The 288245-nt window shown below is 38.6% G+C and overlaps 5 protein-coding genes and 18 non-coding genes across 30 annotated transcripts; 19 read left to right on the top strand and 4 right to left on the bottom strand.

Moving 5' to 3' along the window:
- The first annotated feature begins 18984 nt into the window (after positions 1 to 18984).
- On the top strand, positions 18985 to 19056 carry trnaa-ugc (transfer RNA alanine (anticodon UGC)). The gene has a single exon. It is a non-coding gene; the product is annotated as a tRNA-Ala (tRNA).
- Positions 19057 to 19154: 98 nt separating this feature from the next.
- On the top strand, positions 19155 to 19226 carry trnaa-ugc (transfer RNA alanine (anticodon UGC)). The gene has a single exon. It is a non-coding gene; the product is annotated as a tRNA-Ala (tRNA).
- A 98-nt stretch (positions 19227 to 19324) lies between these two features.
- On the top strand, positions 19325 to 19396 carry trnaa-ugc (transfer RNA alanine (anticodon UGC)). Its single transcript has one exon. It is a non-coding gene; the product is annotated as a tRNA-Ala (tRNA).
- A 98-nt stretch (positions 19397 to 19494) lies between these two features.
- Positions 19495 to 19566, top strand: trnaa-ugc (transfer RNA alanine (anticodon UGC)). The gene has a single exon. It is a non-coding gene; the product is annotated as a tRNA-Ala (tRNA).
- A 98-nt stretch (positions 19567 to 19664) lies between these two features.
- trnaa-cgc (transfer RNA alanine (anticodon CGC)) lies at positions 19665 to 19736 on the top strand. The gene has a single exon. It is a non-coding gene; the product is annotated as a tRNA-Ala (tRNA).
- A 98-nt stretch (positions 19737 to 19834) lies between these two features.
- trnaa-ugc (transfer RNA alanine (anticodon UGC)) lies at positions 19835 to 19906 on the top strand. Its single transcript has one exon. It is a non-coding gene; the product is annotated as a tRNA-Ala (tRNA).
- A 98-nt stretch (positions 19907 to 20004) lies between these two features.
- Positions 20005 to 20076, top strand: trnaa-ugc (transfer RNA alanine (anticodon UGC)). Its single transcript has one exon. It is a non-coding gene; the product is annotated as a tRNA-Ala (tRNA).
- A 98-nt stretch (positions 20077 to 20174) lies between these two features.
- trnaa-ugc (transfer RNA alanine (anticodon UGC)) lies at positions 20175 to 20246 on the top strand. Its single transcript has one exon. It is a non-coding gene; the product is annotated as a tRNA-Ala (tRNA).
- Positions 20247 to 20344: 98 nt separating this feature from the next.
- Positions 20345 to 20416, top strand: trnaa-ugc (transfer RNA alanine (anticodon UGC)). The gene has a single exon. It is a non-coding gene; the product is annotated as a tRNA-Ala (tRNA).
- A 98-nt stretch (positions 20417 to 20514) lies between these two features.
- trnaa-ugc (transfer RNA alanine (anticodon UGC)) lies at positions 20515 to 20586 on the top strand. Its single transcript has one exon. It is a non-coding gene; the product is annotated as a tRNA-Ala (tRNA).
- Positions 20587 to 20684: 98 nt separating this feature from the next.
- On the top strand, positions 20685 to 20756 carry trnaa-ugc (transfer RNA alanine (anticodon UGC)). The gene has a single exon. It is a non-coding gene; the product is annotated as a tRNA-Ala (tRNA).
- Positions 20757 to 20854: 98 nt separating this feature from the next.
- trnaa-ugc (transfer RNA alanine (anticodon UGC)) lies at positions 20855 to 20926 on the top strand. The gene has a single exon. It is a non-coding gene; the product is annotated as a tRNA-Ala (tRNA).
- Positions 20927 to 21024: 98 nt separating this feature from the next.
- Positions 21025 to 21096, top strand: trnaa-cgc (transfer RNA alanine (anticodon CGC)). Its single transcript has one exon. It is a non-coding gene; the product is annotated as a tRNA-Ala (tRNA).
- A 98-nt stretch (positions 21097 to 21194) lies between these two features.
- Positions 21195 to 21266, top strand: trnaa-ugc (transfer RNA alanine (anticodon UGC)). The gene has a single exon. It is a non-coding gene; the product is annotated as a tRNA-Ala (tRNA).
- A 98-nt stretch (positions 21267 to 21364) lies between these two features.
- trnaa-ugc (transfer RNA alanine (anticodon UGC)) lies at positions 21365 to 21436 on the top strand. The gene has a single exon. It is a non-coding gene; the product is annotated as a tRNA-Ala (tRNA).
- Positions 21437 to 21534: 98 nt separating this feature from the next.
- trnaa-ugc (transfer RNA alanine (anticodon UGC)) lies at positions 21535 to 21606 on the top strand. The gene has a single exon. It is a non-coding gene; the product is annotated as a tRNA-Ala (tRNA).
- A 98-nt stretch (positions 21607 to 21704) lies between these two features.
- On the top strand, positions 21705 to 21776 carry trnaa-ugc (transfer RNA alanine (anticodon UGC)). Its single transcript has one exon. It is a non-coding gene; the product is annotated as a tRNA-Ala (tRNA).
- A 98-nt stretch (positions 21777 to 21874) lies between these two features.
- Positions 21875 to 21946, top strand: trnaa-ugc (transfer RNA alanine (anticodon UGC)). The gene has a single exon. It is a non-coding gene; the product is annotated as a tRNA-Ala (tRNA).
- A 234-nt stretch (positions 21947 to 22180) lies between these two features.
- poglut2 (protein O-glucosyltransferase 2) lies at positions 22181 to 31610 on the bottom strand. Of its 2 annotated transcripts, none has more exons than XM_084725398.1 (10): positions 31086 to 31610; positions 27964 to 28169; positions 27653 to 27858; positions 26885 to 26962; positions 26273 to 26445; positions 24547 to 24784; positions 24113 to 24322; positions 23863 to 23952; positions 23520 to 23624; positions 22181 to 22337 (listed from the first exon to the last, which is right to left on the bottom strand). In XM_084725398.1, the coding sequence occupies exons 1-10, from the start codon at positions 31274 to 31276 to the stop codon at positions 22320 to 22322; spliced, it is 1515 nt and encodes a 504-aa protein (XP_084581524.1). In that variant the 5' UTR covers positions 31277 to 31610; the 3' UTR covers positions 22181 to 22319. The 2 variants fall into 2 exon arrangements, with proteins under 2 accessions (XP_084581524.1, XP_084581525.1); XM_084725399.1 differs by having other exon boundaries at positions 31359 to 31608.
- Positions 31611 to 36293: 4683 nt separating this feature from the next.
- Positions 36294 to 226142, bottom strand: stxbp5l (syntaxin binding protein 5L). 4 transcript variants are annotated; one of them, XM_084725400.1, is made up of 30 exons: positions 225107 to 226142; positions 194644 to 194741; positions 139818 to 139899; positions 131861 to 131961; positions 121691 to 121825; positions 112347 to 112410; positions 108195 to 108278; positions 101171 to 101294; positions 96833 to 96908; positions 96174 to 96328; positions 95908 to 95980; positions 94750 to 94897; positions 94210 to 94277; positions 93666 to 93706; positions 92639 to 92853; positions 92147 to 92322; positions 91094 to 91219; positions 86298 to 86449; positions 82081 to 82149; positions 80739 to 80804; positions 73298 to 73402; positions 68729 to 68782; positions 64725 to 64904; positions 48803 to 48904; positions 47465 to 47704; positions 42084 to 42447; positions 40525 to 40690; positions 39379 to 39490; positions 38983 to 39203; positions 36294 to 38064 (listed from the first exon to the last, which is right to left on the bottom strand). In XM_084725400.1, exons 1-30 carry the CDS (start codon positions 225272 to 225274, stop codon positions 38023 to 38025), a joined length of 3807 nt encoding a protein of 1268 aa, XP_084581526.1. In that variant the 5' UTR covers positions 225275 to 226142; the 3' UTR covers positions 36294 to 38022. The 4 variants fall into 4 exon arrangements, with proteins under 4 accessions (XP_084581526.1, XP_084581527.1, XP_084581528.1 ...); XM_084725401.1 differs by lacking the exon at positions 82081 to 82149; XM_084725402.1 differs by lacking the exons at positions 48803 to 48904; positions 68729 to 68782; positions 73298 to 73402.
- Positions 226143 to 262437: 36295 nt separating this feature from the next.
- On the bottom strand, positions 262438 to 274684 carry gtf2e1 (general transcription factor IIE, polypeptide 1, alpha). 3 transcript variants are annotated; one of them, XM_084725408.1, is made up of 6 exons: positions 274604 to 274684; positions 272772 to 273067; positions 272220 to 272377; positions 267061 to 267256; positions 265253 to 265491; positions 262438 to 263747 (listed from the first exon to the last, which is right to left on the bottom strand). In XM_084725408.1, the coding sequence occupies exons 2-6, from the start codon at positions 273059 to 273061 to the stop codon at positions 263287 to 263289; spliced, it is 1344 nt and encodes a 447-aa protein (XP_084581534.1). In that variant the 5' UTR covers positions 273062 to 273067; positions 274604 to 274684; the 3' UTR covers positions 262438 to 263286. The 3 variants fall into 3 exon arrangements, with proteins under 3 accessions (XP_084581534.1, XP_084581531.1, XP_084581532.1); XM_084725405.1 differs by lacking the exon at positions 274604 to 274684 and adding an exon at positions 274429 to 274597; XM_084725406.1 differs by lacking the exon at positions 274604 to 274684 and adding an exon at positions 273408 to 273552.
- Positions 274685 to 274772: 88 nt separating this feature from the next.
- Positions 274773 to 280238, top strand: rabl3 (RAB, member of RAS oncogene family-like 3). 2 transcript variants are annotated; one of them, XM_084725409.1, is made up of 8 exons: positions 274773 to 274862; positions 275579 to 275670; positions 276364 to 276493; positions 276589 to 276703; positions 276801 to 276951; positions 278730 to 278801; positions 279830 to 279868; positions 280052 to 280238. In XM_084725409.1, exons 1-8 carry the CDS (start codon positions 274817 to 274819, stop codon positions 280106 to 280108), a joined length of 702 nt encoding a protein of 233 aa, XP_084581535.1. In that variant the 5' UTR covers positions 274773 to 274816; the 3' UTR covers positions 280109 to 280238. The 2 variants fall into 2 exon arrangements, with proteins under 2 accessions (XP_084581535.1, XP_084581536.1); XM_084725410.1 differs by lacking the exon at positions 279830 to 279868.
- Positions 280239 to 280523: 285 nt separating this feature from the next.
- Positions 280524 to 283279, bottom strand: LOC146323168 (granzyme B-like). Its single transcript, XM_084724127.1, has 5 exons — positions 283042 to 283279; positions 282651 to 282798; positions 281464 to 281602; positions 280855 to 281115; positions 280524 to 280709 (listed from the first exon to the last, which is right to left on the bottom strand). Exons 1-5 carry the CDS (start codon positions 283091 to 283093, stop codon positions 280542 to 280544), a joined length of 768 nt encoding a protein of 255 aa, XP_084580253.1. The 5' UTR covers positions 283094 to 283279; the 3' UTR covers positions 280524 to 280541.
- Between the last annotated feature and the right edge of the window lie 4966 nt (positions 283280 to 288245).

Below are 288245 nucleotides of genomic sequence, written 5' to 3' on the forward strand. Positions count from 1 at the left end.
TTCCACAATAACAACATTCCTCACATCTAGAGTATCTCCCATCTCCTCTTTCTCTTCTTTCCTGCCCTCGGCGATCCCTCATTATCTCTCAGTCCTGCGTCTTTCTTTTTCGTGTTTTACCTGCAGTAGTTTCCACCCACCTGTGTCTTATTTTCTATACTCCGCTCCAATGTTTGTCTACAGAAGAGTCACAAAATTCAAGTTTTTCTGCAGTAAAAGTGTACAATAACTGTTTTATCTTGGTGTTCACCCCTTACAGGTGCAAGTTCACCTGCATACAGGTGGACAGACTGATGTGCTTCATAATGCCAGTTTGCTCCTCCATGGTCAGTGGTCTTGGTCACCTCTCCACGCCTCCGCCTGTTGCAGAGCAGAGGCAGGCGATTAGGCCCAAAATAATATCACAATATTTTAGGGTATTTTACGATAACAGTAATGGATGTGCTGAGGTTTACTTATCTGCTGTGATGTATTTTTGTAGCCTGAGTGGATTCTACTGTAACTAAACATTTTAATTAGATTTCACTTGATTCATGAACATCAGAGCCTTTATGTTAATTTTCTCCCTGACGACAGCCCTCTGAGAAAAATGGAAGCCTGATTTAGCATTTTAATGCAAAATAATAAAAAAAAAACTTTTATTACTTGATCTGCCTGCAGCATCTGAATATTTCTTCTCCAAGAATTCCACCATGAATATGGAAAAGCTTGGCACACACACACACACACACACACACACACACACACACACACACACACACACACACCATGATGAAAGAATATCTGTGTTGATTAATTATGTTATTCCTGTCTACAGTTTGTTTTGTGTGTGTGTGTGTGTGTGTGTGTGTGTGTGTGTGTGTGTGTGTGTGTGTGTGTGTGTGCGTGCATGTTTTTGCAACCATGAGTCAGATTACATACATGCGTGGGGCATTTCAACAAGAGTCAAACTGAATCATCATCAAGGACTAAAGAGCACCAATATATGCTTATTTTTAACACAAGAAATTGAGTTTTCAGTGTGTGTGTGTGTGTGTGAGTGTGTGTGTGTGTGTGTGTGTGTGTGTGTGTGTGTGTGTGTGTGTGTGTGTGTGTGTTTTGGATAAACATGCTGGAAAATTGCCTCTTCCTGGCGAAGTATATGTGCCACAGAAGAGTCCAAAACAGTTTCAAGAGTGCTGAGTCTCTCTTTCATACAGCCAAGGTCAACACACACACACACACACACACACACACACACACACACACACACACACACACACACACACACACACACACACTTGCACAAAAATGCTCACAACAGGTTTTCTATGACACCTCACTCTGGTGGATGTACAGATTCAAGCACAATCACGTTGCAGCTGTGAATGACTGTGTGCTGATGGTGATGCCAACCCACAGCAGAGAAACTGGGTCAGCACTTGGCAAGCTGAGGACACGCGCACACACACACACACACACACACACACACACACACACGCACACACACACACACACACACACACACACACACACACACACACACACACGCACACACACACACACACACACACACACACACACACACACACACACAGACATTCTGTTTCTTCCTCTATTTAGTTGGTGTCAGAGCCCAAACAATGATTCACGAAAAGATGGTACTGTTCTTTTACATAACCCCGAACTTTACTCTCAGAGGGGGATTTACTGGTGGGCAAAGGTTGGAAATTGCCTTATAGGTCCCAAACCATCAAAGGCCCCATATACGTATGATTAAGAAAGTTTTATTTTTTGAACGTTTGCTAATTAATTATGTCTTTCTAAAAATCCCTATGCTAAAAAGACCCTCCCCACGGCTATTCTGTGATCTTACTGTGCATCTCTGCAAATGATACAAGATAACAAAAGCTAAATTATGTTTAAAAAAAACACAAAAACAAAAAACAAGGCGGCTTAGTGCTGAAAGAAGCAGGAGGCAGGAGGATGTAAAGACAATACCCACCCCAACCACAGCTTGCCATCTGTCAAGAGATACAGAAGTATCCACTGCTGCACCACCAGACTACAGAACAGTTCTAAAGGTCTGTCCATGACTAAGATTTTCTTCAGCCAGATTTGGTTCTAATTTTTTTTTCCTTCCATCACGCTCCCAGAACATTTTTAGAACCTTTAATTACATTACAGGACATTTAGGGGACCTAAAAATATCTTGAAATACCGTCAAAACTTATTTACAAGTTCTCGTTGCTCTCTAAATTTAACCCATTCTGATTAAATCAGCAGTGACAGGAGAAATAAATCTAACATACATCTTCATAACCTTTGTAACCAAAGCGGTTATTAAATGATGGAATGACCCCATGAAGTCGAGCATCTTTCTGAAACCGTTTCAAAGGAATCTTTTCAGTCCTTGTTGAGGTGTCCTCTCTGAAACTGTCTCTTTAGAAATCCTCTAGACAGACTTGATGAATGTTCACCTCAGAACTTTATTCAACAGTTTTGTGGTAGAGGATTAAAAAAAAGCCTCTTCCTGGAGACTCTGGATAAATACTTCTCTATGTGGATTGTTTGAGCTCATTATTTTCCTTTCCATCAGTCAGTAAAGTCTGTACAAAGTCTGTGTTTTGACTGACATCATGTGACCACAATGAGGTCATGTGACCACAGCCATAACAACGCTGACTCTGTGAGAACATAATCGACATGCAGTTTCAAAGGAAATACAAAGAAAAAAAAACAACAGAGCGAGGAGGATGTGACACACTTTTCTTTCATTTTCTCAGATGAAGATGTGGAAGAAGTTCAGAGGCGTGGGCGGGTTGAAGTCAAGTTCAGCTGGTGTTATTTGGAAGTTCAGCAGTTGTTGAGAAACCGCGGAGGAGACACACACAGAGGACAGTGTTTGTCCCGATTACCTTGTCCTCGTCCCGTTTGAATGCATGAGGAGAACCAATCATACCTCCTTTTACAAACAGGCACAGACCTTCACTGTCTGCAGAGACACCCGGATGTGATGAAAATGCAAAGTGTCAGGCAGAACTTCAGGGAGTTGTATTCATAAAAAATAGTTCCTCCATTTAACGATTATACACTTTATACCATGGTCTGAATGAATTCTCTTTTCTGATTGGCTGGTAGGTCTACATTAAAAACTGCATTAATACACACGTAGTTTGGCTCAAATTTAATCAACGCTCGAAATTTATCCCCAACCCAACTTTTAACCATAGCGACAGTAAAGAGCACAGCTGTCAGAGCTAACATCCCTTCCTGACTGGAGGCGATTTGAACACTTGATTGCGTCAGTTTTCCTAAATGACAAAAAATGGCAGGGTTTGGAAGAAATAAAGGGAACATTTGGGAGTTACAAAAAAATAACCTGTCTTCCAACTATATAGAAACAAGGCTGATTAAAGAAAAATTACGTTAGTTATGAACAAATAACAAATAAATAATAGAAACCTAAACCCTTATTCATCTACAGAGGGAGGAATCTCAAGTGCGCCGCTGCGACATCACCTGTTAATGTGGATATGTGTTACTTGTTATCAACTGCTGCAAGCCAGACCAAGCCAGTTGACACATGGGTAATCCATTTTGACCTATGTTCATCAAAGATATCAGTTTGAACTTAAATGTGATTCTATCTAAGGTGTAAGTTTTGTAAATCAAGTCGATCCACACATTCATGGTAGGTTTGTCTTTCTTAAACCATTTTGTTGTCTGGTCTGGCTGTAAAAGGCACTAGAATTATTCTTTGTTGTAATAATAGTAAGCTCTTGCTTCATAACTTTGGATTTCGAGTGCAAAACCTCCATTGAAAAATCTGTGAATGGTTTTATTTCATACTGTTGGCAAATGACCATGTATAATTGGGATAATCAACTTGTAGGCGTGGGTTAAACGGTTTGAAGTCACTTCATGAAGGTAACCATGCACCATTTGTTTTACGTCAGGTGGTTCTTTGCCTCCATGTTGTGCCTGCAGACCATTTACCGTTCACCTACTCATTTATTATTCCTTATTTAAAGCATGTCAAGATGCCAGTCAACAAATGATGTCATTCCTCTGACTTGCTATCCTGATGTCAGACTGAAGTGTCAGCCTTTTACTCTCCATTTCCATATTCATATTTCATATTTCCATATTCAGAGAATCAGTGAACTCAGTGGAGTGGACGGATTCGAAGGTCTGGACCTTCCAGGCAACAGTTGGTGAATGAAACTGATGAGGACACCAGAGGATACTCGGTTTGTACGTGGACGGGTCTGTACAGATATTTTTTTTATGTATTATTGGAGAGAAATGTTTCCACGCAGCAGCACTGATGTTTGCAGCTCGGTCTGGATTGAAGATGCAGATTGAGGATCAGGTACATGGAATATACATGAAAGATGCTAAATATTTAATTGATAAGTGATGTTAGTCAATACATCAGTGATTCCCAGAGAGTGGGCCGCTGCCCTGCAGGTGGAGGTCATGAAAAATAAATAACATTTCAGTCTTTTAAGTTTGAAATTAGCCTACCATAAAATATTTGAGTAATTTAAAAAAAAAAGAATCAGAACAAATAAAACAAAGCCCAGAGAATTCAATTGACATGTTATTCTTCATTCTTATTTTATATCTAATCATTGGTTCAATTGTTGATCAGAGTTCTGATTAAAGGTTTGGGTGGACAGTAGAAGGTTATAAGATTTCATATTGAGGTGTGGCATACTTAAGTTTGGGACTGGCTGCATGTCAGTACAATTCTTAAGGTTTGATTTTACCCAAAAATCCAAGATATGTGACACAAAATGGTCACCACAAATCCACTTTTCACTGTCTGGATTCCATTTTTTTTTCTGTAAATTGCAGCAACCAGTGTGCTTCTCTTTAGCTTTTGACAGTTTGTGAAAAGATCACTCTGATTCCTTGTTGTTTGTCCAATCAATCACACAATAGCTCTTTCTCAGTTTATATTTTTTTCAAACTGAACTCAAATGCCGCCACTCAGTCATCTTTTTGCCACTCAGTGGGTGTTCTGCAGACTGTGACATCGCATGCAAGCCCTCTATTATGCTCTAGTATATATTGCTGCATAACTGGATCAAACCACCTCCAATATTATTAAACTTCTTTTACTATTGATGCTTTTTTATGTCACAGTATAAAACTTTAAAAGTTCAGTAGATGACTGGTTCCTCTGGGAGAGATAATGTACCTTAGAAATTAATGACGCTCCTTCAGCACACTGATGACACTGGCACCTATGAAGTAATATTTAGCTCGGTTATTTGTGTGCATGTGTGTCAAACATTCCTCATCTGGATGTGAAAGAGGACCTCCATGGGGGATGCAAGTGTGTGTAGTGTGTTGGTTGAGGAGGTACAGGTACTGCACCTCTTCCTCCACCTCACACAAAAAGTTGTGTGTGATTAATTAATGTGCCTGAACTAAAGGCCTGCTAATACACACCATGCAAAATAGCCTGTTTCAGAATAATGTAATTTATAATGTTAGATTATAATTAATGTTATTTGTGTCTAGCTTGAATTTCCCCACATCTTCTCATTTTCACCTTTTCATCATCATTCATTTGTTGAGTATGTTTTGTATTAATAATCTGAATCTGCACAGTAACTAATGTCAAATAAATGCAGTAGAGTAAAATTATGAAGTGGCAGAAAATGGAAATGCTCAAGTAAAGTACTTCAAAATTGGGCTTAAGGACATTACTTGAGAAAATGTATTTCACTTTTTCTGCCTGTATAGTTGCAAAATAGATGAGAAACTGCAGCCAGTCTAAATTTCCTTGTTCTCTCCAAGTTTTCCAGATCAGTGGCTTCAAAACTTCTTTTGGGAAACACTGCATTTGTCTTCTTTTTCATTTCATGAGGCCGTGAGCCAAAAGCACAAACCCGATGTGTTGTACAGGTACGAAATGATACTAAGATCCCAAGTTCCATTAACTTCCTGTGCAAAGAGTCGCTCTATCCGTCTGCTCAGATTATGAAAAATATTTAATAATAAAGGATCCTATTTAAAGAGCTTTTTATATTATTTTGGGGGCTTTTGCCTCATTGAACAAGACAGGTGAAGGTAGACTGGAAAGGTGAGAGAGACAAAGGAGACGACAGACAAAAATAAAACAGCATAAATAACAATTTATATATTCATTCTTAAATAAAGCTAGAATCAAACATGGGCCGAATCAAACATTACGGTGAGCCAACCCTGGTCCGGGTGCCTCAGTTTAGGCAGCCCTGATCTAAATAAAGACTAACAGGCTCTACAGAGGCCAGATGAGTCTGTTTTTTACTTTAAATAACTGGATGGTTTGAGACAATTTGTTTTAGAGGCATTTTTCATTCTCACTTATGTAAAGTGTCTCTAATTTGTGGGAAACTTAAGTACAAGAGTAATGTACTTAGTTACATTTCACCACTGAAAAAACATAACATCTAAGTACCTGGTTTGTTTAAGTGAACCCAACTCAAGCACACTGAGTTCAGCAGCTTTTTTGACCTCAACATACAAGTAACTTATTTAAAATGAGTGTTAATAACAAGCTGATAAAAACTGAGCCAGGTGAACTTTTGTATTTGTAATTATACTTGATGTTAGTATTTACAGTGTGTCCTGGGCAGCATTAAAGATGTGAGTCAGGTGAGCATGTTGAAGCAGAACGAACATGTGGTGATGAACAGTGCCTCATGTCTAATGGTGCATTCAGATGAAACGGATGTTTACAGCGACATGTTGTCATGTTTACAGTTGGACTTATATAAGTCAATAGCCAAGGAATCTGAAACTACTTGCAGTGCAATGTCCTGTACTGCAGAAACAATCACCAGGCTACCTGCACACACACACACACACACACACACACACACACACACACACACACACACACACACACACACACACACACACACACACACACACTCAGGTGTACTTAGAGAGGGCCTTGTCAGGCTCAGCTTTTTCTTTCGTGTGATGTTTAGGCGCTTCAGTTTCACTTGGGCAGACAAAGAGCTATTGTGGCTGCAGACTGTCATGTAGATGACACCGCTCACACACTCACGCTGTGTGTGTGTATGTGTGTGTGTGTGTCTGTCCTGTGGGAACGATACATGACACTCCAAGTGATCGCTGAAAGTGGTGATAATGAGCACATGGCGTGAGAAAAGCTGATTAATGCGCACTGACCAGCTGACGAAAGTCCTTCTTTGTCTCTCATCCTTTTCTTTATCTCACTCCAGACCGACCAGTGACATTAAGACAACTGGCGCAAACGAATGACATCAATAAAAATAACTAAATAACTCACTGACTCACTAAATAATCAATAAAGTAATCAATTAAATACATTTAAAATGTTATAAAATATCAGTTTAATTCATCACCTGTGTAATACCTACATATATTTATACATAAACAGGATTTTAACTCTAAACTTTTTATGATGTTGCTTCCTAAGTCTTGTTATCTTCATTGTGCGGCTCTCTAGTAAACCGTAAGCCTTCCAATATCGTACTAAAAGAACATTTGATCTGATTACCTCCGCCAAGCGTAAGCCAGGAGGGCATCATGTGTTTGGACGTGTGTGTGTGTGTGTGTGTGTGTGTGTGTGTGTGTGTGTGTGTGTGTGTGTGTGTGTGTGTGTGTGTGTCTGTCTGCAGCTGATCTTCACACTACTGGACCCATCAGCCTAACACTTTGTATGACTGTATGCTGAAGCACCTCTCATAGTTGAAGTGATTCACGTCCTTTGAAAAACCTGTTTTGTTTGTTTGTGTTTTCCGCCACAGACTGCTGACTCCTCACTCCTCTTAACCAGCTGGTCGGCGGGTTATGACATAGCTATTTCTGACAGTCAGCCAGGCTAAACAGAGTTACGTCAGTTGTATTACCTGAGAACATAATGAGAATAGAGCCTATGTACGTGATGTGGTAACTGTTAGGTAGTTAATGTTGGTAAATGGATGAAGTTTAGTTTAGTTTAGGTTTTTAGGCACCAAAACTACTTGTTAAGGTCCAGGAAGAGATCATGGTTTGGGTTAAATTGTGAGTGTTGATTTGTACCTGTGTATGAATTGTCACGCAGCAGTTATTCAGCTGTTCCCGCTGTTCATTTCAGCTATAAAGAGTGATAAATTCACTGCTGCTAGAGACTGCAGTGCAGAATGAGTCAAGCACAGGGTTTCCCTGCAGGGAGAGTGGGAACTGAGACCTGTCCTGGACACCTGTAATTTGACAGTAGCGTAAAATTAAATGCCAGTGGTACCTGTTTTTAAACTATTATTTTCAGTTTTCAGTTGCAGTTTTGTTAGGTTTAGGCAACAACACTTCTCGGTTATGTTTAAGGAAAGATCATGGTTTGTCTCTGCCAAATAGCACTGTTGTCTCTGGGCACCTGGGTGCCACACTCAGCTATACGTATACACCCAGGTGCAAATAGCTACCTCAGCTCCTGCGACCCAAATGCTTTAAAGTAAATATATAAATTATGTATCTTATGTGTGTAAGCAGCAGCAGGCAAAAGACAAACAAAGTCTAAGGAGAGAAATAGTCCATGTATGACTTATTTCTTTTCTTCCCTTCTCAAATATCCTGCGACTGTGGGAGGAAACAGAAATGCAAATATATTGTGTGTAGAACCAATCACATTGCAATCTTTTGCTATTGATTAGTAGGGTGGAAATCACCAGAGGCCCCACAATATGATACTTAAGTCATGATGTGATATTACAGCAATTAAAAAAAATTGTGATAAGTATTGCAATAAGATACGTTGCAGTCTCTTGCTGCTCATGACCTTCTTTCAGCTGTAAATTATGTCTCCGTTGGAAACTTTGTCAACATCAGTTTTATCTAATGAGATAAAGTTTATATTGCAGCAAAACAGGATTGACAAAAAAAAAGCAGTCAAGCAGACAAAAAAAAAACCTGGTCAGCCAAGCCCATTGATTATGACCTCTGCTGACCTCACCAGAGAAAGACTGTAGTCCATCTAGTGGATTATTATTCTGTAGTTAGAAAACATTAATCAATGTGTTCTCGCTCTGGAACACGGCCACAAACACAGCTCACTGAAAACGAGTCTTTACCGGTCTGTTGCAGGCCACAACATCGGACATTGTGTCCAAGGTACAGCTTGATAATTTAACCTTCACTCCACTTCTCTCACTCGTTCACACCGGACACGCAGCCGACCCTGAACTCCATGTTCTCTACCCTCATGCCCCCAGACACACTCTGCTGAGGGCACTCCGAAAATAAATTGATTCACACTGTGTTTTTTCCAAGGAGGGAGGGACAAATGTCAGTTTTATATGATGGCATAAATGAGCCTGTTAGTAACAGAGAGGACTGGTGTTTGTGTGACGGCCTTTGAGACTGATCAGATGACTATTAGCTGAAAAGTTACACAGAAATTAGGATAATTCTGTTAATATAAATGTGTTTCATACTAAAAGAGCTTCTTCAGTCTGTCACAAGTTAATAAGTCAGTTAATTTGAAAATAAAGAATTAAAAAAAAGATGATTTATGGGTCTTGCTTATTCAGTTTTTCTGATAAATAAACATTATTATTAACAATGAAGAAAAAAGTAAATATTTGCAATGAAAATAATCAGGTGCTCTTCAAGGATCTGGCAAAAAAAAAAAGAGAAATGAGAAATAAAACACTAACTGTCTGGGTGTCAGTCTGGAATTATGCAAAGCAATCTTAAAAAAATTAAAATCCCTTAAATCAGGAATACGCCAACACATTTCGGTCAGCCTTTGTTTTATTTTCCTTGTTATTATTAATGGTTTGTTATTAAATGGCCTCCTGCCATTTTGCAAAAGTGGCTCCCAGTTCAGCACGTTGAGGATCCCTGAGCTCGAGCTACTGGTGTGTAGGTTTAACAAGTTTAACTTAAATGAAATAGCCATCCCTAATCTAAACCTGATTTAAGTCCTTATGTTGTTCCTTTGGAAGAAGTCACATTATGCAATGTTCTGTCCTCACAAGGAGGACATTGAGATGGTCAGTTTGACGTACAAAGTGCATGACTTACATCCCGTCTCGTGTTTTAAATCAGTCTTTTTTTCTTTCTACCGAAGACCATGATGGTGCCCTGACTTTAGCCAGTTTCAGTCACGTAAATACCAATAAAAACATTCAATATTCTTTGGCTGCCAGGAGTGGATGGTATAAGGGAAAAAAAGACATATTTCATCACATTTGCAAATATTTTTAATGTAAACATTTTCTTTAGACAATAGCGTGACGTTCCCTCTAAAACAAGACAAAGACGAGTGTTACATTACAGTGACTGACTTGGCGGGAGTCACTGTTATTTCTATAAGACTGCTGAGCAAGTTTACAGAGATTACTTATATACTGTGTATTATTTACTTTGGCTAATTTTTAGCGACACTAGCGGCTCTGGGGACGATAACGTCTGTCTGTTGGCTGGTGTCCCACTTTGTACCAGACGTGAAATGTCTCAACAACTATTAGATGGATTTTTGTGAAACGTTGACATTGATAATCCCGTGTCAAAGGTCAAAGTTTTCACTTATCCTGTTAAATATCTTGACATCTGCTGGATGGATTGATACAAAATTTGGTACAGATATTCATGATGCCAAGAAAATGTATCCTATCAATTCTGGTGACTCCTCTAGTATCAACATGAGACATTTTTTGTTTTTAGATAAAATATCTCAACAAATACTTAACTTTGGTACAGACATTCACATACACCTCAGAATGAAATGTAATAACTTTGGTGATACATTTACTTTTTCCTCGAACGCCATGCCTATTAAATCTGTGGTGTTCCCATCAGCCTTCAGCTGTACTGAGTGTTTGGTATACAGACCTGATGTGTTTTATTTTTCAGTGACCGGCTGTTTGCTGAACATTTTCTAGCTCCAAACTAACTGACACCATCTCAAAACACCAGTATGAGCCGTTTCATCTGCCTCAAGCACAGACGAGCTTTGTTTATGTAAGTACTATAGCAGCTGGTGAAACCTTTGTTTCTGCTGTGAATGGGTTTGTGTGTGTGTGTGTGTGTGTGTGTGTGTGTTATTGTTGTATGTAAATTTACTTTACCTATATATGTATGAAAAAGAAATTGTCAAACTGGGAATTCATTTGTTCGGTAACATTGTGTAACTTTGATCAGCACCATTTTTCTCTACCATGTCGCTCAGTGCACTGTGGCTGATTTATCAATCTACAGATAGTGTGTGTGTGTGTGTGTGTGTGTGTGTGTGTGTGTGTGTGTGTGTGTGTGTGTGTTTCCCCCCATGGACCAAATGATTGGTTAAAAAGAAGGCAGGATTTCAGTTGACCAAGATTTTCTTTGGTTGGCTCCAGCTCCAGCAAAGGTTAGCATGCTAACACACCAAGCTAAGATGGTGACAATGATAAATATCATTCACGCTTAAAATTAGCATTTGTCATGTGGAGCATTGTAGCATTCTGACATTAGCATTTAACTCTTCCAAGTGTGTAGAAGACTTTACAGTGGCCATTCTGAGTTATTGTAGAAACATAGCAGGTTTTGAGGAAGAGTGTCCCAAAAAAAATTATCATTTTCTAGGTCAGTTTGGGAATTTAATTTAATCAGGTGGACAACAGTAACCAGCCAAAATTAGATTTTCATTAAATTCAAATTAGTTTATATTTGGACTTCAAAGAGCCCACATCATTGACATTTGTTGTACCGTGTACATCATGTTTGGAACAGAACAGCAGAAGTCTGTGCATTCTGAGAATAGATGCTGACAATTAGTTTTCATTTGTATGTGATATGTATGCATGTGATTTTAATCTTTTTAATGTTTGGACATCGTAAAATTAGCTTAGCCTATAACTGCTGTTGTGTGTGGCATTTATTTGTGCTACAGACTTGTCCCTATACAAATATACATTAAATAAATGAATGAATAAATGGACATCGCACGCATCTTTCTAATGTGGACGCATAGTCTGTTGACTGTGATTTCAGATGCCGATTTAATTTGGTTTAATTCAGTTTATTTCAGTTTATTTCACAGTGTCGGGTCAGACCAAACTGTTCAAACAAACACAAACACACACAGATTCTCTGTTTAGGGTCTGTGTACACATTCCTATTAACCTTTCACAAGCACCAGCCCACATTTCTTCAGACCACTTTCAAATATACCAACACATATATGAAATACAGGACGTGTGTACTCAGAAATGTTAGATGTCTGAGCAGAGTAAGAGTGACGTTTACGCAGCGCTCAGGCTAGAAGAGAGGAAACGTGACCGAACGTCCCAGCAAGACTCGGGTGTGAAGTTTGAGTTGATATGAAGTGAAAATTTTGATTTAGGCTCAGAGCTTTCAATAACTTGTGAGTTTTCAGTGTAAACTGTTCTTGGAAGTGCAGACAAGCAGACTGTTTCCACCCAGATGGAAAATGTTGCATGAAGTGTCCCTACAGCCAACATCCTCCCATCTTTGTGACAAAAACAAAGTGTATTTGTGTATATATCAGTCTGAAGGTACAATGTGGCTCCGTGTAGAGCCGGGACGTGTCCACATGTTTTGTACTATATGATGCTGTAAACAAAAAAGTTAATGGAAACTTTTGTAATATTAAGTTGAAGGATTTTCTGGCATTGAATCAGACTCTCACCATCTAAAGAGCAGGCATGTGCATCAATTCAATTTAATTCAATTTTACTTGTATAGCGCCAAATCATAACTCAGTTATCTCAGGGCACGTTTCAGTTAGAGCAGGTCAAGACTGTACTCTTTATAAATCCAATCATTTCCACCAAGAACTCGGACTGAGGTGACTGTGGTGAGGAAAAACCTCCTTTTAATAGACAGAAACCTCAAGCAGATCCAGGCTCTTAATGCATTTCTAGAATAACCATGAGGAGTGATCCATCTTTAAAATGAAATGTAAATAATCAATGTCTCCCGTCATGGGTTAGATCTTCTAAATCCTGACAACAGAACCAACAGGGCCTCTAGCTTTCTGTCAGATCACTTGAATTACAATATGCTGAAAGGTTATTATGGAATTTTTTGCCTAATGATGTAAGACATGAAATGTGTTTTCATTAGTGTATAATCACCTGAAAATAAGAATCATTGTGTTTTCATTACCTTAGAGCCTTGATTCTCAAACTATGATACCACTGAGCTTTCTAACATTTTAAAAGTGAAATAAATTAATTTCAAAAACAAATAATCAAAATGCTACAAATTTTCAAATGAAAATACTGAAACTAGGAGATGACTGAAACGTAAACCCCCAAACCAGGAAACTTGTGTACAGCACATTAATGCACACATGCACATACAATTATATCATATGACGTATTATTATTATTATAAATTAAAATGATAAAATAGTCAATCAGTTACTTCAGTGTTCAGCACAGCGACAGACCCAGTTCCAGAGCAAAATGACTGGGGGTACATCTGAAATTAGTGAGGTGAAAATAATGTTTAATGTGCTCGAAGCAGGAAAGTTGGTAAATCAGTCAGCATTCATGTATGAATGACTGCGGGTGATGTGGTCAGGAGGCTGGAAACCAGTGTTTTAAGCCACTAAAAGAATGTTTTTCAGTTATATTCTGGCGTTACGCTTGAAAAACTGATTTACCTCGAGGTGCATATTTTCATGTGTTAGTTCAGTGGAAAGAAAATGTCCTTTTAGTTTTTCTGCCTTTTCATTTATGTCCCTGGCACATCATTACTCTGCACTTATTTCACTAAGATGGAAAGTGTTTACCGGTGAATGAATGGTGACGGCAGAGAGGCCGGATGGCTTTGGCCAGGCCGCTGCACCAGCCATGCCTGTGTTTAGTCACGCCAGGTAACTGGGTCAATAACCCATAATCCCCCCTGTATCCTCCTTCCACTCCTTCCTACATTCATTCACTGTTAGCGGATCTGGAGGACAGGAGAAGGGACAGAGAAAAATACTGAAATGGAGAAAAAAAAATGGGAAAGGAAATGGGAACTTGGTGCTTCAGCTGCACCAAGCTCTTTCTTGTTTGCATGAAACCTCAAACCTTTATATCCTTCATAAAAAATGTAACATTAAAACTTTCTGGAATGTTTAATACCTGAAGATGTTTATATTAGACTTTTCACTAACATGCAGTAGTCAGAACTGAAGTCACATTGTCAAAACTTTTCACAAAGCCAGCGAAACAAAAGTCCAAGTGGACCAAATTGTGAATCATTTCCCTTTTTTTAGTTGAACGAGCTTATTTTAAGATACATATGAAATGTTTTGGTGGTTCGAGTGAGTTCTGAGGGTGAGATTAACTGTTAGGCCAAGATGCACGTTGGTAACATGAAATGCAAAGTGGCTTCGGTATTGATCAATGCTTGTTAGCAGTGGAAAAAAACTGTAAATAGGTGGTTGAGGTCATTCAGGTTTTCAGTTTCAATCAAAAGTTTAGCGTTTGCTGGCTTACAGTTACACCTGTTTTTTAATCTTTCAATTAAATCAATCCACACACACTCATACACATATTTTGCATTTTACTGATAGGAAGATTTTCAGTGAGATGGTTAACATGACAAGACTTGATATGTCTTTCTTTCTTTCCTCCTTCCCCACTTACTTTGTATTCTCTCCTGTGCCCTCCCTGTCTGTCTCTCTTCCGTTTCACTTTCTCTCATCCTCTCTGCAGACCGACACAGCTGAGATATGGGCAGACGACCAAAATGTGTGTGTGTGTGTGTGTGTGTGTGTCAGAAGCTGTGCCAACTTGAACCTCCTGAACCGCAGCTCTGCCTGGCCCTCAGCTCTCTCTGCAGATGAGCTGGATGTCAGCACTCACTGTAAGATACAGACAGTCACTTATTATATTAGCACTCCTTGACAGGGCTGCACCATCAAAGACTCATTTCATCTAAGATTAGTTCTAATCAGAGTTTAGCACACTTGGTTTAAAATTAACAAATGCAGATTTAAAATTAAACAGAGCTCTGTTGCACAATTAAAAACTAATCTCAGTTTAATAAGTCCAAGTTTAATCAGTTATTCAGTATGAAGGTGCCTCCTTCCTTCCCTCTAACTTTGACTTCTCTGTGTGTCTTTAAACAAAACAGTTACACTGTTTACTAGCTACCCAAGAAGTTAAACCTTACATTATTTGCTAGCTAGCTAAAAAATCATTTAAAATACTACATTGTTTGTTAGTTAGCTAAAAAGTTAGCAAAATATTACATTATTTGTTAGCCAGCTAAAAAGTATGGTTAAGAAAATGTTACATTGTTTGCTAGCTAGCTAAAAGGTACAGTTAAAGTATTACAGTATTTGCTAGATAGCTAAAAAGTAAAAAACAAAACAAAATATTAAATAGTTTGCTAGCTAACTAAAAAGTACAGTGAACAAAAAATTACATTGTTAGCTAGCTAGAAGTACACTTAACAAAGCATTATATTGTTTGCTAGCTTGCTAATAAATACAGTTAAAATATAACATTATCTGTTAGCTATCTAAAAAGTAAGTAACAAAAGAAATCTAAATAACAAGAAAGAAAAAAATATTCTAACAGTTAAATGATGAAGATTATGAAGGTATTTCTTGGTTATTCTTGCTGTGGGACTTTCAGAGGTGTTTCATGGGATGGTGTTGCAGAAATAAACATGTATTTCCTGCAATATCCTAAAAGACTGCTGTTTGCTGTAGCTTCTCATCTCCTTCGCTTAAGTTAAAAAGGTGGCACCAATTTTGTGTGTATCCTTTAGTTGCTGATGCTGATGAAAGGTCTAAATCTGCAGCTCTCAGAAGCTCTGACAGCAGGTTCTGCTGCAGGTTTGGTTTGTCTTCACTCCTAAAGGTCATACACTCTTTCCATATTACTAAATAACAGCGTCCACCGTCTCTTTTGTTTCTGTCTTTCCAAAACAAAAGCCTGCAGGTTTGATATTTTTTAAACACTCTGCAGTTCCTGTGTTTCCCTAAACAACCTCTGGCTTTGACACCTGGTTGAAGGCCACTGAAACTGGAAATACGAAATATATGAACAAATCCTATCTGTTATTGTCAATTTCTTCTTATAGAGTGTGTGATTCTCATCATAAAGATACAAATGACAAGAGAGAGTAACTTCTTCTCCTCAGCACTGAGATGCAGCAGATTCACTGACTCAGCTGCCAAAGTTAAATCTTAATCTAAATATAATCAATATGAGGGTTTTTCTGTGTGCACAGAGTGATGAGATGAGATTTTAGAGAAAAATACAGCATCAGCATTAATGTTCCCTCCCTTAGCTGACAAAGACCCAGAAACTTCTACCAATCTAAAATTGAAATGAACAGTATTTGATTTAATTTTCTTGATATGCTGCTCTGACAGATGCTGAATAAGAGATTATACACACACGGTGTCTTTGTCACACCTGTGCAAGTGATGTCATTAAGTAAGTAATTACAACGTAAATTAATAATGAAAAAACGTCCCTGCTCTTGTTACAATACAGGTGCTGCACCACGACACAGCCAGGTGTGACTTCAGCCCGTTTACGAAACATTCTGGAGGTTTCTGTGGCACCAACATCTGGTTTGAGATTAAATACTCTGTTAAAGGAGCAAAAAACAAAAATGAGTTCAGCAGTTCAGACAGTGAGCTGGAACTATTAATGTAATCTACAATCTATGGTTGAAGCGAGTTGTTTCCTCCTGCCCCCTCCTCCCCAGACTCGAGGAAGCACAGGCAGGCTGCAGGAACACTGCAGGAGCACAAGATGATTATAACAATTAACAATAACAAGTGCTGACAAGTCCTCCACTGTAAGTTGATCAGCTGTTTATAACTGTTAACTGTCTGTTGATGTAAAGTTATCCTGAAAACAAAAGCCCACTGCTCTGAAAATACACACATTACTGACTGCATGTCTCACTATCTGACAGACTGCATTAAGATTTTACTCATTTTAACAGCTGTAAAGTAGAATATGGGATTGGTACGCGGCATGATCCTGTCTGGATTTATTTCACAATAATGACCTGCTCTCTGTACATTATCCTTTACTTAGCTTATTGTTTTGGTTTCATGGTGCTGCCAAATATGTGTATGGAGTCTCTCTCCTCCCATTAGTTCCTTTTCCAGCAGCAGCTGTTTTTAGCAAACAAACTCCGATAATCCCACTGTCCTACTGCCCAGCACGAGGTTCGAGGACCATATTGTAATGTAAGGAATAATCTGTCTTTCTCTGACAAATGAATCATGTTTTTAAGTGGCGACACATGCTAAAAAAAAACCTCTTATGAAACATGGCACATGCATCAGAAGTGGAGAAAATTTACATCTGATTTGAGTCTTGCACAGAGGCATGACAAAATGACTTGACCACTGCAGCCACGTTTCACCTAACTGCATGAAAATCAATAGGCACTTGCGTCATGCATATAAAAAAGCCTCTTTGAGCAATAGCCTAAAATTCAATGGATGTTTTATTTTAATAAACTGCACCACAAAATCAGTGTGGGAAACTAGACACTTCTGCAAAGAAAAGTTATTAAAATCTTTTTTTGTTTTTGTTAAATGGCATGTCTGTGGTTTGGTGTTGAATTTTGATGTTTTGCACTGAAATAGGAAGTTTTTGGAACTTGCATACATGGTCATTGTGCCACCTACTGGTGACACAAAATAAACCTTGCATGAGAATCATCCCTGCTACTTGCAGCTTCAGTTTTGATTATGTATTTGCAGAGCATCTATCTATCTATCTATCTATCTATCTATCTATCTATCTATCTATCTATCTATCTATCTATCTATCTATCTAAAAGCCTGGTGAATGCATGGATTTTCATCTACCCACTAACATGTCATGGCCTCTAGTCCGTCAGCTTGTTTCAGATCTTTTGCTTTACAGTGTCCATAAATCAATCAAGGCAGATGAAAGGATTGTGACTGATTGATCTGTTTGGTTTGACTGGTGTGTTTCTTTATTAACATTTTCTTTCAGGTTGTCCAGAGCCACTGAAGATCATCTCTGTGCTCCACACTAATAAAGGCAAATGGTTCCCTCTTGTGTCTGTTTTGTGCCATTACTCCACCTACATCAAACAATCATCTACTGTGTACTGAGGTGTTGATGTAACAGCCGCAGGAGCACTTCACTGTTAACATAAAAAACAAAGAAAAGGGAAATATAGAGAGGAAAAATAGAAGGACAGGAAATGAAATGGTAAAAAAGAAATGGGTTGAGCTCAGCAAGTCCATCATCAAAATGCTCAAGGTGTCTTTCCATTCCCAAACTTTTTCCACTGGACCATCAAAACTGAGATTAAGCACACACCCAATGTAATGAATTGTTGAAATGCAAAATGGTACCATGATACCAAGTAGACCTGCAACAATTAATTGAATAAGAAATTATGAAATGATTATTAAATTAGTCGCCGACTATTTTGATTATTGACTAATTAGTTTGAGTCATTTTCTAAGAAAAAACACAGGAACTTCTCTGATTTCAGCTCCTTAAATGTTGATATTTTCTGTGTTCTTTACTCCTTTCTGACAGTTAACTGAATATCTTTGAGTTGTGGACAAAACAAGACATTTGAGGACGTAACCTTGAGTCTGAGTTACCAACAAAACTTCTTGTATGCCTACAATTAAGGTTGCAACTAACAATATTAACATATAACAGTTATTCTGCTGATTATTTCCTCACTTAATTGATACACTGTTTAGATGATATAATCAAAAAAAGAAGAGAAAAAAAAGATTATCACAATCTCCCAGAGGCCAAAGTGACATTCCAACCAACAAGTCCAAAACCCAAAGACTCTTCATTTACTGTCATGAAGCATAAAGAAAAGCAGCAGATTTTTGCTGAGTGAAATGATTAATTGATTATCAAAATAGTTTGTAACTATTTTTGTTTTGATCGATTACTTGACTAATTATTGCAGCTCTACCTACAATGTTAAGTAACTCTCTTTGGCATCGGACCACATTAAGCCGTGTGTGATAATCAATCATAGGACTCAATAGTAGGGGATGTAGCTCAGTGGTAGAGCGTGTGCTTTGCATGTACAAGGTCCTGGGATCAATCCCCAGCATCTCCACTGTTATTGTGTCTAATGTTGCCCAGTGTCTACTATTTGCTTAAAGACATTAGAAACTGATAAATCAATTCATCAGGCACCTTTAACAGTCACATAAAGGGGATGTAGCTCAGTGGTAGAGCGTGTGCTTTGCATGTACAAGGTCCTGGGATCAATCCCCAGCATCTCCACTGTTATTGTGTCTAATGTTGCCCAGTGTCTACTATTTGCTTAAAGACATTAGAAACTGATAAATCAATTCATCAGGCACCTTTAACAGTCACATAAAGGGGATGTAGCTCAGTGGTAGAGCGTGTGCTTTGCATGTACAAGGTCCTGGGATCAATCCCCAGCATCTCCACTGTTATTGTGTCTAATGTTGCCCAGTGTCTACTATTTGCTTAAAGACTTTAGAAACTGATGAATCAATCCATCAGGCACCTTTAACAGTCACAGAAAGGGGATGTAGCTCAGTGGTAGAGCGTGTGCTTTGCATGTACAAGGTCCTGGGATCAATCCCCAGCATCTCCACTGTTATTGTGTCTAATGTTGCCCAGTGTCTACTATTTGCTTAAAGACTTTGGAAACCGATAAATAAATCCACCAGGCACCTTTAACAGTCACATAAAGGGGATGTAGCTCAGTGGTAGAGCGTGTGCTTCGCATGTACAAGGTCCTGGGATCAATCCCCAGCATCTCCACTGTTGTTGTGTCTAATGTTGCCCACCGTCTACTATTTGCTTAAAGACATTAGAAACTGATAAATCAATTCATCAGGCACATTTAACAGTCACATAAAGGGGATGTAGCTCAGTGGTAGAGCGTGTGCTTTGCATGTACAAGGTCCTGGGATCAATCCCCAGCATCTCCACTGTTATTGTGTCTAATGTTGCCCAGTGTCTACTATTTGCTTAAAGACATTAGAAACTGATAAATCAATTCATCAGGCACCTTTAACAGTCACATAAAGGGGATGTAGCTCAGTGGTAGAGCGTGTGCTTTGCATGTACAAAGTCCTGGGATCAATCCCCAGCATCTCCACTGTTATTGTGTCTAATGTTGCCCAGTGTCTACTATTTGCTTAAAGACTTTAGAAACTGATGAATCAATCCATCAGGCACCTTTAACACTCACAGAAAGGGGATGTAGCTCAGTGGTAGAGCGTGTGCTTTGCATGTACAAGGTCCTGGGATCAATCCCCAGCATCTCCACTGTTGTTGTGTCTAATGTTGCCCACCGTCTACTATTTGCTTAAAGACATTGGAAACTGATAAATCAATTCATCAGGCACCTTTAACAGTCACATAAAGGGGATGTAGCTCAGTGGTAGAGCGTGTGCTTTGCATGTACAAGGTCCTGGGATCAATCCCCAGCATCTCCACTGTTATTGTGTCTAATGTTGCCCAGTGTCTACTATTTGCTTAAAGACTTTAGAAACTGATGAATCAATCCATCAGGCACCTTTAACACTCACAGAAAGGGGATGTAGCTCAGTGGTAGAGCGTGTGCTTTGCATGTACAAGGTCCTGGGATCAATCCCCAGCATCTCCACTGTTATTGTGTCTAATGTTGCCCACCGTCTACTATTTGCTTAAAGACTTTAGAAACTGATAAATCAATTCATCAGGCACCTTTAACAGTCACATAAAGGGGATGTAGCTCAGTGGTAGAGCGTGTGCTTTGCATGTACAAGGTCCTGGGATCAATCCCCAGCATCTCCACTGTTATTGTGTCTAATGTTGCCCACCGTCTACTATTTGCTTAAAAACATTGGAAACTGATAAATCAATTCATCAGGCACCTTTAACAGTCACAGAAAGGGGATGTAGCTCAGTGGTAGAGCGTGTGCTTTGCATGTACAAGGTCCTGGGATCAATCCCCAGCATCTCCACTGTTATTGTGTCTAATGTTGCCCAGTGTCTACTATTTGCTTAAAGACTTTAGAAACTGATGAATCAATCCATCAGGCACCTTTAACAGTCACAGAAAGGGGATGTAGCTCAGTGGTAGAGCGTGTGCTTCGCATGTACAAGGTCCTGGGATCAATCCCCAGCATCTCCACTGTTATTGTGTCTAATGTTGCCCACCGTCTACTATTTGCTTAAAGACATTAGAAACTGATAAATCAATTCATCAGGCACCTTTAACAGTCACATAAAGGGGATGTAGCTCAGTGGTAGAGCGTGTGCTTTGCATGTACAAGGTCCTGGGATCAATCCCCAGCATCTCCACTGTTATTGTGTCTAATGTTGCCCAGTGTCTACTATTTGCTTAAAGACATTAGAAACTGATAAATCAATTCATCAGGCACCTTTAACAGTCACATAAAGGGGATGTAGCTCAGTGGTAGAGCGTGTGCTTTGCATGTACAAAGTCCTGGGATCAATCCCCAGCATCTCCACTGTTATTGTGTCTAATGTTGCCCAGTGTCTACTATTTGCTTAAAGACTTTAGAAACTGATGAATCAATCCATCAGGCACCTTTAACACTCACAGAAAGGGGATGTAGCTCAGTGGTAGAGCGTGTGCTTTGCATGTACAAGGTCCTGGGATCAATCCCCAGCATCTCCACTGTTATTGTGTCTAATGTTGCCCACCGTCTACTATTTGCTTAAAGACTTTAGAAACTGATAAATCAATTCATCAGGCACCTTTAACAGTCACATAAAGGGGATGTAGCTCAGTGGTAGAGCGTGTGCTTTGCATGTACAAGGTCCTGGGATCAATCCCCAGCATCTCCACTGTTATTGTGTCTAATGTTGCCCACCGTCTACTATTTGCTTAAAAACATTGGAAACTGATAAATCAATTCATCAGGCACCTTTAACAGTCACAGAAAGGGGATGTAGCTCAGTGGTAGAGCGTGTGCTTTGCATGTACAAGGTCCTGGGATCAATCCCCAGCATCTCCAACATGTCTGTTGTCTCTGTAACATTAAGCACAGAGGTCTTAAAACATATCTGTCATGTAGCACACAGGGATGAGCATAAAATGTCATAAAACAGTAAACCAATTCCCTGGAGATTAAACCCTCAATGGCCACTACTCCTGCTTTGTATTGCAAATATCCGATCAGTGAATCATGTTGACATCATGAACTTTCCCCACACAACTGTCTCTGGAATTAAAAAAAAGGAACAATCACTTTCAACATACAAAAAGACAAATATTTATTAATAAAATGACAGAATGTGACATTCATATCATAGTCAGACAATTAATGCACAGTGAAAAATGATTTGGCACTATATGAAGGATTGTTCTGTAACTGGCCGACAGGTCAATCAAAGTTCATCCTTTGCCTGAAAAACAAACAAAAAGATTTATGTTAGGATGAGAAGGAGATGTGTCACAAGAAATACTTATTATTAGCTGGTTTTGTTTTAGAATATAGGATGGAATGTGTGGAACAAAGGAACAGAGTGATATAATTAGTAAAATCCAATAAGAGCAGCAAGCGAAATGGTACATTCACTTTCTATTTGCATGAAGAAAGGGTCAAACTGGGAAATTAATTAAACCTTTTAGATACTTTAATCATATTTAAACCACAGAAATTCAGGTTCATTGTCTTTGTTTACCTTAAACTGTCCGTACCTCACACACAGTATCTTATTTTTTCCAGCACAAACTCAGCTGATTTGTAATGATGTCAATTTAATAATGTTTAAAACTGTCAGGCCCCCAAAATACGAGTAAAATGACACACATGCCTTCAGAAATGCACAAATATTTAGTGATGATCAAAGGTACATATGCAGTGTAGTGACAACCCCAGCATTGATTCACCCACTTTCAATCAGTTAGGGTAATTGAAAACACCTCTGTGGATGTGCAGGGTGTTAAACTTTAGTTGCAGTGGCATGAAACACACACCAGAGGGAGACACACACTGTCGAACAGTCCGGTCTGCCTTGAGGTTGAGTGGTACCAAAGTTTAGACATTGATATCAATATTTCTTCCCCAATTATTATTAATTATAAATAAAGCTTAAACCCATCAATATTTTTTCACAGTTAGAAGCTACAGACGTGTTTCATCGAAGAGATTTGATTTTGTCCATATCACCCAGTCCTAACAGCATATTTTAGAATGTGCATCAAGATATATATTGTATTATATTGAGGAATAGCCTACAACTATCAAGTTGTTATTTATAAGCCATATTACTCAGCCCTAGAACACTCCAGAATTTTTTCAAACATTTCTTCCAGTTAAAATGAAACAAAAAAATTACCATCCCCCCTAAAATTGTGACTCATGTCGCAATCGCCAAATCTGTCAAAATATTCGTTTTTGTTTTTTTTCTAATATATAGTTCAGACCTTCTTGTAATATTCGTCCAGACCACGATGTAGAATGTTGCACAGTAAACCCAGTTTCACTCTATTTTTCGCCTGGTCATCCACGCCCCACCTTCAGTGGTGAGGTGAAACAAAATAACGTCATTCTGATGTGACAGAAACTTAACGATGTCTCTTACCGTCGTCCTTTTGCAGAAACACGGGAAAAGGTCGTCACTGGGCTGCGCTACGAGCTCCATGCCTTCACGAATCTTGGGCTCTGTGACCTGGAGTTTGGCGTATTCCTACAAGACGAACATCGAATGTACAAAGAGGATGGTGACATGCAGAGATATCCCACATCCTAACAACAAATTTCCAATCACAACACATTTCTGCACCATGTGAGACAATTTTATCCAGTGTCATATAAAAAACATAAAATAACAGAGTGACCCCAGTGTGACTGTATGATGACAGAGCAGGCTCACAAGTTCTCATAGTATTGAATTTATAAATTCTCTGCAGCTGTAGAAATGTTACCTGGAAAAGTTTATAGTAGTAACAAAATATTTTGTCTCCCGTAAGATGATTGCGTGCAAACTGCTGACCCGCCAGTGCAATTTTCTTCACCTGAAAGAGAGGGAAACAAAGAAAAGAGAAAATTCACTCAATTTTGAAGTTATTTATGTTAATTGTTAAAGGGGACAATACATGAGCACAAACAATCCACTGAATTGAATTAGACCACGTCGTAGCATTTTTAAGGTCCAGTGTCCACAATCATCATCACCTCTTCATCGTGGTCACGAGCCCACTGGATCTTTTCCAGCAGGTCTCCGAGATCCGCCCTGATCGGAACGTAGTGCTCCCACGGCCGGAGCTCGTTGTAGAAATATTCATAATAGCTGGAATCCTGCTTTAGGACCACGCTGTCTCCTGCCAACAGGTACGGCAGTCGATACGCTGCCACAGTGCCGTCAATGTTTATTTGGTACTTGTACTGGTGGTGGACATGGAAAAAAAAACAGACTTTCATTAAAAAGTGGTGAAAATATTCTAAAATATGTTTTGCCAACTAAGACAACTGCCATCTACTATAGGGAATATCTCTGGATAAGTGTCTCACAAACCCCCTCCTTCAAAAAATCCGAACTATCCCTTTAATGCACAATAAAAATACAAGACATTTAAGATATTCACTTGGTTAGAAACGGCCTCTCTCACCTTGAAGAAGTCAAAGAAAGAAACATGTTTGACGAGCGGCCCGTACAGGCTCTCGTCATGTTTGAAGAAGAAGAAGTTGGTGAAGGCAGCATCGATCATGTTGGGGTGAGCCCTCGAAAGCTTGACCAGCTCCAGACGTTCCTGGCGACTGTCCCGGCCCCTCCAGAAGGCGGTGGCGTTCTTCTCTGGCCACGGCGGCCCCGTGTTGGCCTGCACTGACATCATGTCCAGACTTACTCTGTTGATTGGATGCACAACATGTTGTCCAAGTTATTCATCTCATGAATAATGACTCACACGGTACACAGGACGTATACACAGATGATGACATGTAGAGTCATAAGGCAGACATTAAGACAGTAATTAGAACCTCACTGTCATGCATACGTACATAATGTCATCTTATTATTTTACCCTTGTAAAGGATTGACGTCAAACTGTTAGCTTTGCAGCCTGGTGCACATACTTCACACTGAAAAACTGCCTTATTAGTTCATTGTTGCAGTAAATAAAATATCTTGCTGTCATGCAGAGGACACTGGATACACCTGGTGAACCAGCATCATTCATTACAAGGTGAGAATTTCTGCAGGGCAAAAAGTCAGTGTATACATGACACGGAGAGCTGCTAAAACCAGCAATTGGCTATCCTGCACTGCATAAAAATGCATGAAGCAACGCTGAGGAAATAATGAGCATCGTGACACAGGTTTATTTTGGCTCCATTACTCAGTGTGCACAGTGACAGTGTCATGGAGCAGCCTGTGTACAGAAGCCGACTTATCATTTTTCAAACCATGACAATAATATAAAATATGTCCTGACCACAGCTCCTGTCCTCCGCTAAGAAGAAAGCTGCGAACTTTTCAGAGCCGACTACAGGTACTAATGGTTTGTACTTGAAAGACAACATTTTCAGTGGTGTATTACTTTAAGATGCCAAGGTGTGATTGGCACTTTGGTAAACTAGTGTTACAGAGGTGGCACACCGTGTAAACTCTTGTACTGACTTTATGGTCCAGTACTTACCTGTAGTGCTGTTCATCCATCTGTACTGTTTAGATGCGAGTTGCAGAGTTTTGGAGATATCAGCCTTCTCTCAAATACCATGAAACTGGATGGGAGTCGACTTGTGATGCTCAAAGTACCAAAAAATTCATCAGCAATGTCTCTTATCAGAAATCATGACACGGTTGCTTGATATAATGCACAACCCTTGTTGTGAGCAGTTTCATGAAGGAATTATTTTCCATCTACCAAACTACACCTGCGACCGTGTTGCCGCACACAGGGAGGCGTGTATTTAGTAACGGACGTGAGATTTGTGTTCGTAGCAGCACAGGGTGCAAACATTAATGGTGTCTTCCTCAGGCTGATCTGTAATGTTAGAACCACCGTGGTGCAGTGACAGGGTTGAAGAGTGTAGTAATTAATTTATTCATTTAAGTAGTATTTAAACAATTCTAGCAGTACGTTTTTTTTTTTTGGTGCTTGAGCACCACAAGCTGAATACCAAGAGCAGACATCTCTACAGCTGATATCTCCAAACTCAACAACTCACACCAAAACAATCCAGATTGATAAATAGCGCTACAGGTGAGAGGTAAAATATGTATTTTTGTTTTTGGGATGAACTGTCCCTTCAATAGTATTTCTAACTCCTTTGCATATTTAAAACTCCTTCAGATTAACTCCAACTTGCTCAACATGTTTGCGTTAGAAATACCTTCCCATGGTCTCGAGGACGGACTCGGTCAGGTCATAGGTGGGCATGACGATATCGCTGGTGTTGTTGGAGCCACACCAGGAAAAGATGGGATGAATGTTCTCAGTGGGTTTCCTCTTCTCCAGCGGCCAGTCACCCAGGTTAACAAAAAACTCTATATCAGGAAGATGCACCTGGACAACATGGTAGAGGGGGACAGGAGAGGATTATGCCTTTGAATAAAGTATAATATTATTCATAATATAATAACACAGTCAGGAAGAAACACTGCTGCCTACTCTTGCTTGCAAATTTATGATAATGATGTGCATTTTTCAATACTTTGAACCCCATATGAAAGTGAGAAGCTAGATCTGTCATTTCCCTTTTCTAGTTTTCTAAAGGTGAGCATAAAACTTAATAAATTAACTTATGATAATAGTGTGTTAAACATTAAAATTGTTAAAATTTCAGTATTACACAGGTAGTCTAAAGGGACAGTTCACCCCAAAATCAAAGATACATGTTTTTCCCTGGCCTGTAGTGCTGTTTAATCAGCTAGGTTGTTGTGGTGTGAGTTGCAGAGTTTTGGAGACATCAGTCAGGAGACACTGTCCTTTAGGACAAGCTTACCTTTCTGGTGAGTGACAGCAGGATGGAATCCATAAAGATTCTGAAACCTACGTGCTCTCCAAAGGTTTTAACGTAGACCTAAAGACAATGAAACGTTATGTCAGCATGAAAACATCACAGGAGTGTTCTGGAGTTCAAGAATCAGGTTTTATGCTGATTTGCTTTTGAAGATCATGTGAAGAGGTTGACAGTGCCGGAAAACTAATTAGTGGATAGTCAGACTGACATTTCCAGGACCAGAAGTTATTTCACAGTTCTGTTATTTTTTTAACCACTGTTAAAATGTGTGTTTTTGAAAGTTGTTTGCACAGAACTTATTTTGTAAGTCGACTCAACTGGCCTAAAAGCAGAAAGTATAAACTGATATTGACGACTGATAATTTACAAGATGTTCCCAGGTAATACAAGCGCCGTGACAAAAGGGCTTTAGACGTATCATCATTACAGGAACCTGGACTGACGTCCACAGTGGTATTTTGAGAAGATTGTACCCTTTGAACACCTGGTTGATCGACTGTTCTTACAGGTGTGTCACACAGCTCCAGGCTCTCCTGGCCGACTTTATTACACAGCCCTAATTACTATTCAGTCTAAAGAAATACTACCCCTTTGTTATGATAATATGTGAAATAAAAGAGGAACTGGGGAATTTTTTAATATTCATGTTGGTTTTCTGTTACATGAGGTTGGTACTAGCTGTTTTCTTTATATTTATTTATTATTTTATTGTTTATTTTGTCCATGTTTGGTGTCAGAGGTGTGAGGAACCTTGTTGTCTTTAACAGTGTAGTGGCAGAGGCTCTGCCTCTGTCCAAAGCGCTGTGGGATCTCCTGTGCGATGCGATCTGGATCGACTCTCGGGTAAAGAGCCAGATCTCTGTCTATCTGGGGGAAGGACTGAGGACAGTGCATGTAGTCCTCCCATACAGACCCACTTGGCTGGGGACAGTTACAGCCTTCATGGTAGACTGGGCCTGCAGAGGAAAACACAGAAACAGAAACGTGTGCCATATTCATCAGTTATTGAGACAAACCTCATGCTGAAACGTATTTCATAGGCAGCTTGGATTGTGTTCTACCTTTGAGAATGAATGGTGACTTGGCGACATGGTTGTTCTTGAGCAGAACGTGGATGTGAATGTCCGTGTAGGTGGCGTACATTCTGTAGCGGACCAGGAAGGAGCCATCGTGACGATCCAGGACCTGGATCCAAATCCTGGTGAACGGCTCGACTGGAGACACAATCTGCACTTCAAAGGTCTTCTCACCAGGTGATGTTGTTAAACTGGGATGGAGAAAAGTTACAGTGACTAAAATTATTATAATATTATTGTTAAAATGTACTGAAAACGGGGTTCAGCTGATGGATGATGCCATCATCCACCGTGATGCCTGAAGGTCAACATCTACTGAGTCTTCTTCCTTGGTAACATTGTGAATTTAAAAGTGCCTTAAAACTGGTGATTTTATATTTTAAGGAGTTTCAGCCACAGATGGCAAAAAACATAGGATGGATTTTTTTATGATAGCACTTTGCATCTGACTTACTGAAGGAAAATCAGGATGAAGTACTGCACAATTTGTAATTAATTTCCAACATATATAGATATCAAACATTCAAAAGAAAGTATATAAAAACAACATTAATGAGATCATCGTCCATCATGATGTTTCTCTTGCCAGTTCAGTAGAAATCATCCAACCCTCAGTGAAAATGTTTGGAAAGTACAGATACACAGATAAACAGTTCAAGTTTTACCTTGAAAATTTCTCAGCAATTTGAAATGATATCATGTCCTTTGCCGACATAAAACAAAAACACGTTGCTGTGTCTGGGATACTGTTGCAAACTTTGGTCGATTCTGGACAGTAGTTAACAAAAGTTTTTCAAAGCACAGCTGTCAAAGTTTTCATTATAATTAAAATTTGAAACAATACTTTTATTTATAATTCTATTGCATTTTATTGTGAAACGGGTAGATGTTTAATCTCTACTGAAGATAATTACATATTTAAAACTCACTGTAACATATCTATTCTGATGCTTATCCGACAGCTGCTTAAGTCTTATTTCCAAATTAGAGCAGCAAATATTATTGATTATTAATTGAATATTAAAGTAATCACCAACTATTTTGATAATCGTTTGTGTTTTGACTCATTTTTTTAAAGCTAAAATGTCCTATCTTTGGGTTGTGGACAAAAGAGGACATTTGAAGACGTCATCTTGGGCTTTAAGAAACAAGATTTTTCACCAGTTTATGTCATTTTTCTAACGTTTAACGGACCAAACAAGTCATCCATTCATCGAGAAAATGATCGACAAATTCATCGATCATGAAAATCAATCATTTGTTGCAGCTGTATCACAAATATGAGAAGGTAAAATAACAAATGGACGTTGTTACGGAGCACAAGCATTTAATTAATGGATATAAAGAACGTATGTAAAACAGTTTGGTGCATATTGGAAAACATATACCCATATTGGTCAGGTTAAATATATACTTTACCAGTCAAGAAGAATAATATCAAACACGCTTAAAAAAGCTTAAAGCACTTTAATCTCACAATCATTGTTTAATTTCAGACTGATTACACTTCACTAATACCTTCAGACTACACTGTAATTAAAAATAACAAGTTGTGCGTTAAAAACAGGAAGTCTGTTGTTGCTGATATAATTTCATGGCGTCTCTGTATTGGCTTGCTGTTATTTTCTCTCTTGTGTACCAGCAGACAACAATAATGTAGCTTTTTGTTGTGTGCATGAATGAATGAGAAACTGATATCTGTCTTGAGACCCAAAGCATGTGTGAAAGTGACACGCAGTGAGTGCGTCCACACAGAGTGGGGTGTCTTCATTGGGCCCATGGGAGCTTTTCGATGAAAGGGGTCATTGCAGGTCGTCTAACTTTTTCTCCCCGAGGCGCAAACTTAAATGTCTGCTCTCTCACGACTGTCCTGGCTAAAATTTCAGCGTGGGTGAAAAGATTTACTATGTTGTCTTTTCTTTGTAGTGATGCAGTCCTCAGGTGAGAACAGAAATACAGCGACACTGTCCTAATCTAGGTCTGCAACTTATCATTATTTTTTATTTTTTAATATCCATGATTAGTTTTTTTTGGTCTGTAAAATGTCAGAAAAAAAAGGTTAAACATGTTGGTCAGTGTGTCTAAAATCCCAAGGCGTCATCCTCAAATGTCTTGTTTTGTCTAGAGCTGCACTGATTAATCACCAACTATTTTGATAATCAAATCATTTTGAGTCATTTTTTTTTAAGGAAAAACCTCAAAATTCTCTAATTTCACTCTGGTTTCTTTACTCGTCTATCACAGTAAACTTGTGGACAAAACAACACTTTTCATCATTTACTTAAATATTATGGACTAAAAACATAATGAATTAATCAAGAAAATGATCAATAGATCAATCAATAATGATTATTATCATTAATTCTAGCCTGAGTTTTGCTGACAAACCAAAGATATTCAGTTTCCTGTCATAGAGGACTGAAGAAACCAGAAAATATCTGAGACCTTTTTGCTTTAAAAAAATCAGGACCTGGACAACTACAACAACTACATATGTGAGCATATTCATTAATCAATAACTGAAAACTCAAACCACTGATTAATCATTAATAAATATTAAGACACATAATGCAAGAAAGTTTTTCTTTTTTTAAGTTGGAGTTTCAGTTTACTTATTCAACAAATGGGTCTGCCAGACAAAACAATCCCAAATGAGGCACAATTAGTGCCACTTCAATACTAACAATTAATTATCAATTAAAACATTTTTAATCGATTAAACATAGAGTCCCCTGTGCAAAGAAAAACATCTAAACACATAATCTTTTTAATGTTTTTTGTTTACCTTGATGTGACATGTTGTGTTTTTTAATGTACTTATTTTTTCTGCACATGTAAGCAAAGACAAATTATTCTATTCACACATTTACACAAATAAAACAAGTTACAGAAACCATTTCTTGTCATTTTAATGAAAAATATTTACTTTGCTCAAACTGATCTGTCCCACCTTACCACTCAAAATCGGGATGCTACGCAGAGCACTTGAAAGCAGCAGTCCTTGAAAGCAGCATTGCTTGCCAATAAAATTTTAGAGGCTGTTGCGGCTGGAAAAACTGTCTTGGCTGAAACAAAGGCGGTTAGCAGGCCTGTGCTATTACACTTACTTTCTGCCGGAGCTGTCCACCGCCTGTATGTAGAAAAACCGAGCAGGGAGGACGACGTCTGCCTCCAGTCCAGGTCCCCAAACCAAAGTTTTAGCGGCACTGAGTACCGAGTCTGCCTGAACTCCTGGAAGTTCATGTCTGAACAGATTCAGACAGAGGAGCAGCAGCCACGAAAACAGTCTTAAAGACATAGCAGCTAACTGTCTAACGTCCGCTGTCCTTTAACGTTAGCCGGTACTTTTCTCCCTACAGGTCTTCACTGCCCAAACTCACCATTGTTGGTTTTAAAAAGCCAAAAACTTCAAGAGAACGAACAGGAGTCTGTGATGTTGGGTGAAACGTTAAGTCTGTTCCGTTTCCATGTGAAATAACGTCATTCAGCGGTAGCATTGCTAACGGTTTGTGTCTGACTAACACCGGCGAATCATTTTATTAATTAAATATGACATCAAACACGCGGACCAAAGTTACCGTTAGCTTAGTGAGACTACCTTTGCACAGTTTTAGTAAGGTATCTGCTGGACGAGCAGGGGGCGGGAAACGTCACGGCGATGTGGTGATCTGATTGGGTGCCACTCCACCGAATCTGGGCTTGATTGGTCGAATGAGGACTCGATTCCTGCACTGACCTGAATCTGATTGGACAGAAATCCGGAAGTTCGAGCTTTGGTTTCAAGCTGGGCGTGATGCTTAGTGATGGTATGTATTAATGAATGTGGTTTATTTTTATAGGTTTATTCATTATATAATAATAATAATAATAATAATAATAATAATAATAATAATAATAATAATGATAATAATAATATTATTATTATTATTATTATTATTATTATTATTATAAGTAGTAGTAGTAGTAGTGGTGGTGGTGGTAGTAGTAGTATTAGTATTCATTTAATAATTTTAATGTTTTGTTTTTTTTTACTACATACTGTCACATAATTTAATTATAAAAATAGATAATATTTTACAAGGTATTATCTCTGTAAAGTAGGCTACAATACTTCCCTCTGAATTATGGGAGAGTAGAAGCATAAAGTTGCATGACATTGAAATACTTCAGTAAAATACAGTGGAGCAATTAAAGAAATGTTCTTAGATACCTTTAGCTCTCAGGCATCTAAATGGATGCAAAACAAGTTACATTTGAAGATAAAATTAAAACCCGACCTTTTTCACAGAGGCCATTTTGATATTAAATATTGGGGTAAACAACCAATTATGTTAATTAAGATTCTGTTTAATTCAGGTCAAACAGAGTCAGGATGCTGCTATTGTGCATGTTGGCTGACTAAATTAAACAGGACCTTCATTACCATCATTAATGACACCTGTGTCCAGCCTACCATTCATATCAGTATGGTCACCATTAAATTCCATCTTTTGGAGATTCTGTAACACCATTTTCCTCTGAAACTCCAGCAGTGTTTTGTGGATAACAAAATAAACCCGACCCTCAGTTGGCATGAGGAGATACTGACTGAATTTTCATTTTGGGTGAACTATCCCTTTAATTACTTAGTTTGGTGTTCAAGCATTTAGGTGGATGCAAAATCAACTCTGAGAGATTTATAGAATTGTGATAATATAAATGTAGGACAAACAGAATAACCATCATGGTATATTTCTTATAAATTATTCTAGTGAGATAGTTTGCTGACTTCATGATTCTCCCAGTGATGAAACAGGTACGTGACATTTGAAGGGTAAAATTAATAAACAGATCTTTTTCACGACATTTGAAATAGATGTGTAAACGCAGATGTTACTAATGATATTAATTAAGATCCCGTTCCCTTCAGGTCAAACAGTCAGGGTGCTGCTTTTGTGCATGTTGGCTCAGTGGAAAGACTCGTGGACATGGAACCTTAATTATCGTCTCTCCAAATGCTCGTCTGTAATTCAGCAGGAAACGCCGCGCTGCACTTCAAACCAGCCAAACAACAGCAGCTGATTCTGATTCTGGGCCAGTGAAACAGAGCTCTCAACTGTGTACATCAATCAATGTTTATTTCAGTTTGCTTTTGCATCAACATATTTTCAGTTCTTTTTTTTTTTCTCAAGTAATTTCTATTACACTAGTATAATATCAATAAGAACAAAAAGTGGTAGAATCCATTTAAATAAGACAAACTTTGCTGCCATCATTGAGAAAACCAGAGAAATGCTTTTTCAGGATACTACAGTGTGAAGAACTACAGAGTTCCAGTGATTTAGACAGAGCCAGAATACCAGATACAGTACCAGCAGTAACAGGTACAACATATACAGAGAAAAATATCCCAAGAATGTCTTTATCTTTTATCGTTTTTTCTTTTTGTTTCACCTTTCTCCCAAGATTGAACTGTACAGTTAATATAAAAACCAAAAACATACAAACCAAAAACATACTAACCAAAAACATACTAACAAAACACCCTGTCAGTAGAAGTCAGATTTTTTTTTTTTTTTAATTTTCTTTTGGTTTTGTTTTTTGTTTTTTTGTTTTCTCTGCCATTGAAAGAACTGCACTGAACACAAATCTCATTGACGGTACAGAGATAGGAGAGAAATTCATTTTATACGTTATGACATGTTTAAGACACCTCATTGGATCAAATCATGTGTAATTCCTGAAATCAATGTGGCACTGCGTCCAGATTTCAGGTGGAAACAAATGGGTCTGAATGCCTTTTATGCCTGAAGAATGCCTCAGCAGCAGAAATTACTCGCAATGCAGATAGACTGACCTGTGTCTGTTTTTTTTTTTATTTTAAAGCTACTACAAGGAACTGTTAGATTTTGTTGACTCTGGAGCTCAAAGTGGACACAAGCTGTAGTGTTCTCTCTGCAGAGGTTGCAAAAGTTCATGCATTCTTTACTCAAGTAGAAGTACAAATACATATGTAAAAAAAAAAAAGACTTAAAAGTAGAAGTACTGATTCAACTGAAATGTAATGAAAGTATAAAACTATAAAGTTGTACTCTGAAGGACATTTCTACCAGCTGTTTCTGAGCAAAGCTAACTGAAGCTCGCCTTTTCTCCAGGCTTGAGTCTCTTTTGTTTGTTTTATCTTTTACATTTTCATCTTGTGTTGTTTTTTCTTGTTATGTCTTTTACATCTTTTTGTTTTTTTTTGCCTGGTTATGTCTTTAACGTCATTTTTATCTTGTTAAGTCTTTTTCAAGGTTTTCGTGTCATTGTCTATTATGCCTGATATGCACTGTTAGATATATCAAAGAATTGTCTTTTCTGTCTTCTTGTCCCAGTAGGTTGAATAAAAATAATCAATAATTCCACTTAAATGCACTAAAATTAAAGTAACAAGTCTGTTTTGAAAATGTAAAGAGTATAAAGCTTATTAGATACATATTTGTGTTAAAATGTAGAGAGAAAAAGTAAAAAGTTGTCAGAAAAATAAATACTCAACTAAAGCACAGATACCAGAAAACCCCACTCAAGCACAGAAATGAAGTATTTGTACTTAGTTACATCCCACCTTGTTTCTTTTTAACTGGCTAATGTCCAACTCAGTGGGAAAATGCAAATACATTTGTTTCATCTGATTTCAAGGAGAATCCGACCTGGTTGCAGGTATTAAGAATAACTGTGAAGAAACAGATGCTATTTTTGCAGATAGTCTTGTTAACGTATGTAGATCATGTAGAGGCATCATTAATAAATTGTGCCTGTTTCATAACCAGTTAAAAACTCCTTGTAGTAGCTTTAAGATTTGAGTGTATTTGTCGCTGTGCATATTTTCTGTGGGAGTGATGTCAACATGATCAAGGCGCAACGCTTCGTACGTGTTAATGCTCGTGTGCATAAAGGCCCGATGTGTGCGAGATGGATATCAATAATCCTCTGTTTGGTTTTTCAGATCAATTCAAAGTACAGACGAATACACAAGTACAAAATATCCTCCTCAGTTAATGCTGTTTGCCCGTTGACATGTACAACACAATCACAATATGATACACGACCATGTATCATGAAACATTTGTTGTTTTTAAACATACGTACAAGAGCCTTCAGTTGAGAGGCCGTCACCATCAAATATAGGACTGCGACAAGAGGATATCATAGTCATCAATAACAATATTCAACAGAAAAAAATAACAATTTGCCTTCAGCTGAAATCGTTGCAAATGTTTTACACATGTACAGAGTTTCTTCACTGACTCACATCTGAACATCACTGAAAAAAATACTCTTGAACCATCTGTTGGTAGGGATTGAATGATTCCAACTCTCCTCCTCGTACTCACAAAGATGGTGACAATCATCTGAATTACGGTTTGTGATCATGAAAAGAGGACCGCTCAGGTGAAAACGCTTAAATAACCTTTAAAAGACTGAGGTGGAGAGAGATGGGAGTGTGTCATTCATTTTTGATTGCTTTGGTAGAGAAAGAGTCCGCTTATTTAACATTTGTGGCACTCTTTCTCTCTTTCACACACACACGCACGCACACACGACCTAATGGCTCACTAAACTCTGACAAAGGCAGCTAAAGACTCAAATGGTGAACCAGCAAGAAACAAAAACATAACTAAAAAAACACCCCCATATATAGTTTTATTTTTTTCATAAAGAAAACTGACTTATTTGACTTTAAATGCCCTCTGTCCACCATAATCGCACAGTGGCCATTCTCTGATGTCACGTTCAGGGTGAGACGCTCAAACGTTGTACCGTTCTGTTCCAGGTTGCAAGTCGAATTAATGTTGGGAATCTAACAAATCATTATCCTTTCACTGCTTCCTGATTGATCAGCAACTGAAAAGACAATTGATGTTGAAAATCTGGAGGAACATTGGGCCATATTTCAAGCTAACACAACATATTTGATAACCTATTAGTTACTGTGAGACCAGCGCTAATACTAGTGCTGTTTCATAGTGTTATACGATATAAAAGGAAAGGTGTAAATTAATCCTGAAATACCAACGCACATCTTGGACACATTTATTTAAGCCTGGAGGTAAAATGCACTGAAATCTTGTAACGTGGCACTAACTGTATTGCTGTCTCTTGTTCAGGTTTGTAGCATTAAGCTCAAACAGGGTTATCAGTATGTTGTGCTGAAGAGCTGCTGACTGACTCTCAGCGTGCAGAGGAATAAATTATACTATGAAGGATTTGTGTACAGACCATTTCTCGAACTCAGATCATCACTACATGACACGGCGTCTTGCTGTTGGGATGTGCAGGCGCTGTTGGACAGGCTGTCTGGATAGACATTACCACATCCCCTGAAAGTGGGGGTGACAAAAAGTGTGGTTATCCCACCTATTCTGGTGCAAGTGGTTGGATGTAATCTGTATAAGTACTACACAGAAATTTGTTTTCCAGTGAGCGAAATTTCACTTAAGAGACAGCAGGACATTTAACGTTAACGTTAGCTTACACTACCAGCTTGATTACATCCAGCGCATTTTACTTCCAGGCTTAAAATTAAATAAAGGTATCCAAGATGTGTGTTGATATTTCAGAGTTAATTTAGTCCTTCTCATCCATTCATGTTACACTATCAAACAGTACTATTAGCTAGGAAGGGCAGAATGATATCAAATATGTTCTTTCAGCTTGAAATATGGTCTGATTTTCACTATCCATTGTCTTTTCAGTTGACGATCAGTCAGGAAGTGATGAAATTACAACAATCTGTCAGATTATCTAGGTTTACATGAACCGCAATTTGGAACACAGCAATGAAACATTTGAGTTTTCTACCTTGAGTGTGACATCAGAGGAAAATGGCCGCCGTGTCAACATGGCGACTGGCCAACTCTGAGTACCACGTCTCATCTGTTCTCATCAAACAGGACACAAATGATGACTACCACATATTAGCTCTTTGTTAGTTAGTTTACAGCGAGTGGATTCACTCACCTTGTTTTTTATGGCACGTGAATATTATATAGGTTCACACTATAGATATAAACACACCGGAGTGTCCAGAGTTCCTTCAGCCTTTGCATTCGTCTCACACCAGTCTGCTCTCTGTTTTCATACACCTGTAGTTGGGGAGTGAGATATTCCTCATCGTCATTTAATGCTTTTGTAGGTAGCAGCAGCCGAAAAGTGAAATTAAATCAGTGTGATTAGACTGTGCAGAGGTACGTGTAAATACTTCTGATTTGTGTTTGCACTGTGCAGCCCAGAGTAATTGGAAAGAATACAGTTTTAGCATTTTTCTAAGTGTGTGTTGAGAAAGCTAACTACGTATCTATATTGTGGCAAGTAATATTTGCTGAGACTAAGAAAAAAAAAATGTAAAAGAAACAAAAATAAAAACAAAAAAAGGGAAAGGAACACAAGTTTTGGCTTAATAGCAATGCAGGTATACATTTCCCTTTTTATATATAGTTTTTTGTCAATATTTCAAAAAATATAAAGTATTTCATAGTCTCTGTAGTTGGCTTACATCATTAAATAAAACTTTTTTTTATTTTTGTATCTCCTGTTAAAGTAGCATGCTGCTTTTTAATATGGCAGTTGGATATTTTTAATAGTCATCCAGTTTTGTTTCATGCATTTCTTGTTGGTTTCTTAACTTTTTGAGTATCTACACAGTGAGATCCAGAAAACCCAACCACACACACACACACACACACACACACACACACACACACACACACACACACACACACACACACTCAGGCACACGGACAAACACGCACACACAGACAGACTTGTTGGATATTTCCAGTTCCATCTTCAGTCCATCAAACGCCGCCACCCTCTGTCTCTCCTCATCACCACGTCTCGACAAGGAGCTAGCCTGTCCTCGTCCTTCAACAACGTGACAGTGCCGTACATAGAGCCAGTCCAGAAGCCGTAAAGACAAAGTCACTCTTGAGTCTCTCCTTTAATTGCTCTCATTTATAGAGTGAAAGTCCCGGCATGAAGTTCCCCGTAGTCCAAGGGCAGCCTCCGCCCTCTGTCCTGCCATTAGAACTGATACCACTTCTTGTCTTTACACTTTAACATCAACTGTGGAGAGAAAAAAAAAATCACATACTGTTGAACAACAAGCTGTCATTTCCTGTATGGAGCCAATGTCTTTTAAACATTTGCTTCTTTGCTGCTGTATGTGGCATTTTAATCATGATATTTTTAGAGTTAATAACGGACATCATGATGGAGATTTATCAATGGCACAAATACATGATGTCAAAGTCTGTTTATCTTGTTATGAAAAAGAAGTCAAAGGAATGAGGTGAAAACAATGGAGCTTGTTTTCTTTTTCACATAATTACTGTGGTATTTCATTTATATTTATATAGCCAGAATATAACTTAAAGGGGTAGTTTGGATTATTTTAAGAAGGGCTGTGTGAGGTACTTATCAGTAGTCACTGTTTCACCTACAGTAGATGTCGGTCGACACGCCCCCAGTTTGTAGAAGCAGAGGAAAACCAACACTGAAGCTAAGCAATGTCCTGCTGTGAACAGGGTCAGCAGCAAAAGGTTATTTAGTGTACGCTATATTTAATATTACATATTATATATTGTCATTTAGATTTATTTTCACCACTTTATCTTGCTGTCGGACAGCCTTTTCTGACAGGAAAGTAAAAATATTAAAATATAGTATACACTTAAACTGATACAGATTTTTTTAGGTGAGCCTTTTCAAATGGATAAAATAAGTTTTGTTGCTGATCCTGTCCACAGAAGTTCATCATGTAGCTTCCATGCTGGTGCTCGTCTCTGCTTCTCCAAACTGGTGACGTACCGACTGGCATCTACTGATGTTAATACACTGATTAAAAAGGCTAACATGACCAAAAAAAACAATAAACACATTTTTTTTTACTAAGATTATGATGGACTGATGGAAATTATTCTTTTTTTTATCATAAACTTAGTGGCAACTAAACATTTTAATTATTAATAATCTTGATTTTACCTCATGAGCGTGTTTGGAGAAGGTTTCTGCACTGGTCATCATGAGGGCGGTTCGTTCCTCCAGCTCCCCCAGCCTTTGGCCTCTCTCATCCAGAGCGATGCGAGCCCGCGCCAGCTCACCCACCGCTCCGCTAGCTGCCACCTTCATGCCCTCCAGCCCCGCCTGCCCCGGGATGTGCTGGGCCAGACTCCGAGAGGCCTTCCCAGCTGCTGCCTCACCAACTGTTCGACAACATCAGGTAAAAAGACAAGAGAAAATGACTGGAGGCATTGAAATAAAGGTAGATTAATATTATGGCTATGATACTTTAATTATAAGTGAAATTTTAGGTGGATTTGAACACATTAGAATTAAACATTTCATATATAGAAAAAGAAAGATAAATAAAAAACACACAGAGCTCCTCTCTGTCGAAGGTATTGGCATTTCCTCCAAAGAAGCCCTTCAGAAAGCCTCTGTTCTGGGCTTCTGGTGTTTCTATTGGTGTAAACAGCTCCCCCAGCATCTCCTGAAATCAATGAAAATAAAAAGATTTTTAACAATCAATACAGTTTTTCCATAAGATTTCTTTCCAATTCTGCTCCAGAGATTTATTGCAGATATTTGTTTATCATACAGTGGTCATCTCTGCGTTGGGGTGGAGTACAAGTTTTCTTCACTTTCTGTAGTCGTAAGTCGACTTGTCTGCATTCACTGATGACTTTTCCTCAATGACAGTGAAAAGCCAGACCATAATCTGAGTAACTTCTGTTTCCTGTAGGTGGCACTGTGGTTGCATCATGTTACAAGCTCCGCTGACGTCTGTTAGAGTGTAGTGGTGGTATTTCTCATTTGCTTTGGCTCAATTCTTTAATGAGAATTATTTTTTGTAATGTTTATCTACTGTTGAAAGCTGCAATGATTAATTATTAAATGACTATTAAAATGATCGCTTTGAGATATTTTTAATAAAAACTGTCCATATTATCTGATCTCAGCTTCTAAAATTTTAATATTTTCTGTTTTCTTTACTCCTCTATGACAGTAAACTAAGTATCTCTGGGTTGTGGGCAAAACAAAAGAGTCATGGAAAACAATGATCAATATTTTTCACCATCTTCTGACATTTTATGGATGAAACGACTAACTGATTCAGAAACATCTAAACACTGAACAATACAGCTCACATGATGATAAAATAACTTTTTATTTTGGTGGTTTTGGCCAATTTACTGACACAATGACTCAGTTTCAAAATATGGATGAAATGTTCCGGGTCAGTTGCTACCTTTTGCAGACATGCAATATATGTAGATTTGATACACCATGAAATATTTGTAAGAACCACAGTTTCAGTTTAAAGTGATTGAGAAAAACTGTAAGAATAAAGTGATCAGTCAATCAAAATTATAACTGTCTTAATGCGTTCATATATGCATGACCTTTCATAAAACATTGCATATCACATAAACAGTTACATACAGGTAAGATACATATTAGACAGGTAGACGGATAGATAGACAGAGAGACAGCACACACACACACACAAGTGGCAGTGCAGACCTGCAGGTTGTCACACATCTCCTGGCTGTACGTAATTCTCTGGATCTCTGTCGGGGAGCTGAGATAAAGTGCCTGCCCCCCGTTGGTGAAGCAAAAGGTTCGTGCAATGCGCATGTCTGTCAGAGGCAGGTAATTGATATCCATCAGCGGTCTTAGACTGGGCAAACTGTGAGCAGAGCGAGGAGAATAAAATACATGTTAGACTCCAGGAACTTCTGTACAATAAACTCTGTACCCTGCAAAGTAAACCACACATCAGAGCCAGATTGGGGAAATTACGTTATATAAACTTATCTCAGGCTTGTTTATCACAATTTTTTGTCCATCTTAACAGGTAACAAAGTAGAAAATTGCATTTAATTGTACAATGTAACATATAACTTTAAATAAAACTTTCTTAAAATGCACAAACCGCATGAAATCAAGTTGTATTCCAGTCTATCCTGTAAGACATACAACAGGACAAATGTGCCACTAATTAGCATCCAATAAAGCATAAAGGACTTATTTCTACATAGACAATATAATTAAATGACACGTGTAGATTTTTTCTGCATTGAAAACATTCTTGCCTGTAGTCAGAGGTGTATTTGACAAACAGAGACCAGTTAGTCACAGTGTGCTCAAATTAAATATCAAACATTTAATCACTCTATTCCCAGTTCACCTGTGAATAGAAAGCACTTTATTTAATGCATCAGACACTCTAAACATGAAGCATTGTGTATTGCACTCAGCTAAGTCGAATTAATTGTCAAGGCCACAGCTGTGATATCAATTATTATACCATTAAAGACAGACTACATCTGCACTCTTTTCTGGGTTTTTCAAATGGGAACTCACACTTTGTCGTTGGCAGTGACAGAGGTTACAGCGCTGATGCTCTTCCCTCTCCTCCCTCAACCTTCCGGGTTTTATAACGTCATCATACAGACACTTACGTCAGGTTATGTAATTCAAACTTTGACTAAAATTTGAATGTTTAGATATGAATACATAAGAAACACTACTGGGAAGCTTTAACAACAGAAATAATACATCACAATGATAATACAGGATATCATGATAATTTCAGGTGAAAATATCTGTGTAAGTGTGTGCACATATTTTACACAACATCTGATAGTTCCTAACATTCACTAAAAGATTTTGAAAAGACTTCTAAAAGTCTGACAGTGTCTTGAATCTAAAGACGATGCATGATAAGTCACAGACTGACAGAAGATTTTGTAGAGACTGGGGATCTTGCATTGTTACGATTTACAAAACGAGAGCGCATGTTTTGGTTGTTGAGAATGTTTATCATTGAAGATTAATGATAATTTAAACCATGTTTGATTTTACTGGAACGTTACGACTTAAGACAGCTCAGACTGAGTTTTAAGACTACCACACACCAAACGATCCTGATGTTGGGAGCGAACCTCAACTCTTGCAGGACTCCTGTGATTTTATACCAACACTGGAAATTTGTCTGAGACAGTGAAACTGCTTCAGAAGTCGTTTGGTGTAAAGCCGCACAAGACAAAACAAAGAAACACACTTGTTCGAGGTTATACCTGAGTGTCATGACGTGTCCGTTAGCACAGAAGCAGGCCAGGCACACGCTGTTGCACACAGATACGACATCGGCTCGCAGTACAAAGGATGACTCAGTGATGTTGTGGACAAAGAGGCAAGACTGCGAGGGCATCAAGAATACTTTGGCCTGCCTCTCAGAGCACACCACGGCCAGATGTCCCTCTCCGCAGGTGTCCTGAGAGGATGACGGGGAAAAGTGGACCAGCTTGCGCTTCCGCGGTCTGTCGGGGTCCTCAGGGGCATTGGGGTCCCGCCAAACCTCATAGGGGCTCTGAATGAGCGCTCCCATGCAGTCCAAGAAGCCAAAGCGCAACACTGAGCCCTTCAGCATCAGTATCGCTCCTGGGAGTCAACAAAGGGAAGAGGGATGAGCCAAGAATACTAAATGCAAGAAAGACATAGTGGAAATGAAAAGATATCAAAACATTTGCATGTTGATCTCTACTGCAAACGCCAAAATTCAGCTTTTGGTCAAACAAACCTTTGAAGCGTAAAACACATGGGAATAAGAGTCTCTCTTGTTGCCTTCGGTCCTTTTGTATTGTTTCTTTTTTTAAGATCAGATTAATTGAACATTGCATGTGAAGCTAAGTGATACTGAGAATGCTTGATATTATAAAGAAATCACAAAGATTCATATATTTATATTCATAAAGAAAAATGTAGTCCTTTTTAATTGGCTAGCACACTACTTACTTAAACTTTTACTGGGAAAACTTTCACAGGCTCTTTTCTTCTGATTTCTTGGAGAATCCGATCTGGTGGCAGGCATTAATAATAACCTCTTCTAGCAGATGGTCTCTTTAACTTAAGTAGGTCATTTAGAGGCATCAGTAATAAATTGATTTTTTTTTTACAACCACTTTAAAACTCCTTGTTATAGCTTTAATCTAGAGCATGTGTCATATTCAAGGCCGGATCAAGCCCAGCACCTTTTTTTTTTGTTTAAAAAAATGCTTTTTGGCCTTTTATATCTCTAATGGATAGGACGGCAGAAGTGAGGACAGGAAACGGGGAAGGGAGAGCGCGAGGATGACACACACAGAGCCGAACCCATGGTCGCCCCGCACATGGGCCGCATCAATTGAGCCACCAGGGTACCCGTGCTATACAACTCTATGTTGCATTACAGAAATGCAGTGTCCAGGAGCTACAGGTCCCAGAATGCATCCTGATTTTTATTATCTGCATACTGAGGATGTCTTGCTGCTAGATGCATGAGATACTGTCTCAGTACCATATAACCATTTCCAACAGTGGCTCTCTAGCTAAGTAGCTGCAGCGTACTGTAATGTAACATTAATAGTTGCAGAGTAGCAAAATGCCATCATTTTATTTTTAAACAAATTTGCTTTTTGGACTTGAAACCTTGCTTGTCAGTTACCCAAACTGAAACATTCCTTTGTGTTACTTAATTACTTATACTGCTTTGTATATTTCACTTTTCAAATAAATTGTGTATTAGTTGTATATTTGAATGTCTGCTTGCCAATATTTTTCCCCGACGCTCACTTTCAGGGCTGGGTATTACTAAAATCAATAATCAAATGCAGAGGCAATTGTGTTATTTAAGTACATACATTTATATAGTCTTACCTTTACAACCAGCCCTTTGAGAGCAACCATAGTGTTGATGTGGCTCAAGATAAAATGAACTCCCCTGATCCAGGGATAATTTGCTTTCTTTTTCCCCATCGACCAATCGATCAGTTGAAGAGTAGATAGAATTTCAGCCAAGATTTTCTTTGGTTGACTGCAGCCCTACTGTAATCTACTGCTGGCTACTGAGTAATCCATTATTTACACATACACTGAAGTTTGCTGACAGGTCAAATACAAAATTCACTGCATAAAAGATGCTCCATCCACAGGAAATCCACAGGAGCACTTTGAGAACACACATGGAGCTCAACAATACTTGCTTTTCTGTTCACCAATATTTCCTTTTAACTGAATCTGTGACCTTCCGGTAACAAGCTTGCTTGTTTTACGCCCAGTCTCAAGAGAACAACTGCTGCTTCAAAAGGCTTGGATTTTGGGGTCTACTGATGTTTTTATTCTGAGTTGGAGACCCTCGTCCTCACACAGCAGGGTTTCCAGACTGGTAATGCATGTTTGAGTGACTCAGTCTTGTTTAGTCAGAGTGCAAACACGATGGTGGTGCAAAATCTCGACTTGTTATTGACTACAGAAGGAAATCGATGCAAGATGATGCATGACAAATGCCCTTCAAATTTCCCTCTAATTGACAACAAATAGTAGTAAATAGGTTTTAGAGGTCCTAAACTATGAGAAAGAGCAGACGAGAGGAGTGCTTTCAAACGCTGCTTCACACAGTGAACTTAATTCCTCTGGAAATTACCTGCTCTTATTTTAAAAGCCTTGGGGTGCATCAATATGGCATTTTCTCATGTCTCAGTGGGTGTTTTGTGTCAAAGATACAAGTGGAATTGAGATGAAAGCTAATGTTTCTGAACGCAGAGTGTTTTCAGTGAGTGCACCCTATATCATTATTTGTGAAATTGTTCGCATCACTTGAATTATTGTGTCGTGGCTGTACTGCTCCACAAACCAGTGCAGTGAAGACTCTGAGGGAATTTAATAAAAGGTATTAAGCGTATTTTTTGGCAAAAGTATAAAGGTCTGAGAGAGTTTCAAGTGTTTTTGCAAAAGATTAAGATGTCATAGCAAAACTGACCTTTGACCTTATAGATATAGAATGTCATCACTTCATAATTTCATCCTATTAGACATTTGTGTGAAATGTTTTCAGAATAAGCATATGAATTTTTGAGTCATGGCCAAAAACATGCGATTTTGACCACCCTCGAATTCAAGTGGACATTTGAGATACTGCGTTCACAAGCAGGGGACAGACAAACAACCCGAAGCATCTGGTCACAGTGCTGAGCCGTGATAATAGTTGATAATGGTTGGATGATTCAGATACAAAATGCCATTGATGTAGAACTATCTCTGTTGAAGCTGTTGTATCAAACTGGAGGGCGTATTTTCTCTAAAAGAACAACAACTGCACTGCCTGCAGAGAGAGAGAGAATGCACTTCAGTAGTTTTTAACACCAGCAGTTTTACTTGTAGTTGAGTAATATTTTGGTAATGTAACAGTGTAATTGGTAATATAATGTAATTGGTGGACACAGCCCTTTAGTCACCCTACAATTTCCTGCACAAACAGGAATTATTACCATTTCCAGTATGTTCAGTTTTGGTTTTAATACCAAGTATTTAAGATCATTTAAGCCTTTGTCTTATTTACAACCTGTCTTTTGATGGTTACTTGTTGTGGTAATGTTGTCACTGTGTTAAAAGATCTCCATAATACTCTGCTTTATCATAGCAGATAGAAATAAAGGAATAAACTTTTAAAATGAGACATAAGTTGTAATAGATCAGGATAGTTTGAACAGAAAATCCACCATCTACCCCAAAATCTCATTAACTAATCTACCGAAGGGCTTGAAACTGCTTTCAGCCATGTCAGCAGCGAAATGAAGACGAAGACATAATGAACCAAACGTTTAGAGGGAAGCCATTAAGAACAACAAAAAAGATTAAATCAATTTCTTCATTATTTTAATCTCACCATCGTTTTGAACCAATTTGAAACTATTCACTCACCACCACAATCAAGCCATAAGCCTATTCACCAGTTCTGCATTTTCAATTCAGTGTACCCTTTTTTTATTGAATTTTTCTTCTCACCTGTGGCTTCGAAGCTGTGATAATAGGTTTTATGCTCCACATGACAGAAAAAAAAAACCCTACAGCGGATTTTCCGTGTTTGATTGTGCTTGATGAAAAAAGGATAAAGGGGCTGCACTGTATGTTGTCCTTTTCCCTGTTGTTAAACTATTCATCATGAAACTGCAATTTGTAATTTAATTAAGCCTACCAGCACTGCTGACCTGTCTCAAAATGGTGATCAACTTCATCAGCACAAAATGTCCAGACCACATTTGTTAGACTCCTCTTTACATATTTTGCATATGACAAAGGTTAAATGGGGGATAAAGAATGTTAGATGGTGTGATGTGGTGAGGAATAAGAATGAATATTCTTCCTGAAAAATAGACATTTTCTATCCTTGGAAAACAAGCGGGCCAACCCAGTGTATCACAGGAGAGATGTGGGCTCCAAACCCGACTGCTTCGGTGTGTCATAAATCATTACTGGGGCAGAACGCCATTTCAACATTAATCATCAGTATAATGAACATAAATATGACCTGTACATACAGCCTGAACTTTGCCACAGCTGTGAGGATGAAATGCCAAGTTTCTAACCTGTGATCTGTCACTGTCTGACTGAACAGCCTCATGGAGGTGATATTTTACAATTCCTCATACTATAAACTATCTAATTTCATTAAAGTCAAGTCATTTGTTGTTTTCAGAGACATTCTATCAAGGTGAGACCATATTCAGTTAGCGTTCAGCAGCTGCTGCTGCAGCTCTAGCAGCAGGCTTGTACCGTGCACACTGCAGTGTTAGATATAGCTGGCCTTATAAAGTAGGTGATCACTCTATGTTAAAAAGTAAAGTTATAAAAAAGTTCTCTCTCACTTGATGTGAGATTTTGGGTTGATTCTTCAGAAGATTTTGGCGCCTCTCCTCAGTGACAGGCGCTTTTTGCCACAGCTGCCATCTCTGCCAGTATTTCACCCAGAAGTGTTTTGAATGAGGTTTGAATCCAGTGCTCTTGCACGCTTTGTGCTTTCATTTTAATTTTGTCTGGCATTAATTTCCAAATATGGCAGCAAACCGCTCGTTGAACCTCAGTCCAGTGCATTTGATCTTCAAAGTGCAGCACACACTTTACACCTTCATTGTTTAATCTTTTTTAGTAATTTATTTCCACTCAAAGCTAGAGGTAGACATCTAATTCAGATGACAGAGCCACAAGTTCCTGTATGAACTGCTTTAACGGTCAGAGGTGTTTGAATTCATGGCACTTTGTGCTTGTAAATCAATTAAATCAAACGCTCTGTGTGCTTGACTGGTAACACGTGAGAGCAATAAAACACACTATACCTCAGCATCTAAATTAAATATTCAGAATAATATAGTACATGCTATGACTTTGTGGTCCTTCCAAATGGCAATGAAACGGATTAGTCATTGCTGACAGCAATTTTACAACTGCATTTTTTCCTGCTTTGTCTACGGATTGAGGGGTCATTGCCTATGTTCAATCCAATCAACTTTTGAATAGATTTTGATAAATTAAAAGGTAACTGATGTTGCTCTCAAGTCCTTCCAGCTGGGTGTCTTCAGAAGAGCCTGGTATTTACAGCTGGGAAAAGGATATTAGGTGGACACTGATTTTCACTGGGACTTACCGCTGGGGCCGATGGTCACAGGTTCCTCCATCCTCTCCTCCTGGTCGATGGGAATGGACATTGGGATGAGCAGGACCACGCCTAAGCTGGTGCCCACCCACAGGCACGGGGTAGGCACAACGTCACTCTTGCGCCCGTAAGACTCTCCAAACTGCAGTGTGGTGATTGCCTCTTTGGTGTCCCGGTCAATGCTGGACACACTGGAGCTGCGTGAACGGCTGAAGGAGTTTTCACGACTCTCTGTAGCGGCAACACAGACGCACGACACAGGAGGAAACGATGCAAGAGGAGAGAGACATGAAGCAATGGCAAGAGACAGGGGAGCAAGAGAGAGAACAGAAAAGAGAAAGGTAGAGTTGTTGGAGTTGTGGCAATGTGGAGAACAAAGAAGAAAGAATGGTGGTGTGAGAGGAGAAGCAGTTAAAAAGAAAAAAGTGATAAAAAGTGTGGAAGAAAAATATTCTAAAGGTCACATATGGTTTGTCTGCAGATTGTGTGTGATGCAAAATACTGGGAGAAATAGGAAAATGCCACTGAAAAGATGTGAGAAGCAAAGTGATCGATCATTATGAAGAGACAACTGGACAGAAACAGGTTTTCACACCAGACCCTGCGCACACACACACACACACACACACTTCTGTCTGTGTTTACTGACAGCGCACTGAGTTTTAAATAACTTCAGCAGCCTGGTGCCACAGTCAGATACACTGCATGTATTCACACACACATTTAAAGACAGACACACATGAGAACACACACACATACACTCACTGGCAGTTGCACCAAATTCAAAAACTCCTTTAACTATGTTTGAGAGCTACCCATTCAGGTCCTCCATTGTGTACTTAAAGCCTCCTTCATAAAAGTATTTCTGTATTGCTGCATTTCTGAATTATTCAGAGTCAGGCAATGTGCAGTACTGCATTCCCAGCCTAATGCTACACAGAGTGCAGACTTTATGTAACAGCAAATACAGATGGGGGGCAAAGCCTGGCAAACACATGTCAGGAATAAAATTATAATAAATAAAAAAAAATAAAATTTTGACAGATGCTCAATGTATGCAATTTTAAGGAAAATGTTTCCACTATTTATGGGGAGCTTGGGGGATATATTAAAATGAATGCTGCCTGCAAAACATACATTATGCACTGTTATAAAGAAGGCATCACCCCACTACTACACGCCAGGACACGTCAGGACAAGAGCAACCGCTTCTAGGCACGTTTTAGACGGAACAGGGCCACAGGACGGACTGACATACTGACTGACGGACGGACGTGGAATAATCATCAGGACAGCAGTTGATGGATTTTGTGGCCGAAGCCCCCTTACCTCTCTCGCTCCAGCAGTAGGGGGCGCTGGTGTGGTGCTCATCGTGGGAGTACATAGTGACTCCGTGTAACTGCTGAAGCATTGCCCTCCTGGATGCATAACCTACTCGTGCCCCACAACATGAACCCCATATAACAAACCCCAACCCGCCATGCCCCAAAGAAACACACACACAACGCGCAGCAAAACGGACAGGACAGACAAGATGAACAGCAATACCAGAGAATGACAGAAAAGGGAAGAGAGAAAGATGCAACTGAGTGTGGAAAGATTGCTTCATATATACACAAAATGCGAATGAATAAGAGACCGCTCGTCTATATTTCTAGTGGCCACACAACCTCTATTCGCTTAATCACCTTCTCTCTAAAACCTTTCGCAGCACCATCTGCTCAACTTAACACTATTGGCAGGACTAGCAGGTTTCTACACTTCTAATCTTATGAATAACTCTGATACCAGCATCCCTACATGCAGTCCATTGTGGTTGGTAAAGAGTGACCGTACAGCACTGTTGCAGGACAACCAAAATTTAGTTTACAGACTGGTTACAAAAGTGCTGTAAGGAGTAAAATACAGAACCAATTCCATACAAAACTGACATGAAAACTCACACGCACAAAAGTACTGTTGGTTGTTTTTTTCTTGGTTACCACAGTATCGATACATGTGGATGATTTTAGTCACAATTCTGGTATCGTGACAACACTGCTGTACGATGCCACTGGCAGCCACAAAAACAAAATAGCCTTTTGCTGTGAGTCTTCTTGGCAGCAGCTTGGTTTTGCCGTGTGTCGCTGGAGTGTGTTTACGCTGTGTGACAGAGCCTGTGGGGTGCTGGCTAATGAAAGTCAGACACAGTGGTGCTCTGACAGGACACAGGGACCCCTGGGGGGCCCTTACAGGGAGCTAGAGGCAGGCGAGGCAGTGTCAGGGAGGTGATAAGGGAAGGCAGACAATCTGGAGCAGTGAGACGGACAAAGAGCCAGATTTATACAGTTGTACATGCACATACACCCACACACAGTGTAGAGAGACAAAGACAGACACCTGGAGACCACGCTTAGTTCCTTTTCTTTCATTTTTATGTACCACAAATGAGCTTAGTGCCAGGTTTTGTTTTAATGCCAATAAAGCCATACAAATGTATCAGATAGGCTTTCTAGAATTGAAGGTGCTTAATTAGGAATTAAGAAATCTTTGACCTCAAATTAACATTTTAACAATTAAGATAAGTTAGTTAATTACTGCAAAGATCCAACAGGGACATCTTTATCAGAAAAGCCATAAAACAGCAGGCACACTGCTTCGGCATTTGGTTTTTACCTTGCAGTCAAACATGAACATGGCTGTAGGTGTGTGTGGGTGTGAGTTCGAGTGTTTTTTGAAGGCCTCTTCAGCATCTGGCCAGGTAGTCACTGAGTCACCTCAGCTCTGTGCTGCAGAAAAATATATTCTATTAGTGTTGACCTGAATACAATTTTTGTGCTTCAAAGTTTCAGAGAACTACCTGTGAAAAGGGTTGGGTATCTTTAGGATTGTATTATTCTGCTTATTGATACTGATACTTTTCAATACTTTCATTGATAACACACCATCAAAATGTGAAGTATGACTTGATATGTTATCCAGATAAGGAAAAACATGTTAATGCAAGGTGTAAATGCTACATGATCAGACTGCGGTGAACCAGGTGTAAATGGGGTGTAATAGTGTCCATAATTTGACAAGAACAAAAATAAAGATATGACAAGCAAAGATATGAAAGGATTAAATTGTTTTTTTTAACTGGCATAACTGGTAACATGAGTTAAGTGATGTGGTCATCTTCTGAACAAAGAAAGTGGAGCTCGTCCACAAAATGAGAATGGTTGGCCTTGTCCAACCTAAAGGTCAGTTCACCTTCAGTGAGCCTGAGTCAAAATTGCAACACAAGTTATCATACTTTCCTCAAACTTGGAAAGATAAGGACAGGAGAAGACAAAACTCATCTCTATTCCATCTCCTCCTCCAGTCTTTCAAGTCAACTTGATTAAAGTGTGAATGAATGTTGAGCAGGTGTGAGTGCACAGGCAGGGTTGAGCTTTAACTCTTCATATTTGTGCATGTGGAGCAGAAATACTCCCTTGCAAGGATGCTACTCTGCTTGCAGACACTGCTCTGTGCGATCGCATCACGTACATGCAGCTGTTTTTATGTGTGAAGGTTTTGAGTGGGGATGTGCCAATCTGAGACTAAGTATTGCTATCAGTCAAGCTGGATCAGATATCAGGATAAACAAAAAGTATAATCCTATACAATCCATTAACCTAAACTATTACATAAATGCTTAACTTTGAGCAACATGCTGTAACTGAAACATTAGCGAGACCCGTCAGCAGCACTGTGATGGTGGCCAATCAAAAATGCTGCTAAAAATGATGTGCAAAACAGTTTAAATAAAAAGAAGCAGCAGTTTTGCATAACTGAGTCACGTTGTGGGTTACATTCTTCATTAGAGGAACAGAACATGTGTTTCACAGTTTGAGCAGGGTATTTTTTTATGGCTAGGTTAGGAAAAATCCATCCACACTCATATATTATTAACAGCTTAGTTGTTTAAGAGAGGTGAAAAGACGGTATCGGATTAGTATTGGTATTGGCAGATAATCAAAGTTGCAGTATCAGACATGAGAAAGTGGTATCAAGCCTTCCCTAGTTTTGAGACTAATTAAACCCCATAGAGGAGCTCAGTGTCTCGCTCCTTATCAGTCGCTGAAACTTTTGAACACTGGTTTGGACATTGATTACCATGGCAACAATAAAAGCTTTTACTTGTGAAATTATGAGATTCTGTAATATATGGTTTATAGTTAATTTAAGGTTTACACTGCAGGGAAACAACCATATATACCCCCCTGGTCTTAAACAAACCACTGCCAATTTTCTGACCCCATCCACAGACAAATCTAACAGTATCCTACAACTCTGTCTTCAATATTTAATAGGTGTGCTGCCGAACCAAGATGGGAGGTATGGAAATGTTTACTGTTCACTGAGTCTGGCTTCCCCTGCCATTTTCCTCCTCTGTCTCCTCTCCTGGCATGCAGGCCTCATTAACATCGGCCTCATCTCTCGCACCGCTTGTTGACCTTTAATTATTCCAGTGATCCTGCTGGCTCTTCACTGTGGTAACCCAGTGCAACTGATAAACAACAGTGCCAAAGGTAGGATACAGATAGAGAAAAGGCTGCGGTCCACTGAGAGAAGTAACCGTTCTTGCGTAATAAAGCCGGTGCAGGCTAACAATATTCTCAGTTTTTTTTTTATATCAATTTCATCTTTATCACATGCATCTCTTAGCGAGTTATACATCTCATTCATGGTTTAAAATAAATCACAGTATGTCATTTGTCTACTACAGAGGATCTAAATTGATGGATGCAACCCCACAAAGAGAGAGGGGAACTGCAATGGGAAAACACTGAACTTAAAGTACGTATCATCCATATTAAAAAAAAACAACAACTGTAGAGTGAAATCTAACAGGTGTGTCTGTATAGTCCATCACATCAGAATGCACTGTTACAATTAAGCATATGTTTCTACAAATAGTGTCAGTCTAATGAATAGCAGAACTGGGGATGTTTGATTGATTCACAACAAATGTGCAAAAGGATCTCATTCACATTCACAGGTTATTCTGTAGTATATTTGTTCACAGGCAACGGTATCATACAATGATATATTCAATATTGCTTCAAAGCCCTGCATGTGGCAAACTGCTGGTACAATATTCATTACAGCCAACAGTATGGTAGAGATGAAACTGTGTTCAAAAACCTCACAGCAAGTTGCCTATTAGATTATATAACACCATGTGTGTCAAGTTGACATTTTGGAGAGAGCTTGGTGTGTCCAAACTGGGTCTCAAACTCAGATTGACCTCGGGCTACTGATGTTACTGTCATCTCATAAGGGGGGCATTTGACATTGCAAGAAAGCACAAGATTTAAAAGAAAAAAAAAATACTTTTTTGTTTCCATGACAAACATATTTTTGTCATACTTACCAAACAAAGTGCAGAAAAAACAGTTATATCGTTTCTCACTCACACACACTCAGCAGCTCTTTTGTCACTTCAAATTGGTCATTAATATCCCTGATGAAAATGGCTAGTTGAACATGCTGGTTTTATCTGTGCTTTTGTGAAAATGTGGTGAAAACTCAAGCTTTGTCGCATAATTGATCAGAAATGTAACTCGATAACTTGCTAATCCGCTCTGATACTGTTTGCCCGAAGAGAAATATTGTTGAACAAGATATTATTCTCCTGACATTGAATATCATCATTTAATAGAATTGTGCTTTTATGAAGAAACAAAAGTTTTTGACATCATGTCGTGGGCCAGAGGGAGAGGGAGGGGGGCAGATATGGCTCCGGGGCTGCCAGTTTCGTAGGGTAAAATCAAGTACCATGGACTTCAGTGCATAGACATAACAAAATGACCATGACAAAGTACAGCAGAGAAGTTCAGCTTTCATTCCTAACACCAGAGTGTCTAAAGTATTTTTTTGTGTACTGCAATACACTTTCCACAAAAGACAACAGAGCCAGTTGTCATGTTATGTCAGAGTTTGGACATTGTGATGTCCACTGTATATGGATTAAAGCCAGAGCTACAAGTTATGTCAGCACTATAAGAGCAGTAGGACACTGTCTGTGCACACAGAGGTGAGGTGGTTACCCCTTAGACAGACAATGACATGTTTCTTTAGTGTCAGACAGACTCTTTCTCGTGTTTTTTTTTAAAAAACTCTGGTAGCTGCTAGATACAGTTAAAAAAATGACAAAACAATCCACAAATAAGATAATAAAAATAATAATAAACTAGAACTGCAAGCAGTTATGAACGGGGGCCAAGCCTCCCCGCGCGACCCGACCCCAGCGGCCCTCGGAACCCGCCGCCGCGGGCCCCGAGGGACGCGGGGCTCGGGGCGATCGCGGGGACGCGCGCCGTCGTCCGAGCCGCGGCATTCCAGTTCAGGGCAATTGTCAGGACACAGCCTGATGCTGAGCTGCAGTATTCACTGTAGCGGGTGTGCACTGTTAGTGCCAAAGGCAGAATGCCTGGTGATTTTGATTTGTTGTAATAAATCCCGCCCACTTTGACCAATCATTACGTAAGTTTGCGGTTGGCTTCAGGATGGAACCCACATCATGCACAGCGAATTTCGTAGGAATCTGAGCAACTTTTCGGAAACTCGATGTTTTGGGGTTTGTAGCGCCCCCTATCGGCCGATCCGCACCAGATTTGGCACAGAGTCTGCGGATGACCTCTGGAAACACCGTGTTAAGTTTGAAGTCGAAAGACTTTAGTTTGACCGAAATATGACAGAACATGTGTTTTTTAAGCTAGCCGAAAAATAGTTCGGTTATAATTAGCGCATTTTTTGTCATGCAACAATTCTTTTGATAACTTTAGATCAGACCCGTCTAGACATCGTATGTGCAAAGTTTGGCGCAGATGGCGCTTAAACTGTAGGAGGAGTTCGAAAAAGTAGGTTTCGGACATGCGGCGACTTAGCGACGGGAATTTTCGGCGAAAGTGGGCGTGGCCTACGTCAGAAAATCCAGCGCCATTGTGGGAATACGGCAATATAAGATTTTTCAATGGGTCATTTAAAATTTGGAAGTTATAGGCAAAAATGCGTTATAGCGCCCCCTAGTGGAGCACACGTGCGATTTTAGGTAGGCGGGATCTGAGTCCTATTCTAAATGTACCCATAAAATTTCAAAGCCCTAAGTGTTATACTTTGGCAGAAATTAATTTTTTTTGTTTATCTTGTAATAAGCCCCGCCCACATTGACCTGTCATGACCCCCTTGAAGGTATGGCCTCAGGGCTGGCCCTACATCGTACGGACCAAATTTGGTAGAAATCGGTGCAGCCGTTCTAGAGATATAAACTTCCCATATCTCTAGCGCCCCCTAGGAGCCAACATTCGCCAAATTCAGCTCATAGGCTCCCAGTCTCATGCCAACCAAGGATCTCTGATTTGGTGTCGATAGCATTTACTTTGACCGAGATATGCAACATTTTCCATTTTTAGGGCTAGCTACGAAAATTTGTTCGTTAATAATTCGCGGAATTTTCAACCGAAAAATAATCTTTTGATAATTTTAGCTCTAGAGGAGCAGAAGAGTGTCCGGGCCAATTTTCGTGCAGATCAGACAAAATCCGTAGGAGGAGTTCGAAAAAGGTGGTTTGCAAGTTTTCGCGATTTTGCGAAAAAATTATTTAGGCGGAAGTGGGCGTGGCCAATTACAAAGTGACTCAGCTCCACTCAAGGAATATGGGGATATAAGGTTTTTGAATGTGCGACATACGGTGTGGGAGTTATAGGCCAAAACGCGTTGTCCTTGCTTATAGCGCCCCCTACAGGCAGACGTGTGCAGTTTTTTGTGTCTGAGGTACGGGCGGGGGTGTGGGCCAGCCCTCCAAATTGCACCGCCCTACCTTGCACGGTTTAGCCTGCAGCATGAGTTTTATTGGCGGAAGAATAAAAATAGAAAATAATAATAATTAAAGCTGCAAGCAGCTGTGACCGGGCCCGAGCACCCCCGCGCTACTCGGGGGGCCGGCCACCGCTGCTTGCCGGCCGGACCCGCCCCGGGAGCGGCGAGGCCAGGCGTCGCCGCGACCGTCCGACGTCGCCCCGAAGCCACGGTCTGCCCCGAAAACCAAACGGCTCTCGACACCCACTCACCCCCGTGCTGATGCGAGGACGGGTGAAGACCTCAAGTGCGCACAAATAACCCACAAACTGTCTCTGTACCGCTCCTGTGGTGTGATTCAAGTGTCTGTAAGAGGTGACAGTAAAATGTAACCCAAAAAGACACCATTTACACCGTGTTTTCAGCCTCATTGTCAACTGTAGTCTCTGACACTGGAAGTACATGCACACAGCTGTACTGGAGATCTTCATCCATCCTCACATCAGCACAGGAATGAGTAGATATTGCGTGCAATTTCGGTTTTGGGTGAACTACTTTTTAAAGGAATTCACTGTCATTTCCTGCCCCCAGTATTACGTAGATGTGTTCAGGGCATGCCTATTATCACACATGTTAAGTTTGATGCAGATTGGCTCATTTACATTAAACTTATAGCAATTTCCTGTTTCATGGCGAAACGCCAAAATTCGCCGCCACGCTGCAGCCACAGCGTTTAAGGCTGACCAAACCTTTTAATAAGTTTTAATCACACACTTGTGTAGTTGCTCCATGCCAGTTTTGAAGACAGTTGAATCATTTTTGTAGGAGGAATTAGATAAAATAGGTCATGTGGAAAACGCCAAAATTGAGCACCAAATTCAAAATAACTGACTTCCTGTTGACTTTAGCCTATGGGTCCAAGAGACTTTTTTGTTCATCTCCCTGTGATACATATGTGTACCAATTTTCGTGCACGTCGGCGAAACTCACTATTTGCGGCGCCGCACGTCAAAGGGCGTGGTCGAGCCATTTGGCCACGCCCATGGACAAAACTCATATCACATGTTCAGACTGGGACTGTTAATCAACATGTAAAGTTTCAGCCAGTTTTGACCAAGTACAGGGAGGCTAAAGCCACTTCCTGTGTTTTGGCGAAACGCGTTAATGGGCGTGGCCACGCCATTTGGCCACGGACATGGACGAAACTCATACCATATGTTCAGACTGGGACTGTTAATAAACTTGTGAAATTTCAGCAAGATCAGAGCACGTACAGTCCAGTTATAGCAACTTCCTGTGTGTTGGCGAAATATGGACCTTCGCCATGCCGCCAGGGCCACGCCGTTTCACGAGACGCCCTGATCTTCATGATGTAGCATCATCATGGTCTTAAGGCTTTTCAGACCAGATTGGAGTTTGATATGGTCAACATGCTGGGATCAGGACCTCAAACTGTAAAACATGTCATTTCCTGTCACCAACAGGGGGCGCTATGAGAATTATTGAATATTTTCATATAGGTGTGTTCAGGGCTGGACTATTATCAGACATGTGAAGTGTGGTGCAAATTGAACTATTTATACAGAAGTTATAGCAAAATATTAAAAAATTGAATTCATGGCGAAACGCCAACATTCGCCGCCCCACTATGGCCACGCCCTTCAACTTGACGAATATCTTTCAGTAACTTTAGATGAGAGTGTAGTGCAGAAGGTAGCCAGCGAATTTGAAGCCGTTCTGATCCTTCCTCTAGGAGGAGTTTGTTAAAATGCGCGACAAGTGAAACGCCAAACTTAACAGGAAATTCAAAATGGCGGACTTCCTGTGGGGTTTGGCCTATGGGTCCAAGAGACTTTTTTGTGCGTCTGGGTGTGATACACATGTGTACCAAGTTTCGTGCACGTCGGTCAAACGTGGCGGGGGGGCTGCTGTTTAAAGGGCGTGGTCAAGCCGTTTGGCCACGCCCATCAACGAAATTAATAACATACGTTCAGACCGGGACCTGTCATGCACACATCAAATTTCATGCTGATGTGAACTTGCACACAAAAGTTATTGCTACATATGTCGTATTTTCGGGCCGCGGTCCTTCGCCGCTCTCTAGCGTCGACACCCTTCGCCGGACCGCCACGCCCTTCAAAATGTAGCATCACCCACTTGTTAAGGTCATCTTCACCAAATTTGAGCTAGAAATAATCAACACAACTGGAGCAGCATGTCAAAACCTGAAAAAAGTCATTTTCTGTCACCAGCAGGGGGCGCTATGACAATTATGGAATATTTTCATATATTTGCGTTCAGGCCCATACACTGATCATACACATGAAGTTTGGTGCAGATCTGACCATGTACCCCAAAGTTATAGCCATTTCCTGTTTCATGGCGAGACATCAAAATTCGCCGCCACCTGGAGCGCAGGCCCTTTATCAAAAACGTAAACCTTCAATAACTTTTGATCACAATGTTGTCTAGATGGTACACAGCGATTTTGAAGTCGATACGACGAATCGTGTGGGACGAGTTCGTTCAAATACGACACGTGCGAAATGCCAAAATCGGCCGCGCCGTCCAAAATGGCCGACTTCCTGTAGGGTTTAGCCCATGGCTCCAAGAGGCTTTTTTGTGCGTCCCGGTGTGTTCTATCTGCGTACCAAGTTTCGTGCACGTCGGACAAACATGCCGTCGGGGCTCGCCTTTAGATGGCGCTATTGAGCCAATTCGCCGCGCCCATTTTCGAGACCCTTAAAATACGTAATTTTTCGCCGGGACTCACGCGCCCGCCAAATTTGGCGGCCCTACCTATATGGCAAGTCCCCCAAAAATGCGATTTATTTGTCATCACGAGAATAATAATAATAATAATTCCTTTGATTCCAATAGGGTCCTCGCACCGGTTCGGTGCTCGGGCCCTAATAAGGAAAATAAAAATCAGAACAAAAACAATAGGGTTCCCAGCACCGCTGGTCCTGGGAACCGCGTATGCTTGCATTCGCGGTCCCCAGGCCCCGCGGGCTTGGCCCCCTAAATAAAATTTGTATGTAAAGTCCCTCCATTAAATTGTTTTGATAATAATAATCCTGAGTCATGTATTAAATGTGGCACAGAAGAAGGCACATGATTTCATCTAATGTTTAGCAACTGCCTGGACGACCACCGAGGCACCTACAGTTCAACATTGGTTTAAAGATTATGCTATTCAGCATAACAGCTATATGAGAAATGCAGGTTTTCCACTTTTGTGTGTTTTGTTTTCTTATCCATATGTAGACCTTTAAGCGTATCTGCAGTGTTAATTTTGAAAACCCCAATATACAAAATATATTTAAAAAAATCTTGAACTTGAAACTTTTTGAATAAAGTTTGAGTTCAGTAATTGTTCATCATCTCTTGGTTGTACTACTGACCTCATCTTTCATGCCAACAGATTACAATAACAAGCTAAAACAGCCCATGGTTATCATTTAGAGCGCTGTCACTCAATCAGTAAGTCCGGTGGCCTCGCAGGAACATCAATCTCTGCCTACTTGTGTGAGAGAGTTTCTCTTTTGGTTACTTTAAATATCAACCTGCCACATTGTTAAAGCCTAATTCAAAGTTTCATGTTAAATTACTCAAAAAAGTCTGTTGAATATTTTCAGAGGTTATGTAGGTATTAAATCAACTGTGGAAAAGAGTGATTTCTACCATCGTCTGCATCAGTTTGGTTGATAATGCAGCTGTAGCCCAGGCAGTGGCTTTAATAAAACATCCAGCTTATGCTAATGAAAAACTGCTTCCCTCTCGGCTCTCCAGGTCACTCTTGTATAATGAGGTCGATGAAGATGGCAGCGTGAATCTAATTGCTGAATTGGTGTAAAATGGTCAACAGTGACACAACAAGCGGCACTGCACCTATTCTGTGTATTATTTAGCATCAATACTTTGCATCAGCATGTTTGTTAAAGCCTGTGAAAATGTAAAGATGCATTTATGATCAGAAAGATGCATACATGATATCAAAGTTTAGTTTCTCATTAAGCTTCCACAAAGATCTGAGTTTAAATTAATGTTCATAACTATTAGAAAACTTAGTTCAAAAACAGCACATTTTTCTCTTCTGAGTGAGTGTGGCAGACCATGTTTTGACTGACAGCTCCCTCAGGAGTCCCATCAAGAAAGTTAAGTAATGTGGTGCTGTGGACTGCTGTAGACCTGCAGCAGCAAAATGGACTTGGCTACAAAAAAAAAGGACCACCTAAAAGATTTAGATCAATTTAAGTTAACATTATATTTAGAACACTTGCATCACTTAACTTTGCCGTCAGACAGATTTTCCGGTGGAGAACTGAAGCTGCCGTCTATGTTCTCTTCAAAACCACCAGACTTCTTGACATTACCGCTACTTCGGTCTGTTAGTTTGTTTGTTACTGTGTGACGTCAGTGTTTTAACATGTTAGGTCAGATCCAAGCTAACGTTACATGCTGCGAAACTGATTCAATAGTAGACCAGCAACTCCCATGACCTGCAAGGTAAATTACTGTTCTCTCATAGGAGTCATGATGCCTGTGAAGAGAGCAAAGATGGTGGCTTCAGTTAAGGAAAGGGCTGTCTGACAACAAAGTGGTGAAAATACTCTAAATATAGCAAATACTTAAACTGATATTGATTTCTGGGAAGCAAAATTACTGTTTTTGTCAGATGAGTCTTGGGTGATGGCTTCAGTTTACCTTTGTTGAGTTGGCTTAGACTCAGAGGGATAGCAGGAGCAGAGGGATTTTCTTGCACAACAACCTAGCAACTGACATGGATTTGTTTACGTTGGTTCATGGAATTAATGTCCAAGCACACAAACATGCCCAATTCAAACCCAATACAGCAAAGTGTACAAAAACTTAACGGGCAATATTTTGAATTTGGATTAAAACTAATTTGTGATTTGTTAAGTTGGAAGTTACTTCTTTCCATATTTTGAACAGTGACACTGTAAGGTAACACTATGTTATATATTTAAATAATTAATTCATATCATAAACGTGCAACAAGTCGACTGGGAAAGTCATTAATCTGGGGCAGCCCTTCAAACCACAGCTGTGAAAAGACTGTCTTACTTTCAACTTCAAGAAGCATGTGTTTTTGTTTGTCTGATGTGCGTGCAGAGGTGGCTACAGTAACTATGATATTTTGGGAACTGTCACAGTGTTGAGACTCCTATGGAGAGATTAATCTGTCGTGACCTGACGGAGGCTTTCTGTTCATCTGCCAGAGCCCAGACTAAAAGCAAATACAGACCGAACCATCATTGAGCAACCTGCACTGTCCATATTTTACAAATGTCTTTATATATGTATGATGAATCAGCAATCAATGAGTCTCTTTGGCCACTATCCACCACCTTCAGAAAATCACCCAGCAACATGAATCATTGCAAAGGCTCAAAGTGCAGCTAAGTTCAGCCCACAGACATAACCAGTGATATTTTGCTGTGCCTTTGCTTTTTCCACTTGAACAAAATATTCTATTCCTGAGGTCAAGACAGAGAAATACAGTGTCCAATTTGACAACAGAATGTCAGGAATCTTGTTAAAATGAAAGGGTGTCTCATCTTTGTCTGAGTGGGAGGATGTTGTTTATTCAAAGTCAATCGATGCCTTGTATTGGTGTCTTGATGTCTGTTGCCTGGCAGTGACAGACTAAGTGCAAGATTTCATACAGACGCTGTGTAATTAAATGTTCGCGTTTAATGCTGACAGTGGCCATTTTTCTGTCAGTTTTGAGGTCGATATCTCAAAATTACGCAGCTGGGAGTGCCATTTTAAGTCAAAAATAGACAGCACATTCTTCGTTTACCTTTTTTGGTTTGCTTTGGCTGTCACACACGAAATATACCCAACATCAACAACCACACTTCTTTTAAAATAGCAATCAAGTCTTCACTGATGAGCCAGTAGATTAAATGTTGAAATGAAGAAGATGTTTTACCAAGTCTTTCAGGGGGTGTTTGCCTTAATTCTGCTTAACAGGTGATAGTAGAGATATATAGTTATAAAACCACTTAAACACTTGTTACCATTGCACACACAGACAGGGAAACATATTTGCACACCCACAAATGCTCACGTTCCCTTTCTATCACACATAAAGGCGTATGCACACACACATACACAAACACAAACTCAAAGCCTTCTGGGTCGTTCTATTTTTGGATGGTGCAGGTCAATGTCAGTGTGTGAATTAAAGGAGTTCAAATGGAAGAAAATAAATGTCAGATTTGTCAATGAGAATGTCAGAGATGCCAGAGTGCAAATCATGCTTGAACACTTGACTTGTACATTACTTATTATTTTATCTGTGTTCATGTAAAAATGGCTATTTGAAAAGTATCAAATCAAAACACATAAACCAAATGATGACTGATGAAGTGTTTCCCTCGGCTCAAAGTCTGGTGGATTATGAGAAAGTCTAGAGGTGTGGCCACACTACATAAACCTCATGTGTGCTCCATTACCTAGTTTTCAGAAAACAAAACATTCAGAATCTATTCATTAAAATAAGAAAAATAAGTATAAAATAACAGAAAAAGGCACAAAACTTTATTTTGTTGTGGAAAAAATACTGCGAGATTTATTGCAAACACGTGTGCTGCTTTTAAAGTTGAACAGATGGTGATTTTGATGCAGAGGAGAAAAAACAAGACAGGAAGGCACTGGAGAAGTAAAAATCAATTGGTTAAAACGAACAGTAATATTGCACCAACCTTCAGGTCTGGGACATGGTCGACACAAGCAACAGTATTAAGGGACACAATGCAAGTGCTGTTTCTTGCATTCAAGAGAAGCAGAACCTGTTGTCCAAATGTTGTAGGGTGATGCTAATGCAAGCTGCAGAGTTTTATATATATATATATATATGTACAGTTTAACATGGCTAAATGCAAACACTGCTGCACAACTACACATGGAGAGGTAGTTGCTGTTGGTGTGAACATACAGCAGTAATAGCTCATATTAATTTAGTAACTAGGTGTCAACACCTGCTGGCTGCTCCCCAGCTACCGTCTAAAAATTCTGTTCATATCAACTAATTTCCAGTAACTATTTAAGCTTTGGAGAATATTTTTAAAAAATGACCATTCGCTCAGCCCCACACATTAGTGTTGACTGATTAATTGCACTTTTATCTTCATTGGAAGATAAATAGGTGCAATAAAAACATTACCAAAGACTGCCTGAAACAGAGTGAAAAAGAGAAATCTAATTTATTATTTTTTATACATGTCATGTTTTAATGCTCAGCATATAATCATTTGACCTATCAGACAGAGCTCTGGATACAACGTCCACGCATTCACACACCGTTTAGCTAATCAGATGAATCCCCAGCTAACCTGGGAACAATTGGTGTCAATGCAGTTGCAGCTGCAAGGTGAGCTTGCACAATGGCTGAGGAAGGAGAGAAGAATAAAGAAAATGTGGTTGCCAAGTTTTAACGGTTATAGCTGCTTCCAGAGGAAACAAGCTAATATGCAACTCATACTCACAATATTTGTTTATTTATTGCAAGTCATATCATCATTGCAATATTGAATATTATCGTACCTCACAGATTTTCTTGATATCGTGCAAGCCTAATCCACATTTACTGTTGTTATGCCTGTCAAGCTTTCTCCTCTCTCATTGCACAGATGCGGTTTACAGTTTATTGCTGACTTGTCTCTCAAAATTCTAATAATTCTAATTTATTAAACCACGGGTTTGACTAAAAGGGCAACAGTTGCTGGCAGCTGTAGCTAGCTAAGAAATAAGCTATTGATCGCTCAGTCTGCTGGTTGTCTCAAGCTAGCATTTTGATGCTTGCAGCTGACTCCTTTTGAAAGAGAATCTTTTGAAGAGCATCTAAATATGTGCTGGTTATTCTTGTGCAAGACAAGCATGCTAACAGTTGAAACTGGCATCAAAGCAGACAAGGACACTGTTTCCTTACACTTCTGAGCTTCAAAATGTAGAGAAAGAGACTGACAGATCTGCAGTGCTTAGTTATGGGTGATAGGCCAAGATTGGTCAATCATTTTTTGGTGGAAGGGTTTCACGAACAGTAAATTTTTAAAAGGTTAATAGAGGGCATCCACATTACACAACAGTATGCGGTTACACCCAATGAGTGGCAAAAAGACAACTGAGTGGCAATATGAGCATTCAGCTTGAATGCTGCAAAAACACAAAAAACACATCTGAAATGGGAAAGAGCTGTTGTACGACTGACCAAACAAATAGATTCAATAAGGAATCAGAGCAATCTTTTTACAAACTGCCAAAAACTAAAGAAAAGAGAAGCAAATGGATTGCTGCAATTCACAGAAACAGCTGGCATCCAGGCAATTATAATTACAGTGATAACCATGTTTGATAGTTTGTTTGGATTTGTTTTGTGTCAGTGAAAACACTGACATGGCAAAGGACATGATGCCATTTCAAATCATTGAGAGGTTTTCAAAATAAAACTTGATTAAATGATTTTGGTGTGTTTAGTAGCATTTTTTGAACACTTTGAACACCTTTTAACAATACTGTGATAATGCTGATAACCGTCATAGTTTTGACTATAATTGTGATATGACAGTCAGGTGTGTTGAATTTTTGGGTAAAATCATATCTTAAGTTATATACTGTACTGATCAGCATTATTCATCAATTCAATATTTAGCATCTTTTGTTTCTATTTTGTGTAACTGAGCCTTTTGTTCTACAAAATGCGCATTGTATCATGCATCCTCTTTTCAAACGTAACTGCAAACAACAATGATGCTGCATGCAAACATGTCCCTCCACTGATGTAATAAAAGTATCTACATTAATCTACACACATATAACCACAATATCTATTGATGTCACTTGAATTTTCGCCAACAAATCCTGTCTTGAAATACGTTACGACCAAGCGGCCATTTTTTTAGGCCTTATTTGCTTTGTATATTTCCTCAGCGTCTAAATCAGGTTCATATGAATGTAAGGAAACTTGACACCTGTCCACATGTCAGTGTCTATGGACCTCTCTGTCTTTGTTAAGTTGTAATGATCACTAATGAGTCCAACTGCCTTTAGTTTATGCAGATAATTAATAGTATTACTCCCAGTTTCACAGATTCCCCAAAGGGGGCAGCCACGTTGCAGGATGTTTTGCCACTCATTCAACTGGGAGGTCATGTCCTGGTGAGAAAGTGATGTCAGTGCATACCCTCTACTGAACCTTTCTGCAAACTGTTCATTGTCAGTTGGTGACTAAAACATGATTTAAAGCATGACTTAGGTTTTTATCCTGCTAACTTGCATTAGCATACGCTTGCCTTGTGTTAACTATGTATCAAGCTTTAATCCACTTACCCCGGGGTGAGAGGATGGCATGCACTTGTTGGGAGGGAGGGTATGTTAAAGAGGTTTAGGGATGAGAGCTGGGAAGACAAGCACACACCTTCAGTGTGGGACACAGGCAAAGAGATCTCCATGCAAGCAGCGGACTGGGCCTTGCGGAAGGGCGGTCGGCCAGGGCCTCTGCGGGCAAGCCGTGGCCCCTCAGGACCCATCGGGACGCGGGGCTTCCCCGCCGAGCATGGCTGGGAGGTGGGGCTAGTGCAATGTCCATTGACATGATCTGTAACAACGGCACAGCATTAGCAAACAATACAAAGAGGGAAATAAAACTTTCAAACATATTGTAAATCACTGCTGCAATATCCATCTTAATTAAGTCATTTAGTCTAATAATGAGGGATGGAATCTAGTTTAATCATGAAATCTTCAAATGAGGGGAGAGAATTTCATTATTCTTATTCATAATGCAGTTTTATCTGTTTCAAGGAAGTAGCTGTGAGTTTTCTCACCCTATTTGGAGATTTTGCTATCTGTTGAATGCAAAGGTAATACTGCAACTCCATATTATACTACATGACCTATGAAGATGGATATTTTTGCAGTGTGAGAGGAGCAAGCCGATGTTGAAAATCAGATTGTCAAAAAGAAAGATGGTAGTGAGGGAAAAAGGGAAAGCTAGAGTGAGTGACAAAGGGTTGGAAAGTGGTTTGAAGTAAGTATGAGCAGGGAGGAGAAAGAGATGCTGGGGCAACAGAAAAGAGAGGAAAATTATGAGTGCAATTTCATCCAGTCTGTGCCAGGAAATAAGATATGAAAATCAAAAGAAACAAAAACAGGCTTGTTTCATCTCCACTTTGTTTCTTTTTTTCCTTTTTTGAATTGTTAGAAAACCTTGTTTTAGTTCTTTTTAAGACCAGAAGCTTCATGACATCACTGGCAATGGAAAAAAAGCTATAAGTGAGGATCAAAAGAACAGAAAAAGAACATAATAAATCTAATATCCTCTTTTTAATTGCAATGCAAATGAGCACTCCAGTTAGGTTTGTGGGGCCACACAAACAGCCACAGATGGTTTTGACAGGAAGCAGTTGTTACTTTCTGGGACTGTAGCCTTACATGGCCTCCCCTCAGGGACTGAGTGTGTTGTTGGAGGCTCTGTCCTCACTTAATGTACGCTACTTGCGTGTGTGGGCAAAATAATTTGTTTAGAGCCAAACCTTATTAGGGAGACAAAGAAAAGCAAAGCAGGACTGTGTGGATTGGGTGCACTCTGCGGTTCTTTGTTGCCCGCAGTTTAGTCGGCAAGACTAAAAAGCTGCCAAGGCGGCCATAATTAACAGCTTCATGATACCTACGCCTGAATACTCTCATTCTCACTTATGTTGAGAGACGAGTAAATAAAACAGTGCCCTTTTCTTTAATGACATCCCTGCGGCAGTAAAACCAAAGCTAAGACAATTTAGGATTGACAGCAAGGTCTGATCGTAGCTTTTACCTTGTTTTTTGTTCACTTTCCTCTCTGAAATTCTCCTATGCAGAGCCACATGATGCATGAGGATAATTAGCATTGTGCTAATTACTATTAACACTAGACAGTGTTTCCTTGTCACTGGCCTCTTAGTATTTGGCACTGATCATATGTCTGTCATATCAGATTTTTAGTCTTCTTTTCAGCCAGTTGATGCACAAATGATTCCATTTCAAAGTGAAGATGAAAAACTCCAGGGTGCCACCCAGTCCGCGTGCAACACTTGCCCAGTTTCACAGCAGGACAGCCTGAGGCAATGCAGCAATAGAAGTCTGCAGGTCACATTGGGCCACCAATGACGACACAGCTGTGTATCTGTCTTAATGTTTTGTTACTTTGAATTTCAAATGGAGTTGCAGAAAATCATCAAGTCATTAGCCCCAAAATGTTTTGCAGGAAACTGGTAGTAGGCAGAAAGAATGGCACTGTACCCTCACACACACTCTCTCCCAACGCATGGTAGTGCACTTATTGATCCAGGGTGCACATGAACACACACCTCCACCTCCACCTCCACACACACACACACACACACACACACACACACACACACACACACACACACACACACACACACACACACACAGAGTAATGCTCCGTAACAGACTGTTGCAACAAAACATTTTGTTGTCATTACCCACAGATGTTAAGAGGTTCATATTGTAGCTATGAAGAAGATAAAAGATTCATCAACAAGTATTTTAACCCCTTTTATTGACCTCTTCTTTCAGGGGCATTTTTGAGCTTCAAAGAAAATGAGTTTAAAATGTTCTGGGTTTTGATCATATTAAATGTGTGACGAGGCAACAAAGTTTATCTCTAAGTTGAATTTTCACCTTTGGGTTAACGCTCTGACTCTCACTACTGTTTCAAAACGTGACACATCAAATAATTGCAAGATGCGAGATGCAATTGCAAGTATTTATGGATGATTTGACAAGATCCATGTTTTTTTCTATATCATTTGCATATATGATATTTTGTTCGTACCATTTTTGATTTGTCGGCATTCATGAAAATTCAGTGATCGCAATCATTTTTATTTTAGAAAAGAAAACAAATGTTGTTAATTGTTTTTGGAAAACTTGGTATATTTCATTTTGTTTGGATCTTGTTTTTTCCAACAAGAACCTTTCTATTTTGCCTTGCGGGTGAAAAAAACAGCTTGGTCAATGTAATCTGAATTGGTCAATAAACATATAGATTGTAATAACCACAGACTTGTTTTAGTGAAAATGAATTAATGAGACAATTATTTGCAAGTGCTCACTTGCTAATAACTGTTTGCATTATCCAAGTGAGTATAATGAGAGCAGATCTCATATGTAAAAAATACATGTAAATATTAAATCTTTCCACTCTAAATTTATCTTAAGATGACATTTCAATCTTTAATTAGTTTATTTTCAGTTAATTTGTGATTGTGGTAGGCATAGTGCAAATTACATCATGAAATTCAAGAGAATAATGATTGATCGATTCACAGACAAACTGTCATATACTATACCTGCTGTGTCATATTTTATACACACATTTTTAACACAATTTTACTATATTATTAATGGCCATTTCATTACAGTAAATATTAATGTCAAAATATTAGTAACAGTATAACTTATTTATTCCATAACCTTATCAAAATTAGCAAAGATTTTCTGTCAGAAACGTTTAAGCTGCTACTTGAAGGCAGCCATGTTGGATTTTGGACTCAGAGGACGGCTGCTGTCTGCAGTGCACTGATAATCCACCAGAAGGCAGAAGACATGTCTCAGATTGATAAAACAGGTTTCTCAGTACAGTAGTGGTTGTATTGATGTTGTTGAGGTCTCAGAAACTCATAAATCAAGTGTGACACAAATGGTGTTAAATATAACACCAGGTGACAAAACAAAAGCCTTTTTTATACCTGTCAGATAAAGAAAGGTCATTAGATGAGGCAAGTCACAGGAATACGTAGGCACTGGCACATTTTGTGCTAAAGAAGCAGAAGGAGGGGACAGCATGTGTGACACTGCAGAAGCAGAGCAAAGAGAAACCTGAGATTGTGATGTGTATGTACAGCAGTTAGAAATGTATGGGGGGGACGCTCAGTATCTGCAATACAGATGATCCAAGTCAAAATGGAGAAAAGACTGTTTAAGAGAGAAATGATTCAGTTACAATGAAAGAGGTAGCAAGTGAGCCAATCACTGTAGAGCAAGGCTGTCAATGAAGGAAAGGTTGTGTGAAATCAGAAGATGGTCCAATCATGATAAAGCGAAAAAACCTCAAATTTAAATATGGGCATGAGGTACAAATCACCTTTATAAACACTTGCAAAATGTAGGAAAACTGAATACAGAAGATTTAAATCAAATCATAACACATTTAGGGACATAATGGACAAACACTTCAGCCGGACAGTCTCATATGCTGGTTAAACAGGAGTAGAGAGTGACAAGAAAACTGAAAGAAGAAAGTCTGAGTGAGAATATAAACTAGTAAAGCAACATAAAAGCCTAGAAAATATGACAAAAGCAGAAACTAAATGACTCAAAGGAAATCAAGAGAAAACTGCTGGCTTTCGCCTACCGTACCAAGATCAGTCTTAAGATCTGTTGGCAGACTTAACTTTCTGCCGGGTCCCTTTACTGAAACAAAAGAATAGGAAACAAAGCACCAGTTAATCCCTTCAAATAAAAAATAATAAATAAATCATAAAAATAATAAAGAAGGTGTTATCTAAGTCAAACAATGACAAACAAAAGTGCAAAAAAAGACCTCAAACCAAACAAAATGAACAAATAAACAGAGAACCAGAACATGCAAACTAGTGCAGTTGCACAAGGCAGGCATATCTCAAAATGCATGCTCCATTCTTGTCCCAGGCCATTCGCAGCTATCTGTCCAGGATCAATAATACCTATACTGAGCCAGAGTAAAAAAAAAAAAAAAAAAATCCAATGGATTCAACCAGTGAACTAAAGAATTTTGTTACAAATGTTTTTGTCTTGTTGGACAAGGTAACATATTAAATTTACTCTAGACATTAAACCTGAGCCCCAGTTTCTAAAGTCTGATCAAACTTGCCAAAGATCTATATCTAAAGCTTGAACGTCCCAGTAAAATCAGATTTTCTGCGGCCTGGGATGTCTGACATGGAAGCACAAAAAAACAGGGTGACACCACAGGGTGTCAATACAAAACTCACAGTCAGACACTGGTGGCAACAAAATAACTTGTTGAAACATTTTGCAAGCATTTTGCAGTAAGTAGAGAACTGCAAAGGTCAAACTTGAGATGTTATGAGTCAGTTTTCCCCTCAAAAAGAAGGCAATATTTCATTGTTTCTTTGTGTTGAAGGATTAACTTGACATGTGGAAGACACGGGATGGTGTTTACATGACACTTGATAAATTTCATGACCACGAGAAAAACAGCATGACCATGAATTCTTTACAATTCTGACCATGTACTTAACATTTGGAAAATTTATCAAAGGAATTGATAATTCCTTTGAAAAAACTCAGGTTTCAATCCTTCTGCCATAGAGTATAAAAGAACAGAAGACAGCAGAGGAAATAGAATGGCAGAACTTTTTCAAAATAGTCTGTAAGGTAATAAAGTTTATTCCATCTATACATTTGCTGTGAAGGATCATGTGGGCAGTTCAGTATCGAAGGTCATTTTGAAGAAAAATATATTTCCTGTATTGCAGGGGAAATTAGGGTGTTATGGTTTTCTAATTGAATTTCTTAATCAATGAATTTCTGTTCTAATTTTTCCAGGAACAATTAAAGCCCTTCAGATTAGTGTTGCAAATGAGATAATAGATGGGCTCTGTGTGTATGTGTGTGTGTGTGTGTGTGTGTGTGTGTGTGTGTGTGTGTGTGTGTGTGTGTGTGTGTGTCAGTCAAAATAAACGGTAGTGACCAGATGCTGCTGCAACCATATAAAATGTGCAGTGTTAGGGAGACAATAAGAGAGAAAATGTCCCCGTAATAAACCTGCTATATACACCTGCTCCTCTGTTTAATATGTCAGAGGCTGCTTTAAAACTTCATAAAACATATTTCAATCAAAATAAACAGGTAGGACAGATCAAAGGTCCTGCAGGGTTGCTTATTGTGAATATGAACAATAATCAACCAACACTGCATGTGTTTCCATTCATTAGTATGTTGGAGAGTGTCCCACTTTTTAAAACATGTTCACTGAACCTGTGCAGGTTGAGGAACACCCAAATTTCTAAATATGAAAATGGTAATTAGTTTATGTTCATTAATAATAATATTAGGTTTTGTAATTCATGTACTTTCTTTTTATGGCTGGACTAGCTGTTACTCCAAGCTGGGATCTTGATTCTAGTATTTTTATGTGACAATATTAAAACATTTGAATTTGACAATTTATGTTCAACTAGTCCCATTTGTGACCTCAGCAGTCCATGCGTTTCTCTGTGATTTGGTCACGTAGTGTTCCCTTTGCAAATTTTTTACCAGTTATTACAGCTTGAAAAGTGTTTTTGTCATGCCATCAATATCTACTGCCTCGCTGGAATGAGAAGCATTTGCTTGAGGTGAAACCATTTAAATTCAACATTTCTGCAACCATACTGCTTCCCTCTGCTCTTCTTCTCTGCTGCGATAGCCCGGGATATGTTAAAATTAAATGTTGGTCTCTTCATAGACCAACATTTTACCATTCCAGGCAGACAACAGATGCTTGTAAAATCATGAAAATACCTTTGAAAATGTTAGACTAAGAGATAAACAACACTAATCTACAACCATGCTAGCAGCTGTTTTCTAATTCACACTAAAGACAAAGTACAGCTGAGGCAGACATTAGTTTTGCAGGTATTTGGTCATAAACCAAAGTATTGGAGAAGGAAATATTTGGACCTGAGGTGAACATACATGCCTGTACCAAATTACATGGCAATAAATCAGGAGTTGTTCAGATATTTCAGTATGGACCAAAGTAGTGGACAAACTGAGAGACATTGCCATCTCTAGAGCCACACCGCTAGCATGGTAAAAGTAATGGTTTGCATAGGGAACTTTATGTGACCAAATCATAGTAATGTACAGAGTGCTGAGGTCACAAATGGGGCTAATGTTTGACTTGATCAGGCCACAACACTGATAAACGTACAAAGCAAGCTGAAGTCATATATATGTTGGCACTGCAGCTAGCCACATAGTGGGCACCATGCAGTCAGTAAAAGACGAGACAGAGATGAATATTAGTTGAAATGACAACAAGATGAGATTGTGGGTTCATTAACACAGTCAGACAGACACAGACAGTTCTGAGTGCCACAGTCCGGTAAAATAGCACATTGCCTTTTGGTGACAAAGATGTGTGTTTCCATTTGAGGCTCAATGATTAACATCACAGAGAATGAAGCACGAGAGGCACAGACGCGTGAGGAAGAGAAGTACCCAGCTGGAATACAATCACTTCCTCTTCCCAAGCCTGCCTGCTTTGCAGCAATGCCGAATGATGATGGCTCCAAGTTCAAAGCCCAGATCTGGCACATACAACAAACATCACAGTGTCTACCCCTCTGCAACACCAGCAGTCGTCCGCACAAAAGCATGGAGCACACTGACAGACCAGCAACAGACAGTCTACTCCTAGATACACAGTCCCTGTCAGCTTGTTTACACTGCAAGCAACTTGGTTGATGGGCCATTCTGTGGTGACCGATCGCAGGGTAAGAGGGTCTGAATGTATTTGTGTAGTGAACTGCTCCTACAACATTTTGATCATGAAAATTAGGTGTTTTATTGTATATTTAAATATTCAGTGATTATGTGATAAGTATGTTGCTTATTTTTGTGACTGTCTTGGGTTTCTCCCACCTTGAAATGGTCCAGTCCCTATACACTGCAGTCCTTGCCACTGCTAACTGCTAACCAACCAGCGGGAGTCACCAGTGCAGCAACAAGGACGAGGACCCTCTTCCCACCCATCACCTGTGTACCCCCTGTATTTTTTTTCATATCACGTTGACAGCCAGTGATACTTGGTTTCAAATTTTCTATCAAATCCTGATGATTGATGCATCCTTAACATTTTTTCTTCAGATATGTACCCTTTCAAATTAAAGTTAAAGTCAAACAGGGAACCTTTGAATGTTTGAAATCAATTTTTCATCCATTCCGCATCTGCCATGGACATCTTTCTTTCATAAAACTAAGCTTAAAATCTACTTTGCCTTTCTAACTGATAAAAACATTGAACATCTTTCAATGCAGACAGATTTTAAGGTTGAGTAATTCATTCTTATTCTGGAGAAAGACTGCTGATTGTTGAACCTCATTCCCAGGTTGTCAGATACCAACTCTCTGGGTTGGTAGCTCTGACCAACCTGGGAATGAGATTCAACAATCAATCTGACCCAAGTGTGAACCAACCATTATGTCACCCACTGATTTGTGGATGACCATTTTGAGGCCTGGAGTTTGGTACTATGGGGGTTCCCATCTTGTATTTTTGCAATCAGAGTGGGTTACATTCTGCTACTTGTGTTGTTCATGGTTTTGGCTCGTCTGTTCTGCAGGAAATAATGACAGTTTACCTGGTCACCATCTCTCATAAACTCATTTGGAAAATGTTTCCTAACTAACACATCAAATGAGAAGTAGGATAATTTTCTCATACAGGAGACAAATGGACTTCTTTGCGCAACCAGTGGAGTCGCCCCCTGCTGGCCATAAGAATGAATGCAGGTTTACGATACTTCCACATTGTCTTCACATTTCAGACGTGGAAGCGCCGTCCAGTATTTTAATATACGGTCTATGATCCAAGTCAAAGAGTTGGTATTTAACAAGCAGGGAATGAGACTCAACAATCAAATGTCTTTCTCCAGAATCACTTAGTCCACCTTTAAGTAAATTCATTAAACAGAACAAAGTTCCCTATTTTTGTAGCTCTGCAAGGTATGAATGTGCCTGTGGGGTTTTGATGATGGTGGTGTTGCTCACAGTGTGGAAGCAGAGTTAGCATGCAAGGTGCAACATCGAACCTACCACCTGTTCAAAGACCACTCAATTATCCCCTGTCCCTCCCTTGTTGCATTATTGCCATACAGTAAAACCCACAAGCAGATGTCCATGAAGAGGCTGAGATCCGCGAGACATCCCTCCTCTTACCATTGTCCAGTAAGTAAAAGACTGGACTGCAGTGGCTGGCTCTCAGACTGGCCACAGGCTCTGGCAGGACGCGTGGGTCATTGTGAAGGGAGGTTGGGTAATGAACTGGAATAGGAGATCCAACAGAACAGACACAGACTTTTCAGGGCAGCAGGGGAGAGACAAACACAATGGGTGAACTGGGGAAAAGAGAGACTTGCAGGTAACAGGAAGGAAAACAGTTGAGAAGTTATGAAAACAAAATCTGGGTTAACAGGAAGGTTACTGTTCCACTAGCAATATTATAGTTTTCACAGGAAGAACTTTTACTATCAAAAACAACATCAGCACGCAACAATTACTACTACTGCAACTACTATTACTACTGAACAACACTACTCGTAACACCACAACTATTTCTACTGTGTCCACCAGTCTCATACAGGAAGTCAGTTCTCCCGCTGTGTTGCTCACATGCCACTGTGACCTGAAGTGTCTTTTAATGTCTTTAATTACTTCCACACATATACTACCTCCACTTTTAAGTCAACTAGGCTTTTTAACCATGCTAATAAATTTCAAACAAACAACACATTATTTACCCCTTCCTTTCACAGTTACTGTCAAATATCTGAGTTTTAATAAAGACAAATGTTTGTTGAAATGTCATCAGTCATGATCATAATAGAAATTCAGCAGTGAGCTAACCTTGGCAAAGCCAACAGCAGAGTGCTAATATTCTTTTTGCTCCTGTTTGTTACTCAGCACTTGAGGCTGTCGCTGAAAAGCTTCGGACTGCAGAAATGTGAGTCACTGGAAAAAGTGAGAACAGAGGACTTGCACTGCTGACAGGCTGATGGTGTGACACAGCACAGTGTAGACTTCATTTAAGTGTCATTGCTACCTCTACATCATTATGTTTGTAAAGGCATTCAAAAGTATGACTATGCCTGATATCAGAGCCTCAACACTACCACCAGACCCAAAAACACAATTCAAATAGATTCCAAGCTCAAAGAAACAGTCCTGTTGATCTATTTATTACATCACTAACCACAAATACATTTTCTGGGACTACTTCAACTTATTATCTCACACAGGGGGTTTCAAAGTGTGGCCTGTGGGCCATTGGCAAGAATCAGAAACATTTTGTGTGCCCCCCAAACATGACATGAAATGTGTGCACTATATTCATGGTCTATTTCAATACTTTCAATATTCTACATTTGAAGTTTAAAGTATATTTTTCTTAGTTTACAATCACCTTAAAATAAGAACCGTTGTGTTTTTGTGGCCTCTTCCACGAGGCTGCCATGTTGCACCGTGATGTTTCTACAGCAGCCCAGAAGACATTCAGAATTCTTGGAACCATGGTGCTAGAACAGGGCTGGTTCCATATTAGTAGAAAAGACCTATCAGTCATCTAAACTTTGAGAACCCCTGGTCTAACAACAAGTTTTACAGAAAAATGTTAACACTCTTCTGTTACTACTCTATTATTACTATTGTTATTCACAATACTGCATTTTCACTCCAGTATATCATCAGAGGTTTGAGTCTGTATTCTTCATGGCTTAAGTTCACACAATAAAAATCATCAAGAGCACTGAAGATGTGACGTCATCACACAAAGTCACAAAGTTTCTTGATAACAACCACCTGTTCCCACCAGTCCAAAAACGCAGAGTTACTGTGGTGACACATCCTTGTGCGTCATTCCTACCTACCAAACTGGTCTGAAAAAAACAATGCCTGAGCACAGAAGTTAAACTGATTACTGTGTTGTAAGATAATTCATGTGTATTACAGGCATGGTAATTCTAGCAAGTGTGCCAGCAGGGTTTAGTTGAAAAACTGTTGGGCTTATTTTAAGTTTTACCAAACCTCCTTGAGTTCCAAAGAGCTGAGCAGGTGGCATCAGTTCGGCACACTGTTAAGTTTCAGTCATCACCTCCTCCCTTTCTCCCGTGAGGTGCTCACCGCTAAATATATCCTGACGGGTCAGACAGCGATCACTGGCATCTCAGCTTGTTAGTCTATCTCACAAGTGGGCCTGGTCAAGTAAGCCTTGCTACAGCCACGCATGGCATAAAAAGCTCCCAGAGGAAATGTAACGCAAACTCACAATCCAAAACAACAGACCTCAGGACATAAATAAGAAAACAATAGGATGAATGCGGAGGGTGACAAGTTTCTGACAGGAGAAAAGCCAATTAGGGGGCCTAATGACTAAAGGAAGATAAAAAAAAAAGGTCAGGAAAAAGAGATGGGAAGATGTGAAGAGGAAAGGTGGGAGAGATGCCTGCAGTTATTGACACACAGGGTGAATCAGGACGATGGCTGACTCCCTTAATAAGCTGTCTACAGTCTGTATATGGCCTTGAATGGACACAGGGACAACCAGACAGACTCTAGGGGCCATAGAGGAGGGGAAGTTGATATTCAGCAGGAGGAAACGAACCATGAACTCTGCCTATCAAGCAGAGAACAGCTGTGCTTCCTCGTTTGTCTCCAGCCGTAACCAGTTTAAATGCATTTTACATCACTCTTGCGTTAATATCTAAGATTTTTTTAAAGCTGACAAACTTAAAGTTAGGTCATACTGCTATTAGCCATTAACATTTCCGTCTTGATTGCAGATTATGATTCTGAAAACGTACTCCACTTATTATAACAGCTCCATCAATCTGCCTTTTCCCCCCTCTCTGGGTGAATGTTAAAGCAAATCAGACACTTGATCACACTGTGTCATGCTGTGCCTGTCTGTCCCTATGCTTTTCATCCATCTCCATAATTCTGTCTTTCTTCCATCTCTCTAATTAGCAAATGACAGGCCTGTAATGGGACAGATGACCATGACCTAGTCCACTTCACAATGCTGAAAGACTCTCTGCCAAGACAGCTCAGAACATCTTGTCCTGGTTTTGTTATTCTGTTCTTATGCTCTCCATAAGAGGCACAAAAGGCAAGGCTGGAGAGTTCTCAGAAATGTGAGAAGAGACAAAAAACGTCAGCTTTTAACAAGACATGCTCAAGAGTAAGACAACCGATTTCTGTATCCTGGACAATACTGACAGAGGTAATCATGGAACTGCAACTTAATTTGTAGTGAATTAATATTTGTAAAAGCAGCTAAAATATAGAGTAATATGTGACTTTGTAGTAACAAGGATTTGCAACATGGCCAGGTCTCTAGCAGATACATCTAGTTAATTCAGGTCCAGTTTATTTGTAGATCCTGTAATCACTGCCAGGTCTCAGTTTGAGCTTCATTTGCCACAGAACATAACATGCACACCTTTTTCATGTGTGCAAGAAACCTTAGAAAAGGAGGAGGAAGTGTAAGGGTAAAATATGCTTGATTTTCCACTGATTTTGCCATTTCATGTGGCTTGATGAAGTGTTTTTCCTTCATGTTTGAAATGAAACAACACTGCTCGCTTGCTCGTAGCGCAATCCTCCATCACGAAGCAGCTGAATGTTTTGAAAGCCAAAAATCTCAGGACCTGACAGAACAGAATAATCCTTGACTTAGTGAGTCATTGTTGAGTCACACGATTCAGCCTCCTGCAGATACGGTGCATTGGTCTTTATGTGCTTCTTGGCAACAAGATGCTTGCTTATGTGCCATACCTGCAAATAGGCATCAGATAAAATCTTACTGACATCTTGCACAAAGATTGATGTTTATTGATATTCTGCAGCAGAACCAGGGTCTGTGTGCTCAATGCACTGAACAAAGGTCAGTATGGACTTTGTATCTTCATCCATCTATCCATCTATTAACAACTGTATTGACAGCTCTTCCTGGGTAAAACTGCAGCATTCTTAGGCCACAAGGGAAATAATCATTCTCTCCAGTGTGTTGTGGTCTGCCACAGGGTCTCTTCGCAGTTGGATATGTCAAGAGCACCTCCACAGGGAGGACATCCTGAGCAGATACAGTTCTATTCTGCAATCCTGCCAGATGCCAGAGCTGCCTGGCCCTAAGGGAGAGCTCACAGACCCCTCCCTGTAGTAACTGCCAGGTTCCTGATGGGAAACTTTGTGTCCATGTAATTCTGGGAAGATTTTCCATGGAAATCCCACCAGTGGGTGAGTGGGCAGAATAAAGTCATTTTCACATATGCATTCTGAACAATATGCTAAGAATTAGGTTGGGACACCATCTGAATGTGCCCTTTCATACATGCAGCAAGCAATAGGAGGTTGTCTGAGTCAGACATGTTCACACATGGTGGAAATACTCCACATGGTTCTGGTGAGGGGTGGAGTCTGTAGAGCATGCAGCAAATGAAGATATTTTGCGCTATATAAATAAAAAACTATTCTCAAAATGAACAAAGTGTGATGAAGAGGAGAAGAGTGACAAACACAGAGATCAGCTGACTGTAGTCTGCCTGCCAGCAAGAGAGACACTCACGGTGTGCTGCTTTGCAGGAGGCAAACTTTTACTTCTCTGTCTATAATCTGGTTATTTTACATCACAGACAATGTCGAAAGGCATAAAAACATGAGCTCAAAAAATATTAGTCTCCTGTAGGCTGACACTGATTGGAAGATAGTCTGTAGGAAAATGAAATGATACTGGCCGGGTAAAGTCTGGGCCAACAAAGGATCATTTGTGTTTACACATACAGCTCCTTGGGGTAGTGCATGGATAATTGCGGAGTGTCACTGCAAGTGTGAAAGGGATTTAAGAGTCTTTCAAAGGCTTTGGACCCATGAGGTTGACTTGGGCACAGTCCAACAAAGCAAAGCCACCTGTAAGGACAGGGGTAAAGCTCAGGCACAATGCCAGCTTGATAGGGGGACACAGTGGGGGCCTTTGTGGCCTGAACCCTGTCAAATTATTTTTCCAGAAGCACATAAAGTGCCTTAGAGCTGGCAAAAATCCCAAAAAGCTTTTACTCTCTGTAAAACACATTAGACTAAATGAACAATGGCACCACTCTGCACACTCCATTCGCATACTCTTCAGGATAAATGTATGAGTTTGTCACCAGCTAATGTCTTATTACACAAAGATTAGCGGTAGCCTATCTTTAGTTGAGAGAAAAACATGTTTCACGCTGTACTTGTGCTTAGTTTTGAGTTTGCAAAAATCCCAAATTGCCTGTTAGGATCACATTTTTTGTAAAAGAGTTTAAAAGTTTAGAATGATTCTTTTTCTGTTGGCAGGCTCAATAGTGTTATTTCTGGCAATTCAAGAAGATACTGTTAAATTATTCGTCTTTTCCTTGAAACCCATCTGAAGAGCACAGATTGGTCATCAAGGCAAAAAATTAGACAGAAATGTTTCAGACCTGTGTTGGTGCCGATATTGGAAGAGGCTCATATCATACACTTCGCAGGTTTTATGTAGAAAGAACATCACCAATAAATCTCTCAGTTTAAAATGAGCCTTGAGGACACATCATGCCTGCTTGGCAGTATCTTATGCACAGAATTACACCATGACACGCTCTCTCCATTTGACCTTTAAGTTCTGAATTTGCTGAGATAAAGTGTCCTCCCCTGACAGATACAAAAGCACCTGCTGGGAAATATTCTCATCTCTCTTTCTCCATTATGCATTTTTGTTTCTATCTTTGCAATCACAAACTCCATTTTTATCTGCCCTGTCCCCAACCACACAGACCACAACATGCTGTCAACAATCCAGCCACTGCATACAACACCTCTTAGATTATCTTCTGATCTATGACATTCATCATAAAGCACAGTCTCCTCATACTGCAGCTTATGTCTTGCACTCAATTTTCCCACTACCATATCTACCATTGCACTGTATCTTCAAAGTGTGATCCCAAAACAACACACAGGTGACAACATAATGAATGAATGTAAAGGGAAAATTCACCTTTTTTATTTATATGTCCTACACACTATTTCAGCTTGGATTCCTAGTTTCCTCCTGGGTTATCAGAGGGCGTGCCAGTGATACACAGTAGCATAGGTCTATATGTTAAAAGCTTGTTTGCAATGCATCCTGGTAGATGGAGGCACTTTGCAAGCTTCACAAGCAGGGAAACTCACTTTCTTGGTCAATCTAGCACATTGTAAAACTGAAAAGTAGAGAAAACTTAAAATTTCAAGGGAACTTACTTCAATAGTAGATTTAAGTTTTGAAAAAGTTTTAACACCTAACAATGTTTTGTTGTGAGAGATTTTTTTCTTTAATTAAAGTTTTAGAACCTGCCAAAACACTTCATTTCAAAAAGTTAGTAAACTCATTGAAATTAAATCGAATAACTGTTGATAATTTAATATTTTCAGTTGAAACCATGTGACTTTCAAACACCCAAATACTGACAAATCAGCTCACTGTGGACATGTTTTGGGGTTTCTAAAACTCAACAAAAGTTCACAGGTCAGCAGATCTTTAAGTTTATTTCAAAACTCACACATCTAGTGAAGGATGTTTCCTTGAAATTATGAGTTTTCTCAACATCTCACTCAGTTTTCTCTGTCAATATAGCTTGCACTGAGGAAATTATTGCCTCAAATAACTACATTTAACATCAACACTGACTGAACATCCACATGAAAGACACTTGCATAATATGCTTCATCCCTCTCTAAAGGGGTATATTTATTTCATTTACATCCTGTAGCATTTAATGCAAGTCAAGCACTGCTTCACAGTAACATGCTAGGAAATATTTAACTGACAGCAGTACACAGGAGGTTTTTATAATATATTATGAATGATAACAAATACATATTTAACCAGCTATGGGAACTGTTCTGGTCTCATCTCAGACTGATATTTAAACCTTGATGTTATGGAATTATGCAGGTTACGGCCACATATTATTAACAGAAGGTTATTGGTTATCTGCTGCGAACTATTGAATCAACATTATTTTTAGGTAAACATGCTATCATGCATCCCCTCTTTACCTATATATTTCACTCTTTCTCTCTAAATTTGAGCTGCTGGCTACTATCCCAGGTCCCTCACAGTAGTGGCAGGATGTACCACTGAGGTCAAGAGAAGAGAAAGAGCTGGAGAAACAAGAAAGTCAAAGAGGCATAAAGAAAAAAGTAGGAGCAAAAGAAAAGAGTAGTCTTTCCTTACATTTCTGAAGACATACAATCATTACACAACATTAGAATAAAGGGAGACCAGCTGGAGGTAGTGGCAAAGTGCATTACATTACAAGTTCTCACCAAAAACCTTCCATTTAAAGAGTGTCAGCACTTCCTGCACTTCAAAACTTTGATATATTACAACATCAAATGTAAGTTTCCATTTTAAACAGCTGCCATTCTCATCAGGTGAAGATGCTCTGGTGATGGGTGAGGTGTTCACAGGCTGCATACTGAAGGTACAGCTCACGTTTAAAGATAACAGCATCACAGTGCCAATCACTAAAGACATTTCCGTACAGGGGAAGGTGGATTTGGCGGTGCGTGTATCTGTTAGTGTGTGTGTGTGTGTGTGACAGCGGGTTACCTGAGGTGGGCGACTTGCTTCTCTCCATGTCAATGGACTGCTGGTTGTCAGAGAGTTCAGTAAGGCCTGCCGCAGCCAATGGCAGCCGAGAGGAAGAAAAAGTAGTAGACACAGTCTGTCAGATTGTTTTAAGCGTGTCAGTTGCACAGACTTAACAGAAGTCAACTTGGATGATGTCAGCCACACAGAGCGCCAAGAAAGAGTTTATCAACAATCTTTTGTTTATCATCTCTGCAAAATCAATTCCTAGTGCTTAATTATTATTTGCGAAGGAGTTATTTTATGGGGATCAAGGTCTTTACTCATATTTAACATCTGCTGTTTACCTTTCCCCCTGTGAATGTTTCTTAGGATTTGGCTTCCAGGAGCAGGGTGGCTGAAACCTGATGTGACCTGCACTATAATCTGTTCAAAATATAGGCTATAAACCTTTATTCTGAATTTCCAACCAAGTTGCATTAAAATACCGTAGTTAGATATCTACAGTATGTAGTGCAAATCTCATGATACAGTGGAATACACAAAATACAAAACAGTACAGACACAAATCTGATCATGATCTGATCAAATATGATCACATGCACCAAGCACATGCTAGAAAGAGAAGTCATACCTACTCCCTTTTTAAAAACTAAACACTGAAATTTCTAATGAATCTAATTTCTAGTTTTATTCTGACTACAAATGTGGGGTGTTTAAGCCATGTTCATTATGGCTTCATTAGCAGCCTCACTGAGTCGTCACAGTTCAAAAATTTTTGATTAATTTAATTATTTCTCTTCAGCAAAAGTTTCCAGCAAAACTTCTTAATGCAAATTTTCCTTCATTCATTTGCTTTACAAATGATTGAAGGCACTGAAAAGGGCTCTGATTAAACCTTTATTGTAGTATGAAATTAAGAATTCCTTTGTAATCATCATCTAATGACACACATTTTAGTTTTTTTCAAGGCCCAGCAGATTAACAAGGCTTTATTCACCCCACTAACTATGCTTCAGTTAAAATATACATCACATGGATCATAAAATATTTATAACTGCCCTTACTTAACAGATTCAAGGGAGTGTCTCTCTTTCTGCAAAGGACATACTGTTGGACATGACTGGAATAGGGCAGTTCTGGTTTATATATGCCAAAGCACAGATATGAAACAACCACTTTTATTCCAATCATGTCTTTGGTTTGTCCCTTTGCTTTAAATCCACACCATCCCTCCCCATTCCCTATGGCAACCATCCAACCCTATTGTTCTAGTACGTTCCACCAAAACACTGCCCCAATCCCCCCCAACCCCCCGCACACAAACACAGAGTCCCCCAGCCTTTAGGAAGGCTCGACTTACTCTGATAGGATGTACGGATCCTTTTCTTTGAATCTGAATAAAAGTTAGACAGGCCACGCATGCAAAACTCTGTCAGGCAGGCCCGCATGCCCACACCAGCAGCCACAGAGTCACCAAAAGATGGTGGGAGGAGAAGGAAGGAGGAGGAGAGGGTAGGAAGGAATGATGGAAAGGATGGAGGGCCGGAATAAAGAATGTAAAGTTAGAGTTAGATTCAGGGCAGGGAGAGATGAGAGAGAACAGGAGGGTGGGAAAGAGAAAGAGGCGGCAGAGAGGTGTATGAGCACGGTATCAGAGGGGAGAATGAGGTAGATAGGTGTAAGGAGATAAAAGAAAGACACAAGTCAAGACAGGAAAGAATGTGAAGGTAAAGTAAGAAAGGGAGGGTGGATGGGGAAGGAATTGAGTTCAGAAGTTTTAGGACGGAGGGAAGGAAGGGAAGGAAAAAGGAGGGAAGGGGGAGAGAAAAGAACACACAGGCTTAGAGTGGAAAAGAAAGTGAGAGGAAGTAGCAACTGAGTTAGTGTCAGGGGAGGACAGAAAAGATATACCCGCTACTGCTGCAAACTACAGAAATGCTGATGTGGTCATTGGCACAAGATGTAAACTATTGTGTTAGCAGGCAACATATCAATGCTTACAAAGGAGTACCAAAATAAATAGCTTGTTGCATTAAATATTTGGTTTACACTGCATTTTGGTGATATACATTGTGCCATAGGCCTACCCTCCTAACATATTCAGGCTGGTATTAATAGTGTATCACACTATAACTACAACCTTGTAATTATTCAATTGAATGCAGTATAAGGACAAGCAATTTAATGTTTACGATGATAAACTTTATTGATTTTTGTAAATATGCATTCATTATGAATTTGATGCCTGCAACGCATTCCAAAAAATTTGGGACGGGGCAACAAAAGACCAGGAAAATTGTAGAATGATCCAAAAAAAAAAAAAAAAAAGTTTGAAACATTCGACAGGTAAACGGGTTAACTGGTGACAGGTGACATCATCATGGTTGGGTATTTAAGGGGCATCCTCGAAAGGCTCAGTTGTCCATGTGCACGGACAGAGTGAGTTTCACCAGTTGGAGAAAAACTGCATGAGCAGTCCAACAGTTTGAGAACAATGTTTCAACGCACAATTACAAGGAATTTAAGATTTCACCATCTGCAATTCATAATATCTTTAAAAGATTCAGAGAAGCCAGAGAAATCTCTGCTCGTAGGGGAAAGGCCGAAAGACAGCACTGAATGTCCATGGTTTTCATCGGCTCAGGTGGTAATGTATTAAAAACTGTAATAAAAAAACACAATGGAATTTTAAACACATCTACAAATGCATGTTGAGACTGTACCATGCAAAGCAAAAGCCACATATCAACAACATCCAGAAATGCTGCCAAATTCTCTGGGGCCCAAGCTCATGTGAGATGGACTGATGTGGAATAGTATGCTGTGGTCTGACACGTTCACATTTTAGATTGTTTTTGGAAATCATGGCCGTCGTGACCTCCAGGCTAAACAGGAGAAGGATCATCCAGACTGTGACCAGTGCGAACTTCAAAAGCCAGTTTCTGTGATGGTATGGCAGTGTGTTAGCGCCAACGGCATCATGGCTAACTGTCACATCTGTGAGGCCCCCGTTTAATACTGAAAGGCACATGATTTTGGAGCAACATATGCTGCCTTCCACATGACATCTTTTCAGAGATGTCTGTGCTTTTTCCAGTAACATACTGTCAAGACACATTCTGCATGTGTCAGCATGGCTTCATAGGAAAAGAGTTCAGGTACTGGACTGACAAAGTGCAAAATACAAAAACAGAAACTTCAGAATGTTGTTTACCTGAAGTCATATATCAAGCAAGAATGGAAAACAATTTCACTTTCATTTCAACAAATAGTGTCCTCAATTCCCAAATGCTTACTGAGTGATATCTAAAGAAAAGTGATGTATCACAGCGGTAAACATGGTCCTCTCCCAACTTTTTTGGCTTGTTGCAGGCATCAAATTCAGAATGAATATCTATTTACAAAAACAATAAAAAGTCAATCAGTTTGAACATAACTTGTCTTTGTACTATTTTCAAGCACAGGTAAGAAAGTATTTGAAAATCATTAACATTCTGTTGGATTTGAGGTTGTAGATATCCACACCTAAAATGATCAATAATTAAGCATCATTTTATGAAATGAATACACTAACTATGATTTGACATATATATAGTATACACATACACATATGTGTGGTGACAACAGCTAAAAATGTTGTGGCAGGGACAGAAAACTATGTTCTAAAAGGCCAGCAGTTTAAAGATTTAGTGTAGTTTAGCAAGTGCCATGTATTTCACTTGGCCTTTTTACATTGTTTTTATCATTTTGTCTTCAGTATTGAATTAACTCCAGCAACACCACCACCTGGGGTACAGAAAAAGGACACATTTCCCCGTTTTTATTCTTCCTTCCGTCTCCAAATTGATTTTAAAGACCCAGCACAGAAGCACTTTTAGAAAAGAGGAAATTCTGAACAATTTTCAACAAAGTGCTGTGGTAGTCAATAAAAGCACTTATGCAACAGGAAAAAGAAAAGAGTTGATTCTAAACCTCAAAGTTATCCCTCCATCTACCTTGATATTCCCCTTCACATAAGTCCTGAATACAGGTGCAGCATTTTAGGCTACACTTTTGGGAATTATGTAATAAGAAAACTCAGTACTTTAAATTGCTTGAAGGACCTAAGACATCTAAAATATTAAACCACTGGAGCTGCTGTGCCCTCAAATCCAGAGGTTAGAGTAGGGTGAATTAAGGAATGTCTTTTTGACTTTAATTTTTGGGCGATGGGGCTGAATATCTTCACAGCAGGTAAGTGTAAATAAGAGGCGTCAGAGACCATCACCAGCCAAGATCAGTGGCAGAGAAAAGGGAGGCAGGGGTCAGGAAGTACAACGAGACCTCTGTGGCTTTTGACTACAGATCTACACTCAAGCAAGACTAAAAACAGAAATGACAGAGAGATCCAACGACAACATGCATAAAAATGCCAACGTGGAATGACACGCAGCCTGTTAACATGCACTTCATGTCATAGTGCAAATCTGTGACAGGCATACTGTGAAGTATGGGTGTTTTTTACTTCATATGTTATTGTGAGAGAGTTAAAGAGCGAAGAGAGCAGAAATAAGGTTGGACTGATACCGTTTTTGAATACTAATAAAGGTAGATACGTTTTTTGGTTTTACTTGTTGTTGGGTTATATATCAGAAAATCACGTATATCTATAAATTTTACTGTTTTCATGTCTTGCTTACTCAAAAGAGGAGATGTGTTTGGTGTTTACCAGAGTGGTTTATTTCTATCAGGGTACAAAGGCTTCTCATGCAGCTTTTAGATCATTAACATTAACACTGAAACCTTGGCAGAGGTGTAAATTTTCACATCCATTACCCAAGTAAAAGTAGAAATACTGCAGAGTCAAAACATTCATTTAAAAGGACTACAAGGTGTTTTTAACTGGTTATTAAAGAGTCAATTCTATACTAATGCCTATACATTACCTACACTAGAAAACAAGATACCAACAAGACATATTACTACAGGTAAGAGGAGAAATATGTATTTTTAATTTGTGGGTGAACTGTTGCTTTAAGTATAAGTAGCAATACAGAGCAATAAAATAATTAACTGCAGGTAAGTGGTAAACTGTAACAATAATTAATATGAATATTTTTATAATATTATCTCATGAGAAAGTATCTCATATGTGTACCTGCACTGCACAATATACATGAGCAAATGTACTTAGTTCCCCTCCACCATTGAAATAATTCAATCTTTGGATAAAATCTGGTCAAAATGTCTCTAATGTACAGGGGAAGCCATTAACCTGATTAAATAATATTGATCAGGTTAAGGGCTTGGTACTGATCAATTAAATAGGAGATATAATTAAACAGCCTGCATGTCAGATTATTCATGAAAGATGGATCAGTCTGACCTTAGAGAGAAGGACAGATAGAGTGGACAGAGACAGAGGACAGAAGAAATAGGAAGAAGATACAGCAGCAGACAGAGGGAGAGGACAGGAGAATAGAAAACAGATGATAGTCCTGATGCAATGACTACATTACTGACACTGTATTGTGTGAGTGTTAGTTGTGTACGTGCATGTGTATGTGTGTCAGGATCCTAGAGGTGTGTGTGTGCTACCTGAGGTGGACTGTCTGTTCCTGCGGGGGGAGCGGGTAAGGCGCTGGTAAGGGTCGGCGGCTCCATATAGATCCAGTGTAGACATACACAACAGGATGGTTTTCTGCAAGTAGTCCACCACCGCTAGGCCATTACAGTTCCCAAACGCCAAACTGGACACACAAAACACAGCAAGGAGGCACGTGCACATGCACAGACACACACAGACATTTGCATTTACATGGAGGAGAAAGACTGTTATTCAGCTGAGACATTTACATTGTAGGCAAATTTATTTCACCAGGTTACTCTCACTGAAATTAAAGGTGCTACATGTTGCACTATCAAACACCATCAAATTAAGTGTGATATTTTGGAGAAATTACTATCAACAAAACCCTGTCTTTTGAATATTAATACCAAGTTTCCCATAAGCCCCACTGCCACCTGCCACACATGGCTGCATTAGAGACTTGTAATTTTTATGTTGAGATGTTCCAGTTCCTGTCACACACTAACTAGAGTTAGATATTATTCAGAACAAATTACTCTATCAGAAAAACATTAAATAAGTGAGAAAATACATAAATGTCGCTCAAACTTGCTGCTGCCAAGTCCATCACTGCTCTCCCATTTCAAGCTCCTAATTTAGCCTAAAAATTTCTAATAAGGAGCTCTCGGGAGATTTAGCAAACTTTTCAGATCAACTCTGAGCAAGAAAGTGAGGTGTGGTTGACCCTGTTGCAAGCTATGAATGTGCCTTAGAAGGAGTAATCTGTAGCAACTGCACGTGCAAAAGTGAGTACAACAGTCTAAATAGTGGGTTGGAGCTATAGACTGTACAGTAATAGAGATGCACCGATTCCAATTTTCCTGGCAGATTCCAATTTACGATTTTTTTAAGGGCCTGACCTGCCGATACCAATTTTGGCCAATTCTCATTTCCAGTCTTTGTAAGAATTATAATTTACAGCTTTCACAAACATATTTGCAACTTCTCTAGTAAAATTAAATCGTATGTTCACATAAAACACTGATTATTAAATATTCATTAAATAATATTTCACAATTTCTCCTCCAAGTTACTCCAATTATTATATTAAGGTTATGCCCTAGCGGGAACACAATCTTGCGAGATCTCATGGAATCTCACGGGATTTCGTGGAATGTAATTCCATGTTATCTCATGTGGAAGCAGATATAAACAAATCGAAGACTGATGCGGTGCAACAGTTTGCTGTAGTAAACCTTTGCAGTGAGAAAAACAGAAGCAGAACTTAAACGAGTCTGGATGAGAAAATGTTTGAGGAGACACATCAACATAGGTTGTTTATTCTTCAGCCAGAACACGAGGTGAGATTTTAACTGTCTCTCTGTGAACAGTAGTCTGCTGCTGGCAAACATTAGCATGAAGGGTGAGAAAGTTTACGGCTGTTCTGCAGCATCATCAGCTGCTCTGCTGTTCCGTCTCCTTGTAGACTGTCCGTCTTCTCTTTATCCTGTTCTTGGAATCTATCACTAACACTGACTTCATGCCAGCATGAATCTGAGTGTGTGTGGCTTTGAACAGTGCTTTTGTGAGTGTTATGTTAGGTCAGTGTGTGTTATGTGCGTGACGTGACCATCATGCAGAACATGTGTCAATATGACGGGCATTGAATCGGTTATGTGACGCTGACCAGACAGACACCGGTCAGGGCTGGTCATGCTGAACTGGCCAGAGACCAAACTGGCCTGGATTCAGTGATCGGTGCATCCCTATATGTTCATTAAATAAGTGGAAATCCTATATAAAATACGACCTACGGTTGAATCGGGTTGTTTTTCCCCGCCCCACCATAAACAGAGTTGATGAAGTTCAGGCAGGCTGCAGGAATACTGCAGGAGTGCAGGACGCATGCAGCATGGTAATTTGACACAGAGAAGTGAGTATTTCAACTTAACATGTTTACTTAACCTCTTATGACTTATCATAGTCATTTTATCATGTATTACAGTAAATATATTACAGATTTCTCTTTTAAAGAATGTGATTAGTTGATCCAAATAAGAAAAAAGGCACTGTTAGTGATAATGGACAAATAGTAGACAGGGAAATCAACAGGCCTAATCATAGACTTAAGTATATATTTAGATATTGAAATTATGAATAATACTTTGCGTAATGAACATTGCTGTTGAATAAACTGTAAACATACATCAAAAGCAGCCTAAAAGTGGTTTGTAAAAATAGGCTTACATGCGTATTACCACATGTTATGCACATGCTGCTAGTTATATTTATTAGTTAGTTTACCATTAGTTAGTTTACCATTACCATGCTGGTAATTTTAGTACTTAATATATTTGATATTAATGAGGAAAGCCTTCTCTGTCCATGAAGGCCCTTTCATGAGCCTATGAAGTGTGGACATCCAGTCACAACGATGTTTAATGTATCATAATATGAGACTGTGAAAGTGCTGTAATTATTGCATTTTTCCAAATATCTCATTGTTATGATAACTTTCATTTCTGGTATTATACTGTTGCATGGTAGATGTGAGTGCATCTCTAATGAGACTGACCACAAATAATGTCCTTACACGATCTAATCTGTAGCTTTTCATTAACTCACTATTCAGGGCTGGAAGAATATTTCACCGTCTCTTTGTCTTTCTGCCTTTTTTCCCTCAGCTTAAGACACCTTTAGGCCTATTAAAAGTCCTACTCCCTACTTCAGTTTTTCACTTTATGTGCTTTCTTAAGGGCTAAAATCTTTGTGGATAACTTTTATCTTCACCAGGGATTAGTCTTAACTTTAAACTTAGCTTAATCTGAGAGTTCTCTTAGAATTTCGTCTCTAGGAGCACCTCTTTGTACTAGGAAGCTTTATGAATAGTTTACATTACTGTATATGATCTGATGATTCAGGTCGTGACAACAACAACCACAGTGTTGTCTCTAATTTAGAAAATTTCTGAAAGCGCTGCTTGTCATGTACTCTATGTAAACAGCAATTTCAATACCACAAACATGATGACACTTTTGAAAACACATCACTCAGAATATATTAGAAAACTGACAAGTGCAAAGGCAGTAGCGGCCAAACCCTATCCTTATCTAGGCTTTCACTACAAGAGACACTTAAAGACAGCTTGAGCTTTACAACACCATCAGCAAAACAGACATTACCAGGAAACCACAACATTCATAAATCAAAGTTAAGGCTGGACACTTCTAGAAATACGGTAGCAAAGAGAAGGCTCCAGTTATCTGTGTTATCGTGGTCATAAAGGGGATACATAGCAACTTTAAACATCTCCAACTTTTTACTTACAATTACTGTTGAATCTCTAAGAGGAATTCAATCAAACAAATGCAAATAGCATTACTCCCTTTATTAATTTACCTTACATGTTGCCAGTGAGAATTTCTTGAAACTTATGTTGTCAGTGAGGTCTTTTTATGCTCTATGCATATTTACCGTATAAACAGTGCAAAACATTTTAGAGAGACTTGGGATAAATGACAGTGAACCAATCTTTTGTGTCTTGGAAGTGACTTCAATAATACTGTATGTAAGGACATTAATGTGGATGATGTAATGCAAAAAAGAATAAAACAAAATAAATCAATTTGCCCAATTCTATTCAAGCTGTGAGTAGCTTTAGAGAGGAGAGGAAAAAAAGATGCCCTGCCTTGACCCATAGAGAGCTTTTTTAAAAAGAGCTGTGATTTTATTGGTTTTTGCCAACAGAAATTCTATTCACAGAAAAAAACCATTCAAAAGGTTTCAAGGCATTCTGGGGTCCAGGAAGTCATTCAACTTCTATTCAACACTAACACAACATCTTTTAATGTTTCTGTAAAAAAATTCTCATCAGTCACTTTACAAAGTGTTATGTTATAAAAGATAATTCACAGACCTTGCAGGAACTACTTTCTTTCCAATAGAAAGAAAGTAGTTTCTACACGAAACTCCAAAACTCTGCAACTCACCAAAACTATTTAGCAGGATGAATAGCACTACAGTATATATTTTTTTTATTTTGGGGGACATTGTCCTTTTAAACTCTCACTTTTCAAAGCCATCACTATTATTCACGAATACATAAACAAATATAAATGTCTAAACTTATCAGTAATTTCTATATGTCAGAACAGCTTGTTATGGATTACTACCTGCTAAGGTATTGATAAACTGATGATGCTACTGTTACATCTGCTTGGTGTCGCTAACTACTGCTGTTAATTTCTATTCAGTGGGGGTATTGCAACCTTATTCAGTTAGTTAGCTTCTTACATATGTCTACAATACTACAGAAAGGTAAAACATTTATCAGTGTAAGTGTTAGACCAATGGAGAGACAGATACACACAGACAAATGGACAGAACTATGCATACACACAAGCATGCTGTGTGCTTTTAAGAGTCACTGTGTAAATGATTTCTGGAGATTTAGGCCATGCAGTTCCGTTGTTGCAACTTTAATAAACAGAACTAACTGGAACTCAGCTGGATTAAAGCTGTGATGAAACCAACCATTTACAGTTCAGCTGTTGTCAAGACTTCTTTGTCTCTGAGGTGTACTCATTTTTCTTTTTGTTTGTAATCAATTTGTGCAAAATCCTCTAAACTAAATCAATGATTGCTGTGCACTGTGCGGTTGTTGCTGAGTACAGAGTAGCAAGGACAGAGAATGGATCAACCCCATGGATAAATAATGAAGCAAATGCCTTGTCTTTATTCCTAATCTAGACAGATTATTGAGTAGGGACACAGATGGACAGACAGACCAGCTGACAGACAGACTGTCATGCATCTGGAGACTTACAGGCCATAGGCAGAGTTGATGTCCAGGCTGGTGATCTGTTGTGGAGGTTCTCCATCTACCCACAGCAGCTGGATGACCAGCTCTGCCTGGTAGCCAGGGGGGACCCGAACCATCCGGTCCTTCACCCTGGAACAAATGTTTAAAGAATAGTTTAGACTACTGTGTAATATACATTCAGTCCATGGTGAGAAAGACACACACAAATGTGTTCGCTTCCATCTTGAAAATTCACTCGAATAGTGACGGTAACTAACAGCTGAATAGCTGGCACCCATGGACAGGGCTTGAAATTAACTTTTTTCCTCAGTGTCCCACAACCATCCCGAATTCTACGTTCAACTGGCCCAGAAATAACAACCACTGTCCAAAATTAAAGTCCTTTTTTCATTCTACTGTAGATAATAAAAATAGTTTAATATCTCTGTTTAAGTAACTTGTATAACTGCATTGATTCACTCTGGTGCCAGAGCCAGTTCTCATTGATATTCGCTGCACTTACATCTGAATTAAAAATGTATCATCAGCCATCCCTTTTCAATGCATCACTGCAGAGCAAATGCAAACCTGTTTGTATGTATACGGAAATGGATACTGACTACACACACTTTGAAAATACCTCATAATAAATTTAATTCTGTTTCAAATACCATGATAATGTGTAAGCGTGCCCAAGACAGAGTGTGGAGTTTGTTTGTGCTGGTGCAACCTCATTTTTCAAATTTGAATACCTAACATTTAAGATGACATATAATCATGGTGTATAACCATAATAATTTCATTTGTAATGACATGTTCATCTGCTGTTCCAGAACTGTCCCAGACACTGTATCCTTGTGTCCCAAGTACTATTGTTATAGTCCCCAGGACAATGGAACATCTTTTTTTTCGAGTGCTGTATATGGAAATGCAGTTGAATTTGCAGACTGACATATAAATCTGCTACAAATGCAATACTCTTAAAGAGGTGCAAAAGCTGTTTGTTTTACCAATACGCCAATAACTGTAACTAAAACAACAGACAAACAAATTATGATTTGTGTGAGGGCTTCTTACTTAAGGCAGGGGATGCTGTCTTTGACACCCTCAGATGTCCCACTGCCAGGGCTAGCTGGGTGTTGGTGGTGGGGTTGGGGTGAGTGGGAGCCAGGCTCTGAGAAACAGGGATTATTTTCATTCTCTGACGGAGAGATGACATCTTCCGACTCGCACTGCAAGCGCACCTCTAGTGACTGAGGATGACACAGATACAGAAGCATAGATTAATCATAATAGCCACTGGGTTCCAATAACCTTATCCACTGAATTAGTGTTATGCAGATGCAGGTTCCCGAAAATGAAATGTGACATACTATAAAAAGAATTTACATTAGCTCTTCCTCTAAAAAAACAGAAAGCTCACAGCTTGACATGGTATTTCCGAGAGGCAAACACTTAAGATTCTGGAGAAGCAGTTTGTAAGAATTACTCTTTACTCTACTTTCACTCCTTATAACGCATTAAATCACCAGGATGTCACTCTGTGTATTTGGATTCTATCTCACTCACCACTATCTGAGTGTTGGCATCATATTTGCTGAAGCGATACAGGATGATGTGGGCTGAGATGCCAACCACACAGAAGATGCGACTGTGGGGACACCAGCTGACCATCTGAACAGCAAAAGGGTCTTCCTCCACCAACTCAGCCGCCCGGCCTTCACCTGGCTTTGGCTTCTCAAACACTTTGGAGGTCTTCAGCTTGTACAACATCTGTAGTGTGACTGGTTAGAGAAATGGTTATTTTAGAGAAAATTGGTAAAGCCAAAATATACTGGAATATGTCTGAAATACTGGATGGAATATGTGTTGTTGTGTGAATATGTGGTGTTTGATTTCAGTGGACATCTGTGGTACCGCTTTATAAGCTTTATCAGGCTGTGGCTGCACAAATTTATAGATACCTAAAATAAGCAGCAGGCTTATCCTTTTAAAGCCTCACCATCTGCCTTTGGATTCAGTCTGCAGAGGTATTTACATCTTGATACTCTCCGCTATCCAGACAACAATACTATTTTTATACATCAAGATTTCATCTCTACTCAACACAATTATCAACAAAAATATATATAATTTTATACTGTATGTGTATACCTACCTGATATGTTATTATCATCTCAGAAAGTTAGCATACTAGCTACACAGCATGGCAAGATACAGTAGCTTTAGGCTGGTAAGGTCTGTTAGGCTGATATGATGCAAAGCACGTAAATGTCATCCACAGACAACAGCTATCAATACAATTTCTTTCAAAAAATTTTGAGGAAAAAAGAGACATTCACATGCTGGGTTTTTTAGCGTGTAACCATCTGTGGATGTGACAATGGGCCATGTGCCTAATTTGATGTGGAGCATCTCATATCACTGTGGTGCTATTAATTTACTTTTCAGTTCAGAGCCCATAGCAAATCTGAAATTACTCACCATGGAATTCATGAAAAAATATTGTTTATTCGAGCAAGCTGGCTGCGTTGAACAAAATGTATCACTTCAGTATAGCTCAGAAGAAACACAGAAAAGCTAAGAGTGGACTTACTTGCAGATGCGTCCCAAAACTTAATTGATCCGTCAGCATGTCTTGACAAAGAGAAAGAATATAATTTTGTCTATTAGGCAAAATTAGTGTTTAACCATTCTATGGATAGATCTGGAAATTAAAGGAAAATGGGACAGTGAAAATTCTATGAGCAAAGAATTGTAAGTTTATTTAAAAGGAAATATCTCCATGTTGACCTCATATTTCTAGACTGTTGCTGATATCTGTGAGTGTTTCCTTGAAGTAGACACCACCCAGTGTGCAAACTTCGAAACAGGTTGACATCTCTGACAACCCCTTACAATCCAGTATTGCCCTTGGCTGCGCTGTGCTGGGTTAACACAGACTCTAATGAAATGTATAAAGCACATATAAACACAAAATAAAAATCACAGTCATCTGGTGCTGTCATGGCATGTGTGAGGACACACACATATCGTAGATTTCCTTTTGATGTTGAACAATTTTCTCCTAACAGCTTGGGTAAATGGTCGCCATGTGTTTGGACATTCTGTGCCTTCAAAAATATTGCTTTCTGGCTTACCCTGTGATGATAATCTCTGGGTAGGTGTGGGAGCCTAACGTCCATGTTCCTCCACTGATTGGCCACTCCTGACACGGTTACAGAGAGAGTATTGATTATTTGGATTTCATTTTACTCCAAAAAACATGCTTTGATCCTCAAATTCAAAACTATACTGATTATTTTTACCCCATGATTTGCTACAAGTTCTAAGTAATAGTAATAGTTGTAGTAATATTAGTAATTATTTTATAAAGCTAATTTGATTTGTTTTTCAGAAATTCTGAATATCATTCACATAATTGGTAACCTTGAGAGACCAGAAACACATTTTTTTCTATAAAAGTGCCACAGCAGCGTGGAGCACAAGCACACCTTTATACAAGCACATTTATAACTCCTTTATCTGTCAACAATCTATAAAGAAACCACTACGAAAGCATTACTAAAAACATTTTACACTTTTCCAATGAAGATAGAATTACTTACCAAACAAGACTGAAAGTGACAAAAAATACTAAGAGATATGGGTATTCCTCCTTCATATTTTCCCTATCCTACCTTTTGGCTGTAACCGGTCTTCTTGTGTTTAGCTCCTATAGAGTAGAGGATGGGGATTATGTCAGGCGGACACTCTGCAAAATAGGCTGTGCAGGTAACCGGAGACTCATGGATGTCCATGGGGTAAGGGTTCTCAAAGACAGGGAAGCTGCAAGATACATGTATATTATAAACAACAGTATAACGTCCACCATGACATCAAGGAGACACTTGTTGACATGTATACTGCACTGTCTGTTAATCATATACCCATTAAGGCTGAAGACTTTATTTTGATTTTAAGATCTCTTGGTGAAAATTTCACCCAACTTTAAAGAAAATCCTGAATTAAAATCATCACAAGAAAGTATGATAATTTGCAAACTCCACTTTTTATCTTTACTCTGTGCCACCATGAAAATATGACTGGAGGTTTTACAGGTTTACAAGTTTTACTTTTCGAATGCTAATTGTTCCTTAATTAGTAAACTCTATGAAATGAACATGCAGGTGCATGGTATGTATTAACTATCAATTTTTACACCCTATGGGTGCAGGCCACTGAAATATTTATAAGGAACAATTTAAAAACAATTAGCAGCTGATCAGTGAGCTGACAATGTCAACAAAGACAATCTAGACAAGTTAAAACCACATTAAGCTGCATCAGGAGATATTTATATCCAACAGCTTTAATTAGGTAACCTAATTAACTAGGTTACCTAATTTCTACCCTTCACACTGCAGGCCTACTTAATAGTGATTTGCTGCTATTCAAAGGCCTTAGGTGTTCATCTGTCAAAACTTCACCACATCAGCACCTTTCAACTTCACCTTCATTCCCTCCAGTGGAGTGACAACAAGGTTATTTAACTGGAGTGGTGGCACTTTCACACTGAGAGCAAAGTGACATGTCTTTATTGAAAGGACAACATCTGGCATCTCTTTCTCCCTGAAGTGCAGATGTGAGTGATACTGGTTAGTTCTTTAACTCTTTCATTTTGTTATTGACTGTGAAAGCTTTTGGCTTATGGGTAAATGGTATAGGTTGTGTTTTCCCCTGAAGTGATGCCAGGTGATATTATTTCATGTCAAAAGGTGACATGTTATGACAGGAAGCTCTCATGCAGCTTAGCTACTGGAAGGTGTGCTTATATACTACATAAGTGAAACACATACTTGCTCTGTGTCAGATCCACCACAATTAAGTCCTTCTCCAAAAGCACCACCACTGCATACGGCTCCTGGACCTCTGTAAGACACAAGGCCAAACTGAAGAGGATAACTCTTAATCCATATTTACCACACATATAAACAGATGTTACAAAGTGTACTTAGGACAATATTTCATTCATCTACAGCCCTCATTGTGACAACCCAGAAATTACCCAGAATTCCAGAAAATGTTTGATAACAGTTTTGTCATTGGTTTTGTATGAACTCACCGTTGTTGTACGGAGTCTCGCAGAGTGCCATAAACTCTACAATAGGATAGTCCATTTCCAGCACAGTGATTGCCTTGCCGTGCATGATGGTTAACGTTGGCCGCCGTCCTGCTTTGTCATATGAAAGACCCCCAGAGAAAATAATAAAAGGCTCACTGTTGTGGAGAGAAAACAGGATGTTAGGAAGAGTTGGTCTGTATGAATGCTTGTTGTTAAAACTGAGCAGTGTCATAATGAAATAAATGACAGAATGAATGAATATATCAGTAAATCAGATTGTAAGACACTGACTAAATAAAATGAGTGAAAATGAACACATGAAATCTGTTTATGCATGTAAATTTAATATTTCTTTGTCAGCCTCACTAATGCTTATAAAATGTATGATTTATTTAAATTTATTTAAAACATGTGTCACTAACCCCTCCTATAATCATAAAATAATGTAAGGGCAAAAATAAATGCTTTTACTGTTGGCAGCTTATGAGTATCACCATGTGGGCTGTCATAAGCAGCCTTCCTGTCAATTCACTAAATGATTAAATAACAGCATGATAACCCTCCCCTGTATTCAAATCACAATTTAGAGCAATCAGGAAACTGGAGAATTAATGAAATCTGGCAATGTGGATCTGAACATTTAATTAACAAGTACACACCTGTTCCTCGAGGTCTTGTACTCCACTTTGAGTATCGGTTTACATGACTCCTTTCTTCCATCCTTCTGTATCTTTCCTGAAAAAGAGGAAATATCAAAAGAAATTAAGAAATGACCACATTTACAGTAAACATCTCCTACTAGTTCTATTGAGATTGATTCACAGAATTTGGCATGGAAGCAGTTTGATCAGGTAATTTTTGTTTAACTAAACTGTAATCTATCTATCTATCTATCTATCTATCTATCTATCTATCTATCTATCTATCTATCTATCTATCTATCTATCTATCTATCTATCGTAGCATGAGCTTCTACATGTTCTTTATTTCTTAAGCAATTTTCCATTTTCAAAAATATTTTTCACATTATTTTTCGCTAAAAGAAAATATTTTGACTCTGTTATTAATGAAAGGGAATCCAGTGTATTCAAATAAAGAAAAGCATTAATGCAATGTGCATGACTGCATGTGGTTCTGCCAGATGCATTTTTGAGAAAACATCATTTCAGCACAAAAGGAATATGAAAGTGGTCAGCGTGGATGGTTGGTGTACGAATCACAGGATTATGACACTGGAGACTAGGGTTTATGTTCTGCATCCCACATGCTTTTAGTGCAGGCTGCTAAAACATATTGTTGAGGCTAGAGAAAGATGATAGTTTTGCTTGTTATTTAAGTCAGCTATGCAGACACAGTCATCATGCTTTAGTCAGGGTTCCTACAGTGTTTCATCAAATTCAAGTACTTTTCAAGCATTTAAGCTTTTCTAGTACATTACAGCTGTGGTAAATGACTTATTTATATATGTAAAGCCTTTGCTCAGAATGGTTGTCTGTAAGTAGACCTGGCATCCAACGTAACCTGGCTGAGCCAATAAGAAAACATTCATTTTCAAGCCAAAGCTCATTGAAACAACAACCTCCTTTTATGTAAACGGCAAAAGCAATTAAACTCTTTCTGACTTATTTTATTTATTTACCTAAAGAACTGTTCACTCAGAGAGTGATTATTATGAAAGTCATGTAATTACAATTTTAAGCAGATTCAAGTATTTTATCCAAAATCCAAAATTCAAGTGTTTCCAATGATTTCCAGCACTCGTCAGAACCCTATTTAATTGCCAGAAAGATACATTATGGGGAAAACAAATTTAACATGTTAATACTGAACATTTTGCAGACGTGATAAGAATATATTTTTGGAGTTAGCTATTAAAAGTCTGCACGTTAATTGAAAAAAGTTTGGCCATTATGAAATACAGTCTGGGTGGCATTGCATTTCCTACATATACGTACATTACTTTATGTACATGTGATCCGAGGTGGTTTTAAGTTGTTTACACATCACTTCCTATCCACAATCTCTGTTAAGCAGCCAAAGCTCTGGATAAGGGTGACTTATCATCACTGAACAGGCTCAAAGGAACAGGATTACAACACATACTGAAATGTCAAAGCAGGAAAGGACAGAGAGAAGGGAGAGGGAGGCAGAAAAATGGTCAAACCTCTTGGTAATGCTTTGATATTTGCAAACCCAAAGCTGTATAAAGAATAACTCTGAATGACACATAACATGGTCCAAGCATTTATTGTTACATGCCAACATGTGCATACACTGTCTGTGTTTTACTACATAATCTGGGCAGGTGGACACATATGAAAGAAAAGTAACATGGAACCTAAAGTCATCTTCTTTAAGTTGTCAGAGGCAAATCATAATGACAGGATGATTAATAGTTGATTTCCATATTATCTTATTTTTTTCAATTTCTTTGCACACTTTTTATTACCTATTTTTGCAACCCTGTTTATTTTCCACGTCTTTTCAGTCCAATCAGTTGTCTTTCCTCTTAAAACGAATGTGCCTTTTCCCCTTTCCTGCATCATCCACCTTCTGTGTCCTTCCAGCTCATAGCCATCACTCTCCGCCTTCCTCCTTTCAGGTTATACAACAGTGCACATTAATTAGTGCGAGCATCAGCTCTAACATCTGTTTGTTCATTTGTCTCTTAAAGACACAAACTAAAACTTGACTGCTGTGATCTAATGCCTACCCAAAGTGCATGTTAAAACTACAAGTACTGTAAATTCACTATGAATTTTCCTGTGATGACAACGTTGTTGTTACTTTCTGGTGGCTTTTTAATTTCCATCATGTACATTCACTTCACATAAAATACATACATTTCACAGTAGATTTTGTAATGTTTTTTGGTTTCATTTAGAACAAAACATTTTGTCTGTATAAGTAAAATACTGTATGTATGCTAGGGTTGCAACAAGCCATTGATCTGGATCTCTATATTGCTTCAATGATTAAAAATCCAATATCATCGATGCAATTTGAAAACATCAATCTATATCATTGTCTCAATATTCTGAAATTCCCTTGGAATTCAGACAGTAACACATGGGGTGTTACTGTTTCTATGTGAACACACTTTCTTAACATTCAAACAGTGCTAGTGCCCGGCAGATAATGGCAAGCAGCCAAGATCAAGATGATGGGGATATTTACTCACTTCTCAAGAATAAATTAGTCGTGTGGAAATATTTTGGATTTTGGAGAAAAGACAGAGTATATGCCACTTGGTCTGCAAAATTTTTGCTTTTGCCATGGGATCATTAGCTGCTCTGTTTCCTCAATGTTAGGTTGACAGATATTCAACCAAAGTTTTCTGTTAGGAGAGATAGTTATAAACCATCAGAGAAGAAGAAAACTTAAATAATACATGTAAATTGTTAATTATGAGTAGAGGAAAGGTCTGCTAGCTGCTAGACTAATTTATACCATGAAAAATGCCATAGGCATAAGCTAATAATGGTGAATAGCAAAATCACAGTTGTTTTGTCTATGAATGTTGACAGTTATTATTGAGCTGAATTTTATACTTTGTTAGGCTGAATGTTCTTGTTAAATCATGTTTTCTGTATGTTGGTGGAGTTAATATAAAGCAGACTTTGATGCACAATTATTTATGTGGTGTTTTTTTCTTTTATGGCCAAAAGCAGAAAAGAAAGGGATGGCAACTTCTTCTATAACTGTTAAAAAGGTTTATAATATTGTCTTGTATCCATCATTGGATTGAATTGAACTGAAATTGAATTATGGCAGACTTCAGATATGGCAGATATCAGCAAATATCATATCATTGTAAAAAGAAGTGATATAATATTGTATCATGATGAAACTTGTGATTTACACCCTTATATATACTAACATGTAACTCTGAATGGTACATAGACGAAAGGCTGGATGACTGCGATAGCTTAAGGCTTCGCTGTGGCATTATCAGGCTTGTTAGTGGTAACACAGATATTCTGTGTTGTCGGTGGAAAGCCCCTAGAGCAGGTTCAGACCGAGGTGGACAGCAGGCCTCCAGTCTTCCTCTAGCTCACAGCATGACATCTGAGCAAAACAAATAGCACAGCCAGTGACAGCAGCATCCAGCAAGCAAAGTATCAAGCTAAACTGGGTCTGGTGGTGTGATAATTGACTCACACTGTCCTGCCAGAATCAGCTTATTCATCTATTTTGTAATTGAATAACTTTATCTATTTACTATTAGAACAGAGGGACAGGATTTAATCAAGGAGATGACATGTTTGCTCTTCATCTTTTACACATTCTTAGTGCTGTAACTCTGTACAGTTACAGCTCCTTCTGTCCAGTTCCTTCCCCTTCTTTTCACTCTCGAAATACAAAATATCTGAAAAATATCTGGTTCATAAACAACCTGTTATATTTAAACATGCCCTAAGGCCTGTTGCCCTGTCCCAAGCATTCACCGCCCACGTCCTTTGCTGTTGCCTTCCTGTTTAGTGATTTTGCCTGAGATCACAGCTCATAGCAAGGAGACTAGTCATCACCAGAGATCTGACAAGGTCGGGATGCCCTGCCAGCACACAAACCACAACATAATAGGAGAACAACAGAAGTAGGACTGGTCAGGGGAAGAGTACATAGAATTTCATGTGGCTTGGAAGTCATTCATTCAAATCAGTGTTGAAGTACTTTCACCCGACAGCCAAATATTCTATTTTAATTCTAAACTAATATTCTCACGTAAAACACAAACATTTGCAATTCCACAGCGCAGAACTAAATAAACATGAACCTGAAGTTATTTTCTTCTAACACGTCCTCTAACTGTTGAAATTCAACCAACAGACAACATGTGTAAGGTATTAATTAAATCTACAATCAATACATTAAATCAGAGGTTTCGGCTGCTGTATTAAGTAACAGTGGAAGGACCCTGCCAGTTTTTCCAGTATGGGATTACAAAACTTACGGTTTGTTTATTCATTTAAAAAAAGTGTGGCTTGGCGTCTCACCATGAGGGAAGGTGACCTGGAATGGCTTGGTGGTGTTTCTGAGGTTCCACATCGTCAGGCTGCCGTCTGAATGACTGCACATGAACTGCTTCCCTTCATGATGCCAGCCAACTGAATGGATGGCCTGTACCAATGAGACAGAGTGAGCACATTTTTACGAACATGTGGTAAGACAAAATGTAAAAGGAACATAAATCAATATACAAAAGTAGGAAATAGGAATAGCACAGTTAAAGTTACAGCAAGGTTTAAGATATTAATCAAAAGCCTCAGATGTGGTTTAATCAAAGGCAGAGGCATACAGAAACGTCTTCAGCCTTGATTTAAAAGAAGTGAACATTGCAGCAGGCCTGGAGTTTTCTGAGAGTTTGTTCTAGACATGTGGTGCATAAAAACTGAATGCTGCTTCTCCATGTTTTGTCCTGACTTTGGGGACAGAAAGTAGATTTGTCCCAGACAGCCTGAGAGGGCTGGAGGGTTCATAATATAGCAGATGAGAAATGTACTTTGGCCCTGAATCATTCAATACTTTATTAATTAATTCTATGGAAGACAGGAGGCCAGTGTAAAGATCTCAAAACTGGAGTCTCCTGCTGAGACATAAGTCCTATAATTCTTGATATACTCCTCAGGTGGTGGGAGGCAGATACTGTAATTATCTTTATGTGGCTGTTGAATTCTTCCTGGGTTCAAAAACAATTACTTCAGTTTTATCTTTAACTGAAAAAATTCTGTCGTCTGCATAACTATGGTAACATATTTTGTTGTTTTCCATTATCTGAGCCAGTGGGAGCATGTATATATTGAACAGAAGAGAAGAACATAGAACAAACTAGGGGTGGGCGATATGACCTAAAATTTATTTCGCAGTTGTTGTTTTTTTTTTGTTGTTTTTTTTTTTGTTACTTGCAGTCACAGTACTACATCACGGTATTACAAATATAATAAAGGACATATGCTCAAAACATGATTCTATCTAATAAAAAACCCCAAATCTGATTATTGGCTCCAAACAGGAATGAAAATGAGGTACAGTAATGAGATTCATTCTGAAAGTTTGACAAGGGATAGGGTTAGGAATCTTTATTTGGCAGAAAACTCAAAGTATATAAATATACTGTAAGTATAACAGTGAGTGTAGCGCAGGGCAGGTCTCTCAGCACATTTACATACAGCAGCAGAACACACACACACAGACACACACAACGGCACAGCAGAGAGGCTTTAATTTAACAACAGCTGCAGTATGAAGTTTCACAAAAAGTGACGTGACGTCCCACATCAGCCAATGACTGATTATTTAACAGGCTTCAAATTAGACCTCATGTTCATCTGATTTCTCTCAACTTGTCCCTCAATGGCCTATTACAACAACATGTGTCCATATCATGCCAGCGCCCTGCACACGAGGCATAAAATGTGCCGCTGCTCAACAAGTTGTTTGCTGCCACATCTAAAAAATATCACATAAAATTTGAGTGGAAGTCCAAACTATGCAAGAATGCAGGAATTATACTTTAACCGAAATAGTTCTGTGTTAAATATCCAATGGGCAGAAGTAGCTGCATATGATGGATTTACCTTCAACGCTAGGCTGCGGCAAAATGCACCTTTCTCAGAGAAGTGAAGTAAGATAGTCAAAAGCTTTCCAAGAATCCATCCGAAACCAACATCAAGTGAGTCAGCAGTCTTTTATAGCTTTGCTTTTTAACTTTTTGATCATTTATTTGGCCGTCTGTATCTGACAGGCGTGGTGCCAGCCTTCTGCTGGACTTGCGCGCTAGTCCACCCTGAACATGAGCTGACTCTATCAGAGTCAAAGTCATTAACAGAATGACTTTGAAAACACCAAATGGGGGCGCCCCTATAGCTCAGTCGGTAGGGCGTGCGCACCATGTATTGGGGCTGTTGGTCCTCTGCAGCAGCTGCCGGTTCAAGTCCCGCCTGCGGCTCATTTGCTGCGTGTCATCCCCTCTATCTTCACCCCCCTTTCCTGTCATACCTTCAGCTTTCGCTATCGATAAAGGCAAAAAGCCCAAAAAATATCTTTAAAAAAAAAAAAAAAAAAAAAAAGAAAACACCAAATGACTTGCTTTAACGAATTTCATTTTGAAGATTCTTAAAATATTACTTCCATGGGGCTGTTCAGTCAGACAGCGACAGATCACAGGTAATAAACGTGGCAGCTGCACCGAAGTTCAAGCAGCTGTGCAGGTGATGTTAATTTTAAAGTTGATTAACGTAAATGTTGGACTTCTGCCTCAACAATTATCAAAACCACACTTCTCCTTGTTGTATTTAGTTTTGCTTGAAATTCGAAAAGTGTGTTTTGACTTTAGCTGAAGCTTTACCTTCAGGTGTGCTTCTGTTCAGGGTTTGAAAATGTTTCATTTTCATGAAAAATATGAATCCCTAGTATGTAGCTCTCTGCCTGCATGCCACAGTAAAGCATGGTAATGTTTATATGCTAAAACATTTATCACAGTAATGACAGTATAGCAAAATCTGTGTCATCGGCGAGCTTGGCACTGGTGGCAGTGACATCACCAGTATACCACCCACCCCTAGAACAAACTACTTTCTCAAAAGGATATCTTGTCATTGATGCTTTTATTTCAATACAGTACCAAAAATACACTTGACAGTATTCTAATATACACAGTTATAAAGCACCCCTAAACCAAATCTGTCCCACAGCCTGTTGGGTTCCATCAAGTGTACTCTGCTAAATAAATAACAAAAAAGCTGCTCTGTACGGTTCCTTTGTGGAATGGGAGACCACAGGGACCCCAAGCAAGATTTCTACTGCATGTAACATAACATGACAACATATCTGTGGGGTTTTGGTAAGTTATTAATGGCTCTGTGGTTGCTTTCTACCTTTTAAACTGACTTTTAGTCATGTACTGTTCAGTGATGTGCAAGCTGAGACACCTCAGCTAAGAGCAGGTGGAAAAAGTCATTTTTTAGCCTAAACAACAAGTGACAATGCAGTAATGAAACTGGAACACAAGGGTGCTTTCCTTTCATTATCTTGCCTTCGCTGCTTATCTACTGCTGTCTTTTAAGCCCTCAATCTGCACATCACATGGTTTGTCAAACAGTCTGGTGTCAGCTTATCTTCCTTTTTAAACATGCCAACCTGATGATCCCCTTTCTCTGTAAGTTCACTGTTGGTCTAATACCTCCTCTACATCAACACCCACCACTGGCCATGTCCTCAAGAAGAATGACTCAGGTCACAGTTGGAAAAGTCTAGATATGTTACAGAAAACTATAAAGATGATTTTCACCTTCACTACAGTACACCACAGGTGTGAGGGCCACATGTGCATCCATTAGTATTTTGAGATGTAGTTGTATTTCTGCCAGACAGATTTCTGTGTTATGAGCCCAGTCAACCCTACAGGCCTATATACTGACTATAGTTTGTCCATTTTGCTAATAGATAATTTTACCAGACATTTTTCTACTGTTCCATATACCATTTAACTGAATGATGAGAAGAAAATTACCAAAAACTAACTAAATTGTCATTTGGCCAAATGTCTTATCTTTCATTAGCCTGAACTCCTCCGGTTCATTTATGAGTACCAAGGGGCGTTATCGACACAAGCAGGCCAAAACCACTATGAATACAATGAAACGTAACCTACAGCCAGTGAGTACTTGTACTAGTCCGTTTCGATGAAGGGTACATACAGTACACGGAAATATAATTCTGAAAACATTTCAGTCAAAAAATAGGCAATGCTCTAACATTATCTTGATTCGCATTTGATCAGGACTGCCTAGATTGAGCCTGAGGGGATGTGACATGTGACTTTTCAAATCCGATGATGCTTTTCTGTCAGCCATCATAGAGAAAGTGGTTGTGATTGGCCCGACCAGATCCAAGGAAGGAATTCTTTCTGAATGATAGGGATGCCAAACCTATCTGCGAGAGCAACTGAAAACATGAGCTTGGCAGATTTGTCTGGTTCCCAAGATGATCTAAGCTAATATAAAATATAAAATAGGGTAAATCTTACCATCACTGAAGATTATTCCAATCTTTAAACATAACTTGTGCATGTAACTGTATCTACTTTAGGAGAGCTCCTTTAAACCATATTTGACAGCTATTCATGTCAAAGGCACAGAGGTTGTCAAACCAGGGAATCCTGTAAGGGTAAGCAACTTTGTCTGGTGCCACAGTCAATTTGCACCTGCATCTAATGTGTAAACTAATACTGTACCTCCGCAGATATCTGGCCTTATATTGTTCTAAATTAACCTTGCCTGATTTGCACATCCTGTGTGAGCCACCTTGCAGTATTTGTTATAAATGATGCAGCCGAAGTCGCATGTTTTCTCAGGAAAGCAGAGGAGTTTTGATTCTCTCAACACTTTTTACACTACAAGGTTAAAAGTCATCACAGCTTTCTGTTGTTCTGTTTTGTTCTAATTAGCTATGCTCAACATTAACAACAACATTAACATGTGTCTACAAAGGTCATAGGTTGCTTGAGGTCTCCATAACTCAGCTATTACAGTGAGTTTCCCTCACATACTGCATATGTGTGACTTTGACGCAGTTCTTTCGAAGAAAATAAAAGGTGTACAACATTGCAGATGAAAATAGAAAGACTAAATTTAGTAAAACCCTCATGTCTTTGTGACGTGTAACTGGTGCTGAGGTTTAATTGTATTCGGCTGAAGAGGTGTGAGACAGAGCTGTCATGCCATGCTAGAGGTGATGAACATGAAACCACATTAATGAATGTGAGCAGGATGTGACTCTTCACAGGAGAGAGGACAGGAGATGAGCGTTGGCGGCGGATGCAGGGGATCAGTGCCACGACGTGAAAATATCTCTACTGGGCAAATTGGGTTTGAGGCCACAGCGGTTTCATGTGTGTATCTGTGTGTGTTTGTGTCTGTGTGTGCATGCATGAAATTCTCAAACTGACCTTGGATAAAATGCCCAAAGATAATCTGGATCTATGTGGTAAATATGACCAATTTGAGGCTATTCTGTGAAAAATATATGCTTTTGTAGTTTCAGTTGTGTCATCTGTTTGCACTTTGCATCATTTAAGAAGATTTGTTGATAGCTGGTAAGAACAAGAGCAGGTAATTAACCTTCATCATACACTAGAAATAAGAGAAACTAGAAACAAGGGCTCCAAAAGGGGTTTTCTGAGAGAACATAGAATCATTTGCTTCTGAGGAACCCTATTCTGAAGAAAAGGTTAGTCAAGGTTTCTTTCTGAGACTAAGTGTTATGTGAAGAACTCTTTTCATCAAAAGAACCCTTTTTATTATGTGCCACAATTTTTAAGTTATGATCCCTTGGGGGGGTTCTAGATAAAATCCTTGGAATATAAAAAGTTTCTCAGCAGAACCCTCAAGGTGGGTTCTGAATAAAACCCTTGGAATACAAACGCCCCAGGTGGGTTCTAGATAAAATCATTGTGATATAAAAGGGCTCTTGGTAAAGCTCCCTGGGTGGGCTCTAGATTAAACCCTTAGAATATGAAAGCCCCTGGGTAGGTTCTAAATAAAAATCCTTGGAATTTAAAAAGGTTCTTAGTAGAACCCCTGGTTGGGTTCTAGATGAAACCCTGGTAATATAAAAGGGTTCTCAGTAGAACCCCCTAAGTGTGTTCTTGAGAAAATCCTTGGAATATGAAAGCCTCTTGGTGGGTTCTAGATACAAACCTTGGCATATTAAAAAAAAAAAAAACAAAGACAAAAAACAGGGGTATTTCTTTGTTGGCACTCTTAGAAGGCTGAAAGATTTTTGATAGAACTTCTAGACAGGGTTCTGGGTGGCATCACTCCACCATAGAAAGGTTCTCCTTTATTTCCTGCCTTAAGGTATAACCCTTTATTCAGGGTTCCTAGTAAAAGTCTCTTAAAGGCTTCTAAATTAAACCCTTTATAAAAAGGTTCTACCAGTAAACAAAAAGGGTTCTCCTACTGGGACAAGCTGAAGAACACTTTGTGGTTGTAGTTAGCACCTTTATTTCTAAGAAGTGCACCATGGCATGGTATGAAAGAGTTCCACTGCTTATTGAAATGATCTCCTGTTACTAACACACCTTGGCACATGGCAGGCAGAACACATAAACAGAACATCACCATGAACACTGTCTCATATTACTCTCCACTGCTCACTGGAGAAATGGCAACAGGCAGTGTCGTCTTCACCTGTTTGAGCTGACTGCTGTGTGAACTGTCAGAGGCAGACCGGTATAAGCTTGCCTGGGTCCTCCAATTACTGCAGTAATTGGTAGGCAGGCAGGCAAACAGAAGCAATACACTACTTTATGACAAAGACACATCGCTGAAGACAAAGAAAGTTAATGCCGTTCAAAGATGAAAATTGCTATCCATTTTGTTGAGATTCAAAATATTGGTAGAAACAAAAGCTAATTTCTGTCGCTGATGAGAACAAGATGAGAAGATGAGACTGAGGCTGTTTAGGCCCAAATATGTATTCAAATAAGATCACGCTTTTCCTTTTCTATTTAAACTGATCCATGCTTTTATCAGATCTCAGTTCTCTAGAAGATACAAGCTGAAGTTTCTATTTTGCATGAAACAAAGTGTTTCACATTTGTGTAGGGCATTTAATATTGCCAAGCTACCAAGTTGCAACATCTGACTCATAGTTTCCTGGAAACTACTGTATTTCCACAGAACTTTGGCGTCCAAATAGTCAATTTTCAATCACCGCAATCATGGAGCGACCAATGCGAGCATGACTCATTTCTGTTGTAATTTTTCCACTTTTCTCGAGTCTGCCACATTCTTACATCCTACTTCCTGCTGCTATAACAAGGGATCCCCACAGAGATAGATAGCTGAAATTGAATGGAATATGTGCAAATATTACGACACAACCCTGAAAGCGAACTGTAAATGTCAGAGTGACATGGATGTCAATGAAACAGGAGGCCTCTTTAGAAACAAATATGAGAGCATTTTCACTTCACTTGACAAGTTTCAATATGGAGAAGTGTATAGTGGAGCTCACCTCATCATAGTAGATTCTGAAGTCAGCCTTCTTGCCCCGGAGGTCCCATTGTACGATTGTCCCGCTCTCAAACCCTATAAGCAGCTGTAGAGGAAAGTGACACCATTAGTATTGGTATTATTAGCAGAAGTGGGGGACTTGTGTCACTTGTATTCATGACTTGAGACTTGACTAACTTCTTTAAATTAAATATTAAATTAAACATTACATGAGGCAGTTTTCATGGAGGGGGTGAGTCCAAAATCACTAAGTTATATTCATTGACACAAAATGTCAAATATCAGTAAGTTTTCTAATGTGTAAGCAGGTTACAACAGTTGAAATCATGGTGATGGTCTTTAACAATTAATTTTATTGATGATGAATCTGCTGATTTTTTTCTCAATTAATTCATCAGTTGTTTGGTCTACAAAATGTCAAGAAATGATTAAAAATGTTGATTATTGTTTCCCAAAGCCCAAGATCCATATAAATTAGATTGTTCTATATTTTTATTTATTTCGTCAACCAATTCCAATCAAAAATGATCGGAACTTCGAACTACATCAAAATCTCATTTTACATGTTTGTATCTTTGCTGCAATGCAGGTGCCTGTGGCACCCCCAAAAATAGTCCTCCTTCTTCCTCTTTTAAGCCTTTAGTTCACACCCAACTCAGATACTGACTAAAATTGCTGTTCATGTTCATTGACAGTATACAGACACAGACACACAAACAAACACATATGGATTATTATTGATTTGCACAGTACACACTCACACAACCACTGTCAGGATGGAGTATGGAGTAAAATATGAAGTAAAGCTGAGTTGAATGAATATTAATGTAAGGAAAACGAACAATAGTTTGCTGTTGCTTTATTTCACTAAAATTATACTTAGATCCTTTGTTAGTTCCTTCCCCTACCAAAAAATTGTGGGGTGAACTTTTTAGTGGATTCTGAAGGGAAGCATGCCAGAAAAAGTTTGAGAACCACTGCTGTATACCTAGACAGGCACCAAGCTCCCAAATGCCCTCACAATAAAAACCTCACAAACACACTAAAACACAGTTACACACACACACACAAGAACACACAGGATAAGAGGGGAGAGCAAAGTAAACACGATCTGATCACAGCTCAGAGGACGTGGGGAGTGATGTTGGAGGAGCGCAGCCTTTAAGACAGAGAGGAGGAAACAGCTCTCCTGCTGTGAGGAAAGACTGTGTGAGATCTCAAATCCTAAGATGAGGGCAGTAGAGGTAGAAAAACAGCCTCTCACATTTGTGACACCTGCAGTCACGAATGTAAACAAACAGGTAAGGTAAGATGAATGAAGATGTACAGGTACAAATGCATTAGCATACATGCGTATAGCCTCAAAGATATGTGGTAAATGAGTGCAGATCTACTTGACATGATATGCAAAGAATAAATCTGTAATGTCTTTTTATTTAACAGTAAACAGCCATACTCTCTGCAAGACCAGATTCTTAATGCGAGACTTGCAGTTAGCACAAAACTGCATAAGAAACAAGTTAATTTCATCACTGCACTGGCAGTTTTCCATGTAGTAAAATGTCATCACAGAAAACAAAAGCATAATTAATAATGAATAGTGACATTAATAGGCTAATGTCTGCATTCAATTTAGGTGAGCAATTTCCAGGTTTCTGGAAAAGAAACTACAAAAGAAAAAGAAAACATCACTAGAGAACAATCTCTGCTGCAGACTTTATGGTCTTTGGAGACCAACAGCAGATAAATAGGTGCACAAATCAGTCTTTTTTTCATATTTTTAGAGGCCTATCTTCATCAAAGGTCATACGTGGATATATAGGGTTTTAGTGAGCTTGTCACCAAAATGGATAAATTAATAAAACCGAGGGTTTCGTTGTTTCAGAGGGAAATTACCAACACAGACTGCATGCAAAGTTGGTAATCAACACAAAAATGTGAGCTAGGCTAGCAGGTAACATTACTGGTACTTATAACTATGATTCAATATAGAGTTTTGATCAGAATCAGAGCTGTTAGCTAAAATACAATTGTATATCAGGATACAATATCAATCTAATATCAGAAGGAGGCAACAAAGAGACAGTTATTTATTTTTCTTTGAATCCAAGGGCAAATGCACTCACTGGAAGCTCACTGAATAGAGCATGAAATGATCCATTGGTCTATCTTTTGAGTAGCCAGTAGGTCATGTTTTCTCTTTCAGCATATAAATAACCATTAATGCACCAGTAGCTCTCTTACTATTCTCCAGGAAAGCCATACTGTAGCACTCTTCCAGAGGGAAGTGTGCTACAATATGAATTGATACTGTTCAGCGAGAAAATGATATGAAATAAGACTGGAAGATGCAAATAAAGTTATATATATAATACCCACTTGATATAATCTAGCAAGAAAACAGTTTAAATATTTAAACAAATTAATGCTAATTTTAGTTAAATTAATTGTTGAATTGCATGAAAATTTCACCCTGTAAAGGCAGACTTAGAAGTTATTCACCCATGTCAAATGTTTATTTCTATTGACAGGGGAAATGTTCCATCTCATTTAGAACTTCAATCGGGCCTGAAAAGTTGAGCCTGAAAAGGCCAAAGCCTGGCAAAATTCTGTCTGGACCCAACCTAAACCCATTTTCCTCTATGTACCAAACAGTAGGAGTTTTCACTGACAGGGACAATATATGCAGGGAATTGGAAGTGGCAACAACTAAATTGGAGAGAAAATGAAAAGAAAGAAAGAAAGAAAGAAAGAAAGAAAGAAAGAAAGAAAGAAAGAAAGAAAGAAAGAAAGAAAGAAAGAGAAAGAACCCAACGTGAGCCGGTGAACTATATGAAAAACAAAGCCCAACCTGACTCAAATGGGTCAGGTCCTGTTGGGTCCCATTGGGTTCAGGCACAGATCTCAAGCTCTTCTCTCACTGCCTGTTTTTACCTTTTGGTTGTTTTTCCAAACCATGTGCAAACAATCACTGATGCATAAAGTATGAGGAAAAGCCTGTTTTCAAACACCAGGTTATCAACTTATATTCTTCTTCCTATATTGTTTCTTATATTATTTCTTTATTCTTATATTTTACAGTATCCTGAGGTTCTGAAATTACAATCAGACCCATAAGGCTAACATTAATAAAAGTGCCTGCATTATTTGCAGCAGTGGTTATCATTACTAGCATAGAGTTTTTCGTGGAGCATATGAATATCTTTTGTTAGCGTAATCACTACTCCCAGCAGTCAGATTTACTGTCTTAGTAAAAATTATGGAACTGGTACTGTAGGCTATTTACTTATCACAACATGGAGAGAGAAATACTTCAAATACTTTGATAAATAAAAACGTGTATGATCCCCTGTCCCTTCTCTCTGCATTCTGGTCATTGCAACCTAAAGGTAAAGTTCCTCCTTTTTCTTGTAGCAACATTAAAAGCTGTGGTTGTTTTAAATGCTTCATGCAGAACTTTGTCTTTTCCTGCAGTGAGTGATGGCAGTGTGTGACAGCAGCTGTAAACTTGTGTCTCGTTTTTATGTCTTCACAGCTTGTCAAGTCCAGCTTCACACACAGGCAGTAAAATCCATTGGGAAAATCAATATGCTCCCTCAGTGACCTCTTTTTTCTTTTATAGCAACCTCGACCTGCCTGCTTTTCCTACCAATCTGACTGCAGCTTGACCCTGAAAGGCTCAACTTTCACAAAGGATATATTACCAGCAAGTCTCTCACACCTCTTTTCTTTTGTGTGTACATGTGAAAAGCCGAGGGACAGAGAAAAAGAACATGTGAGCAAAGGTGTAATGTATAGAGAACAACTTTCTCTCTGTGCGCCAGAGAAGAAAGAAAGAAGAAGAAAGCCAGACTGAGAGACTGACAGGTGAGAAAATTAAAAAGAACAATGGAAGACAGAAAGACAGAAGCATTAATAAATAAAGGAATAAAGGAGTAAAAGAAGGAAAGAAGAAAGGAACAAAGAAAGAAACAACGAGAGAAAGAAAAGAAATAAACTCAGAGGGGTAGCTGGAGGACAGATTCGTGGCAGAGAAAAAAAGCAGAGATTTAATTCAAGGCAGAGAAGTGGCAAAAAACAGAGAGTCTGTGTAGACTGTGGTAATGTCAGAACCAGGAGGTGTTGCTGGTGTTTCTCTTAGTCTTTCACTCACCTTGCCCTCATCCTTTGGGCTGTCGCTCAAATGAACCACAGGTCCTGGATGAGTTTTAGTTGATCTGTGAAGAGAGAGAGGAAGATAAGAGAAAGGTGAAAAAAAAAGCTGCAGCAATCAACATTACTATCCGACACTACTGCTGACTGATTGATCATCAAAGAGTTTTGGTGCAGTTGGTTACAACCTGCGGTGCAATTTCATTATGTATTTATTTGAAATATAGCTGTGGTGCATTAAGAAATCAGGCTACACACAGAGATCATTAAGAGCCCCATCCAGCTGCACCCAGCAGCATACAGACTGTCAAATATTATGCAGCGTTAATCTTTGCTCTTACATTAGGTAACATAATGTAACATTATCTACATTCTACTTTGAAAGTCTACCTGGTCGTAGCGTATTTATTATTGCTAAAATGATCACAGAGTCCTGCATGTGCATAAAAGTTTGAGGTGTAGGGCTACTGACCAGGCTGCCGTAGTTGGGTGTGAAAATGCGATGTCTATAAACATTACTTGGATGATTACTGTAAAGTTTAACTGATGCTTATGATACTTTGTAAATGGATAATAAAATACTGTGGGCCACATCTATGAACATTATTTGGCTGTTATCGTAAAGCTGCAGCTCATCACTGATGTTTCTTAAACTTTAGAATTGCTTAATAAATGGTTTATCATTATCTCATTATAAAGTGTTACCAAATTTGAAAATGCAGAAGAGAAGAGGATGTCATTGTTTAGTGTGTGTGCTCTCAACCAAACTTTGCAGCTGTAAAAATCATTGTATTGTCATTGTCCACTGTATGTCAGAGACGAGCAGTTTAACAAGGACTACTTGGTCATCAGTGGACGTTGTTGTGGCTGTCACAATCATGATATTTTGGTATAGTGGCTGAAGTGTGAGGTGATCTGGGAGGTTGAGGTGTGACTGACACATTCAGATGGGCCCATTTAGTTATGCCTGCTGCCTGAAGGTGATAAAAACATAAAACCATAGCAACCGCTCAATACATTTCTATCCAGCAGTTGAAGTAGTAATAAGCCAAGGTATCAACAAACCACCCACAATACACAACACCTGTCCAATCAGTGAAGTGGCACAATGGGTGAATGCCAAGAGCTAATCTTGCTACAGCAGCCGTCCAGAACAAATAATAAACTATGCTGAAATACACTTTCTGATATAATATTCACATGCACTTTTGACCTCAGACCTTTTGTTCATCAACAAACCCACACCATTCACACACTGTGCCATGAAGGACACTAAGTTCTTTTTAAGTTTATTAGCACTGAAACAAGTTATTAAGTTGTTTAAGAGGAAAAAATTACAGCAGTTATTAAATTTCGAATGGAGAGGGCTATGACTAAGGGCGGAGGTTTGCTACTGTATGTGGAAAGCGATTTCCTGTGGTTGAAGAAAGCTTTCAGACAGTGAAGACAAATATGTGATCTGAGAAGAGTTGCTGACTGACTTAGTGACTCCATAAAGTTTTCCTTTCAGCTAGGCCAGTATTAGAAATGCACACAAAGTGAAATAGGATGTTTTGAAAAAAAGATGAATACACTGATGAATAAGGCTGTTAATGTTGGGTACAGCAATACATTCTGAGAGATTATAAGATTGGATTGTATAAAACATAACTTTTATATTTCTTAAAGATAAAGACCGCTTCTGTATTACCAATGTGAGGCTCTGCTGGAATACCTGAATACATTTTTGGATAATGTTTTATGATATAATACTACTTTAAAGGTGATATATATACTTCACTGTAACGTTGCTTTCTTTAGAGCACAAAACTTTTAAAACTATGTACTATTAGGATTTCCTCATAACTCTTTTAAATTTAGATACTTTTCCTCACTGGTCTTATGTCTTGAAACACAATATAAAACAATGGAACCAGTTAGTGTGCAAATTATCCAATTTGGTCCGATTTGTTTCTGTGGTGGTTGGGCTCCAGGTCTTGCGAGGTGGTAATGGGGTTCTTTCATGCCATAAAAGAATGTAGACAACAAGAGAAATGAAAATGTGGTGCTGGTGAAGTGTTGTGGTTTTAGGGCAAACATCTTAATTAGATTATTCTGTTTTGTTTTGTTTTGTGTTTTCCAGATGAAATGGTATTGTTAATCTAACAGATGAGCAAATTAGCCAGTCTAAAAGCTTTCATTAAACGTACTAGCGTCCCTGTGCTTCTTGTTAAGCAATGATGTTACCAAATCATCTCAAATACAGTGCCAAAAAACATCAACTGTTAAACAAGCCAGCCTGTTGGGGCCTGAGGGACCCGGAAATCAGGCTAGTTTCCCTGCCTGTTGCCCACTGAATGCTAAAATAGGCTCCAATCCAGCAATCCAGCACTGTGTTGATTAACAGGTGTACAGACCCTGCATAAATCATAACACTAAAATGGAGTAGAGGAATCACATAGAGAATTGAAAACAACAGAAAAAAAATATGTTTTAAATAACTGAGTTTACAAAGAAAGAGAAATCAGGATTTTTTTTTTTTATTGCAGTCATCCAGAGATTGATTATCACAGCTGTTGAGATCACAAACACAAAGGCAATGAAACCTTGAGCTCCAGCAAGACTAGAGGAGCCATAGCAACCCATTACTGTTACAAAAGAGAAATAACAACTGAAAGATTGGTCGTCTTCTTTTATCTTATCATATAGTTACCAAAGGCAGGCCAGGAAGTAGCAAGTCAGCTGCAGAGACATGAAATGTCATATAGTATCACAATCTCAGAGGATTAAATAAATTGTCAAATGAAATATCTGTGCGTAACTTATGGCTCTTGTATGTCCATTAACTTTTTTTTGTTGTTGTTTTGTTTTGGGTTTTTTGGATACAGAACATGTTCCCAAGTTTTGTTACTGTTGTGAAGAAACCCCCTGTGTGCTTTTACCTTTTTTGTGTTCCTACAGTCTGTTTAATATATTTTTAAATATAAAATAAAAAGGTTGATGTAATTTGTTGAATTTGAATTTGTTGAATCTAAGTCTAGGATGCCATTTTTGTACAAATGTCTGATCTAGAGGACTGAAAGTGTGATTGATTGGAGGACAAATGTGAGTTGAGGCATGTAGTGAGTTCAATCCAGGTTGGAATGTACAACAAATTGTCCTTGATCAGACATCACAGTGGAAAAAAAACACTTTTTTCCATTTACTTTCACATTACCTCTTGAAGTGAGATGTGTTAGTCCTTGTTGCTTTACCTTGTTATAAAATGTGTTATACTGTATATTGGTGTATACAGAATAACACATTTGCATAATATTACCTACACCGTCTTTGAGTTCCCATGGCAGGAACAGTGTTTTCTTATGTATTAATCATCTTCCTGAATTATCAAGCCACCATGACGAGTATTCCCTATAGTATGTCGTGGTTCAGTGGAGAGAGCACTGGGAGTCAGCAATCTGTTGACTGACTGTCGGGTGTATTCAACATTTTCAGGCTAATTTTCACTTTATCTAACAGCTTTGAAAATGTTTGGCAGAGTAAATCAGGCAGAGAGGAAAACAAGAAAAGAGTGGTAGGAGTGACATATCTGCAGAGATGAAAGGGAAGCTGTGATTTATTTACAATAATCCAATTTAAAATCATGTGATGTATTGGGGCGGACAGATTTTTCTACAGTGTACAAACTTGCCAGCCAATTATAGAGGCTATGCACCAATGTCACTTTCCCACCAGGACACGCCCCCTCAGACTGAATGGCAAAACATCCTGCAACATGCTGCATTTAGTAGGGGAAATTGTTAAACTGGGAGCAAAACAAATGACTGTCTGAGACAATTAAAGGCAGTTGGACTTGACAGTGATCCTTTGGTACAAAAGGCAACAATATGTCACTACAGAGCTTAAAATGAAGAAAGAAAATAATCAATATAGCAATGCCTGCAAGCTAGAACAGGCAGTCAACCGGAGCTGTACTGCCAATCACATGTGGCAAGCCACACTCCCTGTAAAACACACCAAGCACACTGTTCCAATCTGCTCTCCAATCTTTGCCCTAGACTAATGACATTCAAAGAGAGAGTGTGTCCTGAAAGTTATTATCCTCCTCCTGCACGTGACCTGATCAAGGAATATCTTGGATCATCAAAGAAATATAGAGATTTGAACCTTTTAAAAACCTAGGTTCACCCAAATTCCAAAACCACAAACATTTTTCAATTCCATTGTGAAATTTTTAATGCAGACATCGTTTTATGAAGCTGAATTTTGAGATATTGTCTCAGAGATATCTCACCCTGCCTCAATACACTGAAGATGAACTAAATTCAGATTGTGCTGCTACAGTATTAATAATAACAAATTAAACATTCAACATCAAATTAACTCTCCAGAAATAATGTCTCTGTTACTCTGGATAAACTACAGAACAAAGTGGTGCCTGTTTTCATTGGAACTACTTTCTAATGAAGAAATATAAAAACTGTTCAGTGTGTTCTATGGATCAGGGACACTGTTTCTGAAACAGGTGTTACAGGTGACAGTTTTAAATGTCATGGTTCAATGCTGTGAGTAGCACAAACAACACCACAGTGTGTTTGGCAGAAGAAACAGGAATTTCAGACAGGTATGTCCAAACCTGGATAAATAAAACTAATGATCTTGACATTTTTCAAATTATAATAATAAGTTGTGAGTAAGAATGAACTTTACAGTAAAACAAATGATTAAGGTGTAGAAATTGATACTTTTAAGATGATAGGCTGTGGTAATGCAAACTGTTGATCCATCAATCATTGGTGTATATCTGACCTAAAGCACTTGAGTTAATCAAAATTTTCAAATCAAATGCTATGAGATATTGATATGTTGATCATGATTTAGTTACCACAATTGGATACTGTAGAAAAACAACAGGAATATGGTATCAGTGACCACTTTGCAGAATGCTCTGTATAAACATTTTGCAGATTGCAGAATGTCTCCTTATTGCAAAGATAGAACACCAGCAAGACGTAAATTTGTAAATTTGTAAATTTGTAAATTTTTAGTATATTTTTAGGAGACAGGATTGCTCTTGGTTGCCATTTGTTTCTGTTGCCAGATATTTCTGGAGCATGTGGTTGCATTTTAAAACTGCTAATTATGAAACAGCTGTGGGAAGCTGAAAACTCATTGCTTATTTTGCTGTCTAAATAACAGAAATATCCAAACATGCCAATGTTGATTACGGCTGACACGATGCCAGGCATAAACACAATTTTGTTCATCACAGGGCTCTATGAACTGCAGCAGTGTGTGTACTGGGCTGCTGTGTTTTCCCACTTCTTGCATCTCATTTTTTTTATATCTAATTTTGGAATGAATCTCCTGAAGATGAAATTGTGCATTAAATATGATGCAAAATTATCTGAATTTCAATGAGAGCCTGGCCCTTCAAGTTTGGGCACAATGGCCCCAGTTGAATTGTTGCTATAACAGATTCTTTTCAAGAGAGGACACTTTGGTTTGTAATAAATTAATTCATCTGTGAATGGCTGTCACACAAACAAACACTGTGTGAACAAAATGCACACACAAATGTAAACACACACCAAATACTGTGTGACTCACACTGTGCTGTTTGTACACAGTAGAAAGAATGGATGAGCTCTCCCTTGCTCACTGAACGCTCCACCGCAGGAAAAAAAGAAAGTCCCCCCTCATCCCTATTCATGTTCAGCGGAAAACCTCCCAAGCCAAACTATGAAACTCCCCAGTCGCTGTGTGTGTTGATGAGAGAAGAGTCATTCTCTACTAGTTCAACTTCTCATGAACTCCACTTCAGAAAGGTGTAGAGTGCTGACGGTTAGAAAAAAGAGAATATATTATGGTGTATACTCAAACAGAACATAATATAGAGTGTAGAGAAACGTGTTGTGTGCTCTCCTGACTTTAGTCAGAACAGCACACTTAATACGCATATTGTTACTGCACATTTGCCATAGTTTCCATGCCACTGATATCAGATATGATATTTGATTTTTATTTAGCACTGTTGGTTATGACATTGTTAGACTAGATGGCTTCATTTGAAAACATCAACAGATTATTGCTTTATGCCCTGACAACTGTCACTTTCAATTTTAAAATTATTCTTTAGAAGATAGTCTACATGGTATCCAATGTGATATGATAGCCTCTAAGTTACACTGTGTTGTCTCTGAAGTGTCTTGTTTTTTTGGCCACACACCAGACACCACAAGCAGGCACGGATGCAGTGAAGAAAAACTACTGGGAGTGTGTACTGAGAGACGATTGACAATGATTATTGAAAATGAAAGCTCATTTCAATTGATTTTTGATTCAATGTTGAAATTGTGACACCCCCATCTATCTGTATTATGAATAATGCATAGTAATGGTCATCAAGTAATTACTTGATTAAAGAACAAAGCGGAAAATAAATCAAAGTTATTTTATATAAAGAAAAGTTCACTGTGTTGACTCACACTGTGGTGAAAAATCAACAAACCAAACATCCTGTTAAAATCACAACCACTGTCTCAGCCTTCCAGACTTTTGCAATGATTGGCAGACAACCCTCCCACACATACACATCAGTGTTATGACTGCTCACTATAGTGTGGGCTGTCACAAGGCAACAAGATGGCTTGGTATGAGGGTGACTTGTGACTGACACGGCAGCAGGGGACTTGTCAGGGTAACACCAGAAGAACAGCACGTAGGTGGGTGAATCCAAGAGACACAAATGGGCCCACAATACAACTTCATCATTTTTGCATTTAATGGCACTTTTAAGTTGTCAATCAGCTGCAGCTGTCAGCTACCCAGTCAACATGTGCAACAAACAAAAGTGCATGTCAACAAATTGATAAAGGCTGAGAAGTAGTATTATGCCCAAACATGAGGTGAATGGTTACTGCCAACATTACCGCAACGGAAGATAAAGGCTGGTGCTGCGATGCAACTGTGTTGTTCTCTTTATAATTGGTGTGTGATGCATTGTGAAAATAATAATTCTACCATTCATCAAAGATTTGTTTTCTTGAAGTTATAGAGAAGTTGATTCACTATAATTTTTTGTTTGTTTCTTTTATGTACACTTGCAGAGGAATTCATTTACAGAAATCACATCTGGCCAAACTGATTACTATATGCAGGTTATTACTATAACCGAATAGTTTTGTTTTTCTTTATTTCTCATGCAGAATTTAAATAACATTTGTACATTTATCACATTAATATAAAGCCTTCACCCTCAGCATGGGCCCACTCAAGGGGCCACTACATGACTTTTCTGTCTCCATCAATGTTTGAATAGGCTATTCAAGGTAACATGAGGAACACAAAGTTTCACTGCTGCATTGGCTCATTTTTAGTTTATCCTAAGCTTCAAGGAGACTAGGCCAACATTTTTCAGTAACAGAGAATTACTTTCTTTTTCCAGTCATGATTTCAATGAGAATGCAGCAGCTGCCTTGGGTAGCTGGAAGAAGACTGAGTGGCAAAGTATCATGACAGTTAAGCATAAATAAATAAGTAAATAAATAAATAACTAAATAAACAAACAAACAAACAATCACAAAATTTAAAATGCCACTGACAGGTGAATGTTCAGATTAACCAGCCATGCAAAACTAAAACATTGTTTTACGTCTGAATTCTCCCAGCCACTTTCATATTTTACCATCATTTGGCTGGTGGCTGATGCTAATTTTTCTCCCTAATAATGGTCAGTGTTGAGCCTGTCTTTCCTGAGGAAAGTCCAAATGTCAGATGGTGCATGGCTCAGTTTGCTATAGCAACAGCACCAGGATGTTAAGCGTGGCTGATTGAACAAGGCTCAATCTAACAAGTAACAGCATGGTCCATTTGTTTACTTAAATGTGGCTGAATAACAATGTATGAATACACATGAGAAATGGGCAAACCCTAACATTACGAGGACAAAATCGATTCTACCACCCAGTAATTTTTAACACAAGGCCTATATTTTACTGTGTGTGGGTGGGTGTGCTTGCTATTTGAAGTGGAAAAAGGAGGCAGACAGGTTATTTTTGTCATTATCACAAAATAACCAACCACATATTCACATATTCATTTAAAACCAATTGTTCACATCATACTATGATCACTGAAAACCCACAGATAATTGTGAAAACTGACCTGTTGCTCCAAAAATACAAACAACTAAACCTTATCTGATTAGATAATTCATGCCGCCAGTCTGAATCTAGAGCTCATCATTTTTTTTTTTTTTTGCCTTTATTAGATAGGACAGCTGAAGAGTAGACAGGAAATGGGACATGGATGACATGCAGCAAAGGGCCGCAGGTGGGAGTCGAACCAGTGGCCGCTGCAGAGGACTAACAGCCTCCATCAAATCTTGTTTTCCTTTATTTAGATGAAAATTATTTGCTAAAGCAGTTTTCCTCTCTGCATTGGATTATGCAGCTGCCAGTTCAATGATGGAACCCTTGGATGCAGTATATCACTCTGCCCTACGATTCATTACTGGAGATAATTATGGTTAACACCAATGCTTACTGGCTTGCCTGCTCTATCAACAAGAACAACCATTTGTATTGATTTATTTAAATAGCAATTTTACAGAAACTCCCACCAAATCTCTCAGCCGTGTTCTCTTGGAATGTTGGTAGCCATTTTACCTGCTCACAGACATGGCTCACCCTGCGATCCAAAAAATTCATAAAGAGCTAGGAAAATCTGCACTCTGTTACTGTGCCTCACATATGTGGAATTTGCATCAAAAAAGCTTTAAGACATCCTCATTAATACTACTGAGACAATTCGAGGAGTTAATTGCTAATTTTTCTGATTGTAACTGCTTTTAAATTTTTTAATTGCTCTTACTGTTTTTTTTTCTCATTGCCAATTTCTGTACCTTCACCTATAGACATTGTTCACCTTTTACCTTTTTAGCTATGTATTCTTCCATCATTTCCTTTATTTCTTATAGAATGTCTGCACATTGGCACCATTGTAAATGAGGGTGAGGATTTAAATAAATAAATGATGATGATGCATCTGTCAATAAAACATCAATGGCAATGGCAGGGTACAGCGGTATTTGAAAACTTCCAGTATCTGTAATGAAACATTTCTCAACTATTCACATCTGAGATTTGAACCATGAAAATCACGATTGATAACATGTTAGGGGGCTACATATTGCAAAGCATTAAAACTCTACACGATCTAGTACATTACTACCAAATATTAAGCTATCAATTTACTGCCTGACCCACTGCCATTGATCTGCATTATCAGGATCACAATAAAAATGATCACTGTCATTATTAATAATTGTTTTTAATTCCAGTGTTTGGAGCAGGGGCAACTTACAGTTCTATGGCCTTGTTCCACATGATGACATATCCAGACAAAATGAAGGACTCGATGTTGACGATGTGTGTGTTTCCGCGCTCTGTCCCCACGTACAGCCATTTACTCTGAAAGGGAAGGTGGCAAAACGTGATCCTGGAGAACAAGAAACAAAGGAGAAAAAAGACTAAATGTTAGGCATCAACAGTCACAAAGGGTTCTTCAGTTTGTGCCATCAGTGGACAAGACTTTTCTTGGTCTTGAGAAACCCCAGTATTTACTAATTGATAAACCGTAACCTGATCTGTATATTTACTGCCAGCCATTTTCTCTCTGTCCAGTGTTTTCCCTACTATCCCCCTATAAGACCTTTCTTCGCTCCTGTTGCTCTGCTGTCTGTTTTGTTTCTGCCTTCGTCGTGGACTAGCCACAGATGATGTGCTATCAGGCTCTAGTAGCCAAATACATGAAGTCTCTCTCTGTTGTTCATGATGTTGCTTTGTCTTGCTGATGTAAAATGTGTTTACTGGACCACTGGACTATCAGTAAAGACTCGTTTCAGTAACTACCCTGTGGAAATTAGCCTCACAGAGTCATAAGCTAACTGGTTAGCCACCTATCTTGCCCTGCATTACTGTGAACAGTTTAGTATTTAGTATTCACACAGTCACACAGAGAGTATGCTGATGACATTTTAAAGTCCTTAAATGCTTTTAGTTAATGTTGCTATCAATACCAAATCACAAATGAAATTGATGACTCTCTTCTCTGGCCAATTCCTTAAAGGAGCTACACTACACTTATGACAGTTTCCTTCAGTAAAGACCAGTAAAATATAATTATTTGGGAAGTCACCGTAAACCGCCATACTGCTGGAATATCTTGCTTTTTCACCGCACTCAGAAAAGATCAGTATCATCACAGTCCTAATATACACACTGATCTACAACTGTTGCAGTTAACCTCTCTGAATATTATGCACAATTCTGCTTTCAGACAAGCCATAAGCATTTCTGAGCTGCTGTGATATTTATGGTTGATGATTATGGTTAGGGTAGTATAGTGTAAAGAAATTAGTCAGGTGCACAGTACATATTTGAGTGTAATATGATGTAGTCAACTAAAAATGGATGAAGAGCTGGTCTGATTTCTGTTGATTCCTGTTTCCAAAATGAAGTATTGTGGCATTTTATTGGAATGCTCTTGTTTTCAGTAGTGTGACAATTCTAAGACGTGTTAGAAAATCAAATATTGGGCACAACATAAAAGCAATGAAACAAAAATGAGCCAAGAGACAGTTACTCAATTAAACAATTATTGGACAACAGATAAAATGATTAAAACTGCATTCTAGCCATGTTGTTGCCCGTTTAACAATGATCGCATTCTGCAGTTTTCAATATGTAAAGTACTATACATGGCACTTGACAGACCGCCTACTATGTCACTATCAGAGCCAGATCTTGAGACAGTGTTTAATCTTAATAACTGTTCACAGACGTCATACCGTGACTCATTCACGGAAGTCATGGCCTGACTCATTTTTAATGAGTAAGTCTTAATCAAGGTTTAATTTAGCACTTGACAGGAAACTTAACATCTGTTATCCTCAGCAACATAGCACCTTATGTATACACAGTTATTACTGCCTACATTTGCTCCTCCTACCCCACTCTTGCTTCTCTCTTGACAGACAACGTTTGCACTCAGCCTCTAAGCTCGCTCTAAGCGGGTATAAATAGTTACTCAGAGAGCCCTTCAGAATAACTGCCAAAAGTGGAAGGGTGAACTTTTTCTGTGTTCTGTTAGATTACACAGTTGCCTATAGACATATACACTACAGGCTAAACTGGTCCACCATTTCACATGTACTCAATACTCCTCCGTTCAAAGCTTTGAATAGTATAAAATCTAAATTACTAATCAGAATTCATGTCTTTTCCATGACTTTAAATAACTTTTCATAACACAGATTTCTCTGCATGCAAGAAAAATGTAAATTAACCACAATAATTCCTAGCATATCAGCTTAACATTTTATAAACGTCTGCAGTTGATCTGATGACAGAGGAGTATCGGTTACTGCTCTCAGGATCAATCAGCCCTCTTACCCAACACTAGTATGCAGAATACAAAACAAAAATAAATCATAGGAAATATAATTCAATTTAAAAAGTGAAAAAATAAAGGTTTTTGTTCAAAGCAGCAGCTTGGTCAGTGTGCGTCACAATGCTTTGGAGCGCTGGCAGTGCCACAGCTACCGGAACCCACCGCAGGCAGTCTATTTAATATGTCAATGTCCGCTGGAGCAAGAGTGGGGCGGCTCACTCCTCTTTGTTCCTCTAACATTGCTCTCTCTGGGTTCATGAAAAACTATTGTATGAGATCATTCAATAATGTGAAAAAAAAAAATCCAGGTGAAGTAAGGAAAAAAGTAAGAACAGACGCCAGACAGAGTCAGAGGAAGACACAATTGTAACACAAAATTGAAGCATAGAAGCAATAAATAGAGACAAAAACAGCTGTTTAGTGTAACAGCTTGTATATAGAGGAAGCATTTCAACTGCATTTTTCAGTTGTCTGTCTCACACGCATCTGACAGAGTAGATACACTCCTATTTTAAACAATAAAGCTGTCTACACAGGCTGCATAATGGCTGGCATTTCACTCATCCCATTACATTCATTTGGCAGACGCTTTTGTCCAAAGTGACTAACAATAAGTACATTGAAATCACATAGGAGCGAGAGCGAGATATCATCCAAAATTGGGAGTGTATACTTTTTAAACAAATAACTAAAAGCATTTTCAGTGCTGCTATAAAGCATTATTTTGTTTTGGTTTTTTTATGAGACCACAGGGTCCTTTGATGGGAAAGCTAAACATGCAGAAGCAGAGGACTCCAATGGTTGTGTCATGGTGTAGGGTCTGAAAAGGGTTTGGAGGCAGAATGGAGCAGGGTGTAGTCAACTGCACAATGCCTATACTTAATACTGTTCTTGTGTAGACACAGAGCACTGAGGCTGTTGCTATTGACCAGTAAGTCTCCGGTGTTGGCATGTTATTAGACTCACTACTTCACAAACTCTTCCAGTTCCCATCCAAAGTGCTGCTTCTCCCCTGGTCCAAATGCTAAATATTATTTATTTATTAATATAATATTCTTATAAATATTTATTTCCTGTACAACTATGGTATATTATGTCTATGGGTGGAATCACTCCAGTTAAGACAAGGAACAAGGAAAGACAAGGAACTACTGTAGCCTATATGAGTATACCTGAGTGACTGCATTTCACACTGTTCTGACACTGAATGACTGGAAAAAAGAATCCAGGTATGGGAAATGCAACTTTCACAGTCCATGACTTTTCCAGGGATTTCTTGCTTTGATAAAGCCTGATTGCTAATAAGGATGGGTATCATTTAAAAAAAAAATGCAATACTAGTACCCTGATACCGATACCAATAGAGTTCTTTATTTGATACCTTTTTTCCTACTTCCTGAAATCATTGCTCCACATTTTATGCATTTATTTTCATCAGATGCCACAGGCATGTAGTATAGCCATACTTTTGAATGTTTTGGTGGCATCTCGACACACTGAACTACCAACTTTGTTAAATATACCACACTCCACCACACCACAGACTGTATGGGTTGTTCTTACTCCTTTGTGGGTCTACAAGACAGGCGGTGTTGCACACTATACAGATTGTAAAGCTCCCTGAGGCAAATTGATTTGTTATATCGGGCAATACAAATTAAAATTTAACTTCTTTGACTAGCCTCAGAATACTTGACTAGAATCAGAGTGCAGGTGGGAGAAAAAAAGTCAGGGCCTTTGAAATGTCGCACTAATAATTCCTCCAATTCAAACTGGGCAAACAACAAAAAATGAGGTTCACTTTGAAAGGTTTTTTTTTTAGAGTATAGACTTAGCCTCTTAATGGAAATATGAGTACATAATGATAAAGTAAATTAAATTAGTAAATTCAATCAAAATATTTTGTAAGTCTATGTATTGCAGTATAATTTATTATTGTCACAAAATCCTAAAGCACACCTGGACATACAACACCAGTGTACCTCGGTACACCATTTGGAAACCACTGCCTTAAAGGTATTGCGTACTGATATCCAGCCCTAATTGCTATTAGCAAATCAATAAATAAGCATAAAACCCAGCACAGTATTCATGTGGCACATAAAATCATCATGATGTGATCCAAGGCTGCTTAAACCATTATTGCTCTGGGATTAGCATCTATCATCTTTATAATCATCTTAACCAGGGAAGAAAGATCAGCACACACTAAGTCACTCCTGTCCATGCTGATTACCTTGTAGTGGAGGGGAGATCATTGGGCTGCAGCCCCACAGCCACCCGCCCAGCAAGCGGCAGGATTATTAGATGGAAGACAAATGAGATGGCAGACAATTCAATAAGGATTTTAGGGGCTTGGGGAGATGACAATATTCAAACTGGTGGGGGGAGCAAGGAGTAGAACTGTTATATAAGTGACAGAGGATTATACAGTCATCTGTCTTTCATGTCATGTATTTAGCCTTAACACACCAAATTTACATAAATCTTCATTTAAGAACATGTCCTGATTAACCTGTGTGGATTATTAGATCTAATTCTTAAACACAAAAAGCATCAGAATTGCACAAATCATGTATCACTGTGTAAAAATGTTGATAGTTACTGATCTAAATTGCCATATTTCAAAAAAGAGTCACCCAGTGAGTCATGATATTTTCCCTGTGAACAAAGTTTTAAAGTTTTTTTTTTCTTTTTTAATGAGGCTTCTTTAGAAAATACTCTCAGTGCTGATTGCCTCCATTATGAGCTGACCATTTACATAAAATATCACAGGAAGAATCAAATAAAAGACAAGGGTCTTGGGAGAAATCAATGGAAGACAGGATAAGAAGATGACAGGGAGGGGAAGAAAGTAAGTAGTGATGAAAAGAGATCCAGAGGGCAATATGGATGAAGTCAAATGTGTGGTTAAATTGATACCATACAGTCGGACCAGGCATTATTGGACCTTATAATTATCAAGCAAAGAGGGCAGGAGGAGGTATGGGTTGATATGGTTGCTGACCAGCCACTGTGAGACCAGGTGAGGAGCAAATACCGTTACTTAGGTAAAAATATGGAGAGAATAAAGAAATCTGTGACATAATTTGGAGAACTGATGACCTTGCCATCTGCTCTGCATATAGATGCGACATCTAGACCTCATAGTACCCCAGAAAGCCTGTTCTATAATTCACTTAAATGCCAGGGAGCAGCTGTCATTATAAAATCATTCCCTGTGTATTAAAACGTGCATAAAAGCCCTGAGCTTTGTATTGCCTATACTTATAAAGCTGTCATTAATAACCAGAACCAGTAATATATATTTTAAGGAATTTTAGGAATCTTTTTGTCTGCCTTTTTATTTTAAAAGACTACATTAATTAATGAATGAATCATTTTGGAAGCATCATACAGTCTCTTGCCTGTAAGAGAATAACAAAAAGAGGGTGAGGCGGAGAGTTTCGCTGTGTGTGTTGTTATTAACATTATGTCTCCAGCAGTGGAGAGCAGTCTCTCTGCTTCACTGTTAGCTCTGAGGAAAGACATCGCTACCCAGCATGCAGAGCTGGCAGAGTTTTAGAGGGGAACAGACCGAGCAAAGAGTGATTCTCTTCACCACAGTGTTGTTTTAAGTTGTGTAATGCCACGGTGTGCGTCACTCAGCTGTTGACGGAGTACATCTCTCCAAGTTAACTGATGATAACTCTCGCATGTGTGCACTCTAGACAGTCCAGGTGCTGCACTGCCCTTGCACCTGATTACTGTCTTTTTCGCTCCTTCATCATGTTAATTAACATTTAGAAAATCGATTTTTGACTTTTATGAATCGATTCAGAATCTTCAATGGCCACATCGCGATGCATCTAAGAATCGAGTATTTCCCCGACCCCTAGTGCACGAGCAGTAAGTGCCCAAAACTTCACATATTCTCATGTGCACTTTGTTTTGTTTGGAAGAGTTTTAAAATTCTTTTTGCCAACAGCTTCAATTGAGGAGTGGTGGTAAGCACGAGACGCTGACTGACAGTTATCACAAAACAATTCTCTCCACAGTTGACAGTGAGTCATGCGTTATTCATGGGGGACTGTGAGGGGGTGTTAGGGTGCTAATTATCAGAGGTTCAGCCTAGAGACTCAGAGCTAAATGGCAAGTCACTGCCCAGCCATCGAAGGATGACTCATGATGCCCTTTTTCTACTTTTATCTTAAAGCATGATTCACTCCTCTGCCGCTGAGAGCGAGCGGTTCTGCTTCCTACCTCATCGCACCACAAGACAGGTGGAAAGCTACTGAAAGAGGTTTTCAACAGTTCTGATACAAAACATTATTCCCAACCTTCACCTCTGTGTGTCTGTGTGGGCATGTGCACCACATAGTGATAGGTACAGCTGCTATGCTGCGAGTCTACACTGTGAAAAAGACATTTAAAAAAGACTAAAGATAACAATAAATACAAATAATAATAAAACAAGATTAATTAAATGTAACCTAAATACTAAAGATTAATAAAATAGCCAAAAAATATACAGTCACAAAACAACAAAAACTAACTGATCGAGACAACAGAGAAGAAAAATTAGTGTTTTGTCACTGAAGTCTGGTCACTTTAAACAGAGCACTATAGTTTGTGATCAAACAAAAAGGGTCTTTAAAAAAAGGTCTTTCTCTGTAGCGATCCATAACATTGTCAGATACTCAGAATAAGGGTCTGAGCCTGTCAGTGGCAAAACAAGCACTTTGCGAGGACATACTTTGACAGTGTTGCACAGAAAGATTTCAGTTTTGCATCGGCCGACTGCAGCGCTCTCCCTCAAAACTGAACTAATTTTAAAAAATTGCTGTCCCCATTAGTCGCTTAGACGCAAAAAAGAGGAAAATACTGTAGTTACCCTTTAAGGTGTTATGTTTGATTTACAAGCTATACAAATAAAGGTTATTATTATAATTATTAATAATAATATCAATATTACATGTGAGTGTTCACAACAGTGGCAGCCACCCTGTCTGTCTCCGGCAGCATGGTTGGCATCATTGATATACCATTCCCTGGCAGATTGATGGTATATCATCAATCTGCCAGGGACTACAGATGAAAATTAGCCTGAGTGGCTAAATCTGGCACATTTACATGAATGGGCATAAATGATTATGTTAATTAGTGTCCATTGTTCTGGCTTAAATAAAATAAAGGAACATCTTTAAAAACAATAGAGGAGGCAGTCGTTGCCTGTCTCAGTCTGAAAGTACCTTTAGACTACATGAGTCCTAAGTTTAACAGTCATTAAAATTTGAATAAGGTTTGATAAAAAGATGCACAGAAATGATAAAAATAGTTATTGCAAACACTGCTAATGACTTGAACCCTGTAACTGCTGAGTTCATCCCCTAACAACTAGCAGACAGTACATGGATTTAACAAACCCCCTTATCCTTTAAGGCGCTGTTGCATTATGAAAGTGCCACTGGTCGAGCTTTATGCTCTATGTGCGCTTTTGTAGCAGGATTGAAAGTCTTCTGTCTCTGGGAGAAAGCTTATTGCTCTCTTGTGATGACAAGTTTCAAGAGAGAGAAAACATCCTGTGATTCATCTGAAGTCCTTGACTTGTAATAGGACCCAGGCTGAGTTAGCTTTCACATGCCCTCTTCAACAGTAACACTTGAATTGACAGTCACCCACATTTCTATGAAAAAATAAAACTTTGTAGAAAAAAAATAAATACTTTGATTTATGTGATTTTTGAATGCAAATTATATTCCATCACATTCAAGAGGAATGTAGTCATATTCACTAAATGTCCTTGCCCATGATGACACAGCTGCCACACGGTGGAAATTAACTTTTATTTGGAATGAATAGACATTTTTTCTTGAAAAAAGACAAAATAAAAACAAAATGTCTCAAAATTGTTCAACTTAAATATGAAGCACTGGAACATTATCACAAACTACAGCAAGAGGAATATATTCAACATAAAGTTAATGGAATCATTCGTGTTGCATTATTCTGTCTTCTGTGTTTTGTTGTGAATACATCTTTTCAAATGTACTTCCTTTTTGTTTGAAGGTTTCTTCAATCGATTTCTGATAGCTAGTCTGAATTTTTTCAATGAAAAAATTGTCTTTAACTCAGACAGAAGAATCTTCCTTTGTTTGGTATAGCACTCAACTATGATATTATTCTTGAATAATGGTTGCTTAACACCAATAAAAAAAACTCTTTTGTGTCGGCTGTAATTAAATATGTAATGATCAAAACATTCAGAAATTCAAGGGTGAGAATATCACTCAGGTGAATGTTAAACATATCTATTGTAAGCTTTGTGTCTTGCAAGTAGATTAAGTCTTGCCATGAGGATCTGTAGGCTTGACAATATTGCACTATTGTGCACTGAAACTTAACATACATAATCAGCATTCAAGGATGAACTTGCTGAACATCTGACAAACTGGTCTTGGTATTATAAACTGCATCTAGCATAAATGGTAGCATAATAGGGCAACAACCTGAATTATGTTATACAACCCTGTGTTGTACAGTGAAGAGTGGTGTAAATGAACCTAGAACCAGGGTAGGCATAACGTAAAAGGTTTATTCTATTTACACAACCGTGCCATGGCACAGTAGAAACAAGAGGAGCTCAATAAATGCTGATCAGACTGAAGTCAATCTCTGCTCCATTGTCCACACATACCTGGCTTGCTATTTTGCCCCTGTAAACAAATTGGTGGACTGTGCATGTGCAGTCGGGATAGTTAAACAACTGCAGTGGACACCTCCAAATTGAACAACCTTGTTTGTGAGACTGAAAAAAGCCAAGCCCTTGCTTACCATCACATCCCACAGACTGCTATTGTACAGAAGAGGAGGTGGACATTTACATGGCGGGGAGTCAGGCAGCTGATGGAAAGAAGCAGCAGGCTGAGGGTGTGGCACTTCCACATGTGACATGGAGATTCGGAGAGAGGGACAAGGAGGACATCATGTCTGTTTTAAGGAAGGGATAAGTACAGGGTACTTGGAGTTGATGAAATGTGGCCAATTGGAGGATCTTTCAAATTTAAAAGCAATAAACACTATCAACAAGTCCCACTCACTGGGGCTTGTCCTCCCATAACCTGTCAGCCAAGATTCTGCAGTGGTTATGTTTTCCCAGCCCAATGAGCACTTATGTACCAGTTCTTCAAATGGTGTCACAGGTAGGGCCTTAACTTTCAGGGAAAAGCTGCATAGCAGCACCAACCTCTCCTCTGACCTCCAGGACTCTTGAGTGGTGTCAGAGTGGAGGAGGAAGTGCCCTTGCCACATCAGCGAAACTTCAACAATAAAGTGAACAAAACTTGGTTCCTGACAATATGAAAACCTTAACAGATGTTGTTCATTTGATCTATAATAATAAAATTGAAATACAATTAATCAACTTTCATGCCTAGGCCAACTAACCATGAAGGTTCCACCAGCGCTCTCAGCTGGTGCAATTTTTGTAGCGACCATGTGAAAACTAGCCTAAGTGTCTCATGGGTTTAGGAGACAACGTGTCAAAGGAGACAGATTGAGCTGCCTAATAATCACTGTGAAGTCAGCTTTCACAGCCTGTGGCAGGGGACGTGGGGGGGGGTGTTTCACAAGGCAGAAGGTGCCGCCAGCTGAGGTTCCAGCCAGCAGGTCCTCCTTCTCAGGTTTATCAGACAGGGTGAAAAAGGATCAGAGGCAGGATAGAGGAGCTGGCCTCATCCTGTCAACACCCTGCTACACCATCTTCCAGATTGAACTGATTAAATGTGCCTTCCTGGTGGGAGAACACTGATGGCTGCCGATGCTGCAGCTGAGAGATTGACCTATATCTGCTGGTACTCTGGGATGTGGTGGGATTTTTGACAGATTTTTACAGATGTATTGGCTTGGCACACCATCCCAACACAGCAGGGATTTGCATCTCCAGAACAACAGTACTACTTGCTTGAAGCAATGAATAAGAATCACAATATATAAAATAGTATACACCGACCTAGGACAGTCACATCCGACTTTTGCTGGAGCTGTATGTGAGTGTGTACCAGTGTGAGGATGTGTGTTTTATCTATTGGGATTCATGCTTACCTCTCTCTGTTGAATTTGAGCGAATGCAGGACAGCTGGCCGCCTCTGACGGAGATTCCACAAATGTAGTGTGTCATCTGCACAGGCTGTGACCAGCGCCCCCTACAGACAAAAAAATACATATGAGTACAGAATCATTACAGGGACACCTGGCGTTTTGGAATTGGCCCAAGTCCTGTAGTCCTGGTTGATTAGACTGGGAGGACAAAGGATAAAAACACAGTAGATTTCAGCTGTAGGGCACCCAAACGTATCCAACGTAATGAAGTACAGTGGCTTTGAAGTACACATGTAAGACCTAAAATAGTTCAAAGGAGGCTTAGAACATAACATAATTTCCCAAATAATACTTGTAGATATGAGGTGAGGAATTTTAAATAAAAACTCATCACTTTTGGCTACCCTTGCACTCAAAACAGCAAGACTGTTGAGATTTTCTTTTTGTGAATCAGCTTTCCCTCAACTTACCTCAACCATACTTCACTCAGAAACAGATTTTCCACATTTCCCAGCATGCCCTTTGACAGTTAATGGAGAATCTGCTGGAGCTGTGCCTGTGCAACAGTCCTATAGTATTTAGAATATATAAGTGCAGAGACAGATTGCCAGCAACACAAAAACAGAAAGAGAGTAAGTTTACAATTGAGGAAAATTGAGTTGCTCCCCTGATTCTACTGAACATCTTGTGACTGTACTGAATTCTGGTCCATTGCAACAACTGAGGTGGTAGCTTTCCAGCTATTGTGATGTAAATATCTACAATATTAGTAGTAACTACAGTTCTACAGTACTTACACAGTGAGGGCTTTTACTGTATCTTTAAAACGTAAGTCAAGTTTCAGCAATAGACCTACTAAGTAAACACTCCTGTTATGAGACATGCTATATGTTAAAGTTAAATTCCACAATTATACAAAATTTAGAGTTATAAAATGTAAATGTATGATATGTTACAATGGAATTACAGCCTTGCGGTGGCTCCAATATCCAGCAAGTTGCAGTTTACACCTATGTTTGTCCAGATCTTCTGTATTACATTTAGCAAAGACTTTGAGGGATTTTTGTTTTCTTTTTGAAATGTTCTTTTTATTCAAGTAAAAAGTCAGCAGGTACAAAGTATCTTACAACATAGACTTTTGTTTGCAAAACGTGCACAGACTTATACACACTCACTCTCTCTCTCTCTCTCACACACACACACACACACACACACACACACACACACACACACACACGCATGCACACACACGCATGCACACACACACACATACACAGAAATCTCAACAGGTTAGAACATCCCCAAAACAGGTGGCAATCATTTGCTCCTATAGACCCCCAGTCTCTCCAGTATGCTGTCTGTGTCATACTGACTTTGGAGGAATTTAATGAAAGTGTATTAAATGTATTTTATTTTTTACATATTGACATGTATGACTCCAGTGAATAATTTCCAGTGAAAAACAGGTTGTCTTCCCGTCCCAACTATTTTTACAGTACAGCAGTAGTGGTACAAAGGACCGGAGAGAGGAGAGTTATATATTGCCAGGTATGATTAATTATAATATACACCTGTGCCACTTGTGGATACAGTACGTTGAAAAAATGTGGACCTAATTTTTCTCTGACCATCTTGGCTCCTGCAAAATCACACTGACATATGAAATTGGATGAAAACCGTGAGAGTACAATGACACATCATTTTCAAATTATTTCAGCTGGTATTGGACCTATTTCCGAGGATTGTAATTACAGTGAAATTCCCAATGCAGCTTTGCTACCCGGGGTGTTACTGTATAGGAGCCCAGGGAGAATTATCTTTAGATTACAAACTTAATCACTGGATTAAAGACTGCACAGTGCATGGGAGGATGAAAACATTGCTTCACACTGATTTCCATTTGGGTGAATATGTTCCCCTCACTCACTGAACAGCAACTCTGAACAGGAACAATATTAGCTGCACAATCTTTCAGGGAGGTGAGAGAAAAAAAGTTTATTCAGTTTATTAGTATAGATTAAATAAGGAACCCGATGAACAACATGTCCGTGAATGTTCTTGAGATTTGGATAAACAACACTGTACCGTAAAGGAAGTTGGACATTTTGTGGACCTTCAATTTGTTTTTATGTAGAAAACACAGAGACAATGTCAGTATTTTCTGAAGTTGTCCAAAAACTCACCATGAATTTAACTATTTTTAAGGGGGAAATGATAGTTTACAGTCAACCAATAATAGGATTTAGTATTTTCTGACAAAAACTCATCTGTGACAAATTCTTTTTATCCCATCATCATCCAATTTCTAAATGAATGAATAAATATCGTTAACTTTTCAGTGTTGCCAGTGACTCTTACATCTCACTTAACAACATGACAGCTAGTTCATAAAAGCCTATTTGCAACATGAGCGATGAAGCCTTGTTTCTGAGACAAATATTTGAACTTCATAAATGAATTCAACAGGAAAGAAAGATTTAATGAACAACTTAATTATTTAAGCATTTTCCACCTACTGCCCTACTACCCATTTTGTTTGATGCCCCTCTTTCTCCATACATAAAAAAGGATATGCTGCTCCTTAGCCACATCAAATTTGACTGATGCGGTACGTGCTGATGATTATGTCACACTTTGAGGAAATCAGAATGTCTGATGCGAATCTTAATTTCTTTTTATTCATTTATTTTTTTCACGTTACCCAAAATCTTTACTGGAACATTCTAAAACATTTTTATGTTGGTGGAATTTGCATGTTTTTGAATTTCTGTAATTTGGGAATTTGAACAAATGTTTGTTACCTGACCAAATGTCCAGGAAATATATTTTGTGTCTCTATTTCTGGTAGCACTCTCTTAAATAAAGCTCATTTGAATAAGGAGATCTTAGTATGTGCTGGTTTGTCTCATTATTTCTTTCTACTGGCACTGGTGCTTGTATTTGTTGACAATCTGAGTAACTTATGTAAGTTAATATGTTATTATGTGTATATTTCTGTCATAGAAATGTAATTTAATTTAGCTATTTTTGTTTTCACTGTATTTATTCAGGCATCACATTCTTCATACAATTTAGCATAGTGATGCACTGATTGTAATTTTCTTGGAAGACTCTGACCTAGATTTAGTTTTTAAAAAGCCAATTGACAGAATACACAAATGTTTTTGGAATTTTTCTTTTAAGGGAAATTAAATTGGCTGTTCATAATAAAACACTATTAAATAACTTTTACATTCTCATGGGAAAGCAGATGTAAACAAAATGAAGACTGACTTGGTGCTACAGTTTACCTTAGTAATGCTTTCCAGTGAGAAGAACAAATGCAAAAGGCGAAACAAGTCTAGATGAGAAAGTGTTTGTGGAGAAACTGTCAACAGGAGGTGTTTATTCTTCAGCCAGAACTGAAGCTGAGTTTTCTGTTGCCTTGTAGACTTGCCAATGACATGCTATTGTGTGAGTGTGAGTGTATGTGTGTGTGTGTGTGTGTGTGTGACCAGCACCTTAAATATTCAAAGATTCAAGGACATTCACCATTAACATACTGGACATAATTGTGTAAGGAAAATAGAGTTGTACTTCCTTCACATGTGAGTATGAATGTATGGACATATATATATATATATATGTATATATATATACAATGAGATATCTAACACTGACCAGCTGTGATGGCCACTCGATCTGAAAACCAGCTAATTCTGGTTGATTGATCAGTGCATCTCTAGTTTAGCAAGATAGTATTTGTTTCCTTCTTGCTGCAACTTTTCTATTTACAATTACTGTTAAACTGACATTAGAAATCTGTTCCTTGTTTTGTGAAAGAAATCTGACAAACTGGTCATTTAAAGGGACAGTTCATCCCAAAATCTGGCCAGTATTACTAATCATTATTCTACAGCATTTTGGTGTGAGTTGCAATGTTTTGGAGATATTGGCCCTAGAGACATCTGCCTTCTTTTGAATATATTGGGACTAAATGGTACTTGACTTGTGGTGCTCAAAGTGACAAACTCATCAACACTGCCTCTTCCCAGAAATCATGATCCAGTTACTACAGATGATCCATAGACCTAAGTCAAGTTACTAGAGAGAAGGCGGACATCTTTAAGGCTGATACCTCCAAAACTCGCACACCAAAACTATCTAGACAGACAGACAGCAATATAGGTCAGAAAAAAAAATATATTTTTGATTTTGGAGTGAATTGGTCCTTTAAAATGTAGATAAACTGGATTTAACAAAAATGGGAATGCAGAACAGAGATACTGTAGACCTAACTCAGCTGTGAGCTGCTGTTATGGGCCTAAATAAGAGATGATACAACATAGAGTTGCTTGTATTACTCATCATCACAATCCATAATCACTCATCCCCATTAATAACTGCATAATTATCAAAGGATGATTCTGAAGATTCTTTCTATGCTGGTGATGTTTGTTTCTGTCGCCTGAGGAAGTGAGAGGAGGTGGAGCAGCAGCTAATGAAGAAATCATCATGCCAGACAAAAAAAAATAAGAGTGTGAGAGACAGACAGGGTGAGAGCAGGGTCCACGACTCCATTACGGTATAATTATCTTGATGTCTTGATGGAAACACAGGCGAGGCAACCGAGTGCAGGTACAAAAAAGAACAATCAACAAGGTAGGGAGACAACTGCACTACAAAAACATGTTGAACATGGATTTAGGTGTTTTTATGCATATTTATGTTAAAATAAACAAATAAGTGATCTGGCAAATGCTCATTTCCAAACACAAACACTTAACATTTTCTCCTACTACTCTTCTTTGTCCTCCCTACTTCTCCAGAGACAGAGGAAATATGATTTGAGACTAAAGTTACTAGGACAAAAACTTCACAGGTCTTTAAACACTTTCCTCTTAAAACAAATGAATCATTCTGCTACAGAGGTGAGAAATTTTGCACAGTCTCTGTTTCAAGATTTTTAAGGAAAAGGGGTTTTATTAACAATATGTAACAATGCTTCCCCTGTACCTTATTTTTCTGCCATTCTTAAAAACCATTCTAAAATTCATTAGCCAATAAACTGGTTGGAGGAATTGGAAGTTTGTATGTTTCTTAAACAAATTTCCATCACTAGTCTCTGTTGCTATGTGCCTCATTAATGCAGCAGATGGCAAAGTGCTTGAAAGACATAATTTCTTGTCCCCTTCATCAATTTTAAAACATGGACATCATAAATTCTTTTTGATGTTTGTTTGTCAGTGTAGACTGATTGATGCACTGACTGATAAAACCAAACTTTATAAAACAGGTTTGTTTTCTAGGAGCTAGAATCAATCATCTGATATTTTTTTATATTTTTGTACATTTTAGGAGGTATGTTCACCAGTCTAAAATGATCTTGCAATTTCAATAACTGAATTGTTAGATTTTTTTCTCTCCAGCCCCATCTATTTGCAGCACCCAGCAAATTTTTTCAAAGATGACCCAGCGTACCTTACCAGCTGTTCAAATCAAATCAAAACTGAATTGTCTAACAATGGCATAACTGTCAGTGTTTAAAAAAATAAAATGTTTAAATCGAAAATTGAAGTGAATCATGACCCTTCAGACAAAAGTCTAATCGAATCGTGAATTTGAAGAATTGTGACGGCTCTAGAAATAAACATTGTTACAATGCTCCTCAAAACCATCCAACAATCCTCCTCACCTAAGCAACCTCATCTTGCAGCAACCTTCAGCAGCCCCCTCAGCCTCTTTAGATGTATTATTCATCAAGCAAAATAATAAATTCAGAATAGGCAAACAAACACATTAATTAGCCTATTCATACCCTCCACTGGCACAGTGACAGAAAAATAAAATAGCAAGAGAGAAAGACGCTTATGAGGATGACATGGTGTGAATTTTGACAACATAATAAAATGGTTGACATCTAAATGTGTTGAATTGTGTGACTTCTGTGTGATATGGAGAAGATAGAGGTCCTTAATGCATGCATGAATCATTCACAGGAACATCTGCAAGAGGTGGCCTCTTTTATGGGTTCAGACGTCTAATAGGAATAAGTCATTACACCTCACTGAATGTCAAGAGACTGCTCTGAATATGCAAGTCAACCATTAGCAGGGCAGCCAACAGCCCACACACTGACTCCAAGAGAGGGTGTTGACATACAGCAATGCTATTAGTCACTCTGTCAAACGATGACAAAACCTGACATGGCCTGAGGGGTTGCTAATGTAAGAGAGACCTGTCGGGAAGTTTGTTGGACATATGTTCGTGTACACACACACACACACACACACACACACACACACACACACACACACACACACACTCTATACTGCATGCTGAAACCTACTAAAATAGGCACACAGCCACACACACACATAGGGCTGAGCGATAAAACCTCTCTATATGGGATTGTGATAAATTTTATATCAAAAATAATCTAGGGCTGGGGGACATGGCTTAGAAATAATATCTAAATATTTTTAGGCTATTCCACGATATACTATATATCTCAATACAAACAAGTCCTCTAAAACAACATGGACTAAATCAAATATCACAATATTTTTGACCAAATACCTGGATATAAATATTGCAACGATATTGCAGGGGTGACTAATGCTGCTTTTACAAAATATTAACACAATGAGACTATTGATAAAGAATCATCAGTTATGTGGATAAGAACGGAAATCCTAGCATTCATGATATAATTTTTCTTTCATGATGAAAAAAATCTTATTGTGATAATGGCATCATTTCCACTTGCTGACAGAATGATGTCTCACCGTTACACACAGCAACATAGCTTACAGACATGCTTGAACCCAGATACTGTTGTGTTATAAATGCTCACAACCAGATACAAGCTGCAGAGATATTCCTCTACAAACATTTACTCACACATAGTGAGACCCACATGCACATAGTTATACACACATACAAAGTCAACACCTGTCACATAAATACCCGCACACCCCTGTTCAGATCCATCCACCTCCATTTGCCTCAGACAAATCACAAGTAGGCCAATGAGTGATGGAGAAGTGGGTTGGAAGAGCCAATGGGCTTTAGAAGAAATAGAGTCGGTAAAGGAAAAAAAAAGCAGAGAGGCACAAAGAGCACTTAGAATACAGGAGAAAAAAGGAGAAACAAGAAAGAGAAACAGCTCGGTGTTCCAGACCGTGTGACTCGACTTCTGCTCTTTGGAGAGCTCTCCTTTTTTTCTCAAGTACACCTACAGTACTTTGTTGGTAAACAAAATGTGTCATCCAACTGCAGCACACTGACAAAGCTGCTGCTTTAGTCCTAAAATCCACTACTTGATGCAGAGTACTGCCATGTGTCAGCCCACACAGTACTGGTCTGTCTGTAGAAAAGGGAGCACTGACGGATAACGGATTTGGAGGCAGAGAGGAAAAAAGTCCTTTAGCAGGTAATGGTCACAATTATGATTTCATTTAAATAGTTCGTAATGTATTGGCTCCTGCTGTTCTCAATAAGTGTGTATGAGTTTAAATACACAGCCGCTCCACATGGAACAACTGAGAGTTAATGAGTGATTAAGAAAGAAACTCCACAAGGCTGGGTAGTAAATCGCACAGAAATATAAAGAGGAAACTGAAGCAATAAGTCAGTCTGTTTCTTTTGACTGAAAAAATAAAAGAAAAACTGTGTGTCACGATATGAGTGACAAGGCATTTTTTAATACTCCATCCAGGATGCCTCCCCAAAGAAATGGTAGGGACATTCTGTTTTGATATCCTAATCAGGATTCTGGCTCAAGGGACGATGAACACTGCAAGCAGGGACAGGAGAGGTATGAAGCAGAGAGAAATGAGAGGGAGGTTGGGCATCAGAGAGGCAGCAGGGAGCCACAATAGCCACAACAGGGAGTGGACCGGTTGCCGTTAACATGCAGCTATGATGGGAACAGCTTTATCTCTCAGCAATCTCAGCTTTACAATGGAGTCTGGCTTACCTCATTGATGAGGAACTGCAGTTGAAGAACAGCTGCTCCACTCTCATGCTGACAGTAGCAGTCAACCCCGGGTCGTCCCAGTCTGATGACATCACAAAGTCAAGGAAGTGTCCAGAAGTGGAATATGGGTATATCAACACAGTACAGGAAAAAACAGTATATATGTATTTGTTAGTGATTGTGGTGGGAAAGAGAAGAAAGACAACATCCAATTGCCACTTGATAATAATAACAAGAAATAATAAGTATGTAAAAATATGTCCTTTATACCACACTATATCAGTCTTTAACTATTTTAGTTCCTGCGTTTGAATCTTTGTTCTATGATGTACCTGCACTGAAGCTGAAATAACATAGAATGTTACAAGTGACTTGTGCCACTGGCCTGCTATAAGCATGCAGCTGGTGCAATGTCAAATCCTGTTATGAAGGATGACTGGAGTTGAAAAAAGTGCATTGTAATGCTTGGTGATTGCTGACACACCCCCTACTGTGCTTCACCTCCCACCAAGGGGAAGTCAAGTTCAAAGCAAAACATCCATGCAAGCACAGGTGAGGAACAAAACCAGTGTGTTCCTAACTTTGTATTTTACCTGTGCAGAGGCTCTGCTCTTGTCACAAAAATGTTCAGAAATTTACAATGTACTATTGTCTTTCAAATAGCCATTGTCAGTATTCAACCTTTTAAATTCAATTATCAGGATGTTTCATGGTGGTAGTGTTTCTATGTCATCTATATAAATGAAAAAAAAGTCAAATTCTCTGATAGCAGCTTCTTAAATGTCAATATTTTCTTGTTTGTTTACTCTTTTACAACAGTAAACTGAATATCTTTGGGTTGTGGGAAAAACCTTGAGGATACCACCTTGGGCTTTTGAAAACACTGATCTGGCAACTAATTGATTAATCGAGAAAATAACTGACAAATTAACTGACGGTGGAAATAATCTTAAATTGGAGCTTTTGTTACCAGCCTTGCAAATCACGCAGTAACTGACCAGATATTATTCTAATATCAGGTAGGGCTGTGTATTGGCAAGAATCTGGCGATACAATACGATACAGGGTTATGAATCAATATATCGTGATAGACTGTAATACTGTTAGCAAGGTGATATATTGATACTTTTAGAAAAAGTGTAGTAGTATAGGAACACCACTATATGCATAAAATCTGAGTAAAAAGTTAACTTTTTTATGGAAGAAGGTAAATGTATCATAATATCACGTACTGTGTTCTTGAGAATTGATACAGTATCACAAAACATAATGTTGCCAAAGTATATCAATAGTTTCTTACACACCTAATATCATGCCTTACCCAGTAACAAAATTAAATAATCAAAAGAAAAAAAGATCTGATGTATAAAATTATAACCGACAAATATATAAATGCAAGTAAATAAATATATAAATGCAAGCAGCTGGTCTCACATTTCCAAAAGCAGAGAGGTTTGCTAGAGGGTCAAAAAATACTGTAAATACTGTAATTAATTGTGCATTAAGTGCATTTATATTACTTTTCATACCTGGAAAAAGAAGGATTGGAGCACAAGATCAACAACTGACACACTATTGTAATATATACAGTACAACATTAAAGCAGACATGTCAGAGCTAGATTTTCATCCAGAAGCTAACCCTCTGGCTTGGTTGTGCCATCCAAAAAACATACCCTCGGGCTATGTTTTACATTTCTGAGTAACAGCCTGGAAACCTTCAGACGAGATGTCAGTATGAAAAGCAAAACACTGTAAATGGGAGTGTTGGTCTGTCCATTATATGTAGTACACAACATACCATTAACATATCCAATATTATACCCACGCTGAAGACTATATTTACTGCATGTTTCCAGGAATAGCCTGGTGATCAGCCAATAAATCTATGCGCAGTTTGGTTAGAAAACAAGTAGGGTTAGCAGAGGAAGTAAACTCCCCAAGCACATCTTTCAAAACAGGTGGAAATCAGCAGGAGGGGGAAATGATACAACATGAAAACAGAGCCATTTGGATCTGATACAGGAAAAGCTGTTTTATCACTATAGGTTTCATAATGTTGTAAACATTCCTCAAGGTACAGCACAGAACTACATATGATCAGTCCTGCAATAAGCAAAACAACACTCAAAATTCTTTTGCATCCTAAACCAGCTAATTTAGACTTTTCAGTCATAATGCTACAGCAGTAAAGCCAAATTAAAACCAAGTAAATGGAAGTCACTTCTTGTTAGCCACATTAGACATAAAAGAGTTTAAAAAATCCAAAAAATAAGTTTACATATTTTACCCTCAAATCTGCAGTTGTAAAAGTGTAATAAAATTGTAAAAAATACTATTCTGTTATTCAGTCAGTTTTCAAATTTCTACTTTCTTCTACAACTTTTACTCAATTTATTTTCTGTGTTCTGTGTCTATTCTGCGTTTTTATTCTGTGTCTTATGACTGTATGTGTATATGAAATGTAGTAGTGTTCCAACAAAAAAAGTTCGGATGTGGCTCCTTTGCCCCCCCATGTCTCCCTGCAGGGATTTCTGTCCACCTCACTAGGCATCAATGGCCTCCCACACCTCGCAAACAGCTCAGGGCAAGATGATTGTGTAACAGTTATGAGCCAAAATCAAATATTTGTTCAGTTGTCTGACGGTGCAGAAAAAAAAAGTTGTCGGTGAGAACAAAATGTGTTTTCAGTTTAGTGAAACAATACATGAGTAAACATGGAGGGAAGGGCAAGAACAAATGTTTAACCTGCTGCAGAGTAGAGTTGTCATGATACTGGAATTTAAAAATTTTATATTTGATAAATTTTTTAATACCATGGCAAAAAGAAACATCAAATGGGACAATGTTCAAAATTTGTTAGCAAAGAAAAAGACGCTTAAGTCTGTCTGGTTTGCAGCAAGACAAAATTCAGACAAAACAAGAAAAAAAAAAGACTGAACTTAAGATTTTTTTTCATAGCTTTTGTAGGTGTGATACTTTCTTATTAGTTAGTCAGCATTGTATTGTTTTAAACATGGCATTATACTTCGATCACTTTGACAACCTTACTGCAGAGCAACTCGACGAAGACAAGAGGAAGAAAGAAATGAAAAACAGGTGACAAATATGTTCTCCTGAAGTTTTGGCATTTCTGGGAAACACTGATGGGTGGAAGCAAGATATTTACACAAATACATGTCTTCAAATTCATCTATGTTACAGTGGACAGCATATCTATTTGCAAATTCTTTGACACTGATAAGGAAGACAGTGACTAGTTATACCGGAGAAATCTGTAATATATTTACTGTAAATCATAAAATGAAATTTAAGGAAACATGCTAAATTGAAATATTTGCTTCTCTGACATCAATGCCACATTGTCTCCCTTTGGCCCCTCAGAAATTTCTATTCCAGGCCAAAATAAGTGTTTTTTATTTGCCCATTTCATGTTAATTAGTCAATGCTAAATGAGTAAGTGCCTGGTTATGAGTTAAAAGAAATCATTAATAATCTTGTAAAAAGTGTCGATGGCAACTGTAAATTAAGCAACATGTTAATGGAGTCTGGCAGGCAGTAAGACAGGCAGCCCTTTAACTCAAAGTTCAGAGTGTGTATTTTCATAGCAGTGGGCTTTTGTTTCAACAGTCTTAACTTTACATTGACAGACAATTGACAGTTATAAGCAACTGATGAATTTACAGTTGAAGATGTTGCATGCATCCTGTGCTACTGTGGAGCTCCTGCAGCCCACCAAAGCTTCCTTGAGTCAGCGGAGGAGGGGGCAGGGGGAAACAACCTGCTTCAATCATGAACTGTATATTAAATAGGATTTCAACCTATTTGAAGTACTGTCTTTTGCTCCAGCTTGCTATTTGGACTGCAGTACTGATTTCTGCATGTGTAATTGCTATGTATTATTCCTTTAAATCTGTAAAGTGTAAGTTACATTTAATGCACTGTCATTAATTAGAAAAGTACAATTACTGAAGGATAACAAGCACATAGGAGCTTGGACTCCACACAAACAACACAAGCTGTGTTCAGTAATGTGTTACATACAGCTGATATGCTAGAGGACTCAATCAGAAATCCAACAGATTGACAGTATGCAGAGTGAGCACATCTCATTTCAGTTTCACAATGTACTCTGAAACCAACAGGGCAGAAACTTCCAGACAGTCTTGCTAGACTGACTTATCACATCTACAGCAGAGCCATGGGCTTTGATGTGGTGAATTGTTGAACTGGGCTGCGGATCTCAGGTGCACTGGGAAGGAAAGACTCAGATAGTTCATGGTTCAAAATGCTGCTTATGACCCTTGGAAAAGTTCACTTTCAGAATTGTTTTCAAAGTAATTCTTAACTTTTATAAAAATTAGTCTAAAAAGCAACTATGGAACAAGTATTTTTAATGGCTGCTCTTGTATGGTGCAATAGGTTTTATCCATGTAGCGGGTTTTAAGCATGGGAATAGTATATTTATATACACAGTACATATATGTCCCACAGGGGAAATAGGCTTTAATTAGTGCCCAGTGCCAAACAGTTACTGTAGCATTAAAGTTCAACAAGGTGACTGCCCTGAGAATTTCATTTCACACAATTAGGAAACAGCACAATAACTGGAGTTGAAAACCCCCTGGGTGGTTGTATTAAATGCATTAAATACATTTGTGTGGGTTAATTCCCATAATTTGCCAGCCTCTATTCTTGTATAAGAAATATTGTCTTTCATACATGCTTGAAAAAGATATTTGTCAAAGGCTACTTTATTAGTATCACACTTAATTTTAATTGTACAAATTCATAGTTCACAGAGACAGCATGATACAGTGAACACTATCTAAAACTCAGACAACTGTCTACATGTCTGTATGTGTTTCTGTTTGCAATCCCTACATATTTATTGACTAAGAGCGCTGAAAGGCAGCTTTGTAGGCAAAGATGCCCAAAATAATGGATAATCAATGGAAAAACAGGCATGATAACACACACACTCAGACTGACACACAAATGTTCTGCACAGCTCTATTTCTTGTGTTCATATCATGTGTTAGTGTATGAGCGTGTAAATGTTTTGTCTGGTCCACCCACTGATATTAAGAAAAGAACTCAAATACTTTACAGTCTCCACATGTCTCCACTGTGCTACAGTGACACACTATCTATTGATGTTTACATTTCAGTCAGTGCAGTTTCCGTTAATTTTGATATTAATTAATGTTTACTTTGGGTTTCTTCATGAAAAGAAATTTCATATTAGTCAAATGCATGCTAAGACCTAAGTCCATGAAAATTTAAAGTTTTAAATAGCTGAGTGAGCTGAGTGCACACAAAGACACATGCACAGAACACCACTGTTGCTAGAAAAAAGGAATTTTCCAATTGATTTGTGCCCTGTCTCTCCATCTGTCAGCTCTGATTCACTCTCATCCAGATCAACTGAACTACATCAGTGAGGAAAAAAATAGAAAAGGGGAAAAAGTCGAACACCAAATATTCAAGCTTACTTGGAGGAGAGAGGCCTTTTGTGCTCATGCGCCCACACTGAGCCACCAAACTGAAAGAAAAATTCATTTTCTGACCTGTGGCAATACACTGAGCATAAGGAACAGGCCTCTCTGTTTAGTCAAGCAGTCTATATGTATTTCTCTTTTGAATACCCACACAGCGGGTGACTTCCAGTACAAAAGGCTTAAATAAAAACAGAGTCAGAGGAGGCGGCTTGCGAGTGTTACAAACTGTCAGTAGTGAGTGAGTTAGGCTTGTTGCAGTGGATGCTATAGCGGGTGCTTTATGATACACAAGCTTACATTGTAACACTTGTGTGTCATGTTCTGCATAGTCTGCACCAGTTTTCACTTATGCCATCACAATAATTTAGAAGATGCTAAATAATCACACAGAGCTGTGACAATAACTGCATTACTACAATACAATGGTTGTGATGCCAACCTTGAGGTTGAGCTCATTACTGTCATCCCTGCAAATTTTACTTTGAGGGGTCAATCTTGTGTTATTCCATTATGCAATGCATTTGAGATGAGCCCATGGATCTATCAATACATCTATGGATCAAGGCCAGGAACACACAAGCTGATTGACTGAACTAAGAATATGCTAACAACAACAGTTTTAAACATTGAAAAATGGAAAAATTATCAAAGACATTCAGTGTAAACTGTGCTGTACATTTACTGCCAGATTGACAGCTTAGTTTCTTAGTTTCTCTGACAACTCAGGTTTCTGCTCCACTAGCAGCACCGTCACTCATCTGCTTCTCTCTACCTCACTTACACACCACACACACATTACACATATTACATTATGCACTGCTTATTTCCTTAAAGGAGTCACCCTACTCTTAGCACAGTATACTTCAACAGTATCCTATAAAATGCCATTATTTCAGCAGTAACAGAAAACCACCATCCCACAGGAATATGTTGCTTTTTCATCACGGTTAGAAAAAATCCATACAACTACACCCCTATAATCACAAACAGTTTGACACATGTTCTGAACTGTGAAGTGATATATGTCATCAAATCCGACAGAGCAGGCCTGAGGATTCGATAACCAAAAGAAACAAGTTTTTTAGTGTGCAGTATCAAATTAATTGCCAACTGTTTTGATTATTAATTGGATTAAGTATTTTCTTTAAGAAAAAATAGGTCAAAATTCTTCAAGTGATTGATGGAGTAATCACTACACCTCTAGGAGGAAGCTGCACTTTAAACCATTTAAATTGAAAAACCCACTGATGAAAAGGAAGGTGCAAAAAAGGGAGCACACACAAAGAAAGTTGTGTGAGAAATGGAAGTTTAGAGATAAAGGAGTTGTAAGAGGCCGGCTTAGCTGATGCTGAGGCTGTGGTGATGAGTTACTCTGTGTGTTGCCAATATGACAAAAGGAAATGTATTATTTGGCTGGTAAAAAATAGGTTTGGACTATAGACGTTTTTTAATCTAGTCCCCTTTGCAGGTGAGTCAAAAAGTTAATTTCAGACACTGGTCGAGCATCAAGTGATGTTTTGTAGGGCCTGCTTTTTCTTTTCCTGATATCTCAGGAAAAGTCAATGTTATTAATCACATTTTTGTTTTATAGAGCAAATGTCTGCACCCAGACATTTTTAAGATATTAAAATATTCCTGGCTTTGACTTTTATTGGTTTCCCTATTTCGTTGATCCTGTGAAATCTTTCTATGGATATACAATACTGAAAATTTAAATGTCACACAAAGCTTCTCAGCCTCACAGAAGCAGTTTAAGCAGCATTTTGCTGTATTGTCTGAGAACTTAAAAACTGAAGTTAAAAATTCTCTTGGTGCAATAAGATTAGTGTGTTTATAAAGTGTATTTTTTCATTTTCTCTGGTCTGATTCTGCCTCATGTTGTCACAGAAAGAATAGCACTGATTGTTTGTGGAGGGCTAAGATCAACTAATCAGCACCATGGCCAGAGAATCTGGGGGGTATGAATTAAAATGCAATGACCGTCTACACGTCAAGTCACTCACTCAAGAGGAGGAGCTGGTGGGTGTATGTCTGATTCAAGGGCTGATTTGAAAGGGAATGGTTGGCGACAGACTTAAATCATCTCTCTGTCAGTCTGGATCATTCTCTCCCTGACAGGCGAGTCTTTGTACACACCCTATTCAAATTCACATCACACTCGGGACTGCATAAAAACACGTAAGACGCTGTCAAAACACAAAGCTGATGTGAAGGTGAAGTCGCCTACATCCATACAGGAGACAAACACTGTATTGCTGCCAGCTGACAGGAGAGAATGCCAATGAGAAAATGTAAGACCTGCCTGTTGTATTTGGGGATTTTTGCTGTGAAAACCATTAACTGACAGCCAATAACTGTCATGAATTTAAATTAAAAAGTGTTGTTTGACAGGCCAAGTTGACTCTTCGGTACTCAACTGATATTCCTTAAAACATCTTAAAAGTAATGTGGTTGTAATATCTATGAAGTTTCATAAGTATCAGAGGTGTTGATGAAACTAGAATGGTGAGCTTTTCAAAGAAAGAGTGGGAGAAGCATTTACCATTAAAAACAAATGCTCAACAACTCAGCGCTCTCTGTGAGCGAGACCAGTCATGTTAAGTACTGTGAATCAATTGGATCAGCCTTCCTCATCTTTGTCTTCCTTATATCTGCATTGTAGTGGAGGACACGCAGTAAGAATCAGCTTTTAATCATTTCTGAATCTGAGGTGATGTTTTGCTTCATAGCTTGTGCAACAGGAAAATCAGTTACAGCACACCCTCTTGTTATTTGAGACAGTTGGCTGAAATTTATCATTTATGTGGTATAATCTTTTTTGCCGTTTGTGTTTCATTTTTGTTTACTGTTACAGTTACAATGATCAGCTATAGTGAAACCAAAAAGTAGTGTGAAAATGGGTTCAAGATCCATTTATCCAAAATCATAGTCACATTAACTGAAACTTTGAAAACTACTAATATTTGTAAATCGCCAAACTCTTACACGTTCACACTCAGAGAGATAGTTCGGATTGGTCGAAGTGGGGTTGCACAAGGTACTTATCAATACTCAGTGTAGATGGAGGTCAGCATGCCCTGAGTTTGAAAAAGCAGAGAGAAGTACGAGCACTGATGTTAAAGCAATGAACTGCTGTGGACAGGGTCAGACAGGGTCAAAATATCAATATCAGTGTAAGTGGACGCTATATTTTAAATATTTCACTACTTTATAGAACTTTGCTATCAGACCGTCTTTTCTGTCTAGAAACCACTGTTAGGTAAGACAAATATCATCTCTCCAAAAAGGGAGTTAGTGGTCTACCACTGCCCTGATTGGTTAATTAGTAGTTAGTCTTACTGTGTGACTTTGGTGAATCCTAACTACCTTTTTAAAACACCAGAGTCATACCATAACATAAACAAACTTACCAATCAGGGCAACAGCAGTCTAGCAACTCCCTTGTTCTGCAAAGTAAAATTATTGTTTTTCCTTGAGGAACCTGGTTGAGGGAGAGAGAGCGATGTTTGGTGTACGTCCTACATAACGGCAGTTTCCTGTCAGAAAAGGCTGTCTGGCATTAAAGTAAAGCAATGAAATTACTATAGTGTACACTTAAACTGATATTGATTTTTTGGGGTGGCTTTTCTTAAGTGGCTTAAATATGTTGCTGACCCTGTCCACAGTAGTTCATTCCTCAGCTACTCCTCAGATCAAGGAAACAATACACACATCTGCTTTATTTGGTATGATCATGGCATGAAGAAATTGTTTTCACTTTGGGGTATTATTGCATGAGGGTTTTGTTTGCACATGCTGCTTTGTACAATAATAACACACCTGCATAGCGCATTGCTAAAACAACAGGGCAAAACAAGTACAATTTTCAATAAATTATCACTAACTCTCCCTGCTGTGGATAAACAGCCAAATTAGTTTCAAACATGAATCTAGAGCTGCACAAAATAGGCTCCAATCACAAGCGTGTATTTATCTCACCAGGGAAGACAACACATACAGTAAGTCCATTGCAAGAAACAATGACAAATGTTTTTGTTTGCTTTGCAAGGGTAACAAACACAGACAACACTGGAAGGGACGGGGAGGAGAAAATTGCACCGCTGTGTGGTGGACTAAATTTGTCCATGCCTTAATTACTTATGTACACATTTAAGTCAACACTGATTAAATGAGAAAGGGCAATTCAGCAACTTACAATGGTAAATCAACATTAGAAGGCTCTCATCCACATGATGTTTGGTGAACAAACATCATAACAAAGCATGAGGAGCTTTGTACAGTTATACATACATATACAGTTATACATATACAGTTATACGTCCAACCACATATGAAGACAAAGTAAGGGACAAATCTAAGACTCTTTGTTCACCTGCAACCATTCTCACAAGTAGGGGTGCAACTAATGATCATTTCATTGTCTGTTAATCTGTTTCTTATATTCTCAATTAGTTGTCTGGTCTACAAAATGTCAAAAAATGGTGAAAAGCCCAAGATCCTCAAATGTCTTGTTTTGCCCACAACCCAAAGATATTTCAAGTCTACTATCATAGAGGAGTAAAGAAACCAGAAAATATTAACATTTCAAAAGCTGGAATCTTTTCCTTAAAAAAATACTAAAACCAATTAACTGATTATCAAAATAGTTGTTGTAATTAATTTAATACTTGATTAATAATTAATTAATCCATTAATCGTTGCAGCTCTATTCACAAGTAAACTTATTTGACTCACTTCACACTGTCTTTAAAGCCATAAATAATTACTGGGTCTGAACATGTGCATTCTGTGTTGACAAAAATTACATCTTGGGAAACTTTTTTTAGTTGGTTTAAATTACATTTACGCTTTTGACAAGCTGTACTTATTTTCCAGGTGTGAGCCCGTTTCAAAATATATCTGGAATTACTCCCTCATCCACTACTCCCGTGTTCTGTATATAATATACCCCCTGTAGTTTATTCTATCGTAAGCAGTAAGCTGAGATTTCGTACTCACTCATCATCATTTTGCATCATCACTGACAGGTGTAGTCTTGCAAGACTGTGATTTTCCCATCAATCAACTGAGACATTGCACTGCAGAAAGTAGTGTACATGATGAGCACAACTTTTTTGCCATGGTGGGAGAGACGTATACAATGTATAAAACTCTCACTCAGAATTTAATTACACAAATAAAATGGCTGATCGTAAACACAGTGCACTATATAGTAAAAAGGCCATTTCAAACAGTCTATCAGAGTCAACTAATGTTAGTGGCTCTAGTCTGCTCTATTGGATCTGAGGATTACACACACAAGCAGACCAGGCCGACCCTGTTACCTGACACACATTTGCAAAAGATATTAGTTAGCCCTCATCTGTAAAAACGTTGCTCCTGTAAAGTTAAAGTGAAAAATACTGTTTATAAATATAAACATAAGCTTAAATATAACCTCTGGCTTGCTTATCCAAGTATGTAAGCTAAGCAGCTTAAAATACCAGATTGATATCTATATTTATAATACTACAACTAACTAGCTCTGCCCTTCAACACAAGAACAATGCTTTTCTTGATTTGTGCTTTTTTAAGATTTACTGTAAGGGGTTCTCATTTCAAAACTAGTCTACTTGAAATATTAAAAAGTCAGCTGGAGACAGTGTTTTAAACCAACTTACAAAGCTAAGGTAAGCTAAATAAATATAGTATATTTATTGTACTGCTGTAATATCGGTAAAAACTTGTTTCATTAATTAGCCTGTTCGGAAATTAACCTCGCTAAGTGTTAAGCTAACTGGCAAGCATAATAACTTGCCCTGTATTATTGTACAGATATGCATGACTTTGTTTCTAAGAGACTACAGAATTATACTGTCTATACTACTTGTACAGTGCTATTTCCATTCCGCAAGTAAAAAGCTACTCAGCTGTAGAGTTCTCATTTTCCCAACAAACCACTTTCAGGGGTCTAGTCCCCAACATGTTACGTCCGTTCATTTCAAATAAACATCATGTTATATCAAACCAAAAACACCTTTAATTTCCAGCTGAATCTTTTCTCTTTTTATATAATAAACATCACTTATTAAGTTTTCACAAACTTTACCACACAATACTGAAACATATTCTATCCCACAGCTCTGCTCAAGTCTTTGTTCAAGCATATAAAAGCTAAAAATATGCAATGATGTTGATAACGATGACTAAGTGAATAAAAAACAACCCTTCAACACCTCCTTTATGTAATATTTAATTACTGACAGAACCAACTGAATCACATTAAATGAGTCAACAGCATACTGGTAACACTGGACACATTCAATAGACAGTAACAGAACAGAAACTGTAAGTAGAGACAAGTGATGAGGTCATGACAGTGTGCATTCAGTATTCATCTTCAATCGATAACCAGGGACCAGACTAACAAAAACACATTTTATCAAAGATCAGCCATGCTCTGGTTTTAGTGGCTGATGTAGACAGTCAGGTATAGTCTGCTGTGTCTGTGTCCCCTGAGTCACTGACAGCTGAATCTGACTGTGACAGACCTCCCTGCAGTCACCTGGTATTTTCATCCTGTTCTGTCAGCTCCACATCACTTACATGTCTTGTTTTAAAAACAAAGTGGAAAGAGAATTCGACGTAGGAAGAACACTAGAATATCTGATAATCGCAATATCCATAAAAGTGTGGATACTTCATGGTAAAAAGCTTAGAACACTGCAACTAAAATTAGCTACATCCATATGTTTTGGTGTTTTGCATGTAAGTGATAAGGAAGTGCAGAGCATATAAATACATTTTACTCTTTATGTCAAAACACCTTATGGATATGTGGTGTGATATGATAGCTAGCCAAGTGTTTTCAGCATCATTTAACACCTTGATTAGTGTTATAACACGTGGAACACATGATGAACATACTGTATCCCATGTGAACAGTGTCTGTGTTTAAAACTGTATATGTGTGTCTTTTCTGTGTGTGTGTGTGTGTGTGTGTGTGTGTGTGTGTGTGTGTGTGTGTGTGTGTGTGTGTGTGTGTGTGTGTGTGGCCAGGGTCCAAAATGTACGTTTTGGTGTTTCAGCCAATGGTGGTAACCTGAAAAAAAAATTACAAACCAAAACATTTTTCAACCATTCATTAAAAACTCTCCTCACCCCCTTGTCTGTGAAGTGCCACTCGTCTGCATTTTTTTAACTATACTTCTACTGAGCTCTTCATTTTTCCTCTTCTGTTGATCTACTCTCGCAATATACATGCAAAATCTCTTTGCGGATAGTTCTCCTCTGTGGTACGCAGCTTGATTACCAGTAGCACTGGTGTGACTTAGGTAGCTAGCTAGATTGTAAGTACTACAACCTTCCCAGTTGTATTTATCATTCTGCTTTTTTTATACAGTATCACATTTACCTTTTTTTTTTTTTTTTAACTGTAATTCACTAGTATTATGTCTTATGTCAAACAATGGCTGGGGATAAAAACTAACAAAACATACAGTGTAAAAACAGCTGTGATGTGTTTTTGCAGTGGTTAAGAGCAGCTACTATAATGACTGAATAATTCTGTGATTGTGGTAGTGATTGTAATAGCCAACTTCCATTATTTTGTTAGTTTATGATTACTGCATTTTTCTTCGTAATTTTACTTCCCAAGAATGACTGATGTACCTACAATAAATAATCAAACAGTGGGAAGCCATCATCTTTCCACTGTTTGGTTGATGGGGTTGGAGTTCACATGCTAATTGTACAGGTCTCCGAGTTTGGGAATTAACTCCAAAATGTGATAATTGCATAATTCGGCTTAATTATTGTGTTATGTAACCCAGTCAAAGGTTTGTTTATCAACAGTATGAGCCTGGATTCAGTGCTAAACTGGATTAACACTGCTCTCAATCATGACGTGAAACCCCCTTTATATAGCAAATTAAATAAATAATTTAAATCAAAACTATCTGAAAAATGAACACATACATCAGCATGAGAAGAACTACTAAAAAACTACTTAAAATGGCTGTTTGACCATGTTTGAGAAAAAAATGATTTGATATCTACAGATCTTTTAGTTTGGCCTTTGTCCCATCTGCTAACATTGAGGGGGTGGGATGTATGACCTATACTGCAGCCAGCCACCAGCGGGCAATTGAGATGTTTTGGTCTGACTTTTGGGGAAAGGTCATGTTGTGCATATTTACTTATGTCAATAGTTATACACATGAGTGATCAGATAATTGGAATTTAGATTCAGTTATTATTAACAACAGCAACACAATCAACAATCAATCAACCTGGTACATTAACGGCCACCCAAGTTTATTCTGCTACCCATTTGGCAATTTTTATTTATTTCATCCATCAAGTGAATGACACCATTTAAGATCAATTAACTAGGCCTAACTAGGACAACTAGCTCAGCTGTTCACTCTGCTGCTGCTATCTACTGACAATCACAGATGCTCACACACAGAGAAACATACACATACATAGACAGTCTCCTGTTTACTGTATATGCCTACTTTATGCTGTTATTCTATAAAAACTTGTGCACCTGGTGCCGATATCAAGTTGGTTTAAATCGTTTCAATAGGCGACATCATTAACAAGCCCCCTCCATAAACAGCTCATGTTCTGTTGTGAAAGGGGGATCGTGGGTGAAAAAAATCCAAAGCACAAATTGTGTTCTTTGGGCCCACTTAAAACATACTGCTGACAAAGAAAGTCCAGAGATCAGACGCATACAGGGAGAGAAATGGAGGAAGGCAGGTGGGGCAAGCCGGTGTGAGTGCAGTAATTAGAGGTGTGTGTCTGTGTGGGTATAGAGAAAAGAGAAGTATAAAACGGAAAAGCAAGGTGAGCAGATTAGTTTGTGATTCAACACTTAAGTAAGGTAGAGAAGTAAAATTAAACTGTAAGATAAGAAAAAAACTACTAAACTGACAAAATAACCTCCACCACAGGTATACTGTCACTGTCACACTGTATACGATATATGATGAACCGATGAAGTAAAAAAATGGGGAAAAAGGACACCACCAACAGACATTATTTTAGGCTGGAGACACACTTTAGAAACTTTTGTGACAGAGAGCATGGATATGCAGCATTTTGATGTCTCAGTATTTACAATGCAACTGTAGAGAGAAAATACTCCATTTTCATATTTGTGTTTGGTTTCGTAGAATCAGTTATTTGTGACATTAAAACTACTGTGAGTCTACTCTAAACCTCCGGAACAACCACAATTCTCATCCATTTAGCCATTACGGGCTACCCTCACAGTTGAGTGGTGAAGTCAGAGTTGGTAGCACTTTAAGTTGGAGTTCCTCTAACAGATGTGAGAACCTGAATTTGTTTTACAGACGTCTCTAGTGGCAATTTCAGAATCCTTTTCAATTCAGGACATACAGTACATTACCAAGCATTAAAGAGAATAATGTTTTGGCTTATGTTTGCTTTATCAGCCTATCATCATTGTTGTGGTGGCCAGTTGTTTATCACACCTCTACCCAGGTGTGTTATCATTGCCCCAAATAGAGATTTTCTGGCTCAAAGATGAAGGTAAGTAGTAATTGTAGCTTTCAAAATTCTGCAGAAATCCCTGGATGGCATTACAGATGCTTCAACCATGTTTTTCTACAGGCAGTAGTGTCAATACCCTGGGCTGGCATTGTTGTTCAAAGTGCTGACATTTAAGAATGTCCACTGAAGCCTTGCAGTTCCTCAAAATTACACCACAGTGGTTTTCTTTTGAATTGATCCCAATGTGAGACCTGGTTTCTCAATCTAATTGACCTGCTTTCCACTCATTCTCTCTCCATCTCCCCCATCCACACTCACAATCTCTCCTTCATCCCGTATGAATTACTCTCGTCCTGCCTCCATTACTGACTCTCTTTCCCTCTTTGTGTGTGTGTGTGTGTGTGTGTGTGTGTGTGTGTGTGTGTGTGTGTGTGTGTGTGTGTGTGTGTGTGTGTGTGTGTGTGTGTGTGTGTTTGTGTTTGTGTGTAAAGGGGGTGTATAATAACTGTTTTGTGTGTATTTAATAATGCTGGTGGAGCAGTGGGGACACAGCTGGGCAATTTAGATTTGAGTATAAACATCTCACAGCAGAGTGGATACAGAAAGGGTGTGTGTGTGTGTGTGTGTGTGTGTGTGTGTGTGTGTGTGTGTGTGTGTGTGTGTGTGTGTGTGTGTGTGTGTGTCTGCATGTATTTTGTGTGGGTGGCTGGCTGGCTGGCTGGCTGGCTGGCTGGCTGGCTGTTTGTGTTGGTGCATATTGTATACAGTCTACTGTATACAGATCTGTCAGCCAACATAATTGGCTGACAGATCCACCAGTATGGCCTTGATCTCTTGCAAGCAGGTGATGTTATAGACATGTATTACTAACATGCATAGATAATAAAATCACAGATAGTCACAGGTTTTACTCCAGTAACTGGATCATACTGTATCTTGAAAAATGTAATGTCATGTAAGCTCATATTTGGTGTGTGAAAAAAAACATTGTGTAAAATATTGAGTGTTCCCCCACTCAGAAATCTTGATTATTTAGCTCCAAATCCCTGATTTTAGACCGAAAAACTGTCTTTGGACTGTGTATGTGAGACTCAGTCCTATAGTCTGTATGTGAAAATATACCCCCCCAACATTTCTATTGGGAAAGACTCATGGAATTTAGTGTTTACTGCAGCTTGGATGCATCTTATGCTTTCCACAATGCCAAGCAGCACTCACTGTAGAGAAAAGCTTCTTCCCTACTTGTAAACTATTGCTCAGGCAAACAAGGAGAGGACAGCTGACAGCTGAAACTTCTGTTTTTGCTGGTCGATCACTTAAACCGTTTAAAAGAAACAGGACTCTCTTGAACAATCAGTGAATGTCTACATAATTAACAATCCAGACTGCTCATATTGTCAGTTCACATGTGATCCGTTGGGAAAGAAATACATCTATCACATAAAAAAAAAAGAAAAAAAAACACTGATTAGTGTAAAGATCAGACTATGATTATTTTAACACAAACAGATGTGTCTCCTCGCTGCTCTTCTCTGATGTGATAAGAGCAGAGAGGAGGCATCTGTCTTGCTCAGGCTCCCATAATTTAAAGATATGTGCATGTAATTGACTGTTTGACTGCCTCACATCATTGTGATTAAAATGCCAAGGCACATCTGCTCTCTGCCCATCGCCTCTTCCATTCCAGAGACACATAGGCCACAGTCTGTACTAAATAAATGCTCAGATGATTTTCACAGGTCAAGATTGTTGATTGAGCATTATATAGAATACATATAGACAATATTGTAGAATTAAATCTTATTGCAAACTGTTTTCCTTAGCCTTTGGTAGAACAATCTGCACTTTTACATCCTTTAATAAACTTGGGGCTATTAACTCGTAACACTATTAAATCTAATTCCTTGCCTTGTACAATGTTTCAGTAGTAGTTAAAAGATTTTGAGTACATCTCTCTTTTTTTCCATTTTATTTTTATTTTCATGCCAACAATCATTATTATATGGAGTATTCCCCCCAAAATATATCTCGTGGTGAACTAAATCACAAAACCAATTACCATTCATGTGCAAATGACACTACGCTGATGCAAAATAGTTTTACAAATGTACAAAGTGCAATTAAAACTTCAATCCTCTCATTCACACTAATTTTCTCTCTCTCTCTCTCTCATCTAAAAACAATAATCCTGTTATGACCTCTGTTTCAACTTTAAAAAGGTGTAGTATTTTAAATTTTTAATTGCAATATGTTGTGAGAAACCAGTTATTTGTGTTACAGTTGGATGAGCATATAAACATCTTCAAAATTATTATTGCTTTTGTTTATTTTGTTATCATGAGCAACACAAATTAAAGACTGGCAACACTATACTCAGAACACATAATATGTGACTTTCAAAACATAACCATTGCCTTTAGCTGCATATGTGAGGTGCTGCGTATTCTTGTCTTGCCACTGTGCACAAGGTAAAAATTATTTTTCCGCTTGGAGATGCTGTCTCTGCGCTCCATATTTTGAGCCATTTTCTTCATATGCCACAATGATTGGCAAAGCTGTTAAATAGGTATGAGGCAAGAAGTGATTTATAGTCAATTTCACAAAGTACTTTTTCACTCAGCACTGTTGGACCGACATGAACAAAAATATCAGGTGTTCTCACCGTTCCTTCTTGCTATTAATCTTAATTGGGGAGTTGCAGAGGGATTGAGTGGGCTGTTTCCATCTATGTTGGTGGCACAGGCCAGACATCCACTGATGCCCTTGTCTTAAATCATTACCTTCAGTTTGCAGACTTATTACTGCTTGTACAAAAACATGTAATATAATAATGGAATCAGGGATTGACATTAACAATGGCCCAATGGTTCTTGGCCATTAAAAGTTATTCTGTGGCCACCAAATATTCCATGTAGGTGGCTCTCTTGGCCCACGAGTTTTATCTCCAAAATGCAAGCCTTCATCAACACATTAAACTTCCACAAACATCCTGATTCTGTGGTGCCCGTCAGTTCAACATTTTACAAAACAGTAAACGGTACTCGCTAGCTACAGATATGTCTGGCAAACTGAAGTATGGGTTTACTAAGCCTACTCAAATTGCCAACACGATTCTTACAGAAGACCCAGAACACAAAATGCAAACTATGGTAGTATCAAATGGCAACAAAAACATATTAATGACTGAGAGCAAATGTCCAAGTGGCTAGAATATGAAACATCAAAGGACTAGGGATGTACACGATTAGTCAACTACATGATTAAACATCACCACCCTCGCTAGTCAGCATCAGAAATACTAGTCAGTTAAACTATTTATCAATATTTTATTCATGCACAATGCCAGTTAACTGTTGACTCTACAATGTCATGCAGCCATCTGCCACTAGTTGGGGCTGCAGCCCGATTAGACAGCAGCCCCTCTCGCCGTACGTCATAAGTGCGTATGGCCCATGCAACATCTGTTGTGGTTTGGCAGTATTTTAATCTAGAAAATGGAAATAACGTTGAATGTAGACTGTGACAGAATAAACCGGTATATAATCACTCCACTGGAGTGACGTGCAACCACTTTCAGCACTCAATATAACTCTGTGCCAATCTGCACTGAGAAGGAAGTCAGACAAGAAACGCTACAGAGAATCTGGTCACTTTTCAGAATAAAAAGCTGTGTGCAGACTCATGATCATAAAAACAGACAGAAAGAAACTATTTATCAATGTAGCCTAATTATCCAAAATTATGGCACAGATGCGCCATGCCCAGTGGAATCAACAGGTTAGTTAAACAAATTCTCCACCATTCAAGGTAAGGACATGAAGAGTTATGACAGTTTCAGCATTTAGACAATAAGTATTAATCATCACAATGATTGGCTAGTTTTATTAATGACACTATAGTTGTTGCCAATAAAAATGCACACATTTTTAAGTTTCTGTTGTATTATTATAAGAATTTTTTTTCACACTGACAAGAAACCAATACCAATCATGTGATATTGCATGGGCCACCGCTTTACAACACTGCCAGGAATGATTACTGTATATAGGCAATTACACACACACACACACACACACACACACACACACACACACACACACACACACATACACACACACACACACACAGCCAGGCAGCACACCCTTTGTACACTCTTGGCTGCATCTTAACGAGCAGCTTAGTGAGTAATTAACCTGCAGATAACCTGCTTTGAGGCAATGCAATTGGTCCTCCAGATCCTGGAAACATGTCTGCAGTATAGAGATGCTTACAGGTCAAAGAAATGAGTGAAAACGCACCAAACTGAGGTTTCACTCAAGCCAGTCAGAGAGAGAAGATAAGCCTCAAGCAATTGTGTCCAAAGTGGCACTTCTTGAATTGAGAATGATTAAAGCTCCTATGTCTGGAAACACGGTGGTAGACAGCAATGCACAGGGTTATGATTGATGGTAGAAAAATAACATGGTTTGCTTTGTTATGAAGTGTTAGTACAAATTTACATATTTTGATTACATAAAGCTCTTGTTAGTGTAATTTTCTTTCAACAGGCCATAACTAATTGGGATGTATGAATAACTGAAATGTGATTGGTCTGTACTAGTTCATCAGTGCAACTATATGTAAGCAATTTAATCTGTAAAGTTTTCTGGTTTTCTGTACTGAAACCACAAGGAATCTACAGAATAAAGTTCTTCTGCTGAGGTACATTCAGCCTTGATGACAAAGACAAGTAATGTTTTATGACCTATTTTTCATGCATCCAGTGCTGTTAACAACAGTGATGTGAGCTGACGTGTGTTTGGCATCTGTTTTTCAGTTTATCTGATCTGACATAAAGTATGTTTATTCTTTCAGGGAGCATCGGTTAACAATTTTCAGAACACAATAACCAGTATTAAAAAACATGTAAAAAAAACAAAAAAAACAACTAGCATCTCCCTGATTCTTTAAGGGCATAAATCGACTTCTCAGTGAAAAAGTAATTAGTGTCAGGGTTTCTAATTAGCTGAATATTTGTACAACTGTGAAGATGCCCAGAAGAGGATGCAACATCCAATGAGCATGCAGTGTGTGTTAATGCAATATTAATGGTCAGACGTCAACACCTGCTGCGCAATGCTAACACAACAGGTGATGAAATGGAAAGCCTTCAGGCAAATTTGCAGTTTCAGCGCAGTTTGAATTTAGACTCATCAGCCTGCACATCGATCACTGTGAAGCAGCAAATGAGCCAACAGAATTGCTATGTAGATTTATAATGTATTTGACACACACAAAAAACACACAAATAAAATAAATGCTGGTTCTCGGTCCCCACCCTATACTGAACCTCATCTTGTTTTTAATCCTACATCTAAACTCAAATGTTATCCAATTCCTGATTAACATCTGATTCATCAGACCTATTGCTCCATAGAGTTTATGTTTCGACCAGGTTTTAGCCAGTCTAAAGCACAAGTGGTTTTTACTCCAATTCGCAGAGCACAAGATCGCAAATGTGCCAGGCCACACCTGGTTTTGCCGTCTTTTTCAGACTCCTGCCCATGGCCTCAGAGAACAAGTACAAGTTCATTTGCTATCTTGCAGATGTGTCAAAAATGGCAATTGGTGTGAGATATTAAAGCCACCTGCACCACCAGTCCAATGGCTTTGCGCCAGGTATGAGAGCCCATAATGTGAAAAATAAATGGTAAAACTTCTAAATGGTAAATGTGCAGTTTTTCCCTCATCTACCAATCAACTGGTTGAAGACTAAGAAGAATTTCAGTCAACCCAGATTTTCTTTCTGTGACTACATCCCTTGTGACCCCTCCCTCTGTATAGCCTCAAAAAACAATTTAATATGTCATTCCTCTTCCATAGTTTCTTGTATAGAATTCAGCAGTGATGAAGGCTTGACAAATGAATTGTGATAAAGGTTGTGGCCTTTCCTTTATGAGCAGTAATGATTAAATAGACACCACAGCCTCAACAAATCAGCTCCTCTATCAGGCATGGTGGATTAGAAATAGCTTGCTGCCCTCCACATGAACCCTCCATAAACCAAGATTCCTGACAAAGCTAACCCAGGGGGAAAACTCTTTTGCCTTTCATAGCACTATTAGCTTTGCAGTCACAGTCACAATACAAGACCTCAAATTACTCTAACATAAGCTCAGCTAAACATGTGCATGTGCATGATATATTTTCATTAAACATATAATATGAGCAGTGGAAGGACAGAGGAAAATGTATATTCTTTTAAAAGGGTCCAACAACATTACATGTCATATACAGTAGGTGTGTCTATGAAAAGCAGGACTGAGCTGTCAAGTATGACAAGCCCAGAAAGATTTTCTGCTCCAAAGAATTAAGTGCAGCTGTTACATCCCCCCTTGGGTGAAGGTGTAGCCGCTAAAAGAGCTGTGTTGCTTCTCAGGCTCTACAGGACTCAGCTCTAGTTCCTCTTCTTCCTCCCTTGTGCTATTCACTGGTGAATCTGGGGTCCTGCAGCCAATCACAGTTCATCTGGGGTATACTGCATTAAGGCTGAAAGCTGCACCTCTGGGCCTCTTAGCCACTTCTGCTGTGTGCTTTCACCCAAAATGTTTGTGTATTGTGAGATAATTTGCCAGGACTCAGGCCATAGCTGTTTTGAATGTTGTTGTTAGGTTAATGTCAGAGACGGAATAATGTTGTGATTTAGATTTCAGTTGAAAGGGACAGTTCAATCCAAAATCAAAAATACAGATTTTTAGTGTTATTTGTCCAAGTGGACAGTTCTGTTGTGAGTTTTGTGCACACATCTTTAAAGTTAAACTCACTAATAAGGAAAAAGAAATTATTTTATAATCATAGAGCCTAATAAATCTACAGACCTGCAAAGTGCGCACAGGCCAGCATAACGGCTGTCAGATTGTCTACTACTGCACCATCTCTCTCCCCTGCTCCTCAGCCAGCAGAGTTAATAATGATGATGATGATAATAATAATTCATTATAAAATACTACACAAGGTGCTTCAGGTTAATATCTACATGACATTTGTGGTTCATTTATTGTATTGATTTTTACAGGCATTAATTAAAGTATTTACACATGAAGCTGTTTTGGAGACGTCCTGCCGTCTCCATATATTGCATGCTCTTGTGCTTTCACTTCTCGAACCAGGAGATCTGTCTTCCTCACTTTGAAAATCTTTTCTCTTTTGTTTCCTCCTGGTAAATCCATCATCATGCTGCCACTGCTTGCGCTGTTGGCGCACCTGCCTCTTAAGGGTGGTGAGAGTTGGCTTTCTGATTGGTTTATTTCATGTTCGGCCTAAACTTGGCAGTGAATTAATGAGGGCACTTGGGCACACCTGATAGGTGTATCCTGCTTTGCGCAAAAAGCGAGGCAGGGCAAAATACCACTCCACTGGCACAAGATGGTAAAGGTGGATTTGGACACACCTTGAATAAATTAAATCCACTGCGCGTCGCGCTTTCCACGTGTGCTTTAGATTAGCGCAAGATAGAGCCCAACATGTCTGAGGTAGGGTGTAGCTGCAAAACACCAACTATGCAATGAATGTATATTTTAAAAAATATGTACATTTAAATACATAAAAACTACAACATATATTTTCTCTTATCTTTAACAAATTAAAGAAAATTTTATTTATATTTTTATGTCTGAGGTAGAGTAAACTGTGCAAAACAACTCATATGTACTCTTCTTAAAAGTGCAACTAAAATTCTATTTTATCTTAAAAATAAATAAATAAATTTAAAATTTTGATTTTTTAAAACAAATCCCACATCAATATAACTAAATACATAATACAAATAAATGAAATGTCTTCAAATAAACAAACTAAGGCTTGCATGTGTTCCTAGTTTGAAAATCTGCTTGTCAGTGTGGATTTTCCCTTTAACAGTGTCTTTGCTCAGGCGGTGTTTCTGAAGTCTGAAGTGCACAAAATTACACACGGTATATCCAGCCAGCTCTGTCAGAAGCACACATACCTTCTTCTCTCCGGGTTGGCCTCACGATTAATTTTTCATCTCAAGCGATGTCAGTTGTCGCACATTTGTGTCGATTTTTAACTGTCTCATGATGCATTGTTACATCCCTAGTATTTAGCATTTTATTTTTACTCGGGGTGGGTTGGTTTGTTATTTTGGCCAGGGCTTGTTAAACTTCTATATCAGGCAAAGGAAGAATAAAATACTGTAATACAAATTGACTCCAGTTCCCCTCTTCCCTAGATGAACTTGGGGTCATAACAGCAGCAAAGGTAAGGAAGACACACATGCAGAGCTCAGACACAGCCAGCCAGTAGAAACTCAAGACCCTCTGTCGCTCTCTCTGGGTAAGGTGCAATTTGACAACAGGAGATATCGATTCAGCTGCCTGCAGGCTTTTTATAGAAGCCAGCACCATCATTACGACTCGTAACCCAGCCAAGCCTGCCTTTTTGCCTCCTCTAATGCCTCCCCATCTAGGCAGAGACATTGTGTGGAAAAGGAGAAACAGGGTTGACAGTTGGGGTAAGAGAGTGGAAGATAATGATGGATATCATAAACATAGTTAAATGAAGGAGAATGGGAAAGAAAGACAGAAAGAGATGGAGGGGATCAGGCAGAGAGAGAAACAATACAGGTTGTGGCAAACAAAATGGAGGGTGAAAGAAGGTTGATGAAAAAATAAAGGTTCAGGGAGATATACTGTTGAAGATTTCAAGAAGGGTGTAGAGATATAGTAAGCTGTAATGTTTAAACATGAGCTACAGTTAACTGCACAGAAAATAAAAGGGTGAGGGAAGGTGAGAAGAGGCTCATGTTAAATTAAGCAAAACTAAATAAATAAATAAATGAACACCACAAAATGTGTTATGGGTTATGCTTGTATACAGAAGCTTGCATAAATTTCAGGCAAAAACTCTTGTGATGTGCTGAGGTATTATAAAGAGCTTAAGCAAGGTTTTAAGACATAATGTTAGGTAACATAACGGTAATCACTTTTCTGCCTCAGTGTTGGAAAAAGCAGAAAATTAATACATGTCTTTAATACCTTTCAAAACACAGCTTAGGGGCCTCTTGCTGCTACTTACATTTTTTAAATGCAAATGTACAAATATAATCCTAAATGCAGGGACTAAGCTTAGTTAACGCATGCATGCAATGTGCAAGGGAGTGACATGCACCCATACGATTTCATAAATCAAGTCATGCTGCCATGCTGTGTGTTTTATATGTACTTTGTGCTTGATTACATTTACCCATTTATCAGTTTGAATGCACAGGAGCCAGAACTTGTTGTCGTAAACTGATCCTTAATAACAATCTTTGAAGATGGGATTAAATTTGGTGATGTTATCAAGCCGTACCAGTCACACAAATTGGGATATAATTTAATAGAAATATGTTTATGTAATATAGAATTAGTATGTTTAACCGTTAAATTACTATTCCCTTCCTCCCCGCATCAGCTGAGGACTGTGTCACATAGAAAGAATACAAATTAATTAAATATATTCTGACATTCTTTTCTAAAATGAGTGTATGATTCAGTAGCTAACACCAGACATGGGTTAATGAGAGCAGCCTGGCTTTGTTTGCTTACTAATTTCAAGATTCAATACTGTCACAATATATACTGCAATTCTCCCAGTACTGCAATTCGATATTCCGGTTTACTGAGATTTTTGTTTGCTTTTTTCACACGAGCATGTGAAAAAATTGAATCATACACTCCTAGAAACTGTATATCATGGTTCATGTTTCCAAAAACAATGCATATCATGTCAGTCAGTCTTCAAGTTTTATTTCAGCAGCATCACTGCTATACTGCATAAAAAGCAGTAAAGAGGGGCAGCTGGATAGCTCAGTTGGTAGAGCGTGTGCCCCATGTATGGGAGGCTGTGAGTCCTCTGCAGCAGCCGTGGGTTTGACTCCCACCCATGGCCCTTTGCTGCGTGTCATTCCCCCACTCTCTCTCTCCCCATTTCCTGTCACATCTTCAGCTGTCCTATCATTAAAGGCAGAAAATGACCTAACCTAACTTTCTTTTGTTGAGGTGTTACTATGACGGATCTTTTGATCACATTAACACAGTACAAATATGGACATGGTCGGAGCAGGACTAACTTTAGCTACAAAAATATGTAAGCTGAGTTATCTGGATCGGTGCACTCTGTCTGCTAAACCACAAAAGGTTGGTGGAGCAAACAGATTATGTTGTCACACTTGTTGACTGCCTCAATTTGTTTTAAGTTTGCAAACAACAGCCTCTTCAATGAAAAAATAGAACCATATTTTATTCTGTGGATATTTTATTCCAGTCTTTTTGCTATTGTGCTGTATCAAGTCACCTCATTATGCATTTATCACCTCTTTCAAAAATTGTCTTTGTATGTACACCATTGGTGCTAAGTATGCACTTGCTAACTATAACATTTCCTCAGTTAGCAAAAAGCTAATAAATAATGTGTGAAAATGGCAATTCAGTCTGATTATTAGGCCACATATTGTGCTTGCTTCTGTGAATTTTCATGTGTATTTCCAACAGCTCTGCTCAAGTCTACATCTTAATCAGTATGATATATGTGATCCATCCACAGCTGTGTATGTCCTGTTTTTAATTGAATTTGAATTAATTGAATCCTGACCTCTTGTGGTGCCAGAGCCTTGCTTGCCCTTGGACCTATCGAGGACCGCTGACTGTGCATGCATTTTTTGTATAAACACTATGTAGGCCTATAGAGACTAAACTTTATGATCACACTATATGATCAAATGTATGCAGACAATAGCTTGCCTCTACTCACCAATGACACTTCAGTATTCATCAGTACTGACAGGCAACATCATGTTTGGAATGTGTGATCTTAAAATATCAACATGAGTCTACAGCTGTGCTAACAGCTCTGTGATCCTGGAGTTGTAGTTGTGCTGTAGTTAGGCAGAGTGAAAAAATAAAGGATTGTGTGTTGCTTCCTGAAATGAGGGTCTAGAGAATAAGCGAAACAAAATATAGTTCAAGCCATATGCAACACAGTAAAAAAATAAAGGAAATAGGGGACTGTTCATGTTGCTTTGGGAGAATGTCTGCTTTTGTGATTATGGTTTAATAACATTATGCAAGAGCAACATACAGTTATTAAATCGTCTGTGGTTAAAATGAGCCCAGTGAGCTCCTTTCAGAGCTAAAGAATAGGCAGGCTTGACCTCCAGGGCACTGATGATCAAATTATGTTGGTCTTTTTTATCAGTAAAAGTCATATCACACAGTCACCATATGTCTTTTACTGTTGATGTGGTGTTTTGCAGGGATTTCGCCATTTTAATGCCAGAGCTCGACTTCCCATGTGCAAATGTTCCCCCAAAACAAGCGCAATCCAAGATGATTGTGATTGCTGTTAATAAATACGAACAAGCCCATTTTTTCCTCTATACCAGAATGATAGAGTTCAGCCATTTCTCGAGCACTGCACTCTTAGAATTAAGAGTTCCAAAAAGTTTCTTCCCGAAAACTGAGGTTCTTCCCAGAGCCATTTGCTTCTGCAGAACCCTTTGTTGAAGAAAGGGTTAATCAAAGGTTCTTTGTAAGACTGAAGGTTCCATTAGGAACCCTTTTTCCTAAATCAAAATTTTGGAATAAAAAAATGGTTCTCAGTAGAACCTCCTGGGTGTTTCGTGGATAATACCTTTGGAATATAAAAGGGCCCTCAGTGGAACCCCCAGGTCGCTTCTTGTTAGCAACCAGAGGGTGAAAAGGTTCATGGCAGAACCCCCGGAGAGGGTTCAGGATGAAACCATTCCACCATAGCAAGGTTTTCTGTCAAACCACACAAAGGTGGTTTTGTAGGAAACCTTTCACAGATGGTTCTAAGTGCAACTCTTTGTGTTGAGTTCTAGGTAGAACTCTCTGAAAGGGTTCCAAGTAGAATCTTTATAAAAGCTTCTACCAAGAATCAAAAAGGGTTCTCCTATTAGTACAAGCCAAAGAACCCTTTATGGTTTTAGTTAGCATCTTTCCTTCCTGTTTGGTATAGCACTAAAACAAAGTGTGGAGATAACTCTGCTTTGTGAGACTACCACTAAACACAGAGTAGGCTAAAACTGAGGATTATGGGGATGACAATAGTTTTGGAAGTATTGGGCGAATTATAATTTTGACCCAATGGTGGCACTCTTAATTTGGGAACCATTGATAACTTTACTCAATTATAACATTAATCCATTTAGAAGGTGTTTACATTTTTCACTGGATGATTGAAACTTTCTATGGACATTGGTGTTTTATCACATGGTTTCTCTGCATGGTTGAAAATTAGAACCATCCACCAGCCAAATGCCAGTGAAATATGAATGTGGCTGTCTCATACAAAATAATTACTTACTATTGGGTGGCTTGAGAATTTGAACATTTTTCTATCAGTGGCTAGTAGATGGTATATTTTAAAAAATTAATTTAAGTTAATTTCCAACCCAGCTCCCCTTAAGTGACAATATGAAAATTATCACAACCTCCGAAACACAAACATTGTTTGTGAATGACTTGAATTTCTGGGACTTGATTTTCCTGTGATTGGCTCACTGATGAGCCAAGCCTATGTCAGTGCATATTGATACTCACTTCAGGTGTCAAAATTGCAGAGTATTGGCCAGACTCTGCAGTGTTTTTGCACTTGTCAGGACTGCTATCTGTGGTGCTGTTCCAAGGCCAAACAGCAGTGAGAAAGCTGTCTGTGGCAATAACAGAAGCTCATGCTGTTACTAATGCTTGTCGCCTGGTGGAAGAGCTCAGCCAATGACTGAGTTTGACCAATCAGATGTTGTTTTCATCTGTGCTATTATGAATATAAACTAGCTTTGTTTCCCTGTACTGTGTGCATACAGGTTATGTTGTGTGTATGCAGTTTAGTCATGCCAATGCCTATGAGATAAAAGCAGTTTTAATTTAGCTTCTTGTGTTTTTTTTTCTGTGCCGGAAATTCAGTATACAGTCACATTTTGTTAGGTTTAATTGATCAGCCACTGCAGGGTTTGTTTTTTTGTGTATCCTGAAAAAGCTTATTAATAAACCTCCAAGTCACCATCAAGTCTTTACCAGGGTGTGTATCAAAACACGTGCTCTCACCTTTTTAGCGAAGAGGACAAACTGCTCCCTTTGTGTGGCCCTGGTTTTATCATGGCAGAATGAAAAAAAAAATCACACATTGCATAAATATGTAAATATGCTAAACAACCCTGCTGGTGTGAGGCGAATGGAATGGTTGTAAGAGGCAATCATGTAGCAGTAGTCATGCATTTTTGTTGGGTGACATTAAGTGTCCTGTTGTGCTCATCATGTGCTTTTAAGAGTCAGATATGAGACACTGAGTGGAGGAAAATGCAGAAGTTATCAGGCACATGTTAAGATGAATGCATGTGTTAGTGTATCATGTGTGACTGACACATGAATAGGATACAGAGCAGCAAATTATAGTAAAATGACGTTACTATTCAAATCATGACCACTGAAAAATAAGCTCCTCCATGACTGCTCACATACAAACAGACTGATAACCTGACAGTCATCTAGAAACCTATATGTGTTACAATGTGTTACAATACAGCGGCATTGCATGCACAGAAGTTTACAAACCACACTACAGCATGAGTGTGATCTTTGCCAGGTATTTACTGTGCAGATTTCCAATAGTGACACATAATTACTTGGCTCACACGATGGTGATCGCTTAAGGCAGTCGCCCAAACACTGCAGTCCTCCCACGTACACATCGTCAAACAGCCATGTGTAACAAGGTTATATTACGCTATCAGTACAGTCCTTACACTCTACTGTTGGATCTACAGTCTGATCTGGAAGCTTCATCAAATTACATTGAAAACAGTACCATGTGATACTGGCAGCCTATCAGGGATTTGCACTACCTCATAAAGCTAATCTGGAAAGATTTTACGGTAATGGATTTCTTCACATAATGGATTCAGAAACCTGGGATCAAGATGCCCTCAACCAGACATCAGGCCAGGGTTCAGTAGATTCAACCTAGTGGATTTCAAAGACTAAACAGAAACTACCATATACTAGGGTTTTCCCCACTTATCTTACTCAAAAGTGCACCGCCTTTGTATTGTTGACTTCCACATTTGTTGAACAAACTGTGGACGTGAAGACATTTTTTAAGCCAAAATTGTTGTGCCTTTTATCATCAACTGCTTTGGTGAATTTATACCAAGCATGTGCACGTTACGCACAGCGCTCACCTCTAGGTTACTGTTTGAGTGTTGATACTTGACAGATCATTTAGAAAACACTATTCATGTTAGCACAGATATTTTGCATAATTCCTACAGGTAGTTTGTCCATTCAGTCCATTAAAAAGTGAGCAACAGCAATCCCACAATAATAACCGTTCTGTTTGTCCTGTCTCAACCTTACCAGGTACAACAAGTATGGCAGAAACTCCTGTCAGTTTGCTGAGGGACGGTAAATAAACTTCCATTTGAATGACACTGGGCCAATGTTATTTTCAATACCTCACATCACACTGAATTGGTGTCATGTAGCACACATATTTTTGCTCATGTGTTGTTTATTTATTTTACATAATTATTTGAATGAAAATGAATGGCATTTTTTTCAATAGCTTCCATGTCATGTGACCCAGAGACTCCAAATGAACACTGAATTGTAATTCACAAAGTGGACACACCATTTGTGTTTCTTCTTTTTTATATTAATATATTTATAGAAAATTCATGGTTTTATTTCAATATCTGGCTCTGCAAAAAAATGAAATCGTGATTCACGCAAGTAATTTTTTTTTTTTTTTACTTATCATTTTTATTGAAATTATGTGCCTTTTTTGCCTTTGTTTTTTTAGCAGGCTAGCACAAGACAAAAGTTGATGTCCTACTTTCTACATTCTTCACTGAAATATTTTTCGGTGCTTTTCCCTCGCTCCCTCTTCTCTCTTTTTCCTCTCCTATTCCCCCACCCCCACTCCCCCATTCTCTTTCTATCTCTTTCTCTGTGTCTTTTAGTAGCTGCTTTGAAATGTAAACTGTATGGTTGACAAATGGTGAGTCACAATGTGGGAAGATAAATCAGCCCAACTCTACAACGCTGCCAAGAACCTATCTCTCCTTCCATCCTCTTTCTCTCCTCCTCTCCTTGCAGGCGTCTTTGCGTTCACCCTTGTGTTCACACATGCACACCTACACCAATCGCCTGCTTACACTTGGAGGCGTGCATCCTTTTCAAAAGAGCCTACAACACCCCTTCCAACCTCTCTCTTTCACTTTCTCTCTGTCACTCGTTGGCACACTAAAGTGTACACACAATACATGTTCTGAATGTGTGCACAGCTACACATAAACACACAAATGCAATACTGAGCTTGTAACGTTGTCTGCATGTTACAGTCTTACAAAGCTGCAGGCAGTATTACGGAAGAGATTAGAGTGCTGCTGTTTCGAGGCATGACTCATTCACCCCAGAAACTACAAATGTTCACAACAACCAGAGATCCAATATCCTATTTAAATGGAGAGAAACAAGGGGGAAGGAAGGAAGGAACATCGAAAGGAATAAAAAAAGAAGTGGAAGTGAGACAAAAGGACTCCACAGTGACAGCTAGAAATAATGTTGTTTCAAGAAAAGACAGAATACAGAGTTCAATGTTATTAGTTGACTGGTCAGGCAAGGGGGTTTGAAAGTCAATTTTTATTTCCCCTTATACAAACTGTTTTATTTAATAGTGGTTATTAAATAAAAGCAAAGCAACTTGTGGATCTGGCAACTAGAGCAGTCGTCAACCAAAGAACATCTTGCTCCACTGAACTTACACCCTCTCTTCAACCAATCAATTAGTCAAAGGGAAAAGAAACTGCACATCATCTAAAGATTAATTAACAAGAAGACGAGAACTTCTGCAGTCTGGCCATTTTTTAACACATAGCTATACCTTTACCTTCAGGACATGTTTATCAAGTAAATCTTGCATGACATACAGCAGAAACACACACATCTATACATTACGCACACACCAACAACAAAAGTCATACTGGTTTCTGTACATAGCATAGCGTAAATGAAACTGACAGGCAAAACTAACAGATTTCAAGTTTTAAGTCAGGTCACAAACAGGTATTATCCATTAGAAAGCAGTCTGACAAAGTAAACAAAGACAAAGAGTAAAATTCACACACCTTGCCTTTAAAAATCTACTTTTTATCCTCTCACCTCTTCTGTCCTCTGAGGTGGAGTGCTGATGTTGCAATTAGTGCTGGTACTTTGACATGGTGTCAATTAGTTTGGAGCCAAGTAAGCCTGTCACTTAAACACGTAAGGCCTGCATGTCCCCACCCCCCAACAATAATGGATTAAGAAGTGTTTCTCTCCGTATTAAAGTAACATCACCTAATCAATGAGAGAATGAGAATAAGAATAACGGACAACCTATCATAATGACCAACCAATAAAAAACAACCACTAGCACCAGCTAGGTAAAATCTTGTTCCCAGGATAACTGAAATGCTTGCTTGTTCTTCAGCTAATAAACTTTGTCCACCGACATTTTCCAACAAGTGCCTGATTGGTACAGCATGGTTACAAATCTCAGCTACTTCCATCATCATCAAAAAAATCTAGGTTTTAAATTCTTTTTCACCCCTTGCCCCATTAGGGAAAGTGAGTTGCTGGATTTACTAGTTCACCATGACATTTTGCCCTAGGCAATCGGGCGATCTTTGTTATTGAACACTGGAATGTCATCTAGGAATCTACAATTTAGAATAAAAAAAAAAAAACCTGGGACGAAAAAAATAAAAGGCATGAAAAGAAGGACAAAAAGAAAAAGAAATATGGGGAAAAATGGAATAGAAAAACTATGCACCCTGTTGCCATTATACCATTAAAGCCATCATATTTAACATTCAAACGTGAAGATGGAAGACACCATTATGATAGTGATGATGGATGACATCGTCTTACATGGTAAGTGTGATGAATATCAGCCAAGATGGTAATGACAGTGAGTCCAATAGCACTGATAGCTCATTATTGTCCAGATGGCCTTGCTGATACAGCACGGGAGAGCTCATGACTTTGGTCCTCATCACTTACAAGTGACATGCTGATTAGATCCAAAGTCAATCAAATCTGACCTTTAAACCTTTTAAACCACATGTAGAAGATTGTTTTAATTAAAAGTTGAAAAATAAAAAAAGACACTGAGTCACAAATCTTTACTACTAATCACTTGTTTTACAGTCAGAATGCATCAGATCACTGCACTAATTAACAAATTGACACTTCATTCAGGAAACAGGAAGTTGACTGGCGCAAGAAACAAGTGGATCAATATTTGTTTGTGTGCATGCTTGCCGTACTTCTTTGCTATGGGCACACACAATCATCACGTCCAATCTAATCAGTCAGAAACACAGCAGCCCACAGAAATTTCCATTTAGAAGGAAATCACTCTGAACACAGTTCCTCTGCTCTTCAACGCACTCTGCCTGCATCAACCACACCTCTGTTTCGCTCTCTTGCTTTTCTTTAAATCCTCTTCTTTTAAGTTCCTTTTTTTTTTTACATCTCCCTTTTTCACAGCCTGACCCTGTAGTATCCTCTTATCTGTCACTGGGAATTTGTTTCTCCCTGATCTGCCCTTTTTATCATTGCTCCTCATCTTTCAGGGGCCAGAAGAGCAGATAAAATAGCCACCTATCAGCCTGAGCATGAGATAAGGAAGCCAATGGAAAAAGCAGCAATTGCCATGTGTTTTTGCCTATCTACCCTCGGCTCTGAGGTATGACCAGTGTAAAATATGGTCTGATATAAAGTCACAAAAATCGCTTACTCAAAAGGCAGCACATACATACACACAGGCTTAATCCAGAAAACAGAGATGGCAAAAAAGACAAGTACAGGGGAAAAGCACAGCTAAAAGTACAGAAAGGTATGGCAATATAGATCTTATATACATGTATAAAAGAAGTGCATAAGACAACTATCTAGTGTGCTAGTGTAAACAATCTGAGTTTTCAAGCACAGCCCCAGATATTTTCTTCAGTGGATCTGCAGGACAGGTGTTTTGTGACTTTGTACCAGACCCCCTTTCATGCTGGGTAAACCATGGTCTAGATGCATAATCAATTCTAATTGGTTGCAGGGTGTCCTGATAATGGACACCTACTAAGTAGTTCCAGTGAAACTGCCTGTTCACCGTTCTAAACTACTGCGCTGGAATGAGTAACCATAGCAACAGAGGTACAGTCAAAGCTTTCAATATATTAAAACACGTCAAAAAAGTTAACATCTAATTACTAAGCATCTTTCATCCTGTTCTGTATTCAACTTGCTACTTCAGGCTGCAGCCAGCAGCACAAATGTCCTATCATTTCTTTGTGAAAATCTTGATCTTGAATGTCATGGCTGGATGCTAGCTAGTCTGGTTGTTAAACATATTGTCAATTTGTTGGTTAACCATACGCAAAGTTAGTGACTTTGAATCTTGCTAACATGACATTAACTTTCCAGCTTACAGTTAAACCAAATGTTTCTACAAAAGATAAGATAGTAAATTATAAAAAAAAAAAAAAAAAAAAAAGCAACAAGACCAAGTTGAATGTTTGGGAGGATTTTAGCACTCAAAGACTGTGACAATACTGTTATGAGTGCCTTTGCTTCTTGTAAAAAGTTTCAAAACTTATAAGCTTTAAATAACCACAAGCTATCACTATGGAAACACATCAACAGCTACAGGACAAGCTGCTGCGCCAGTTGATACCACGGTTGAGTGACTGTTTATGTGTGTTTAATGGCACGTGCAGGTCGCAGAGGTTATATCCACAGTTCCAGGCAGGTACAACTTTGACTTAGAGGTAATTGCGGCTAACAAGTTGGTTCCGGTTCTGCCTTTGTGGGTGCAGGCGGGGGATGTGGTATAAGTGGGACAATGTCCTTCTGGGTGTCCATAATCTGAAATAAATGGACAACATGAAGGCAAGAACTCCTTCCTCCATGGAATAATAGGACACTTCACAGTGCATTATCCTTTACTTAGCAGTTAGTGTAAGTACACTTCACCACTATACTTTGTAAACTGTCTTCAGAAATCAGTGTTTCATCATATTCACTGACCTGAAAGGTGTCAGACATATAGCCTATACATATATTTTTCAAATCAAATGTGATTTCAGGTGACAACCTAACCTCTATATCATATAAAACCACACTTAACTTTGTTGCCTTGTGTCATAGCTAGTAGCTAGCACACCAATATCATAAGTCGGAGGAGTGCGTTTGGATGCCAGCTTGCAAAAACTTTGTTTACATATCCAAAAGAGCGTGGTCTAATTTATTCATTTCTCCCACATCCTCCGCCTACTGCTCCAACAAAGCAGGTGGGGAGGTGTGGGAGAAGGCCAACAGTCCCGGTCCAACTGTATTGTGGGTGGTATCCTGCTCCAAATCACTGTGGTTTTCCAGAGGCCCCATGCTCACCAAGGCATGGCCACTTTGAGAGATCAAATCCTTGAGCAATTTAATGAAATCCCTCGAAATTACATCCCGCCAGCATAATCCATTTCACTCAGAAACAGTCACATTACAGAAGCCAGAGATGCTCTCACTGCCATTTCAGTAAGACTTCAGAAAAAATTTAAATTAATGATTTGTGATATACTGATTGCACAGTTGGTATAAATCCCGTGCAACCTACAGGCTGTTGTGGCAGGGGGTTATATAATAAATATAATTTTATTCCATAATTACCCTGTTTCTAGTAGGTTATTTTATATTTCACCATTTCATTTCCCCTTTAATTTAGTGTTTAGTCACAAACTATTTTGTTCTGCTCACCTTACTTTTCTCCTTTTCCCTTCTCTTTTCCTTACTCACACACCTACACCCTGGTCTGCCTACCTCTGTTTGTCCCTGTTTGTGTCTGCTCTGTTAACTTTCTCATTAGCAGGATGTTTTATAAAGTCGCCCAAAAACACAAATTCAGTTTTGGATGTTTTTCACCCACAATTCCATTTTTACAGCAGCAGCCGAGCTGCAAGGAGGACACTTGTTATTAATGATGGAGCATCAAAATGATCAAAACAAATGTGGCGCTGAATGGTCAACACCATCTGGTTGAACTTAGAAGCTTTTACAAAACAACTGCATGCAGTTTTAAGTTATGACTTAAAAGTTTACAGGAATTACAAAATATTTCAGTAACAGGCTCCACGCCCTTTTCAAATTAATGAGTATTATACTATATTATACTACTACTACAATATTGTTACAATATCAATAAATATTGATAGTGGTATTTGGTCAAAACTACTGTGATGATTCACTTTGTGTTGGCCACTGTATCTTATTTCAGAAATAATGTATATATCAAGATATATACACTGTATATTGCAGAACAGCCTGAAAACATCAAGATATTATTTATAAGCCATTTTGCTGAGACACTAAATGAGCCCCTAATTGCCCTCACTAGTGCATAATTTGCCATCTCTACAGTATCTCCTCTCATCTGTCCACCTCCCTACAAAGGTGATGATACAACTGTATCCATCTCTAGCACCTGCAGACCATTTGAGCAGATCCTACAAACAAATACAGACTTGTGACAGAGAGGGAAAACCAGAAAAACAACAACAAAAGTCCTTTTGTCGTCAGAGGCAGATGTCTAGACAAAACGCCTGGACAGCTCAGTGGCTGACTGCTCCAGGCCCAAGCGATGAGGTGAGGAATCAAATTAACAAGGGAGGCAGCTGGCATCGGTAAAGCCCTTTGGCTAGGGTCTGTTGTTTTGGTGATAGACAGGATGAATTAATGAGATATGATGTGCTACGCTGCACTGTCTCACCTTGTTACACTGTGATGGCGGTCACAGCACCTTTTCTGTGCTCACCAAGGACACATCTTTTGTATCCTCTTCATTAGAGCCTTGACAAGCAACAGTATTATATATTTGGACCGCATGTCCTTGAAAAATAAGCCAAAGAAACCTCTGTTGTTTTGGCCCATTGATCCATATCTATTCTTTTTTTTCGAGACTACTGTCACAGGGATGAACACAATGTAATGGTTATATTATTGGGTGGTGGTAAGGATTGCTCATGTTGGGTATTATTACAGGTAGTGGTCGCACGGTACAAATAACTTCTGCATATGATTTTACAGTGTTTCCATTTTATCCAATAAATGAAATTGATGGTCATGTACATCTGGGCTGTCCATGTGAGACATCTGTGTTAACACATCTATGGCAACATCACAAAGCCAGACTCAATTCTCTTTCTGTGTAATTCTTCAAAGACTACGATCCACTCACACAACGCTGTACATGCCTTTGGAACAACAAGTTATGCACCCTGACAGAGTTTCTTGTTCTCTTTGGTTAAGAAGAAGACAAGATAGACATGCACTGAGCAAACCTGTAGCCCTATGCTATGAAGACAACATAGAATGCGCTCATTTCTGCTCCCTGTGGCTAATGGGGTGAAAACGTATTTGCTATAGGTTAAAAATCGTAATGCTGGTGTGGAGTGATCCTATTTAATGATGTAAGATCCAGGGGAATTTTTTCGTTGTATTTTGTGGAGCTAAAATCCACACAGCTGTCTGCAGGTATCTATTCTGTCAGTTAGCACAGTTTTCATATGCCATACATGCTAGGTCTTGTTTGTGAGGAATGCCAAAGCATGTGTATGACCAACAGCTCCTAAGGGTCAGTGTGCACTCATGCAAAGCCTCCGCCAAAAGCATAAGCCGTATTGGCCAATAGGCTTCTCTATGATGAGTCATATGTCACTCAATTACATTTGAAATCAGATAGAGTTATATACTATTTTTCCAACGCCCATCAATCAAATTTGCTAACTGTGTAGGTGGCGTAATCAATGTACTACCAACAAGGAAATGTGCCAACTGGTACATCTAGTAAGTTTTAATAATATCATTATATTTTATACATTGTTTGATTACACCCATGTTATGAAATCAATGTAGAAATTGTTGACTTACTGAAATATAGTTAATTAGGCATGACAATTGTTTTTAAATGTTGTTCATAGCTGTGTTACAACGATAGCTCATAATATTAAAATTCAGGCTCACATGTGCTTTACTTGTAGCATCAGACAGCATCAACTTTTGCTTTTATTCCTCACAACTTTTTTTCTTTATTGAAAAACTTTAAGTGGTTTATGATAGCAGACACGTGGGTTGTTTGCCTGAAGATATTACATATGTAGGTAAAAAAAATCTGAGTAATAGAGTAAAAATTTAAAAATGTTGCAATTGCAGTGACTCTCCCTAACGATTAACATTTTTTACAATTGCTTGCTTGCATTTCTTTTTAGTTTATTTTTTAGAACTCTTCACACAGTTCTCTATCAAAATACAGCTCAGCAGTTAATCTCACATCCAGAATGTACCAGTGCAACCAAAACAATTCATATACACAACTAAATCAACACACGATGAGAGTTGTATTTGTCAATGCGTTTGTGTTTCCTGTGCATTAGTGTAAGGATGTCAGTTTGATAACACTGCTGCCAGTCATACTTGCACTTAAGGTCTTATGGAAATTTGCCTTGAAATGTCAAAACTGTGTTTTCTGTAAGCAAAAAATAAAATGTGCAGATTATTTATGGACACATAGATTATTCTAATGCAGTGATACTCGACTTAAAGCTTGCAGACCAGATTTTTATTCATATATATATATATATATATATATATATATATATATATATATATATATATATACATATATACTTTTTTTTTTTTTAACCAGTTAATAAATGTTCAATAATGCTCCTTGGCTGTTGCTTGGGGAGCTGCATATTAGTCTACATAGTACACACACTAAAAGAGCTTGTTCATTTCTGATTTATTTAGTAGGGACAATGCACAATATCTGTACTGTACCAGATACAACTAAAAGCTCATCTTCATCTGTAGTTCCTGGGAGGAGGCCATTAGAAATGCTTAAATATACTATTAATTCTGCCCCTGGTAGGAGCAGTTTATGTTTATGGTTTGTGTTTATGAATCATTCCAGTGATTGCATGAGAGGAGGTATCAGTTATGTTTAATTTTTTTCAAACATAATCTAAATATTTGCAATTAAAATGCAGTCGCAGCTATTAAAGGTGCATTATGCAACAATGCATATGCAAAAATGAGTACTGCAGTCCAAATAGTGAGTTGGAGCAATGGACTGTATATTAATTAGGTTGTAATCCTGTTTAATATACAATCTGCTATTAAAGAGTTAAAACACCAATAATTTAAGTCACTGTATTTGACAATACAGAATTTTAAAGAAAAATTAGTTATGCTCCTTATAATTTATATTCATTCTATCTGATAAATATTACTAATGTTTATTAACTGGTCTTTTGTCTCCCATCATTTTGCAAAAGTGCAGCCCATACAAAAACAAAACAAAAAACAAAAACCAAAACCGGCATGACAGTCTCCTAAAATTTATTAGACTGCTTAAAAGAGAGAGTAATTGTTCAAAAGCTATCCCTTATTATCATCTGTATTACTTCTTGACTTCTCAATTCCACTGTAATGCAACACAGGCATAGATCTAACAGTCCTATCTTCCATTGTGCTGCAATGCACACTGTTTTCCACGTGACATAACTGGGTGCTGAGATAAGAACGCAGAGAGGCTCTTTGTCTCTTATCTGTCACACAGACTCCAAAATACCAACATCCTTCCATTTTTTCAGTCACTCTCTCCTTATGCTTTCGCTGCCTCTGATGAAGTGAGCTTCGCATTATGTAATGTGTCTACACATGGTGACACTGGCAAAACCATGCTCAGTATGCATACACACACACACACCTCTTCACCATCACGTGGAGTAAACATGCAAACATCAAGTCCCAACATGCCAAATCATATAATTCAAAGGGACATGTAATCTGATCTAATTAAAGACTTAAAGATTACATGTACCATTGCATTGGCAGCGCAGCTAATTGCATTTGCAGAATTTCTTTGCAGTTTCTGATAACGGCATGACCACCATCCAGTCAGACCTTGGCTTCATTTGCAAGAGGATTAGAGAGCATAGTGGCTAAAAACCAGAATATTTATACATCCACCTTGAAGCTAAATACACTGTGTAATAATTAAAACTATGGCATCTTAAAATTTTGCATCCTTAGGGTTTACTGTAATTCTAAATGGATTAAAACTATTTAGAATTACAAACAGAAATTATACAGTCAACAGCAGAGAAATGTGTTGACGTTTCTTATCAGCCTCCAATTTTGTAAATCAATGCATGGGACATGATGCAAGTAAGCTGTGAGTTGAGGTTATATGGGTAAACTTTTGGTATTTTTGATACCTGTAGGCCTATGGTATACGTAAGGTACCAGTATAGTTCAACAGAAGACCCTGTCAGATGGTCGAACAGCCATTTAGAACAGAGCTTTTGTCTTCTGACGTTGTCAGACAACACACCACATAAAGTAGTTATTTACGAGCATAACCCAGCCCTTGTGATGATACTGGAAAGGATATGATCATATATTATAGGTGGAGGTGATTCCAGCAGTAACAATGATGTCATTCACAGCTGCTACTTTGATCCCTTTTTAAACGTTGTTGGGGTTTTTTTCTCCAGAAAGAAAATAGTTCTTACCAACTTACAACAAAAAAATCTAGATGAATAAACAGCACAAAGGAACGAGGAAAAATTGTATTTTTGACTTTGGGGTGAACTGTCCCTTTAAGGGAGTTAGTGAAAAAACACATTGCACAAACACATTACATTGTCCTAGAATTTTTCATGAAAATGTATAATTGTTTATAATGTGTCAGTCCCAAACACAGCTGCTGATTTAGTGTAGAACAGTGGGGACAAGGGCACCGATGTATGTGTGTTTATTCTGCAACAGTCTGATGCTGGTCACACAAATTCAGCCAGTGGATCTGCCATGCATAATTTCAGCTTGACAATGTTCCTCATTCCATTTAGAGACCACAGATGGATCACAGACCTGCCATTAATAAGCTGTAAGGCAAATGCCCACATATAGCAAGGTAACTGTGAAAATGAGTTTTGTGTTGCGCCTTGCCTTCGCTCTGCGTGCCTCGGGAAAATAGAGCTATATGTCTTCAATTTTCAGCTTCTTTGGTACTTTCATTTTAGTCTGTCCTTCTCGGCACCTTGTGCTTTCTACCCAGTCAAGCCACCTCTTATGGTAGGATACTGAAGGCTCAAATATATGCATGGACTCCGGCATGCACACAAATGTATGAATACAGGCCTTTTTTTTTTTTTTACATTTCCTCTCCTTTTCATATCAAGTTCCTCTCAGCTGGAGGGTACAGCTCAGTCCATAGGATCAGTAGACTGTTTTTGTTTGTTTGTGTGTAGGCACATGTGAGTGTGCACAGCATCATGAGCCAGAGGGCCAATGAGTAACACATCTCAGCAACACTGTTACTTTACTCAGAAACAAAATACTATTTTATTTACACAGCAAGTCCTCATACCTAAACATCAAAGGAGGCAGCTAGTCAGTGTCTTGCAAAATGATCAATTTTTCCGAAACAAGTCACTAGAGTGGGCAACTGAAAGTTAGATGGCCATGGATATGGTTAAAATTATTTTTTATCTGTTTCAACCAAGAAATAAAATATTATCTTTTACCGCAGGTCAGTGATTCTCCAACAGTCTTCTGTACCTATCTGCCACTCTCCTATACCCACATCTTCTGACTTTTCACTGTCACTAATCCCACAGCACAGTAATCATAGAAGCTGTCGGTGACCTTTGTGTTTTAAAGGTTGGCAAAAAGTCTTTAGACATCAGATAAAGGCAAAGGTCAGCCTCTCTGTTCAAGCCGAGGTAATACCCTTTTTCTTAAAACAACACAAATTTGCATTTTTGTAGAAAAATCCCTTTTCCTGCTTGGTTATCTTACCAGCTTTTACATATAAACACATATTTCCACAAACCTGTTCCAAAGTGCTACTTGAGACAGCAAACAAAAATAATGACAATGGTCATACAAACCTGTTGAAACCAACCTAAGCTCTCAAAAAATGTCAAATGGCATTGAAAATGTGATTTTGACTCTGAGCAGCCAACAGATTTTGAATGAACTGATCAATTGATAAATTGAAAACATTTCCTGTCATATTTTCTACATTTTTCGATGTATCATTTAGCACTGAGTGGACTATCAATGTATACCAGTGGCATTTCCTGAACTATTCTCAGTGCTGCTATTAATAGGCAGCTGACCTTTCATTCCTCAACTACCTGACCATTCCTAGCAGAGTGCATGATGGACCAAAGACCAAAGACTAGCAGACAAGGGGATAAGGAGGACAAGGATGAAAAACATGATGTATGATGATGTAAATAATTACTGAAATCATAATAGTGACAGCATAGACAATTGCTTTAAAGTTGAAATTCAAAATGCAAACGTGGCTTGTCCAAAAGCAAAACCAACAGCAAACATACCCCAAATGACTGCAAATGTTATAATAAATGGCAACAGATCAGCAGTAGGCTGGTCACTGGGACTTTTAAGTATTATATGTTATGTGCTTCATGTCCAATTTTCTCTACACAGAGTATCCTAATTTGCATCAGGACAAAAGACAACAGGGCTTCTCCTCCTCCAGCTGCTATTTAACACTTCAGTGACTAAAGATGAAATTAATGCAATCAAGCTCTACTGAAATTATTTTCACACATAGAAGACTAAGGATCCACTGTCCTACCTCCCACAGGTTCCTGAAAACTGTGTAACATTTTGACATCAATACGCCTTTGCCACATAATTGTGAAATCCTGAGGATCCACTGGATTTTACACTGTGCTGGTGGTACATCCAAGGCATTGCGGAAACTTTTGTGGATTTTCCAGGCAACTCATTTCCCTTTCAATTGAACAGAGTTTTTACTTGACAAATTTTAAACACTCAGAACAAGCATCCTACATCTCTGACCCATTAACCTTGAGGAAACACACTTTTTTCCCCCTGATAATGCTGCAGCGTAAATTGCAAATCCCTGTTGGAATAATACAAGTAAATACTTGAATATCTGTTGATGGGTGATATAGCAGGTGGCCATATTGTCATATTCAAGTTTTAAGAACTCAGACTGATGCCTCTACACTACCAACATAGACAAACAAGACCCTCTGTGAGAATACTGGCTATTTCTGTATTGTTATTCTTAATGCCTGCCACCAGGTTGGATTCTCCTTGAAATCAGATGAAATAAGCCTAATCAGGAGATTTTTATTTAGAGAATTTTATTTTGGTGTCATATTTAGCAATTCTATTTTGTGACTACCACGTTTGTCCAGAGGGCCCTCCAAAATCAACATAATATGAAATGTCCTTGTACTATATTTAATGAGAAACATACAATAATTAGTTTAAATGACCAGTATTTCCGGTGCAGACTACTGAAGGTAGCAACGTTTTATCGTTTAGTCAACTAATCCACCAAATTAAGTTTCATCATGATACACAATATTATGGCAATTCTCTGGACGATGATACGATATTTACTCATATCATAAAGTATTAATCCAGATCAGTGCATCATTACATCTGTCGTCCATATCGCTGGTAACTTTATCCAAAATACCAGGGTGGTGGCAGGGGCGCAGGACGCATTGTGGACACACACTGTTGTCATGTGTTATAGCAATTAGAGTAAAACTATCACAAATTACAGACATGAACCATGATTAATTTGACAGTAAAAGAATGTATGCTGTATGATGCTACAGAAAGCCATATCATTATGTGACTCACAACGAAGAGTTCAGGGCTTTAGCAGTTATGATTGCAGTGAGTGCGGTGCAACTGTCCACAGACGTTCCTATGCAGTCTGGGCAGATTTTCATAAACAAGATTTCATCAATTGTCTCACTCTCTACGCGCACACACACACACACACACACACACACACACACACACACACACACAGATACAGCATCTTTATGACTATAAGAAAGAAAGCAATAGATTCAGACTACATGCACTTGCCACAGAGACTTCAGAGCAGATAGCTGTCTTCAAAAATGTGTGTACATGTGTGTTCGTGTGTAATGGGTACACAAGATGAGACAAGATGAGCTGAAGAGAAGTGAACTGCATAAATCACATCAATATACTCACAAGATGGCTATCATTCTAATAGGAGAGAAATAAAGATGGCACAAAGAGAAAATGGTGAGGGTTAGAGATTACACAAAGAAAGAATAAAGGAAAGGGGTTTTCGTGCCCTGTCGGTAAAGTACTGTACATACAGTGCAAAGCAGAAAGACAATGGGGACAAAGATCAGACAGAAAGAGGGAGAGAAGGCTGTAAGTGATATGGGTGTGGGGGAGGAGAAAATGAGAAGAAAAAGATGAAGATCAAGAAGAAAACAATGAATGAAGAAAAAAGTTAAGAGAACGCAGAAAAATGGAACCCGACAGGGGAAAGACAGAGGGAACAGAGGAAAAATACACCTTGTCTGTCTTTCTTGTTTCCTCTTTTTTATAGCGAGACATTTAAGTCAATCGGACACACACACACAAAAAAAAAACAGTGTGATAAAGGCTGTCTTCGTGACAGAGACCCCCAAACTGCAGAGCAACATGGGGGACTGGGTGTTTCTCCTTCCCCCTCTGAATGGCACTGTAGATGGAATCATTATAATGCAGGAAGGAAATGAGTGGTTTCCAACCAAACCAGAAACACCAGTGTTAATGGAACCCCAAGGAAGAATGAGGTCTAATTAAAAGAGGAAGGGACAAAAGGACAAAATGAGATCACTAAAACACCACAGTTGCTAGCTTGCAGATTCAGCCTACTAGCAAAACATGTTAAGGCAACATGATACTGAAACAACAACAGTGAACCTCCAGCTACACTCTGCATATTATGAAAGACATAGGAGGTAAAATAATATAAAAAGAAGAGGTTTAAAGATGCATCATATAAAATACACAGGTGCTGGTAGTAAATACAGGATGTAGAAGAGAGGACAGAAGATGGAAGATGGAAGACAATGATGTGGCCAAATTAGGAAGATTCTTACATAATCTGGTGGAATTTAGTATCTGGGTGCCATTACAAATTGAACATCATCTGTTTAATTGAGCAGGTTGGAAAAACAGATCATATTCAGCCAACAAAATAGCCCCCCTTTCTTGTACTTGAGAAATGCATGATGCATGCGATCTCAACATACATGAAAGTTTCCAGTCAAAGGCAAACAGGGAGCGTTAAACATCTGCCATTGTGAAAAAAAAAAAATCACAGAAAACATGGCTAAATTATTAAACAGGTGTCGTGAAGGCTGAAAAACAGCATGGAGCCAGTTTCTAAGAGTTTGTTTGCTCATTAACTGAGCAAGCATGTTCAGATTATTTCAAGTGGGATTGTATGAAGTACTTATCCATAATCCGTGTAGCACTTTCATCAGACAGCATTCAGCACACCCAGAGTTTGGAGATGCAGCAAAACGTATTTTAGCCACCTAAAAAAAGCCCACCTAAAAAATCATGTGCATGCTATATTCAGTGAATCCAAACTAAGCTTTTGAAACACCAACATTACCTATATGTATATACCTACAGTATAGTGCACACTTCAACTGTCATTAATCTTTTAGGGGGACTTTTTTTTAACTGGCTAAAATACGTTTTGCTGCTGACCCTGTCCACAGCAGTGCATTGCTTAGCTTCCTACACTGTTACTCCTGCTGCTTCTCCAAACTGGAGGCATGCCAACTGCAATCTGCTGTAGGTAATAAACTGACTATGGCGAAGTACCTCACACAGTCCTATTTCATATTATAATCTATCCCTTTAAATTTCCTATTTTCTGAATTATAAGACATGTAATGAAATCAAAAATCCATGTGTTGCTTTATTAATCATTGAAAAATGCAAACTTTAGGTGGTTCCTACATTCAAAGGTGAAGATCTGCACCTGTTCTTTGTTGCAAATCATTTTAAATTTAATCATTTTGGAATTTTCGAAATAATAATTTGAAGATGTCAAATTGGTCTTTGGGAGCTCGCAATGAGCGTCCGTCATTTTAAAAATGTCATGCTAAAAAAATCAATAGACTCAATGATCAACTAATAATTAACTGCATGATAATAATCATTAGTTACAGTCCTAACTGCTTTCATAAAACATTTAACTCTCATTCACAATAAACTGCTATACTATTATTTTTCCTAAAGTAGGGGTAAACTACAAACTCGGGCCATTAATTCTATTATCGTGCACTTGACAAGGGTAAAGTAAGGATAGGGTGCAGTGTGTGGTCATGAGCAGCTTAATATTGCTGCTTCATCCCTTTTCTGTCCCGCTACCAGAGCAGCACTTTTGCTTGCTCACCTTTGGCGCCTGTAAAAATTGCCATTACTCTAGTTTACAAATAGAGGGCTGCAAATCCTATTACGTGTAATACAATCAAGACCAAGTGAGTCACTAGGCACAACTGTACATGTTTCATTGTGATTATGAGTGTATGTGATCATATCCATGGGAATGGGTGTGTGATAATGAGTTTAGGTTTGGAGTTCGTGGTAACAGTGGTGACAGAAATTATGTAAACAGAGCATGGTGTGTGCAGCATGGTGTGTGCAAATACACCCACCACGCTTGATCTGGATAGCATCTGATTATGGCACTGACCACCTTCTGTAGAAGTTGAACAACTGATGGCAAAATAGTTGTTATGTTTGCAGGCCTGCTCACACAGTCAGCAAAGCTAATGACAAAGTGTGATAACAACGAATGCTTAATTGATGACTATCTGATGGCACTGTGTGTCTAACTAGCACTGCAAAGCTGTCCTGTCACACGCACTGTAAAAGACTGTGATTAATAATGGACTGTAACAGTAGCTGTGTGTTTACACAGACTGACCTCCTCCCATTGCCCGCTCACGGTCCATTGGCCAAATTAGGTTCACTAATTGCTTGCTGCTGGTCATTGAATAAACATGCGGCTGCGGATAACAGAATTCATCCCCAAAAGTAAAGCTGCAGTCTCCTTCTTACCTAGCAACAAGCAGAGGGCTGTTGTCAACGCTGGCTAACTCATCTCCATTACTCAGCACTGTCAACAAATTTCTGGCAGGGCAAAAGTCTTGGCAGTGCCTTGAGTTGATAGAGGAGGACATGCAATATCAGCTTAAGTCAAGCCTATTGATTCACTCTGTGTTGATACCACACCAGAGACATTAGGAATCAGGATCAAATATATTTAACACAGCTTACAGTATCATGTTTCAGCATTATTTACACTTAGTAGCCAGTTTATTAGCTACACATACACTAGCTAAAGCTAATGCAGTCTAATACAACATCCCTGCAATAAATTGTACCCTCATGAAGGTTGTAATGTTTCAGTGTCTGTTGAAACTGAGAGGTGCTGATTCAACTTTATGGTCATTATACCACTTTACCTAATAAACTGGCAGCTGAGCTCATATTGAGACAGACACAATAAGTTGAGTGTGTCATAACTTCTCTTATGTCAAGATAAGTGCTCAGAAACAAAACCAATCTGCCCACTTTTTGACCATGACATGTTATACTGAATGAAATGAACCATGTTCAGCTGTTACATATCACATAAACAGAATTTTTTACTGTGGAAAATCAACTTAAATAACTAATTATGTTTTTAATCAAAAGCTAATTGGAATCAGGACTTGAAATTAACTTTTGTCTTGGTTTCCCGCAACTGTCCTGAATTCTACTTTCAACTGTCCTATAATTTATGACCACTGTACCAAATAGAAGTTCTTATTTTCATCCTGTAACCTTAAACCTATCCTTAAGACATGAATTTTAACAGTGTAATTGTCATTTAGACATTTTACACCACACATTACATAAAATGTAAGAGAACACATGAATTGACAATGTCCAAAGTGGTGCAGAAATTTGCTCTGAAGTTTCTCTACTGCTACAGAATTGACCCTTCACTTAGTATCACCTTCCTTAGTTACTGTTGCTACGCCTGTCAAGCTTTCCAATCTCACACTGCATTTATGCAGCTTACAGTGATGTGGTGGCAGAATAATTGTTGAAACATGTCTTGGATCCAACAGACAAGTAAACAAAAGTAGCTTCTCATTTCTAGCAGGCTAACATGGATTTTGTCAGCTACAATGATGAGTCTCATTTCATAAGTGTAGCTGGCTAATGCAGGCTAGTGCTAACTCCTTGAGTCAGCCTGGAAGTTCTTCTCCAGCTGTTTTAATGTTCCCATCTGACACGTTTTAAAATGTATCAGGTGGAAAAAGACAGAGGCTTAAGCTAGCTTACATCTCAACACACATTTGTCGGACAGTGAAATACTACACATATATCTACATGATAAGATGACAGAAATACACTCATTAACGAGGAAAAAGGAAGCACAGGAACTAGAATAAGAGGAGCAGACCTTAAGATGGTCAGCCAGCCAGACCAGCTATGCCATGATTGCCTAAGGAAAAGAGCCGGGATAAGAGCTGGAGTGAGATGCATCGTCATTGGCCCGCTTTGATCCTGCACCAGCCAACATCCTCATCCTCAAACTGAAATGCCACGGTATCTAACAAATTTGCCTGGAGGTTAAGTTATTGCAGCTAGCAAGCTAGCATTAGCTGGACATGCTTATGTTAGATTACATGCAGACCAAATTTAATCTATTCCCCACTTGTGCTCTTGTGTTTCACGTTTTTGACAGGCTATAAACAAGACGCCACTCTCGAGACTCATAAGTATCACTCTTCTCAGAGCCCCAGTGTCACTGCTTTAATATGTAGAGCAATACAAGTTTTGATAGGCCTGCAGCACCTTAGTTACGGTTGTTAATCTATGACTGAACAGTTGTTGTTAGGTGGTGGGGCTTAGTGAAGGGTCAATTGTCCCAACAATATATCTTTGCGTTTCAGGTGCTGTTTTTATTCCTTAATTTCTAGCACTGCTTGGAATCCTAATAATTTTAACAACAAACCATATATTAAACTGTCAACCAGCCTCAGCAATGTCTCAAAAGGAATCTCACAATGATTTATAGTATTGCTGTTAACTGTCCTGTGTGTTATGAACAAGCTGTTGATATCAATATGAACCCTCCTCTCATCCTCCTCCTCCATCTCACCATTCATTTCCATTTCTCTCACCATCTCTCAATTCATTCTTGCTCTTCCTCTCTCTGATCTGATTGACTGTTATGAGAAGTGACTGTCAATCAGACTCAGGGCAATTCCATTACCTGAACCCTTTATTGGAACTACATCCACTTTCACTGTGCAGATACACAAACCAACACCAATAAGAAACAAACAGATATGCACACGCACACACACAATATTGACACAGGTAGATGGCAGTCACAGATGCACACTCACACACACACTTAACATGTTTTCCTCTGTTCCATTTGCTCCCAATAAACCAAATCTCAGCATATTTTGGTAATGTCGCCCCAAGCAGCAGGAGGAGTGTCCTAGGAGCCGACTGCAGAGAGCCTCACTGCCAACCCACTGCGCCAACCCTGATGACATCGTCACTATGCACCATTCACCAGAGCAGGACCTGTCCCACTGTGATTGCCTCAGCTGTTCTTATTAAATATGTGAGACACTGCAGACATTAGTAATACTGTCCAAAACAAATCACTATCAAAATGGTTAGTAGCAATAGTGCTGCTGAATGCTGGTGAATCTTCCGTGCTTCTTGATCACTATGGAGGGTTTAAGATCCACCCACTGAAAAATCTTAAATGGGACTGGGAAGCAATTTGAAAATAAGTGATTTGTCACTCAGGAAATGTGGATATCACAGAATACTACTACATTTTACTGCACAGGATTACAGTACGTGGTTGCTTACTAATTTGTACCAGGAGAAAGTCTATAGGTAGGTAGGAGCCACAGGAGAAGACAGAACACAGGAATCATGTGAGAGAATCTATAGTTCCCACTAGAGTTGTCACAATACCAGAATTTAAAAATCTGATACAATACTAGAATAAAAAATGACTTGATACCTCTTTCAATACCACAGCATAAAGGAAAAAAGTCCCAGCCTCATATTAACAAACTGCACACACTGCCGTTACAGAAATAGTCCCTAAATGCTGTCTGGTTTTGCCATGCTGCAAGCCAAATTTCAAATTCTTGATGTCTTTACATTTCGATATTCCAAAAACATAATTTCTAAAATGCAACAGGACCGTTTCAACCATGGATAGCACTGTTATGTGTTGAATCCTACTGTATTGTCATTTAGGTCTATATTTCTTTCAAACCAAAGAGATCTGATGGCCCCAGCAATTATCACACAAACCAAATTCTCTCGCTCTCAGCCAACAGTAGACTCGGTTTTATAGTTATACAAGTCTATGACATATGGACTGTTGGGATTTGTTTCATATGTTCTTGGAAAACAACACACTGCACCATTAGATGTTAAAACCAGTAGGCAGATTTATTTGGTAAAATCTACCCTGCAGCTAAAATAACTGTAAACATAACAGTGAATTCCAGAAATATACAAATGAGTTTAAAGAAATGCCACTGTAATGGGCATTCAGTACTGTGAAGCCCTAAATGTAAGTGTTAAAATTTTGTGGATTTGTTTTTGTGGGTGTGTAGTTGTTAGTTCACATAATTTAAGGATGTTTTATTCAGGTCATTATTATTCAGAAGATGCTTTTCTGCCCACACTAGTATCTTCAACCACTTTTTGCTATGTTCTTTTATCACATCACTCTTTCTATGCTTAACAATACAATTCTGTTGCCTTCCTCCTCCTCAGTGTTCTAATGATACCCTTATCTCTTTCTCCCTTCCTATAACTCTATGTATTTCTCTACCTGTGTCTTTCCTTCACTCATTTTTCTGCCCATTTTTTCCTACACCTGAAACACATAGCCATGACTTGTTGCAACTCCACAATATGCTGAATCATTGACACTGCTTTGCCCCTAACTCTTCAATCATTAAACAAATATGTTATCAAAAACTTGCTAAAGCTCTAAATCTAGATAAGGTAAATGGTTCAATGGTTGTTATTACTTATAAACATATACTAACCCATTTATTTTTCAGTATGCATGGTATAAATTATAAGATTATATTATTAAAGGCACAAGTCTTCCTTAAATATATAATATACTGAATGTGATCATAATGAGCTTAAGCCCTCTAATGTCCCAAAGTCTTACTTCAAACAAAACACTAAACCTTGTTAACTCCACACCCGCTCACTTTTCTTTTGAGGCTTTGGATTGCAAATGAATCTGACCAGTTAATTCTATCATGAAAGGAAGGTGAAAGATAATACTTCTGATATCTGCTTGGAAAGCTTGGAGACTAGAGGAGGGTGATACTGCCCTAAAATAATAGCATAATATGTCCAGATATTCTGTGATATTACTGGCTATATTAAAAAAAATATATTGAAAAATAGCTGTTGAGCTCTTCCTGCTGGATTTTTAGCTCTCTTCGTATTCAGCCAGGTGCTTCTGCTTGAGTTGAAGAAGTGTGTTCGTTGTATTGCCCCCTTTTGCTGTTACAATCTTCTTGACCTTCTCACATATTTTGTTGTACATCTGAACTTTTGTAACCAAATTTCTTCCACACTACTGAAGTCACTCCCCCGTTTGGACTAAACTCCTCCACCATGTCGTAATGTTTTACTTTCGCTTTTTGTTGCTTTTGATCAGCATAGCGTCAGAGGTTGTAATTTCCCAGTTGAAATTTTCAACATCCAACCTCAAAGTGTTTCAGGTGCATGACACCAAAAGTAAACAAAAAACATGGCTGACCCTCACAATTTGATGAGTTTCATTGGTAAGTGTACACTCAAGTGAACCTTGCTTTAATGACACAGAGGAGGAAAAACGAGGCGTAAGGTACAGATACCAACACATTTTATTTCATATTTTACAACTAATAGGGATGTATCAATGAATTTTGAGACAGTTAAAAATCGATACAAATGTGTGACGACTGAAATCGGTTGAGATGAAGAAGGAATCGCGATGCCATTTTAAAAGGGCAGACCACGAAATCTATTTTCATATCTGACTGCACAAGACCACCCTGACCCAGAGAGAATAAGGCATGGATGCTTCTGACAGAGCTGGGTGGATATACCGTGCGTAATTTTGTACACTTCAAACTTCAGAAACACTTTCAAATTCTGTTTCCTACACCCACAGTAGTGTTAACAGGATGGAGGAAAGAGGATGGGAGGAGGAGATGTGGATGAGGAGGAAGAGGAGAGGAAAGGAGGAGCATGGCCAGCCATCTAACTGCTCCATTGAGGTGGCTGGATCGGTTCGCCTCTCCTCTCCACCGTACCATCTCTCTCCCCGCCTCCTCAGCCAGCGGAGCTGCATAATAATGATGATGATAATTTAAGGTACAACACATTTTCAAGGTGCTTCAGTGTAAAACATAATAAGTTACATATCTGCATGACATTTCCGGTTCATTTATTGCCATACTTTTTGCAAGCGTTCACATAAAATAAACTATTTCCACATGAAGCTGCTTTGGAGACGTCCTGGCATCTCCTTATATTGCGTACTCTCGCGCTTTCACTCCTGGAACCAGGAGATCTGGCTCTTTGCTTTGAAAATCTTTTCTCTTTGTTTCCTCCTGGTAAATTCGCCATCATGCTGCCATCGCTTGCGCTCCTGGAGCACCTGCTTCCTAAAAGTGATGAGAGCTGACTTTCTGGTCTGCTTATTGCATGTCGGCCTATACATTCATAGCATGGTTTGTATTTTGCAGCCACACCCTACCTCAGACATGTTTTTTTTTCTGAGAAATAATTCCAGGAATATTTTTCAGTCATAATTTGTCTGCAAGCTCATTCTGTTAAAAAAAATCATGAGAAAATCATGTTGTGAAGCCAGTATCAGAAATCGTATGGAATTGTGAGTTGAATGTATCATTACATCCCTGCTACCTAGCATTGGCAAATTATTCTAACACCAATTTCAATGCAGAATAAGATGATAATATGCCTTATTTTATGCTTCAGTGTTATTTTACGCTTCCGTTTACAAGTAGGAACTCCAACTTTGGTGATGTTTCACTGTACTTTTTCTGGTAGGGGGTCAGAAATGTTCAAGTTCCAAGTTGCCTGAAATGCAGCATGTCTAATGGTATCACTCTGTCAATATGTTGTAATATTACCATCACCACAATATGGGCTTTTTTGGCATGGAAAAAAAATATAGCAATATATTGTGAACAAAAGGAAGCTCTTCTAAAGTAGACATTTCAGATAGTGCATGCTCTATCTTCATGAGACATATCACATCACTGCAGTATCTAAACTGGAGCCGGTATCCAGGTATTATGCATACAAACACATAATCCGAGAAATATAACTAACTTTTCAGTCACATACATATTTAAAAGGGAACAAAATGTTTTCTGACAAAGCAACGAGACTCCATGGAAACCTATGTATATTGATCACTCTTCTGCCCATACTGATGCACACATACCATACATATACTTAGGCACTCAGGGAGACAAACATGCCTACACACCACACACTGAAAAAGCACCTCCCACAGAGAGCCCACATAACCACAGTCCCACACAGTCGATCAATAGTGTCACTTGAATGTTTAACTCTGAGCTGCCAGAGATCAATATATATTGATATTGATATCTTAACAGGGACAATATATATATATATATGCCAAATAATGACTTATTGCTACAGTAGAGAGCAGCAACTACAATATCAGTCACAGGAGACAAACAGAAGAGAAGGAGATGGGGTGATGGTTTTAAATAGCTTTTTTTTTTTTTTCTTTTTTTTTTTTACATGGTGTGCTGCCCTACAGAGACTGAGCGAGAAAAAATGAAAATCTGGTGAAATGGTGAAATATCCTTAGTTGGTTGTTTGCACAGCACTAAGACAGTGTAAATATAGAACAAAAGCAAAAGGCAGGACTTACTAATGTAGCACCTATGAAATAGAAAAGGAGCATTAGAAATTTCTGCAATGGCTACTGCCTGTATGCAGAACTTTTATAGATACAAAAGAAGGGACATAGAGAGGAGAAAGCATGAGAAAAGCAAAAGAGGAGAAAAACAAAGAGAGACCATGACAGAGGATGACAGGTGGACGTTCAAAGCCCTGAGAAGAAAACATGAAACATTCAGACAGGCTGTGAAGGACAGAGGAAGGGTGAATTGAATAAATAAAAGCAGAAATAAGGGAGGAAAAAGGGTCCTCTAGACAAAAGACAATGGAGGGTGAGGCAGAGAAAAAGCAAAATAGAGAAGTGCGTATATGTGAGAGTGTGCAATTGAGAGAGAGAGAAAGAGAGTCAGTGACAGGCCACATGGGGGGAGAGGAAGGTGTGTGCAGCATGTCAATACAAATGCTAAGTCACTCAAGGGCTTCCATCCACATGAAATCTCAGCCTTGCTTCAGAGTCAGGCATTCATGAGAGAGATATAGAGAAAAGGTGTAGATTAAGAGGGAGGGAGAGGTAAAGGATATCAAACATATACATTTGGCTGAGCTTATCATGTAATCAAGTCACATTTTTGTCTCTTTTCATCAGCTATTCCCTGTGACATCAAACACCACTGTGCACCTTCTCCCTTCTCCTCAACAACCAGCTTCCTATTCTCCATTTCTTTCGCTCTCTTTCAAATATCAAAACAATGTCACATCTCCCTCTTTCACAATCTCTTTTTTTCCTCTGTTCACTCTGCCTGTCCATCTATTATCCCAGCAGCACCAGCAGTGTGGCTGCTGCAGCATCAATAATTGTTAGCTGCCTTGGCCCTTGGTTCCCTACAGGCATACTGGGAACTCTGGGTATTTATGAGGGTGTAATCTCCTACCTGGGTTGCACACATGTCCTCTCCCATCGCTGTGACCGGGTGACCCAGGGGATAGGTCGTTGGATGGACAGCTCTAAGCCTGCAACATGACAGCCGAGCCACATGAAATGACAGGGCTGGAAGTGGGATGAGAATTAGGGGATGGGGAGGGAAGGGGGAGGAAAGAAGGCCCCTGACTGGAGACACACTATAGCAGCACCACAGGTTTATGTAGGAGTAGATTACAATATTGTTCACTATTTCTGTGAACAGTGTTGTAATTTCTCCTTGTAAATGTCATGAATTACTTAGACCAGGGGTCAGCAACCTGCAGCTCTGGAGCTGCATGCGACTCTTTGCCCCTCTCCAGTGGTTCCCTGTGGCTTTGAAAGAAATTATATGGAAATTAATACACTTGTTTAATTTTTATTTAGCATTGTTGTAGGCCAAAAGTGATTCTTACATTCTCTTACAGTGCCAAATTGTAAATATGTGCAGCTTATACACAGAATAAAATAAATGTTTTAACAGTTCAACAACTAAAATGTGTCTATGGCTCAGTGCCTTTTCCGTTGAATTTTGCTGATGGCTAGTCTTGAGTCTCCCAAGCTAGCTTTGGGTGCCAAATCCATAAAAATAGAGGTCTTAGAGGAAAATAGACATTTAATAGTTGCAGCTCCAGACAGATTTTCTTGGCCAAAAAATGCTCTTTTTATAGTAAAGGTTGCTGACCCCTGACTTAGACAAATATCAATGACAAATATTTTAATGTTTACTGTGATAGACTGTTTCATTGTTTTTTTGTTTTTTATAATGTACAACAATAAATAGCGGAAAAGGCCAGCTAATGTATTTACTGCTAGGACATAACTATGTAGTTATGTAGATATAGTTTTCGAGTGTGTCTCAGAAAGAGGAAGGGAGGAGGTGACCAGATGAGGGGTAAAGGATACATCCGTACGCCGCCTGATCTGGAGCCGATGGCCAAGATCTTCTGCACAGGGTCAAAAGCCAAAGCTGTGGGCTGATAGGGAAAACCATGACGCACCGTCTGCAAGGAAAAAACAAAGAACAATATTTAGATGAAACAAAAAAAAAACATTTTAGGATTAGAGGGTAATTGAATGATTTTATCATCTAATGATTTTGCCTGCCCCTATGACATTCTAGTGTGTGGTGAATCCAGCTGAAGCTTTATCATTTTGAAAAGCTAAAAGTTCATCTTCTAAAACTGTGACCTTTAATTGTGATGAATAAATGAATCACTCTGATATGTTATTGTTTTCAAAATAAATGGGTAAAAATAACTAATGACACCAAGGACATTGTATGCGGTGCAGCTTTTTATTGTCAGCCAACAACTTTTTTAACTGTCAACAAATATTGTAGGACTTTATTGGTTATGGACTGAGGCTGTTTAAAAAAAAAACTAAAGCTTTTACAGCTTTAAAAAAGCAAAAAAAAATTTCTGGTGACATTTTCATGTGTGATTGCTATGGTGACAGTCTGATATGCTAATTTAGTTTATGTTTGAAACTGCAGATTGCAGGTGAGTTAAAGCTAATGTATTTACTTTTACTACGGTAGTCCGCCACAACCACAAAAAGTGATAACTGTGAAACACGAATGGATCATAATGTTGTTGCATTTATTTGTACTGAAAACATTAAAGATGCATCTGAGTTTCAATGAACTGACAGCTTATTGAAATTCAAAAAGTTAAAAACCTATACAAGGTCAACACTCTTCCATTAATAAAACATGAAGACTTCATCCTGCATAATAAGTGAAGTAGCTGCAGTTTCTGTTAATGTTGTATCTGGATCGAACTGAGAGTAGACTAGCCTTAACATTCATATGCCAAGGCCTGACTAGGCAAAGCGGTACTGTCTCTCACACTCCCACTCTGAGGTGCTCTGCATTCCCTGCAGTCTGCCATTAGTCATGTTAAATTTCCCAGCAGTGTTTCACTTACACTTAGTTATCTGCTCTGGAGGGATGTAGAAGACATTGACATAACCAGTGTTGAATGGAAATGTTACAACAATATTAATGTTTTACCAGAAAACTGCAGAATGAGAAATTACTGTTTAAAAGACAACTGTGTCAGATTTAAAGCCACCTATCAATGAGCTTGCAAACTGCAAACTCACAGAAAACATGAAAAGCTAAATCTTGAAGCCAGGGTTTGGTTTGTCCAATTTGGGCTAAAGTAGAAACAAACTACATAGATGTAAACAGCTCATTTGTAAGGTAACATGACAATTCATTTTTCAGGTAATTTTTACACATCAAAACATGCTTCTAAATATTATATCCAATTTCTGCAATATTCTGCCAAATAATTTCCATAAATTTTACACACTGGACCTTTAAGAACTGTAACAACACTATATAAAAATAAAAAAACTTCAGATCACAGTAACTACCCTTCAAAGGGGGCTACAGTGCCTGAATTTGAAAATTAATATTTATTATGGAGTAAGGCTGCACAATATGTGAAAAAAATCATACTGCACTTATTTAACTTGATTCATTTTTTTCATCAAAATTTACATTGTCCCTGAAAAAACAAAAAACAAAAAAAAAACTCTGTCACACATTGTTTTGCAACCTCTGCAATTTGGATATTGCACTTGGCCATGTTGCAATTTCAATAATATTTCAATTTTGAATGATGCAGTCCTACGAGTGTCAAATTGTATAGAAATAGGAGAAAGAATAGTGAATGAGTGAACCAGGTAGTAATTTCAGACACAAAGATTCTGGTAACCTCACATAACTCCTAGCCAAGCCCCACTGCACTACATAATGTACCCATGTAGTCGCTAAACGTGGTCAACATTAGTGGTAATGAAAGCTTCTGACTGTGCACTGCAAAGAAAAATGCCCATTAACTCTCAGAGAAGGCCCATAACCATCATGGACAAATAATTTCATTTCATTTAAAATTTTTTAAAAGAACTCAGGCAATAATAAACCTCCAGTTCTGAACCCACAATGAAGTCATCAGTGACTTATTTGTTAATAATATAACACCCATTGTTGCCCAATCCTCCCCACCCCACCTCATCACCAGCACAAACACCTTTGTTTGGCTGTCTGAAGTGTTGTTAACAGAGGTTTTGTGTTGTCATTAATACTGCAGAGGGTTTAATTTGGAGAGATAGAATGACAGTCTGCGGATGAATTAAATGGTTATAAAAAACAGAATGGAATCACTCAGTGGTGATCAGACTCGACAGAGGAGAACGAGAAACAACACAGACTGAATCCCACTGCAACCACAGGACAGAGTGTGAGTGCTTATGTGCGTGTATGCTGTAAGTGTCCATGCTTTGCACACATTTCCATTCATATTCAGTAAGCAAGAGCTTCTGTGTGTGAGTCTACAAGGGCTGGGCCTAAATGTTTAATATTATTATTATTAACACATATTGCATATTTATGAGTGTATTATGAAGGTGCATGTCATACTAAATTCACAATATGTTGATGGTAAAGGCATGTCTCTGTGTGTGTGTGTCTCTCTCTCTCTCTCTGTGTGTGTGTGTGTGTGTGTACTGCTGCAGCATACCAATTAAGACTATCTGACCTTCAGATGCACATACATCTATCATTCGACTAATACATACACAGCAGGGTTCCACTGCTACATACAGGCCAACGAGTGCCTTGCATACAAATGGAAGAGTAAACAATAATACAGATAACCTTTATGGAAGAGATAAAAAATACAGCTAGCATCATACACTGCACATCTATAATGAATCAACAGTCAATATGGATTTGAAAAACCTAGCTTTGTTATGATTAATACATTTGTAATCTTTCATTTAATTTGCTATTATTTCTGTTTTACAAGTCCATTGTAGACCACATTTCCTCGTTTAAGAATGGAATCACGCAGCAAACAGCAATTCAAGGAATTCTCTAATCACTTTTTTCTTTTCAGTAATGTCACCTGCTTTTCTCCAGATAAGCAAAACATTAATTTGAAATCTTGGCCATTGCCAATGTTGTAATGCTTGTTGTTCTGTTGCTCTTTTACCAGCAATTTTCACACTGCAGTTTCAAGTGGAACAGACTGAACTTCAACCAAATCAAATGGTCCAAAAACATGATGAACACAAGGGCTCCTCCAGGTACCTGATCTAGTAAGAATTATTAAAATGAAAATATAAGCTACTTTTATTTTATAATGCTTGAATGTTAGAAATCATCTAAATCAATATATTTTCCTTTATATGGCCAGTTAATAACACTGAATAAATGTGCTAAGCACATATCTTACTCTCTCACTATATTGCACCTGGTGAATCTGGGAGGCATTAGCCTGTAACATTAAGATATGCACCATGAACTCCAACACCACTACCCCAACATACATTCACATATAAGCAATTTTGAAATTAAATGGCTTGACACTGTCATTCTCTTCGTCACTTAATGTAACTTAATGTTGTTGCATGAAACGGGATGGGGTACAAAAGTCAGCTGGTTAAAGTTTGCAGAATGGGCAGTGACACATACATTCACTTGCTTTCCCCACCATCCCCCCCATTTATTGGAGAGGACAAAGAGGAAGGTCAAGTGTTTGAGTTGCCAGGCAATAAGTATTTGAACTCTTGGAAGCAAAGAGAACTGCAGATGATACTGGCAATTTCAATTTGACACTTAAAAACCCATCTTTGACTTTTACTCTGATCTGAAGGGTATTTTTATTAACCAGCCCATTGTACATGGAAATGATTCTGACTAGGGGTGTCACAATTTCAATATTAAATCAAAAATTGTTCAAATGAGCTGAATTTCAACAATCAAAATCAAAGTCAGAATTGATGATTTTCGCTACTCTTTTTCTTTCCAAAAAACATAAGGGTATTGGATACCACTTTTTTAAGTAAAAGTACTTATATTTGGGTACTTGCCAACACTGAGTACCGATACGAATACCTACTAATGAGAACAGTTCTTATAATGAGTATAAAAACATGCTTTATTTTAATCAGATATTCCTCACTTTCTAAAGGTAACAAATTGTTGTTGCTGTTTCCTAGTGCTAGTGTAACCGTAGTTACTGTACACATACATTTTTGGGTTACTTGTATTATTACTGTGCTAATTTAGTGTTCTGTATTAAGTGCTTGTTTGTATTCTTTGTTGAGAAAGAATATGAAAACAAGAAGGCCAGTTGTCAGAGCACAAAACCAATGATTTGTTGATCTTAAGAAATCAACACTCAACAGTCCAAGAATAGCATAAACCAGCAGAGCTACAAATGTTTAAATAAAAAAAAATTGAATCAAATTGTGACATTAAAACCGAAAGTCAAAGTCTAAGCATGTCACTCATACACATTCATACACAAACTCTTTCACATATAATGGCCGTCCACAAACATCCTAGGGAAATACATACATATCTGAGGAATAACCTGGCCAAACATGCATATATTCACAGTCATCCTTGAGGTCTTACCACAAGGTCCCTTCAGGTTCCCCAGACCAGCCCTGGTGCACTGTTGCTGGGATACAGGAGAGCCACCCCCCACATATACATACAAGAGAGCCAAGAAGTGGATGAGAAACACATTTACTCTGGTGAATCTCAGAGTGGCTCATGTATATTTTAAGGCCAAAGCCATAAAGCCATTTTTCTCCCTCTTTCAGTGAGATATTTATATATGTAGTGTATGTGTGGCCTATGTATGTGTATGTGACCAGGTCCACCCATACCTCCAACATCTATCTATCTATCCATCCATCCATCCATCTATCCATCTATAGTAACACAATCCAATGTTATTGCGGTTTGCCATTGTCTAAAATAGAGGTACCTGTTTTATTCAGTCAGTAACATTTTAAAGTCTGATTAGGTAGCTGTTTACAAATGTAAATTACCAATTTATCATGTGTTCAGTCCTCAGTCAGAAACAGTCCTAAAGTCAACAAGAGAAAATAAACACACAGGAATTTCTTAATGTATATTCATTCTGTTGAAGCAGTCAAGATGTACATTTAGAAACACAGTCAGCCGTGTAGCAACTGTTAACCTGCTGCAAAGGACCTGCGTTATGGCTGCCAGAGGCTGCATTACATCAACTCTGCTCTCCATCCACCTCCTCCCCTTTTCTCTTCTTCTGTTGTGTTGTTTTCTCTCCTCCACACATACAAAACCTTTACGCACACAAGCCTCATGTTCAATCAGATAACCCCACACAGACCTCCCCATCCCCCAAAAGACTAATACCACCTCATGCCACCCACCATCCTCTCTCTCTCCACACAGCGTTCAGCTGCAGAGCTGGTCTAGACCCCCGTTTCTATAAATAGCAAGCAGCACCCATGTCTACCACTGCTAGCAAATTGTGCACTGTGTTGACAGTGAAATATGACATTAAAGTCTTAAACATACCTCCATGTGATTACAGCAGTTGTCTGTAACATCTACACGGGTATAGAAGTACACAAGCTAACAATAATTTCACACTAGTGAGTTGCAGCTCATTCAAGATCACGACATCTTTCATATTTGCAGCTTGTAGTGGAGCTAACATAAGAATATGCTCAGTCTATCGGCTCAGTCTTTGTCACTAGGTTTTCCACAGTGTGTCAGCCAGAACACCATGTAATCCAGACCAAGAGGATGAAATAAAGAACTGAGAGATGATTGATACGCTAATAGAGCTGCGCTGATTAGTCAATTAATCGATTAGTCGTGAATTACTAAGTTAATCACCAACTATTTTTATAATCAAATGATCACTTTGAGTCATTTCTTTTATGTGAACATTTTCTGGTTTCATTACTCCTCTATGACAGTCAACTTAATATATTTGGGTTGTGGACAAAATAATAGGTTTCTCACCATGTTATATTTAAACTAAACTTTTATGTCCTCAATGTTGCATCAGGTTTTCCCTGTGGTATCAATAATGGTGTTGAATATCATTTTTCACGGTATTGTAACACAGTCAGAAATTTCAGCATCATGACAACACTATGATAATGGCTGATGGTCTTGTTTTCTTATGTAGGTTATATATAGGCATTGGTATTAAACTGAGACTGTTTCATAGCCATTTTAAAAACTCCTTGTAATAGCTTTATGTTGACACTGAGCTAATGGAGCATGCTACTTTTTTAAGCCATCATCAGTTGAACAGGCCCAGTTTTTATTACATGCATGTAACTTCCTTATGTTACATTCAACCTCTAGACAAGTATTCAGCAAGTTCAAACTGGCCCGACTTAATGACTGATTCACTGCCCTTTAATATGACACATGGCATTACATGGAGACATCACTGCAGGGCCTCAGCTGAGTACAAACGTTGAACTGGGATATGTGAGTAATACACAGAGCAGACTCTACAGTCTGACCTTGATGGAGCTTGGAAACATTTATCTACACAACAACAAAATCACACGCGAAGCGTTGTGCACATATAGAGCAAGAATAAATGGAGGGATGAAGAGGCCACTTGTAATATGCCATTTGAAGCAAGAGCACTGACAAGCTGTAAATAATGCATAGTGAAAGTAGCATGTCTGTGGACAGTAGAGAAAAGCTAATGGAAATGGAAATGTACTGTATATGGGAGACATATTTCTTGAAAAAATAGAAAAATATTTTGATCTCAACATAACAGTACTTTAGTGATCACTGGAGGAAATATGCCAAAATCTAACTTAAGCAGTGGACACATAAGCAGAGATAACTTTTGTTAATGAGGTAATCATATTGCAAACTACAATAAGGACATAGTCAAATATCACAATATGTCAACCAAATGCCTTAATATTACAACAATATTGTGAGGATGACAACTGGTGCATTCACAAAATGTCAACACAATGACATTTTTGATAAATAATCATCAGTCATGTGGATATCACTAAGTGGGTAAAGGGAAATTATAGAAAATCTTGAACAGTCTGGTTCTGAAAATAACATCACTTCACTTGCAGCCTTTAAAACCAGGAAAATAAAACACCATTGTCATATCACGATACAATATCCAAAATCTAAGACAAATCATGTCTCATATCATAACATCTTTATAACATCAATATGTTGCCCTGCCCAACTACAAGCACACAGCCACAGTCACTTATCAATAAAACGTGCTATTTTCAGTGTGGACAGTTAGTAGGACAATGGACATATAATTCATATCCAAAACATTTTTTGTTTTAATTTACAGCAGATGTATTCAAATGTTAAACTTGCTTTAGATTATGTTATTTTGTTAATGCAGTTATCTCTGTATAGTAGACCATTGCTATGTAAAACAGACAGTTGCTATGAACACAGTTCTCACCATAGACTCTGGAGGAACAATGAAATCGTTGTTTGTGTCATTTTGTGTCAAATTAGAAATATTTTCCTGCTACAATACCATGCAAAGGGTAGGATAATGTACAGCAAGCAAGTAACTATTGTGACATAAAGCCACAAAATAATTTCAAACATGAATATTTTGTGTCAAATTATTGATTTTTTAAAAAAATACAAAACCATGTAACGTTAGCTCTAACATAAGGGATAATGTACAGTAAGCTGGTCGTTATCGTGAAATAAATCCTGACAGGATGACGCAGAATGCTGACTCTGTCCCATTCATAATTAATAGCGAGTTGTCTTCAGACCCGCTTTCAGTAATGACTTCAAGTAGTAGCAGTAAGCAGTAAAACATAACATGTATTAGTTTAGTCTGTTATGTTGAGATGGAAACGAACCTTTAATTTCCCTCCAAGGATCAGGCTGTCGGTCCTTTGGCTAACCGCACTCCATGGTTTATGCTAACGCTAGCTAGTTAACTTCAAGCTAGCTAGCCAGCTAGTTACCTTTAAGCTAGCTAGCTCTCGGCTGTTGACAAACGTTAAGCTAACGTCACTGTCCGGTCTATTTCTGTGGTGAAGAAGCTGTGTAACTCCGTTGTCAAAAAAAAAAAAGCGTTTCTTTCATATCCGTAGCACTGAATTTAAAAACGACAGGCAGATAATTTGCGTTTAGCTAAACGCCTCTGTCTGACATCTCTCGGCAGTTAACAGACTCTTGGACGGTTGGGATTGTGCGCAAAGTCCACGCGACTGTCGCATTGAAGAGGTTTGTAGATGTGCGTGCGAGCTTCCGTATCGGCGCTACATTGAAAAAATCCAGTTTCTTCTGAGGTATCGATTCCCTGAATGTATGATAGGCTTGCTTAGCACATTCACAAAACAAAAACATCCGAACAGAGTTGCCAGGTCTGCCTGACAAAACCAGCGATTTAAACCAGCTCAAAAAAACAGCCCAATATCAGAACTCAAAATATGCCCATACAAATCATATATAGTTTATGAAGTACAACAGAATTGCTATAATTGCTAAATGTATTAAAATATCTACAAAAAACACCATAAATGTTGCCACTGTGGCAGCATTTAAAGCAATTTTCCTAAAACAGTTCTTCACCAATGTCCTAAAGCGGCTTTATGTATTTACGTACAGTATCATCATTAATAAACTATAGCTCTGAACACAAACTGACCTGTTGCTTTGTCTTTTCAGTTTCTCTTCTATTTCTCCATTTTCTCATCCTCCCTGCCTGCCTGGATAATATCAGATGTATGTGTGTTTTTTACTAAATATGTATTTACAGTAGTTAATGCAATACTTTATTTCAATTCAGACACCTTATCATGTTACTTCACTATATTTTAATCATATACTTACAGTGTGTATGTGCTGATCTGGCCTGGAGTCAGTTTGATATGATTGGGGGTATACATATTAAATTCACTCAAAATATGGATCTTTATGCATAGATATAATTCATGTTAATTGCCTACAAAATAGGACTGCCCTACCCGCAGACAAAAAGTTGTACCTGCGGCAACACTTCACAAGTAACGCAATTCCGAGGGAAAACCGCGGACCTGGCAACCCTGTCCGTAGTGCCACAATGCAACACTCTCTTAAAGAAACAGGCCTTACCCTGTAACGACAATATAAGAGTAGTAAATTCCAGTTGCTTCAAATAAGGATGACTGTTATCAAGCTTCTACCAACACCAACACTGATGTTTGCACAGAAATTCTATAATATTGATTTTGAAATAAATAAATATCTTCATGTTTGTGTTCAGCCTTTCTATCACTTTCAGGGTGTGTGGTTTTTGAATGAGATGATGCTTTCTCAGAACCACAAAAACAAATTGTACTGTGGACTTTTTAACCATCAGTCCATATGATCACTTTCTTTGAAGATACTGTAAAAATCTGCCTTGATTTGGTAGAACTATTATTGAAGGTTGGTTGTAAAAGTAAAATATTTACAGTAAGTTTAAAACCGATACTGTATAACTGAAAACAAAAACGAGGATCCATGACCTGTATCTAAAATTCAAAGCTTGAGGCACTCTGTACATCTGGCTATAGTCCTCCATCCTATCAGTATAAGAGCACAAACTGAGCAACAATTTTGAGATTTAAAGGAGAAAAAACACAGTTGTGAAACAGTTGTTAAAGGTCAGACAGTAGCAAGGAAAAAGGGAAAATGTGAAGTGTTCAAAAACAGCCATAAGCTGCAAAACTACTAAAGCAAAGAAGCTGATCTTTTGTTTTGCTCAGTGAAAGTGTGTTTCAGTCATGTCAACATCTGTCAAAGCTCACTGACAAAACTACTGCAGTATCACTTCAATTTTAGAGGACAGTGGTCATATTTTTTAATTAGAATTTGGTCAGTTAGGTCTCACAGATGGATACAGTGTTTTGACTGCATGAGAAACATACAAACATACTGCGTTTATCAAACCTTCCGTCTCCTTGCGTTACTCTATGGGCATATTTACATTCAATATGTCTTTACATATGTTATATGTTGCCTGTGTGAATATAAATTGTGCCTCAGCATCACCCAGGTGTTTTAGCACCTGTCCCTTCAGGGTAAATGTCAGGCTAAGAGACAGTAGTGCAATGAAAGGTAAAGTATTCCCATCACATATATTTTTTCCAATTTACAGAGACTTTACAGAGTCAGAGGGCCCATCAAACAAACAAAGATACACACGGCTTCCCCCAACAGTGTTTGAAGGGAGATATTTTGAGGTTGCTCTAAAATTCCTTTGATCTAGACGGGAGCAGCCGAAAATAAAGAGGCAAATCTGAACGTGGGTAGGAGAGAAGACGTTTGGGGGAGGAGTGGAAGATAAGATCAGGGGTTTCTGAATGTGAAACAACAGCTGAAACACACAGTGGCTACACAACACAGCACGATCCAGTTCATCCCATCATTATTAAGATATCCATCAGGTCTGCCTCAGGACCTCGGGTCCAGGGCAATTTTTAGCAAACAACTAAAGTGAGCATGGTATCTAAAACTTCACTGCAAGTACAGTCTTTTGGTTGCACTTTTAAACATCTAAGTTTGATACTGTTAACTATTTGTGCACTATTATTCAGAACATGGCAATATTCTGAATTTAATACAAATCATATAAACAGCATTCTGTTTGGATATTCTAAATTAGTCCTTTTTCTGAATGGTGCATATTCTGATTAAGACGTGTGGGATACATTGGTATTATTACGGTTTTAGGAGCATTTTTTGGACGTATGGCACATTCAGAATATGTGTCTCAGTTGGGGTTTTTACCACCATTTTGCGAATCACAGTCTCTTGCCTGTTTACTGTTTGATCTGTGCCTCGTAAGCAAACAATATGCAATAGTTTGTAACATGCACGCACAAAAGAACAGTCCACATTTTTGATGGGAAGAAGAAAAGCATCTACTTTTAAACATTATAGAAGATTTGGATATTAACAGGTTTTTAGATATGCACAAAATGCTGACCTTTTCAAGAGAGTGGTTTAACAAATGTATGTAAAGGAGACTGTATTTGCACGGTCAAATAAGTCCTAACCAGTGAAAATTTTTGAAAAAAAAAATCATATTTTGAGGCAAAGAAGTATCCAAAATTAGAGTATGAAAAGCTGCATGTAAATATTGGGGGAATATTGATTTTCATTTGGCAACAGCTTGACAGGAATATTGTCTTTTTCAGAAAATGGGCAAAAAACTGAATATTTTGTGCATGTAAACATGCAGCAGGTGCTTATAATGGAACCTGCTACAACTTGATATCAACATGCAGTATTTAACCAGATTTAACCCATTTTTAAAGTGGACCATTGCTTTTTTCACAAAATGACCAAAACAAGAGAGAGATAGGTGATTTGCATTGTAAATGTGGGCTAAATGGTAAAATCATATTTAAAGCTGCTTTAACAGATTTCTTTTACTGATATATTTGCTGCTCCACGCTCCATTATGTTCACCGGCTTGTTTCTTACTTTTTCTGTCTGCCGTTTGATACTGGACAGGTAATGTACAGTGGGGTTGGGAGACTTTTTGCTGAAAACTGCAGCTCAACACTGATGGGAATTGTGAGCAAACAAAAACACTAAAGATGCAATCTGTAAAACCATAATCAAGAGCTGAAAAATGCTATAACTCTGCAGAACTGAGGGAAACATCAGAGGCGTTTGGTAATTTTATCTGTTGGTTTAACAACCTCACTGTAAAAGACAGAAATCATCATCTGAATGCAACAAATCCTACGAAAAGCAGCATCTTGGTTTTTTCGGGACACATTCTTTCCAGTTTTTATTGTGCAAGATTGCAACTCTGTTTATTAGCATTATTAATAGATTCTGTTCAACCCCACCTCCTTGGCATCATGCTTTGTTGTGCATGTTACTGTGTGTTTTTTTTAATGTATAACAAACTGCTCCAACAAATTGCTCCTTGTGGAATTAATAAAGATGTATTGAATTGAACTGAACTGAATTAATAATTTTCTGTGCATTCATTATAAAAGTAGAGCAGCTTTGAGCTTTTGTTTTCCATCGCGTGATAAAAATTTAGATCAGTAACTTAATATATATGGGAAAAAAGTGTGCTTAATTGATTTTCACTGCTGTCCTATTTATTTTAATTGGTGACAACCATCTAGTTTCTCCAGCCAGGCCCAGAAAAATAAGCTACCTAGAAAGCTTTTGCTGTTCTACACTCAGAGTTTTGTTTATCTTTTCTGTGAAAAAAACAGTCACAGAAGGTAATGGGATAGTCATTACCTGTTTGCCCAAAAACATACTAAATAATTTAAACAGTGAGAATCAATATGGCAGAATGTGCAAATAAAAAATATATCAGCAGGAACTTGCTTCATTGACAGAAAATACAGAGAAAAACACTCACACTGCTTCATTGAGATGTGATCTGAACCACCACAGGAATGTTTGCGTGGCACCAAAATTTTAGAAAGAAAACAAAAACTTTATAATAAATGCAAGTGTGCTGTAGCAAGCAAGTATAAGTATGAGGGTTTGACATTAAAAACCATCCTCAGTGTTTTTCCCCCCAGCGTCTTTCGCATTGAATGAAGTGATTCAAGGATTCCAGGGTGTGATTCTTTTATCATGCTGGAGAGCCAAAGGATGAAGGGACTTTCATTCATCACTGAGGCTGATCTAATAAGCAGTACTCCCTCCATGCACTTGCTGCACAACACACACATGCACACACACAGGGTGAACAGGGTGAGAATGCAGTGTGAGAGCTCAGAAGTATGAAAAGGAATGAATGAGCCTGGATAAGCTTCCCTCCCTGCTGACTGTAGTGGGCTCATTTATATGAGAGCTGCAGACCACACAGTGTTATGTGTGTGTGGCCAGAGGGAGTGGGGGAGAGACACTTGTGTGTTTATATGTTTGCCCTGTCTGTGAGTTGTACGAATTTATACTGAATCAAAGTATACTGTATGATTAACCACACAGACACAGACTCATGAAAATATTACAGCTAGGTGCAATCATATTTTATCTGGCAGCGTTTAACACAAGTCTCTAAGGGGTCAAACGTGATGCATGTTAAGTGTGTGTCTCTTCAGATGAAAGCGTGGGCTTAACAACCACATATACATAATTTCTATTATATAAGCGAGAAGCAACCCCTCCTCTCTTGTTTACATGCCAGTATGCAGAGGAGGTGATGGTTGTGCTTGCATGCTGCAGCCGTGGGGTCAGAAATCATCTATGTGTGGACGTAATGTATGGTTTAACCTTTTAACCACAGCAGCAGACATGTCAGTGAATCAGTCATGGCATCGGCATCGTGCCTCAGGCCGGTGTAGTGTTAGTGGAGTAGTAGTAGTAGTGTTTCTACCAAAGACACTGGACTGTAACATGTCTCTCTGAAGAACCCACATATAGTCATAGCTGGTTTTCAAAATAAAAGTTTGTTGTTTGTATTCTTTGTTTTTTTTTTACACGGGATGCATAGATGCTTACATTTTTTCCAACAATAAATTTAAAACTGATTAGGATATTATGCCTGCAAGCTAACGAGGTTAGCTTGAGTGATTAGCTTGCACAGTATCATGGCACTGTGGTCTGATGTGCTGCGTCTTAATTGGATGAATAAATGAGAAATTAATCAAATCTAAAATAAAAAGAATAAAGAAAAAAATAAAGAAAATAGGGAAGTTAAATGTTTCCTTTTGGTTTTGGTCCCCTGAGAATTCACATGACAAGATAAATTTATCATAGCTGATCCACCTCTATGTCTGCAGGGTTGTTTCTGTCTGTGATTGGGATGTTGCTGAATTGGATCCTCCAATTAGCATCAAGCTGGCCAGTTTACATGTCCATAAAAGGATGTTATTTGTTTACATCTGCTTTCTCTCAAACTTTAGCACTTTGTTTGTTTCTTTGTGGATTTCTTCGAAGTTTGTATTAAATGTGTTGCAGCAGCACCCGTTTTAAGACAAAACTTTATTAAAGGGATAATTTAGATTGTTTGAAGATGGGTTATATGAGGTATTTATTGTGTGACCTTGGGGTTTTACACATTTAAACTTGAATCCACTGATTTAAAAACGTGTTTTCTTTGTCAGTAAAGCAAAACTTCATGTGTAAAATGCTGAAACACTGTAAATTTTTTTTTTTTTTTTTTAAATTAAAATAATCAAAATAGCGACCTTTGACATCAGAGAAGATTCACGTGTCAGATTAGATGACCTTCAAGTTCCACTCCTCTCTTTATGTTACATTGTTCAGTGGGTATATCTAGGCTACTGAGAGACAAGACTGTTGACAAGCTGACACCATACTAAATTTTGATATGTGTGGTGTTTGCTCCTTAACATCTTGTAAAATAACACAGACAATCCAGAGAGACTTTTTTATTCATCACTTCGTCACAGAGTAAACAACACTACGAGTTAAGATTTCAGTTTCACCAAATATATGTACCAAAATGGATTTTAGTTATTCATTAAATCTAGACATGAAATCAATCGCTGTGACTAAAAATAATGTGCTTCCTAATTACTTTTATTTTCTAAGAAAATACAAATACAAGAAGCATGTCTCTGAATCCTGCTATCTCATATTGAACAAGACAGAATGTATTTATGCAAAATGGGGTGATTCACAATATAGCATCTATTTTTTGTTAACCATAAGTCTGTAAAGACAACATTTTAATGACATTTTAATATTTTGATTACTGAAGATGCATAAATGTAATGCTGCAACACCAGAAATTAATTTCTTCCTGAATAAACCACCTCTTGGAATCTTGTTGGCACTTTTTTAATTAAAGCTTCAAAAAGAAAAAATGGTCACTGTTTAGTTTATATTAAGTACAATCTGTACTTTGTATAAAATTAGACAAAAACTAGAAATGATATGTACTTTATTAGACACCATTAGACCCTTTATTAGACTTTTATTAAACTTCATCAGAGTAATTAGAGACATATGTTATAGTTTACGGTGCAGTTCTGTAATGTACCCCTAATTAGCCCCTAATAAAGTTTAATAAGGGCCTAATAAAGGTTCTAATATGGTCTAATAAAGAACATATTATTTCTAGTTTTCATCTATTTTGATGCAAGGTACAGCTTGTTACATCTTTAATGTACTTTAAAATAAAGTGTGATAGAAAAAAATGCTGTTAAGGAACATTGAATCCTCTAGCAAGGTGAATTTCTTTATAAAAACAAACAACAACAACAACACAAAACAACTGAAGTCTGACTTCTGCATACTCCTTTTAGATACTTTTAAACAGACATCCAGTAGATGAGGTTTGTCAAGTGCTTGAGAGCAGCACTTAAGAGCAGAGGGATCCACTAACCACTCAGAGAGGCCGGGAAGAAACCGTGTGTTGGTTTAAAGCTTTGCAGCGCTGCAGTTCCAAGTGGATTGTTTTCAATAACTCAGCAGTCTTAGTCATGCACTAAAACACCGTGTTTGCATTGCTTTTGCCCATATTTTCTCCCACAGTTAAGTGCACAGAAAGGGGGAATAAATGTGTGAAAGTGCACATTACTGAGGTAGACGTGTCTCTGCAAGTAGCTCAACGATGGACAAAGTTAAAGGATGGAGGAACATGAGAAGATGGTTGATCCTGGGTTCAGTCCAGTAATGGCCTGACCTGACAAGACGGTGGCCTCAAAGAATGAAAAAAAGCTAGTGTGTCAGATTTTTTTTTTTTTTGCCTTCCCTCGCTGAGTATGACAAATTTCACAACGTGTTCTGTGGCACTGACCAACAGGAGCACAGGTTACTCCTCCATACAAAACTGTAATAATGGTGGAGCGAAGAAGAATGATGTTGGTGCTGTGAGGTGGAACCGTGAAACAGAAGAAAGGTCACAGTCTTCTTTTTTTCTTCAAATACAAGACAGCCACTACTAGAATGGTAAATTTATAGTCTATCGATCACATAAAGTGCTTTTACAACTACGTGTCATATTCGCCCATTCGCTCATACAATCACACACACATTCACTCACTGATGGAGCAACTATGATCGGGGTCAATTTAGGGTTCAGTGTTTTGCCAAGGACATTTCAACATGTCGATTAAGGAAGCCGGGGACTGAATCTCCAATCTTCAGATTAGCGGATGATAGGGCTGAGTACTGGCAAGAATCTGGCAATATGATGCATAATATAATACAGGAATTATGATTCAGTATATTATCTAATTCTAGAAAAAGTCATAGTGTAAAGAACACAGCATCAGATGCATAAAATCTGAGTTAAAAAGGTTATTTTTTTATGCAGTCAGAATAGTTAAGACACTGTCACTGTAACTGTAAAATTAACCACTGCCATAGACCTTTGCATGTATTGTGCTGTCAAGATACAGTGTTTCTGAGAATCGACGCAGAACCACAAAACATAGCGTCCTATTTAGACGATCTATAGAGAATGATCTGAAGTGCATGGTGCACTGGCATTTAGGGCGCGTCCAACTCCGCTTTGCTATTTAAACTGTGCACAATCTCGGAGCAAATTGAGGCACAAGGCACAAACGGTTTGTAATTAGTCTTTTAATTAATCATAGGTGTGTTTTGAGTGTAACGTGAATGAAACCAATCCGAGTATCATCTGCCATTCACTTTACGAGAGCCAGGTGAGCATTAATCGGCCACATTGACAGGTTCAGTAAGTCAGGATGGAGCATCTCCTCCTGTCCTAACTGTGTGTGTGCACAGAAGTATGACTGCTGTGACATTACAGCGCATATGGAAACGTCACTACAGTGCATTTCTCTGATCCTTAAAGTAAATTCTTAAAGACAACACAACACACAACAAAGAAATCACATTGAAAGCTGGCACTGCCCTACATCACGTAAGCAACGCTTTAATGATCAGAGAGGCTGCTTTCTGTTTCGTTTCCATGTGCAGCACGTCACTGCAGCAAATATCTTTAATATTTAATCAGAAAAAACTAAAATCTGTAGTTATAAACAGACAGGACAGAGAAAGTTCTCCAGAGGAGATTTTTTTTCATGCAGCTCTGATGGAAGTCAAGATTTATACGGCTGCTTTATTTCAAGCACTATATTAAGTCTGACTGTGTGTGAGAGCTTTTGGATGTGCAGAAGAACACAGGACATTGATTATCAGATCCTGCTGATCCTCTCAGATTCGTTATTAATAAGAATGTTACTTTTTATGAGCTGTGGATTAGATGCAGTGGTCTAGTAGCAGAGAGTACACGTGTTGTGAGCTCGCCTATGCAGACTCATCTCACTGTCTCAATAATGCATCCTTGAAATGGCAGGAAAAAACTGACTTTAGACCAAGTTTTTGTGGTAAATGGTGCCGCTGCTTTCTGCTGCCAACAATGCACCTGACCACACCTCACTTTAAGCACAACACACCCATGGGTGCACAGACAGGGGGCAAGTACATTTGTTACCAACACAGTGTAGCCCTTGAGCAAGAAAATGACAACTGTATTGGTCAGAAAATAACAATGACAAGTGCACTGAGTTGTGCATGGCAAACAACAGCAATATCACAATACTCAAGTGTATGGATATTTTCTTACACCCTTTGTGGAGGACCCACTCTGCTCACAGCCACCCACACACTTCCACTGTTTGTTTACATTCTTGTTGTAGGTCTGGAAAGATGGCAAGCTGGGATTGGTCATTCATCGACTTAATAATCAAACACAATGACCATCTGAACAGCAGAAATACTGTGGAGTCTGAACATTTCATTGTTCCTCAGTTGATGTGTTCTTCTCATAAAGACAGTTTCTTTTTTTTTCAGGATGTCTCTGTCATTTTTAAGCATTTATTGCCTTTTATGAGCAGTCAGTACAAAACTAATGGTGTGGGTCAACAGTGGATTTATGATGATTGATTTCTACAATGTCTTTCTCCTCAGGCCTGAACACTGATGTAACCACAGAAACACAGGCAGCGACGGTGTAGAGAACAAAGACTGCTTTGTGGATGGAGCCTTTCAGAAAAGTGCAAGGCCTTGAAAGTTGTGTTAAGTGGTAAATTTCATAACATCGGTGGTTATAACTTGAATAGTGAAGAAAAAAACAGAGAGGAAGTTTTGATGGTTTTCCGTTGAACTAAATTCGACCAGAATTTTGTTCTCACAAGGAGCCTAACATCACACCAGAGAAGAATGACTGCAGCGGCTGATCAAGCACCTACAAATGAAAACAGACTTCATGAGAGTGAAAGGATGTAAAATTGAGTGAAATGAAGGCCTGCTGGAACATCTCACTCCATTATATCTGCGCAGCATGAGGTGAGGCAGGCGGTCTGCCGTCACCTACAGACAGAATGGACACAGCATTTTGAAAACCCACACAAAATCAAGAGGCGGCTGATTCTCTTTCTCAAACACACAGAAGAAATCACGCTGTGTGATTCAATACTTTATGTTTGTACAGCACCTTCATATCATACAGATTCTGTCTCAGTGAGCTTTAATGCTGCTCCTTTGGATATTTTTAATGCTTTATTTTTTTTACTGATACCACACAGCCAGAAACATTCATCCTGAATGTCTTCATGAAATTTCTTCCATATTATTAATTTAATTTCTATATAATATTTAGTAAGACTGCAAGCATGAACAAATTATTGAGATGGATACTGCATAGTGAACACACATGCCAGCCCGTTCTCACTCCCATCTCATAAAATATGGCAGCTTGTTCAACAATAATGCTGTACATACCCCTGTTACATCATTTCTGGATGTGCCTCTCTAATTTATGTTTTAATGTGCTGTCAAAGTCAGGTGACGTAATAAAGAGCTAGAGAGAGCGTGTATGGAGGAGGTGGGATGGATGGATGGGTCAAACAAACACAGGATTTTGAACTGTACTGAACTGTAACCTACGTCAGTTATGGCTCCTGCTATCACGCAGGTTTCATCCATGGAGTTTTTGTAAAACCATCCTTGAGCTGAGAAAAGCAATTTAAAAATCTGGGACATCATCACAATGTGAAGTCTAAGGGTTGAGTGGGAACTGGTTGGGCAAATGGGGGAAACATTACCGCCCGTATTCAGTGGGCCGTGTATCCAGGAAGTAAACCCAGAAGCTAGAACACTTTTTCTTTTGTATGCACCAGGTGAACATTTCTCACTGGACTGAATGGGTGTCATCTCTGCATGCTCTATCTAGTTCATTTCATTTTGTTTGTCTCCAATGTGAAACCAAAATAAAATGCTGACTTCTTTATAGCTGAACTTACTTATTAACAAACTTACTTGTTTAAAGCCAAAACCATGATCTATTCCTGAACATAACCAAGCAGATTTGGTGCCTATTCCAGACCAAACTGCGACTGTTTCACAATGTGTTGTTACCATGACGATGCGTGTCACCTGACTTCATCATTTCCTGCTCGTCCAGAAGTCATAAAACTCTTATTTTGGACTCTGCATATTTGCAACGCTGTTTAGCTGTTTTACATCATGCTAATGTCAGTCTGGCATGTTTTTACTCTTCTATGGGTTTTGATCTTAAAAGGTGGCAAACTCACAGAATGGGAGAGATGTTAGTTTGTACTTTAAGTAATGAATGTGACACCAGCTCTGACAGAGGCAGCTGGAATTGATCAAACGTACTATTAGCTAGTCCGTCCATTAACATATTGTGTATTTGTGTGATTACGATTGATGATAATTATATCTTAAAAAAACAACAAAAATGGAGGAGCCTAAGAAGTTACTTAGTTTGCTTATGCCATGTACCTACAGCATCCTAGTTTGAAGTGAAGGGCCACTGACCAAGTTTCTGTACACACAAACACACACTGTACTTCTGGAAAATCCAGCCCCCTGTGTCTTACTTGCACACAGTTTACTGAACATCTTTCCTCTCCTATTACTTCGTCCCCATCTTCTCTTCTCCTCTCAGCCTGACATCAACTCCTCCTTAATTGATCCCACACTGTGGCTTCTGACAGGCAGTTGACACATGGTAATGTGAGACTGGCTGGAAGTCAACCCACTGAATCATCACACTCATGGAGATCTCCCAGGGTCTCTGGTGAGGGAGCGAGGTGATGTCATCTTTACATGCCCATATATAATACTGTCAGAGGAAAGAGACGGGCTGGGGCAAACTCGTAAACTCTTAACTTCAACCACAACTTTAACAAAAAATGTCTGAAAATGAGTGTTTTACCTGCCTGAACTTGCTCAGATAATGCTGATTTGGTCATTTTCTACCATGAGTAAATACACTACATAGTTAAATTGCTTCTTTTCTGTCATTTTTTATGATAGAAACTGCACAGTCTTCCAGAGTATTTGACTTCTTGCTCGATCTGCCGTGTGCAGTTTGATGTGGCATCAGTTCAAAAACAGACCTGTATTCTCCACGAAGCAGAGCAAATAACCGCTTTGGGGACACACCGAGTCACTTCAGGAGGAATCACAAGCATTTTCTGCAATCAGCTCTGACGGCTGTGGTGCAGCTGTGCCCAGTGGAAACGAGCAGCGAGGCCGCACTTAGCTAAATGCTAACATCAGCATCCTACATACTCACAATGATAATGCTAACATGCTAAGGTAGCAGGTAGAAAGTTTATCATGTTTATCATGAACTAAAGTACTGAACAAAATAAAAATTTGACATGATAATGGTGCTTGATGAAAAATCAGGGATTAATCAAAGGCATTAATATTCATCTTGGGGCAGATTTAAGTGTGTGCACCAAATTTCTTCGCACTTCACGTTCAAAGTTAATCAGCCCAATGGCAAGGATCTTTTGACAGGGATCAGCAGCCAAGTGTCTATTTTTTTTTTGACGGGAGCTGGACAAGGGCCAACAACAGGCTGATGGCATCATTAAGGTTGGGCCCTGTAGTTTCTGTGATAATATGATCATGGCCAGAATCGCAGAATTTAGAATTTAAAAAGTCATAACACTGGTTTCATACTGCTGTACATTTTAACACAGAGATTCTAACACACATTTACAAAAATCAACAACTATAGTAGAGTCTTACAAAAAATTAGATGATGTAAATCTTGGCATTCTGTATCTACAACAAAAAACAGAAAAAGAAACAGTGACTTCCAGATTTGAGCTTTCCAACCATTATATGTTTCCAACCGAGCTACCTGCTGTTACTTTACTAGTAGTAAAAAAAACAAAAACATCTTAAAATACATCCCTGGAAATAAAATTCCCAGATGCTTAGGCCCGGTGGGGGGTCAACTTGGGCTTGTAATAGACTGAAGGAAACCTTGTTTGACATGTCAGCTTGGCACTAGAGGACAACTCTGGGGTTCAGAGAAGTTATTATGATTCATCCTGTGGGAGCCACAAATGTCTGCACAATTCTGATGTTGATCCATCAAGTAGATGCTGACATATTTCACAGGATAAATGTTATAAAGAAATCAGACTCAGGAGGATTTGTCCTCTGGAGAAAATAAATGTCTCTACCAAAATTTCTGGACAATCCATTTAAAAGTTATTGGTATATTTCAGTCTGGACCAAAATGGTGGACTGACTATTCAAACCTCAATTAAAAACACCACATTAGATTTTTATGGACTGTTATACTCAAAAGAATAAAAAACGGTGAATCTGAACATTGGTCCTGTTAAATTGTCCCTTTGTTTTCCTGAAGGTTTGTGTCATAAATTCTTATTCAAATCTTAATTCAATCACATCTAATCTTCTAATCGAACAAAATAGGAAGAATGTTTTACAATGAAATTTAATTTGAAATGTGATTGTCCTGATGGGTAATCATACATTCTCTTTTGAGATGAATCGTTTAGTAAAGGAGATTAGAAACGTGAATGAGGTCAAGATGTCCCAGTTGTGCACTTTTTTTTAACAAGCTCCAGATCCAGAAATATTAAAAACGCTTAAAACCTAATTGAGTTCAGATAAGAACTTTCACCTGCAGAGATTTCACCACCAGTAAAAAAACAGATGATATTTCTCCAGACACTTAAAATGACTTATGTTTATGTTGCGGTCACGCAAATAATGATTGTTATCTCTAGGAAGCAAAGGTGAATGTAGTGTGATATTATTTTAGCACCACAAAACCTCCTTGGGATGTTTGGGCGTAAAAAAATGTCCGACTTTGACACTGAAGACCACCTCATCCTGAAAGACTGGAAATATGAATGCTTTATGTTCAGTTGTCCTTGATTTTGTATTAACAGTGGTTTGCCTTTGCAGAAACACATTTAATGTCTGATTACACTGCAGGCCAAGCCACTGAATCTAGCTACAAAGATCCAGTCACAGATTGTACAAGCCTGACAGTTGAAGGATCTTAGCGTAGTTTGTACTACTTCTGCCTCAAATTGAGTCAAAAAGCACAAACACGTTCAAGTACGTGCTCATCTGTTGGACTAGGGCGACATTTATGAGCTTTATTTTTTTCACATCAGCTTACATTTGACTGTGACTAAGAGTATATTCAGAAATTCCAATTACTGGAGTTAGAGCCATGTTCTTCACAGCGACAACTAGGACTTCATAAATATGGAAATCATCACTTTTCAGTGATTGAAATTCTATAGTTAGTACTCCACTTTGGAGAGGGGATGGGGTAAAAAAGAGAAGTGGTACATGGAATATGAATGAAGTCAGCTGAGGTGAAGACTTTAGTAAATGCAAATGACAGTCATTATAACAGACGCTGGCAGTGATTAACATCAAACATCTGGCTGCTCGTGGTTTTCCACCTGTGAAGAGCTTCTATTTTGAGATATTCAAGATGTATTTGGGACGTATTATTTTAGTTTTTCTAAACCTGTTGGTTGCTTGGGGCCTGCAGAAAATAAATCTGCAAAGACAACACTGACATACGGTTTTAAGTTTATATGGCACGCTTGCTAGCAAAGTGTTGCTTATTCAGTTAGCGAGTAATGAACTTTGCTTTCTCTCTGATAGAATTTCCTGGCTTGATGCACAGGCCTGCTAATCTGTATTTTTTATCCAAGTAATGATGTCAAAGCAATTTAAAAAAGTCCACTTCCTTTCAGATTGTACAGGGTAACTACACAGCATGGGAAGAGGCCTCAGAAACAATCAGTGGCACCACAACAATTCTGTATTCAAATTTGCAAATTAATGTTTTGCAATTTGGATAATTGCAGGTGACAACTTTTTAGAAAGATTTTCCAGAGAGCTCCCCAAAATTTTGCTGTTGAGGCTTTCAAGGGGTCTCAAATGTAACAAGGAGTCTTAGCATGTCTTAGATCCTGTATTTTGCACCATGGCTTTACCTATTATCTGTGGGAATTATGGGAAATATGTGGCTCTTTAGATGAACGAATGAATAAATTATCCTTTTACAACACTAAAGTCATATGACAACACAAACAAGCTAAACATACCAGGCAGCAGTAGACCAGTAACTCCTGTGCTTTGTTCTCCACTGTAAAATGACTGATTTCCTCCACTGAGTCTGGTCAGTTCGGTAATACACTGACTATTGATAAGTACCTCAAACAATCCTACATCAAACAATCCAAACTATCCCTTGAATGAAAAAAAAAACCTGTTCTTTTTTTGAATACTAAAAAAAAAAGAAAACAGGTGATAATCTGATTTTTTTTTTTTAAAAGCAAATTATGTAAAAATGTACAACAAAATCAAATTATGTAATCTGAGATGCAAATATTCTTTTGTGCTTCTGTTGTACATTTGAAGACAACATAATCAGTAGCTCCTTTGAATATCTCATTCATTTTACTCTTCCAACCTGCCCTTGCCACTGGAGGAGGATCTTGTGATGAAAAGAAAGACTAACCTGATTGAAAATTACTTTAAACCAAGAAATCAGTGAAAAAATAATGAACAATAATGACCAGCTTTAAGTGCAAATGATGCATTATTTTGTCTCCTCCCTGTAGGAATCAGTATTACTTTCACAAAAACCTTAAATTTTTTGAGGCATGGATGCAGCTGCTGACTAAGGTCTTTGCTTCCTGCAGGGGGTTTAGCAGGGCATTCATGCAACAAACTTTGTATTCCACCTCTCTTCAAAAGTCTCTACTATTTAGGCATCTGGAGATAGTGCTGTCATGATGCGCGCTGGAAATTTCCATCTGAGATGGGGCATGAAGAGATACACCTGGTCAGCAACAATGTTTACTGCACGCACAGCAGTGAGACGGGGCTCCTCTGGAATGAAGCGCGCACCATTACACCACCATCAGCAGTAGCTTGTAACAGTCACACAAGACAGAACGGATCCATGATTCAAGCTGTTTACACCACGTCCTGATCCTGTCATTAGCATGTGGCACCAGAGATCAAGATTCCTCGGTTTGTGCCATGTTTTTCTGCCGTTTAGTCATCCAGTTTTGATGACCACGTCCCTGCCTGGCCTCCGCTGAATTAGCCCACCCTTCCAGGCTTGACAATTTTTCAAAGACAGGCTGAGCTGTTATTTGCATATTTGTCAGCTTGAGTGAGTCTCCTCATTCCCTCTGACCGTCTTCACTGTCGGCGTTTTCACCTCCAGACCTGATACTTACTGCACGTATTCAGTTTCTCCCTTCTCTGTAATCTCTGGACGCTCTTAGAAAGAAAGGTGCTACCTAGAACCATACAGGGTTCTTTGGCTTGTCTACGTAGGAGACAAGTCCTGGTGGAACTGTTTATAAACGTTCCATTCAGAATCCTTTCCAGAACTCAGCATAAAGGATTATATCTAGAACCATCTGTGAAAAGTTTCATCCAGAACCACTTATGAGAGGTTTTAAAGGAGAACCCTTCTCCTCAAGAGACCACTGAGGGGGTTCTACTGAGAACCTTTTATATATTCCAAGGGTTTTATCTAGTACCAGCCAAGTGGTTCATCTAGAACCAAACAAGGAGTTCTGCTGATTACCTTTTTATTTTCCTAGGACTTTATCCAGAATCAACCAAGGGGTTCTGCCGAGAACCTTTTTATATTCTAAGGGTTTAATCTAGAACCTAGCAAGGGGTTCTACTGAGAACCTTTTTATATTCCAAGGATTTTATCTAGAACACACTCAGGGAGTTCTACTGTGAACCTTTTCATATTCCATCCACAACCCTTCCACCTTCTAAGGGCACTAACACAAAACCACCCAGGGGGTTCTACAGGGAACCATTTCATAATATGGAACACTTGACAAAAGCATTTCACACTTCCTTAATGAACTCTTTCTTTAAATAAAATAGTTTTTTTATGAAAGGGGTTCTTAATAGAAATGCTAGAACCCTTGATGTATCCTTCCTTCAACAAGGGTTCATCTGAAGCAAAGGGTTCTGGGTAGAACCTCAGCCCCTCAGGAAGAACCTCATTGGAACCTTTATTTCTAAGAGTGTATGTAAGGACAACTTGTGTCCTTTTGGATCTGCAAGCTTTATGTACAGAAAACTGCAGCCACACACCCTAAAGTTGAGCCAGCTGAACTAACGGAGAGGACATTTTGCCATTTTTGGTCTCTGTGTTTGGGTTCCTGTGCTGTGGTTCTACTCAGAGGGAACGTGCTGTAGATCGCCCATTCATGTTTTACTTTTGTGTGACATGAATGTTTGAAGAGTTCTGTGTTGGAACTGCTGTGTTTTGGGGTTTTACAAGAAACAATTTCAGCCTTATTTTAAGCTAACTCTTCACATTATTGTAAAAAAAAAAGTTGTAGGGAATTTTGTGAAATCTGTTGGGTTTTCGCTGAAACCAGAAAGAGAAGTGCTGTCTCTATTCCAGAAGCCTGCAAGCTGTCAGTGTGCTTTGTGGTGAATGCAATCTAATAAATACATAAAGCCTGCTTGGCTTCAATCATCATTTAGCCTCCTGTCTTCCTTCTGTTCTCGTCTTTGGTTCCATTACGTCATAATACTGACATGATCAGGGCGTGCACCGACTGAGGGGGAGAGCTGTAACAACTTTTTTTCGCTGATGTAATCAGTGTCTGTTTGCATCCTCGTGAGAATAGTCACAGCTATTCAGCTATTTGCACCTGCCCTCCTAGTTTAGCTATAAAGAGGACAGTCTCTGTAGAGAAGAGGTTGTGAGTAGATGGGTTAAACAAAGGACTCATGGGAGACTGAGGTTTGTTTTGTGACCCAGGAGACTGGGATTTGAATCCCATATGAAACTGTCAGTGTACTCAGTTTGGTTAGTTGTAGGCAACAAAACTACTTAATTAGGGTTCGGAAAACAAATATCAGGTGTCTCTGCCAGCAACACTGGCTAGTTACATCCCAGGGTGCAAGTAGCAATGTTGGCTACTGACCCCTGGGCGCTAAAAGAATCCTGCCTCATTTAATATACATTTACATACAAGAATAGTAAGAGTGTTGTAGTTTTTGAAGTAAAGTGATTCATCATTAATCATAAATACCCCTGTATTATATCATTCAGTTCAATTAATATAGTCACCAAGAGAATGCGATTCAATTCAAGTTCTCTCCCACTCTCTGTCTGTTTCAAGGACTTTCTCTCTCAAACACAAAATGAATTTGTTTTGCTGTAAACTGTAATGAACATAAAGATTCAATAAGGCTTCCAGCCACCTGCGTACCTTCCGTTTCACTGCTTTACTCCTTCAGTCTGAGTGAGATTTCACCAGAACCTTGTTTCAGCACCTCCGGTATTGGCTGCTACAGCACTTTTCACTATAAACACATAAAGATACTGTGTAATCCAAACAAAAATGAGTTGTTGCATCTTCCCACACTGCACAGTGAGGACAGAAGTCATGACTAACTTTGAGAAGTTAGCCAAGATGCCAAAAGCCTCCCACATATACTGCACCAGCTCGCAGATTTATATTCCTGTCAGAGAGTGAAGATCCAATTTAATAATATTTGGGTGCAGTGAATGGAAATGGGAAAATTTGGATGATTGCCATGTATTTCTCCCTGCTGTTTTCATGAATGAAAAATGCATTTATGTGCTATTAGCGAAGAAGCTTTGGGGCGAGGTGTTGGTCACATCAATCCAACACCTCTACACTCACATAAATTTCCTAAATGAATGAGGGAAAAGGTCAGTGGAGACATTAAAGTTCCCATAAAGTCAAAATAAATGTTTTTAATCATGTGTGTTGCTCTATATGTCACCTATATGCCAGTATCTGGGCCAATAATGTCAAAAATTATTCTTATTCTTTGGTATTTTAAAGGTATTTCAGAGTTTTTCTTTTCCTGAGAAACTGTTCAAAATTGTTGTTGACTCATCCTGCACTTTGGGGCATCCAGTAAATTTGTGTTCAATGAAAAGTTTCCTTGGTTATGATGCAGCGGAGCAAATGAGGATACATTCATGCTCTAGAGTGGACTGGAATGTTTCTGGGTGCTGTAAAAAACTTTAACACTGATTTGGGTGAAACTGAGTCATATTTTATGGAGAAAATATTTTCTGGTTTCTCCTCTGACAAGGGCAGATATTTCATGGTTGGTGGAGACATTAAACATCTCCAACATCTCCAAGCCTCCAAGACAAAGTTTCAGACAGACTCAGATTGTCCCCATAAGCATAGTAAAATCTACCAGCCTTCGGCACACAGTGCGAGAGGAGAGACACCGTGCTGCTGCCAGAGGATCACTGACTAAGATTACAGCATGGGAATAAACTACAAAATAATAGATTTGTGTTCCTCATGTCCCCCCTTATGGTCTGAATAAATCACTAGATTCATCTCTAGTCACGTAATTCATATATTTAATATTTTGGCAGTGAAAATAGAACGCAGTTACGACATGAAACTGCTCACAGCAAAGCGTGTGGATTATCTTGAGTAACCAGGTCATGATTTTTGGAAAGACGCATGCTTTTTGAGTTTTTCAAAAGTATGTTTTTGGCACTTTGAGCACCACCGGACGAGTGCCATCTAGTTTATTATATTGGAGAGATGGCAGACAACTCTTCAGCTGTTATCTCCAAAACCCTGCAACTCAAACCAAAACAATCCAGGATAAATAGCACTAGAGGGCAGAGGAAAACATATTTCTGGTTTTGGGTTTAAGCGTCCATTAAACTCTGTTTGTGAATGTCTTCATGAGAAAGCGGTGTCCTCCTTAGGTCATGAGAGAGACCATAACAAGGCAGAATTCTTTTGCACACTCAATCTCCTATCCATCAAATTATACACTCTATTTTACTTTCAGATAGTATTTCATAGTTTTTTTGCATGTTTTTAAAGGTTGAACTGGGGTGAGTATTATCGGGTTACCATGGAGATTAATGGCCAAAACATATCTTTGGCAAAGGATAATAGATATGAGATGGACACACTGGCTAAAATGCATAATATAATGGACCAAACACACACAACCTCTCCATCCCTCCCTGAACCCTCTGGTCTGCACTACAGGGAAAGAAACTGACAGTAATAACTGGTGCAACTATACCGCCTCTTCCTCCTTCTCCCTCTGTGCCTGTCTGTCTCTCACTCTGTTTCTCACACACACACACACACACACACACACACACACACACACACACACACACACACACACACACACACACACACACTCGCAGACATACAACCTGCACCTGCACAGACTTAAATAAAAACCACTGAAGAAATGTGACGGTGGTGGAAATGGAGGGCATGTTTGTACGCTCATGGCTTTTTCATGAGGGGCTCCAGTTGTGTCCTCAATAACGAGCATGCATTAAGCCAAAGAGGAGCAGCTTCCTGCATGGGACCAGGGTAATCATGCTGTTCTTTTCCAGCACTTTCTCCTCCCTGTCTGCCAGCCTGCCTGCCTGCCTGCCTGCCGAGGGTGCTCTGCAGCATCCTTTTCAGCTTGTGAATCAACCTCCCTCCCCCTCCTCACCCAGTCCATCCATACAGAAGTGGGAAAAAACAAAAATAATCAACATATTCCACCCTCCCCCCTCCACATTCGGCCCAATAATAATATAGCTCTGGCTTCTCAATGAATTATTCACAGCCTTTATCCAAAATTCACCCCGTTTCTTTAAGGAATAATCGCTGCAGTCAGCTCCAAAATTCAGCCAGAAAAGGGCTGCAATGGGCGGCAGAGGCTGCTATAAATACCCCCACCACCCTCCGTCCCATCCACCCCTCCACCCCCCCCTCAACCATCTACATCCCTCCCTCATTCTTCCCCTCCTTCTCGGAGAAAAAAGCACATCAGCTAGGACAGTACTGCAGGGTCCCTCCGCTGGCTTGCTGTGCACTTTTTTTCCTCTCTATGCAAGGGAGGGACACCAGTTATGTCATCGCTCCTCCACCATTCGTGCCTGCCTCCCTGCTTGCTGATGCAACGGGGGGGGGGGGGGGGGGAGCTGCTATTCATCGACTTTCTGTGGATTGTTTATATCACATCACATGTGTGTAGGCTAACTGCAGCCTGTGCAGCATGCTGATGACGGGGCGCGTTTGCTGCACACATGCGAACTGGTGGGAGCTGGAGTGTACCCAAAACTGCACACACACACGCCAGCTTCACGTGTCCGCGGGGGCTAAAGCTTTATGTAGATGAACAATGGGTGACTAATGGAATAACCGCAATTCTTAGGCCCTAAACAACAAAGCCAGTGAGGCCGATAAGGAGCTTTTGAATGCGTTTCTCTGCTGCTTTGTCTAAAATTACCTCCACTCTCCGGAGAACTGCAAACAAGGAGCTGTCCATGGTGCTGAACTTTCAACACAAACAGAACAAACGGGCCACCGAGCAGCTGAACTCACTCCAAATTCAACTTTTGAGAGATTTTCCGCTTTATTAAAGGGACAACATGCAACATTTTTCTATTAAAAAAAATAAAAAAAATAAAAACAGAAATATAATCCCTTTCAATCAACGCTCGGAGTGTTTGGTGGCGCTGGCTTCTCTGCAGAGACCCTGCCCTCTGCCTGTATGGAGCAAATGGACTAAAAGCATCTCCATTGTTCAGTTAGGGTGGGAGAAAACTTATGCTTTTGCTACTCCAAAATAATGCAAAATAATGCACCCTAGTAAAGCCGGGCCTGCTCTCCTTTACCATGCTTGTGGGTGTGACTTTTTTGCCATATCATCACCATTCATATACAGCAGGCAATGTGTTTATGATGCCATTACTTACTAGAGCACAAAACTGTTTACCAAATCACAAAGTTCCTCATAGATCGTCTCCCAATTTCTCTCTCAAAGTGCAACAGATCGATGCATTTAACTTTAAAACGTACAAAATCAAAAGGTCTGTTTTTTGAAGTGTGGCTATCAGGCTAATATCTTGCATTAGCTCTGTTGATTTTTATTATTTGGGATGTAGTGGGGTTAACGCACTGCAGGTCCTGACTTAATGCAAGACATCTGGTGTATAGAAATGCCGGAAATTTGTTTTAAATTGCATTTTTCGATCTTTCCAAGTTTGCTCCCCCATTCTAAATCAGCTTTGCCAAAACAAAACGTCGGTATTTGACGTCCTGGGAATGAGACTCAACAATTAAGTATCTTTCTGGTGCGTTTAAGAACAGCTCGGACAAATTCCCCCTTTAAAGCCCTCATCAGCTCGTGTACATGTCTGCAAGCACCATATATGTGAAGGATGTGGTGTTCCTCGCTGCTGTGGCCTTGAACTGAGCAAAAATCTTTATCCAGCCTACCCACCTTACACAACTGAAAGTTTTCCGACACTAGCGTCTCCTGGACGTCGATTTCCTTGGGAGTTGGCGCCGCGGTGGGAGTCCCGGCCGCGCTGCCGCACGATGGGGATCCGATAGTCCCTCCCGGAGAGGAGGTGGTCAAACCGTCCAACACCTTCCGAAACTTCTTCATTTTCTATCCCGCTTTAAAAAAAAAACTATTTTTAGATTAGAGATAGAGAGGATGAAGACCACTCTGCTTTGTTTTTGTTTTCCCAGAGTTCCCGGTCTCCTCTCGGATGGATGCAAGATCCCAACTCGTTTATTAAGGCGGCTGGAGACAGAAAACGTCGCTTCCTGCAGCAGTAAAAGCCCCACTCTGTCTTTCTTTCTTTCTCTTAGGTGCAATTTAAAAAGTCACACAGGCACCTCATCTTGCTCTCTGGCTGGTGTCCACAAGAAAAAAAAAAATGCGTCTGAGCCACTCTGATCTGAGGATTACAGCCAATGTTGCAGATGCAGGTCGCTTATCTCATATCAGAGCAAGCACCGGCGGTTAATGAAACTCAACTTCATCTTCCCTCTGCATCCCTAAAGTAACATCCACTCCCGGGCTTGGAGGGAAATCCCACTCCTCAACATAATCAGGGAGCCGAGCAGCGACGTTCAGACAGAAGTGGACTGATCAAAAAGAACTTCTGCTCTCCTCCTCTCCTAACAACAACAACAAAAAAAAGCACTTTCACAGCGCTGTGGTTGCCAGTAACAGGAAGAGAAGGAGGAGGAAACAGGCTGGAGACGCAGAGGCAATGCAGTTAAACGCGGTTTGACTCCACAGTCAGGCCGGAAAACGAGACAACTCATCCGTCGAGGAGGAGAGATGTGGGGGGGAAACAGATGCAGCGCGTTGGCGGTGTGAGCTGGAGGCTAATCTATGGATGAAATGTCGCTTTAAAAAAAAACACACAAAAACACAAAATATGGTCCAGCTGTTTGAGCGCCGCTTCCCTGCAGTCCAGAGACGGGAGACGGGAGCTGTCCGCGGTGCTGAAAAACCATCACCAGCCAGCCCCGCCCCCCACCACCACCTCCTGCTCCCTCTCTCCTCCCTCACCAGCGATTGGGTGGAAGCTTTAAATCAAAACGAATGATGAAGGAAAGAACCAGCAGTTAATTCAGCAGTAAACCTGCACTTATGTCTAGTTATTAAATTAGTTTTTTGTATGTGTGTGTGTGTGTGTGTGTGTGTGTGTGTGTGTGTGTGTGTGTGTGTGTGTCTCAGTTTACCTTCCTTTTTACATCACTATTTTGATCCCCCATTTTCATAAAAGCCTTTCTGGGGATCGCTGTTGGAAATTAGATCTATTATAAAGATTATGACTGAACTGTGCCGACAAACATAAATATTTTAATTAAGATTACGACTAAGCAGAGGTTTAAAATTAGTTAATCCAGATTTAACATAAAGCAGAGCACTGTTGCTTTGAATAAAGTTTAATCAGTAGCCTCTGGAAATGGAAATGGAATTTTGCCCAGGTAAAATCAGATATGTGTTATAACATGATGGGTAACCAAATATGACATTAAACTAGGTCAGAAAAATGAAGATTAATGTGATATAATTTAATGTAATGTAATTTCCCAGTTAGTTATTGTAATAAATATTTTATGGTCATTTCAAACTTAAAAAGATTAAACTTTAAAATGTTTTATTTATCTATTTTTAATGACCTCTCATGGCCCATCTGCAGTACCTTCACAGCTCACCAGGGGCCACCAGGGGGCCGCGGACCACACTTTAGGAACCGCTACGTTATGTTGTTTGCTAGCTAGCTAAAAATCAAACAAAAAGCTAAACAGTTAGTTAGCCTTGTTAGCCTATCATAGCTCAGCAGAGAAGCTCTAATTTCTTCTTACGTTTTTTTTTTTTTTAATATCACTGTTTTAATCACTTTTATTTTCATAAAAGCCCATCTAGGATGGGTGTTGTCAATTAGGATCCATTGCAAACACTATGACTGTGTTAAATTCAGGTTTAAAATTAAGCAGAGCTCTGTTACTTAAATAACAGAAGATTAAAAAACAGTACAAACCCAAGGTTTAAAAAGAGGTTTAAATTGAATCTTCCTTAAGTTTAAGGTAGTTTTGGGTTCTTGGTGGAACCCTGCCTATGATATTCAGATAGCTGCGTTCAGTTTGTCTTTGTAAACTGTATCTGTTCCCATCAAATAAACCATAAATAAATAAACAAACAAACCTGGGAAATAGTAATTAGGGAATAGTTTACTGAAACTGAAAACTGAAAAATCAACTGAAACTATCTAAGATGTTGCATCCTGTTGTGGGGATTGTTTAAAGCTCTTTGTGACTGCTGTGTTGTGGTTTTTGTTAACTGCTTCCATTTGCAGCTGTTGATGTCCTGCCTGTTTCCTCGTGTGTCTCCATTAACAGGATCTGTACAGTGTGATAATGTCCACACATTGATACCAATACCAGCATAAAAATCATCTGAACTATTCCTTTGAGAAAAAAAAACAAGATGTCAAGGCTCCACGTCATGCTGTTTCTACTCTCTCTTCACTGGAGATTGGTAATTTATCTTAAGCTTGCTTTGCCCTCTGAATTTAATGACTACCCCACACAACACTGTTCCAAGGTTCAGTTTGCTTTTTTCTTTTTTAAAATCTATTTTCTCTTATTTTGTAGCCCATGAAATGAACGGTGACCAGAGGAGAATGGATGAAATTCGGGAGAGGGGAGTTGGGGATGAGCACATCATGTCAGAGGGATTAAAATGTATAAAATAATTTAGATTCATGCAGGTGACCTGTACTGTATGTTAGAGTGACTTTATACATCTTTTAAGCTGATAAAATTGTTATTAAACTGAACATACCAAAGCACTAACAAAAAAATATGCATATATTTTCAGTGACAAAGAGAATTACCATGAAATCTTCACCAAACATGTTTTTTGGTACGTTTTAGTCCATTAACCATGAAGAAAATATACTTTACATGACCATAAACAATTTTCTAAAGCCTCAATCATTTATATTCCTTTCTTAGCTTCCAGGCAGCCATTGATTTCTATTTATTCCAGAATATTATGAAAATTACCTGGGTGAAACTTGAAACTAGCTTGATATGTATTCCATCAAAGTTTTTCTTTCACGGCCAATTTCTTACTTTAATTGCTGTCAAAGTTAAATTATTGTTGACTGGTGCCGCAGTTGCCAACAAGTCCTGTTTTAAAAAGTTTTTGGCAGCTGAGATAGTCAGACACACACATAAAAAAAAACCATAAAAACACTACTTTATGTTGTCAGACAATCAAACTCAGAAAATCTAAACAGACATGGATGTTGTGAAAAGCATAATGAGAATTTGATCAATTCTTACATTTTTGATTGGATGTCAGAGCTTCGCCGACTCTTACCAGACTTACCAGAGCAGTCCCTGCAGGCAACTGTAATGAAAATGAACATTTTCTGTGCAGAACTTTACTGCTAATGAGCCCACACTTCATACTGAAAAAAAAAAGTCCGAATTCAATGCATCACAAGCAAAAAGAAAAAACATAAGTACAAAGAAAGAGCAAAAATATATTTACAACAAAAAGAAATCATAAACCATAATTAGCTCATTTGAATGTTCAGCACCGGTGATATTGCATAAGAACTTACATCACCAGCCTCTGCCCCCTGGCAATACTTGATGTTACGGACTTAGAACACAGCACACATGGTCGGTCTGTCCTATTCTTCAATCCCAGATAAAAAGACTACACTTTGTGTCACTGATAGTGCTGACAAGGCCGCATGCTCTGCAGATGTGCTGCCTTTCTTTCCATTGAGTCTGTGGATTTGTGTTTTCCTCTCATCATTTGTTGTTTTTCTAACTTTCCAAAAAATAAAATAACATAAAAAGCAAGTTGGACTATCAGAGCTTATAACAGTAAGTCCACGGAATTCATCAAAAAGATTGCCGAGATTTTCAGATGATTGTTTGGAGTACCACTTGGAAACTACAAGGGACTCACACAAACAACAACAACAAAAAAAAAGGCAAAGGCACTGCAGCTGCAAAGCATGGTGGGGGTTTGATTTTAATCTTTCTGCTTAAACATGGCAAACTGGATTACAGTCACTTTCACTAAAGAGGCTCTCTTTGCTCAGCTCCAGGCTGTGGTCATTTCCGTGTGCTGAAGGACGAATCCCTGCTGGGCAGTGAGAAGCACAGAATACACGTGAAAACAGCCCAAATTAACTCTGTGAATATGGGTTTTAAAAATGTGGCATAGAGAAAAATGACCAAATCTGCTCTAGTTGTGAAGCAAGAGTGTGATGACCCATTTTTACTGGCACATCAAGGAAAAAATAAGTCTGAATACGCTAAAATGAAACGGATATTAAAGGTTTCATACAACTAAGTGCTGTGAGTACCATTTGGAATTAATAAATCTATCTGTCCTCAGTTATATTTAGGTCATAGCTGCTCTTTAAAGCCCCAGTATGTAAGATTTATTAGGGTTTATCAGCAGAATGAGGCAGAAATGGAATATAATGTTTATGAGTGTTTCTGTTACCATAGAATGAGCCGTTTCTTTCTACAGGAGGCATGGGTCCTCTTCTGTGAAGGCGGCCATGTTGCACATTTGAACGTGGAGAGTCACATGAGGTGTTTGCAATATGCAAGCCCACGGCTAGATGGCTCTAAATCCTGCACACTGGTCCTTAAAAATGCATGCTATCAGGCTAAAGCCTCTGAGAAACGTTTGTGTAACCAGAAAACTAATTAAAACAGCAATTCTGAATAGCTGCAGATATTTTGTTGCGAATTACATTAAAATGATATGGTTAATTTATGACCCTTGCAATTTACTTCAGTTTTTGGGTCACCAAAAATGAAAAAATGCAAATACCCCATGTTATTATAGGTTTGTGTCTAGGGCTGCACCCTAATAGCCAACTAAACCTTTAGTTAGTGAGAGCACTCACACCTCAAGCTAAAATCAGGAACAGCACCTTGCTGTTTGTTGCAATACAGACCCTTTCTCTTGTAACAGTGGAGACACTGGTGCACTGCAGTTTGACGATGGGAATACAGCGTCGAGGTGATTTAACGTTACAGTGGCTCCGACCAGGACTGTGACTCTGAGAACAATGAAAACATGTCGAGGACAGGAGGTGTGAAGAAGCTGAGGGGCGAGTTTGTAGCGACTTATACATACTTCCTCCTTTGTGTTGATAAGTGTGTGAGCATTGTGTGTGTTTTCTGTAGAAGGAAGTTATTTATTCCTGTGTTTTGAACAACAAGACTTGTGTGAAGTTACACTCAGTTTTCCTGCTAATTATTGCGACACATTCAGAGTCGTTACTGCTTTTAGCATTAGTGTTTAATGGGCAGCTTGCTTACTATCATAACTGTCGGCTTGAACTGAATGCTGGTCGACTAAGAAAATCTTTAGCTGGGGGCGGCCCTACATGGACACATGGTACAGTTTTCTCTGCAGGTGGCGAGGCAGGACAACACTAAATTGACCAAGGAAGAGCTTATAAAGGGGCTGAAATGGCTACACAAACATGCCAGCCCATTAGATATGTTACTCGTTTGTTCCTCGATGCACAGGGACTCTACCTCAGGGGGCATTTTACAAACAACGTTAAGAGCTGTCCACTTAACGCTACGCAAAGCTACCCACAAAAGCAGTTCTATCATTACTGTTAAATGTGCTGTGTTGAGGAGATACAAAGAGGTGTTGTTGGTGTGTGCGTGTGTGCGTGTACAACACCTCCAGCGATGGGGAGTAGATACAAATACCAACGCTAGATATTGTGTTTGGTTCAAAGATAATGGTGTTCAGCACAAACATGCACTCAGAAAGAGCTTTGTTTTGGATGATACATGGTAATTAAGTTGGTAGCTAATTTATGGTCAGATATAATTTGTAGCTTTCAATGAAGAAAAAAGCAACATAACAGAAATTAAAACAAAAAACATGAATATTTAGTTTTCCATGAAGGAGATGGAGGGTATGATGCTGATTCAGTCACTGTGTAATCACTTCAATTGTCAAACTCTGATTATGACTTCTCGGTTATGAAATGTCCCCTATACTTGTCTCCGTTCTTTTCATTTGCAGCGAGACTGCAATCAAGAACAATTTAAGGATATTTTAAAGGCCATTATGATAATTATGAGTCACTGGTGATTGAGGAAGAAGGGCAAGTTTGAACAATGATTCCACATCTGACCTCTGTATCATGGGAACATGATGATTTGCAGAGGTGGATTAATTTTTAAGAACAGATGTAATTAAAAGTCCGTCCAAATGAGTCTAGGTCACACACACACACCCACACACCAAGGCCAAGTGCAGCTGTAAAATGGCGGTTGGTTAAGGCCAAGAATTACAGAGTTAGAGCTGCCTCCTCTAACTCTTCGGGTCCTGATGCATCAGGGCAAACCGAAAGAGTTTGTGCCAGTAAAGAGTGTTAAAACTCTCAGTGGCGAACATGTGAGCCGATCATCAATGCTCCGTCAAAAATTGCACTTTAACACACCACAAAAAACTACAGCTGACAGGATGAGTGAGAGGAATAATATTTGCAATCAGTCTTTTCCGTCAGATGGCAAAGTCGATCAGTCCAGTTTGGTTCAGACTGAAATATTTTAACAACTACTGGACGGATCGCCAAGACAATTTGTACAGACATTCATTAGACTCACAAGTCAGTCTGGCTCAATAAAAACGGAGGACAATCAGAAAGACCGGGACAAGCTTTTATTGTCAAACACTGCATGGAAACCACAAGAGAGTCTTAAAATCTGACTTTGTTAATCCCCTGACTTTTCCTCAACCTCCACCATCAGGCTGATATTTGTGCTTTTGAGTGAAACGTCTCAGCAAATATTAAATGTATTGCCAGTCGTTTGTGTCTCACTCAGGATTGATGATTTAAATAATTACTTGTGTCTGTGAGTTTCTAGTCTCAGCTCTACCTTGTGTCTTGTGCTAACACGTTACAATAAGAGCATCCTTTCCTGTTCAAAGTGTTTAGCTGTTTGTGGTTCCAAAGTACAGGATATGCGTTCCTGTTTGTCCCGCCCAAGCAACCAGTGAGTCACAACTTTTTCCTTTGATCTTGGTTGTTTATTCTCCAAAGAGTTTTCACACACACACACACACACACACACACACACACACACACACACACACACACACACACACACACACACACAAACAGATCAGTCTTACCAGAGCAGAGAGAGAGGCAGCAATCAAAGAAGAAAACAACATAATGTTTGTTGTTTAGCTGTGGTCTAAAACTGGATGGATAATTGAACACAGGTTCCTTTGCAACAATTCGTATTAATATTAATAAACAAACTCAAAACATTCATAAGCTACTAAAGCAGGTATATCCTTTGTTACACACAAGGGTCACAAAAAGACATCAACAACCGTAAACAGCAGCACATAATAACATAAGGATCATAAGGAACATCCTCAAAACATCAAATGGTGCTCTAGATTGGGCCAATATGTTGAGCAGCTAAATGCTGCATGCAACAAAGGATGAGATGCTTCTTTCAGTCCACATCCTGGTCATGCTACATACCATCACCCTGCAGATAAAAGTGCACCTTCAGGCCACAGACGGTGCAGCAGTTCTGCTGTGATTTGTGAGCGATGCTGCACATTGGTTCTCCAGTTGCTGTGCTTTCTTCATCCATGGACCATTTGAAAAATGAAGTAATTTTTATGTCAAGCAGATGCTGAAAAAATATTTCAGCCTTTCATTTCATCACGCCTTGACTATTGCAATCCCCTTTACTCTGGTCAGAAAGACACGTCTTGCCTCCACCTTGTTCAAAATGCAGCTGCTAGGACTTGTAGTCGTTTCTGTTCACTGCTTGCCTGTAGGTTTCAGAATCAATTTTAAGATGTTACAGCTAACTTTTAAAGCTATGCAGGGACTAGGGCCCAATTACATTTCCAGCTTACTTATCCCCTATGAGCCTGTATGATATTTGAGATCCTCAGCTGGGACGCTTCTGTCAGTACTTTTGAATTAAGGGCTCCTCTCTTATTGAATTCCCTCTACAAGGATATCAGACTTGAAACCTGTCCTCTTTAAATCTTGTCTGAAAACTTATTTTTATAGAAGAGGATTCTTATAGTTAATATTTGATATATTGTCTTTTTTATGCTCCTGTTTTTATTTGTTTTTTTTTTTGTTTTTTTTTTATCTTATTGCACTATTCCACAATTCTTTGCTTTTACTAGTTATTTTAATTATATATAAATGCACTGTGTAACCCTGCCGTCTTTTAAATCTTTTAATGGTTTAACTTTATGCCCTGTTTATAAAGCACTTTGTAACGATGATTTGAAAGATGATATATAAATAGAAGTTATGATTATGATCATAATCATTACATGCAAATTGTAAAGCATCAATCTGACCATCAGTGTCAGACTTCAAGAGAGAGAAAACAGTTTGCTCAAGCACTTCATAATTACTGCAGTTAAAGCTGCTGGTCCAAAAACGTATCTCTAACCATCAGCATGTTATTGTCATTGTTTCATGTCATCATGCTGATGTTAACATTCAGCTCCCTGCTCGATTGTACCAAAGTCTTAGTCTTGTTTAATGGTCAGTTGTCTTTTACTGCTTTTTGAACAGACAATTACCCCAAAATGGAAAAAGGAGGCTAAACAGTCTTCAACTTAGATTTGAAATAATAATGATTTATATAAAATAACTTTAACAGCTTCATAAAACATGAACATGCTACATGTATCCCTGTATTAAAAGTCATGCCAATCATTTTGGGAGTGATGGCAGGTTCCAGTCTGTGTTTTGAATTTTTGATGGTGGGCAGGGCTGACCTTTGGTTTACATTTGGATCACAGGTTGGGGCTTTAAATTATTGATGTCTTAACCTGTATGCAGCGTTTTAATGTTGTGCAGTCGGTGCTAAAGCCACACTGCCTTGTATAGTGGTAGTTTGTTACTACAGTGATTCATCATATTTATATGAGCTCATAATATGTTTTGGATGCCAACTGTTATTGTACAAGTAATTAGGTTATGAACTTAAGCCAGATGTAATAAAGAAGTAGAATATTTCTCACTACTTGAGTGGAAGTATAAAGTTGTATAAGATGGAAATAATAAAATTTAGTGAAGAAAATATCTGAACACATCACATCCAATGTGACAACTCTCCGATCCCAGGACAACGAAAACAAACACTTCACTGTGTGTGTAATCAATACCTCATCCACTTCAGGCGGGATGTTTTCAGATAGTTTCTTATTGACTGAACCTCCCACATGCTGTATTTGTACACTCATGCTTGTTGAAGGAAGTTATGACTGTTTATCCACCTTTCATCTTTGACGTGAAGATATTTGATCTGGACTCACCTCTCTGAGCTGTTTGGTGCAGAGCATTTTCAGATCTTATGAAAGAAGAAACTCACTGATGCCGGGCATGACACCCACGAAGGAATGTGTTACCTTCGGAGTTTAAATACTTTAAATTATACTTTCCCTTACAGGACCTGGGTGGCAGCCAGGACTGAAGACTTAAAGGTCATCTCCACTGTAATTTGTCATGTTTTAGCGACATGCGAGGAGTGTCCTCCACCCTCACACCAAACTAACATACTGTGGATATTATATAAACTGATTCTAGTATTTATAGACAGAATGTATTTAAATCTGACAAGTGTTAGATTTAGATTGTGAAGGAGAGTGACACTGTGCATTGTAACATTTTTCACCCATTTGCTGTTGTTAAATAAATGTAAATGAGACGATTACTTCTCTTTTTTATGTCTAAAAGTCTATGTTTATGCTTTCTTTCAATTTATGGCAATGCTAACTAAATTATTTGAAGTTTATTAGATTTAAAACAAGAATTAAAGAATAGGAATTAAAGGATAGGAATTGGTCAGACTTTATGACATTTAATACATTAATTCAGTGAATGTTATTTATAATGTAATATAATTAGATGTGATGAAGTTAAACATGACAAAGGTTAAACTCAATTTCTTACCTGTTTCCTGTAGGCTGTACGTAATGTTTTAGCATACATTCAAATACATTTTGGTGAGTTTACTCAACTCAAAATACCAAGAAGTTCATCCATCCATTTTCTGTAACCGCTTATTCCTGAATTTATACTTTTTTGTGCTGAACCGGTTTACCAGCCACTGTTCCCTACAAAGCAAAATGATCCTGCTGATATTTGTCAGGGATGTTTAGCGCCACACTGGACACATGCTGATGTCACGATGACATTTGTGTGGCAAGAGAAAACATGTGTGTTACCACTGTATCATGTTTCCTTGATCTGATCCGCCCCTTTGTATTTGAACAGCTCACTGAATAAGTAAAATCTGAAAATGACAAATTTCATTTCAGTTCAAAGATTGAATCTCAGAGTTTGATTATTGTGCAGAGGGGGCTTGACCGAGTGTTTCTGAAATCCTACAAAGAAAAACAAGCTGTAAACAATGTTTGTTTCCCCGTGCTTCACGAATTAAATGCAATACAGGAAGGAAAAGAGATGAAGAGAAGGTTTCTAAGGATTGTCAATAATTAAAAAGGAAAGACAGGAAGGAAAAGCAGACAGACTGAAGGGAGATATTTTCTGTATTTGGATTGGATTTTGATGGGATTTTCCTTTTTAGTTTAGCATATTTACTTGTTTCCATAAATGGTGTTTTTGTGCTGTTTGTGGTTTGGGAAGTTAAAAATAGGAAGGTAAAGATAGGACCAGCATGCACCTGGGTGGGCACATGTTTCTTTCTTTCTTTTTTTAACCAGAGCAACACAGTCATGCAGAAAACATGATTCATTTGTTCTTTTGTTTATTTTTGGCTGAACAAACTATATGAAAAAGCAAAATTTTGCGTGGAGAGTGGATTTCTTTTGCCTTGATTCTGGGCTTGGTTTAAGTTGGATTCTATTTTTATTTCTAAAAAAAATGCCCACGACAGACGGATATTGGTCATAGGGCAGAGTCTTCAGTGTTTTACTTGCATTTTTAATGATGTTGCAAATAAAAAAAAAAATCCCTTGGTAAGGGTTCAACGTAAGATGTGTTACTGAGAGATTTCAAATTTAATTGTGCATTTTAATTATTTATACTTTTAAATTAAGTTATTCTTTCATCGATTGTAACCTAGAATTTCAAATTCATCGATTGCAGAACGTGTCAGCAGGAGCTGCTGCTGCTGCTGCGTCACACTGAACCCTGCATGCTAATTCCAGTAGCCTGACAGACCCCATTAGACGTGGACTCTTGTGATATAAAGGTTACACTGTGAATGTGCGCATATAACCGATATGAAGGGTTCATATGCAAAAAGGAAACACTTTGACCCGTTAGAAACAAGCACACGAAAAAACACACTCTAATTCAGATATATTCCAGCTTTACCTTTTATAATTACTCTATGTACCCCATGGACCCCCCCCCCCCGCTGGGCTGATTAACACTGACTCAGACCACCCACCAATCCACTCAGTCACTTTGGCCCAATTAATACCTGCAGGGTGATTTGATAAAAGTGCACAGGAGCAGAGTTTAGAAGCAAAGTGAAGCCACAAAAAGTTGTTTTTTAATCAATTTCCAATTAAGAATTCATTCCTGTCTGTGGGATCACTGGTAATTGAGTCAAGGTGGAGAAAGTGAAGGCCAGAGAGGCGGGGCTGATCCTTCAGGGACCATTCATTTCCATATAAATGAGCTGGTAAATGCACGCCCGATTTTCGGGATTCATTATTGATAAAAGAGGACAGAGATGCGTAATGACCACTTTCCTTTTTTACTGTAGAGTCGAGATTTATTTCTTGTGTCAGAGCTGATAAAAGCGTGTTTGATATTTTTCTTAGACAGGGTACAGCTGGTATGTTTCTTAAAACAAGAAGTGCAGAGCAGTTACTCATCACCCCCGAGCAAACACAAACCTTTAGTGGAAGAGATAGCGAGAGTCACAACGAGCTTAAGGACCCAATGTCATTTCCTCGTGGTAACTATCCAGAGAAATGAGCATCAATACTTGTAAAAGAGAGACACTTTCTCATTTCCTCATTTGCCTACTTCAGGATATTTGCTTAACAAATGACAAACAAATGTCTCGTGTTAGTCAGAGCACAAATATTTTAATAAGTCGTTTATTAAATATTCAATGATCAAATATTGTGCTGGGGAGTGCATGAAACACAAACTCAGACAAATGCATTGAGTGTGATGTACTGGTGTTGTGTTGAAGTATCTTACTAGTGTTTACTGGTATTGATGCATTCATTCTCTCGTGGACGGATCAATACTGCACATGATCAGCAACAAACCATCATCACAGCTACCATGGCGACAGCTCAGTAGTTCACCGACAGATCATATCAGACTGGAAATGAGCTATTATGATTTTGATAAAGGCAAGTCTATCTGATTGTGTCACTTTCATCTCTCGTGTGTCGAATTATTTTGTGCTTAAGTGCAGCCAGTCAGACACCATGTGGGGTCTCAGTGATATCTTTCTGTTACTGTTGTTAAAGGGACTGCAAATTTAAAAATATCAGACTCAGAATCACAAGTACTGTATTGATTCCTGGGGGAAATTGGGTTACGTCACAGTTGCTCCGACCAAGCATATTTAATTTATATATTTTACCTTTATTTAACTAGGAAGTCCCATTGAGATTCAGAATCTCTTTTATGAGAGAGATCTGCCGAGGTAGATAAACAACAAACAAACAAAACAACAACAATAACAACTATTAAAACATAGTGACCTCTCAAGAAAAACAATGTGTTTCTAATCCAAGATCTTTCTGCAGATTATTCCAAGCCCATGATGCATTGTAGGAAAATGTAGTTCTCCTCAGATCAGTTAAAATCCATTTTTAGAATACATTAAAAAGCAACCAATATTGTTTTATAGACGAAAATATACCAGTGCTGCTGTCTGCGAGTGGTCAGTGACGTCCGGCGTACCAAATCATAAAGAATGCAGTGGTGCGTGAGAGACTTTGCATTTGTAATGAATCATAAAGATGCATGGTTCACTGAATCAAGGTTACGTAAGATGGAGGAGGCTGCATGCATGTACAATACGTCACTGTAATCAATCACAGACAGAAAAGTAGCTTCCACAAGTTTTTTTATTTATCTCCGAAAGTAAAGAAAGATTTGTTTCGAAAATAAAAGCCAATCTTCACTTTAAGCTTCCTGACCAGAGTGGAAATATGTGCATTAAATGAAAGCTTGTCATCTATCCACATACCCAAGTATTTGTGCGAGGAAACCCTTTCAGTGGATTTTCCTTCAGATGTGAAAACGCTAAAATCATCAGGAAACTGTGAGTGAGCTTTTAAGGAGACCATAAACTTTGTTTTCTGAGCAGTTAAACCCAATAGAAATATATAAGCATAGAGAATTACAACAGAACAAATAAATATACATATAAAATGTATGTAAAATATGTGCATTATACTACAACAAGCAATATACAATAAATAACCATTAGTTGCTGCTTTGACCACCAAAATCTAATTGGTTCATTGTTGGGGTCGCGTGGAGGTTTGTACCAAATTTTACAAAATTTCCTCCAAGCATTCCTGAGATATCACATCTCAGTATGGGATGGGCATGAAGTTACAGTAACATTTGGTTTTTAACCACCAAAATCAAATCATTTCATACTTGAGTCCGAGTGGACGTTTGTGTCAAGTCAGAGGAAGCTCCCACAAGGTTCTCAAGATATGGAGCTCACGAGAACGAGACAGGCATGAGGTCACAGTAAGTTTGACCTTTGACCACCAAAATCTAGTAATAATCTGCAACCTGCTTACTCACCCTCAGTCAAATCTGTCTGGCCCTCATGCAGCTACCATGAATACCATGAACATAAAAGTATGGCAACGAAAATGTCTGTCTTACGGAAAAGCTGCGTCCTGGTGGGAAGGCCAGAACAGACAGGAACAGGTGCTTTAAAATGCATCTGAGGGTGAACGTGGTCTGAGTGAGACAGTTAGGTGGAATAATTACAGAAATCGATTTTAAAAGACATCACATCAAATTAGAGGACCATTATGGATAATTGTTCGCTTCCAGCTGCTAGTTCGTTGACAATAATCTAATAATGTTTCACTTTTATTCAGTGAATGGCTCACTTTGTTTATGGATATGTTAGATATAAAATGTATTAAAAGGGTTTTTTTGGTGGTAAATTCAATTATTTGCAGGCATGTTGCAATGGTGGTTTGATGTGTTGATGTTTGTGCTCATAAAGGCTTATTTATTCATATTATAAACATCTTTATCCCACATGTAAAAATGCAGACTTATGACTCAGTGTCAGAAATAATGACTCTTAGCAAACATAGAATTATGGCATTAGGCAACAAAAGCCAAACAGCATGACAGCGGGGACAAAAAGAGAGACAAGATCCATCGATCTATCCCTCTTCTGCTCCGTCTTTGTCTGCTGAGGAACATCCCCGCTGTGTTGGTCTCATCCTGCAGGGTGGCTCCGTCTACAGAATATAATAAGAAAGAGGAGAAGATTAACATGTTTTCTGTGGTATTCTCTTCTTTTTTGGTACTTTTAAGTAACCTACATCAACAGACAGCAATTCTTCCCATTTATAGAAAACAGAATATGATCCAAAATGCTATTGTCTGCTCTGTCCAATATTATTATATACAGTATAATGTATATATGGTCAAAAAAGCCTATGCAGTTAAGGCCTTTTATCTTTATTGTGCAAACCTGAAATCCAAAAAAGTTGACGCTGTGTAAAATAAAATGTAAATAAAAACAGAATAAAATGATTTGCAAATATTTTAATGTGATTTCACCATCTACAATCCACGATTATCATTAAAAGATTCAGAGAACCCAGAGAAATCTCTGCAGGTAAAGGGATCAGGGTTGAAAACCAACACTGAATGCCTGTGTTCTTTGACCCCTCAGGCAGCACTGCATTAAAAACTGCTTCAAAAGCTATACAGTCATATAAAGGACACCAAATGGGCTCTGGAGCACTTTGGAAAAACAGTGTCGTCCACGGTTTGGCAGCTGCATTTGCAAATGCAAGTTAAGACTCGACCATGCAAAGTTAAAGCCATATAGCAACAACATGCAGAAACGCTCATCTGAGCTGGACTGACGCAAAGTGTTAAGAGTGTGCTGTGGTCTGACGAGTCCACGGTTGTTTTCAGAAAAACATGGACGTCGTGTCCTCTGGCCTAAAGTGGAGTAGGATGATCCAGATTGTTAGTAGTGCTACTTCAAAAGCCAGCATCTGTGATGATATGAGGGTGTGTTAGTGGTACTCCCATAAATCCTCCTCCTTTACTTCTCCCTCTGAAGGTTTACTCAAAGAAATATGCCTGCACACACCTGGTGTTATAAATGTATGTCTACGTCTTCTCATTATTATTGTCAAACTTCTGTATTTATTGCATCCAGACATATTGTGAATCACAGATTGGATTTTTACATCTGTGACCTTGACTACAGCACCAGAAACTGACGCAGTGGGGAGGCAACATCCAGCTGTGACCTTGATCCAGTGAAACCATCACAGCACATTACCCCGTCACCTCTCAAACATACGTTATAACTCACTTAACGGATCATAAATCTAATGTTACGTGGCACAGTGTCAAGTACATGACACATTTTTAGGGCAGTGAGGGACCCCGCTGAAATGTTAAACCCTGATAATGCCATAACTGACTGTTTCCCTCCTAGGGGACGACCTTTCCTCTTTTAGCACTTTATTTTTCATTACAATTAGCCTTTATTGAGTTAATAAATGTGCCGTGTCAACAGAAAGTCTCACCATGGCAAGAAACGAAAAGGTACTTTCAAAAACTTGTCAGTCAAATAAAATAAAGTGCCTGGAAATTACAGCTGCATGTGTGTAATGTGCAGGCTGCTACTTTTGAGTACCAGTGCATTTTTATTCCCTTCAGTTCTTCTTCTTTAAGCAACAGCCCAATTACAAAATATTACGTGATGAGATGACGGCAGGTGGAGCAGTAACCTGATGTGCATTGTAATGAAGTGTTTTACACAGATGTGGCCAGCAGTCTCAGCAGCAGAGTCTGTCTCCAAATTAAAATATAAAACACCACTGTCACTGGGCGAGGATGGAGGGAGCGAGCGGTGGCCAGTTGAAGCACAGTTACCTGCAGTATCTCGATGCCTACTTCAAATCCTCAGGACTGTCCATGTGTAAACTAATGTGTTTAAGTGCATGAAGTAGGGATGTAACAATATATGTGGACTGTGACAATATCTTCCATGATATTAGATGGTTAAAAGGACTGCTATTGACTGTTGCATTGTTTTTGTTTTGCAAAGTCAAGCATTCATCATCAATTTTATTTTATTAAAGGAGCAATATGTAAGTAACAATTGTGCATCACAAAGTCTGCAGTCCAACTAGCAAGTTTGAGCCAAAGACGATACATTAAATAGCTTGAAATGCCATTTAATATATAATCTGTAGTTGAAGTGAGTTGTTTTCCTTTTGCCCCTTCCTCTCCAGACTCAAAGAAGCTCAGGCAGGCTGCAGGAACACTGCAGGAGGGCGAGACAAGTGCAAAAGACGGTGAGTCCTACACTGTAAGCTGATCTGCTGTTAAGCCCATTATCCTGAAAACAAAGGCCCACTGCTATGAAAATACACACTGTCCTCCAGACTCCGTTGTCATATTGCTCAATTTAACTGTTACAAACGTCTACTTCTTCTCAAAGATTATTAATGACTTATGACTACTCATAAACAGACACCAAGTCATTCAGAAAACATGGATTCGAACTCATGAAGCAGGCAAACAGTAACACAAGTTATGGACTGGATTATAGGAGGACACCGTTACTTTTTTGTGTCTGCTGGCTGCCTGTTGAATAGCTGTCTGTGCTGTCAGCAGGAAAGCTAACGCCGTGTCCCGGGGGTTTGCCGGAGCAGCCATATGGCCGTCTGGTCCAGCAGGTCTGTCTCCAGTCACATCAGCCCTTCGGCACAGCCAGCGCCGGCCCGGCGGAGAGGAGCCGCTACATGGTTGATTCAGGGTTCAGTCATGGTTGGAGGATTTTTGTCAGTTATGTAACCCAGTGACAGACAGTTACATCACAAATCACCGAGAAATTACGTGTGCAGTGATAGACCTCTGACTGAGATCTGACTGATAGATGGTTGTGATATATGAGTGAGCCGGGCACAAAATGACATAATGGTATATTCACACATAAATGAATAGTTTTGCCTCAGTCATCTGCACACAGATGAAAAAGTACCATTTTTATATTTATATTTAGAAACAGGGAGCTTGCCAGTGGTGGAAGTAACTAATTACAACTATTCACATTACTGTGATTAAGTCATTTTTGGGGACTTGTAGTTCAATGAGTATTTTGAGTCATTTTTAAAGTCTGCAATTTTACTTGTACTTAAATATGCAGTACTTTATGTAATCCACTTATCCAAACCTTTCATCTGCATTCTTAGGGCTGCAACTAATGACAATTTTCATTATTGATTAATTAATTAGTCTCAAAAATGCTTTTCACAGTTTTCCAGAACCCAATCAACAGTCCAAAAGCCAAAGACTATTCATTTACTTTTGTAAATGGCAATGACATTTTAGAATCAAAAGTCACTGAAACGAACAATCGATTATCAAAATTGCCTCCAAGGGTTTTTTTTTTTGGGGATTGACTAATTATTAATCTACTAATTGTTGCCGTTCTAATTTAGAATGTAGATTCAAAGAAACAGAAAACCTTTGATTGCTATTGATAATGTATTAAACATCAACAGTTAAAAAGTAGCTAATACTCAGTTATTTTACTTCTAAATGAGTCATATTTCAGTAACTTCAGGACTTGTACATAAATACAGATGGTCAGTACTCTTTCTGGCAAAGAATTGCTTATTTACACGTCCTGCAGGTACAGAGCAACATTATCAGTCATTTAAAGTTGTGTTTCTGTCCACCTTATGAATGAAAGTTTAATTTTTTTTTGCTGGAACTACCTGCTGCAGTAAAAAAGGACACTAGGAGAGCGGTGAGAGTGAACCAACACAGTAAAGTTGTGTTAGGGGTAAAAACTTCTCTAGTCCAGTGATACCTGCATTCAATAATTTTGGTGCCCTGATCCAGAGAAAAATTACTATTTATATGGTTTATATGATTTTACTTGCAGCCCACAAACACACACCTCACCACAAGCATTCCTCATAAAGAAGAACATTCAAAAGCAAGTGTCAAATGATGTACTCCATTTGTATCAGACTTTTTAAAAGGTGCTGGAATCATATTTTTTAAAATAATATCCAGCACCAGTTAAAGATTTAGACTGAATCCAAATGCAGACTCTGGGGGCACAGGTAAGTTCAAAAACGAGTCTTTCGATTGAAAAAAAGGCAAAAAAGGTGTCTGGCTGGTTCTGGGTTAGGGAGCTGTCTGGCAGGCTCAGGTGGCAGACAGGTGTGAATCCTGGAGGCAGATAAAAACAAGTGTCAGGCAAAACTGGCTGTCAGGGAGGTAATAGGCTTAGCCAAAAACAAACAAAAAGTAAAAGTAGCAAAAAGTTTAGAGCTGGAAACAAGCCTCAGACAAAGCGAGTATGACACAATGATCCAGCAGGGACTGGGATGTCGGCTTCTTACACCGTAGAGGTGGAGAGTTGATGACAGCCAGGTGTGCAGATTATTCGATCAGAGACGGGGTGTGCGGTGAGAGCTGAGCCAGGGACCAGGAGGGAGCCGCCCACAAACAGACAGACAGAGAGAGAGAGAGAGAGAGAGAACAAGCAGAGAGGCAGACAAAACCAAAACACACCAAGCACGCCGCAACCACAGAAAAAGGTGAAAATAACAAAAAATACTCGCACCAATCAAACAGGTTTCATTGACTGCGTCCAAAACTGCTAATCAGTGAAGCTGAAGACTGAGAGAAGCTGCAGACTAAGTTCATTTTCTGAAGGTTCACTTTGACATTTTCACACATCGCAGCATAAATGTTTATTGGAAACATCTTGAACACATAACTGTGCAAAGTAAATCATTTGAGTTGGTTCAACTTAAAAATGTAATTTCACTGAACTTGAGAAAACACGTTCAGTAAGGTTAAAATATTACATTACAAACTAATTTGATTTTCTTTTACATCTTAGCTACTTTATTCCAGCATTGACACAAAGACGATAAGTGAAACAGCTCCCAGTGAATCTACTAGATTTTAAGTGTAAGAGGAGTCGGGACTGAATTCACTGCTCACATGACTCACAGTGTTTTCATTATTATGAAAACAAACAACCATGACGTATCTTAAAATGTATTAGAGACACAGCAAGTTTTCATCATATATTTTTTCTTAAAACTCACACAGTGCATGATACACTAAAAAACAAACATTGCTTTAAACTATTTTTTAACTAAATTATGCACACAACAAAATAATAAGTTGGAAATTACTGCGGTTTTATCTTAACAAAATATACATTTTTTGTGTTCAGTGTAACAGTGCAACTGTTGATGTAATAATGTGTATTTGTTATCCTGAATTAATACAAATTATTGTTTTTATTGAACAAGGAATTAACTATAAATCGGTTTTGTTTTAGCTAATTTGACTCAAAAATCTAAATTTATGTCTCACAAGGGATGAGCATTTTGTCAAGTGACGTTTTCATGTCATGTTGAGAGTCGTGAACATTTTTTGGGCCGTAAAATTACTAAACCTCCCCCTTAGGGTTTACAGAGTGCTTTTCATTCTTTGTAAGTCTCTAAAACAGGGAATCGTTCTGATAAGATAAAATGTCAGAGAGGAGGGTTAAATCTAACTGAAAAACTACTGTATGAACAGCAAGAGAACCTTTAGAAACACTCATTTCTGCTAATTATGTCTCATTAACAAGAAGCCACCAAATTGCTGGCTTGCTTCATTTGTAAACGGCAGGTTTCTTTAAAAAACAGCTCTTTTGATGAGTGCCACACAGAGTTTTAATCAAAAGCTTGTTGGTACTGAGGTGTTTAATGATGACATATTTTCTGATTTATCTGACATTGAGATAAGGTTGGCGAAATGAGCGTCATGTAGTAAGGAAGTGCAAAACTTTATAAAACTCATCCCAGGTGTCAGGGGAACAGATCATCCATCTACCTTTATTATTAAAGAAGAATGACTTCATTCAGAGAAAAGCAGCAAATAATTGGACCTTGACAGAAGACTTTTTAAACACGGAGAAGAAAACCATCTCTCAATATCATTCATATCATGATTCATCCTTTTGCTGAGCGATGGATGTTTTGACTTGATTGGTGAATCATTGCACCATTAAGTCGAGTAAAGGCGGCATCAAATCGTGCTCCGGTGCACTTCTTCTTCTTTTTTTAATGGAGTGAGACAAACAGAACAGAGCCCTGGGTTAATGTGAACACACTTTAGAGATGAATGAGTCACACACTAATGAATAGCTGCTCTCCTGAGGGGCCTGAAACTTTCATTTTGCCAGGAGACAGAGACGAGACTTTTGTTTGGCGGCATAGAAACAAGTCCCTCTGTTGGACAACAGTTGGCATAATGAGGAGGTGACGTCAGCACTGCGGACCCATGGGACTTTTCCCGTAGGGTCTGGAGGTTGGCTGAGGAGGAGGTGTGAAGCAAGAGTTGGACCAGACAATGAAAAAGAAACAAGAAAGAAAAATGAAAGAGATACTTTTTCCCAGCAAGGTACAAAGTACAGCGCCTACATTTTCTGCATTTGATGGCCAAAGAAAAACAAGCAAGATAAATTTAAAGGACCAGTGTGTAAGATTTATAAAGAGACAGTTCACCTAAAAATCAAAAACACATATTTTGTCTCTAACCTGGGGCTTTTTATCCATCGAGATTGTTTTGGTGTGAGTTGCAGAGTTCATTACTGTCTTTCTAGTAGAAAGAAAGAAGTTCCAGTAGATTCTATCATAGAAATAAAAAAATATTAGAATCATGGAGGGGTTGATTTTTTCCAAAACTCAGCGACTAACACTGAAACTATCTAGGCTCCGCTGGTGTTTAGTGTTTTGTGTTTTTATTCTTCCTGTTTTAGACTTTCACTCCTCCGTCATAAAGATGGTTAACACACTGATATTTCAAACAAGATGGACAATGAAACTGGAAATTGTTGACTGTACGGATTGGAATTTTGTTGCTGTTTAATTTGTATTTTTGTGTGTCTGTGAAAAATGTCTTGAATAATCTTGAATGGGTTTATTTCACAAAAATGACCGGCTCTCTGTACATTATCCTGCTTATTACTTGGCTACTTACCAAAATATATGCACACATATATAATTTGAGACAAAATATAAACTTTAAAATGATTTTGTAGATGTTTTCTTTTGGATTAGTAACCTGCTCACTGTACATTGCCCTGCTTGTCATCTGGTTATGTTAAAAAAAAAACAATATTTTGACAGACAATATTAAATTTTAAAATGATTTCAGTGATTTAACAATGATTTTATTGTTGTTGTTTATTGTTATATTTACAGGTAATGTAGCCAAAGCGATATAATGACAACACCAAATTTTAAATGGCCCCTAGTGTTGAAAAATGGCAGAGTTGCCCCCCCGCCACTTCAGTGACTGCAAGCCTTACTGCCTGCATACTGCTCAGTTTAACATCATCTCCTTCAAAAACACTTCTTAGAACTCAAAACAGACTAACAGACGTTAAATTGTTCTGTGAACATAACATAATTCAGTATTAATTTTAGCTCCGTGTAAAGTGAATAAATGTGAAATCGACAGTGTGGCCAAAACAAAAACAGAAGTTTCAAAGGAGAACATGCTGACTGTAGCATTGTTGTCAGAGAAACCAGTATTTGAATTTTGCATGTTTTCCTTCCTCTCTGATGACATAACATGGTCATTTTATTATTTATACATATTTCTCCTTTAAGCATGACCCAGAAATGCAACATGCAAACTGTTTGCTTCTTTGCTCTCATCATTAACTTGCCATCGTCTCTCCCTTCACTTGATCACACGGCTTTCTTCAACAGTGAACTGAGCTCAACTCTGTCATGTCTTCTCAGATGAAACGCTCTCAAACAGACAAACACACACACAGAGCCACATCAGCAGGGTTGGACTCCACAATATGTATAGAATCACTGTCTCACATTTTGCTGCACTGATTGCTAGTTAATGACAACAAAGACTACTTGTTTTCTCCATCAATTAACGTTTTCATAAAAAGAGTTGACGTCTAAAGCCTTGATTTTGCTGTTCCTAAGGCGTCACAAGTATTGGAAAAATAATGCAAAGTTTGTCCTGAGTGTTGCAAGAGGAAAGGCCACAGGATGGTTGCAAGCGTCACTGCCTGACAAGTGTGGCACACTAAACAAAGGAACTGCCCCAAACTGCAGACTGCAGTTCAAATGATTTGTTGCAAAAACTGAATGTAACAAAAGGCTCATGGGACGGTCCAGCAGGCACAGGTCAATATCAGAGAGGCAGTCCAAATAAGAGAACCAAATCCCAAAGACAAAGTCCATATAAATCCAGCAGAAAGTCAAAAACCACAAGGAAGAAATAAAAAAAAACACAAGGGAAAAATACTGAGAAAAGCCTTGGACTCTTGACAAAAAGGACAAATATGAACCGGCAACTAAGGAGGGAAAGATGTAGGACTAAATACACAGGGAGGCTTTGAAAAGCTAAAGCTGTCACAATGTGCCCCTTGGATCACTCTACTCCCCCCCACATTCAAACAGATGCCCCCACCAGACTTTTTTTCCCCCAGACCCTGCGACTCCCACCTGCCCAGCAATCAGTCTCAACTCTCCTCACCTGAGTTTCCTTTCCCAGCTCCCCACCTGCATCTCATTCCCTCATCAGCCACTTCCCACATTTACCAGACCACATCTCTTGTTTCCTGTCAGCTTGCTGGTGTTTCTCTGTGCCTTGTGTCATTTTTGTGAAAGCTTTATTAAATGTCTTACCTGTACTAGTTGTCTGGGTGCAAACTTGCATTGCAGAGTCTGACAAAAGCAGAATTTTACTTGCCCACGGCTACAGAACGCCTCAAGAACCTAAAGAAGTTCTGACAGACCATCAAATCTTTGTCTGCTAGCTGTAGCTCAATCTTCCACCCACTGTACTTATTGATGATCTCAAGGTAACTGATGCAACAGAACTGTTTTATTATTAATTATTTTAGCCTTTTTTATTCCCCTCCTGAAAGGCGGCGACCCAGATATTTTAAATAATTACAGAGCTATCTTTAAAGTCTGTGTACGTGGCTGTCCACTTTATGCTGTCAAAATTTTTTGGGTTTCTGCAAAAATCATATTTCTGTTACTGCTGCTCTAGATTTCTTATCTGAACCCAGACCACGATCCTTTCACAAACCTCAGCAAGTTATTTTTGCATCTTTATTTTGAAAGACTACCCCGATGTTGCATATTTATTATTGCTAACTTGACCTCGGAGCTCTGCATGTGGAAAACTGGCACTAGAGGCGTACCTGCAGCTTTACAGCTTGAAGTGTAGGGCCTCTGAGTGCACCGTCGTGTTTGAGATGGGAATGAGATCATGTCGTTTCAGACTGCCGACTGCAGCTTTAAAGTGATGTTATCATCACTCCCTCTGTTTGTCCTCTTCAGTGATGAGAGGGAGACGAACAGAGAGTGACTTTCCATTCAGAGCGCTAATCTAACCTGTTAATGCTCCTGTTCTAGCCTTCATTGTGCCTTGGCGACAATTTTCAAAACAAATCATAAATTCAACCTAATTGTCAGGACAGAGGCCGTCCCTGCTGGGCCAGCAGGACTAACGTTTGTTGATCGAAACTCTCAGAACATAATGGGAACGTCTGGTCACCCCTGATGCAAGTGGGCAACAGGTACAATGAAATAAAAGCTCTGCTATTATGGAAACAAGATCTGCTTTGTATTTTCCCTCACGAAATACTCTAGCAACACTTTTTTAGGTGCTGATATCACAACAAAGAAAAGCCTTTTGAAAGGAAACAAATCACACACCATTTGATTTTGTTTGGATCTCTTTTAGCCATAATCTCCCAAGAGTCCACATTAAAAATAAAACAATTAAGAATACAGTAATTCATAATACTTAAACATATAATGATATACATGTATAAACACACACACACAACCTACATACATTAGCACATTCTGAATACCATATGTGCCTCCATATAGACACACATTCATCCAAATAAAATATTAATTCACATTGATACCAATACTGCACAAACCTACTGACAATATAATACTGTGATGATAATAACATTTAAAAATATTGCAATCAGCAATTTCAGTTTTTATTTTTGGTATTACATGATGATTTTTATTTCTTATTCTTATGCCGATGTTTTTCATGCACTAATAACAACATGTCCGTAACACTAACTGTCTTTTTAAACTTTTGAACCGCTCCATTTTCAAACCCACATCTTAAGACCATTCCAGCTGCCTCATTTAATGTGATCTGCGGTTTCCTCATATCTCTCTGAGCTGCATTACCCCACGCTGCAGAGCAATAACTAATGTGACTGTAGATTAGACTTTGACATATTACCTTAAGAACATCTTCAGATAAAAACTTTGTCCAATCGTTCCTGCCGTTTTCATCACTCTTGTAGAAAGATTCACACTATAAGCTGCCCAGGAGAGGCTGTTTTGTATTTTGACCCCAAATAATTTAGCTTCTGTAACGTCTTTGATTTTAACACTGCCATATGTTAAGTACCACAGCTTCAGTTTCCTCCTCTTTCATGTAGTACACACAATTTTGTTTACATTTAATGGCAAGTTATTGTTTTCCACCCAGTTGATGACAATTCATTTCAAATCATTTTGTGAGTCAGTGATAGTTGTATCGTCCACAAACGTGTTTGCATCTGAGTTGTCTGACACTAAGGGAAGATCATTTGTGTATATAATAAACAATAATGGTCTGAGACAACTCCCCTGTGGGCGACTACATGTAAGTGTATGTGGGGAAGAAAAGGAGACATTAACATGGATGGATTGCTTTCTACTGTCATCCAGCTGATGGCATTCTTACTGAAACCACAGTGAGATCACTTTTTAAGTGGAACTGTGAAATCAAGAAGTAATAAGAAAACAAGTTTACCTTCAGTAGAATGATTTTTATGATACACACGTTGAACATGGGTTAAGAGATTATTAGTGTTCATATATTTCCAGATGAGGTCACTTACTACTCTTTCTAAAATTTCAGTTAAGGAGGAGGGTAAGCTAACTGGGCGACTGTGGTGTGCAGGAAAAGCTATTTTAGCATCTTTAGAAATGTGGCAGATTTCTGCGGGAAACGTTCGTTGTTGCAAAGGAAGATTAAATATATATTTTACAGGTCTTGCGAGATATCAGGCTGCAGATTTCAACAGTTTATTGTCAGTAAGATCCCAAACTTGTTGTCTGGGTCGTCACTTTTTACAAATGACAAACTATCATGACATTCTGCATCACCTTGTATTATCTTGATACATTTTATTGATAAACATACACATTTTAAATGCTTAAAAAATGATAAATATGACTCTATTTAGGCTAAGTTAACATGTCATCTTATTTTTATTTCCTCTTATCAGGAAAAAAGCATAGGACATTCTAGCCTGCTTCATAAATGAGACAAAATAAATCCATTTGGCAGAATTAACAGGCTCTCATTTTTTCATCTCACCAGTAAAACAATATTCACTTTTTAAATTTTAATTTTGCTGACCCACCTGTGGCTCCCAACCCAGTTTTGGGGAATGCCTGCATTATTGCCATACATTTTAGTGAAATTTCTCTCTAAACACTAAAAGCATATCGTTATTTCAAATGTATGGCCAGTGAGTGGAAATCACTCAGAAGGTAATCAGCCATGAGAGCGGCTGAGTGACCATCCCTGATCCCCCCTGGAGAAAGGCATGATCAGAGGTCCGGGAAGGTCATACCATTGGTCTTTCTGTCAATACTCCACTCAAATCAACTCTCAGGGGTCACTTTGCTTGAGGCGCAGGAGCAGTGACACATCATGACAAGCTAAAGCATGTGGAGGACAAGACATGCAGCTGTTTCATCACTGGTCATTGATCTTGCTCTGACAGCACACATTCCTGTCAGGGATCTCATCAGAGGTGTAAAGTAAGAATATTATTGATATGATTCATTGTGATAGTAGTTGTTTTACATGTAGAAGCTCTGCTGTTGAATTATACCAATAATGTAGGAACGATGTGGAACATTTTAATGTTTGGTGAAAGGCTGAAGCTAAACTGAATTGCTTCACTCATCCTAAATTCTCATGTTAAGACACAGTTACTGTCTGAGGCTTTAATTAAAAAACAGTCCATCCTTTGTTTCCTGTTAACATGCAGTGATCACTGGAGCTTTCATTTTGAACAACAAGCATAATCCTGATTTCCCTGTTATCATACTGTATTGTTGAAAAGCTGACGCCAAACTGAATTGCTGATGAATAATACTTGTAATGTAGTAATGATGTGGAATGTTTTAACATTTATTGAAAGGCTGATGCTAAATAATGGCAAAAATGTAATGATGTGGAATCAGTGGATGCTAAACTGAACTGCAGATTAATAATACCAGTAATGTAGAAATTGTGTGGAATATTTGTTTGTTGAATAGCTGTCACTAAACTGAACTGCAGTTAAATAGTACTGGTAATGTAGGAAAGATGTGGAAATTTTTAAAGTTTAGTGGAAGGCTGAAGGTTAATTTAATTACTTCACTCATCCTGAGTTTACAGTTGAGATAAATTTACCACCTAGGGCTTTTATTCTGAAAAAAAAAATAGCTGGTTCCTGAGTTCCCTGTTTCAATACAGTTACCCTAGAGGGCTTTTGTTAAGATACAGCAGCCTTCCTGCTTCCAGCATTCACACATGATAACTCACTGCTCATATTTCCTACAAATGGAGACCAATTAAAAATGCATCCTTGAGTAGAAAAAAAGAAACTTCTGTAGCTATATGGTATCGAGAGAATTTATTATCATTCCACAACAAAAAGATGGAGTCCCTTCATGCTACATACATATATGACATAGCCTGTATACAGATAATTAAATCAGGATGGAATTGAATACGATGCAGGTATAATTTAGTCAGATTAGAGATACATGATGGATGTTGATACCTGGTGTAAAGAGACCCACACTGTATCTCAGGCTAAAGTAAACCCACCTCCTCAATGCATTACTGTCCTTGGCTGGCGAGGATGAGTGTGGTGACTCTCATGAATAAATAAGGTGAATAATGGTTGTTCTTTGCAAAATGGATGTGGAAAGCTTCGACAAAAGGTTAACAGCTTCTAAATAAGGACAGATGTTTGTCATGGTTGCTGCGATCAGACCCCAGGAGGAGAGCTACTGAACTTCAGCCTCGCTTTCTATGCATCGTCGTCTTTTCTTGTTTTCTGTGGCAAGATATTAGAAAAAAGACAAAAATAAGGAAATACAAACATTACAAAAATCATTTCCATTCCATTTTGAAACCTTTAAAGATTCTCAGGGAAGGGAAACGACAGGCAACGAAGGTTCCTGGTTGGACTGTTTAATGTTGAGATTAATAGACAACTCTCGGATGCCAAGAAATGTGGTCCAGATGTCCACGTCCCCTCATGATGATGTAATACCCTCAGTTCTCCCTTATCTGTTCCACTCATGCCATCGCAATGTCAACAATATTATTTCTCCAAATAACCAAATACCTGCTTAACTAATGATATTCTCATTAGCCTCAACTTTGTGTTCAGAGATAATTAGCTAATATTAGCATGCTAAAACACCAAACTAAGACAGCAGATTAAACGCGAACATCGGCCTGTTAGCATTGACAAAGTGAGCATGTTAGCTTGCACATGTTTTCATTCATCTCAAAGCAAAGCATCACAGAGAAACTAAGAATGAAGGCCACACAGCAAAACCCATGAACTTGTCGTCAGGTTTATGATTGGTCTCATAATTGAAGTTAACATTAAATTACTTGAACACCTAATTTACATATTTGCATATAAGACAGATTACCTTTTCTGTCACCTGAGGTTCGATGAACGCAGCGTGTTTTCCGTCATGAAACTCCAGAGTTCTCCACCAAACTTGCTATTTTTAGCTAAACTAGCATTGACCGGAGAATATGATTCCTGCAACACTCACAAGGTGTCACCTTAGTTGTCATGCAACCATCAGCTTTCTACACATTATACTTTCTAAACTGACATGTGCCTGTTAGGAGGCTGCAGTTAGACACAGTAGTTGAGTGGTGTATCATGTGTTGGCTCTGAACTGAAGCACACTGGACCACACTGCAGATGATGAGAATATAAGGTTGCTCTTTATTTTACCGTACACTAATAAGATGTAATAGGTCGTCCTTTGTATCAAACTAGACAAAAAACTAGAAATAATATATATTCTTTATTACACAATGTTATAATAATACATAATAAATCATACCTTATATCAACTTAGATAAAAAAAAAAAAAGTTCTTTATTAGACAAACACAATTATACCCTAATAAGAAATAAAAAAGTTAGTCTAGTCTAGTTTTTGTCTAATTTGATTAAAGGTACAGCTTGTTAGTTCTTATTAGGGTATAACTGTGTTTGTTCAGTGCCTTAAAAAAAGAACATATTTCCATCTAATTTGATACAAAGTACGGCTTGTTACATATTATTAGAGTAACGTTGTGTTTTTTTCTGTCTAATAAAGAACATGCTATTTTTAATTTTTGTCTAATTTGATAGAGAGTATAGTTCATTACATCTTATTGGTGTACTGTAAAATAAAGTGGGACCCAGTGTAATATATAGATGCCTTTTTTTTGTTTTGTTTTTCTAAAGAACTACAAATTTTAATCACTGTGCATCTGTCGTCACTAACAGACACAGGTGTGTGACATGAGAAGATACTGTAGCTGCTCGCTTGCTCTCAAGAATAAGATCTTTTTGTATTCATTTTTGATATTGAGACAGTTTAAGTTGTTTTTCAATACTGATCCATACAAAAGAGTTTTTCTCGCATGCATCAAACTATTTATTATTTTGTCACTATAATAAAAGCCTACAGACCTTCAATCAAGTTAATGAGACAAGTAAATGACACAGACAGAATACTGTGGATACAGATATTATTTCGGAAGCTCACTGAAGCCAAATGCATGATCCATTACATCAATTAAAAAAACAGACAAACAAAAAACCCTCACCCACAACCCAGTCAAAGACCAAGTTCAGACATTAGGAATTTAAGTCCTTAATGACCAAACCACAGATACAAACAAACACACTGGCAAATGTGTAAAAGCTTGAGTGTAAGAGAGAGAAATCGTCCCAGATGTCCCAGTTTGGAACTCCCTCTGTCGGCCGTGGGTGAGTGCAGACAGCCATGTTTCCTCCCTGATGCACACGGACTGGATGGGGATTTTCACCAGGATGGTGTGAAGTGTCCAGTGCTACTTCAGCTGAACGTGTAGTAGGCTTTGTGATATTTTTAGCTGTTCAGTCATGTGGCTGCAGGGCTTTCAGCTACGACAGTACTGTTACTAATAAATTGGTATCTGGAAATCAATACTGTTAAAGAGAAATTTCAGGTTGCTGATAAAATCGACTCATTTAATCTGTCTCTAAATTTCTTCAGCTGCACATGTGAACAAAAATAAAGATGAATGGATGGATAGATTAAATAGTCTCAGCTTCCCAAGAGCTCTCAGTCGGTGATGAAAGAGAATTGCAGGCTGAATGACGGACAGACAACCAGGGTCGATCATTAAGTTGTTAATCTTTGCACTTTATTGGACGAGGAGTGACAGAGACACCTCCGAGCAATCAATCCTTATGTAATCTTCTCTTGAAGCATCAGTCATTACAGCCTTTCTCTGTGAGTCTCCACCCACACTCAAGAAAAAATAAAGAAATAAATAAAAAACAGCCCTGCACCACACCCTTCCAAATCCGCTCGCTCCCTGGATGTCAACCTTAATTCCCTCTCTGTTAAATTATTCTCTTTATTTCCCAAACAAATGAGCTCACATGCATGTAAGAATATTTGTGTCCTGATTAACAGACATTAATCCACGAAGGAATAACACACCAATAAAGACTCAAACTCTAGTATCCATGCATAAACTCAAAGCACAACAATCTATACCTAATCTTCAAGGTGCCGTGATTTTTTTTTTTTTTTTTTTTTTTTACAGCTTTGTGGATTCCCTGCTGAGTTCTGTTCACCCTCCCTGTAACCCTGCCTATCTCCCCACACTCAGGCTTGCCTTGGCAGATCAATGGCGCAGCATGAGGTTAGGTTTTTAATTGAGCGTTTCTGATGGGTGGGGGATGTTTTAATGAGGCCAGGTCCTGTTTTCATCCTGACCTTTGAGGCTCTGCCCTACAGGTGTCCATCCTCTAACTTAAAAGGAATGTATGGGCTTGTAGGGTTACCCCAGAGGTGTCAGACCTCACCAAGCCCCTGTGCAAAGGGTGACATTTTCACCTCAATCTAATACGCCCAGCAGATTTTTTAAGCTATTACACAGGATCTGGTGTGTACCTATCGCCAGTACTATCCTCCAGCAAGATGAACAGGATGTTCTGTGGTCACATGTATTAATGATGAATATGAAGTACAGCATCCATATCTAGCACGTTTACCGGTGCACCAAATGATAGAAACCGAATCTTTTGTGCAATTTTTCAGTAAAGGTCCAGTTTTTGTCTCACAGCTGGAGCTGATCAACATTATATGGGAGCAAGAATGTATTTGCCAAAGTGCAAACATAGTTTTGCATGTAACTATCACATCACATCCAGTGGTGGGTTAGGGTTAAAAAAAAAAAAAACAGACACCACCTGTATACGATGGAGCACCTGTGTGCTAAAACTTGTGATGCACTTAGAGTTTCTTTTATCCACTGGAAAGGCACTCTAAAGGGAAATTTATCATCTTTTTTCCACTGGAAAGGCACCCTAGAGGACACTTTATCATGTTTTGTTTAATGGAGGGGCGCCCTAGTGAGCACTTTTTTGTGTTTTCTGCAATGAAAGGCAGCCTACAGGGCACTTTTTCATGTTTTTTCCACTGGAAAGGCACCCCAGAGGGCACTTTATTATATTTCATCCACTGGAAGGGCACTCTGGAGGGGGTAATCTCCAGCAGTGGCTAAGGACGTAAATCAATATCATCAACAGCATGTACTGGGCCTGTCACAACCATTACATAATCACCTGATCACGATCATTTGAACCGACCACAACCATTTCGCAGAATCGTTAGAGCTGCTCTCCATTCGCATGTATAAAAACAGCTGGATGAAACAGAAATGTCATATTTACATCACTATATCCACATCAGTTTCCACAGCTTGAGGTTTCTCTGTTACAGTTTAATGACATCTGAGGGGAGAATTAGTGCATCCAACTGTTTATCTCAAGACACTTAAAAACATACTGTGCAGGATTTTCTAAAAACAATGTCTAGAAAATTAAAAAATAAAATAATAATCCCTCTCAATCATCACTTATGACCCACTAGAAGCGTGTGGCGGTGGCTGTATCTGCAGAGAGCCTGCCCTCTGCCTGCATTTCTTATTTTTATTTTTATTGTGACATTATTTTGCTGTGTTCAGGACACTTTATCAACCCAAAGTATCAATATTATACAACTGGGAATGAGACCTTTGTGGTACATTTGCAAACAGGAACTGACATATCCTACATATTTTCCCTTTAACTTCTAACATTTGCAGGGCAGCCCTACAGCTCAGTTGGTAGAGCGTCCGTCCCATGTACTGAGGCTGTTAGTCCTCTGCAGCGGCCGCTGGTTTAACTACCGCCTGCAGCCCTTTGCTGTGCATCATCCCCCCTCTCTTCACTCTGTTTCCTGTCTGCTCTTCAGCTGTCCTGTCCAATAAAGGCAAAAAGGCCCAAAAACATATCTTTAAAAAAAAAAACTTCGAATATTTGCATATTTTTTCCTCTGGATTTGTTTCAAATTTGTGCTACATAGCTGTGGATGAGAAAGATGTGGCTGGTTCTAGCCATAGAACATTGTTTATTTTGATTATTGCTACCTGTCATTGTTAGTAATTTATCTGTAGGCTATATTTTCATTATAGGCTTTGTAATACAAGTTCTTATTATGTATATCTTCCCTGTACAGTTTGTTAACAAAGCATGAAAGGCATAAAATGAACACCAAAAGAGAATTACACCATTAACAGCATTTGTATGACAATTAATCATCAACTAAAATGTCATGATCGTAATTGCCCTAGTATGTGCAGCGCATGACTGAGTGGGTAATGTAAAGTACAAAAGTGATAAGCAACGAAAAAAAAAAAAGCAGCGTATTACCACAGAGAGATAAAGAGAATTTATCAGCTTATTAAGCTAAAGAGTCAAGCAGCAGGTGTTCCTATAGCACCAATCTGCTGCTTTTAATTAATCTCTGGCCTCTGGAGCAGTTACCTACTTACACATTACACACCACTTACACAGCAGACATGGAGCTACATTAGCATTCATTTGAAATCATGTTTTTCACGAACATTAATTACAATATTCACTAGTTTGTTATTCTATTTTGGTCGTCAAAAACTCCTAAGATAAATATCTAAGTATTTAGCTGCTGGATGTTTCCCCGTGTTCACCAATCACCACCCACTTAATGACTTCGCCTGTCTGCCCTTTGGTTCTGGGCAGGTAGCATACGTGCTCACTTATCAGAGCTTCTGTTAGAAAAGGCTGCCTGCAGGGAGGTTGGTGAGAGACCGTACGGTAAATGTAAAACCAAATCATTAGCTAGAGGATGGTAAAAGGCTCAGCGCAGAGTAAAAAATGATTTTCAGCAACAATTTTCACATTACACAAGTTTATTTGTATATATACAGGCTTGGGGAGTAACAGATAACAAGTAATGGGATTACAAAGGACACCAAAAAAAGGTAGCTGTATTCCACTATGGTTATATAAAAAAAAGAGATAATAAGATTACAGAAACATTTAGTAAAAATGGGAATTATTTGCAGGATTATAATTTTATAATATATCTTTAAATAAAGAACAATAAACTGTGTGTACACAATACAGTGCTAACATTAGCCACACAGACCAGTTGTTAATGTTAGCTACACAGACCAACTGCCAGGACATCCTGTTGGCTAGCTAACCTGTCAATGCTATTACTACTGAAAAAAATATTTTGGTCTGTAATTTTCTGCTTCTGCAAGTTTGCTTGAAATTTGAGTGTGAAGTGTGAATAGCACACTTAACAAAATACATTTAAATGTGCATAAATACCACTTTTAATCTAAATATGAATTCACTCATTGTAGCTGGACAAACAACTGATAAACCTACAATGAACATAAAACATGTTAGGCTCTACTTGTTTCCTTTATTTAAGTCTACTGAAATCATTTTTGTTCCCGCCTGGCAGGAGAAAAGGTCAAAAGAATTCACACAGTTCACATGCAGTATGGGTGAGCATTCACGTTTCCTTATAATTTTTTCCATCAGATATCATAACCTGTTTCATTGCCTCCCTGTCAAGCTCCGGTGCAGACTTGATGTGATACTGATGAGCATGTCAGACATGTCACAGTTCCTGTGACTGATACCCTGAAGTCCACGAGTCTGGAGGGCTGACATTCAGCTTCAGGAAAAAGCCATTTCTGTAGACACTCCAGTAGCTGTCCTTTAGTGCAACCCTCGGGCCAAATATGCATAATTTACACAAAAGTTACTGTGTATCTAATGAGCAGATTTTCATTAAAATGGCTGTCCTCACTCATGCTCCCAGAGGAGAAACCCTTTTGGTTGGAATGGACCTCCCTCCAGTGACACCCTCAGGACAAACTCCCCTCTGTTAACACTTCTGGAGAAACAAAATTGTTAGTTGCATCATATTGATGTTTGTAATCATAGATGATTACATGGCTTTGTTAAGTACTTGATTCTGATTGGTCACAATCAGCACAGCATTCTCAAGGCCAAAACGCACAGAATGCCCGTGTTTTTAAGTACACCCATCGTTCTAAATGGCAGAACACGCACTGAAAGCATCTTGACGTGCGTCAAATTGCCTTGATGCACAATAACAGACCATTTCTATGAAGAACAGACTGTTGCTATGGACACAGTTCTGATCATTGTCTCTGGAGGTGCAATAAAATCATTTTCAAATCCATAAAATCATTTTTAAATCATTGTAATTTGTAATTTTCAGACAGTTGCTATGAAGAACAGAGCGTTGCTATGGACACAGATCTGATCATAGACTCGGGAAGAGAAAATAATGTTTTCTAATCAATTTGATGAATTTTAAATTAATATTTTGTGTCCAATTACTGATATTATTTTGGTAAGTAACATTATTGGTAAGGTCATTATTGTGAAATAAACCCCTGCAGGATGATTCAAGACCCCTGCATCATGCATCATGGTTTTATTTAAGCAATATCACATGAGAAGGAGTGCTGTTGGACTGAATATCATCATAGCTGTGATTCGGTTGTAGGCACAAGGCCACAGGCTGAGTGCCGAATATAATCACAGCCAAGTGTGATATTGCTTTAATATAACAGTTAAGCTAGCGCCATTTAGGCCTATTAGTTTACAGAAATAAGCACTAGGATTGGACTGGGCTGTTGCCTAGCAACACAATAATATGTTCCTGCACACTAATGTTAGTTTGCTAACTACTTTGTGTACAAAACTGCCTCCAGACTGTATTCAGCTCGGTCATCTTAACAGACTGAATGGTTATATTTATGAGGCAGAGACCAAACAAACCGGCCCAGATCACTTGAAAAAATAGGACTTGGTCTGCTAACATACAGACTCTGTTTGTGCTCTGAAAGCAAACCACAGATTTTTATGATACTAATCTGCTGAATGTGAAACCTGTTAAGGAAGCAATTGTATAATAAATGTATATATTTATGAAAATTGTTTAATAACAAAATAAGCACACATGCAAGTGGGCGTGGGTATCTTCCATCATTAACAGATCAAAACCTGTTAAAGCTGCTGTGCTTGTATCCTACTCTGTGTACTTTGTCAGATTAAAAAGTGTGTGTCAGCGATCCCACAATAATAAGCCCTGAATCATATGTAAGAGGCTTCCTGCCTCCTCAGGTCTCTGTGGTCTCTATCTGTTAGTCACTGTAACGTCACTGTAGTATAACAGTTATTAAAATACCTGGAAAGTGGAGTGATGCGTAAAGTTAAAAGTCCCAGCGCTGTAAGTAAGTAGCCGTGTAATAAGCAGGATGATGTAGCAGGTCATTATTGTGGAATTAACCCTGGCAGTGTGATGCAGGACTTGAATCATCCTGAAGGGGTTTATTGGGTGATAATGACCTGCTCACTGTACATGACCCTACCTATTACACAGCTACTTATCAAAAAATCAACAACTAGATACAAAATATTAATTTAAAAATGATTTCATAGATTTAAAAATGACTTTTTTTTGCTTTTCCAGAGTCTATGATCAGAAATGCATCCATGGTCATAGCGACAGACTGCTATTCAGAATTATCAGACCTTAGAATGCTGTAACTGACCAATCAGAATTGAGTATTTAACAAAGCTGTGTAATAATTCGCAATAATGACTCGCTCACCGTACATTATCTCTCACTGAATATTGGAGCCTCATTAATGTACCTACAGCTTTTCAGACTTGTTTATCCTTCACTGCATCACACTAATTTAGAAAAAGAGTTTGATGAAAATGTAGCTTATAAAGGATAAACTAAAATCGCACTCTTGAGAGTTGTGAACATTTGTGTGAAATTGTTGTTTTGTAAATCTGTAAAATATTGCTTATAAAGAAAGCAGAGAGAGGAAAAAATTCATTGCAGCTAGCACCATGACAGGTGTAGCATTTAACGTTGCGATTTGAAAAGGCCTGTTTTCTGTAAATGCCAGGCCCACGTCAGTGTTCAGACTTGGGCTTTGAGGTGAAATTGCCTCCATTATGACTGGGTGACCCAGCGCCGTGGGTTACTGTGGTTACATCAAAGCAGTCATTATTTGGAAAGCTACATAACAAAATACCCTCCGTCCTGCTGGAGCACATCTGGAGGAGGACAGGAAATGTGTTTACCCTATAGGGACTGCCTCAATGTGTAAGTGTCACCTGGACGTGACCCGACATGACAGGAAAGGTCTCACCGGGAGGATATGACCACAGCGTGGAAACTGTATGAAATTCATGTCATTTTTTCTTCCAGAACCTATTTATCTTTCTCTGCTGTGAGATTCATCTCCTCAGTGTTTCTTATACATGAAAATGTCCATGCAATTTCGACTATATTTCAATTAACTGTGCAGACATAAGTTAAATTTACCACATTTTTGTTTGTCAAATCAACTGCTCTAGCTCCAACATCTGGGTGGCAAATATTTGTCAGTGACAGCAGTCGGTTCCGTGCGAACAGGATGCAATACTATAATATCACTTGCTCTTACTACTGATGCATAATGAAGGTGTTGTGATTCATTCTGTCTGAACCTCAGCTGTCCTGTCAATTAAAGGCAAACAATAGGCTGAAAAAATATTTTTACAAAACTATCAGTGACCCATATTTTATACCGTTTTGCTGTTCAGATAATTTAAAATGGTAGCAGCTCTGCCTTTCCAGCCCAGTGGCTCTCAAAACTGAGGTCTGGGGACAAACAGGGGTCCTTCAGTGGGTGGGAGGGGGGTTCACCAGCAAAAGGAGGAACAGAATATTTCAGTTTTTATTACATTTTTTTGAAGTCGAAACTAGGGTTGCAAATTTTGTCCTTAACCGATAGCTGAAAATGCTAACATCTAATTAATCGATTAATCAGTAATAAGATACAAAATGCACATTTTGCTCTTTTTTCTCATTTTAAGTTTTCTTATTCAACAAATGCCTCCACCAGATGAAATAATGCAAAACGAGGCACAATTACTGCCATGTCCAGACTATCAATGGATTATTACATTTTTAATTGGTTAAATTCTTAACAGTGGTCTAATGTGCATCTATTGTGGTGGTCCTTGACATTTGGGAAACCTTGTTCTAGCCAACAGCTGATAACAGATGTTCACCTGGTTCCTTTAGAACCAAACAACCTCATTGGAGTGTGTCTTGTTCACTACCAGAGAAGAAGAAGAAGCGTCACAGTGCCCCCTTACTTTTACACTGTAAATTGCTCATTGCTCATTGCTGTAAGTGTAAATACTTGTACATACATCACTACATCGTATACATAAATGCAAATTGCTGTACTGCAGAATCTTTTTATTACAGAATATTGAGAATAACAAATGCTTTACTGTACAACAATTCGCCCAAATCGTCTTGTTTCTCTTGCCTGAGACGAGCCTTTAAATCCAGTCTTGTTTCTTGTCTTGTTTCAGGAAAGCAGAAAATGTTCTGCCCAGCACCTTGTCTACATGAGCGGCGTAGTGCGAGCAGCACGTCAGCAGCACAACAACACCAGCAGAGGCTTAAGTCCTCCAGTATCACACTGCTTATGTTCAGCCACAGTGCTGCTATGCGCTCAGATGTCTTTTGGCAGAGCTCACAGCCCCAATACACAATCAATACATGAGTCAGAAAAAAATATACATGTGGCTTAAACATATGCTTGTATGAAGACAGCGGTATCGATTAAAATTGAAGCATATCGGTTCTGTCAGACAAATGAGAGTCACATGATGGAAAAACATGGCTAAAACATAAGTGGGGTATGACAGCCTGGTAAACTTACAGCTGAAATGAAAATAAAACAGTAACAAGAAAACAAGTCGTCAAACTGCAGCTGGCCAGCTCCCTCCTCCTGATTTGGTGACTGAGATTATAAAATACTTGGACAGAATACTAAAGGTGTGATCACTTAGTGAACACTGTAAAAGCACGTCCTTGGTTCTTATAATGCAAGAACATTAACCAGACTGAAAATACTTCTTGAGCAGCATCTTGTTTTCCTCTTGAGAAGTTGTGTTCACAAATTTCCCACAGATATCACTGACAGTGTGAGACAGCAGAAGTACATGTTCGGGAACTCAAAGCCAGTCCATCCAATGGTTTCTTTATATGTGTGTAAATGCACATATGAATGTCCATGTGTGTTCAGAAGTACATGTCCTGGAAGAGGGTTTGTCCCATTTCAATGTAGGCCTCCTTCTCCTGTGCAGACATCTGCTCCACGAGCTCCGGCCTCTGGCTGACCTCTCTGTACGAGCATGGCCGGCCTCCCACCATCACCATCGGCTCATCCCCCACCTCCTCAAACTCATCATCGTCCTCTTCATCATCCTCCTCGACAGCCCGATGCTGAGCGGCCGTGGCCGGCGGAGGGTTTGCAGGAGAGTCGTCATCCGATTCGCTGGTGTCACTGTCGGAGTCGCTGGCATTAGCCGTGGCAGAAGTGAGCCCCCTGGTAGCAGCGCTTGCTGCACCTACACCTCCACCTGCTACTGCCACACTCCTCTTCTCATGGATCAGCAGGGCGCGCATCACCTCCTCATTTTCATCTGTCTGACCAATTCCAACACCAGGTGCTCCATCCTGGGCTCCAGGTACGTCTCCATCTGTGGAAACAAAACAAATCATTAATTAAAATTTTAAATATATTCACTGCCGAAATCATTCTTCCTGGAGACTTCTGGAACTGAAGTTTAGCTTGCTTAAGAATATTTTAGAGTTGCCACAACACTAGAACGTTACCCTTTAATACAATACTCGTACATAAATCCTATACTAGACTGATACCTCTTCCAAAGTCTGAGGCACACAAAATAGGAAAATGTTTTTCAACTTCAGTAAAACCGATACGATAACTAACAGATATTGTATAATTTAAATATGTGGTATCAAAAAATGTGGCGATAGAGGCAATTTTAAGTATTTTTAAACTGTGCCTTTAACAAGATGTCAAGATTTCATGGTCTAACCCATTGATTTTCAAAATGGGAGCAGTAATTTAAAAGAAAACTAAACTACCATTATGTGAATTTTTATAAAATCTGTTCTAAAATAATATATAACATTACCTAAATCTTATTTGCGGTGCCCCTCTATCTAATTGCCTGTCAGTCAAAACATCAGTCATCACATCCTGAGCTGTCAGAGTTGATCTGGTCTGCCACCTGCTGCCTGACACGAAGCAAAATCTGGTGCCAACTTACAAAAAGGGTTTTAAAAAGGAAAAAGCCTGAGCATTGGCATGGAAAAGTCTGGGAACTCCTGGTCATGACTTTTATCGTACTGCCTCATCAAGCATTATTTAGTGAAAGTCAGTATCCGAAATGTAATTTAAACCACGCCACCTTCGGCTGTCATTTCTGTTTTCAGGCTCAAAAGGGCAACAAGATCATTCTGGACAGATGCACAGACACACCTCAGAGACCGGACGTTTGGAAGGCATAATTCATGCCATTTCCACAGGAATGGATTTCATTAATGAGCAATCCTTGCTCAGTCGTGCACTAATCAAGCCTCTGATTATTTCAATTAAGCAATTATGGTTCAATGGGAGTCTGGCCAGGCCTGATTGCTGCATGCCCTTGGGTGGAGAAACAATGTCAGAATAAGATAGCCTGGTGAAGGACGACTCTGACGGAGGCAGATAGCCTGGACTGACCTCTAAGAGCCTGTTTTGACTACAAAGAGATGGCCAGAGAGAGTCATAGAGAAGCAGTTAAATGTGCGGGGGTTTAGATTGTGCTTGATTCTGTCCATCTCAACCATCATCTTATTGTTCACTGAAAAGACCAGTGCAGACAGGCAACAGCATTTGTGATTAATGTCAGTGAACCCAGCATCTGAGAGTGGTGGGTGGGAATTTAATGTTGAATTTAACATAATCTGACACATGGAGTGGGAGACCTTGTGATTATGGGAGAGGATTTGAAATGGAAAAACATTAACTTGGGTTCAGCATTAATCCTGCACCATTTAATGTATGAAGGACATTTAAATTATTGTGAGAAACACACATATGTTGAGTATAAATGAATTACTTCCATCAGAATAGCATGAAAGCTACATATTGAGTGGTTGGCACTGGATGTTTTGCAAGAAAAACTTCACTTACGGTTCTTGAGGACGTCCTGCTCGTTGTAAGCACCCTGCACGGTGCTCTGAGTCAACCAGACGGGCCTCTCCTTTGGTGCCTTGCCCTCATTGGCCTGCTTCTGCTGTTCTTCGTGCTCCTCCATGTTGATAACCACATTCTGGGTGTACAGGTCAGCGAAGGATGAGCCTTTGTTGGACCAGGCTTCACGGTGTGGGCCGCTTTGAGAGTTTCCTGCAGATGCTGCAGCACGTTCACGGCTAGAGGAAAGATTCAGTAAATATCCTTTAATGTTGAGATAAAATGAAAAATGACTTTTCATACAAAAAGGATGTAAAACAAAATAGGACGTGTGCTTATGTAGGCTTGAACCAACCAGTATCAACCAATAACATCATGTCATCCACTCATCAGTGAATCTTCAGCATGATACGTTGAGATATGACATGCACACTTTTCAACATTCAAATAAAATTCCTCATAATGTGATGTCTCGCCTGCCTGTCCTGTTTCATTAGGAAATTTGGCAGGAAACAGAAGCTAGATACTCTCAAAACGATTGATTGATTGGAACTTTAAACAATGACCTTCAACAGCTGAATTAATACACATTTAAATAGAAAAATTGAGAGTATGGATTTACTGCGGCTTAACAGAACAGAATTCCACTGTGGTACAAAGAGGGATGAGGTTGAGAATATATCGCTGAGGCGATTATTGCTGTTAACAGTTGTGAACTCCCATCTGTTGTCAGTGGAACTGTTCCAGAGAGAAAGGTGGTAATGCTTTGATTTTTTTTTTTTTTATTCTTTTAGGCTGATCATTTCACCCCCCCCCCCCCCCCCCAAATCTCATTATGATACAACTGACACAATACCTACGACACTTCAAAGAGACTATCAAAGAGTGTGTTCTCTTCTCCATCATGAATTGAGCTGCTGCCTCATGTAATTCTGTGGTACAACAAACTGAAAAGCTAAAATTTCAGTTCAAACTATTTTTCATTTACAGATAACAACTATGGAAAAATCATTAACTAATTCAACCTCACAAAGTAGCTTTCACTTGATATGTCCCTCCCTCTCTCTTCCTAGTGGTGTCATGAGTCTCCAAATCCAATCTCCAAATCTCCCAATCTTTTGTGCTGACAGCTATGACATTGTTAAAGATAAGATAAGATCAACTTTATTGATCCAATACCGCAGCAGCTCAAAAAGTACAGGTAGAAAAAGGGGCGGGTGACAACAGAATAAAGAGAAAATGGGGGGAAAAAAATGTATCAAAACTATACACACTATCTATATACATTATATACACCGTGCACTTAAACAGATATAAAACTGAGTTTTGATTTGTTAAGATACACGGATCATTAGTTTTATGCTCTGACAACTGTTATCTATGTGTTCAAATCCATATTGTATCATATAGGTATCAAGTGTGATACAACGGCCTATAAGCTATGCTGTGTCATCTCTGAACGGTTGTATTTTCTAATGCTGGACACTGCAAGTAGGCGGGGGTGGAGAGAAAAAAAAAATCCTGGGAGAAAATTCAATTCTTTGAAATTGAAAACTCAGTTAGATTTAAAATTGAAACTGTGACACCTCTACATCTTACTTTAGCTGTCTAGTTATCTGTATTACTATGGCAGAGGGTGTCGTAACTGTAGCTTAGACAGCAGTACAAAGCCAGAATATACTAACTACACAGTGCAGATACTGGATTTTTGATTTTTAGGTCCAGTTTGTGCCAAATTTAAACGCTGTTTTCATGATATTTGTTAATATAGTAAGATAAACGTCAGAAAATGTTTGTTAGGAACTGACCTCTGTTTGAGGGCAGGAATCTCAGCAGGTTCAGGCTCCAGCAGGTCATGTGACAAGTTAATGTCTTCAGTCTCACGTAGCAGCGCGTAGATGGGTTCAATCTGCTCGTTGAAGCGTGCCACCAGAGTCCTGGCGTCAGGACAGACAGATTCATCTTCTTCTACCTCGGTCTCGCAGAAGGTGCAGCGAAATGTACCTGCGGGTTAAAAAAAGAACAAGCAAAAACACGTTAAGAGAGGCTGTTCAGGTAAATCACCGGGGACAATCCTGGGACATGCCTGTATTACCTTTGCTTTTTGCTCAGATTGCAAACTAATGTAACAAGTTTTGAAGTTTCTGTTTCCAGCCAAAGAAGCGGTGCTCTGAGGGACAACATAAGTTTACAGTCTGGTCGCATAACTAGCAAGAAAATGTAGCCTCCAGATTAAGGACCTTGCATGTTATGGCTAAACAATGACATAATAAAATTTGTTTAATTTCCATATGCGTCATATGGAATAAATCACTGACCAGGTTTGAAAATGCATCTTAGTTAGTTTTTGAGAAATTACACTTTCTTGCTGCTGTCATATTTTGTTTTTTAAGCTTGAATTGTACTTATACTGTTTATTTCTTCTGTCATTCTGTAAAATAAAACTGCATGGGTGTTGACTTAACCTTAATAAGTAAGGAGGAATGCAGACATGAGGGTTTAACTATGGGACCTTGAGTGCACTGCACAGACACACTTGCTTCCTACCAGTAAGAGAGGGGCATGCTGGGCCATCTGTTTCTCTGGCTGAGTGCAGTTTCAATAATTGGAACCATTCCAGCACTGCACAGACCCCATGTCTGCACTGATGTCTGTGTGTGTGTCACTGTGTGAGAGAAAAGGAGTGTGTGTGTGTGTGTGGAAAGAGAGAGATGTGCTACATGTACGTTGTTTTTGTATATGTATGATTGAATGAAACACATACTACTACTAATAATAATAATGAAAATAAATAATATGAATCAAATCCAAAGATATTTACTTTACTTTCATAACAAAGTAAAGACACCAGAAAATATTCACATTTAAGAAGCTGGATTCTGAATTGTGGTAGTAGAAAATGGAGATATTCAAGTCAAGTAAACAAGTGGACATTTTTTTCCTTAAAAAAAATACTCAAACTGATTACTTGATTACCAAAATAGTTAGCATCAGGCTTTATGAGTGGATTTTTCAGTCAAAAGATGAACCTATGTCAGATGGAATGAATAAAATGAGAAGGGTACAATCACACAGCAAAGTGTGAAAATGCAGAGCTGGAGGGTTTCCGGCTCTCCATTCTGGGTCAGAATGAGCTGGAAGAGCAATAATGTCATTTCCCATCCCTGTGAGGTTGAACTGAGTGTTGCTGGCCCTGAAGAAACAACCAGTCCATCACACTACCACTGTGCGAGCTCCAGGTATTCTTTTTGTCAGCCTCTGCCAGCGTGCACGGTTACTGCCTCCACAGCAACATCTGACACCAGTTCAGACACGTTGAAACAAGAGACGGGTGCAAAGGGATTCACAAGATGACAATAAATGTGTCACCAGGAAGATGTTGACGGTTCCAAAACAGAACCAGGACGATACGAATATGAACTTTGTCCAGCATGTAATTTACACTGGCTATCAGGTGTATTTATCCAGTGCAGGGGTAATGTGCACCTTTGTGTTGAATTTTGGACTATAATTTTTGACTCATCCCTGAAAATATGTGAGATATGTTGACAATGTTACCAGTAAGACTTGTTGTGTGAGGTTTTGGTAATCCCAATCTATATTATTTTACTTAATGTAACCATTTTTAAGCAACGTGCAGCTTTCTTCCATACCTCAAAACTTGGTCTGGTGTCACTTTTGTTTTTAAAACTGGCCTCCTCAGGACATTTTTTTAGGATGCTGTGCATTTTCTGTATTAAAAAGCTGGAACACACTGTGATATAGATTTGTCACTTCTAAATCAGATCAGCTCAGGTTTTATACTCCGTTATCCAGTGTAAAACAGAACAAGTCATTAGGTTGATCTAAAACACCCAAAACAAAACAAGGCTTTAGCAAACTTGCTGCAGTACATTACGTTATCAGAGATGAATCAGGTTTGATGAATTATCACTATTGTTTAATGATTCTTTGCAGCTAAAGTAGTGATTCATTCTGTTGACACTGGCTGAAGTAACATTTTTACAGGTTTTCAACCACATCCCATTTGTTCAAGCTTCTGCGGCAACTGCTGCATCAACTGAGCCTTCCATGAATCATAAGAAAAAGTGAACACCACAGTTAAAATAAATCTGTGGTCAAACCAACTGCTCAAATTTCAAGAATTATAATTCAATAAAAGAATTCAATACAGCATTCATATTCAATAATACCAAACCACAACCCTAGTGTTCAGATTTTCACAAACTATTTACAACAATTATTCACCCAATGAAACTGGAGATTTTAACTTTAAGGGAAAAATTCACTGTTTTTTGTGGATGTCCAGTCAGTGTTGATGTTAAATCAGTCAACTGAAGCAACAAATTCCTCAGTGTGCTTTATACTGACAGAAAAAGCCGAGTTCTGCTACAAAATCTTTGATCCTTCCTGCATACAGTGATATCACAGTGATGCAGTTGGTGTTAAGGAAGAACTACAGGCTATTTCAGCTTGGATTTTAGTCTCAAGGACACAGACTTTGAAGCGTGTTCCCACTAAGTCTGGGAAGGTTTTGGACTTTCCAGAAGCATTTGAAAAAACAGTTCATAGATGACGGCGCTCTTGATTATTGGATTAATTTAATTATTTTATATGCAAAGTTTTGAATTATCTACTGAAATCACTCCAGTTTATTACACAACAAAGTAATACGCTTTTGGAACATTATGGAACATTTTTCTGCTGAGACCTTCGACATGTTTATATTAGTGCATGTTGTATGTGTAACCCTGTTTTTATTTTTATGAAATTGTCTTGTAAGCTAAGTCTCTGGGTGATCAATTGGCGTGCTAGATGAGTACGTGGACATGGGCGTCAGAGGCTCCTGCACAAAGCATCCCTGTACATGTAACCACTGCCAGCAAGGCTCTACAAGACGAGCAGAACTCAGCTTTCTTGGACAATATAGCACAGACCCCTTGAAAATCTTGTCTTTGCTGACCTCCAGTGGTTTTCACTTTTCACCTTGTCGTAGTTAAATACTGGTGAACTCCAGGACCCAATGATGTCACTGTTGGGTGTAACCACACCTATCAGTGATCCCACTGTGGGTCCTGAAACTTGCAAACTACGGACAGCAAAACACTGGTGTTTTCAGCCTGGTGTTACTCTTTAAATAATGAGCATTTAGTGAAAGATAAGAGAGATCTTATTTTAAAGGCTTGTGTAGCACAACCTGTCTATGCTTCCTAGCAACAGTGCCGGTTGACTGGAAACCTACAAACCTTCAGGTTGGCAGACAGTGTGTGAACTGTGCCTCATTCTGACAGACACAAGAATGAAGACAGTTTATGAATGAACACAGTTTAGAGAAGGGCCTCTCCTTAAAGTATGGAACAGACGCGTCACCATCATAAGCACAATATTCTTCTGCACCACCACACCCAGAAATTCTAGGAAGATGACTTCCAGAGAATGTAATTCCATGATATGCCATAGTGTTAAACCAAGACCATTACAAACTATGATCAATATCAAAATATATTCAGGAAATTTGTTAAGAGGCAAGTGGGCTTAATTTGTCCTGTTAACCTCTTGCTTGGAGGATTACATCTTCTTCACATCTATCGAGGGTTTCAGTACTGAGAGCAGTTAAACATTTGCAACTCATTTTTCTCACAAATATAAAACAAAACTTCAAACCACGTTTTCAATAACAACATGAATGCAGCACGTATCTATCTGCTCAAGTTGTGACTGATTAAATAGAAACCTTGCTCCTGATTCCTTTTCAATTGAGGAGGCACTGGTGCCTCAAATGAATTGGTCATGCCTTATTTATGTCAATCAGCTACATGATTTCAAAACCAAGTGTGAGCCTATGTCTACCCTAATGCCAAGATGATCCAGACTTGCTGGTTGCTCCTGTTTCTCACATGTCAAGCACACGCACAAACACAACATCATGGATAATCTCTCTTGATAAGGGACTGATGTGACGCCTATTTAGAGGCAGAGCTGTGAAGAGCTGCCAGCCCATATCAAGGCAAGCTGAGAATCCAAGAATCAGATATTAAAGTTACTTCAATTCAGGCCTTTTTTTTGTGCTAGCACTCAACTGCATCCAAGACAACAGAAGAACAAAATGACAAAAACAGACAGAACGTCTCCTCTGTTTAATTTTGTGTACACAGCCACACTAGTAGAGGCAGGGTAAAGATTATTTATCATTTACTGATAAGGTATCATTAGTAGATTGAATTTAATGTTCTGCTTGTCTTTTTTTTCAAAATATTTCTTTTCTTCTGAGACAAATCAAGAACCTCTGTAAGTTAAACCATAATGGTACTTAATTTAAACTTAATGAGCCTTTAGTTTCACAAACAGTTTCCATGTTTGTTTTCATACTGGCTGGTTGCAAGAGGCCTCAACGTGCATAGGGCTTCATCACAAGCAACAGGAAGGTATTATGTTACCAAACTCAAAGTATCAGATACCTCATTTTGATATGATGTTAGTGTTGCAATACTTGACAGATGTACTACTTGACATGATGGTAGTGGAACTATTTGACTGTGTCTCCTTTGTGAAAGAGCTGTCACCATATTTTCTAGCACCAACAGTAGACTATTTTTTCCCCCCAATTTTTTGTAGGGGTGTAATGATAGACGAATCTGGAGTGATATATCGATTCAATGTTCAACAATGCAACGTAAAAATATCAATCTACATCGTCAAGATACACTTTTATTTTGAAATTTCCATTGCATGTCTGTGCCACAAATGTCTGGAAGAGTTCTGTCCTAAAATTGTTGAATCATGATTTAGTTGCTTTTTGTGAGTTGACATAAACGTAATTGTGTGATACTGATCGCATGGCCCTGAATTAAAACAAAATCATACTGTGGCAGACTTTGTAATACCAGCAAATATTGTATCGTTGTCCAAAGAATCAATATAATATTGTATTGAGATAAAATTTGTTATTTACACCCCTGATGTTTACCTGTCATTGGGTCAAACAGCTGGTTGGCCTCTAGGTCAGTGAAGGTGGAGAAGCAGCAGGGGCACCGGAAGGAGGCACGGTTGGTGGAGTCTCGCTCATCTGTCTCAATGCGTCGTCGCATGTGATCCAATTTATACTTGACCACGTTGACCAGTACCCTAAAAAAATCAGGTTGGTTTAGCTTTACAGTATGCAACATACTGACATGGGAGGATACTTTTTTTAGGTGAATAACAAAAGAAAAAATGGAGGATTCCATGTCTATTCTAATCTATTTAAATCTATTATTTTTCTAAATTAAGAGTGTGTGCTCTTTATTAATATACATAATATTATGTTTAGCCTCCAGTGTTTTAGTACTGAAATTGTGAGTACACATCACAGATAAGCAAAAGTCTTATTCTCTCTGAAAATGAGCTTAACACATCCTAACATTACTGATACAAGACACTGACGATGCCAATACCCGGATTGTATTCCTCCAAACTTACAGCTGCATCAAAACTCTACCAGTTGTTAAGGGCAAGTTATTGCGTGTTACTGTGTCCCTACCTGTAGTTAATGAAGTAGTAGTTGTGCCGTGTTGTCTTGCCATCAGGAGCTGTCTCCACTCTCATTCGGCACTTGACAAACTTGTCTGACTTCAGGGTGTTGAGTACCGAGCGCAGCTGTTTCCGGTCAAACTTGAGCAACTCCAGCATGTCCTCCTCACGCACACATGGGTTGCGTATCAGTACATCTAGGGCCAAGGCATGTTCCACTCCATAGAAACCTCTGACAACCTGCTTTGCTAGCCGCTTAAGTGCTGCAGGGACCTCGGTTAGTAGTTCTGGTTCTATCATCTTCTCCTGTGGAGAGAGATGAGACCTCATGTAAAGATCTGAGACAGCAGTAGGGATGGGTATTCAGAACCGGTACCAGTTCCTGACAGGTTAATTCCAAAATATGTATAAGCTCCTGGGGGAAAAAATACTGCTATCAGTATTCATGCAATGTTACATAAACAGCTGACAGGGCAAAATGTTCAAAAGTGCGTTAATAAATTTCATGAAAATGATGCCTGGGTATGTTGTAGTTGAAGTTAGTTGTATTGAAACTTCTCCAATCAAACGATAACTGCATTCAATCCTTTTGGTACCCGCATCTAGAAAAAAAATTACTATTTGTATGGTAATTGCAGAAAATCACCTCAAGTATTTCTCGATTTAAAGTGACATCTGATTGGCACACTGCCACAGCAGCTAAAACCCACACAGTCTGTGGTGAAGTGAAAGTGAAGTGAAATGCAGCTTCTTTGACAGAGGTAGCAGTTCAGCATACTGTGATGCCAACAAAGCATTTAAAAGTATGTCTATACTGCTTGTGAGATCAGATAAAAATAAATGCATTAAAATTTGGAAGGATTGTTTCAGGATTACTTCAAATTCCATGATAGATATTAAAAGAGGCAGAAAAACCCCCAGCCCTAATACAAATGCAGCTAAATGCATCTCAGGAAGGAATTTCACTTGTTACTTATGCAAAAAAGTAATAAAATAACTTCTTAATCGTTTCACATCTTTTCATATCATGTAATAATAATAATAATCACTAATAATAATTAGTAATGTGGATGTAATTACTAAGTGGGTAAAGGCATAAAACAAATCTAGCTAACAAGTACAGTCTGTTAAGTTCAGTAGATTACATTACTTAATTGTAAAGCAACCTTTAAAACCAGAAAAAGCCAACACTTGTGCCATAACACAAAAAATCACACACCACATATCACAAATTTGATATAATACTGATAGACTGCCAACCCCTGGCATGGATACACTGATGGAAACTACTCATTAGACTACTTGATCCTTTCCTCCTTGCTTGAACCCAATACCTGTGCGTAAAGCGATGGACAACGTCTTACCCATTTCCTGGTGCTTTGTGCTAACATGGGTTAGACGAAATGAGTGTTAACACCGATAGTGCCAACTTAACTTAGCTTAACGTTAGCTAACTCAAACAAAGACAAACGACAGACACTGCAGCAGGTTGGCTACAACTACCGGTGAGGATACTAGAAGTAGCTAGTAGCGTTACAATCGCTTTAACAGGTGATCAGTTATCTTTAGTTACAGATTGCTGATGTTACCTTTCGTTAACTGACGCTAAGTTGAACCAACATGAAGTAAGTTTGAGAAAACCGTTAGCCAGTAAACGCAAACCTTACCCGATACTCTTTTACGTTACGTTCCAGCAAACTAGCTAAAGCCACCGCTTCCTAAAGTCATTTCAGCATACGCTCACTTTGTGCCTAACAAACACAAGTACCTAAAACTCACTGAACATATTTGCACTTCTGAATCTTTAAACTACTAGGTTAGCTAGCATGTTTCATGACTTACCCCGGAAGAAAACGAAAACCGCGACAAAGCGGAACGAGACAATTTTCACGCACTAGCCAATAGAAACAGAGGACTGATGATTGATTTGAATTTTGACGAGTGGACATGCCTTCTGTCTGTGCGTTCGTTTGTGTTGTGACCAATCAGATTAGACAATAGATATTTCCAGGCGGGATTTCCACTGTTTTCTTCCGGTAAACGTCTGACACAAAAATGGCTTCTCTTGACAGGGTAAAAGTATTAGTTTTAGGAGATTCCGGTAAGTTAAGTGCCATCTACGCATTTCAAATTCTTTTATTAAAGTGGCGGGTTGTTTGTTAAGACATTTGTTTCGTCTTGGATAATTTCCCCCGTTTTGCAACCTTTTTAATCTTAAATTTAGGGACTTCCAACTCATGTTAAAAGTCTGTTGCAGTGGCTTCGTGAACCTTAATACCTGACGCAATATAATTGTCGTGTCTTACCTCACTGGCGACTTCGGATTAAAGGTGAACCAGCAAGTGTCGCTTAATGTAGCAGCAAAGGTTGCACCTGTCATGATGTAGTTACATTGGGTTTTGCTGACCAAGAAGTGGTACATCTGCGTGTAATAAGTTTGCTGACTTTGAGACGAATCAACACCAACACTTGATTTTTTTTTAGAAATATATATACCGAATCAAAGAGTGACACCCAAGAGCTTGTTTAAGATATTCCCTGATGCTCTTCAAGTTATAAGCATTGATAGAAACTGAGGCTATGCTACACTGACATGTTTTTTCAATGGAGGCTTGTTATCATATCTTATCTTCATTGTCTTGTAATCAGCAGTCTTTATTGTACCTCATCAAAACTGAAAGTGATTGAAAGCAACGTATTGTGATCTACTGGATAAAATGTGTTTCCTCCTTGTGCATAGGAGCCATTGCATGAGTTTATTTTGATCCTATAAAAAAAAACTGGCAGTCATCCACCCGCCTTTCTTGTCTTTTACAGGGGTGGGCAAGTCTTCCTTGGTCCATCTGCTCTGTCAGAATCAGGTGTTAGGAAATCCATCATGGACTGTTGGTTGCTCTGTGGATGTACGGGTAAGAAGATCCAACACCTTGTAATCCTCAACATTTAATTAAGATAAAAATCTAAAGTTTGTTTTACTGGTCTTTATAGTAAATTGGCCTCTGATAGAACATCTATGTGCCTTGTATTAAACAACTTTTTAAATGACAAACAACAGAAAAAAACAATTTTATCTAAACAGCACCAAATCACAACAGAGGTTTATATTATATTATATTATTATATTATTTATATTATTTACTGACACCTAACTATTCCCTTACATGGTCCAAGAAGTAATATCAGTAGCAGCAGTAGCAACAGCAGTGGAGAAATACTCACTTAATCGCTAATACTAAAAGTAAAGGTCCTCATTATACAGAACGACAGATTTCAGAGTAATGTATATATTATTAGTGGGTTATAGAATTGGTGTCTTAATGTGTACATCGCTTTAATTGTGCAGTTTATTTACTGCTGGGTAAGACTATTTTGAATTGTGGTGAAGTAGAAGTAGCAGAAAATTTAAATATTCAACTGAAGTATATAAGTACCTCAAAAATTGTATTTTAGTACAGTACTTGAGTAAATGTACTTAGTTACTTTCCACCACTCATGATTCAACACATTCATGTCAGATAAAAAATGAATATAGCACTTACATTACACAGATGCTTAGAGGATTAAAATAATGGACGGGTCAAAAATGAAATATTCAACTACAGGTCCAAGACTATAAGGAGGGAACCCCGGAGGAGAAAACCTACTACATTGAACTCTGGGATGTCGGTGGATCTGTGGGCAGTGCCAGCAGTATCAAAAGCACCAGAGCAGTCTTCTACAATTCAGTTAACGGTAAATATGATGATCTTTTATGATTATTTCAAGAAATCTGAAGTCATTAGGGTTGCTATTATTTAGTTATGTCATTTTCTGTTTGTTTTTTCCAGGAATTATGTTGGTACACGATTTAACAAATAAGAAATCCTCTCAGAATCTCTATCGCTGGTCACTAGAAGCCTTAAACAAGGATTCTTCTCCAACGGGAGTTATCGTCTCAAACGGGTAAGCAGACATGCCTCTTTGTATTGGTAAATTAAAGCTGTAAAAATGTGACCACACTGAGTTTGTCTAAGTAATTTTCTTTTTTTTCCCCCTGCAGTGACTATGACAGAGAGCAGTTTGCTGAGAACCCAGTGCCTTTGCTGCTGATTGGCACAAAGTTTGACCAGATCCCAGAGACCAAACGCAGTGAAGTTCTCACTCGGACGGCCTTCCTGTCTGAAGACTTCAATGCAGAGGAGATCAATCTCGTATGTCAATGTTTTCATGTCTACACACACTGACTTTAAGTCCCTTTCAAAAATGGAGTCTGTGACACTGCTGACTTTATCAGGGCGGGCAGGCAGGCAGGTAGGTAGATAGATAGGCAGTACTTTGTTGATCCCAAACTGGGTAATCCTTGTGGTACAGCAGCCAAAGTAAATATACAGTAAATATACGTGTAAACACCAAAATAGAAAAAATACAATTAATGAAATGAAATTGGGTGAGTACACATAGAATATCTGAGAATACCTAATATAGAAAATATACACAAGAACAAACTACACTAAAATATAGAAATATACAAGAGTAATATACAAGGACACACTATACCAAATATGAGATGAGGTAGAGCGGGAGTGGAGACAAGATGTGCAAATTATCCAGACCATGATAATGACAGTGCAAACCAGAAAACAGGTGCTGGAAATCACAGAAAACTTCTCAAGGTGTGAAAAGTGCTTGGATTTTTGGATAAAGTGCTTGAAACAGCTTGAAATGGTAAATGTATTATTTTCAGAATAAATCCCTACTTGTCTGGATAGTTTGCTTTTTAAATAAAGAAATAAAATGAGCCAGAGAGCCTAATTGTTCTCGCTTTTGGCACTAAATGAAGATGACTCCACTTGAGCCTCGCCTACCACTCTGCACGTGTGGCTATGCTTAGTGTGATCTTTCAGTCTTTGTTGTTGTGTGCGCTCTGAATGGGAGGATAACAGACAACAACATGCCCAGAGGTTGCTGTTGCAATCAGCACTGGCTTGAAAATGAAACATGATGAGGATTTCCTTTAAATTAAAGTTATTTCACTAGTGATTGTTTTATATATGCTCAGCCAGGTTAAATTGGATGCCACGTGTACTTACAGACAGGTGACACTTTGTTGTATTTTCCTCTAATTTGTCATCCTTTTGTAGGATCTTATCATGAATCATAAAACACAATAGCATCTGATTTTCTGTAATGAAGAAATGAAATGGGGCCTAATCATTTTGGGCATGTATATGTATATAACTCTGTGATTTACCACAGCTGTAAGGTGCTGGAAAATCTTAAAAATGCACCTTGAAAATGCCCTAAGTGCTTGAATTTGAAAAGGCGGAGGAACCCTGGTTTGTGTTAAAAGAACACACTTTTCTGAACTTAAGCGCAGGTCTCTGTTACAGAAATGTTCCATAAAATGGTTGTTCAACTATGAAAAGGCAAATAAAGCTGCAATGCTTAAGTGGTATTTGGCATCTGGTACATGAAAGAGAGCACAAAGCTCATTTTCCCTCTCACCACAGTGGCAGCACCGCAGGAGAACGATGCCGAGTTTAAAAATGATATGAAAGAAGAAGCCTGTTCTCAGTTCTCTCACAAGCAGCATCAGTGACGGATGACTGATCTTAATTAGACCATTATGAGCAGGTTGAGGAAGACTTGTCCTTGATTCTCACTAATCCAAGCAACCTTGTTGATCCCTCAAGAAATTTACCAAACATGAACCTGATGTAAAAATCACAGCAAAAGTACAGAATAAAGCGCATGTCTTAAAGATTTAATGATGGCTAGAAAAACAGGGAAATTCTGAATTAGAAAAAGAGAAATTAGACATATGCTCTGTGTGTGTGTGTGTGTGTGTGTGTGTGTGTGTGTGTGTGTGTGTGCTATAACTTCTACAAACCACCAGATGTCACTGTGTTTAAAGCTTCAAATCTTTTAGGCACAAATAGAAAGATGTTTCTTTGAGGTTTGTGGCTGAAGTGTAACCTTGATTTCTCAGGACTGCACAAACCCGAGGTACCTGGCTGCCGGCACGTCAAATGCAGTGAAGCTTAGCAGGTTCTTTGACAAGGTGAGAAACCCAGAGCTCTGTAATGTGATACTTTCTTTTTCTATACAAATTGTCTTTGCAAGAGAGATTATCAAAACATATTTGTGCACTTACACCTCTGTGGTGTGGATCTGCTGAGAGGATATAAACTGTGTTTGCTAACATTAATTATTAAAATAATGTGGTATTTAAGCAGTGCTCAAATAGTTATGTTGAAGGAAGCAGCATAACAATTTTTTTTGTCTGTAAATTGAATGTCAAAATGAATATAAGAATATTTGCTATTCGAAAATAACAGTTTTGACTTTGTCAGGTAGATCTAGTAACTTTTTAATGTTAAATGTTGGACTTGTTTTGTTTGTTTGTTTTAAAATTAGGTATATAATAACTATTTTATGACATAGGGTTCAGGGTTCATCATTCAGGACTGGATAAGAAATAAATAAAAAAGAATTAAACTATTATACGCTTTTCACAATCTGCAGTGTAATTTGTAAGACACGACTTTGGACATTTTTCACTCTTGTCTGACATTTTATACACGTTGCAACCCTTAATTAATGACAGTTACCTACAGTAAATGTTGTTATGTAATAATTGCTAATAAACCAACAAATAAAACATTTGTAGAAAGGTTAAATGCAAAAATTAATAAGTGAAAAGTAAAGATTGACTTCAGGCAGATAAATTTCTGACCCACTTGCGCAGCGTTGAATATGACAGTCAATGGGTCTCTTCAAAATCTGTCATTTTACTACTTAGTTCTGTGCACCAACAGGTACTCCTCTCTAATTAGATATTTATAAAAAATAAATCACATACAGGACACCTGAAGAACTGGAACGCAAATGCAGTTGTCTGGCATTAAGGCATGCTGTTAATTGAGAATTGATGCCATGATCCAAATTTAAAAAACAAAACATATATTTAGAGAAAAAGAACCAGGTGCTTGAATATTACCTGGGGTCTGTCTGTGCACATGCCTGATGTACGGGGGGAGTTTTATATTGAAACAGACTTCCTCTAAATCTCAATCTTTCTCTTAACAGGTAATAGAGAAAAGATATTTCACAAGAGATCCAAGTCAGGTGAGTCTGTTTTGCATGTGTGTCTTTTTTTTACTGCAAATCACAATGTCATAATAATTTTGGTAAAAGTAGATCTTCACCTGAAAATCAGAATTCAGCTGTGACTGAGTGATAAGGACTACCTTTTCATTCTAAAGTGAACTGGTCCTTTAAAACGGCACATTTCTTTTACTGTCTCTGCAGATGACGGGTTTCACAGACAGAAAACGGTTCAACTTCAAAAGCTTGCACTACGACTGATAGCGGCGGTCTGTGGTTTGACCATAATGCCTCTGGGCTTTTTACACCATGAGTAAACCATCACACTCACTGACATAGTTTCTACACCAACAGGCCCCACCCAGCTCCCAATTGTTTTGTTTTTTTTGTTTGTTTTTTTTTATTACTGCAATTTCTTCTTCATGCAAGTCCCTTTGAACACTTCAGTTGCTATTATATAAAGACAGGAATTAGACACTTCTCAGTATGTAATGATTTTAATTACTTTTTTTTCCCCAGTACAATCAGTTGCGCTTTATTTCTGCATGCAAAACATTCATATACAGCATTTTTTTTTTCAAAACTAAGACCATTACTTGTGTCTAAATGCTTGCTAAGCTATGTTATTTAAAAAGCAAGTTAAAAAGGGCGAAAAAATTATTATTATTATTATTCCTGGCCTCTGAATAGCGGCTCATGCAACACTCCCAAATCTCTGCATCACATCCTTAATCCAGGGAAGAAAGAAACTGACTTTAGTGAAGACATGGGGATACTTTGGATTATTACAGTCACCATCTAAGGTGAAAGACGTTATACCCTGAGGCTTGCTGTTGCAGATAAGAGGTCCGCCGGAATCACCCTGCAAAAAAGGCAACAGAGAGACTTGATTGAACAAACTGTTAGGAAAACATCACACTTGTTTTTTGTCAATAAATGGACAGTTTTCTCCATGTTTGCAGCATTTTGTTGTATATACATCAAAAACTCTCTTTTGATATGATTACCTGGCAAATCCCTCCTTTCTTTTTGGTGAATTTGGTGCACAGCATGTAATCACTGTTGAAGTGTTCTTGCCATATTTTTTTGCACTCAAAGGTGAATTGCATCTTCTCCGTGGTCTCCTTCAGCACATCTGAGCTGGGCTCGTTGACCCCAGTCTGTCCCCACCCGGCAACGGCGCAGTTAACGTTGGCGGGGATTTTCCCGTTTTTCTTTGGCAGTCCAATGGTCTTCACATACTTGTTCAGCTTGGCTTTATTTTTCAACTGTAAACGAGAACAGAGTACAACTGAAACGCCTCACCCATCTGTCAGACATGTCGGTGTGTGTTTATGTCCTCTCAAAGCAGCATTGAGGTTTTAGGTGAAGCACGTCCCCAACACCCACATCCACCCCTGCATTCAGTAGAAATGCCACGTTATGCAAAGTTCTCTCATCATAAGAGAGAAGAGACATCAGAAAATGAAAGTGCAGTGATGAAATGAACCACAGCAGGTCATTACTGTGAAATAAACCCCCTGCAGAATGATTTAAGGCCTCTCCACCTCACATGCATCATGTTCTGCATCACCCTGTCGAAGTTTTACACTACAGAACTTTACAGTTTTATTTACCTTGAGTAACATAATGTCGTAATCAAATCCTTTGTAATTCGGATGTGGAATGTATTTAGCCACTTGGATCTTCTGCTGAGTTTTTTCTTCCTTTTTTATGTTATGTGCTCCAAGTACCACCGTCATGCTGTTCTGAGATCTGACAAACAAGGAGACAAATAATGTAAAAGCATTTCATTCTGTCTTTGACAAACATGCACATACAATTTATGTAATATAATGAAGTAATTAACAACAAATTATTTGTAGATGAGAGATCATAATTGGAATAAAAACAATTATCAATCCGGGGTAAAAAATATACTTAAGTACACCTTTTTTCATTCACTAACCATCTACATAATATGCTTATGATATATCATTAATACTACTTAAGATATACTTAAGTAAAATAAAGTGTACTTGACTGTACTATTTTTAGACACCATTAAATATACTGAAATACAAGTAAAACTTGATATGCTAATGTTGTACTTTGTGTTTATTTCTACTATAAGTACATATTTTCATTAATACACTTAAAATATATATATAATATACAAAATATTTACAGTTCAGTCTAAATATTGTAAATACAACTTATCTGAATTTGGAATTACAGTGCACTAAAAATATAATTAAGTATACTATACTATAAGGACATTTTAAAAGTCAGTCAGTACTGGTAAGAAAAGTTGTACTGACGTGTATTTAAGTATATCTTAATAGTGTTTCAAATATATTTTTAGCAGCACTACTTACACATAGTCAACATATTAAGTACATTGTTAGTACATGAAAATTGCACAGTTTTAGTACATTATTCATGAATTTACTAAATATATTTAGATCATACTTGTACTTTTTTCACCTGAGATACTTGACAGTAGTCCAAGTTTACATTTGTGTACTTATTTAGCAGCACTAATTATATATTTAGCATATTAAGTACATTATTAGTACATGAAAATAGCTCATTTTTAGGACATTATAGTATACTAAATGTACTTCTTTGTACTTTTTGCATGTAGGCTAAGTATACATTAGTGTAGTTTTTTGACCTGAGTGAAGTCTATAGTACTTCACTTTGCTTCTTCTCTACCTTGGGACTGGAAATAATTAGTACTCATGAAGTTTTTAATTGGCTACGACATAAAAACAAAATTTTTGATTCTTTCTGATTGTGAGTCGATGCATGATAAACTCACTTATTACAGTGTGCAGCAGTCAGAACAAAGTCCTCCCGAATGAGTATCCCGCCACATGAATGGTGTCCGTTGAACTGGAGTGATGCCATGTAGGGTCTGGAATGAGGCTTTGCGACTCTACCGCCCACTATGCCGCTCTCAGAAGCCCCTTACATGAGGACAGAAGATAAATTATTACACAGATTTCAAAATGCAAAATTCTCAACACTCAAATTATTATTATGAAATGAAGAGAACAAAATGAGATACTTTATTCCACCAAATCTGTAGCCATTGAACAAAAGACTTCTTTTAAAATCAGGTTTGATTCTTAAAAACTGCTATAATTAAAAAAGTTTACATAGTAATTTCTCTACCAGCCATCATATTGAAAGGGCTCATATCTTCTTACCAGTGAGGGAGAGCAGCTGAAAGGAAAATATAATGCAGCATGCGTGGATCATGGTGGTGCACAGATGTAGTAGCTGAACAATGTGGCAAACAAGCAGCGCTCCCCCTCACCACCTTTTGTAGTCGACCTCCCAGCTTCTACAGCGGAAACTTTGGGGGCAGGTGTTAAAACTGTGCTTGCACAGAAAACATGAGATCACACCTTGCAGCCTAAATGAGACCTTTTTGCAAAACCTGATAAAACTGTCAGCTTCAGTTTGACATTTGAGGGGTTCATTCCATAACACAGATATCTCCCTTTTTATTTATTTTCCTAAATCATGTATTATCTGTGTGCAATCCAACAATATTAATCAAACTGGTAGTGAGCTGTTGATAAGATATATCAAGAAAATTTTAATTTCATAAATCTTTTTTTATTATTATTATGCACTCAAGGAAATATCAGTCATTTTAAGAATGGTGTTTATCTGTTTTTTTTTTTAATGAACCATTTATCTAAATGTGTAGCGCATTACTGCATGGCAGGTCTCTGTGAACATGTGGGCTTAAGCTCAGGCTTGAGGAGTAGTAAAGTAAACTTTATTTCATTACAGTTACAGAAAAAAAGCAGTCAGATTATAGACAGGTATAATAAACAAGGGGATTATTTGCAGGATTATAATTAAAGAAGGATTTACAATGCACACTATGTATATCATCCAAGAGCTCAACACCTAATTTAAAGACACATTTACAGGTAAGACCAACTGCTGACATTAGCTACACAGACCAACCGCTAATGTTAGCTACACAGACCATCTGTTAATATTAGCTTCACAGGCCAACCGCTAACGTTACTGACACATAAATCTGTTTAGCTAGCTAACCTGTCAACACCACTGCTACTGAAAAATATTCTGGGACTGTAGGTGGTGATGCTGGTGACCAGGATGGTGTGTGGGTGAAAAGACAAGCCCCAGAATGAGTTTATCGCAGTTTATTTTAAGTTTGAGTGTGAAGTATGGAAAACACGCTCAAAACAAAAGTACATTTAAAAGCACATACGCACCGCTATTAGTCTAAAATATGCTTTCATTCATAACAAAGGAAGAAATTGTTGGACAAACACTAAACCTACAAAAAAATAAAATTATATATTATGGGCTGAACAAGTAACAGAAAGCAATTAACTTTAATATATTGTGATGCTTGGATTTAGTACTGACTACATTTTTCAAACAAGTAATTAGTGATTATATCAGAATGCATTTTTAAAGTAACCCTCTCAACCCTGCCTAAGATTTGACTGTGCTTTTGACCAGGAGTTTATCTGTTGGCCAAAAATCATAACGTGCCCTTTAGATAATCACAAATATACCCATGCTATATTTGTGTTTGTTTTTCATCTTAGGCAACATTTACTCTAAAGGAAGAGAGTTAAGGTAAAAGGCAAGTGGTCGAGAGGAAAACTGTGTATTGATGCCACATTAACCACAATGCGTACAAAGGTTGTCACACCTCACACACTATACCACACACACACGCACACCCTGTGCTGTTTTTCTTATGGCCAAAATTAATTTGATGGGTGTTAAAAAACAGATGTAAATGTACGCTCGAGCTCTTGCACAGTTTTAAATTCAGAAGCTGTACCCGTACTAATTCTTTTAAAACTGATAAACTAAGCATTTGTCTGCTACAAACTCTGTAGGACTACGCTGTCCTCAGCGACTTTGTGGATTTCTGGGTGCTGGTGTGATATCTGAGGGTAGATTAGAGGCACTAATATGAATACATATTCATTTATTTAGATTTTTAAACCTTCAACAACCAACAAGTGAGTATTCGCTGCAGAAAATACCAGATGTGGGGTTATGATGTACTTCACAACACAGTTGGTATTTGTTTAACTCTATAGACCAATGATTTTGATTATGGCTTGAATATTGACACATGGAGCAAAAAAAAAGGCAGCAGTGTTTTTTACGGACCTGGTGAGCCTTATACATCATATGCCATTGTATCTATTGACCAGCAGATGGAGCTAAAGATGATTTGTGTGCACAAAATATACTTAAGGAAGAAAATTAGCTGCTCAGCTCACGTATCGTATGTACCTCACTTCTGGTACTGTAACATGTTGATGCAGAGAGATAAACCCATAAATAGTCTGTGCAGAGTCATCTCTGTTGAAACGTAGGTAAACACAGATCAAAAAATGCAGTTCAGTTTACTTTTATTGTGAAGTTTGCCATATTTTTTACCACTACTCTGTCTCATGGAAAAAAACCTTAGTACAACTACTGTCAATTAGGATCTCAAGTCCCATTTAAATAATTCTTATAGTGCTTAGAAAACATTCTAGGTTATTGTGAGTTGTCACGTTGGTGCTTCATTGTCATTTGAAGTAACTCAGTTGGTTTTTGCACTGTGAGGGAGGAGGTCATCAGAGCAAGATGCAGTACACAGTTTTACAGGTGGAGGCAACATTCACAGTACATGTGTTTTCCAGCATGACACATTATTATATGGTTGCCATGGGGCAGATTATGCTTATGTAGGATTATCAGAATCCAAAATAATAAGAATTTAATCAATAATAATTTAATAAATCTAATAATTCATTGATCTCCAGGGGGGATGGGGTTATGTTACAGTTGCTCCAACCACATAAGCAAAGAGAAATATAAGATATAGACAAATAAAAAATAAGAAGCATGTAAAATATGTGCATTATACTACTTCTTTATTGTCTTAATGCTCCAAAAAAAAGTGATTCAGTTGGAGACAGGGCAGTCCTCACTTTTTTTTTTTTACCCTGACATCCTGCAGTGTTTATGCACGAAGGGGACCTTGCATTGTTAGAAGTGCAGTTAATACAGTCCCACAAGTCCTCTGATGCTTCCAATATTATGTAATGTTGATTATGAAACATTAGACTCTCTCAGCTGCTACAAAAAAAAAAAAAAACACATTTCGTGAGGCCATCTTGATAAGGCAGATGGCCTTATCAAATTATCTTAATGTCATCTGAGCTGGTCACGACATTCCCCAGAAACGTGAACAACTCAGTCAGTCAGTCCTCATTTCATCCGCTTCTAATCTGTGTGAAAAAACAGCTTATCTGGCACCAATAAATTTGGTTTAATTTTGAGTTAATGAGTTGGAAGTCATCTTTTTAAGTCAAGTGCACCAAACATGACAGTGTTGCTCAGTAAATGCAAAGGCAGTGATGTCAGTGAAAGATGAAAATTTAATTTGAATTCACCACAAAATTAGTCATAAAGTTGGATAATTTTGAAATGACTCTTTTAATTCAGTTTTTTATTGCTGTGAAATCGTTTTCACTGTGAAACAAATTGAGCAGCGGAGCACAACTGCACTCTGTCGGGTTTTTCTCTAAATTACCTGACAAATGTAATAAACTCATTACTAATACTAATCCAAACAATAAGGCATAGGTGAGATGATGCCAGCCTTTGTTCACAACACGCTACAGTACGACAAAATTAGTAAGCAATTTGTCACTTTAACATTTTAAGCATGCAAAAAATACAGAGGACATGTCTTCAGTGGCAGACACAGACCTGCATAGAGGTCTTTTCAGTGGCTACCTGTGGAGTTTGTACAATACAAATTCCTTACAGAAGTTCAAACTTATAATAAACAGCTTTTGTAATAACAGGAAGACATAACAATACTGCCAGAGCTATGAGGTTTCCACCAGCGTGACCCCAACCTCTGCAAAGAAGGCAGAGAGGGCAACCAGCACAACAAGAGCTGCAGCTGCTGCGGCATGGGTTGCACTGCAAACTGTAAAACATACCAGTACACTGCTGGGAGGAATATTTAAACTCAGGCTACTGCGGCACTTTGGCTTTTCTATTAGTCATTTAGCTCTTCTTTTATTGTTTAATTTTAGAAAGAATGACGTCCGTTTTGTGTTCTGTGTAACATTTGCACTGTCTCATGAATAAATTACCCTTCCTGCATGACTCTGCAGTTTGCAGTTGTCATATCAAAGGTGAAAAACAGCTGGCACCTGAAGAAAAAGAAAACAAAAGAACTTTTTTGTATGTTTATCTTTATTGGTTTTATAACATAACAGCCCTCGGGCTAAATAACAGCAGAAAGGGAAGGGCGCACTGGAGGGCACTGAACCACATTTTCTCCTCAGGAATGCACCCTAGATGGTACTTTACCACATTTCTGTCCTCTGAAAAGCACAGTTCTTCACTAAAAGGAGATTCACCAGAAATTACACAATTTTGTCCTGTGTTCTGGCTCCCTCTTCAGGACAAATGTCAAAAATTCATGTTTGAAACGTTGCCTTGAACATCAAAGTTGACTTTATTTTTCATCCATTTAACAGTTTTTGATTTTCTGATATTGGTGACATCGTGTGGGACATGTTTTTTTCACGTCTCTGCATGCAGACTAAAAGTTAGAATAAATGAGATTTATCTAGTTTAGATCACCTAATGCAGCTTCCTCCAGAGTGCAGGTAAATTTGAATAAAACCCCATAGAATCCAAGTAGAATCCAAGATGACATTTCTATTTGTTTTTCACGGACTGAAGAGCACAGATTGAGCTGAGTACTTTCCAAAGGTTCAGCAACCCAGTGGGGCCTGCAGTGCTGAACATTTAGGACCGATTGAGTACTTGCAGCATTTTAATTTAGCCACCATCTTTAAAATTAGCAGCAACTAACTGACTGTTTGTATTTTGTTCATTGTGCTTCAAGACTTCAACATGGAGTCACAGACAAAAGCTAACGACAGATAGACAAATGACAGAGTCCAGGCCTTACTGAGCATTTATGCAAAAGATGATATCCAACCAATGGTGACCTGCAAGTTCTACTTCAAAACATCAGAGTGAGTAGGCTGTTGGCTACTATTAGCTACTAGCTAAATGTCTTTATCAGCTGTGTTAACATACATTGGTTAGCTAGTAGTTAGGTAATATGTTGATTATCTGATCTTTTTTTTTTATCTGCTGAGGTACAAGTTAATAGGAGAGCAGAAAGAATTCCCACTTAGTCTCTTAGTTACTTCTGAGACACAAACTTTTGTATATTAAATCCAGAAGTATGATAGGCTAGAGCTGTGACCTCCAATATGGCCGCCCAAAATGCCCTAAAATGTTAAGGAAAAGTCTGTGAAGGGAGTATAATTTGTCAAAACATGTGTTGTACATACATAATAAATAACCACCATCT

Source organism: Lutjanus erythropterus, chromosome 8 (assembly GCF_056507025.1).
Source record: "Lutjanus erythropterus isolate fLutEry1 chromosome 8, fLutEry1.hap2, whole genome shotgun sequence".
Classification (NCBI taxonomy): domain Eukaryota; kingdom Metazoa; phylum Chordata; class Actinopteri; order Lutjaniformes; family Lutjanidae; genus Lutjanus; species Lutjanus erythropterus.

Excerpts from the sequence above, each read along its gene's own strand:
- poglut2 (XM_084725398.1), bottom strand. The coding sequence starts at position 31,276 with ATGTCTTTAAGACTGTTTTCGTGGCTGCTGCTCCTCTGTCTGAATCTG. Across the intron at positions 28,170-31,085 it reads GTGGACAGCTCCGGCAGAAA|TTTAACAACATCACCTGGTG; the intron begins GTAAGTGTAATA and ends TCTCCATCCCAG. Across the intron at positions 24,323-24,546 it reads CTTTCTTTGACTTCTTCAAG|TACAAGTACCAAATAAACAT; the intron begins GTGAGAGAGGCC and ends GTCCACCACCAG.
- stxbp5l (XM_084725400.1), bottom strand. The coding sequence starts at position 225,274 with ATGAAGAAGTTTCGGAAGGTGTTGGACGGTTTGACCACCTCCTCTCCG. Across the intron at positions 112,411-121,690 it reads TGGAACAAGGCCATAGAACT|ATCAACTAAAACTCATCCAG; the intron begins GTAAGTTGCCCC and ends CTCTCTTCACAG. Across the intron at positions 64,905-68,728 it reads AGATCTTAAGACTGATCTTG|ATCATGTCAATGGACATTGC; the intron begins GTACGGTAGGCG and ends CCGTTGTTACAG.
- gtf2e1 (XM_084725408.1), bottom strand. The coding sequence starts at position 273,061 with ATGATAGAACCAGAACTACTAACCGAGGTCCCTGCAGCACTTAAGCGG. Across the intron at positions 272,378-272,771 it reads TACTACTTCATTAACTACAG|GGTACTGGTCAACGTGGTCA; the intron begins GTAGGGACACAG and ends TGATTTTTTTAG. Across the intron at positions 263,748-265,252 it reads GCAGGACGTCCTCAAGAACC|ATGGAGACGTACCTGGAGCC; the intron begins GTAAGTGAAGTT and ends TTGTTTCCACAG.
- rabl3 (XM_084725409.1), top strand. The coding sequence starts at position 274,817 with ATGGCTTCTCTTGACAGGGTAAAAGTATTAGTTTTAGGAGATTCCG. Across the intron at positions 274,863-275,578 it reads ATTAGTTTTAGGAGATTCCG|GGGTGGGCAAGTCTTCCTTG; the intron begins GTAAGTTAAGTG and ends TGTCTTTTACAG. Across the intron at positions 279,869-280,051 it reads TCACAAGAGATCCAAGTCAG|ATGACGGGTTTCACAGACAG; the intron begins GTGAGTCTGTTT and ends CTGTCTCTGCAG.
- LOC146323168 (XM_084724127.1), bottom strand. The coding sequence starts at position 283,093 with ATGATCCACGCATGCTGCATTATATTTTCCTTTCAGCTGCTCTCCCTC. Across the intron at positions 281,116-281,463 it reads ACGACATTATGTTACTCAAG|TTGAAAAATAAAGCCAAGCT; the intron begins GTAAATAAAACT and ends TCTCGTTTACAG. Across the intron at positions 280,710-280,854 it reads AGAAAGGAGGGATTTGCCAG|GGTGATTCCGGCGGACCTCT; the intron begins GTAATCATATCA and ends CCTTTTTTGCAG.